At 44.5% G+C, this 228,708-nt stretch overlaps 2 protein-coding genes across 3 annotated transcripts; one reads left to right on the top strand and one right to left on the bottom strand.

Annotated features, from left to right (window-relative positions):
• The first annotated feature begins 1,884 nt into the window (after positions 1 to 1,884).
• FABP1 (fatty acid binding protein 1) lies at positions 1,885 to 8,728 on the top strand. The gene is made up of 4 exons (XM_078678686.1): positions 1,885 to 2,038; positions 4,231 to 4,403; positions 7,221 to 7,313; positions 8,611 to 8,728. The coding sequence occupies exons 1-4, from the start codon at positions 1,972 to 1,974 to the stop codon at positions 8,659 to 8,661; spliced, it is 384 nt and encodes a 127-aa protein (XP_078534812.1). The 5' UTR covers positions 1,885 to 1,971; the 3' UTR covers positions 8,662 to 8,728.
• Positions 8,729 to 114,761: 106,033 nt separating this feature from the next.
• On the bottom strand, positions 114,762 to 226,306 carry SMYD1 (SET and MYND domain containing 1). 2 transcript variants are annotated; one of them, XM_078678683.1, is made up of 10 exons: positions 225,711 to 225,979; positions 204,483 to 204,659; positions 194,634 to 194,847; positions 193,609 to 193,739; positions 190,573 to 190,611; positions 166,137 to 166,332; positions 148,058 to 148,150; positions 126,819 to 126,982; positions 117,691 to 117,859; positions 114,762 to 115,199 (listed from the first exon to the last, which is right to left on the bottom strand). In XM_078678683.1, the coding sequence occupies exons 1-10, from the start codon at positions 225,905 to 225,907 to the stop codon at positions 115,041 to 115,043; spliced, it is 1,539 nt and encodes a 512-aa protein (XP_078534809.1). In that variant the 5' UTR covers positions 225,908 to 225,979; the 3' UTR covers positions 114,762 to 115,040. The 2 variants fall into 2 exon arrangements, with proteins under 2 accessions (XP_078534809.1, XP_078534810.1); XM_078678684.1 differs by lacking the exon at positions 190,573 to 190,611 and having other exon boundaries at positions 225,711 to 226,306.
• Positions 226,307 to 228,708: the final 2,402 nt, after the last annotated feature.

Raw genomic sequence — 228,708 nt, 5'->3', positions numbered from 1 at the left:
GAAGGGAGAGTGGGAGCAGTCTTAGATGGTGGTATCGTTGGCTTGCGGCACCAGCTGCACACCAGTGGCAAAATAACTGAACAACCAACAGATGGCACAGTCATAACTCTGGGGTTCCATGGTCAGTCCAAATTTGCAAATACATACTGAACACAGAATGCTCAAAACAGTGTTGAAGCGATTTGCCTAAACTGAATTGTGGAAGACTGGAATGTATTAACTCTGTCTGGTAAAGCATGCAATTCTTAGAAATCAAATAAAATTATGTAGCCTAATGTTTCATATCACCAAGCCTCAAATCTCCTTATTTTTATATAAGTAACCTGATTTGGTACAAAGTTTTTGTGTGCCTGCTATTGTGCATGAGCGGGTGGTGCTATTATCAAAGACTCCATCCATCAGGTTTGCAAATAAAATACCTATTTTATATAGTGCTTCATGTCACTCTTCTGCTTCATGTAAGCACTTTTACAAAAGATACAATTACCTCCTTATGCAGGTCCTTATTGTACGTGCATAAGAAGGTAAATTCAAACGTATGATCCTCATATCACATTTGTAAAGTGACTCATCCTGTTAGCTTTTTAGGTCTTGTCTGCGACAACGCATGCGCTGTATGCGCTTTCACTTGTGAGAGATATTGTATACAACAAGAAGTTTGCAGCCCACCCATTACTTAACATTTGTTGGCTTCATTGTCACTCTTATCTGCTTCCTTCTAATTGGCCAGCTCATGCTAGCTTCACTTCCTCTTTTTTTGGCTGAAGCATGGACCAAGTACAGATTGCTTCAGCTTCATTACTGTGATTGAGGTACTAGTTTTGTTATCTATTCTTCCCTATCGTCCATGTTAACCTCTTGCCATTTTAAGCTATGTTTTACTATGCAAAGAAGGCCTTTCTCCTTTCAAATTGATGTTTCTTGTGACAACAGATGTTAGCTGCTTCCAAATATATTTTTACTAAAACATGGCCATGGGTGCAATTGCTTACTTTATGTGATCCGATTTTTTGCCAATTGTCATCATTTATTCTTCACTCACGGGGAGATTGACTGATTTGCTCTGGATCACAGGTGCTGAGACCTAACAAGCATTGGTAATTCCAATAGATCTCGCCAATGAGATTATTGGCTCTTCCATTGCCTTTTGTCCCTGCTGAACAGCATCCGCATTGCCGACCTTAGCAATGATTTTTATCAATGCTTTACAGCAGTGTGGCAGCTGTGCAGCATTGCTAAAAATAATAATAAGAAAGCGATGTAATGCATCCAGCGTTGCGTTAACGCACTTTAAAAAAAAGTATTAGCCCTGCAGCGTCATAGTGCTTTTTTTAATTGGTTTTAGCCCCACTGCAAAGCATTCTAGCTGCTGTACAGTATGGCTACAAAACACTGCCAAAACCAATACCTCTCATAGGGGAGACCTATTGACTTTGCCAGTGCTTTTTGATTATTGTTGTTGAGCTGGCTGGGTGTGCAGAGGGCGGTGTGGGGTGAGCAGTGGTGTAGCAAAGGTGCCATGCGACGTATTGCAAGCAAGGAACATGCCCCATTGCCAAGCTTGGTAGTAAACAAACAGCAACACATAAAAGTACAGTTGACCCCTTGTACTCCTGGGCCCTGGTGCCACTGCACCTGCTGCACTTTTTGGTAGCTCCTCCCGTGTGGATGGCACTGTAGAAAAGCGTTTGGAGGTGGTTGTGGATGCAAAAAATGTCTGCGGTCTGTGCCCCACCGAAGCAGTTTATGCTGGTGAAATGTGCCCTGTCTGTGATAACTGCTGCGCCAGGGGGTAAGTGGCACTGCCCGCCGCTCCTGGCATGGGTTAATGTTTGAGCCGAGTCATAAAAGACGTTGCATCACGCGGCCTCTGACCTCTTCTCAAGGTAAGCCGCCGCTCATATAAGCGGGCACCCTCTGCCGGCTGGCACCTTCCCTCCTCTGCCAGCCGCACCCAGGAGCTCAGGCACGATGAACTTCTCCGGCAAGTATGAGCTGCAGTCCCAGGAGAACTTCGAACCCTTCATGAAGGCCATCGGTGAGTGGCGCTGGGTGGAGGGTGGGCACCTGCTGAGGACAAGTGAGAATCACGAATGCTGACTTTCAATGGGAAAATATAGTGCTGGAGGAATGTTTAATTCTCTTCCACACATTGGGATTCACATGAAAAACATTTGCAAATCAGGAAAATATTTTGTAACAAATTGTTTTATATCTATGTTTTAACATTTTTTAAAGAGCACTTTTTAATTTTTTTAAAGAATCGCTTTTTTTTTTACAGAAATTGTTTTTGGAAACTCAGATCTTGAATATTTTTTTTACTGGCTGGCAATTGACAATTATATTAATCATGTTTTTTCTGTATATAGGTTTGCTTTTCGATTTTATATATTGTGTCAATTCACTGAGCGGGTAAAGGGCTAATGTGCTATTAATTACAGATCAAATTTTGGTGCAAAACATTTTGCTGCACTTATTTAGGTTGTGATTTCAGAGTCTCGATTTTAAATGGGTGAAATGCAAAACCACTTACTGCTGAAATGACATATTATTCTAATTGAGCACCAGAGGATGCTCTAACTATGACTACGACTTGTAATTTATTTCTTATAAAAAAGATCTTACACCTGCAGCTTCTCCTTCTATGCAGCTGTTATACTCATGCACTGCTCCTCTTCCAGCTGTGCCCTTCACTTGTACTCGTGCACCCTGTCTTCTTTCTGTGTGCTTTAACCTCTATTCCACGAGTTCACGTAGCACAAGCTATCATGCACTTAAACGTTTTGTAAAGTGCTCAAACTTCCTTCGTGGGTTTCGCCGCGCTATAGAAACAACATGCACCATGCTTTGATGTCATTGCATTGAATTGATGGACTGTTATCCTTCGAGCGAACATTCACTGTGACAGCGGCCAGCCTGGCATGGGTGGGCAGAATGAAGCATCCCTTCCTGGGCTAAGAATGCATCTCTGGGATGCCCTCAGGTGAGACACGCAAGTTCAGGCGTGAAGACGCAGAGATGTGTCCATTGCAGCACTCTGCCTGCACATCTGGACTCAGACGTGCAGCTGTGCTTGGAGTAGCGTGTACAGTGTGAGGGGCCCTCTGCAGCCCATCTACAGCTGTATTTTATAAACAATCCAGGCACCATTGCCCTTGCTTGCATTGGACTCACAGCACCCTTGCATCACCACTGCCCAGGACTGGCCCATGGCAGCCCACCGCGTCTATGGTTGCCGTGCCAGCCCGCTTCAACAAATCTGTGCCCCATTCTTGTCGAACCCTGGGGTACATGGGTTGTATGCAAAAGAGCAACATTGCAATTTCAGCCACAACAAAACCACCAGACTTTGCAAAAAAAAAAATCAGCTTGTAGGCATTTAAATGCCACAGTGGAGCCAGTGGAGGGCAGCGGTGGAGCACCACGGTGGGCACAGGTAGTTCAAACTGACCGGAGAGTTGCAGAATGAGCCGCTAGGATGGTAGGCTTCGGAATAATAAGGGGGTGTTTAACTTGAGTAGTGGGGTTCAGGGTGCGTTGAGGGAGCTGGGGCTGTTCAAGTGGAGCAGAGGGGGAGTCCCAGCTGAGGGGGTGATTGCTTTACAAGGCTGGTGCTCAGCAAACAGGGCAGGGTTAGGTGCTCAAGTGGACAAGAGCGTATGGAGTGGGGACAGAGATCTGAACTATGCAGAGGTTCTGTGTCAGGAAAGGCATGTTATGAAGACTCTAGGGGTTCCCACTGAGAAGAGGGGGTCAGTCCACCTAAGATGGCATGAGGGTGAGCAGAGAAGCTTTGAGCAGAGGAGACGGGTCTCAAACATAGCAGAAAGCATTGAATGACCACAGAGTTACAGGTCGAGGAGGGGGTCAATGTGATATTAAGGGGGTCAGACAGAGCAGGGGTGGCATGGTCTACACTATTGAATAATGGTGCAGAAAGGGCGGTGCAACCTGGCCAGTGAGGAGGGCGTTCAGGCTGAGCAAAGATGGTCCATGGTGATTGGAGGGGGGGATGAAGCTAAATATTCACTCTAACCTGAAGCCCAGAAGTCCTTGTTGCCTACAGGGACACTTTTTTAGGGTTTACGTTCATCGAAAGCACTTAAGTCGTCAAAGCACCTTTGCCTTGAATCTGAGTTTCTTGGGTCACCCATCCTAGGATCATGGAATTCCCAGCATTATCCAGAATGTATGGCTCCTGGTGACATCTGTCCTCTCTTCTATCCGCAGGTCTCCCCGATGAGATGATCCAGAAAGGTAAAGACATCAAGAGCACCTCAGAGATCGAGCAGAGCGGCAAATCCTTCAAGGTCACCGTGACCACGGGGAGCAAAGTCCTGGTCAACGAGTTCACCCTGGGAGAGGAGGCCGAGCTGGAGACCCTGACCGGGGAGAAGGTCAAGGTAAGGAGGCTCGCCCGCCCCACTCTTGGCTGACCTGCTCCAGCATCTACAGCAGAGAGAGCGCCAGGCCTTCCATCCTCGCCGCCAATGTCATGTCAGATGTCTATCCTCGCCGCCATGAGTGATTGTGCTGTGCCCTTGCATAATGTACCTAGGAGTTAAAATATGTTTCATTTCCAAAGCACAAGCGTGTTAAATCTAGGGACACTCAAAGGTAGCAATTTTGTAGGTTTTGGCAAATTCACTCTTTTCTGACCTCCTAGCATATATGCATCCGGACCAGGGGTAAGTTGTTCAGAAACATAAGTATTTGTAAAGCGCTCCTTCACCCAAGGGTATCTTGGCGCTGCATAACAGATGTTTACTGTTGTCCAACTCAATGATGGTCCTTTTATCGATCTCAGAAGGATGAAAGTAGTGGACCCCCCCGGACTTTGAACCTGTGACCATGAGGTCGAACACAGGCCACTACAGTGGGCGAATCCGTCCCCTAAGTCACCAGACCCGTCTAATAGGCAGCGCAGATAGCCCAGTGAAATGCTCAAATCCAGGTATTTAAATACAGAAATGCAAGTAGAAAGGGATAGCAGGTATGTTAAATATAATCCTAAACATTATTATTGAACAAAACAACACAAAACTAAGTTAATTTTTGAAGAGGTGCATTTTCCCATCTGTTCGCATGCAGTACTGGGTCAATTGCGCATTTAATATATGCAATGTCTACATTATGCGTGAAGCACTATGAAACGCACCTGAATCGGGAGAAAGCAGAACGGGGCCACTTTTGTTTCTATTGACAAAGTGTCTTGAATGTGACAAATGATCGGGCGATAAGTTTGTCAAGCGTTGCGTGGGTGTCTCGCGCCACCTGAATCACTGTGTGCGGTCCGGGGAGGGCGCCATGTTCCCAGGGAGGTGACGGTTAAAAAGTCATTAGAAACCTTTCTGTTTGTTTCTTTCTGGGCGGGGCAGGGTTTCATATCTGCGCTCAGATTACTTATTGGCCCAAAAGCTGTAATTATATCCAGATTCTTTAGTGTGGGCCATAAATGCGAAGGGCGTGTTCGCTATTTACCAGGACCCGCAGACGCACCGCGTGATTTGAGACAAGAAGGAGGTTTTCGAGTGGCTGCCTCGGTTCTCCAGTTTCACACCAGTCTCACCTTTTGTAAATCCTCCCGTGGTCCGCAGGTACATACAAGAAGCCCCACCCCCTCCACCCCCCTGCCCCCTCAAACAAATGTAACCAGGGGACGCTTCCACCGTGCACCAGTCGACTTTGCTGGAAGTTAGACACAGACGAGCATTTTGGTGCATTGTAGTCGCGTTTGTCTAGCGCTTCATACAATTGACAAGGCGCCTAAGTATATTAACACACAGTCACACACTACATAAAGAGTGTGGAATTGCAGTGTCCAGGGGCGGCCTTAGGCATGTGCAAGCTGTGCACCTGCACAAGGCCGCCAAACCCCAGGGGCCGCCAGGCCAATATACAGAGGCGCAACTAGAGCCGCATTTCGGGGGTGGGGCTAAGAAAACATTTCGGGGGGGCTGTAACATTAAGCAGTAGGTAGAGCGGTGCTGCAGGGGCTCGTAGAAGGGGTTAAACATCAACAAAGCCTCATTCACATGCACATGGTCTTTTAAAGACCTGTGAAGTGCTCGGGTGCGGCTGTGTGTGGGCCCGGGAGCTGTCTGAGCCCGGGCTGCCACACACGACGGGGGAGCTGAAGCCCTTTCATTCTAATGGGTGTTGCGCACCTGCCAATATATATCCTTAATATAATAATCCTCGGAGGATGGATACATATTTGCGTGGCGGCCCCTGGCAGGGATTTGGCGGCCTCCAGCTCTGTTCCACTTCCAAACACCCTGACCCCCCCTCTTCACTGGCCTCCGCACCTGCGTTCCTCCTGGTTCCTGATTGGCTTCTTTTTTTCCCTACCCACTGCTGGGTACGGCGTGTGTCACAATACCCTCATCCTCCTAAATTTTATTGTTCTGTGACGAATTCGGAAGGGTAGGAGTAGCCGCAGGTACTGGTCATCTAACGCCTTTTCTGGAGGTTTTATTAAAACACCTTCCTGAGCTCCGGGGGGGACCCCCTCTTCCGGGGCCCCCTACCTACGCTCCCTGCCCAGGGCCGCCATGAGCCTAGAGCCGCCCCTGCAGTGTCGCCTTTATGTGCAACACAATGATGCACAGTGTGAGTGGCCAGACAGTGGGGTCATCAAACTTGACCCCCCCCAAGCGTCCGCCACCACTGCGCAGTGGCCGAAGGGGCATCCTGGAGCCCGGTGCCCCCTGCACCGCGGGGGTGAATGGTATATGCCACTGTGGCCAGATTGGTGCACCTGTCTTTTCCTCACGGAAACACCTGAGGAGAGACCGAGGCACGAGATAGTGCGCATGCGCGTTACATTAATACATTGTTGGTTTTGCCTGATCATATCTCTGATTATGAGGCCTATGCCTGACTGTCCACCTCAGAGGCCTGGTCGCTTTAAACTAATCCAGTGGCAGGGAGCTTGAGGACAGCTGCCAAAAGCATGGCACCCTCACCCAAGGCCTCGCCCTTAGGCAAGTTCACATTTCACGTTCTGACTTTAGGACTCAGTCCTTTAATAGAAGCATGGAACTACAGTTCCCAGAATGCAAAAGTTCTGCAGGCTAAAAGCTCATCACTGGTTGAATGTTTCATACATTGAAGGGGGGGGGGCTGTTTGACACAATTTCTTGAGCTATTTTTGTAGTGTCACGTAGTTGCCATTTTGTATTCTGTGCATGTTCTTACCTTATTTTTTGTCTTTGCAGTCAATTGTTAAGCTGGAAGGGGATAACAGACTGGTAACGAACCTGAAAAGCATCAGCTCAGTCACTGAGCTCTCTGGCGACATACTCACCCATGTAAGTTCACGATCTGCCCCTACTTGCTGTGCCTCTCCTCAACTCGAGTTCCTTTCTCTCCAATAACGTTTCCTATTCTCTCTCCACTGCCATCTTTGTCATTAAAACCGTAATGGAATATTTAGTTGCAAAGCTGCAAATGGGTTCCACAGGAGCCTGTTGTGGCATATGGGGTTTTTGGCATTAGACAATATATGTGTTGTAGAAAAACGTAAAAATATTCTGCGTGTTGATTAAAGTTAGTGGTTGAACCCAAAGTACAAGGTTACGCAGTAGTGACTAGTAGCTAGTCTTAGGACCAGAATTCACTAGACATTTTTCAATTGCTCATCAGTAGGCTTGACAAATCCTGTATTAAGCCCCTGGACTAAAAAGAAGTATTCTGGCCAATGCTCTCCTGGAAATATATGAATAGACCCCATTGTGTGTACGGGGTGTATAGACGTTTGCAAATATGCAGGGATATGCATAACTGTTATGTATATTTATTTTTTATGCATTGTGAATCATAAAAGTCTACCAAATTTCAGTGTTTGTGAAATGTCATTGGCTTAAATGTGCAAAATATACTTGAAACTAGATCTTTTTTAGCACAATAAAATACTAAAATACTTCCCATGTTAGTGCATACTCCTACAATAATGTGATTTACTCACTGCCGCTTAGTCACTCACTCATTCGCTCACTCACTCATTCCCTCCCTAAACTCTTCTCACATCAATTTCTAATGGGTCGTCTTATTTTGTGTCTGCTAATATAACGAGCAAGGTGTTTGAACCATCTGCAGTTTCTTTCTTCGAATCTGATTCAAGGAACAGAAAGAATACTGATGGATAGTCATTGAACAGAATGTGGCCCAGAGAAGCTCATAGGGTACCTGGTACTAAATCACTGGAAGGTGATCTGGGTCTACTTCCGGGATACATGTGATGTGGTGCAAATGAGCTGCTGCGGTGTAATTGAAGATAATCTTTAATAGGTTGATTGGCAAGGATTGTACAATCACTGGGATAGCAATGAAACCTTGATGGGTTTCGCGTTGCAGCGAAAAACACCCTTATGTAATTAGCCTATACACGCTAACCCACTTTCCAAGATCTTTAATGTGGGGAGGGGCAGTAAGATCTTGTTAAAACATTATAATTTAGCACTGAGCTTCAGAAAGATATTAATGAGGTTCGAGACCAACAAAAGTATATTAATGAGGTTCGAGACCAACAAAAGTTTATGAGTATCATGAGAATGTTGGCATACTTGTAGACACCAGTTTAAAGCAATGTCATCTTTCTCCTTTCAGATCTTGACCCTTGGAGACCTCACCTACAAGAGGATCAGCAAGAGGATCTAAATGCCCGCACACTCCCCTATTCGTATTGTGTATAATTTGTGTAATAAACATCTATTTGTAGAAAAAACGTCATCTTCTGGCTTCTTTTAAATTTAAAAAGATTTGATATCCACAATTTTTCAGCATGTTCTACAAAACAGCAATTAAGTAATGAAGGCAAAAGAGTGAACTATCTTTGATGAGAATGCGCGGTATCCCCTCACCATGGTTAAGGTCCTTCAGTTTTAAATCACAGACATGCCATATCCACATCCACATTAACATACCATAATTTGATTTATTTCACACTAAATTAAACATGTCAGGAGATAGACCCATTTCAACCAGCTTCCTCTTGACACAAAACCCAGAGGGATCCTTTTCAGCTGCAAGAACTTTGAATGTAGTGTCCTCTTGTTGACGTTTCTGCATTAGTTGCCTTTTTATTACTAATATTTAAATATCTGAGGATACTTATAAAGCATGGACTTTGGGAGTTGGCGTGGCCCTTTCTAAAACGATGGGCATCGCCTCTTACGCGCAGTATACAGGCACTGGTACACATAGAGATGTTTCCAAAAACAAGAGGAAGAAAAGGACGCCTCACGTCTATAGTTAAACAAAGTTTACTAGGCAAGGATGCCAAAACTTCCATTATGTATCACACCCACCTTGTAGTTTCCATGAGGGGAGAGATCAGCTAGTGAAGATGCAGGGACAACAGGACTACCTTGAGCTCATTAAAGCTCTGATTCCAATGAAGTCTTCTTATCTGGCACCTAAAATGGTGATGGCGAAAGCTGTCATGGTATAGTAAAGTATTTTCAGGTGGCCTAATTGAACAGGGTGTGTGATACTTGTGCCCTCTGTACCATGGTAGAGGAATGGTTGATCTTCCCTCAGCAGTACTGTAAGAGTTGGATCTGCCAGGTCAGGGACATCCATGCCACCCAATAGTAACAGTTATCCTTGGTTGAAGGGGTGGTTGCTCAGATGAGGGTAGCTGTATGCCTTAGGCTTCATGCACACAGCATCCCAGGTAGTAATTGTCACAGGTAGGATGGAAATCTGATGGTCCAAGCTCCCATGATGCCCACAGAGAAACTATGACCCCAATGGACTAGTTAGTGGACCCAAGAGGAAAGTATGTGCAGAAGACAGATCTGGCCTGCTGTGGTGGGTCATGAGTTAACTAGCAGAAGATGGCCCTCAGAGTGTCCCTGGAAGGGCACTTTCTGGCCTGGAATCCTGTGCTGTGTGAGTGAGAGACAACAGGAAACGTGGACCAGGTAAGCCCCTGCAAAACACAAACAGCAAGTACCACCCTTGAGGGTTAGGGTTGTGTGCTAGTTGTAGATTGACATCAAGTGGTGAAGCAACAGTCTCAGGGGGTGACCACTCTGATGGTGGTGGTGAGGGTGAAGAGTTAATGCTGGAGTCCCTACTTCAGATCACCCAGAGACCCAAGGGCCCCAGGAGTGTAATATAAATAATGGATTAGAGAAGGGAATATCCACACATTGGAGGTGTAAGAGGTGCCTGCTTGGCCATGTGGTTAGTCTTTTGGGTACCCAAGTGGGCTAATTAGCCCCAGGGCTAATGCACAGGAACCAAGCATGCTAAGATGTGCCACAGGTATCACCTGAAGGACAGAAGCTCTTGACCCACTTTTTGCTGCAGATGTTGCCCCCTTTTTTAAAGTTGAGAGACCGGTGTCACTACAATCAGAGGCCGAAGCCTCCCTGTGCCGCCAACACCTGCAGAGGAAGGAGTCTTAGGCATTGTGAATGACTCTGACTTTTAAGGCTGAACACTAGGATGTCTGGTTTCTCTATCCCTGGCAGAAGTCCTTGCCACACAATATATCGAAAATTAACCAAGGCACTGGGTTAGCATATTCGCCTGCAAATCAATGGTCAGTTGCAAGGTCCAGTAAACTGGGAGTCCAGTGTGGCAGTCCAAGTGCAATCGCAATGGGCCTTGAATTTTGAGTTGCCTTATAGTTAATTTTTTCTTTGCACATGGGTATGGAATTCAAAAAGAAAGCAAAATAGGCCATATAACGTATGCCCTATGAGGCTGTCGCTGTAATGAATGCATCCATGGGAAGGCTAGAGCTGTCCTCATCAGTAGGGTCAATAGGTAGGGAGTCGAATTCTCACAGAGGGCGGGGTTAATGGTGCAGCTAGAGCCTATAAAATAGCTGCTAGATTATCCAGCATTGTCAAATTAAATTTGGTGCATTATCTATCGGTTATCACTTCAGCATGTGACATCTACCATTTCGTGTTGCTAACTTTTATCTGCTTTAATTTGGGAAGGGTTTATAAGGAAACCAGTCTTTTCCTCCTAGTTTCCCCAGGATGTATCAATACCCCTGGGTAGTTGGTATTTTTGACTTCTGAGCGGTGTGAGCCTGTCAGAGAAGCCCTAACTGCATGCACATTTCCTTAAAACATGAAACCCAATTGGCTATTTATTTGGCATGTCGACGCATTTATAAGACATCTGTAGGTAGAGTGCCCACATGGTGCAAGCTAGTTTAATAGCAAGTTCCTCAACTGAGCCAATAGCAAAGCTTTTACCATTTGCAAGTGGAGCAAACCTTGTGGCAGGAGCTTTTGAACAGCTGTGTCACACTCCAGATAGTCCTGGATGCATACACGCAGTCAAGACACCATGACACTAGAGATAAGGATGTGTAAAAGGGAAAAAGCGAGGCAACCTGTCCTCTCCATTTATACACTGCGGGGCAGATTTACAAGCCCCTTGCGTCACTTTTGCGTCGCCGTTGTGTCACTTTGTGACGCAGCGGCAGCGTAAAAGTTGCAGCCATTTACAACGTGACGCATCTAGGGAGATGCGTCACGTTGTAAAGCCCTACATCACATTATACCTGCACTGGGTATAATATATGCAGGGTGGGCGTTCCCACGCAAAAAGCCACGTAGAACTGGCACAGTGAAATTGACAATATTTCACTGCGTCACTCTACGCCTTCACTGCGTCAAAATTCCTATGCCTGCTCAGACCAGGCGTGACGATTGACGCAGGGCATTTGACATGGGACCTACCTATGTTTTCTGGTGCATTGCTGGAGATGCGTCACTTTTGTAACAAACTCAAACAATGCGTAACTTTTCCTCCAACAGATGCGTCAGAATTTCTGACGCATCTATAATTCCTTCCGCCATGGTGCACTGTATTGTAAATACAGCGCATCCATGGTGGCTCAAGTACATTTGGAGGTGACACAAGGAATCTACGCAGATGCGTCAGTTCTTTGTAAAGCTGCCCCCCAGGATCTGGAACGACCTCCATGTATCCCTCTGGACTGCCCCAACTTTGTTCAACTTTGCACAAATTCAAGAACAGACTGAAGGCACACCTCTTTAAAGACCACTACATTAGGCAAAACATTAGAGCCACCCTCCACTCTAAGAACCAGCTTCACCTCCTATCACTCATTAATTATACCTTCTCTTTTGCCCATGTGCAGTGCTTCATTGCCTTTTGGATAGGGTTAAGCTACGCAATTATTATATACACAATGCATACGCACAAAAGGAACACGTTACCTGCTTTTGCAATAGAAATGCTGAACTTAACATTATGTAATTTAGCTTTTATTGTGCCATTTAAGAGCAAGATCGAGGTGCAGGGTGCTTAGATGTCAAATGCAGACTAAGCTAAGTATCATGTTCAAAGTTAGGCCGGACTCAACCTGCACATTGTTAAATTAGCGGGGCTTCAAAATCCCATTTTTCGTTAACTAAGGGTATGAAATAAATAGGAAGGCCATTCCCCAGCATATAAAGTATCAAGAAAAATCAAAATCAGTAGTCATGGAATGTTTTTATTTTATATGTTGCAAGAATATCTTTCATTAGGTTGTCATTTTCCTATCCTCAAAACTCTGTGTGTCCTGGTGTCATAAATCACTTCAATGATGAAAAGTGTTCCCAGCCTCACTGTTCATGGACACTTTAGAGGGTCTAAATCTCTCGCAATCGGTTACCATCCCTACTCATACTGTGGGGCATAAGCTGGACTTGATTTTTTCTAACAACCCTACCCTTAAAGTGGCGGCACCTCTGCGCCTGACTTGGTCGGACCATTTCTTGGTACCGTTCAGATTCAGTTTAGAATCCAGGCCGACTAAATCCTTGCCGATCACTGACAAAAGAAGAAACTGGAGAAAGGTCACCCCAGAAGCTATGGGGCCGATACTCCTAGAAGCTAGCCCACAGATGACGGGTGATCCCGACAGTGATGCATCCAGCTTTAATCGCTGGGTCACCTCTGCCTTAGACATGGTTGCCACTTTTAGGCCAGTGACTTCTTCTAGATGGAAACACTCAGGCCCCTGGTTTTTCACCGAACTACGAAAAGTCTCTGTAAAAAATTAGAACGTTCCTGGAGAAAGTCCTATGATCCGTCTGCTAAATGCCTCTATAAAGAGGCTCTGAAAAGATTCCATAGGTTAAAGCGCAGCATGATGAGGGAATATTTTTCTCACCAAATCAGTAAATCAGTCAACTCGACCAAAGACATTTTTAAAATTGTCAAGAGCTTTACCAATCCCGCAGCTTTGGATAGTACAGTTGCTCCCTCTCCTACTCTCTGCTCTGGCCTGTCAGACTACTTTCAGGAAAGATCTAAATGATCTATTCCGCCTTCCCTCAACCGGTGTCTCCCTCCGTCCGCTTGCAAAGTATAACTTCAGACTCCCCTGGCACCTGGTCAGAATGCCTCACACTGCCATTGTAAGAGTCACTTAGGGAGCTGTCCAGGTGGAAGTCGGGCTCACCAGGATATCCTTGCCCTGCTCAGTTCTTCAGCCCCCTGGCTTAATCAGTTTTTGAACTCTTGCCTGAAAACTGGAATTTACCCAGTTTCCTGGAAACAAGCATTTTTGCTGCCTTTATTAAAGATACCAGAGGCTGATCCATCGGAGCACAAGAATTTTAGACCCATTTCCCTCCTGCCAGCACCGGCAAAAATTCTGGAGAAGGAAGTCCAGAAGCAACTGGTAGAATTCCTAGAAACTAATAATCACTTACATGACTCCCAATCAGGTTTCAGAGCTGGGTACAGTACAGAGACCGTGCTCCTTGAAGTCTCTGAAACAATATGTGAATATGTGGACCAGGGCGCCTCAGCGATGCTGGTGTTGCTTGACCTGTCCGCAGCATTCAATACTGTGACCCACCCGATTCTGCTTGAGAGATCGAGACACGTGGGAGTGCGGGGAATAGCTCTGTCTTGGTTTCAGCCGGTCCTGGAGAATCGGTCGCAGCGGGTGTTTCTACGTCCTTTTGTTTCCGCCCAGAAACCCCGTGTTTGCAGAGTACCCCAAGGTTCAGCGCTGATCCCGCTACTATTCAATGTCTACCTTGCCCCACTGGCTTTCCTGGTGGAGACATAGGGTGTGAAAGTAGTCTCCTATGCTGATGATACACAGCTGGTGTTCTCTTTCAAAGAACACTCGGAGAAGGCCTTTCACAACTTTATTTTAGAAAAGAATTCATCTTTTTAATCAATGCAAACATTGTCAATTAATAGCAATGTGCTATTCATTTCAATTACAAACTGTACATTTTATAGCAAACAAAGCCCCAACAAATAGAAAGGGAGTGAAAAGATAAGGAGTGCAAGATAAAAGGAGTGACAGAATTCAGACAGGCAATTTCAATTTCCAATGTGCTACAAGACGTAAACTTTGTATAACAAAAAGCTAAAACTTCGTTGAGCCCAAGTTACAATAACATTACTGAACATATCATTCAACGGTCACAGTCTTCAATAATTAAATCAGGGATAGTGCCGGATGATAGAGTGAGTAGAGTCGTCGACGTTTCGACCCCTACATGGAGGGTTGGCTTGGGACCTCAAGGCGGGGTCTTCATCAGGACGGGGGTGCAAGAGTGGGGCAACGTGATTCTAAGGAATAAAAGAAGTTCAATGAATTTTACTCGTAGTTACTCTAACCTCTCAAAGGGTGTGTTGTTCAAAAAAGAATTTTACCATGTATATCGGGCCAGCCGGCACCGAATTGAAGGAATCTAATACATCCACCTTCTAAGTCGTCGGATGTTGAGGGACGCAGATAGCGTGACGACTGAGGGAAAAGCACAAGGGACCTTAATCAGTATGGTACTGGTAGAGGAGGGATTCAGTTAGCTGTTAACAACACACCCTTTGAGAGGTTAGAGTAACTACGAGTAAAATTCATTGAACTTCTTTTATTCCTTAGAATCACGTTGCCCCACTCTTGCACCCCCGTCCTGATGAAGACCCCGCCTTGAGGTCCCAAGCCAACCCTCCATGTAGGGGTCGAAACGTCGACGACTCTACTCACTCTATCATCCGGCACTATCCCTGATTTAATTATTGAAGACTGTGACCGTTGAATGATATGTTCAGTAATGTTATTGTAACTTGGGCTCAACGAAGTTTTAGCTTTTTGTTATGCAAAGTTTACGTCTTGTAGCACATTGGAAATTGAAATTGCCTGTCTGAATTCTGTCACTCCTTTTATCTTGCACTCCTTATCTTTTCACTCCCTTTCTATTTGTTGGGGCTTTGTTTGCTATAAAATGTACAGTTTGTAATTGAAATGAATAGCACATTGCTATTAATTGACAATGTTTGCATTGATTAAAAAGATGAATTCTTTTCTAAAATGATTTGATTAATAGTAATTTGCACTTTGGTGACATTTTTTAATTCCTGGGACCCCTGTATATGTACTCTCTAGCACCCAGGTCCCAGTGACTTTTGGGTATAACCCCCCTTTTGGTAATATCTTTCACAACTTTAAGCAGTGCCTGAAATACATTTTGGCTTGGATGAATGAGAATTGCTTAAAGCTTAATGCTGAAAAAACAGAGGTCTTGTTTTTCAGTAAGGCGGCTCCTCCACTTTCAAGTCTGTGATGGCCCTCAGAGCTGGACCCACCACCTAACCCAGTGGAATCAGCCAGAAATCTGGGGTTCAAATTTGATAATGACCTCTCGTTCAAGACGAAGGTCTCTTGCACGTGCTTCTGGAAGTTAAGAGCTCTCAGGAAAGTTTTTCATTTCCTGCTGGAAGACTGCAGGCAGGCTACAATACATGCCCTGGTGACCTCTCAGCTGGACTATGCAAATAGCCTGTATCTGGGCCTGCCAGCATATCTTGTTCGTAGGCTGCAGATAATTCAGAAATCTGTGACCAGACTGATATAGGCAGCCACCAGAGACCATGGCCCAGGTTATTTCAGGCAGAGATTGCAAGTATACCATCAAGATCGAGTCCTGAGATCTAACCACTTGCGACTTCTGCGAGTTCCTTGCACTTAAAAGCCAGGATAGGTCGCAGTTCTTTCGCGGTGAAAACAGCGAAACTGTGGAATGCTAAGCCCGTCCACCTCAGTATGTTGGTTTCCGAACATGCTTTTAGGAAAGCATTAAAGACCTGGCTTTTCAACAAGTCTAAATTGACCCGCTTTGACCCCCCTCCCTCCCGGGACTAGCCCCAGGACACCTAAGCTGAGGTAGACGTGTGCTCTATAAGTTTGCATTATATTATTATTATGGAGCTGAGACCCCTGGGCCTTTTAAAAGCAAAAACCTTGCTGTTTGCAAGTTGTTTTCTGATTGACAGCTATTTATGGAAGTATGTTTAAAAGTGATGAAAGCACTGGCGAATTTAAGGCCTTCCTGCCTATGACCACCCTTCAGTTTGATTATCGATCAAAGCAAGTGTGGTAATACTTGGAAATTCCACAATGCTTGCTGCTTGCGTTGTGATATGGAATTCTAAGGGCGACCACACTCTGGGGTTTATTTACAAGCCCCTTGCGCCACTTTTGCATTATTTTTAACATGGGAAAAGTGACGTACGGGTGGCACAAGATACTTGTAAATAAGCCCATCCATAATTAAGAGATGCTCCTGTGCTCGTGCTGTGACCGGACTGTTTTACTTGTACCCACATAAAAGGCCTTTTGCATACCCTGGAATTGACTCTCCAAACCATTACACTACAATTTGTCAACAAGCAAGCCTTCATCGAGTATCTAAGCATCAAAGTTTGTGAGTACTTTGAGTGTAGAATCCTCAGGCGAAGCGGCTCAAAGAGCTGCAGATGCAATGGCGAGCACAATGATAATCGCATGTCTGAGGAAACCAGTTTCACAGCGACCATTGACTATTTCACTACAGGCTGTAGTAATTTTGCGCTAAAAGTCTCTCTTAGTAAAACCCCTTGGTCCTTCTGACACCTCAGACGCGTGTAGGCCTGTATGAACGCAAGCCAAGGTGTCCGCGTGGCACCCCTTCTTCACAAACTTTAGTCGCAGGTATTCATGTGGCACCCCCTGCAGTCTACACACTAAGGGGCAGATTTACAAGCCCCTTGCGCCACTTTTGTCACTTTTCCAATGGTAAAAGTGACGCAAAAGTGGCGCAAGGGGCTTGTAAACCTGCACCTAACTTTCTTGAGCCGCCATATTTGCGTGGCGCTCTCCTTTTATTTGCAGAGTGCTTCACTTTTGCTGCTGTCTTGTCACTACATTGTCGTGTATTTCTATAGGTTCTGAATCAGTCCCCCTATTCCTGACCCTATTCTGGTTAAACTAACTATCAAGTTAACTAACAGTCAGCCCATGAGGCAAGAAAACCCCCATGATGCAGATACCGTTATCTGACGCAGTCACACTACGGCACAGGAACGTGTTATCTGATTAGGTCATAACGCTTGAGATCTAATTAGACAAGCGACATTCCTCCAGCCCCTGATAAGGCATACGACGTTCTCATAACAAATCAAACCTATGACAACCTGGAAAATCCGTGCGGCCATTGTTTTGATTTCACAGAGAACTTTTGCAAAAGAATGTGCTAACGAGCAAGTCGTATGACATCTTTATTGACGTACCTATGTCCATCCTTACGTCAATCTCGGCACCTTTAAGGTATAAATATTGCCGACCTTGCCCTATGCAAACACACGCGTGGTGACAAGACGGAGCAGCCATACTTGCCGAAGCCGAGAGCAGAAGCAGACCCCGCTGGCAGCAGCCCCGCCTTCCTGACGCGCTGAGAGACGCGCTGCTATCTCAAGCCGAGAGACCCAGCACCGGCGCTTCTGGGCAGCCCTCGCAGGCAGCCTGGAATATCGAGAGCAGAGAAAGAGATACCATTCCTCATTCATCCTAACTTCCAGGTACAGAACTGAATAACCCCTCACAGAGAATTCTTTAGTTATTCACTTGGCAAAAACAAACTTAACTTAAACTGTAACTTTCTATTCCCGCCCACGCATTAGACTTAGGTCAGGTACACGGGGTAGGCGTATTTAGAAACACCAGTTGAGTACGTTTAGTCAAATGTATATGTGTATGTAAATATATTTTAATCATTTTAAACATCATATGGCTCAGAAACCATATCAATGTTTTTACAGTATTATTTTATACTATTGCTTTTAATGTATGCACTTTACTTAACTATAAGTATTGCAATAATATCGATCCATTTCTCTTGTACGAGAAAAGAGACTGATCAATAAATAACACCTTTTTATTGAACACGCCCGTCTCTTCCTTTTCTCTACAATCTGATGAGACTAAGAATGCACGTACTGACTGAGTAAAATAATTGCCTTGTGCTCACACGACTCTTGAGATTGACTCTTGATTAGGGGAGAGCAAAGTTGTCATGTTCTATGGTTGTCAGAAACTAAATCCCTTCTTGTCTAATCAGGGAAGTTAATCCTTCCTTGAACATTCGAGAAAGTTTCTAGCGAACTCTGAGCTTAGCTGGCAAACCCAAAAATTAAGTCTAGTATCGACAGTAGTAGACCTAGTTAACGTCTGGTCTAGGCCTTTACTGCTGTAGGTACTATTCCAATGCGCAGAGCCTATTGGGAAAATAGGAACTACACTACATGGCGCCCAACGCGTTTGGAAAGGGCGATAAAACTAACGTAAGACATTTAGAGTAACTCAGTCGTGCTTTCTCACTCAGACCCCTTTTCCCGAATACTCCAAAGACGTCTGGAGTGGGTGAAAGGTTATATCCTCCAAAACCTCGCAGGAGGGAACTCCTATGTATGGTTCTTGGTCAAGTCAACGTTGAAGGATAAACAGTTCCAAAATATTGTGCATCTAATCTCTGTTTCCATAAAGAAACCTGATCTGCAAACAAACATAATACCATCCTGTCTGTAAAATGGCAGAGAGTGATGATGAACGAGAGGCAGTTAGATTAGCAACTGAACTCGCAGATGCTGATGCTACCATACAAGCAGCAGACCCGAATATAACACTCATTCCGGTCATTAAAAGGAGATCTATAACCTTAAAACTTATAGAAAATGGACTGACACCTAGAGGTGGCACAGTCATATTCGTAATTGAGGCACACGAATATCGGCAGACAGAGGTATACTATACATGGATACATTTTCCAGCAGCAAATGCTGTAACAAAGTACTTCCACTATTACAAAGTAGAGGAACCTCCTGAAACGTACACTCCTTTCGAGGAGGTGGAAGTACCACTCAAATTCCAAGAGCATTTGCTCTTATTTGATGGCGCCCTAAAACATAACAATCACATTACAAGGCTCGGTCCTTTAGGAAGACCAGGAGCAACGTGGCCGGTCTTAGCCGGATACACACCACATCCAGACATCGAAAGAATGCCTGCAGCAGAACTGTTAATACAGCTAAAACAACTACTAAAAATTCATAGACAATTAGTTCAGTATGTAATGCGGACTTCAACAATTCAGCCAGCGATTAAACTTCCACAGCTGACCCCTCACCAGGGGAACACAAATAAAATTACACCACAGAACATCCAATCCTGCCTAGGTAAAGTTCCAGCTAAACGGGAACAAATACCATTCTGGTTGGCACAGAAAATCACCCAAATAGAGGCGGTGTTTCCTGACACCACCCCGCTGGAAAAACACAGGATTCTGACTATATGTCTCCCAATGGGAATCGCACCACACATTGAGGACTGTGACACTTGGGGTACAGTCTTTGCTTCCATCTACACAAAAACGCACGGTATTCCATCCATTTCGGTAATACCAGATGTGCTAAAACAAATTCAAGATGAATACGGTCCAGAACCTGCTTTAACTCTTGGTATGAAATTACTAAAAGACTTCAAACAGGTTTCGGCTATATTACTAGCCAACATAAAAGGTGAAGCAGCAAACGTGGCGATCCGCCAGAGGTTAAAAGAGACAGATATAGCAGACCAACCAGCTGAAATTGCCAGAATCATAGAAAAATCCTATGAAGAACTAGGCAGAGATAGTCTAGGTGGAATACCAGTAAAACCGCAACTGACTACAAGTCCAGAAAAAATATTTTTTAATAATAATAATTCACCAAAAAAGAACTGGGATGGAAATAAACAATCCAATCCTAAAGAAAAGAAATTCCAGTCCAGAGGAAGGTCTCCTAGGCGAAGAGAGAAATCTCCAAACCAAAGACAGAGGTCACCGCAGAGTGACCCCTCTGGGAATAGATATAACCTTAGAAATAGGGATAATATTAAAAAACCTGATAGATATCAAGACATTGATACACGTCCCTCTCAATCTTTTCAGAATTCCTCGCAGAAATCGGAAAGAAGAGGACGATCAGAAGAGCACGCCAAGTCCAAAGACAAGGAACCTGCTCAACTAAAAAAGAAATTACAATTTCCAAAAAAGAAGGTAGCCAGTATCAAGGTAGTTAAAAATGCCGAGAATACTGAGGACACAACTGAAAAACGGAGAGTGGGCTCAGACAATGCTAGACAGCGCAGCAGAGGTGAGCATAGCTCGCAAAGTCCTTATGAATCATCTGGAGACAGTGGACACGAATGAATACCTTCAAGGGGAAACTGCAGTCACCAGAGTTAGCAAGCCCCACAAGATATACGAGATAACATTACGTATAGAGGGAGATAAGACTAGGAAAATAAGGGGACTATTTTGGGATAACCTCTCCAAGGGCTATGACATCCTTCTAGCTGAAAAAGACTGGCCACCAGAGTTTGTCAGGGAGTGCCCTCATGGCGAAGAAGTAATTATGCCTGCCTTCTCGAATCAAATACCGATTCATAAAAAATATACACTTGCTAGAAAGTGGGCAGTGGCCTTAGCACCTGCTTTATATAAAAATCATGTAGGATGGGATGAGGATTCTCCTCCTCACAAAATCCAATTAAAATCACAACCAACTGCACAAAGGCAGTACCCAATTAAGCAAGAAGCTAAAAAACAAGTAAATGAAATACTAGATCAGCTAGAATACCAGGGGGTGATTGAAACTTGCACCTCACAAATGAACAATCCTTTGTTTCCGGTCTCCAAACCAGACAATTCGTACCGTCTAGTTTTGGATTACCGACACCTTAACACATGTTGCAAAACCTTTGCAGTGCAAAACTCACACAGTGCTGCACTAATGAATAACATAGTGCGCAAAAAATACAAAACTACCTTGGACATTTCCAATGGATTCTTTTGTCAAAACATAGCACCAGAGAGCAGATATTTAACTGCATTCTCAGTAAATGGCACTCAAAAACAATTCTGTCGGTTAGCCCAGGGGTACAAGAACAGCCCGGGGGTATTCTCAGCGAGAGTAACAGAATTACTACAACTATATGATGATGAAGCATTATCTTATGTCGATGACATTTACTTAACAGATGATGACTTGGATACTCACTTGAAAAGAGTGAACACCATAATACTTGGGTTCGCTGCAGAGGGTTACAAATTCAACTTCAAAAAATCCAGAATTGCCCATCTGACGGTCCTATTCTTAGGATATGAGTTATCAAGTGAAGGTAAAAGCCTGGCAGACAATTTCCTAGAGAAATGTGCCGTAATCCAAGCTCCTAAAACACTAAAAAACCTACAGTCAATTCTAGGCTTCCTAAATTTCGGAAGAACATACATTGCAAATTACGCAGAAAGGGTCAAACCCCTTTATGATCTAATTAAACCAGACTTTAAAAGATCCAGTTGGACTCAAACACACACAGAAATTTTGAGATCCTTACAAACAGACATGCTAATTAAAACAAAATTAGAAACACGTGATAACACACGCAATCTTGTGATCCGAGTCATCCCAGGGAGATGCGGATTCACATACCTGACCTCTAATGAGGGAGATAAGGTACCAATTGCATTCAAATCACACATGTACACAGAAGCTGAACAGAAATTCAATAATACAGAAAAAATAATTCGTGCAGTTCAAACCGCAATAGCTAGAGAAAAAGACATAGCTGACGGTAGACATATCACAGTCAGAACAGCAGAATCAGCCTTTGAGGCACTAACAACACCGTGTAATTTACCAACAACAACATTGAATCCGGAATGGATACAATGGGTGAATTCAATCACAACGGACAAAGTATACTACTACTTTGATCCAGAACTAGAAGAATTAAAAAATCTAAAATATGAAAAGACGTATCCTCTGCCAATCGACATTCTGCCTCTACGACATTACGCCTGTGTAATCTATACAGACGGACATGCTCAACCCTCCGTTTGGGGAGAACATGCATACAAACCCACATGTGAGATTACAAAAGAAGTGTGGCGCGGAGGTAAACTAAGACCTCTATTAACAAAATCACACTCAGTAGAAACTAATTCAGAACTACAAACTGAAATAATAGCTTTGAAAATGGCGCTAGATAATGCGGATCGCGAATTCCCGACGCTTATAGTGTCAGATTCATATTACTGCGTCAAAGCATATAACAAGGATTTGCAGACATGGATTCAGAACGGTTACAAAGATGACACAGATGCACCAATAAAGCAGAGACTGCTCTGGGAACAAGTAGCTCTTTTGAAAAAAGAACTACCAAAGACTCACGTGACACACTCACTGAGTCATCAACGTGATGGCGTTCACGTTGTGGGGAATTCATTGGCTGAAACAGCCGCAGCGGCAGCCACTAAACCGGCTCCCGTAGATCGAAAAAAGCGTACATTAAAATACATTGACGGTGAAACAATGCTGGCGGTGAAAACGTCATCAAAAGGCGACTGCTCAGCGTTACCGATCAACTATCCACTCAATTATACATACATAATCGATGCAAACTCCGTCCCTTTTGCTCGAATCCCTGGAGTGGGGGATAGAGTGATTCCAAACATGGACAGGAGAAGCTTGTTAATCGCAGACGCACACATGGGCGAGGGTCACAGACACCTTAAATTAAAAGATTCTCTGGAAGAATTACAGTCACGGTACTGGTGGCCAGGCATGAGCCTGCACTACACCATGTTTGTAAAAAACTGCCCAAACTGCAACAGAGATCGCAGTGGGGAGAGAAGCAGTTTAATACCTCGTCGTATCAAGGCAGATAATATTACCAGCAAAAAGAATGGCTTGCGATTAACATATACAGGCTAGTTTCCACTTATAAGGTAGATCACCAGCACTCGGCTGACGTCCGGACTATTATACAAGATTGCGAGTCTAAATGGCATATACGCTAAGAGCATGCTACGTTCGACCATTGTTTTCACTCAGGCAATCCAGCCTGGGGGGGAAACATGGCCAAATGAGCACAGCCCAGCGGGAATCTTCTCACTTCCTTCCTGAGGGTACGGGATGGTGTAAAGAAAAAACCAAGGCAGAAAGCAATCTATAATGGAAAGGATATTAGGTTCGGGAGCTGGGTGGGTCAAACATCTAATAAGTGTCCAACGTAGTCTAAATAACTTTCCAAGAAATTCTCTGAAGGGATTCAGTCCGTACGAATTATTATTCGGAACTAGGATGTTGATCTCTGACCTTGATAGTCAGACTTCAGTGGTAATAGAAAAAACCTTTGATGTCAAAGACCGTTTGGCTATTTTGCAGGACTTAAACAAAACAAGAAAAGACCTGAGCAACATACAGTTGAAACAACAGCCAACGACCACTGAAGAATCACCACCTGTCCCAGCAAGACCTGTCTGGATTCCAAAAGTCGGGGATCTAGTCAGGGAGAAGATCGCGGTAAAGAAGGAATTTGGGCCTTCTTACAGAAAAGCAGTTCCTGTCTTGTCTGTCAACGGGACAAGATCAGTTGTACTACCGCCACTTGCTGGTAAAAAGGAGAACCGAGTTTTATCCATCGACCTGGTAAAACCACAACATGTGGCCAATAACAAACAGTAGGCCAAGTGGACTCCCAATAAGTAGCAGAACACCAAGGTTTGCTACCAGCACAGAGGTCCTAACAAAAAGGCTCATCACATTCGAAACGCCTAAAGAAGAACAAGAAGGACTATGCAACAATGCAATAGAACTCAGACCTCTGAAAACCCAAATAAAGACATTTAGCAGAGACACACCAATCTATACTGAAGTACCAAGTGAAAATGCAAGGAACAAAAATCCTGAAGCAATTGGAACAATTGACAGAACTGCATCCGGTTACTTCATCAACTTCGATGAATCCTCTGACGGCTTCAGTGAATCAAAGACACAGCCATCATCAAAATCCTTTAAAGACAAAGCTAAGGAACTTTTGAAACATCTGAAAGAAACATATCTGGTTTCTCCATGGATTGAATTTTGGGTGGGTTTTGGTGCATTTATCCTCATACTTTGGCTCATCATGGTATTTACTTTGGGACGCTTCATTGAGGGAAAATATGCTAAAATGGACACAGCAAGTCAGAACATCAACTTGGTCCTCAAACCACACACATCTTCACACGTCGAGAAAAGAGAACTTTCTCCAGAACTTTCTTCAGCCAACTTCACAGCCAATCCGATACCTGGTGGGGTAGCCTGGGACAACACTGACTATGAAATTTATGGTCCGGTCGAGATCCTGAAATATCCACACCAAATCAAGATCTCTTTGAGTGACTTTGCAAAACCAAACTCATTTGCTGATGATTGGGACTTCGAAAGTATTAACAATATGATGTCTGATTTATTAATGTCTGCTAAATTTACAAAACATGATTATTTGCAAGGTTCTACAAATTATGATAGTATGTATTGCTATAACCATTATGGTAACCATTTTTTACATAAATCTGCACAACCTAGAAATGTTTTAAATTATAATCAATGGGAACATTGTGCTACGCCTCCAAAAGGAAGCTCTAGAACCGTTTACGACAAATATTCATATTTTTCAGGTTTTAACACAAGTAATGCTGAAACATTTTATTTTAAATTGTCAAACAAGGCAGGGATGAAAACCATGATAACCAACACAAAATTGATATATTCAGATTCATTCTTTGAAAAAATGAATACTTTTGGATTTGATTATTGGGACAAAAATGTTGATTTGAAAAGTGTTTGGGGTACAAAAGAATGGCAAGTACAGGGTTTAGAAGCTTTGTTTAGAGCCTGCATGATCCCAGAACAAATGATATTTTTAAATGACACTGTTCAACAAACCACCTGTCTTGGCTTAGCCAAAATCAAAGATTTAAATAACCCGTCTATTCCAAAGCCAACAATGTTTAGCAATAGCTCTGATACAGATGAAGAGATAGACGTAAACCATATACTTAACCAAAACAGTACACATCCTGAATGGAAACAATGGTTGATCTGGCCCACAGATACAAATAACTGTCAAGATAGATTCCTGAATAAAACACAGGGTTTCAAAATGACCAGGCCAGACCCTAGATATCCCCAAAGACATCACCCAGGGATAATAACAACCTACAGTGTGGGCAAATTATGCCTTCAATGGCTACAGACTTCCACACTGCCTGAAATTAAGCAACACCTAACTTTACTTACTGATGGTGCTGACTTGCGTGATTTCATACTGGGACCACGCAAACAGCGTCAAAAGCGTTTCATAGCAGCCTCTGTATATGCAGCATACAATGAGGCCTGGAAGGTTACTCAAATTGAGACAGCAGAAAGAATACGGGAAATTGACCGTATCAATTTGGAAAAATCACTTTCTGTAGTGGACAATGGGTTAATGACTCTGTCCTCCAGAATTTTTTCATTGGACAGCATTGTGTCTTCAGCAATCGATATATTATCGCAAGACTTACTGTTATTACAACATGGACAGTCACAATTGCGTTCCATTGTACAGCTTGGCTGGACGTTACAAAATCTGCGTTCAGGCTATGTGCCTTGGCGTTTAATCAACACAACGTCACTATTCCAAATCTTTAACCTTACTGATAGACAAATCGGTATGGCGCAAAAGGGTGCTGATTATACAATCTTGAGCATTGAAAAACTAGAAAGATTACCAATGACAATGTCAGAACGACCTGTCAGTGAATGGATAATCCACGGAATCATAAATATTCCAATCTCAACCTTCAGGTTTCAATACTGCCAAAAATATATACAGGCTGGCATGTACGAGAAATTGGGAAAGGGGTACCTTAAAACAACTTGGAACCTGCCCTATTCACATGCATGTGTCAGTAATAAAGGACAGAAAGTGTTTCTTAGTGGCAACAATTGTGCTATGTCACTAAGCGGCACGCTTCTGTGTAACGGTATTAGTTTGCACGGAGCCTGTGAAGGGAATTCATACAACCTTTCATGTCACCAGCAAGGCGCACCTGCAACTGAAATAGAACCATTCTTTCAAAGACTCTATAATGGGAGTTACATTCTTATTGTAGACCGCAGATGTTGCAGTCTTATGCCCGGGACTCCTTATCTAGTAACTACAACAGCGAAGGTCAAGTGCTGTGGACGTTCTTTGTTCCCCAGCTCCTTTCCAGACAGGGAGGCAAGGGCATGGCCCAGTTTGAAAATTACTTCTATTCGAATAGACACTTTAAGCAGAATGAAAACAGTGCTTCTTCAGACGCCTACAAGGCTCACGTCATCAAAAGAAACGTATGATCTACAAGTCGCAAGGACGACTGCAGAGATACATACATTATTATCAACTAATTCCCCCGTACATTTCGCGGAAATCCTGAGCGAAATCTTAAATATTTCTGATACCACTGGGGTCTCAAAGGTATTTAAGACAGTATTTTCGATGGCATTAACACCATTCAAAGCCATACTGGGTATTTTTCCAGATTTCGTCCATTCGATTTTTGGCGGACTTCCCCTGATCCTGGGACTAATTGCAGGAATCCTATTCCTAGTCCTTATTTTTCGTTATGGCAACCCATGTCACAGATCAAACTCTCGCGACAATGGGAGATACGATCCTAGCCATTGGATACCGGGACCGGATATCAAAAATCCTGGGACTCTCCCGGCTTAGAGACCTGAACATGACTTGGTTTCTATCATTTCGACCAATGTGGCAAAGGTGTGTTTTACCTGTACTAAGGTGTCTGCTATGCGGAGAAGAATGCGTGTTAGACACCTGTCTGACGCTACAATCGGATGCGCCAGTGGATGCAGATACACTGTTGGTTCCTACCAAGGTTCACGCTTTGTGCTGCCCTCAAAGGCTGCCAATCCTGATGACGGCATTCCTGGAATCTTCACCACTACGATTGAAGAGTAGTGAAGTTCAAGATGAAAGCAACATCGAACAGGTACGACCTTCTGTCAGCAATGCAAATCAGAATGTCAATGGAGACAATCATGCGCACGAATGCATGGTTACCCCTATTTCCGACTTAGTGGAACTTTCCCATGAAGCTGTTGACAGTTTTTTCGAAAGCCTGAATGATATGATGTTCTCTCCAGAACAGAAATAGAGACTTTTGAGTAAACTCGCACACGGCGTTCCCTGAATTCGGCCTTCAACTTTAAAAATAAAGTCACATGAACAATTCTTCCCACCAGTTCACGGACAACAATTTTTTAGCAGCCCCAAATTATTTTTCACAAATTTTTCGGGACACTTATCTTCTGCTTAAAGTAAGAAACTATTCCTAGAGAACTAAGATTTCTATTTTTAGATACTTTATAAAACTTTAGTTGCCCGCTGGGATGTTCACAAATATTTTATTATGTGATGAAATGGTCTCGGACTTCCTTTCTGTATAGCCATATTAAGAGCCATTTCATGTGTATTTCTCATATACCAAAAAGCAATAATGCATAAAAATGCGTGTTTACTTTTGCATTTAAACCATAGCTTAAGTGCATACAATATATATGACTGCAATTTTTCAGTATATTTGAAAATTTCGAAATGCATTTATGTATTTTGGGGTGGTAAGGTATACACTATACTCTATAGTATGTTGTACTATGTTATACTATGCATAGATTAGTAGATATGACCATAGTTAGCGTGGAGTGGGTGTCGTGTATTTCTATAGGTTCTGAATCAGTCCCCCTATTCCTGACCCTATTCTGGTTAAACTAACTATCAAGTTAACTAACAGTCAGCCCATGAGGCAAGAAAACCCCCATGATGCAGATACCGTTATCTGACGCAGTCACACTACGGCACAGGAACGTGTTATCTGATTAAGTCATAACGCTTGAGATCTAATTAGACAAGCGACATTCCTCCAGCCCCTGATAAGGCATACGACGTTCTCATAACAAATCAAACCTATGACAACCTGGAAAATCCGTGCGGCCATTGTTTTGATTTCACAGAGAACTTTTGCAAAAGAATGTGCTAACGAGCAAGTCGTATGACATCTTTATTGACGTACCTATGTCCATCCTTACGTCAATCTCGGCACCTTTAAGGTATAAATATTGCCGACCTTGCCCTATGCAAACACACGCGTGGTGACAAGATGGAGCAGCCATACTTGCCGAAGCCGAGAGCAAAAGCAGACCCCGCTGGCAGCAGCCCCGCCTTCCTGATGCGCTGAGAGACGCGCTGCTATCTCAAGCCGAGAGACCCAGCACCGGCGCTTCTGGGCAGCCCTCGCAGGCAGCCTGGAATATCGAGAGCAGAGAAAGAGATACCATTCCTCATTCATCCTAACTTCCAGGTACAGAACTGAATAACCCCTCACAGAGAATTCTTTAGTTATTCACTTGGCAAAAACAAACTTAACTTAAACTGTAACTTTCTATTCCCGCCCACGCATTAGACTTAGGTCAGGTACACGGGGTAGGCGTATTTAGAAACACCAGTTGAGTACGTTTAGTCAAATGTATATGTGTATGTAAATATATTTTAATCATTTTAAACATCATATGGCTCAGAAACCATATCAATGTTTTTACAGTATTATTTTATACTATTGCTTTTAATGTATGCACTTTACTTAACTATAAGTATTGCAATAATATCGATCCATTTCTCTTGTACGAGAAAAGAGACTGATCAATAAATAACACCTTTTTATTGAACACGCCCGTCTCTTCCTTTTCTCTACAATCTGATGAGACTAAGAATGCACGTACTGACTGAGTAAAATAATTGCCTTGTGCTCACACGACTCTTGAGATTGACTCTTGATTAGGGGAGAGCAAAGTTGTCATGTTCTATGGTTGTCAGAAACTAAATCCCTTCTTGTCTAATCAGGGAAGTTAATCCTTCCTTGAACATTCGAGAAAGTTTCTAGCGAACTCTGAGCTTAGCTGGCAAACCCAAAAATTAAGTCTAGTATCGACAGTAGTAGACCTAGTTAACGTCTGGTCTAGGCCTTTACTGCTGTAGGTACTATTCCAATGCGCAGAGCCTATTGGGAAAATAGGAACTACACTACAACATTTTTTGCAAAAAACAGTGGACCCTAGTACTTGAGAGATCAAAGTAAGAATAGACATACACTAAATAGTTAGTATGTCCTTTGTCTAGCCGGACAGGAATTTATTTGAAAGATGCACACAATTGAAAATGAATCTTAATGTAATGTCAAGAGGGCGCAGCCCGTGACCTACAGTGAACAAGACAAAACAACAGAATTCAGGCAAGAGCGAACAAAGCGGTCTGTATACTTATAATCAGTGAACAGACTTGATTACGTTTTAGGGTACCATTGTACAAAGCAATCACAAGCATTTTAGGTACATATGATACTAATGTAATGTAAGACATACTAACAATTTAGTGTAGGTCTATTCTTACTTTGATCTCTCAAGCACTAGGGTCCACTATTTTTTGCAAAAAGTTAACACCCAAGGTCCCTAGTGTATTACCTTCGGGTTCCCTTGTCTCCCATAACAGTCCTGTCACTACATATCTACACCCACTAAAATGATAGGATCACTGGGAGCCACATGATCCTGGTGGCCTCCGCCTCAGTCGCTGACTGTGATTGGACAGTTGGTTCCTCAGCCCATTGTGCAAGGCCAAATTGCTATCTATAGCGATGTGCATGCACGCGCGTGGCCCATTGTGCAGATAAAATAGCCATAGCAAGGTGCATGCTTTCATTCTGAAAACACCTCCGCCCTTTGATGTTTATTGAGTCTGACTCTCTATCTTCATAACCTTAGGTGTTGTTATTAAGCAACAGTGATGTCCAGGCAGGCTTACCTGTTATGAACTTCAGGAGGGTGTTCAGCGTCAAGTCTGACTTAGGAGTTCAACATTTGTTTCCCTGTCTATGAGATGCACTCAGATTACCTTATATCTAAGTTTGATGTTGTCTTGCAAAGTTCACCGTGATTTGCACTCATCTTATTAGAGTGCAGATCTAAATTTGCTGCAACAATTTGCATGCCTTTGGGTATTTCTTTGGCTAAAGTGCATGCTCTACATCTTCAGCAGTGATTTGCTCACTTTGAGTTTCTCTTTAGGAGCAAGTAAACATTCAAAGATTGATTTGGATATGCAACATAACTTATTTCAAATCTCAGGGATTTTAATTTATATTTTTGCCTTATTCTCTTGTATTCTGTGTTGTTTGATTACATTACCCCCATGCACAATATTTTTCCTCTATCTGCCTTAAAACAAGAAACATGTGACCCACCTATGATTCGATTCCTTTAAAGCTTATTTAGGAGCGGTAGCTATACTGAGATAGAGACCTGAAATAAAAATAAATCCATTCTAGTACTAACTGGATGTGGAGGTCGAAATATATTTGGCCATTTTTTTGAATGCACCCCACCTGAAGATGTGATCCATATGAGTTTAAGACTGCTGTGTTCCAATTGGAAAACTATTTCTCAGGGGCAAAGTATCTAGTGATGCATACATATACATTTATGACGAGAGTTGAGTTCCAAGTGAGTCCACTGACACATTTTTCACAGGCTCACAGCATCAAACGTATTAGTGGCAAATTGTGAGTTGAGTTTGAGGGATTTGCATCCCATCTCCTTCAAGACCAATTAATTGCCAGATGGCATATGAAAAAAATACAAGAGTGCCTTTGCAGAGAAAAATCCTACTTTGGGCAAGGCTATAGACATTGCTATGGGATAGGGAACTTCGGAGGACGATAAACAATCGAAGGTCTCGTTGTCCAATATTTCTGTGTCTGGTTCTGTCATTGATGCCAATCAGATAATCATCACAACAGCTGAGTTAAAGAGCCTTCCTAAACACAATGGATGAAAGTCATGTGTAAGAGGTTGGGTCATCATCATCTGTGCAAAACTGTCCAGGCATTGACCAGCACGGTAAAACCTGTGGAAAGATGAGACATTTTTGAGAGTGTATAGAGGGGGAAGCAGAAGACAGTTAAACGTGTTGTGAGTGAGAATGTAGAAACAAAGTTAGAACCAGATGGGATCACCAAAGAATTTGTTAGTGGTAGATTGTCAAGCTGTATCCGGAAATTGAAACATTGTTTTCTCTAAATTGGTGTGCACGTTATTAGCAGCAAATTTAAATTGTTGGTGGATTCAGGAACACACATCACCATTTTAGCAGTAGATAGATGCAAAGAGTGGTGTTCTAGTGATGTGTTGTTACCTCTGAATGTCTCTACAATGGTATTTGAGGGCAGAAAGATTGCCTTGTTGGGTTATTGTTGGGAAAATATTGAGTTAAGGGAGATAAAAAGCAAAATTTGTGTTGCCAAGAAGGGGATCAAAGTCCTATGGTGGTGGCACTAGCTGGGATTTCATATGACAATGAAACCAGATCTGACCAATCTAATTTCTATCGCTGAAGATAAGGTTTCCAGGGTTACACTCAAAGTGATGGTATGCATTTATGAACATTTGATTTAGTGTTCCAGGATAGAATTGGAAAATTCAACAATTTCAGTCACACTATAAAATTAAGCAGAACGCAACACAAGTTGAACACAAAATGTGCAATGTATCACACATTGTAAGGAGTGAACTGATGGCCATGCTAAAAGACACGTAAAAAAAACCTGTAGGCACCACATTCTGGCTTTCTCTTATTTTGCTGACATGGAAGAAATCAGACAAGCTAAGACTGTGTTGATTTAAAGGGTTTAAAGGATTTCATTCACGTTGAATATTTCCAACTACCCAGAACTGTACATTTGATAATGTGGGTGGTGCTTTCTAGCTGGTCCATCAAATTGGACATACCATCAAGTAGAATAATTCCATAAAAGAGCAGTATTGGTTATAACCGACCGCACAGGCGTTCTGTATTGTTAATATATATGCAATAGCACTCAACCTTCTAATGGTCCTACTGCTCCAAAAACATAAATCAAAGTGATAAAGAATATACAAAGGGCAGTTCTTAGGAGGTCCAATGTTTTTCCTGAAAGTTCTTTTAATCACATATTAATCCAGATTATTCAAACATATGAATTGTTAAACTATACCTATTTGGGAACTAGAGAGTCTAATGAACAAGTAAGAAATGGCTGTAGTATGCGATTATGAGTTTGGTGGCAAAAATGGCCAAATACACACAAAGGGCAAATACTAATTCCACAAGTTTTGGCAAATAACATGGGTCTATAACACACTCTTTTTTTGTTTTTACCACGTATTGCGGAATCAGTCTTTACTACATTTGTTAAATACCAAATGTGTGCTATTTACCAGGTGTGGTAAATACCACACCGAATAAATAGCATGTGTACAAAACATCAGGAAGTGCCCATTTTCAGGCAATGGAATTTCCTGGAGTGAAAATGTTAATCCCGAGATTGCAGAAACAGCCAGAGTAAAGCACAAAATACATCAAGACACCCCAAAGTACAACAAGAGGTCTTTCCTGGGTGGGAGAGTGTAGGCATTCATTTTGTGTGGACAAAGCATTTGAAACAAAACAAACAGAGCCATTACAAACAGAAACCTGCCAAACTCTTCCATCGTGGACCACAGCAGAGTAAGGAAATACAAGTTTTTGGATCCGGAGCATGAGGTCCTGATCAAGGGGGTTGCGCAAGACACCATGACACCTAATGTGACATCACATGTGAAGGCACCACCAAAATCAAACAAAACTATGCCTGTGAAATAAGATAATGGACAAAATCAATACCAACCCAATGTTTTCACATGAAATTGACAACACTTTAAAAAAGGGTTTCAAATCTTGAAATGCTACGTACTTAATTGAGTTGCCAACCAACTACATGAAAGTATGTCAACCGGTATTTCACCATCTCAGCTCTACCACATTAATAATGTGCTTCATTATACAGTTACAGCACATTTGTTTCTGTCTACATGAGGCCACCATGTGTACATGACTGCAGTCCCATTTGTACCTAGGGTGTCAGGAATTTGCTGCATGGGTGTCCAAGGGGTATTGAGACGCTGACAAGACGTCTCGGGGGTTAGCGCTATAGTCTTTGCGAGTACCCTTAGCCACACACTACTAATACGTCCAGTGTGCAAGCGCGCAGCGGACGTGCGCAGCGGCGTGCCGGAGGAGCGCCAGAGGAAAGCCCGTCTGTGCCCGTCCTGGCCAGGACGGACCCAGGGGCCATCCTCCCTGGCCGACCACGTATATATTCGCCCGATACCCTTATGGCTCTCAACACAAGCAATACTGTGTTAGATGGGATAACCCTAGCCAAACTACGGTCAGAGTCTTTGTTGCAGGGAGAGGATGTACTCACCCATACCAGGACCCATGGCCTTATTATTGCAACGTTAAATACACGCTCTCTGCAAAAGCATCACTTAGAGGTATTCTCGCTTATCGCGGAGGGCGAGATAGACATCTTGCTCTCTCAGAGACTTGGCTGGGCACGTCATCGACACCGGACGTTCTAGCAGCCCTGCCTCCTGATTTCGATGCACTTTGGTACAACCGCCCTAATGACAGCAGAGGGGGAGGTGTTGCCATCCTGTTCAAAAAGAGTCTTAAGGTGACACAGATTGTAGCAGAAAATTGTGCTTGCGCAGAGCTGCTAGGGATAAAAAATTTCACTTAAATCCTCATGCATCCTGCTGTTGCTAGTATATCGCCCACCTCAGAACTCACCTGAATTTAATGACACCTTTTTTGAATTGCTGACAGACTTGGCCTCTAGATATAAGTCCCTTATAGTGGTAGGTGATTTCAACTACCATTGGGATAAGGTTCACAGAGAGCCCACTGAGACAGAGTTTGAAACTAATCTCTCTACACTTAACCTACAACAATTAGTAATGGGTCCTACTCACGTGAAGGGCCACACACTTGACCTTGTTTGGTCCTCCCTGTCCCATATCGAAATAACTGAAGTTAGCCCTTGCATTTGGTCAGATCATTTTCTGATCAAGTCCTGGGTTCCGGGAGATCCCTTGCCGGCTGCCTCAAAGCAACTGCGGGGGAAAGTTCGGTCTTGGAAGAAGATTGAGGCCGACTCCCTAATATCGACCCTGCTCTCTTCTCCCCCCCCCCCCCCAAGATGACACAGATGAACCTGGACTCTGACACTACTGCCCTGATGCCCTGGATCCGGGCCGCCTTAGGTAAGCTTGCCCCGGAGCGAATGGAGAGGACAAGAACAAAAGGAAAGGGAGCCCCATGGTTTGACGCCTCTCTTAAGGAAAAGAAGCAAGCCCTCCGCAAGGCAGAGAGAAGGTGGAGACTCAATTACTGTCCAGTAGAGTCACTAACCTTTAAATCACTTCTTGATAGTTACAAGATGGACATCCTGGCGAGGAAATCCGCCTTTTATGAGAACAGAATTAGGGAGGCTACAAACAAACAAAGGGAGACCTTTGTGATTTTAAGGGAACTTACGCAGCTGGGCGAGAAAAGTCTTGTGGGTGATCAACCCGATTGCAATACCTTTCAAGGCTTTTTTCTCCAGAAGGTACAGGACATCTTGATGGATATTACTACGATCCCAGCTGGACCGTCTTTGCCATCCTGCCAAGATAGTCAGCTGCAAACTGGGACCATGAACAGCTTCCCATATATTGATGAAAAGCGACTGGTGGAGCTTGTCGGCCATGTCAAACCAGGTTCTAGTACAGATCCCTGCCCCGCGAAATTTTTTAAACTGGCCTTGCCCGGTATTCAGTCTCAGTTACTGAGTCTACTGAATGCCTCACTAGAAGTGGGCTACCTTCCAGCCCAGCTGAAGGAAGCTAGAGTCTCCCCACTCCTCAAGAAAGCCGGAGCCGATGTTAAGTTACTGAAAAACTATAGGCCTATCTCCCAGCAGCCACTCCTGAGTAAGATCTTAGAAAAACACGTCCTGAACACCTTAGCCAGATTTCTGGAGGAACACCATCTACTCCATGCCAGGCAGGCTGGTTTCCGGCCACAGCATAGTACAGAACTAGTTATGGCCACGGTCACCGATGAGCTGAGAGTCAGGGCAGACAAGAAACAGCCATGCGCCCTGATTCTGTTAGACCTGTCGGCAGCTTTTGATACGGTCAGCCATACCATCTTGCTGGACCGTATCGCTAAGCTGGGGATAACAGGACAGGCGCTCAAGTGGCTAGAATCCTTCTTGTCAGGACGTACTCAGAGGGTGATCAGCTGTCAGGGATTAGTGAGGTGACATGGGGTGTGCCCCAAGGGTCCGCACTTTCCCCCTTACTTTTTAACATCTACCTACAACCACTGATGGAGGAGCTCATGCGTAGGAATTGTGAAATCTTTAACTATGCAGATGACACCCAGCTGCTGGTGCTGCTGGAAGATACAAGGGAGGCTCAGGAGTCAGTGAGGAACTTGCTCAGATTCACGGTCAATTGGATGACCAACAACCTCTTGAAGGTCAATGCTGAGAAAACGGAGTACTGGTGTTTACCAACCAGGCAAATCCTTGGGGTGATCTGTACTGGCCCCCAGAATTAGGAAAAACTCCTACTCCCAGTACGGTGGTAAAAAGTCTAGGTCTAAAGATCGATGCAGATCTTACCATGGCCCCTCAAGTTTCGGCTGTGGTAGGCTCTTGCACGAGTGTGTTGAGGCAATTACGCAAGCTGACCCCTATTCTTTCAGCCTCCACCCTCCAAACCATGGTCTCTGCTACAGTCATCTCGAGGCTAGATTATGGCAAAGCTCTATATCTTGGTTTGCCACAGAAGTTGCTGAGGAAGCTGCAGGTCGTGCAAAACGACGCAGCTAGATTGATTTTTTCTCTACCGAGAAACTCACATGCAACCCCACTCCTTTGGAAGCTGCACTGGCTGTCTGTGAAGCTCAGGGTTCAGTTTAAATGTCTCTGTGTGGCCCATAAGGCACTCTTTGGTAAAGCCCCAGAGTACATTAAGCAGCGCATGAGGAGGTATGTTCCCGGCAGAACTCTGCGCTCAGGTCAAACCTCCAATTTGACTCAAACCCAGATTTAAACTAAAAACTAAAGGAGGCAGAGCTTTCTCGGTGATTCTTCCGCAACTTTGGAATGAGCTACCGGCCAGTCTGAAGGAAGATTCACAGCTACTTCCCTTCAGGAAGAAATTGAAGACGTACCTATTTAAAAAGGCATTACTTCCGGCCTAATCAGAGATGGCAGAGGGTTTTGGGGGGACAGCATGTTATGTTCCTTCTGTTTAAGCGCTTAGAGACCGGCGGTGATAGGCGCTATACAAAAACTTTATAACATAACATATTGATCCCCCCTCACTCTCTTCAAAACATGCATCACGTAGCAGAGTATTTTGCTGAAGGTTGGCTCAGGTTTCACTAATCCTACTAACTGCCAAATAATTTAAGTGCTGCTAGAATTTACAGGCCCAAAAGTGACACCATTCTGGGTTGGGAAACCTCCAAACCCCAAACAGATGTGAGAGCCTTCTTAGGCCTTATGTGATATTCCAGTAGATTCATCAAGGGATAAGGCACCATTGTTGTCCCCTTGACAGAACTGACTTTCAAGAAGCAGCCACATCAGGTGATCTGGACAGAGGCTTGCAAGACAGCTTTTCAAGCCCTGAAGGAAGCCATGTGCACGGCACCCGTGCTCAAGGCGTACGATTTCTCCCAACAATTTGCTGTGCAGAAGGATGCCTCACAGCTGAACAGAGAGGGCCTCGATCAACCTGGAGTCTTCATCAGTAGGGGGCTACATCTTAGGGAACAGAGATGGAGCACAATTGAAAGGGAAGCCCTTGATGTGGTATGGGCACTGAAGAAACTAAGGCCATACCTGTTTGGCACTCGGTTCCGGGTTCAGATAGCCCACAGGCTCCTCAGATGGTTAATGTGGATGAGGGGTGAGACTACCAAACTGTTACGGTGGTCTATCTCCCTACAAGGAATGGACTTTATGGTGGAACACCGTCCTGGCACAGACCACGCCAATGCTGATGGTCTCTCCAGGTTCTTCCACTTTTTTTTTTTAAACCAATGTTATTGATTTTCAGAACAAATTATATAAACTGCTAACATTTCAGTGTAACACTATGTACAGGTAGAGATCACAATTTCCCAATGGGTCAGAGTAGCATATATATCAATGACAGTTGTGACAGGAGACAAGCAACATATGCAACACAAGTAACTAGCAGGACACTAACATTTGTGTTCTATCAAAAGCTGTATGGCATTTATATCAAGTACCCACGACACAGCCTGGGAAGCATCCATAGCACCACACTGCTTGCAGACAACATACAAGGGCACAGCCCTCCAGCATCGAGGCAGGCAGGGCACACTACAACATAAGAAAGAACATAGACTCAGGGCCATAATAGCAGCAGGGACTCCAGGTTCTTCTGCCTTAGTGAAGAGAATGCCTATGGGGTTGGGTAGTTTTACCCACCTTCTGCTAGGGGGGACACATGTTATACCTGCCATCCTTGGCGTGGTTACCTTGACTTTTTTCCTTCTGAGCTCCTCTTTTTGCAAACTTAATTTTAGCTGGCTTTAGGATTCGGGGACTTTATCACTGCTTACCGGTGCTAAAGTGCATATGCTCTGTACTCTAAACATGGTAACATTGACTTATCCCCAATGGCTTATTTAATTTACTTATAAGTACCTAGTAAAGTGCACTACATGTGCCCAGGGCCTGTAAACTAAGTGCTACTAGTGAGCCTGTAGTACTAATTGTTCCACTCATGTCAGTAGCCCTTTAAACATGGCCTATGCCTGCCACTGCAGAGCCTGTGGGTGAATTTTTAAACTGACATTTCGACCTGGCAGGTTAACCTTCTTGCCAGACCTAAACCATCCCTTTTATTACATATGTCACCCTTAAAGTAGGCCCTATGCAGTCCTATGGGTGAGGTGTAGTGTATTTAAAAGGTAGGACATGTATTTTTGAGTTTTACATGTCCTTGTTGTGAAAAACTGCTAAGTTCTTTTTTCACTACTGCAAGCCCTATCTCTCCAATAGGTTAGCACAGGGATTGCCTTAAAACATCTTTTAAGTGTAATTTCCAATTGGGAAAATATAGAGATTTGGCGTTTGGTGTGTCTGGACACACAATTTAAAATCACAACTTGTGGTGAAGTCAGATTGTATACTGTAAGTCTGAAAATGACACTTTTAGAAAGTTGGTTTCAACAACAGGGCAACCCAATCTTACCCCAAGGAACTGGGTACTAGAATCTACATACAAAAAATGTTCCCAGAGGAATTATTTATACATTAATAAGTAGTCAATAGGCCATAACAATGATCCTATTACATGCCATAAAGCACTCATATATTTTAACACGTCGTATTGTTGGTAGCAAAAATGTATTATTATATAAATGCATCAAAATATCATCATATACATTATAACAATTGAGTTCCAAAAACAGACAATCACGGTGCTCTCCAGGGGCTGTAGGGTTGGGCATGTTCTCTATGCAGGCTGTAACGCTGTCTGCATGGAGAAGGGGACAGTGTGTATGACTGGTTTGGGCAGCCCTAAGGGCTGACCAAACAGTCATTGCGCACTTAGGAGTAGGCAAACCACTCCTCCACTGCTCCACGAGCAGAGTGGACCCGGCCACTCACCCACTTGCAAAGAAACAGGAAGCAGCCTAAAATGATAATAGCTCAAAGTTATTATCATTTTAGGTTTCTGCTTCCCATTGCTTAAAATCAGTGGGGCGGCGCACCTCCGCCATAGCGGAGGAGCCGCCCCTGTATCTTGGCACACTGAAAACCAGTCCTTGCTAGATTTGTGAGCTCCAGCTTTCAAGCAACACAATGCCTTTTTTGTGTATGCACATATATGTGGGATAAGGGCATGACAAAAGCATCCTACCTAGGGATGAAAGGATGAGTCACATATAATAACATCTCTCCTCTTGAATTTCTACCCCTTTTCCTCTACACACCCCAGTTCTATTTGGTCAACAACTCAAATCCCAAGGCTGTAGCTAAACCCACACCACTGCCTGGGGCTGAAGTAGGGAATCCTGGAACTCTGCCACTGTGTTCTTTCTTCAGTTGCTGTGATATACATAATTGGCCTGGCGCGGATGCTCCAATGAGTGTTGGCTCACTTTAAGTGACTTGTTGGTACAAGATTTCAGTGTATAGACCATAGATTCTGAATTACAGGTACATTCTGTGCTAGTTCATTCTAAGACATATAGCTACATGATATTAATTGTTGAATTAAAGCAAATCTTAATGCAGTGTTTTCATTCGTACAGCCAGGGGCCTCTAACACCTTGTCACCCAGAGACCAGCTGGTTCATTAAGGGTTCCCTAAGTCAGGATAAAATATCCCAGCGTACCACATTATATGAGAGCTTCCCCAGCATATATTGAACATGAAGTACAAGCAGCAAAAGAAACTGTGAGACTGTGGTGGCAAAGTCTGTATTAAATGAAAATGTATGAGGCCCACGGGCACTGCCCCTCCGTTAACTATACTGAATATTACTCTAATGGAGGTGGAAGACGCCATTTCAGAAAGCGCTGGGAACAAAGCACTGGGAACAAAGCCCCTGGGCCCGACGGTCTATCTATTGATCAAATCAAATCGGAACCTGACTTTTGGGCGCCATTACTGTGTAACATCTTCAACCACTTATCCCGCACTTCACCCCCTGTAACTTGGTAAAGCACCATCGTGCCTATCTTTAAAAAAGGCAACAGATCGGACCCTGCCTGTTACCGTCCGATATCTTTAATAGACAACACCTTGAAGATTTTAGGTAGGGTCCTTTTTAACAGGATTAGAGTTTGGGCAGAAGATAATTCTATCCTACACCCATGCCAGCTAGGTTTCAGAAGCCATGTGGGTACTGTGGAGCAATGCCTAAACTTAAATCTATCAATGGCAAAGTACACTATTGCAAAAAAATCCCCCCTTTATTTAGCTTTTATGGATTTAAGTTCTGCTTTTGATTTTGTTAATCGCTCTCGTTTATGGTCAGTTTTGTTGAATTATGGTTTAGATGAATCTTTGGTTTATTTTCTGGCCCACCTGCATAGTGATTTGAGAGCCCGCGTTCGTCTGAATACCCTTGGTGAAGTCTCCAGTGATATTTTAATTGGCAGGGGGGTCAGACAGGTCTGCGTCCTGGCCCCCCTGCTTTTTATTTTGTATATAAATGAACTAAGCAGTTTTGTGTGTAAACTAACAACTAATGTCCCGCAAGTCAATGGTAGATCACTTCCCGCCCTCCTCTACGCGGATGATGCGGTCCTTATGGCCCGCACACCTAATGCACTGCGAATTTTAATTTCTGGCTTTGTTACGTATATGGCTGACCTTGGTCTCTGCACAAACTTTAACAAATCGTTCATAATGTGCTGTGGCCCAAAAAAATACAAGAGTAATCAAATTTTGATAGGGAATAATGTTTTAAAAAGCACAAGCACTTTCCCATATCTAGGCCTGTTGTTCGCTGACTCTGGCTCATGGCAACCCCATGTTGCCCTGGGGAGAAATAAATTGGGCAAAGCTATAAACTCTGTAACCTCTCTTCGCCAACCCCTACACACTGAGGTTATTACATCATTGTTACAAATTTATAGGACTCAATGCTTACCCACAGGAACCTACGGCGCTGAGGTGTGGGGTTACACGAATTGCACCAATATACAGACGGTGGAGAATAGGTTCTGTAGAAAGATCTTGGGGGGGGTTATTTCTGCCCCAACTTTTGTGTGCCACCGAGAACTGAGCCTTAAGTATACAGAGGATTTTATAAGATCTAGACCCGCTCTGTTCTGGTTGAAAATATGGATGAACCCAGCTGCGTTACTGACCCGTGACATCATTATGGATTGTCTAAAATGTGAGCGGGCCAGCCATATACCATGGCTTGGGGCGGTGTAAAAAAGTCTAGCGAGTGTGGAGCAGGGTCATTTATTTACATCCCCCACACAATAGACCGCACACATAAGAATTTAGTAAAAAAGGCTCTGTATAATCTTTATAACAACGAGAGGGAAAAGATAGAGCTTGTAAAACCGGCCACTATAAGGTACATAACCATCTTGGTATCTAGTGACCGGCCTTATGACCTGCCCCAAGGCTACCTATGTAGAAAGATGAGTAAATGGAACAGGAGTCTGTTGTTTCGGTTCAGGGATGGGAGCATCACAAACCTATTATGCTTCCCAATAGGCTTCAACAGAAATTTAGGAAATCTAAACTGTCCCTGTAACCATGGCGGGAAACAAAGCCTTTTACATTTTATGCTTTTTGTGGCTTTTATGTAAAATATACTAAACATTTTTTAATGCCATATTTTCGTAAGACTGCCCAGCTGGATTTTAACTTAGCCCTTGGTGATCTAGTGAGGTTGGGCTCTGACGAAGTAATTTTTAGAGTCAGTTGTTTTCTCAAAGCTGCTGTCCGCTCAAGAGTGTCATTGAATATGGCATGAAAAGTTTCTGCACTACCATTTGCTTAGCTTGCACATTGCTCATTTTGCACAAGTGGCTGCTTTTCGCACATATTATTGACATTAATTTCTGCACTGTATTAATTGTTGTGTATATCATTGTGTGCCCTAAAATTATTGATATATTTATCCATGCAGTCATTTGTACTTTTTTAAACATACATCATGGCGAATAATGTGATTTTATTATGTGATTTTAGATTGTGGTATTATGTGTTTTGGATGATTGTTGTGATTTTATGTACTTTTATGGATGTTACCCAAATCCGAATAAAGATCTTTGACTTGACTTGAAAGCAGTAACTAGTGCAAACCTAGTTAGCCAACATGAACCCAGGGGCGGCTCTAGGCTCATGGCGGCCCTGGGCAGGGAGCGTAGGTAGAGGGCCCCTGGAGGAACGCAGGCGCGGAGCCCAGTGAAGAGGAGGGGGTCAGAGTGTTTGGACGTGGAACAGAGACGGAGGCCGCCAAATCCCTGCCAGGTGCCGCCGAACAAATATGTATCCATCCTCAGAGGATTATTATATTAAGGATATATATTGGCGTGGCAGCCCCTGGGGTTTGGTGGCCCTGTGCAGGTGCACAACTTGCACATGCCTAAGGCAGCCCCTGATGAACCTCAACTGAGCTTAACGCCAGCGTTCACCCAAGTCACTGGGATTCAGCCTGGATACTGACCTCACCATAACGGAACACATTGCTAGAAAAACCAAGACAAATAGATTTACTGGCTCTTTCCGAATGGCAAATAGCAGGAGACATGAATGGGAGTTCTCCTTCTATTTGCAATGCTCAGTGTTATCGCCAAGACACTTCCGGGGAAAACGCTGCGCTTTATAAATTGGCTAACATTACATAACATAACATATCAATGGTCTGCAACTTATGCCATTGAAAAGTTACTGGACATGGTAACCCATTTGCAAAGGGGACGCTGTCCCCATTGGTCAGCTTCCCCATTGGGAATTGTGTTAATTCGCCTCAGGGTGAGATTCAGAAGAACATGTGTTCCTCCTCCGTGCAGTGGTTGATTTGTAAAATAAAAAGTGCTGAGGCTCTCCTCAGGAGGCCGCGCTAACAGGAGAAATGTGCTGGGGCAAACTGTCTCCTGACTAGAGCCCCGGCACTTATTATTCTGGAGAGGACTTAGCCTAATGGCTAGAGCTGCTGATATCAGAGCTGGGGAACCGGGTTCGAGTCACTGCGTGGCTCAACTTCCTGTGATTCTGGGGAAAATCATGTGCCTTCCAAATGAGTGTGTCCTTAATTGGTGCTTTAAGGGCCAGTCCTGAGGATTAGGTGCCGGTGCTGGGCACCGGAAAGCACCTGCTAAAATTATGCACTGCCTCCGTGTCTTCCCAATTGGAAAAGTTCTCTTTCTTTTTAAACAGCACATGTTCCTTTAAGGTGCACGGGCTGTTTAAAAGAAAGCTCCCTATTTTGGAAATCAAATCTAGTGGTGGTGGGCTGTTTTTCCTTGCAGTCCGCAATCACTCTGCTTGTAGAAAAATATAGAGTTGGAAATATCGATCTACCTAATTAATATTCATTATGCAGGTATATTCTGCTGTTCGCCCAACCCCACCATGAGGGTAGATTTTGCCATGGAAACTATTATTACAAAAGTCGTCGGACCACATAACTAGACACAGGTTCAAAACGTCACTGCGCAAATTGCGACCGCTATTTGCCACAACTATTTGCGACCAGTCTTGATCTGCACATTGGGCCTTATGGTATAGATGCATCAACAATGCCATTTGCGATTCCTTATTAGCGAAAAATAAGGATTCGCTAATAAGGAATAGCAAAAGGCTATGCATGTAGAAATCGCAAAACAAATAGCAATTTCTATACATTCCTTAATTGTGACTCGCAAATTGCGAGTCGCAATTAAGGAATACCTCCCCATTCATTCCTATGGGCCACCCTGTTGCACCCTTGAAATCTGCATATGAGAACATCTTGCACACAAACATGCACCAAGGGCATGTGTGTGTGTAAAATAGAACTTTGAAAAATGCACTTTAGTACATTTTTCAAAGTTTTTGCAAATTACCATGAAGTTCAACTTCATGGTAATTTGCTCCCCCTACTATCGAAATCGATATTTTTTTTCTTTGATGCATTGCATTTAAGGAATCTCAATTTGAGATTCCTTAAATGCAATCGCAATTTAAGTAATCGCAATTTTGCATTTTCTTAAATTGCGATTTTTGCATTTGGGATGATGCATCCCAAATGCAAAAATACTGGTCGCAAAGGGGCAGATTCTGAGGTCCACATGCATCATTGTTGGTATTTGCAATTCCAAAATTGCGAAAATTAAGGAATCGCAATTTAGAAATCGCAAATACATATGCATGAAAAATTCGCAAATATTTTTGCGATTTCTTATTTTTTCTTAATTGCGAATCGCAAATAAGGAATACATTTACATTGATTCCTATGGGCCCAGAGGCCCATGGAAATCAATGGGAAGGCATTCTCATTTTGCGATTCGCAATTAAGGAATCGCAAAATGAGAATGCAATTTCTAGGGTGCAGGGGGGGTCCAAAGGACCCCCCTCTGCACCCCAGAAATGTAACTTACAGTCCATTTTTCACACATACATGCCCAAGGGCATGTGTGAATGTAAAATGAAAGTGTCAAAAATGCACTTTTGTGCATTTTTGAAACTTTTCCTAAATTAGCATGAAGGTTGACTTCATGCTAATTTAACACTTCTAATTTGCGAATTCGCAAACTTTTTCAGATAATGCATTGCATTTAAGAAATAGCAAAATTGCGATTTCTTAAATGCAATCGCAAATAATTTGCGATTTCTTAAATTGCGAAAAAACAAAAAAGGTTCATGCATCCCAAAACAAAGAATTGCATTCGCAAATGGCCGAATGTTGCAATTCGCACCGTTTGCGAATGCAATTCTGTTTGATGCATGTGGGCCTGAGAATCTGCCCCTTTGCGACTGGTTTTTCCTTTGATGCATCTATACCTAAGTTGTTTCCTGCATCCCTCATAAACTCTTGCAAAGTTAACTCTCACGATCACTGATGTATAGACCGTTGAGCAAAGTGTAACCGGGAGTATAACCTGTTGCTAAACCCCGGTGTTGTGTAAGCTGGGGCGTAGTGTCTAGCCTTTAACCCCTCCCCCCCCCCATGCACCTCTGCCAGGTCAGTGCCCTACTCACCGAAACTACCTCCATGTTGGCTGCACAGGAACCTGGACAGGAAAGGACAAGACGGGGTTCTTTGAATCTGAGGTGGGGGAGATAAGCAGAGCACAGTGTACTTTGTGGGACTCGGTGTGCCATGCAACGTCATTGGTTGTGCACCGTGGTGTCACCGAGTTGTGTTTGCTGTTTAAAGCCACGGCCTTTTAAACATTTGGCAGGGTATCGAGAACTACTCAACTTTGTACAGAAAGACATGGCAGACATTCTATGTGAGGCGAAGAGAAAAATGGGACTTTATCGGTTGTACTTACAGCCTTCATATGCTAACTTTCCTCATTTTATGTTCTAATTCTTATTATCATACCTGCTTTGGTAAAACAAAGGTCTGCTTTACCTCGCCGTGGCACAGTCCTGTGAAGTTCAGGTTGACACTAACCGCAATCAGGCTGCAGTGGCCTTGAATAGTCAGAGTAATCACAATACACTTTGATCACATAAAACAAGTATGCAAATATCCTGAGACAATTTAGTTTAGTTGGCAATGTGGTGAAGGTCAATAAAACCAAACAGATCTACAAAGTAATCTGATCTGTACTGGTACAGTGCTGATAGAAAAGGAGAAGTGATCTGATCAGGGTGAGGACATGGACTTTGGATTTTTTACAGGGTACATATCAACTGATAATTTAATGCATGCATAAGCAGTTTGCACACATCAAAGAACAAGCATTGGCAAAGCCAATAGATGTGGGTTAAATGTGGTAATACAGGCAACACATGCGTACAGAAATGCTGTTTGCATAAGGTTACCACATTAAATCCAGAGATATTGTCTTCACCAATGTCTGTTGTATTACAGATGGCACATGCATGTCTCTCACATACATGTCGTCACACTTTCTCATGAACACACACAACACTGTCAAACATATAATGCTCTTTTTCCCACAAGCATATGAGTAGTAGTGGTGGTGAAGGTAGTGATGGTAATCGTGGGAATGGTGAAGGTTATGTTAGTGGTGGTAACAGTAATAGTGGTTTGTAACAGTAACTGTGGTAATGAAGATAGTGGAAATGGTAGTGGTGATTCTGGTAATAGTGGTGATGGTAATGGTGGTGGTGTTGGTGGTAATGGTGGCCAGGAAAGTATTACCCCCATCAGCTTTGGTGTGTTTGATGTACCGAGATCAGCGGCAAGAGCATGCCCAGACAAGAGTCCTGTGCCCTATTGCCAGTCATTGTACTTATTGCAAGCAACTCCCATCACCTTTTGTGTGTTTCATGTACTGCCCTAAGTGGCATGGATGTGCCCAGACATGGGACCATCTTACTGTGTCACTGGAATTAAGCTGTTGTCGACTGAAGAGCCGATTACTAGAGCAAAACAAGTGCTGGGGTGCTTGTATTCCATTTCCCGAAGCAGCTCGCTTCGCTGTTCAGGCTGAACCTTTTCTATTTGAGCAAGGTTAAGAATGATTTGTATATGGCTCGGTCTAATCTGAGGTTATATGGTGGATAAAAGGGTAAGGGGTTGGAATGCCACCCCAAGCGATTGCCAGTGGTAGATTTGTTGCAAGCATTCCTCCCATCACCTTTTGTGTGTTTGATTCAACACTCTACGTGGCTAAAGGTATGGCAAGACATGGGTCCCATTCGCACTGAGTTATTGGAACCAAGTTACACACAACTGATGAGTCACAGTCTGGGGGGGTTAGGTCCTGGGTTGCTTGTGTTCTGGTTCAGAGAGGACCTGGCTTGGCAGTTCGGGCTGGACTGTTTCTAATGGAGCAGAATCAAAACTAATCTGCATATGGCTGGGTCTATTGAGTTGGCAGGGTGTGCAAAAGAACAAATGCAGTCGGATTGCCAGCCATTAGACTTATTGCAAGCATTTCTCCTATCACCTTTTGTGTGTTTCGTGGTACTGGTGGTAGCACTAGTAACATTGATGGTGGTAATGGTGATGAGAAAATTATGGTAGTGGTAATGTTGGTGGCAGTTGTGGTAATGGTGATAGTAATGTAGGTCATAATGGTTATTATAACAGGGTGGTAATGGTGATGGTAATGATAATGGTATCATGATGGTGGTGGTGGTAAATATAATAGTGGTGGTAATGGTAATAATAATTATGGTGATGGTGGTAGTTGTAGTTGTAGTAAGCTAATGGTGGGTGTTGTAAAGGTGTTGGTGTTCGCCAGCACCCATGCACTCGCCTCCACGGACTACATCCTCTTTGGGGGCCTGAACTTCCACCTCAAGAACAACAACGACGCCAAATCCGCCACCCTGACCGACAACCTCACCAACCTCGGCCTCACACAACTCGTCACAGCACCCACCCACGTCACTGGCCACACACTGGACCCCATCTTCTCCACAGGCACCCACGTCGCCTTCGACCACACCACCGAACTCCACTGGACCGACCACCGCTGCATCCATTTCACCTTCAACAAAGCAACCCGCACCACGGCACCCAACAGCTGCCTCGCAGCTGCTGAGGCAAAGTCACCGAAGACCAGCTGATCACCACCCTCGCCCAGAATCCACCCACCGACCCCACCAACTCAGACGCTGCAGCCCACAACCTCAGACAGTGGATCGATGACAGCGCCAACACCCTCGCCCCACTCAAGAAACCCTCCAACACCACACCAGCAAGAGAGCCGCCTGGTTCACCGACGAGCTGCAGACCTCCAAACGCACCTGCTGGAAACTGGAGAAGATATGGCTCCACGAACGCACTCCGGACAACCACGCAGCCCACAAGGACGCCACTCGCAGACATCACCACCTCATCAGAATAGCCAAGAGATCCTCCTTCAAAGACCGCCTGGATAACAAGGCACACGACAGGAAAGAGCTCTTCAGCATTGCAAAGGAACTCTCCAACCCCAGCGCCAACGCCAACGACATACCGCCCTCACAAGAACTGTGCGACTCACTAGCCATCTTCTTCCACCGCAAGATCGCTGACATCCATGACAGCTTCAACACCATGACCGCCCCGACTACGCCAGACCCCACCTCCCCTGTGAGCACCACCAGCGCCAACCGCCTGACCTCCTGGTCCAACGTCAACGACGACGAGACACTCAAAGTCATGAACTCCATTCACTCAGGATCTCCGTCAGACCCGTGCCCACACCACGTATTCAACAAAGCAGACGCTGCCATCTCACCCCAACTACGGAAGGTCATTAACATCTCCTTCGAAACAGCGACATTCCCGGAAAGCTGGAAACACGCCAAAATCAACGCCCTCCTCAAGAAGCCCAAGGCGGACCCCAAGGACCTCAAGAACTTCCAGCCCATCTCCCTGCTCCCGTTCCCAGCGAAGGTCATCGAGAAAATCGTCACCATGCAACTAGCCCGCCACCTGGAAGACAACAACATCTTGGACCCGTCCCAGTCCGGGTTCAGACGAAACCACAGCACGAGACAGCCCTCATCCCCGCCACAGACGACATCAGGTGCCAACTAGACAACGGCAAAACATCAGCCCTCATCCTCCTGGACCTGTCAGCCACCTTCGACACTGTCTGCCATCGCACTATAAAGACACGCCTCCTAGAAGCCGGAATCCAAGAGAAGGCCCTTGACTGGACCACGTCCTTCCTCTCCGGCAGAACCCAGAGCGTCCGTCTCCCGTCCTTCCGATCCGAGGCCACCGGCATCATCTGCGGCTCATCCCTCAGCCCAATGCTGTTCAATGTCTACATGGCCCCCCTCGCACAAGTGGCCCGCCAACACGACCTCAACATTATCTCCTACGCCGACGACACCCAGCTCATCCTCTCCCTCACCAAGGACCGCACACCACCAAAACCAACCTCCACGAGGGAATGAAGGCCGTCGCCGACTGGATGAAGAACAGCCGTCTGAAGCTGAACTCGGACAAGATGGAGGTACTCATCCTCGGACCCACCCCCTCAGCCTGGGACGACTCCTGGTGGCCGACCACACTGGGAACAGCACCGACACCCACTGACCATGCACGCAACCTAGGATTCATCCTCAACTCCTCCCTCTCCATGTCTAAACAGGTGAACGCCGTCTCATCCTCCTACTACAATATCCTCCGCATGCTCCGCAGAATCTACAAGTGGATGCCGACCGAAACTAGAAGAACGGTGACACAGGCCCTCGTCAGCAGCAAACTGGACTACGGCAACGCACTCTACGCAGGAATCCCAGCCAAACACATACGACGACTACAACGCATCCAAAACACCTCCGCCCGACTGATCGTCAACGTCCCCCGCCGCAGCCACATCACCCTCCACCTGAGAGACCTACACTGGCTCCCCGTCGACAAGAGGATCACCTTCAAGCTCCTCACCCACGCACACAAAGCACTCCACAACGCCGGACCAGCCTACCTGAACAGCAGACTCAGCTTCTACACCCCCACCCGCCAGCTCCGCTCAGCTCCGCCAGCCTCGCCCTCGCCGCTGACCCCCGCATCCAAAGAACAACCTCCGCCGCCAGATCCTTCTCCTACCTTGCCACCAAGGCCTGGAAAACCCTCCCTACCCCCCTACGGGAGACCCAAGACCTACTCATCTTCAGAAGACTCCTCAAGACCTGGCTCTTCGAGCAGTAGCGGCACCCCCTCCCCTCAGCGCCTTGAGACCCTCACGGGTAAGTAGCGTGCTTTACAAGTACTCTGATTGATTGATTGATTAAAGTACTTTTAGTGGTGACGGTAATGGTGGTGGTAATCATGGTGAAAATGGTGTTCGTGGAACTAATTATCTCAATAAAGGCAGTAGTGGCAATGATGGTGGAAATGGTAGAAGTGATGGTAATGGTGGTGATTGTGGTAATGGTGTGGGCAGCAGTGGTGGGGTTGATAATAATAGTGTTGGTTGTAGAAATGGCGGGGTGGTAGTCATGGTGGTGGTTAGAGGAATGGTTGTGGTGGTAAACAGAAGGAGGGGCAGTCATGAGTCAGAGGGTTGAGATCTAGAGTCAGGATCCTAAAAGACACTTAGGTGGGTCATTTTTGGTTCAGGCAAACCTAAAATGGAAACTGTAAGAAAAGCAATTATGCCGATATCTTAAGGACTGGCTTGAAACTGAGTCCTGAAGAAATAACTACAGAAACAACTGCTGCAGTGACAACAAGGAAAAAAGATTGGTTCTATTAGACCTGTCAGCCCTAGGGTAGTCTTCCCTTAAACTTTTTCCTTACTCCTCCACTGTGGCTCATCTCGTTTTTGTTGGCCTTAGGACTCTGCGCACTTTACTACTGCTAACCAGAGCTAATGGTTTTGTGATCTTTCTCTTTAACATTGTAAAATTGACTGACACCCAACCCTGACCATTTAGTGCCTGCAGTCTGTATTCTGGGTTACATGACTAGGTGTAGCTGGCAGATGGTCTTTAGGTATTGCTCACAGACAATGAGACAAAGGAGGAATACGTGTTGGAATGATGCACCATCTCTGACTTGACAGGAAGGTGGAGCTGTCACCTATCATATTTGCACATACAAAGCCTCTGCCTGATCACACACACAAAGGGTTTGACACTAGTCTTTTGTTACCTCGGACAAGCTGTGGCCAGGGCAGGGAGGCAGAAAATTCCAAGCACAGCTTGGGGTGGAAGCCTCTAGAATCTTCTCCTACAACAGCGTGGGCACCAGGTATAGATAATGTACCCTCCTACCCAACACTTCAGTACACTGCTGAACCTATGGAAGACTCAGAAGGACTGCTGAGCTGCTCTGCAAGGAGGACTGCTACTCATGCCCTGCTGCCTGAGTGTGAAGGACAGGGCCTGCATCTTGAAACAAAGACCACCAGAGTGACTCCAAGGGCAAGTTGCCTTACCTCATGATCAGGGACAGAATAGGGTCCAACACCCTTGGGGCCAGCACCTGGACACTGCCTGCTGTGACTCTTGCCCTCTAGGGGTGCCACACCTTGAAAGTGGGCCTGAAGGTGCTCTGCCAATTCAGTTGTGGTCCCTGCAGACTCGATACAGCACGATGCATCTCCATGAAGGACCTGCAAACCGCCACTGTGTGACATACCATGAAGGAGGATGTCGCATCACAGCCTGCAGCCCTTCCAACCGCTGCTGTTTGACTCATCTTGATGCAGGACCTTAAATTGCAGCCCCACAGCTCCTCGGAACAGTTGCTGAGCGATGCATCTCAAAGTAGGGCATTGCATCGCAGCCCCACAACCCATTGGAACCGCCACTGCATGACGCATCCCCTGCAGAGCACCTCACAATGCTCTGCACCCTGGATTTAAGGTACTTTGTTCAGTGTGCCTAACTTGGTTTTTGTCCTCGGCCGGTGCTCCACCGCAGTCAGCCTGAACCTGTGATTTTGTCCCGGTTTGGCGGGACCAGATAACCACAGTTGGTGCTTGGTTCTTCTAAGCACTGTTTTCACTTGAATCTTTAAAATGAAATATCTTTAGTTCTACTAATTGGATTTTTGTTGTTTTGGTATCAAATAATTTATTCAATTCTACTCTATTGTTCTAAATTGGTGTGGGATTTACCTTGTGTTGTGTTTTCACTTTATTACTGTTTGAGGTGCTGCATAAATACTTTACACATTCTCTCTAAGTTAAGCCTGACTGCTTTTGTACAAGCTACCCAAGGGTTAACCATTGGTTAATTTGGGGTTTGCTTGTTTTTCCACCAAGGCAAGAATTATGGTTGATGCCAGAGCAGGGTTTCAGCCTCCTCAACTAGTAACCCAATTTCCAAAATTTTCCATATGCATGTGTAAGGTTTCTATGACAGTTAACAATGTGATGATGGAATTTAAATGTAAAATATTCCCTCATGTATTGCAATGTAATCACTTTTTACTAGGTGGAATGAGAGGCCCCCCGCGCCTAGAGGAGGGGGACCTTTTGTGGCATTACGGGCAAGAGGCGGCGAGAAAGAGGCTGGGCCAGTAGACATGTGGTCAAGGGGAGTGGGAGGGGTTAACAGGAAATGCGAGGAGGTAGGACGAGCTCTCAGTGCGTCTCCTAGGTGCGCGGACGACCCCCCCCCCAAGGAAAGGGATAAGAGCACTGACCACGAGGGAGAAGCCCTCTTTGTCCTCTTGCCTCGGGCGCCGCGGGTCACAGCTAGAAGGAAGTTGCCCACCCACTCATCCCTGTTGTTAAAGGTAGAACTGGTGGGGTCCCGGCCAAGAAAAATGTTGGGGACTCCTTTTTTTGGCGGGGACTGGCTCATCCTGGAACAAGGAGGGCAGTCAATGGGGCTCCGGGCTGGCGGGAGAGGGGGTCGTCCTTCTGGTAGTCCTGGACTCTCCGGCCCTACCCGAGATGCAGGTGCTTGGAAGAAGCAATTTGGGGAATGCTGGGGCGCAAGGAAAGGCGCAAAGCAGTACCAGGAGGCCACGGCTAGGGGGTAGACGACGGGTAGTTACCTGGAATGGAATGGAAGTAATGGAGATGGGTTGTGGCCTGCTGGTACAACCCACATCCAAGGTGGATCTGGAGATTCTGAATTGTAAATACAATTGTAAACTGTGGTGCAAACGAATACTGCACGACCCTATGTTTATCAATGTGTGTTGGATTGTTTTAATAAAGTTGGTCTAATGTTGACAATGCATCAACAAATAAAGAGGGCGTTATCTGAGAGCATTAATAAAGACTACGCAGTGAAGACCAGCCACTTTGTATGGTGCCTTTTGTGGGGGGAAAAGGAGGGGCAAAGTATGGTGGGACGAATTGCACGTTATATGCCTACTATGATAAACCCACAGCCAGTAGCATGATCTGAAATGTACACTTCTCTGGGCTGATCCAAGATGTGCTTGACAGAGTGTCAAAGGAATAGCTGAATGGGGAGGATGTATGACATTACAACGCCAAGACGCCGCGGCATTCGAGCGCTTTATAAGTACTTCTTCAGTCAGTCAGTCAGTCTTCATGCTTTTACCACGCATGCCTTTACAACGCAGTTTTTTCAACGCATGCCATTACAAAGCATAGCGCTTTGGGGTGCTGGATAGTGAATAGTTTAATTTACTATTCCATCTCCAGTCCCCGTGGATAGTAGGGAAGGTGTTGCATAGTAAATTAAATCTATTCCCTATCCTAGAGCGCCCCCCAGCGCAATGCGTTGTAATGGTTTGCGTTGTAAAAGTTGCGATGCAAAAGCACTGCGTGGTAAAAGTTGCGTTGTAAAGGATGTTTCCCGAATGGGGAAGATCCAAAGAAGTTAGTGGCTGAAGGGGGCTGGCTCCATTTCCTCTCTCCTTACACAGGAAGCAATGGATATTGCAGACAGTTGCGGTATCAAGCCATTCCTAAAAAGTACATAAAACCTTGCCAAATATTATATAAAAATGCACTTATGTGCTACACACTTAACCAACACACAAAGTAAATGCATATTGGCACATACAAAAATGAAAGGCACACCTCCTAAGTACCTACAAAAAAAAATCATAACATAAGCACCTAAACACACCCAACCTGCCCGTAGATGACCATCTACTAATCGCTGTTATCTCCAACCACTTGCCTAAAAAAAGACTGAATCAACTCATCATTGCAGTTGTGATGGTGCTTTGTAGATCATCTTTTTGCGCGTGTCACTAGAGCAATTGCATTTTGCAGCGTGCATAGTATGGATCAATTCTGTTTATTGAGCTGTTGGAAACGCATACAAATCTACCACCCACAATCCGGAGGCTGGAGTGAGTTAAGGCAGAGAAGCTGCACATCCCTGCTAGGTAGCTTATTCATATTTCAGAGAAGGTTTGAATATTTCTCAAGCACTATGGTGAGATGCAAGGATGGTGAGACCCACAAACATGAAATTGGCACTTTTATTTCCTGTCAGTCCTTGTTGTACCTCAGGCTGTCTCCAATCGGCAGCCACCATGCTTCAACAAAGCTCCATTCAGCATAATCGGTGTACCTGCTACTCCATGATCACTCCACATTGCCATAAACAGAGGTAGGCATGGAGGTGCATGTGCACCCTATAATGCTTATATATACTCATCATAAAAGCTGACATGAGCAAGAGCTGCCTGCTGTCTTCATAAATCACCTGTGAGGTAATCACATCCAGGTAGGATTATGAGGCAAAAATGAGGTTTAGCAAAGCACCAACAACAGCTACTTAGAAAGAAGGATGACACAATTGTTTTAGGACTATGATTGTGCTTATCGGTGTTATAACATGTTTTTTTTTCCATAAATGTGTCCTTTCAAAGGGGTTACCCCCAAATGTCTTCTTTAACTGTACAGTAAGGACCTGGCAAGTTGGTCTAAGAAATGAATGTGCAGTTTGGAAATTAAATGTCATTATGCATGCTCCAGTGTGTATTTACAATGGAAACATGTATGTCTAAAGTGCCTGGCACCAGAGAACACCATTGCAAACTGTCTAACTGCAGTTTGAAACCACTGCTGTAACACGTGGCGAGGAAAAGAACTTAGCCACTCAGGAAACCTACTTTTATGCTTTTGCAAAATCACTCCTAATGCGTGCTGTGTAAGCTCACAGGGCAATTCTAAACAGTAATGAAATGCATATCCTGAAAGTGAACAGTTGCCAAAAGCGGTAGGTCACTGTGTACGTCAAGCTCCATATTTCATGAACATGCCTGATTGTGAATAAAAATCCTCGAGTGGCAAAATAATTCAGTCTTTTTTCACATGTAAATAAAAATCTAATTTAATAAGAAAAATTCTTTGATGTCAAATGCTTAAATGTAGAAGAAAAGCAGTTTTTAACAGTGTATGTTATGCTGTGTGAGAGCAGACGTTCTTAAAACAAATGTATGTGGTAGCCCCACTCCAGTAACTGTAATTAACTTCCCGGAATATGTTATGTTATGTTAAACTAGCTTATATAGCGCATGGCTACCCCGGCAACATGGCGTCCCAGCGCTCGCAGACAGGACCAGGGGGACAAGACACAGCAAAAGGGATAGCAGTATATAGTCACTTTCAGGGGTAGACAGGTGTGACAGCCTCCTTAGATGGAGGCGAAGAGCCAGGTTTTAATCTGTTTCCGAAAGAGCCAATGATTGTGTGTGCTGTGCGCCTCAAGTGGCATAGAGTTCCATAGAGCAGGGGCCAAAGACCTGAAGGAACGGCCTCCCGCTCTGCTCTTGCGCACCCTGGGGGTGCAGGCCAGGTGCAGGTCTGCGGAGCGCAAGGCACGTGTAGGAACATAAAAAGTACAAAGTCCCTGCAGTATCTGGGGGCCCTGGCCATGTAGGAACTTATGGGTTAGGCAAAGAGTCCTAAATTGGATTCGCTGTTTCATGGGCAGCCAATGCAGGCGGCGCAGAAGATGGGAGGTGCGACAGTATTTGGGTAGGGCAAAAAAGAGTGCGGGCGGCTGCATTTTGAGCCCTTTGGAGTCTTTTAATGACCGTTTTATTAGTGCCCAATAGTAACCCGTTGCAGTAGTCAAGATGAGATAGAACCACTGATTGAATGATTACTTGGCGGGTAGGGGGCTAAAAAAATCCCAGAATCGGTTTAAGGCCACGTAGGCGGCCAAAGCAGGTTCCTGCAACTTTTTTTGCATGTAGCTCGAAAGAGAGGGAGTTGTCCATTATGGAGTTGTACTATGTTGCTGTTGAGGTCGTGCAGATCGACGCACAACATCAATTTTCCATTGGGACGTTTGGCCACGACCAATGGTGCAACCCACTCCGAGTGATACAAAAGGGGATGATGGACGGAGCGTTTGAGCAAATCAAACTCTCACCCCCAGTCAACTGATCTGGGTTAAATCCATCACCATTCTTTAGCCCACTCAGCCACCCCATTTCAGACATGGCTATATGCAAATCAGTCTGAACCTGTGCCTCATGGGAACAGTACAGCCCGAACTGCCAAGCCATGTCTTCCATGGACCGGAAACAAGCATCCTGGGACCGGTTTCGGATTCATAATCCTCATCAGCCAGGCTATCTTGAATCCAGTGGCCAAGTGAGCAAGGGACTCACGTCTGAGCATACCCTGCCACACTTAGGGCGAACAAAGTGATACAAAAGGGGATGATGGACGGAGCGTTTGAGCAAATCAAACTCTCACCCCCAGTCAACTGATCTGGGTTAAATCCATCACCATTCTTTAGCCCACTCAGCCACCCCATTTCAGACATGGCTATATGCAAATCAGTCTGAACCTGTGCCTCATGGGAACAGTACAGCCCGAACTGCCAAGCCATGTCTTCCATGGACCGGAAACAAGCATCCTGGGACCGGTTTCGGATTCATAATCCTCATCAGCCAGGCTATCTTGAATCCAGTGGCCAAGTGAGCAAGGGACTCACGTCTGAGCATACCCTGCCACACTTAGGGCGAACAAAGTGATACAAAAGGGGATGATGGACGGAGCGTTTGAGCAAATCAAACTCTCACCCCCAGTCAACTGATCTGGGTTTAATCCATCACCATTCTTTAGCCCACTCAGCCACCCCATTTCAGACATGGCTATATGCAAATCAGTCTGAACCTGTGCCTCATGGGAACAGTACAGCCCGAACTGCCAAGCCATGTCTTCCATGGACCGGAAACAAGCATCCTGGGACCGGTTTCGGATTCATAATCCTCATCAGCCAGGCTATCTTGAATCCAGTGGCCAAGTGAGCAAGGGACTCACGTCTGAGCATACCCTGCCACACTTAGGGCGAACAAAGTGATACAAAAGGGGATGATGGACGGAGCGTTTGAGCAAATCAAACTCTCACCCCCAGTCAACTGATCTGGGTTTAATCCATCACCATTCTTTAGCCCACTCAGCCACCCCATTTCAGACATGGCTATATGCAAATCAGTCTGAACCTGTGCCTCATGGGAACAGTACAGCCCGAACTGCCAAGCCATGTCTTCCATGGACCGGAAACAAGCATCCTGGGACCGGTTTCGGATTCATAATCCTCATCAGCCAGGCTATCTTGAATCCAGTGGCCAAGTGAGCAAGGGACTCACGTCTGAGCATACCCTGCCACACTTAGGGCGAACAAAGTGATACAAAAGGGGATGATGGACGGAGCGTTTGAGCAAATCAAACTCTCACCCCCAGTCAACTGATCTGGGTTTAATCCATCACCATTCTTTAGCCCACTCAGCCACCCCATTTCAGACATGGCTATATGCAAATCAGTCTGAACCTGTGCCTCATGGGAACAGTACAGCCCGAACTGCCAAGCCATGTCTTCCATGGACCGGAAACAAGCATCCTGGGACCGGTTTCGGATTCATAATCCTCATCAGCCAGGCTATCTTGAATCCAGTGGCCAAGTGAGCAAGGGACTCACGTCTGAGCATACCCTGCCACACTTAGGGCGACCAAAGTGATACAAAAGGGGATGATGGACGGAGCGTTTGAGCAAATCAAACTCTCACCCCCAGTCAACTGATCTGGGTTAAATCCATCACCATTCTTTAGCCCACTCAGCCACCCCATTTCAGACATGGCTATATGCAAATCAGTCTGAACCTGTGCCTCATGGGAACAGTACAGCCCGAACTGCCAAGCCATGTCTTCCATGGACCGGAAACAAGCATCCTGGGACCGGTTTCGGATTCATAATCCTCATCAGCCAGGCTATCTTGAATCCAGTGGCCAAGTGAGCAAGGGACTCACGTCTGAGCATACCCTGCCACACTTAGGGCGAACAAAGTGATACAAAAGGGGATGATGGACGGAGCGTTTGAGCAAATCAAACTCTCACCCCCAGTCAACTGATCTGGGTTTAATCCATCACCATTCTTTAGCCCACTCAGCCACCCCATTTCAGACATGGCTATATGCAAATCAGTCTGAACCTGTGCCTCATGGGAACAGTACAGCCCGAACTGCCAAGCCATGTCTTCCATGGACCGGAAACAAGCATCCTGGGACCGGTTTCGGATTCATAATCCTCATCAGCCAGGCTATCTTGAATCCAGTGGCCAAGTGAGCAAGGGACTCACGTCTGAGCATACCCTGCCACACTTAGGGCGAACAAAGTGATACAAAAGGGGATGATGGACGGAGCGTTTGAGCAAATCAAACTCTCACCCCCAGTCAACTGATCTGGGTTTAATCCATCACCATTCTTTAGCCCACTCAGCCACCCCATTTCAGACATGGCTATATGCAAATCAGTCTGAACCTGTGCCTCATGGGAACAGTACAGCCCGAACTGCCAAGCCATGTCTTCCATGGACCGGAAACAAGCATCCTGGGACCGGTTTCGGATTCATAATCCTCATCAGCCAGGCTATCTTGAATCCAGTGGCCAAGTGAGCAAGGGACTCACGTCTGAGCATACCCTGCCACACTTAGGGCGAACAAAGTGATACAAAAGGGGATGATGGACGGAGCGTTTGAGCAAATCAAACTCTCACCCCCAGTCAACTGATCTGGGTTTAATCCATCACCATTCTTTAGCCCACTCAGCCACCCCATTTCAGACATGGCTATATGCAAATCAGTCTGAACCTGTGCCTCATGGGAACAGTACAGCCCGAACTGCCAAGCCATGTCTTCCATGGACCGGAAACAAGCATCCTGGGACCGGTTTCGGATTCATAATCCTCATCAGCCAGGCTATCTTGAATCCAGTGGCCAAGTGAGCAAGGGACTCACGTCTGAGCATACCCTGCCACACTTAGGGCGAACAAAGTGATACAAAAGGGGATGATGGACGGAGCGTTTGAGCAAATCAAACTCTCACCCCCAGTCAACTGATCTGGGTTTAATCCATCACAATTCTTTAGCCCACTCAGCCACCCCATTTCAGACATGGCTATATGCAAATCAGTCTGAACCTGTGCCTCATGGGAACAGTACAGCCCGAACTGCCAAGCCATGTCTTCCATGGACCGGAAACAAGCATCCTGGGACCGGTTTCGGATTCATAATCCTCATCAGCCAGGCTATCTTGAATCCAGTGGCCAAGTGAGCAAGGGACTCACGTCTGAGCATACCCTGCCACACTTAGGGCGAACAAAGTGATACAAAAGGGGATGATGGACGGAGCGTTTGAGCAAATCAAACTCTCACCCCCAGTCAACTGATCTGGGTTTAATCCATCACCATTCTTTAGCCCACTCAGCCACCCCATTTCAGACATGGCTATATGCAAATCAGTCTGAACCTGTGCCTCATGGGAACAGTACAGCCCGAACTGCCAAGCCATGTCTTCCATGGACCGGAAACAAGCATCCTGGGACCGGTTTCGGATTCATAATCCTCATCAGCCAGGCTATCTTGAATCCAGTGGCCAAGTGAGCAAGGGACTCACGTCTGAGCATACCCTGCCACACTTAGGGCGAACAAAGTGATACAAAAGGGGATGATGGACGGAGCGTTTGAGCAAATCAAACTCTCACCCCCAGTCAACTGATCTGGGTTTAATCCATCACCATTCTTTAGCCCACTCAGCCACCCCATTTCAGACATGGCTATATGCAAATCAGTCTGAACCTGTGCCTCATGGGAACAGTACAGCCCGAACTGCCAAGCCATGTCTTCCATGGACCGGAAACAAGCATCCTGGGACCGGTTTCGGATTCATAATCCTCATCAGCCAGGCTATCTTGAATCCAGTGGCCAAGTGAGCAAGGGACTCACGTCTGAGCATACCCTGCCACACTTAGGGCGAACAAAGTGATACAAAAGGGGATGATGGACGGAGCGTTTGAGCAAATCAAACTCTCACCCCCAGTCAACTGATCTGGGTTTAATCCATCACCATTCTTTAGCCCACTCAGCCACCCCATTTCAGACATGGCTATATGCAAATCAGTCTGAACCTGTGCCTCATGGGAACAGTACAGCCCGAACTGCCAAGCCATGTCTTCCATGGACCGGAAACAAGCATCCTGGGACCGGTTTCGGATTCATAATCCTCATCAGCCAGGCTATCTTGAATCCAGTGGCCAAGTGAGCAAGGGACTCACGTCTGAGCATACCCTGCCACACTTAGGGCGAACAAAGTGATACAAAAGGGGATGATGGACGGAGCGTTTGAGCAAATCAAACTCTCACCCCCAGTCAACTGATCTGGGTTTAATCCATCACCATTCTTTAGCCCACTCAGCCACCCCATTTCAGACATGGCTATATGCAAATCAGTCTGAACCTGTGCCTCATGGGAACAGTACAGCCCGAACTGCCAAGCCATGTCTTCCATGGACCGGAAACAAGCATCCTGGGACCGGTTTCGGATTCATAATCCTCATCAGCCAGGCTATCTTGAATCCAGTGGCCAAGTGAGCAAGGGACTCACGTCTGAGCATACCCTGCCACACTTAGGGCGAACAAAGTGATACAAAAGGGGATGATGGACGGAGCGTTTGAGCAAATCAAACTCTCACCCCCAGTCAACTGATCTGGGTTTAATCCATCACCATTCTTTAGCCCACTCAGCCACCCCATTTCAGACATGGCTATATGCAAATCAGTCTGAACCTGTGCCTCATGGGAACAGTACAGCCCGAACTGCCAAGCCATGTCTTCCATGGACCGGAAACAAGCATCCTGGGACCGGTTTCGGATTCATAATCCTCATCAGCCAGGCTATCTTGAATCCAGTGGCCAAGTGAGCAAGGGACTCACGTCTGAGCATACCCTGCCACACTTAGGGCGAACAAAGTGATACAAAAGGGGATGATGGACGGAGCGTTTGAGCAAATCAAACTCTCACCCCCAGTCAACTGATCTGGGTTTAATCCATCACCATTCTTTAGCCCACTCAGCCACCCCATTTCAGACATGGCTATATGCAAATCAGTCTGAACCTGTGCCTCATGGGAACAGTACAGCCCGAACTGCCAAGCCATGTCTTCCATGGACCGGAAACAAGCATCCTGGGACCGGTTTCGGATTCATAATCCTCATCAGCCAGGCTATCTTGAATCCAGTGGCCAAGTGAGCAAGGGACTCACGTCTGAGCATACCCTGCCACACTTAGGGCGAACAAAGTGATACAAAAGGGGATGATGGACGGAGCGTTTGAGCAAATCAAACTCTCACCCCCAGTCAACTGATCTGGGTTTAATCCATCACCATTCTTTAGCCCACTCAGCCACCCCATTTCAGACATGGCTATATGCAAATCAGTCTGAACCTGTGCCTCATGGGAACAGTACAGCCCGAACTGCCAAGCCATGTCTTCCATGGACCGGAAACAAGCATCCTGGGACCGGTTTCGGATTCATAATCCTCATCAGCCAGGCTATCTTGAATCCAGTGGCCAAGTGAGCAAGGGACTCACGTCTGAGCATACCCTGCCACACTTAGGGCGAACAAAGTGATACAAAAGGGGATGATGGACGGAGCGTTTGAGCAAATCAAACTCTCACCCCCAGTCAACTGATCTGGGTTTAATCCATCACCATTCTTTAGCCCACTCAGCCACCCCATTTCAGACATGGCTATATGCAAATCAGTCTGAACCTGTGCCTCATGGGAACAGTACAGCCCGAACTGCCAAGCCATGTCTTCCATGGACCGGAAACAAGCATCCTGGGACCGGTTTCGGATTCATAATCCTCATCAGCCAGGCTATCTTGAATCCAGTGGCCAAGTGAGCAAGGGACTCACGTCTGAGCATACCCTGCCACACTTAGGGCGAACAAAGTGATACAAAAGGGGATGATGGACGGAGCGTTTGAGCAAATCAAACTCTCACCCCCAGTCAACTGATCTGGGTTTAATCCATCACCATTCTTTAGCCCACTCAGCCACCCCATTTCAGACATGGCTATATGCAAATCAGTCTGAACCTGTGCCTCATGGGAACAGTACAGCCCGAACTGCCAAGCCATGTCTTCCATGGACCGGAAACAAGCATCCTGGGACCGGTTTCGGATTCATAATCCTCATCAGCCAGGCTATCTTGAATCCAGTGGCCAAGTGAGCAAGGGACTCACGTCTGAGCATACCCTGCCACACTTAGGGCGAACAAAGTGATACAAAAGGGGATGATGGACGGAGCGTTTGAGCAAATCAAACTCTCACCCCCAGTCAACTGATCTGGGTTTAATCCATCACCATTCTTTAGCCCACTCAGCCACCCCATTTCAGACATGGCTATATGCAAATCAGTCTGAACCTGTGCCTCATGGGAACAGTACAGCCCGAACTGCCAAGCCATGTCTTCCATGGACCGGAAACAAGCATCCTGGGACCGGTTTCGGATTCATAATCCTCATCAGCCAGGCTATCTTGAATCCAGTGGCCAAGTGAGCAAGGGACTCACGTCTGAGCATACCCTGCCACACTTAGGGCGAACAAAGTGATACAAAAGGGGATGATGGACGGAGCGTTTGAGCAAATCAAACTCTCACCCCCAGTCAACTGATCTGGGTTTAATCCATCACCATTCTTTAGCCCACTCAGCCACCCCATTTCAGACATGGCTATATGCAAATCAGTCTGAACCTGTGCCTCATGGGAACAGTACAGCCCGAACTGCCAAGCCATGTCTTCCATGGACCGGAAACAAGCATCCTGGGACCGGTTTCGGATTCATAATCCTCATCAGCCAGGCTATCTTGAATCCAGTGGCCAAGTGAGCAAGGGACTCACGTCTGAGCATACCCTGCCACACTTAGGGCGAACAAAGTGATACAAAAGGGGATGATGGACGGAGCGTTTGAGCAAATCAAACTCTCACCCCCAGTCAACTGATCTGGGTTTAATCCATCACCATTCTTTAGCCCACTCAGCCACCCCATTTCAGACATGGCTATATGCAAATCAGTCTGAACCTGTGCCTCATGGGAACAGTACAGCCCGAACTGCCAAGCCATGTCTTCCATGGACCGGAAACAAGCATCCTGGGACCGGTTTCGGATTCATAATCCTCATCAGCCAGGCTATCTTGAATCCAGTGGCCAAGTGAGCAAGGGACTCACGTCTGAGCATACCCTGCCACACTTAGGGCGAACAAAGTGATACAAAAGGGGATGATGGACGGAGCGTTTGAGCAAATCAAACTCTCACCCCCAGTCAACTGATCTGGGTTTAATCCATCACCATTCTTTAGCCCACTCAGCCACCCCATTTCAGACATGGCTATATGCAAATCAGTCTGAACCTGTGCCTCATGGGAACAGTACAGCCCGAACTGCCAAGCCATGTCTTCCATGGACCGGAAACAAGCATCCTGGGACCGGTTTCGGATTCATAATCCTCATCAGCCAGGCTATCTTGAATCCAGTGGCCAAGTGAGCAAGGGACTCACGTCTGAGCATACCCTGCCACACTTAGGGCGAACAAAGTGATACAAAAGGGGATGATGGACGGAGCGTTTGAGCAAATCAAACTCTCACCCCCAGTCAACTGATCTGGGTTTAATCCATCACCATTCTTTAGCCCACTCAGCCACCCCATTTCAGACATGGCTATATGCAAATCAGTCTGAACCTGTGCCTCATGGGAACAGTACAGCCCGAACTGCCAAGCCATGTCTTCCATGGACCGGAAACAAGCATCCTGGGACCGGTTTCGGATTCATAATCCTCATCAGCCAGGCTATCTTGAATCCAGTGGCCAAGTGAGCAAGGGACTCACGTCTGAGCATACCCTGCCACACTTAGGGCGAACAAAGTGATACAAAAGGGGATGATGGACGCAAAGAGTCCTAAATTGGATTCGCTGTTTCATGGGCAGCCAATGCAGGCGGCGCAGAAGATGGGAGGTGCGACAGTATTTGGGTAGGGCAAAAAAGAGTGCGGGCGGCTGCATTTTGAGCCCTTTGGAGTCTTTTAATGACCGTTTTATTAGTGCCCAATAGTAACCCGTTGCAGTAGTCAAGATGAGATAGAACCACTGATTGAATGATTACTTGGCGGGTAGGGGGCTAAAAAAATCCCAGAATCGGTTTAAGGCCACGTAGGCGGCCAAAGCAGGTTCCTGCAACTTTTTTTGCATGTAGCTCGAAAGAGAGGGAGTTGTCCATTATGGAGTTGTACTATGTTGCTGTTGAGGTCGTGCAGATCGACGCACAACATCAATTTTCCATTGGGACGTTTGGCCACGACCAATGGTGCAACCCACTCCGAGGCCTCCACTCGTTCAATTATGCCATCTTCAAGCAGCTTGTCCAGTTGTGTTTTTACTTAATCTTTGATAAAGAACGGTAGATTTCTTGCTTTATGCAGGGTTGGAATGGCATCTGGTTTTACTTGGATTCTATGTTGGTACCCCTTCAGTGCACCTATCTTACCGCTAAAAACCCTCAGGTATTTGTGCAGCATGGATTCGCCATATTTGTGCAGCATGGATTCGCCGATTTGAACTACCAAAACAGGATCAGACTTACTGGGGTTGAGTATGATTCCTAGGCTACCCTGGTCCATCCACCCTAGCACTGATGGTCCAACCGCAGCCCCCGAATTGTCCACTAACGCTAGGCTTGAACTTTTACACTTTGTTGTTGACTATTGTGTATGGCGAACCTGAGTCAGCTATAATACTGATCACGACCCCCCAATGGTCATGTTGCAGACTGGCTTTTTCTTTTTAAGCGCACTGTGAGCAATGATCTTGTCGATCTGATCTTCCTCTATGTTCAGCACAAACATGTTGACATCATCCTCTTCTGATGTGTCTTGGTATTCTGCTCCCCCTCATCCTCAACTTTGACTGCGCGTGCATATTTTTTATGGCATGCTTTTTGAAAATGTCCAATTATTCCACAGCATGAACACTTTAGACCTCGAGCGGGGCATTTCATGTCATCTGCCATGGGGGTAGTGCTTCCACACCTGTAGCAACGCCTCTTGTTGTATTCACAAATGACTTCCTGGAGTACAATGTAGCTGCCTTTGGGAGCAAAACTGAAGAACTTTTAACATATGACCATATAGTAGAGATAAGTCATTTTGAAGGGTATATGGCAACACAAAGCACTACCACAGATTTTCACACTAATTTAAAGTACAACAACACTATTATTTTTGGATCTATATATTTATTAATTTTACTTATTTATTACTTTTCATCTGATTCAGCATATCCAATGTGCTAGCCTATACCGCTCTCAGAATATCCTCTAGCTCAACTCTCTGACTCATCTCAAACCTCTTTCTCCTACTCTTTCCAATGCACTAGCTGTTTCTCACCCTATACCTGTATCAATATATCCATTACCTCCACTCTCTCATTCATCCCAAACCCCATACCACTACTATGATCCCAAAATAACACTTTCGAGACTCTTCCCTACTCCACCGTTCCTTGCATCATCTCATACCTCATTTTACTATTCTGATCCCCAAAACAAGCCTTTCTAAACCCTCTCTCTGACTCTTACTCCTCCACCTCCCTTTTACTCATCCCCCTCCACCTCCCCTTTGCTGATCCCAAGCCTCCTCCCACTGCTATGAGCTACAAAACAAACAAATACAAATTCTAAATCCGTCCCTTCTATCCCTCCACTATCCTTTTCAATACAAATTACAGACTAACATGTCCACCACTCTAATTAATTTAATATCTCACTACACTAATTCACCACTAATCCTTTATGGGTTCCAGAGTAGCATGCTACTTGCCAAAAAAGCTCTTCAATACCTCATCATGGGTAGCAAGCGCTATACAAATGCAAATATTTTTACTTCTTCTACCCTTTCGCTGTACTTCTCAATCCAAAGAACTGGCTAAACTATCAGCCACTCAAATTACTTTCATATTTCACTATACCAATTCACCACTAACAGTGTATGGGTTCCAGAGTAGTGTGCTACTTGCCAAAAAAGCACTTCAATCCCCCCCCCATCAGGGGTAGCAAGCGCTATATAAATGCAAACCTTTTTCCCTTCTCTATCCCTCAACTATCCGTCTCAATCCAAATAACTGACTAACATATCGACCACTCAAATTATTTTCATATTTTCACTATACTAATTCACCACTAATCCTTTCTGGGTTCCGAAGTAGTGTGCTACTCGCCAAAAAAGCGCTTCAACACCCCATCAAGGGTAGCAAGCACTATATAAAAGCAAACCTTTTTCGCTCTTCTATCCCTCCAATATCCTTCTCAATCCAAAAAACTGACTAACATATCCACCACTCAAATTAATTTCAAATTTTCACTATACTAATTCACCACTAATCCTTTATGGGTTCCAGAGTAGCGTGCTACTCACCGAAAAAACGCTTCAACGCCTCGTCGGGGATAGTAAGCGCTATATAAATGCAATCCCAAATGGGGGTCCTAGGTACCAAAAATATACTTTCCTATAGTCTCGTCAGCCATTTGTATGTGCTCCAAGCAAGAAGCAAAACAGTTTTTTTATTTTTTTAAATCTAGCCCTAGTGTGGGAGCGCACACAAGAGTATCTCAGGTCGTGGTCTCGCATGCCCCTGACGATCTACGGTATATCAGCTATTTTCAAAATGGTGGCGCTCCCGCGTCTTTTATATCAACTACAGAACCACCCCTACCTGATTTCGCCCCGCTGGTTCTAACAGGTCAATTCGGCGTTGGGTGGGGGGGTCAGTCCGGGTAGCCCTGCGCACATGTTTTTTATCCACATAGACCGGGGGGCTTGCGACGTCAGATGTCCTTTCCTATTACCAGGCGGCACACTTGCTGGTGCTCATCAAGTGGTGGTACGGAGATAGAGATCCGGCATATGTGGTTGAGTGACACTTGATGGCCACCAGGTCCTTACACACGCTGCTGTACTCCGCGCCATTGCGAAGGTGCCTTCCCTCAGCCACGCAGGTGGTATTTCATGTCTGGCGGCGGGCTCAGAGTAGGATGGGGTGGTGGAATGTTCTGACCCGGGAGACACCTCTTTGGGGTAACGGGCGGTTGCCTCAGCTGGCGGCGCTACATGGTTTCCAGGGTTGGGACTCTATAGGGATATCGTCCTTAGGAGACGTGATGGCAGACCTGACACTCAAATCCATTCAAGAGCTTAGAAACGAGTATGGGATGCCTTGGTCCCAATTCTTCAAGTACTTGCAGCTTAGACACGCATTGACACCTCATCTGATGGGTCTGGGATCCCTTCCCGACTTTAGCCCAATAGAGGCGAAGGTGTTTATGGGTGCACTGCCAGACCGCAAGATCTCTCGCATATACCAGACGCTGGTTCACGATTGCTCCACCGATCTACAGGGGCTCCGGACAGCATGGGAAGGGGATGTGGGTGACCTGGAGGAAGAGGACTGGGCAGAGGCTCTGGCAAGCCCGCGTGGGGCAGCCATATCCACACGCTTACGGCTAGTACAATTCAAATACTTATATCGTGTGTATTTTACCAGAGTGTGACTGTGGAGGGCAGGAATGATAGGCTCCCCCGAGTGTCTCCGGTGTGGGACAAATGAGGGCACACTTATACACACAATCTGGGGCTGTCTTGCGCTGCATACATTTTGGAGGGGGGTGTTCTCCTGTCTGTTGGAGGTGTTGGCATGGGAAAAACAGTTTTTTTTGGGTCATTTTATATAACACAAACTTGGACCAAAAGCATTGGAGAGTCTGACCACAATCCTGTGGAGGTTACATTTCAGTGGGGCAGGGTTCCGACTCCAATACCTACGTGGCGCCTCTCGCCGGACCTATTGGAAGACACGGTCTTTCGCACGTCCCTTGCAGAAGCCATCACCTCCTACTTTGATACTAACGATGGTTTGGCGAGCTCCAGGCGATTGGAATGGGACGCTTTTAAAGTTTCCATCAGGGGTGTAGCGATGAGCACATGGGTGGGAATGCGCAATATTGTGATGGACAGACTCCGAGAGGTAGAGGGGAGGCTAGCTTTACTTGAGAGCGAGGCTGCTGGAACGAACGTCCCGTTCACACCACTCCAGGACGCGCACATTCAGCATGCAGAACTGCTAGAGGAATTGCGTGTCCTGGATTACAGAGAATATACCTGCAGGCAGCATGCACTAGCTGAGAGGGCGGGGCCCCTACTGGCCCGAATGATACGGGATGACCCTGTACAGTTACCTATTATGTAAGTTATAGATCAGGATGGGACCACAGCAGACACACAAATGGGTATTAACAGCGCATTCCGGGCATACTATGAGACACTATACGGCACGCACGAACCGCTATCGGACACCGCGCTTGGGGAGTTCATGGAGGGGTTGGACATGCCGCACCTCACTACCCAACAGAGCGAGGAACTGTCCCGCCCCCTTGTGCTTGGGGAAATACGGCAGGCCATACGCGCGTTGCCACGGGGTAAGACGCCGGGCACGGACGGCCTTCCAGCTGAATTTTACGGAGCTTTTATTGACCTCCTTGCCTCGCGCCTCCTCGTGGTGTACCGTGAAGCGTTGCAGGCACAGGGACTGCCGCAGACATCATTACAGGCCCTGATAGTGTCACTACTGAAACCAGGCAGGGACGGCCTGCACTTAGCTAATTACAGACCGTTATCACTTCTGAACACAGATTACAAAATATTAACCAAGATTTTAGCAACAAGGCTGGCGCAGTATGGCCCAAAACTGATACACCCGGATCAGTGTGGCTTTGTGCCGGGCAGGAGTACTGCCATGAATCAACGGAGACTTAGCCAACTAATGCTCAGTGGCCCGGAGGAACTGAAGAGGGAAGGATGTATCTCCCTAGACCTGAAACAGGCCTTCGACTCCATCAGATGGGATTGCATGTTGGCGTCTCTTACGCGATTCGGAATACCTCCCGAATATGTCGCATGGGTTAAACTACTATACACCCAACCGATGGCCCGGGTCCGTACGAATGGGTGCATTTCGCCACAATTTGATATCGGGAAGGGTACCAGACAGGGGTGCCCACTGTCCCCTCTGCTGTTTATACTTGCATTGGAGCCACTGCTCTGTAAACTCCGGGCATTAGCGCAACACAAGGGCATATGTAGGGATGGAATGACACACATAGTATCGGCCTATGCTGATGATATTATCCTGTATGTCAGAGACCTGGGAGGGAGACTGGACCCTATCCCTAGCATCTTTGAAACCTTCCGCACATTATCAGGCCTCTCTATAAGTGAACCGAAATCCTATGGGTTCTATTTCTCGGCGACAGGGGCGGGGACCCGCCTGCCCTTCGCACCGCACTCCTTTCAAGTGGCGGAGACAACCTTCCGCTATCTTGGGATACAGATCTACAGAACCGCGAAAGATATGCTGGACGGCAACCTAGGGAGGGCAATCGCGGCGTTGAAGTCGCAGGTCCTATTTTGGACAGCATTGCCACTGTCCGTATCGGGCAGGGTGACTATATCTAAGATGGTAGTACTCTCCCGTCTTCTTTACTATTTCACCTGCATGCCCTTCCTGATTCCCGTATCCACGTTCAAGCTGCTGAATACACTGCTGACTGAGTTGGAGTGGGGTGCGGGGAGGAGACGGGTTAGCTTAGCCAAGCTGCAGCTCCCCACTACAGCGGGTGGTATGGGGGTTCCGGACTTGCAAGCTTACAATTTCTCCTGCCAACTACAATGGCTGGCTTACTGGGTGGCCGGGAGGAACCTGCACGAAATCAATGTCACTGAGGCGGACTGGAACGGGGGGAGGGTGCACAGCCTGATGCTGCCAGGAGTGGACATTCCCAGATCGACTCCTCCTCTGCTCCGGCTTGCAATTGCTTACTGGAGGAAGGCAGTGAGATATACTTCACACACGACCTCCTATGCCCCCACGATTCCACTACTCGGTCTCCCGGTGGGACTGAGACCACTTTCGAACCAAAGGCTTATGGGATGGAGGGAAGCGGGTGTGATGCAGACCGGGGATTTGTTTGCGGGTGGTAAGATCTTGTCATTTGAGGACTTTCGTGCCACGCACCACGCACAGGGAGGTTCATTCCTGCTGCATGCAGGGGTGCGCCAATATATCACACACATGTGGGCACCAGACAGGACGGAGCCGCCCACGAACCCTCTGCTCACAATGCAATACCTCATGGGAACGGGCAGCCACCTCACTAGATGGTTAACTCATGGGATACGGGAGGGCAGAGCAATCTCATTACAGACTCTCCGAGACACATGGGAGGGAGACATAGGAAGATCGTTCAGGGGCAAGCAATGGGACAGAATACTTGCATTCCTGAAAAAAGTGGCGAGAAACCCGAAATTTAAGTTCATACAACTCATGCTACTGCACAGAGCGTATCTGACCCCACACCGCATCCATGCAATGTTCCCTACCGCAACGGACACGTGTCCCCGATGTGGTGCGGAGACTGCAAATTTGATTCATATGCTCTGGGAGTGCCCTAAACTGGGATATTACTGGACAACAGTACATACAGCCCTAGCCAGACTGGTCCCCTCCAAACCATACACTGCACTGGAATACACATTGCTGGGGCTGGGCCCTGTGGAGCGTAAACGGAGTGTGGGATCACGCTTCACTGATCTGGCCCTGCTACTGGCGAAATGCACCTTAACAATGAGGTGGAAGTCGCCTAAACCGCCAGATCCGGAGATGTGGAGGGCGGAGGTGGTGCGATGGGGGAAAGCTGAAAGCATGACGTTGCAACGGGAGGAACGTAGGGGGCTCAGGAAGACCCCCATATCATTAGACTGGTACGCATTACTGGGGTCGTTTGAGGCAGGAGAGGATGGTACTTCTGATGACTCTGATGTGGTGCTTAGCCAGCCATAGAGTGTAATGAACAGCTGTGCTAGCTGTCGCTAGAGTAGGCCATGCATAAGGACTGTGGACTATGCTTATCTCTAGGTGCACAAGGTGGACGCGACATCCGAGAGATTTACATGTGTTCCCAAGGGGAGTTGTATTAGACACACCACATGAAGTATACTCCAATAGAGTGGAATATGTCACGCGATTGTTGAATGGTGCCCCAAAGTGCCTGGGGTGGGAGGAGGTGGGTGGGGGATGTTATACGGGGAACGTTTTGAAATGTGTTACCTGAAAAATGACTTATTGCTGCGAAGAAATGGTTTGTGATTATTCATATGAAACGTAACATTTATGTATGAGAATACCATGACATGAGAAAGCTTGTATACACTGCTAATAAAAAGATTTTTTTTTAAAAACCATCGGAGAGCTAACATGAGCACCAGTTACAGTACGCATGATCAGATTTTTTCTAAGGCAAGGGGAGATTACGTGTGTGAGAAACTGAGTTTTTGGATGGAGGGGCAGGGGGGAAATCCTTCTCAAGCAACAACTACAATCCTCCTCAGGCTGAAACACAAAAAGTCAATAAACTAACCAACCTGTGCTTTACCCTCTGGTAGCTTGACACAAAAAGCAGTCAGGCTGAACTTAGAGGCAATGTGCAAAGTATTTTGGCAGCACTCAAACAGTAATAAAGTGAAAACACAACACAAGAAAAATCCCACACCAACCTAGAAAAATAGGGTAATTTTATTACATAAAATGATATCCGAACTAAAAAAATTCAATCAGTAGAACTGGAAATAAGTAATTTCAAAGTTTTAGTTAAAAGTGGTGCCAAAAACCACAAGTTGTGCCAGACCAAGACAAAATCACAAGTTCAAGCTGACTGTGAAACAGCATATTTTATTAACCGGTACAGGAACAGGTTCATCCCACTAGATGATGTAGCTGGTTGTATTTGGACTGAGATGCGGGGTCTTGCGTTGCACTGCGTCAGTTTAGTCCAGTTCTGATGGGGCTGCCAATCTGAAGCTTCAAGGTGCTTTCTGGAGTTGCATTGCTCAGCATTCGATTTGAAGAGGACACAGACCAGCAGCTGTGAGGTGCTGTGATGCATGGTCCTGCGTCAGTTCCAATGAGGCTGCTGATCAGCAGCTGTGAGGGGATGAGATGTGCGGTCCTGTGTCAAAATGCATCACGCTGCTTCAATTCTGATGAGCTCATCAATCAGAGACTGTAAGATGCTGCGATGCGAGGTCCTGCATTGAGAAATGATGTGCTGCATCAGTTCCAATGATACCGCTGATCAAGATCAGTGAGATGCTGCGATGTGAGATGCTGCATTGAGATGCCTCATACTGCGTAGTCTCTGTGGACCAGGAGGAGTACACTCTGATGCCAGCTAAGGGTCCAGGATCCGGGGGCACCTCTTGGAGAACAGGACTCACTCCAGCAGAGGCCAGTAGCATGGCACATGCAGGTCTAGTTGAGTACGGATAGCTGGGCAGATGCTGCTCAGGTCTCTGGAGCTTATTATGTCCTGTAGCTCAGAACAGGTGGCTTTTGGAGTCACTCTGGTGATTCTTGGTTCAAGGAGCAAGTCCAGTCTTCTTTTCTCAGGCAGAAGGGCAACAGGTCAGTCCCTCTTGCAGCAGTGCTGTGAGGCAGTCCTTCCAGTAGCAGGGCAGCTTAGCAGTCCTTCTCCTGAGTCTGCCACAGGTCCAGAAGTGATATGTTGATTGGTTCAAGATGTCTAATATTTATACCTGGTTCCAGCTTTTGAAGTGGGAGAAAACACCTATAACACTCCCACATCTGATTCTAGAAACGTCCTTTCTTCGCCTAGCCTGGCTCCGAGCGGTCTGGGGTGACAATAGGCTGGTGTCAAGTTCCTTTACGATGTGTGCTGGGGCAGGCTTTTGAAATGTAATAGACACAGAAAACAACTTTCCACCTAACCATCCTGACAGGATGGCCATCCTCACAACACCTAGTCCCCCTTTGTCTCCCTGTCTGGGAGGAATACAAAAAGGTCAACTGCCAACTAGACCTAGTCATTCATGTGACCCAGAACACAGGAAGCAGGCGCCAAATGATTAACACAAAAAAATGCCAACTTTCTAAAAGGGCATTTTCAAGGTTGCAACCTAAACTTCGACTTCAGCATTAAAGAGGTTTTTAAATTACTAATCTTTTGAATGTAAACATCATTTTCCTACCTTCTTCGAAACTTAAATGATCACTTATTAAGAGTAATAAGGTCACCCAATGTTATCCCATGGGAGAAGTAGGCCTTGCAATAGTGAAAAACGACTTTGGGAGTCATTCATTACCAGGACATGTCCCACTTTTTTTTTATAATAAGGGCCAACCTCAAGGGAGACTTACATGTATTCAAAAAGGAAGGTATAGGCTTGGCAAAAAAGGTTGATTTAGTTACGTTGAATTGTCAATTTAAAACTGCACACACAGACGGCAAAGGCAGACCTGAGACATGTTTTAAAAGGGTACTCTAGTGGGTGCCACAATCAGTGCTGCAGGCCGACTAATAGCGTTTAACTTACAGGGCCGAAGTACATGTAGTACAACTTTACTAGGGACTTACAAGTAAACTAAATGTGTCACCCAGGTGTAAGCTAATTGTACTTTGTTTTAGGGAGAGTGCACATGCACTTGCACTTTAGCACTGATATAGCAGTAGTAAAGTGCACAGAGTCTTAAAGTAAAACAAAAACAAATTTGGCAAAACAGGAGCAGTGAAGGCAAATAATCTGGGAGATTACCACCAAAGGGTGTCAGATCTAACAAGGTGATTTCCCCAGAATCACAGGATGTTGGACCGACACCAGGACTCAAACCTGTTCCCCAGTTCCAAAGTTGACAGCTCTGGCCTTAACGTTTTGCACTGGGTTCCAAGGGAATACTGGCTGGATAGAGATATGGTGCCTAGAAACCTGCCCTTAGGAACCCAGGTGTAGAGAAACCAGGTCTGACTTTGCCAGCATCAAGAAGCTTTCAGGACTTAGGGCCTGATTTTGATGGTTATTGTACCTCTGTCTGTTGGAGTGTCCAAGACATTATGTCCACCATAATTGAAGATCACTGCCAGCTCAGCTGTGATCTCTCTGCAGTCACAGGAGTAGCCACCACTGAGGCACTGGAAGTTTGGTGCACAGCCGCCATCTTTTAGGTTTTCCCTGGTGATGACACACAGACAATAAGGGACATCATACAATTTTCCCTAAAAAAGGCAGGTTGCCTGATGTCCCTATTCTGAAGGCCTCTACGCCATTGGGCCACCAAAGTTAGTTGCCAGGTGACAGAGCAAGCGTGGGTACTGCAGTCAGAACACTGACGGTCTGCCCGACTCAGAATAGAGCGGGTGGACAGACGCTTTGGCATACATTGTACTCTGTCACATTTGTGAGCTCCCTGTCTGCCAAACTCTAAATCAGACCCTCAGGTATTTTTTCAACCTCCAGAGGATCAGAATAAGGTCCTGAGTTTACAACAATGAGTGAGCTCCCTCATTGGGCAAGAGTTTCAGGGTCAGGTGCTTGGACCTTTTGCGCTGAAAGAAAGGCTTCAGCCGGGCTTCGTTGTGAAGGCATCTGGCCTCGTATAACACCACCCAGCCGCAGTATCCAGTCTTGACCCACTTGAGTATTTTGGGAACCAAGATTTAGAAGATAAAATTGGGCACTGAGGCAAAGTTCTCACAAAAGCAAAGCTACATCAGTTGCTACCATAGCCTGTGTTGTCCTCGTCTGAGCTTTTGATGTCAAAACTGAAGGATTGTGCTAGAGTTCTACAATGACAAATACAGCCTCAAGGGACTCTCGCTGTCTCCAGCTTCCTGCTTTGGCCCACTGGAGGACTTTGGGAACCAGAAAAGTAACAAAGTCCCAATATAACAACTTTGACCACTGTGATCTGCTAGGTTTACCCAACCCCCACTCCATCGAGGTTGATTTGAAAGTGCCCCTAGACCTTGGTGTGCAACAAACATTTACATTCAGTGGAGCTTTGTGTTTAATTAGCGCTTCCCAAATTGATCCAAGAAATGCAAACAGTTAGGTAAGAGATAAAGAATGTAAGTTGCAGAAAAAGGTACTTGATATAACCAAAAATGAAAGTGGAACATAAAAGCAATGTAAATAAATAGAATCATACCTGTCCAATATTATTTAGGTTAGGATTCAAGAATAATGTTTTGTGTCATTATGGGTCCTTTTAGGAGCAATGGATCATGGGTCAGGATGTGCAGCAACTAATAGTGGCCAGTATCTGTGGAATACATTATTTGGGAAACAACCTTTACAACGCAACTTTTACAATGCACTACCATTACAACGAAACTTTTACAATGCAACATCCATTACATCGCATGCCATTACAACACAACCATTACAACGCATGACACTACAACGCATACCACTACAACGCATGTCATTACAACGCAGTCATTACAACGCATACCATTACAACACATAACATTAGCATCCAACATTTACCCAACTGTTGCACCCCCTGAGTTAGAATAGTAATTTTTACCCCTACACTATCCAAAACTTACCCTTCTGTTGCACCCCCTGGAGTTAGAATAGTAATTTTTACCCCTGCACTATCCAATGCTTACCAAACATGCAATGTAATGTAATGCGTTGTAAAGGTAGTATGCGTTGTAATGGAATGCGTTGTAAACGTAGTTTTTAAAAATGCGTTGTAATGGATGTTGCGTTGTAAAAAATGCGTTGTAAAGGTATGCGTTGTAAAAGTATGCGTTGTAACATCATACATCCCATTATTTATCAAGATGCACTCACCTTGCAGTCCTTATCCACCCATTCACTAATAACGTTTAGGTTGAAAGTAGATCGAGAGAAAGGGAAAGAGGGCAAGAAAGGGAAACAGAGACACAGGATAATGTCAGACTGCCAGGTCCTTTCCTGATTTTCGAAGATGAGAGGAAGCAGCCTCTACCCTGAGCACCAGTAGGCCTGTTGAACTGCAAATGCCTATCACAATTCAACAAGTTGCTCCCCAAATTCCCCTGAAGACATTGGGGTACTGTCTCTGCTGCTTTGCTGTCTTTGTTTCAAAATGCATGCGATGCACTTACCTCTGCATGTCGGACCCGGTCCTTTTTCCTGCGATGGCACCACGAAGACGTATGTCTAGTATACTTTCGCTTAGAATTTCATGTCATCATGCTTTGAGCCCTGCACTTGATGGAAATGTCAAAATCCCACAGAACCAATTCAAAGATGCTTGTTTTTGGGGGGTGGTTGGAAGAACTTTAACTTTCTCAGATTCAATACTGAGAAGACTGAGGTTATTGTTTGTGGCGTGCCCGTCATATGGTCCTCTAACTGAGCGTCTGACTCTTTTGGTGATCTTCCTATGCCATCTTCAAGAGCTCAGAATCTTGAAGTCTTTTTTTATGACAACGTTACCTTTGAGGCTAACATCAACATGCTTACTCCCACCTTTTTTTCTATGTCAAACCAATCAGGAAAATCACTCTTCTGCTACCGAGATTGCCAAGGAAAACTTTGATCCAAGCCCTTATCATCTCTAGGCTGGACAATTGTAATTTTCTTTTTGTAGGACAACCTGGCTACTTCCTTCAGAAATTACAGCGTATACGGAGATTTATGTAGCCAGTCCTAATGACAGCTATATGATCTCTTTCTTTTCTTCTGATACTCTGACCAGACCCTTAGCTCGAGCACAATACACTAATTGTAACATTCCCAAATTCATGTAAGCTTACGCTGGCAGGCATTATTTTTCTATGGTTAACTCAGAAGCCCAGAAAAATGCCCCCTACCTTTTCATGCTGAAAGATGCTTCCTCAAATTCCACTTAAAACCAGTGAGGACCAATTATCCCTACCCCATTCCTCGCCAATGGTTTCACTCCCCGACTGTCAAGATCGCTAATTTTGTGTGGGCGGGTGGTAGGCAAAGGGTAGCTTTTAAGACACTGCATAGATCCCCCTTTGATGGTGGCCTATAGGAGATGTACGTTTACTACCATGCAGCCCACTTAGTACGACTGGTTCACAGGTGGGTGGGCTGACCCAGTATATCGCCTACAGATTCACTCGATGAGTCTGGATGTCTGCTGATCTTCTGTACGGGGCATGTCTGCCCACCACACTGCCTTCTTGTACGCAGGTGTCTCTTACCTCCTTGAGTGAGAGCGGCTCTTCGGCTAAACGGCTGGGACCGCCGCTTCACCGAGATGGCCCCTCTCTGGCGGGGAACATGTCTTTGTCAGCTCTCAACCTTAGAGGGCTTCATACCCTGGTACCAAATTGAGATTTCCTATCTAGGGGATGTCTATAGGGGAGGTAGCCTTGTGACATGTCAAGTCAAGTCAAGTCAGAGGATCTTATATAGCGCGCATGTTACCGCTAGGTCTCATGGTGCTTGCAGAGATTCCAGAACCTGGGGGCAGATCCGATTTGTTTTCAATTCTTTACAGAAATGCTGGTGGTCTGGCAGCTTGTTCCAGAGATGGGGGCAAGAAAGGAAAACGATCGGCCCCACCACGTGTAGTATGGACGCGAAATGGCGTGAGCAGAGATTTTGAACTAGATCTTAATGTTCTGTTGGGCTGATATTTTTTAAGTTTTTTCACTAAATAGCCAGGACCAGTACTATATATACTTTTATGAGTCAGGCACAAGATTTTAAAGTGATCTCTTTTCCTAACTGGAAGCCAATGGAGGGACCTCTTAGACTTGAGGCTGAAGGAGATCTTGGTGGAAGATTCAAGATCCGTCTAGCCGCCAATTGATTTACCCTGCCTAATTCACAGTTCTTTTGTTACCTCCAATTACTACATGCCCTGCAGGCCCATGATCTCCCAGACGCTTCGCTGCCCAAATATAGTCCGCTCAAGGCAAAGGTTTTCTTTGGGCGTCTGTGTAAGGGGGCCATCTCCATGATCTATTGTTTACTGGTCATCCATGCCCCTGATGGCCTTGACCGGGCTAGGTAGAGGTGGGAGGTGTGGGTAGGAGAACTAGATGAAGGTGAATGAAGGGAGGCCAATATGGCACTACTAGAGCTGGCGATTTCTTTGCGGTTGCGTAGGGTACACTTTAACTATCTACACATGACATACCTCACCCGAAGTGTTTACAGCACCTTCTCCCCGCCATTTGCGTGACATGCCAGTTTACAGCAGCAGATTTTTACCATGCAGCCTGGGACGGTCCAGTGTTAAGTATTTTCTAGGAGGGAGTGGGTCAGGTGCTGTCCTCTATCTTAGCTGTACCTTGGCACTCTCCCCCGTAATACAACCTGGGAAATGTAAAACAAAATGACGGTTGAAAATAAACAAAAGACTTACAACACTTGAAACTAATGAAAAAGAATGGGAAAGTTCATTTTTAAATGTTTACTAAATTAAGAAATATTTAAGAAATGTGTGAAGATTTTTTTTTTTTTTAATGTTTTTAAAAATAAATACATAATTTGTACATTATTAGGTAACAAAATTAATTTATGACAAAATAAAATGTGTCTTTTTCTTAAAAACTTTTTTTAAATTTAACAATTACACCAGATGCAATAAAGCCGGATGGCATATATGTCCGCATCACAGAAGTCACAGTGATACATTCCAGGACAGCCATTTGTAAAATGGGAACACACAATACAGTAATCCACCAGTTGAGGCCATGACCTTCTACAGCGGGTAGCCCCGGAGGAATTTGTCTTTATTTAATGTGTGTTTACTGATGGAGCAGGGATTAGCAAAATAAAACCTGCTTGGATTAAACTGCTCATAGTGTGGATTACTAACAAAATGGCATGAAAATTAACAGTGCAAAACTAAAAAGGGAAAACTGAAATCTGCGCAAATGCGTGCTGGAAAGAAATGAGTCTTTTCCAGTGCTTTTGTAGTAGGCCGCAAATGTAAATGAAGAATGCAGAAATAACAGCCACAGAAAATAATAATAATCAAAGCCAAAAGTCAATATTTTCCTTTTCACTACCTGTTTGAAAATGTATATAAAGTGTTGCAAAGAAGCATTAATAGTGAAGTTTTGTAAAGTGACAACTATAATCATATGTGTATTTGTTTTTCCTAGAGCAAATTTTACTGTTCTGAAGGGAAAGCCTCAAGAGTCTTTCTAGGTTTAATTTGCTTATTAAAACGTAGGCTGCAAAAATATGTAATTTATCCTTCGTGAGTTCCTGATGATGGCCAAGGCTGTGTGGAGGAAGCAATGAACATTATGAATGGAATTTCCTCACTTAGCGGAGTATGTGGACACTTGTACTACAAGTTTGATACATTAGCGAGATGGAGAAATGTGCAAACCGCGGAAGAGATTATCTGAGTTTTCTCTGCTGAAGGTTGATGACGAAAGTTTACTAAAGACAAATGAACTGTTGAAAAGTTAGGCACACAGAAAGTGGAGTGACCAGACACCCCCTCGTTTTGTCCAATGGGATTTGAGGAGTTTTCGTGTGATGATACATGGGGGTTAGATTTTTAGTGAATCAGGGTATAACTATTGGTACTAGAATATTTAGTTAGGGGAGAGGCTTGCAAAATTTACTTATGCAAGAGGAGAGAGCTGTGTTGCTTTTTCCTAAATTAACTGACTGGCTGTTCTGCTGATCCTGACTCTTTGACTTTGCTCCTCATACCTTTGAGGGTGCCCCAGCTTACTCTCTCGGGCCGGAGAGTAGCTTTTAAGACTTCTAGCTTTTTGTACAATAGGTTTGTATGATATTCTGAATTTGCATTAACTTTATTTTGAAAAGGTCTTTACTCTTTTTTCCCTTCGCCCATCCACTCTCTCATGACATGGATATTGAGATGTTATTATGAATGACTATATTGTTGTTTCTATTGTGTGATGATCTATGATTCAAGCAGTATTGTACTTGATGAGCGTTCACATTAATTTAGATAAAAGCATATTGATAAGTAATCAGAGTCTGTCTTTATTAATGTCAATTCGTTATTATTGAATGATTATTTCTATTTTTAGGTTCTCATTTCTAGAATTCTATCAATCCTTTGCCAGTCCCTGTCAACTATAAAAGATTCATTGGAGAGGAAAGAGGACCGAAATAGACAATAGAAATTTGTAACATGTTTTAAACTCATGCAGTGTGAAAGGGACTGTTAGGTAATAAAATTTGTCTTTTTTTTTTAACCCCTTCCATGCTGCCGTTGGCCGACGGCAGCACTACCTTGCTGGTGCTGCTGTCGGCCAATGGCCGACGCGGCCGCGCCCGTTTTTTAAAACGGCCGCACTGCCGCGAAAAAGCGGAAGCAGCCAACAGGTTAAACTATCACACAAGACGCAAAATAGCCGGACGGGATCCATGTCCACATCACAGAAGTCACAGTGATACATTCCAGGACAGCCATTTGTAAAAGGGGAACACACAATACAGTAATCCACCAATTGAAGCAATGACCTTCTACATTGGGTAGCCCTGGAGGAATTTGTCTTTATTTAGTGTGTTTACTATTATATAAAAACAATAAATGTTTATTATGTATCGATATAATGTTTGCAGATTTTTTAACATGTCTTTTATATTTTTGAAAAACAGAACATATATATATTTTTTTTTCCATGAGTTTAAAATGACAAATAATTTCTAATTATTTTAAAATGTGCAAGTTAATAATACTACTAGTACATATTTATTTATTCCCCACTCAGAAAGCTCACACCCTTTCCATCCCATCTCTTCTTTTTTCCAAAAGTATTTTTTTTAAATACTAGAGTATTAATACTGTACATAACAGTATAAATATGCTTTAGCTAAAAGTAAAATTCACCAATATTAAACTGCTCCCCACCCTGGATGCAGATATCTATTGCATCCCATCCGAAAGATTAAATATCCATTTTTCGTAGTTCAAAAATTGCTTTAAAAATTAGTAAATAGTACTAGATTATTAATCCACACAATATCATTTAAATTAATAATGCTAAATTATTATTATTTAACCATATTAAATTACTTCCCTCCCTTGGCCCCTAAACTCTTTAAATCCTGTTCCTAAAACTAATATTTATTGTTGTTCTAAATTATTTTGTATAAGTATGTTTTAAAAAAGAAAATACTAGTGTACTAATCATTTAAAATAATTATTAAAAGAAAAAAATCATCAGTATTAAATTACTTCCCTCCTTGGGGCCTTATATCATTTAAACCCTGCCGCAAATGATTAAGGTTCAGATAAGGGGGTGGTGATGAACAGAGTGTCTGAATTAAGCAGACCACTCTTACCCAGTCCAAAGATCAGGGCTTGATCCATCACCGTTATTTAGCTCACTGCCCCATCCCAGCTCAGAACCTGGCTATATGCAAATTAGTCTGTCCCTGGCCCAGTGCATCATGGGAACAGGGCAGACCAAACTACCAAGCCAATTCTTCACCAGAAAGGAGACAAGCTACCGGGGACCGGTTTCTGGCATTTCAGCCTCGTCGGCCCGGCTTGCTTGAATCCTGATGGAGCAGTGAGCAAGGGACTCATGTCTGAGAATGCCCTGCCACACCTATAGTGGCCAAAAACGATTCAGAAAAGGGGGTGGTGATGAACAGAGTGTCTGAATTAAGCAGACCACTCTTACCCAGTCCAAAGATCAGGGCTTGATCCATCACCGTTATTTAGCTCACTGCCCCATTCCAGCTCAGAACCTGGCTATATGCAAATTAGTCTGTCCCTGGCCCAGTGCATCATGGGAACAGGGCAGACCAAACTACCAAGCCAATTCTTCACCAGAAAGGAGACAAGCTACCGGGGACCGGTTTCTGGCATTTCAGCCTCGTCGGCCCGGCTTGCTTGAATCCTGATGGAGCAGTGAGCAAGGGACTCATGTCTGAGTATGCCCTGCCACACCTATAGTGGCCAAAAACGATTCAGAAAAGGGGGTGGTGATGAACAGAGTGTCTGAATTAAGCAGACCACTCTACCCAGTCCAAAGATCAGGGCTTGATCCATCACCGTTATTTAGCTCACTGTGGTGATGGATCAAGCCCTGATCTTTGGACTGGGTAAGAGTGGTCTGCTTAATTCAGGCACTCTGTTCATCACCACCCCCTTTTCTGAATCGTTTTGTCCACCATAAGCGTGGAAGGGTATACTCAGATGTGAGTCCCTTGCTCATTGCACCATCAGGATTCAAGCAAGCCGGGCCGACGACGCCTGAAATGGCAGAAACCGGTCGCCGGAAGCTTGTTTCCTTCCCATTATAAGAATTGGCTTGGTAGTTTGGTTTGCCCTGTTCCCATCATGCACTGGGACAGGAACAGACTAATTTGCATATAGCCAAGTTCTGAGCTGGGATGGTGCAGTGAGCTAAAAAACGGTGATGGATCAAGCCCTGATCTTTGGACTGGGTAAGAGTGGTCTGCTTAATTCAGGCACTCTGTTCATCACCACCCCCTTTTCTGAATCATTTTGTCCACCATAAGCGTGGAAGGGTATACTCAGATGTGAGTCCCTTGCTCATTGCACCATCAGGATTCAAGCAAGCCGGGCCGACGACGCCTGAAATTGCAGAAACCGGTCCCCGGAAGCTTGTTTCCTTCCCAGTATAAGAATTGGCTTGGTAGTTTGGTTTGCCCTGTTCCCATCATGCACTGGGACAGGAACAGACTAATTTGCATATAGCCAAGTTCTGAGCTGGGATGGTGCAGTGAGCTAAAAAACGGTGATGGATCAAGCCCTGATCTTTGGACTGGGTAAGAGTGGTCTGCTTAATTCAGGCACTCTGTTCATCACCACCCCCTTTTCTGAAGCAAATGATTAAGGGGCCAATTAGAATGGAGGGCGGACTTCAGTCCAGTGCTGGGACCGGCCACTATATGTGCGGCGGTCCCACACCGAAAATCAGGATGCCACCACCACCCTGGCGGTCGCATTCTGCATCTCTTACATTGCGGAGGGTGCTGCTGTAAGCAGCATCCGCAGCAATGGTGAAATGGCATGCAGAGCATTCCCATGCACAACGTGGCAGGCACCACGCGATGCCAGCCACCTTGTGCATGGGAATGGAGGGGGGTACCATGGGTACCCCCCATGTGCACCCTCCAATCCCCCAAGGGGCCGGCAACGGACCCCAAAGCACATCCATGCCAGCCTTTCCATGGCAGCATCGCCGCCATGAAAAGGCCTTATCAACCCGGCATCATAATATGGATGGCGGTACCTTCCAGGCACCACCACTATATTATGCCCCAGCTCCGCCCGGCTAGCAATCGTAACAATTGCCGACCGGCGGAAAAGCGATGGACAGACTTTCTGTCCACCGTGGTACCCCTGCCATGATAATATGGCCGGGGGTAAATTAAGTTGGGTGGCGGGCGGATTGCCACCTCCGGCCCGGCGGTGGTGATCCGCCAGCCATTACAATCACCCCCAAAGTAGCTATTATTTCTTCGATATATATTTTGCAAAAAAAAAGAGTATATTTTTAAATATTTTTTTTATTCTCAACATTAAATTACTGCTCATCCTAGACCCTAAACCCTTTACATACTTTAGTAATTTGTTTTTCAAAGAAACAAAGTATGTAAAGGGTTTAGGGTCTAGGATGAGCATAAAGCATCAATAAATACTCTAGTAATTTGTTTTTCAAAGAAACAGAGTATTTATTGATGCTTTATACTAAAATGTCATCACTTTTAATAGAGGGGTTTTCCCCTCAAACACTAGTCCTATTTGAAGAAAAAAAGGTTAATACTGCAATTTCTATTAAACATTTCCCATTATTCTTAGAATTATAATACACATTTTTAAGGGGTACACTCTCCAACCCTCTTCTAAAATTTCACCCCCTCGATTTTCCCAATAACCCCATACTAATTAACTTACCTACTACATACTTACCTTATACTTAGCTCATGCATGGGAAAGTCTTGGGTGGTAAATGACATAGCGTGGTAAAGACTGCATGGTTAATAGTACCACATGGTATTTATTGTGTTGTAAATGTAACATACCCCATTCTGTATCAGATGTCTTGATGAGCACCATACTTCTGAGCACCATGTAACCTGTGTTGTTCCCTCTCCATCCCAGGGTGTGTGTATCCTGCTACAACTAGAGACAGAATGAGCTGTCATGTACGTACTTTGTCGTTGTTGCCTTTCTTTTCCCCTTGGCTATTTACCGCGCAAGCACGTCATGCTGCTACAAAATTAATTATCATTGTTGTTCTAGGACCGTGTCCTGAGGCTGTGTTTAACATTAAGCTATGATGCAATTGCAACTATATATTGTTGAGGCTGTGTTTTTGTTGGCTGAAATTGCTCAATTGTGAGAAGATGGTGTCTGCATATGTAATATATACAACTCTGTGTTGGTGATACATATATACAGCTCTGTGTTGGTGATACACAAATGGTTTAGTAGTATGGGAGTACTGCCTGCCTCCCCAGCTCAGCTGCTTGTCTCAACAGTTAATATTACTACTCTGTATTTGCTGAGATGAGTATGATACAGACAACCTCAGAAATATTTTGTCCACTAGACCTAGAACAAAACTACATGTCTCCGAATGCAGTCTGGTTCTGAATGAACAAAAAGACTAGTACTAGGTGAGGGCATTACACATGATGGTGGAGTGCCTGTCTTGGGAATGCTCAGAGCTTTAGTTTCACAGGTAATCCTGCATCATGTGCAGGGACCTTCTTAAGTATGAGAGAGCACAAGTTTGAAAAATGTATAAGTGCACCATATTTACAAGCACGTAGTTAGTTTAAACATGTTTTGCACACGAGTGTTTTATATCTAGGAGTGAAATATACAAAGTGTTCTATATTCAGTAGTGAAATGTTTCGAATGTTTAAGCAAGTGAAACAATAATCATAACTGTGTGAGATTAATGTAGAAATGTTTGGGATGAATATGAAAACCTCACGTTCTCATGTTAAAAGAATCATGTCAGAATTAAATGTAACTCAGAAATCCAGTTAAATGTGTAGGCCTCAGGGCAATTCACAGCAAACCTAAACGTGCTGCTAAATTAATGTGAGATGAGGTTGACGTGGTTCTTCCAAATGTATTATTGAATTTAGGGTTAAAATATATGCTTTATAGATGTGTTATTTTAGAAACGTATGCTAGTTAAGAATGTTTGCTGTTTAAATCAAGTTAATGCTTTAAGAGTGCAGGGACCCGCTTCATGTAAATCAAGTAGGCCTGAACTGATAATGTCATATCGTTTGAACTGCCATGTGCTCGTTAGGGAAGAAGTCGAGAGGTGTCCAGCACAGAGCTTTGGGTGTGTTTTACGACCTAAAGATATGGTGGAGTCTGGAATTTGAGGCCCACTGCAGGACGAACTGTATGCAGGTGCGAGGGTCCTAATCAGCTCGAATGAAAGGGGCTTTGTTCAGTGGCGCTTGGCGCAGGCCTGTAGGAGTCTCCAGGAATTCCAGGGGGTATCGGCGCACTGGAGAAGAAGCCTGGGAACCAAGGTCAACTTTAACGAGGGTCTTGAAGAGTACCATCATGGAGTTTACCGCGCAAAGATGTACCACGTGAGGGGCGTCCCGAGGGGCGTTCCTATCAGAAATGTGATTTGGTATTAGGGAAAGAGACCCGGGAAGAGAGCAGAGCAGATGATTTTGGGAGCCTAAGGAAGCGGATGGGTAGGCAGATAGGCTGATCAGGAGAGACCCATTATCAGAGAAGAGACAAAGAGAAGTGCGTGATCTTCTTAGGAAGTCACCACGGCTGACACCTAGAGGGGTAAAAGATCTTGTTAAGTAGGGATGTCACTTAGTATAGTGTAGGGACAAACTAACCTTAATTTTCTTTTCTGTAATGACTTTGAGGTTGCAACTTGTATCCATTTTGGCAACGCTCATGTTATTGGAAGTTGTACTCATTATTCTGTTTTTCAGACTCAGATTATTCAAAAAGTTCATGTTCATAGTGATACCAATTTATCTTCTGAATCTCATTTTGAGAAGTTTGTATCTTCAGTTATCTTTGACTTTATATTAAATCTTTGAAACTTAAATTTGGTCAGTGGTCATTTAGAGTGGTGTAAGTTCTTAAATTGTTTGACTTATTGTTAGATTACCTTTTACTCAATGACAGGTACCAACGATTCAGTCGACTTGGTTTGGGATTTGGTAAGGTAACTAATAACCAGTAATCCCGCGTTAGCAGTTGGTAGCAGAGTGAGGATGGTTATCTTCTTGAGGAAGGTAATCTAGAGAGGTTAGTTTACCCCAAGGCCCCGAGACGTCGAGAGACGAGCAGCGGAAGAATCGTGTGCCGAAAGGTGCAGACGGTGCGAGAAAAGCAGCAGTATCGGAGAGTGAGTATAAAAAGGGTCATGCGTGAACAGATTGCGGTGTTTTGTGTTGTATTTGTATTGTAATGTCTTGCGGAGTTGAATGCCTGTAGTGTGAATGAGAGAAGGTTGTGAGCGCGCGCAACCTGGTAAACTGGTTACCTGGTAAACGGGTGAACTGGTGAAATCTTAAGTTCAGGCCAGAGCTTAAGTGGTTTTGGGTGTATCGAACATCCAGGGTAGTTGTCGACCATAGTACGGAGGTCACGAGGTACCATTGACCGCCGTGGGACCGAGATAGGGGGAGTGTTAGAGCGAGTGTATGAGTAACGGACGCTGGTCGAAAGTTACTGTGTGTGAGAAACCTATCAGAGAAGGCGATTGTCTGGAAGTAATCGGAAAGACATTTCGTCAAGTTAAGGTGACAACTACAGAAAAGACTGTGGGCGTACAGTCAAGAAAGGTGATCGCTTGGACGGAAGTAATCATTTTTCAGAGTATGAATGGGACGCATGCATGACCGAGGAGACGAGCTGAGAAAGGAGGGGAACTGCTGCGAAGGGGGACGGGTGACGTCGGCTAGAGCCGCGCTGTGATTGAGCGGTTGGTGTGACGTTAGCTAGAGCCGCGCTCTGGTTGGGCGACTAGAGTGACGTCGGAGGAAAGCCGCGCACGGATAGGCCAGTTAGTGAGAACCGCGCTGAGATTGGTGGATTGTCATCAGGAAGTAAACAAACGCGGAGAAAAGAGAAATCATGAAGTGTTTTAAGTGTTTGAAAGGGATTTTTAAAAGAAAAAGAACTGAGCATTATTACGGGGAAGAGGCTCCGCCGGAGGGTACACCAGCTCATTATATGGCAACGAATGTGGGGCTGCATACCATATTATGGATTGGGGCTTGGAATAAGCTTACGGAAGGGAATGAGGAAATGCAGTTCCCGAAGTATGGGACGTTTAAGCTAGAGGTGTTACATCGGTTGAAAGCAACCATGTCCTCATTGAAACCTTCACCTAGACCTACCCAGTTTGAGGCCCTTAATGCATGGATTAGGGCAGCGCACGACCGAAACTTGAACAGGCGTCAACTAAGACTGACGCGATCGGTAAGAGCAGTGCGAGATTCTAAATGGGATGAGGAGGCAAAGAGATGGAGGGTACAGGCTATTGAGGTGGAGAAAATGTACCCCATGAGGGAGGTGGGAGGAGGAGGAAACCTCATGGAAGAGGACGAAGAAAGTGAATCGGAAGACAACCTGATAAACAGGTTGCTGTTAGATAGACCACCTCCGAGAGTTGGGGAGATTGAAGATAGGGGACTCACAAGGGAAGGTGGAACTGTAATAGAGGGGTATACACCACTCCCAGTATCAGAATGGACACCTATCAAAGGTGAGGAGACACCTCATAACAACCCTGTACAGAGTGTAGTGGGAAGGTTTGTGGTGCAGAAAACACCAACCACCGAAAGGGTTGAGTCTGTTGGATTGCCAGACGCTCTTCAGGTGCCTGTTACCATAGGACCCATAGTATCGATCTATAACCCAGAAAGAGATAGAGAGGAGGAACAGAGGCAACTGGATAGGGAAAGGATTGAGATAGAAAGAAGGAATAATGTGACAAATGCATGGAAACAATTGCCAGGATCGGTAACGTGGAATACCCCAATAGACACAACTGTCGGTCCCAATTCAGAACGGGGAGGTCCGAGAGGACCAATGGATCTAAGGGGACCGCGGCCAAGACCCTATTCAGAATTAAGAGCTGATTTGAGGGAATGGGACGGGTTCACAGTATCCCCGAGTAACAGGACAAGAACAGAACCAGAATGGGAAACCAGGGGCAATGGGACTGTATCTCATTGTGGGGCCAGCGAAAGCAGTCAGGGCCGGGAAGGCCAAAGTCCAGAGAATAGAGGGGATGCACGTCCTACAAATCAGGGAGAACAGCCGGAACAAAATACTAGGATTGTAGAGTGTGAGGAAATGTCTCGTCTCTGGGGGAAAGGGGGAGATGAAATGGTACGGGCTTTTCAGAATAGGTTTAGGTGCCTTCATCATACACTCGGGGAAGACGTCCAACATTGGAGGAAGGAGAACAGTGACAGGTCCCGCCATGCTTCGAGTAATCAAGAATCACAGGGAAATAGTGAGGAAAGGGGGAGCAATGGGATGCCTTACTATGCACCCAGAGAAAACAGGCAGAACGGGGAAGGCGGAAAAATGAGAAACAAGGAAGTATTTCATCATCCACCCCGAGAGGATGGAAAGGCATGGGACCTAGAGAGATGGGAAGAGGGGAGGACTCCCTTTAACTCACCAGTGCCTAGGCGCAGGGCTAGGAGCTGGGACGGGAAGGATGTGGAAGGTACATCTGGACCAGAGGTGCTGAAAGCCGCGATAAAGGTTAAAAGGCTTGATGTCTCTAGTCTGAAATCCGATCTAGACGAGATTATAGAAGGAACGGTGCCTTTAGAAAGGATCGATTTGTACGAACAAGATGAGCTGCTGTTCATAGCGAAGGATATTACTAGAAGAGCTAGAGCATTCCATGAGAAACTGACTAATTTGGCCGACAGGTATGCTGTAGATTTATCTAGGACAAGGGCACTACAGAGTAACCATAGACTACAATACTCAGACCAAGACCTAGATGAGAAGAGGACTACTGGATTGAAAACTCACATAAGGGAGTTGATATCTGGGATAAGAGTGTGGAGAGAACTGGACAAATGGGAAGAAAGGTGGTCGAAAAAGGGCACGGTTAGGCGAAGTACAAATGTGATGACCCCTGAGGGAAGGGCAATGCATATGGAGGCATTCCCTTTGCGAGAAATATCAAATGGAAATTATGTACATGTGCCCTGGAGTAGAGGAGACTTAGCTGCATTTACCAACTCATTTCCGAAGTTAAGAGACAATCCAGTAGAGTGGTATAAGCAGGTAGAAAGGTTTGTCAAAATCTCGAAAGTATTGTGGATTGATTTGAACACGTTGTTTGACATCGTGGTCCCATCTGATTTGTGGACCCCGTGTAAGACTAGTGTTGAATGGCCAAATGCTGAACCAGTGAGGGATGTTCGAACTAATGGACCATCCGAGATTGTCATGCGAAAGTATGAAAGGGTAATAGCTTGGTTGAAAGAGAAGGTACCACCACAGGATATAGATTGGGTAAAGATAGATCGAACAAGGCAAGAACCGAAGGAGACCGTGCATGAGTTTTATGAGAGGTTGTTGAAAACATTCAAGCAATACAGTGGACTCGATGTAATGGATCCCAAAGATATAGGACAATTTGTGTCTAAGTTTGTTTTGGGGTTGAGACCTGATATTTGCTTGATGATTCAGCAACATTTAATTTGTTGGCAAAACAAACCACTCGATGAGATCCTACGTTATGCACGATATTGTAGTGATGAGATAGATTCTAAAGCCAAGAATTTAAAGGAGAAATTGATGGTGGTGCAAATGCAGTCCGCCGGGAAGGGTGGCCAGCAGAAGCAGGGGATGGGACGAAAGCCAAACGGTCAGAATAAGGACAATGAGGAAGGGCAGAGACCTAGGATAGACTTTGCCACTTTAAAGAAAACGACAAAGTGCCATCAGTGTCACCAGGTGGGGCATTGGCGACGCGAGTGTCCCTTTAACCCTGAAAATGGAGAGCTAGAAGTAGAAGAGCAGGTCCAAGAAGTCCCAACTCCAAAGGTGACAGTTCCAGGTAGCAAGGTGTCCAAAGGGGGGACTTCGGCTCCGCGAACTCAGTTCCCACAGCCACCGAAAATATCGACAGGGGGAAAGGTTTTCAAACAAATGCCTCTCTTTATCGAGGAAGAAAAGTGTTATTACATTGATCCATTGACAGGACAGCGCGTGAGTAGTGAGGAGGACTGCACCCTCGGGGCAGTCTTAGAAGTGGATCAAAGAGGGCCGTTTGTTGAGGCAGAAGTGGCAGGGTTTCCTACAACATTCTTAGTGGATACTGGAGCTACTCGATCAACCCTGAGATCAGCGGTGGTTCCAGATTTGCCGATGTCAGGGGAAACAATTCAGGTGGTAGGAGTCGCAAATAAAAGAATGACTAGCCCCTTGACAGAACCAGTGGCTGTGAAGATAGGAAACCATATGAATGAACATCAGTTTGTGGTTTGCGACTCGAGTCCGGTATGTCTGTTAGGAAGGGATTTGTTGTGCAAATTGAACTGCACCATATACTGCACCCCGCAAGGAGTGGAGGTACAGACTACCGACGATGATGCTACCTTTAAGGTGGCCAATTCAAAATCCTGTGTAGAACTATATCCTACTTTGACAGTAGAAGATCTTCCCCAAGACTTACGAGATGCAGTGGCGTCAGGGGTATGGGATTTCACAGGAGAAGAAATAGGATTGATTAAAGGGGTAGAACCGGTAAAAATACTGGTAAAACCAAATGTCGAGTTTCCAAGAACGCCTCAATACAAATTGTCCCAGGAAACGATTGCCGGAATAAAACCTGTGATCGAGTCAATGATACAACAGGGAATACTGAAAGAAATAGTGGGTAGTCCTTGTAACTCCCCGATTATGGGTTTGCAGAAACCTAGTGGGAAATTCAGGATAGTGCAGGATTTACGAAAAATTAACAACATAGTCGTTTCATGTTGTCCCGTGGTACCGAATCCTTCAGTAATACTGTTTCAAATACCATGTCAAGCAGAATGGTTCACAGTGATAGATCTTTGTCAGGCTTTCTTTTCAATCCCATTGGATGAAGAGAGCAGATATCTTTTCGCTTTTAAAATGGAAGATCGCGTTTTAACATGGTGTCGAATCCCACAAGGATTCACAGACAGTCCATCTATTTTCAACCAGTTGTTGAAAAAGAATCTCGAAAATCTAGTATTGCCCCAGAACTCGGTTCTGGTCCAGTACATAGATGACCTACTTGTTGCGTCAGAGACAGAGGAAGCCTGTAAAGCAGATTCAATTGCCTTACTGAACCATTTAGCTGAAAATGGACATAAGGTATCTCCGAGCAAGTTGCAGTATTGTTTGACAGAAGTACAGTATTTAGGGCACCGGTTAGAAAAAGGGAAACGTAAGGTGTCCCCAGAGAGGATTGAGGCGATAATGAAGATGAATGCGCCTACAACACAGAGAGAAGTTAGAATGTTCCTAGGAATGGTGGGTTACTGCCGACAGTGGATAGTTAACTTTTCACTGAAAGCAAAGCCCTTACAGAAACTGACGCACAAGGAGGTGAGTGATCCGGTACCATGGGACGAAGAATGTCTGGTGGCGTTTTTACAGCTGAGAGACGATTTATGTCGTGCTCCGGCTCTGGGAATGCCCGATTACGAGAAATCATTTTCACTCTATTGCTGTGAGAGAGAGGGATGTGCTTTGTCAGTCTTGGCACAGACCCACGGAAATGCCCGTAGACCAGTTGCATATTTTTCGGCTACGTTAGATCCAGTAGCCGCAGCGTTGCCCGGATGTCTCAAATCCGTTGCTGCAACGGGTGTCAGCATTGAAAGGAGCGAGAGTATCGTGATGGGACATCCAGTAGTGGTGTATGTACCGCATTCAGTTGAATTGTTAATGACCAGGACGAAGACGCAGCATCTGACCAATAGTAGGCTCACGCGCTACGAGCAAGTTATTCTTGCCGCAGAGAACGTGACTCTCAGGAGATGCTCTGTCTTGAATCCTGCTACTTTGATGCCATTACCTACTGTAATAGAAGGCGAAGGATGTGAAGACCACGATTGCCTTGATGTGACTGAACTATGCACGAAACCCAGACCAGATATTGTGGATGAGCCATTGTCTGACCCTGATGAGATTTATTTTGTTGATGGCTCATGTTTAAGAGACGATACTGGTCGGTTGAGAGCAGCTTATGCTGTTTGTACCATTACTGGAGTTGTGGAAGCCGCTTGCCTGGAAGGAGTACATTCCGCACAGGTAGCAGAAATTATTGCCCTAACTCGTGCCTGCATAGCAGGAAACAGAAAGAGAGTCACCATCTACACGGACAGCCAATATGGGTTCGGTGTGGTTCACGATTTCGGGCAGTTGTGGTCTCAGAGAGGTTACATGACCTCCTCTGGTTCGCCCATTCGAAATTGAGAATTTGTGCGGCTGTTGTTAGAAGCATTACAAGGTCCAGTTGACATCGCAATAGTAAAGTGTGTAGCTCATACTAAGAATACAGATTTTGTGTCACAAGGCAACAGATACGCTGATGAAGTCGCACGTTATTGTGCTGAACAAAATTATTCTTTCTCAAAGGTGGAAATTGATGGTACTGAAGAAAAGACAGAATTGAGCATGATGTTAGAGACCGTGGATACCTGGGAAGATTTAAGGGTAATGCAGGAGAACGCACCAGAAACTGAGAAAAAGGCATGGGAAACAGCAGGTTGTGTGCGAAGTGAAATGGATTTTTGGGTTTCAGCAGATGGGAGGGCTGTGTTACCTGAAGAATTAGCAAATCCCATGGCAAGAGAAATACATGGTCCAGTACATCTAGGAAGGGATGCTATGATGAGAGTGTTTAGGCAAACTTGGTATTGCCCTAAATTTAGAATAGCAGCAGAATCAGTATGTAAGCGATGTGTTACCTGCCAACAACTGAACGTAGGCAAACGAACACCAGTCACACTGAGTCACATTGGGAGGTCGGGGGGGCCTTTCAATAGAATGCAACTAGATTTCATCGAAATGCCAAGAGTCAATCGCCTTCGGTATGTGTTGGTGATTGTATGCGTACTTTCCAGATGGGTTGAAGCGTACCCTACACGTAGGTGCGATACACTCACAGTGGCTAAATTGTTGCTCAGGGAGTTGATACCGCGCTTCGGGGTGCCTGCCTCTTTGGAATCGGACAGAGGAAAACATTTTAACAGCGAACTAGTGAAGATGTTGTGCTCCACATTGAATATCGATCAAAAGCTGCATTGTAGTTATCGACCAGAAGCTTCAGGAATTGTGGAACAAGTGAACGGCACTTTGAAGAATAGACTGGCTAAAGTAGTGGCATCCACATCTTTGAGTTGGCCAGATGCTCTTCCTTTAGTGCTCATGAGCATGCGCAGCACACCTGACAGGAGGACAGGTCTCTCTCCACACGAGATTCTGATGGGGAGGGCCATGAGACTTCCCACAGTTCCAACTGCTGCCCTATTGAATATTACAGATGATCTGATCTTGGATTATTGTAAAGGACTGTCTGACGCCATCCATTCTGTGTCCCTTCAGGTGCATGCGGTTGAAGTTCCAGCATCGAGGAACCTGTGTCATGACCTGAACCCAGGGGACTGGGTGTTGGTTAAAAAGCACGTCCGGAAGAACTGCCTAGATGTTCGCTGGCGTGGGCCCTTTCAGGTAATCCTGATAACGAACACCGCGGTGAAGTGCGGGGGGCTGCCAAATTGGATCCATGCATCCCATACTCGAAGAGTTCCAGCACCTCTAGAAGGAACAGCTCCTATCCCAGACGAAAGCCCGGAAGTGGAAGAAGAGTCGCAAGAAGGGATTGAGGCAGCTGAGGGGGTGTCGGAAGAAGTTGGGAACGCATCGGATTCAGATGAAGAGCGAAGGCAGGACGGCAGTGAGACTGAAGACGCAACTGAAGGAGAGAGCAGCAGTGAATACGAAACAGACCCGGATCAGTACCAGAGTGATCAAGAACCAAGTGTGAGGACGAGATATCGGAGAACAAGGTGTGAGGCTGCCACTTGGCCGGGAAGAGACAGGAGGCTAAGTTTGAGGTCGGCCCAGGAAGAAACCCTTGTTCCTATATCCGAAGACTCAGATCAGGAAGAAGATACCGAGGAGGGAACCGAGGAGGGCCCTAGAAGGTCAAGGAGGGTGCGAGTGCCTAGTAGAAGATACTCTACTCCTGATTGGACCTACCTCGTTGCAGATGTCGGGGGGGCACAGAACCGGGAGGATCAGGGAAGTGGACCTGGTCAGAACTAACCCGATCATCACAGTGCAAATAAGGTTTCTACTGCCAGGAGCGGAGACCGAAAGGTTGCTGACACTCAACATCGTTCATCCCCCTCTCCTGAGCGGAATAAGAAAATTGATTTTAGAGACAGTTGAATTTCCAGTTTGCTGTTCACGATATCCAATATTGGAGGGAACTCTTCTTCGTTTGGAAATGCTTGAGCGAGTAATAGAAGTTCTTGGAATGCTCATTGTTGTGGATTAATACCATATTGCGAATGTCTTCAAAGGGGCGCAGAACTGGAAAGGTGAAGAAAGTGATCCTGATTAGAACGGACCCCTTTGTAATTGTGGATGTAGAACTGATAGTACCAGGAGTAGAAATTGAAAAAACGTTAACTCTCAATTTCGTTCGTCCACTTGTCCAGAGCGAAATAAGGAGAATAATCCTAGAAACAGTTGACTTTCCATGTTGTTGTACGAATTGCCCAGAACTTGAGGGAATGTTTCTTCGGATGGACATTTATGAAGACGTAGTGTCACTCCTTGAGCCATACATAACTTCAGACGGATATAAGACTCTTGAAAAGAAATTGTAAAATTGCTGCAAGATAACCTAGCGCCGAGTGGAAGAAGAAAAATGGTAGGGGTTTCCTTTTAGCGGATGGAGAAGGGCTAGGGTTGTCTATTTTCTACTGGACTTTGAACTGTTTTGCGGAAATAAATTGTCAAGCTTCCAAGTGTTCAAAAGAGAGACATTGCAAGAGAGAAAGACTTTGTTCGAAAAGAGGAAGAAGTGGATGCAGGAAGAACGTCCAGAACCACACTGTTTGAGAACATGGAGGCTGGCAACCCGAACCGCAGGGCAAAATGTATAGTTGGCACATCGTTGGGAGTAGTGATTTCCTTGATAGTTTTAGTGGTTACTGTCTCATACATAGTGGGACACGAGAGAGATGCATCTGCAGTAAAGGAGGCCAAGGGAGTGTCAACACCGAGAACTACCATTATTAATGATAAGGGAAACATTAATGATAAAGACAAAGCGTTGTTAGATGCAGAAATAAAAAGGTTACACACAGATGAGTCACAGGGAAATTTCAGGTCAAATGCTTATGCTAAATTGCTTTATGAATACATTGATGTCATGGAGGTGAAGAATTGCTACGTTTGTATGCAATTACCAGCTTCGGTAGAGGAGGGTATCAGATACCATCATCTTCCGTTGACATATGGAATCACGTGCAGTTTGTTGTTGAGCATATTTTATGGACGAGAAGGATTTGAGTATTATTTCTCGAATTTCGACTCGACATTGCCAGAGGTCCCGAATTTCAAGCATTTGAACAAGTGGGACTATTACAAAAGCGAAGACAGATTACACAAATGGTTTATTCCATGGAAAACGTTAGATACTTCACATGCTCGAAGAAACAATCTGACTTGTCAAGTGTCAGAAATTGAGAAAAAGTTTATAGGACAGGTAGATACTAGATATAGGAGGCAGAAGATTCTGAAGGCCTCAGGACAATGGGAAACAGATTGGACCAAGGAGGAAAGGTTACATCAAAGAAAGGGTAGTTTTGGTCCAATTGCTTTAGATAAAGAGAAACGGGGGAAACTGTGCATTCACAGGAGTTATTCCTATTATGAGAATTTGTATGTAGGTCAGGTCAATTGTGAACATGCCTTTCAACTGGAGTATTACTCTAAGGATTTTTTGAAAGGGATGCAAGCCATTCCAAATGTATATTTTGTATGTGGAAGAAATGCCTATGTGAAGCTACCAGATAATTGGTACGGATCATGCTATCTGGCTGTTGTCTTCCCTAAAATATATCATGTTGAGAATTTAGAAACAACGAAGAAAGAAATACCAACTAGGTGGAAGAGAGGGTTAGGAGCTGAAGAAGTAATTGGGGATGTGTTTGGTGCTGCATTCCCTATCTTGGGAGTGATACTGAATGACATCAAAATTAGAAGACTAGCTACAGTCGTAGATAGGTTATCTGCCAGTACTGCTAGATCATTAATGCTGGTGGAAGGTGAGATGCAATCGATTAGGGCAATGGTTCTTCAGAATCGACTTGCTTTAGACGTTCTGTTAGCTAAAGAGGGAGGAGTCTGTAAGGCTTTGAAGGTCCAGGAGTGCTGCACTTACATTCCAGACAATTCAAAACCTCTAGAGAAGTACATACGAAACATCACTGCCATACATTACGAAATTGAGGATCTGACAAAGATAAACGTGTGGGAAAAAGTAGGTCATGAAATGGGTAAAGTTGGAGGTTGGTTTGCCAACCTAGGGAAGGGTATCGTTTGGTACATACTGAAACCCATCATCATAATTGTGATTTGTGTAATCACTTTGTGGGGATTGGTGCATTTGTATCAATGGTATAGAGCAAATAGGTTACAGAGAACTATGAGGAAACAGGAAGAAAAGTTGACAGCGATGCAGGACACTCAATACAGGAGTCTGAAAGCATTGGAGACAATGAAAAGAGGTGGCACTGCCACGACTTCACTTTGAAGGGTTCTACATTTTGTGATGGTGCCTTGATGGTGATGACCCCTGAAGGTCATCAAAGGGGGGATTGAGAGAGCACAAGTTTGAAAAATGTATAAGTGCACCATATTTACAAGCACGTAGTTAGTTTAAACATGTTTTGCACACGAGTGTTTTATATCTAGGAGTGAAATATACAAAGTGTTCTATATTCAGTAGTGAAATGTTTCGAATGTTTAAGCAAGTGAAACAATAATCATAACTGTGTGAGATTAATGTAGAAATGTTTGGGATGAATATGAAAACCTCACGTTCTCATGTTAAAAGAATCATGTCAGAATTAAATGTAACTCAGAAATCCAGTTAAATGTGTAGGCCTCAGGGCAATTCACAGCCAACCTAAACGTGCTGCTAAATTAATGTGAGATGAGGTTGACGTGGTTCTTCCAAATGTATTATTGAATTTAGGGTTAAAATATATGCTTTATAGATGTGTTATTTTAGAAACGTATGCTAGTTAAGAATGTTTGCTGTTTAATTCAAGTTAATGCTTTAAGAGTGCAGGGACCCGCTTCATGTAAATCAAGTAGGCCTGAACTGATAATGTCATATCGTTTGAACTGCCATGTGCTCGTTAGGGAAGAAGTCGAGAGGTGTCCAGCACAGAGCTTTGGGTGTGTTTTACGACCTAAAGATATGGTGGAGTCTGGAATTTGAGGCCCACTGCAGGACGAACTGTATGCAGGTGCGAGGGTCCTAATCAGCTCGAATGAAAGGGGCTTTGTTCAGTGGCGCTTGGCGCAGGCCTGTAGGAGTCTCCAGGAATTCCAGGGGGTATCGGCGCACTGGAGAAGAAGCCTGGGAACCAAGGTCAACTTTAACGAGGGTCTTGAAGAGTACCATCATGGAGTTTACCGCGCAAAGATGTACCACGTGAGGGGCGTCCCGAGGGGCGTTCCTATCAGAAATGTGATTTGGTATTAGGGAAAGAGACCCGGGAAGAGAGCAGAGCAGATGATTTTGGGAGCCTAAGGAAGCGGATGGGTAGGCAGATAGGCTGATCAGGAGAGACCCATTATCAGAGAAGAGACAAAGAGAAGTGCGTGATCTTCTTAGGAAGTCACCACGGCTGACACCTAGAGGGGTAAAAGATCTTGTTAAGTAGGGATGTCACTTAGTATAGTGTAGGGACAAACTAACCTTAATTTTCTTTTCTGTAATGACTTTGAGGTTGCAACTTGTATCCATTTTGGCAACGCTCATGTTATTGGAAGTTGTACTCATTATTCTGTTTTTCAGACTCAGATTATTCAAAAAGTTCATGTTCATAGTGATACCAATTTATCTTCTGAATCTCATTTTGAGAAGTTTGTATCTTCAGTTATCTTTGACTTTATATTAAATCTTTGAAACTTAAATTTGGTCAGTGGTCATTTAGAGTGGTGTAAGTTCTTAAATTGTTTGACTTATTGTTAGATTACCTTTTACTCAATGACAGGTACCAACGATTCAGTCGACTTGGTTTGGGATTTGGTAAGGTAACTAATAACCAGTAATCCCGCGTTAGCAAGTACATTGGGTAGAAAGTAACTGTGCACAATGACTGGCTGAATTGTGCTCTCTCTGTCATACTAACTGCTCTCTCTCTCTCTCCCTCTCTCCCTCTCTCTCAGCCTTTGAGCAAAGCTTCCCAGCCATGGTACAATGGGAGCTGAGAACTAGAGGAACAGCAGAGGTAATTCTCAGTCTTCACAATCTACCGCAGACTTCGAATTATTCATCTTTTTCCTACATCCAGTGCTTTTTCCAGTTTTTTTCATCCAGGGCACCTACGATGCTTGAATTCACTTTGCTAACATCAGGGGTGAAATTTACACTTTGTGCCAGGTTTGTGTTACACAAATAGTGCAATTGGAGCAAAGTGTTATGTTGGGACTTACTTCCCAATCCAAATCATGAATTGTATTGAAAAAAGTTGCCAAAAGTAATGCAAAGTAGAAATTTGCGCTATTTTTTTATCAAGGGGGTTGTCACATAAGTGGTAAATAGGCGTTCCCATCAAACCATACATTCTCTCAAAACCTTATTTACTAACATTTGCAACCAGGGATTTGTGCCGAAATATGATGCTTCCTCGAGATGTAACCGTTGAGCAAATGTAAACAGTCTCCATACTTTTCTACCACTGTACAGCACACATACAAAGTGGGGAAATTGTAAACTTTTTCAAAGCATAGTATTTTGTACCAGAAGTGTACCCTCCCAGTACAAACCCTATGCTTGACAGAGTGCATAAACACCTGCACTATGATGCAAGAGAGTGTACATTGGGACATTGCAGTCTATAGTGTTTCAAACAGCACCATATTTTCTTATATATGGTGCTGTTTTTCTTTATCCCTTTGATGCAATACGATGCAGCAACTTTGTTGCACAAGGTTGTGTCAAAATTTAGTACATTTTCACCCACATATTGAAATATTTATCACTGTTGATGGTAGTGAATTGTTTGTATGCAACATTTAGCAGGACCACATCATACATTTTATAAGTATGCAAATCTTTCTGGAAAAGTAAATTCAAAAGTATGTTTTTTTGTCCCAATATCTGTGCTCCATCTTGGAGAGCGGGTGACCTAAGGCAACCTTTTAGGGCTACTCTAAACCGGACCAGTTATTGTTCACTACATAGTGGAACAGAGTTGACACTTCCTAAAAGGGTTGAGTACTAAACGTTAACATCTTAGTTTTCTGCTAGGGCAGTAAGACACGGATACAGACACATGGGCATTAGTGAGTAGGCACTATTAATTACTTGGGTCAGCACCAGGGGCATCAAATGGTATTGCCTGAGGGTAAAGCAGACCAGTGGTGTGAACTAAAAACAAGTCTGACGTCTAAGGAGTGAGCGATATTTTCAGTGCCAGATTTTTGTAAGCTGTAAACAGTGAAGAACAGTAGCATTTCTGGCTTAAAACCTTGGAAGGAGATCAGGGACAAGTGACACTCACAATGAGAAGCACTACGCCCAAACGATTAGGAGACAGCAGTTGCTGGTTTGAGTGTTTTCCATGAGACATCACTGGTTGACTAAAGCATGCTTTATTTCTGTTGCTGAATGATGCAGAATGGGTGCATGTTAGCTTCTTTCTATTCACTTGTTGGCAGAATACTTTCTGATATTGGTGAGCCCTGTGCTGCAGCTATAAGTTCCAAAGAGGAAAAGGCGTGGGCTGGCTAAAGGAAACCTAGAAAGAAGAAGTCTGGGGTACGGTACTATCAAAGTAACTCGACCTGTCCTATGTGCAAGCAGGACAATATAAACAAATCAGATACTATACTTTAAGGCTCATGTCGGTGGTGGCTGGGTGAGACCGGCACCCACAAAGAGTTAATAGTAACAATGAGATCTAGGCCCACATGCATCAAGCATTTTTGTAGTCGCAAACGGTGCGATTCCTTAAAATCGGCCGTTTGCGAATGCAAAAGTGCTTTTTGGGATGCATGAAGCAATTTTAGAATTCGTAACATTTTTGCGAGTTCTAAAATTGCGGGTGCTTTTAAGAAGTCGCAGATGTGCGATTTCTTAAAAGCAATGCATCATTACTTTTAGAAGTGCAAATTCGCAATTAGGGTGCCAAATTTACCGAGTGGTTGAACCACTCGGTAAATTTGGAAAAAGTGTTTAAAATGTTGAACATTTTTTTTTTTCAACATTCATATTTCACACACACATGTCCTTAGGACATGTGTGTGTGAAACATGATGCGAAAAATACATTTCAGGGGTGCATGGGGGGTCCTTTGGACCCCCCCTGCACCCATGAAATTTTCAAAGTGCCACTCGCAATTTGCTGATGCCTTCCCATTCACTCCTACGGGCCTTTTGGCCCATAGGAATCAATGGGAATTGCGAAAATTAACTTAAGAATTCGGTATTCATTTGGGATTCGGTAAAAATTGCGATTTTTACCGAATCACAAATGAATACCGAAAATAATGATGCATAGCATTTTGCACTTCTTAATCTGCGATTCCTTATTTTTCGCAAATTAGGAAGTGCAAAATGTAACAATGATGCATGTGGGCCCAAGAGTACATACAATATATTGTGTAGGGTTTGTTGACAAATAATAGTATAGCCAGCCATATCATTGCATGTTGTACAATCACTGTGCTAGCACCTGGGTCAACGTCAGTTGTGTACTGAGTGATACGCCTTACAAGTGAATGAACATACTTTTATTTTTACAAACGTCTGTTTCCCACGTTATTTATGACGAGTCGTGGCATATTGTCTACTATGTACTTAAGAATTCAGGAGACAGACATTGTAATAGTGGCTTCAACACCTGACCACATTACGGTTCCGGGGCATATCACTTTCTCTCTGCATAAAGTTCACATTTCAGTCAAATGTGGGAGTGCCTACAAGCACTGTATCTTGAACTGGGCTACTAAAATGTAAATGTAAATGTACAGGAATTTATATAGCGCAAATCACCAAGCGGTTTCTAAGCGCTTGCTTAGGGAACCCGTCCTGGTATTCCCCTGTGAGATAACCCCAGCAGGGTATCCGCAAGGTGAAAGCCAGGCATCCCGCCACGAGGGGCCGTTGTGGAGATTAAGCAAGCTATTGCCCAGAGTCGCAGAGTGTGAACCCTTGAATCGAGTAGGCACCGGAGCGAGAATTGTCGAGTCCATGGACATTTTAGGACTCAAGACCCCGCCGAGCCGGGAATTGAACCCTGGTCCCGGGCTGACCTCTGCTTCCAGGTCTGCCTCCTCTAACCAGTGAGCCACACTTCTCCACTATATTTCACATTTGTACGACATAGGCTCAAGAATGCTCAATTCAATCCTTGGTGTCTGTTACTAAATTTAGGGCCAGATGTAGGTAATCCCAGATTACCGATTCCTAAATACCGAATCATACCGATTCGGTATTTAAGAATTGGCAATCGGGATGTAGGTATTTTACAAAGTCAATTACCGAATCGGAAAGATTCGGTAATTACCGAATCGGTATTTACCGATTCGGTATTTTACCAAATCGGTAAATATACCGAATCTGTAACTTTACAACCTCCAAATACCGGTCGGTAACGGCCAAAATCTGCCGTTACCGACCAGTATTTGGCGACCTACATCTGGCCCTTACTTTCTGGACTGACCCTCAATAATTGTCATGAAAACTAGTGAGCATGGCGCATGGCTATGTCAGCCAAGATGGGGGACACTAGAGCGAAGAGCTCCGCTGCTGACTCGCCTAGAATCCTCCTCCTGCTTCCTGATGGGTAGGCCCTCCAGACACTGCAGATCATCTACCAACCCAGGAATGATGGAGGTACTGCACATCAAGCTGGATTGACCATGGAGGGCTGAGAGGCTGGGATTCGGTCCGGCTGCAGGGCGCAGCCCTCTTGAAGGGAGAACGCAGCCTGCATTTTCCTGGAGGCCTTGGATGGGACAGCCGGCTGGCGGATAGGCTGTGCAACGACTGGTGCCCAACTACTACAAGTGAGGGGTCATGCTGAGCTGGACTGGGCTCTGCCGTGCAACACAGGTCCTCTGGGGCTCGGTTTGGCCCACTTTTGGCTGAAACCTGAATGCCGTTTGAATGGCCGGGGAATGAATAGCCAACTGTGACAAGAGCCAGGAGACAGATTGCAGGACACGCGGTGTAGATTTAGAAGTATTTATTATCCAGAAGAGAAGGTCTCATCCAGTCACTTCGGTTGACAACCAGCTGTCTTCCAAGTAACTGCCGACCAGCCTCCTACATTCTATTACATTCTAGCCCACCAAGATTCTATCAGAAGACACCTTGTATGTATATATCACGCCCACCACAACACCCTGCTGCCCATTCGCAACCAAGATCCTGTTCTGCGAGTTCGGTGAGGGATGATGGAGGCTGGAGGACTATCCTTCCCCTACCCGATGAAGAGTGGCACATCCCTCGGGTGATTGGGACACCACCGCTCCCTTATCTATTCCTTAGAGTTAGCATAGATGACCTCAACGCTCCTGAAGGACTACAGTATTGGAAGCCACCAGGCATGATGAGGGAGCCTTTCAACTTGAGACTACAAGGGAACAGACCGTGGTCTTAAAAAGGATCTCCACTGACTAAGACCTGGTGTTCACAGGTGGGCCCTGGAGATGGGACATCAGAAAAGGTTGTTGAGAGCCTGGAACCTGCGTGATCCAGAGCATGCCTTGCCTGGCTCCCCATGGTGGACAGTAGATAGCCCATATGAATGGGCAAGAAACTGATAACCTCTGCTATGTATGATAACGGTCTGAAGACTAGGGCAGGCCGCTGCCCACGGGTAATAATGAACATATCACAATAATGATAAAATATTGGTTAACATTCACAACTGTCAACGAGAGACGGGAACCTCTTGTGTGCACAACATAACTTATCTCAGCCCACTCCTCCTCTTTAACATAGCCTTATGTCCCTCCCACATATTTTCCAGAAATCTGCCTTCTGCTTATTTTTGCTTAACAGCCTAGTAGGAAGGTCCAGATTCCCTTAACTACAGTCACGCTGCCAAGAAACGAAAGTTTTATTTATTTATTTATTTATAAAGTTTTATATAGCGCAAACCTGATCCTGAAGGATATCAGAGTGCTTTACAGTTTGAGGGAAAGGAAGGTAACCGTTGCTGTACAGGCATCAAAAGGAATACCACCCAAACAAATCAAATAGGCATACCAAACAAAAAGGATGTCATCGAAAGGAAACAACAAAGAATAGGCTAATAACTGGTACATAGCGAACTGGGAGGGGAGCCAACAGTAGCGGCCGGTGGTGGGAGTGCTGCGGGGAGGTGGGGCGGGGAGGGGGTGGAGCGAGGTGGGGGGTAGTAAACTATGGAATACGGCCCCACGGAGGTAAGTAAACAAATAAATAAATAAAAACGAATTTCATTGGGCACGCTGCATTGCCAAATGCCGATGAAGCGCGTGCAATGAAATTCGTTTTATTGATTTATTTGTTTACTTACCTCCTTGGACCCGTAGTCCATAGTTTACTACTCCCACCCTGCTGCACGCCCGCCTGCCCCCGCCCCCCCCCCCCACAGCCCTCCCACCACCGGTCGCTACTGGGAGCCAATTATGTTTAAAGAAGAGTAACACCACGCACAGGCTTAGGGTGTAGGTCCAAAGCATTAGAGCAGACGATCCAAGAACCTTTTAAAGTAAGAATTTGTTCATGAGGAATCTTTTTACTTCTAATTTGAAGGCAACCTTGGAGGAGATTCTGTGTATTTCTGGTGGCAGAGAGTTCCAGATCTTCGACGCAGAGCCGGAGAAAGCTCGGTGACATGTTCTCTTTTTGCAAAAGATCTGTGGTTTCAGGAGGAGAGAGTTAGCACACCTAGAAGGTCAACCCCCTCCGGATAATTCTAGCGTTTGTGCTAGATAACTGGGGGTTTTGAAATGGAGGGCTTTGTGAGATAGACAGGCAATCTTTAGCTGAATTCTTGCTTCATAGGACAACCAGTTTGGGGATTTTAAGACTGGGGAGATGTGAACATTTCTTTTGGTACCCGTAACCAATCTGGGCGCAGCATTCAGTGAAGCCCTTACCGGGGCTACGGTATAGTTGGGGAGGCCACATAGAGTAGCCCTGCCATAGTCTAGCCTCGGCAAAACAAGTGCTTGGTCCACGTGCTTGAAGTCAGTTTGTGGGAGGAACGGTTTGAGATTCCTGAGTATCCTTAGCAGGTGATTAGCTCCCTTGCACACATTGCTGATATGATTCTTCATGTTCAGATGCTTGTCCAGGGTGATTCTGAGCGATTTGGCTGAGTCAATAAGGAGGGGGGAGCAGTTGAAGGCAGTGAGGTGGTTCATCCAAAGGTCTAACTTGGGGATGTGATTCCGGGGGAAATGAGAAGGAATTCTGTTTTGGAGGTTTTAAGCAAGAGGTGGTTCGCAGTTAACCAGTTTTGTGTATTTTTTAGGGTAGTGTTGAGTGATATGAGGCTATCCGTGGAGGATATTTTCAGATAGAGTTGCGTATCATCCGCATACATACGGAAGGGAATGTTAGCAGAATTCAGTGCATTAGCTAAAGGTTCCAAGATCGAGTTGAAGAGTATGGGAGATAAGGCGGATCCTTGGGGGACACCCATGGATACTGGTGATTGCTGGGAGAGAGAGTGGTTCGCCTTAACTCTTTGGGATCTGTTGTGGAGGAAGGATGAGAACCATTGCAGCACCGAACCAGAGAGGCTCATACTGTCCTCCAAAAGGGATAGGAAGTTGTCGTGATTAACAGTGTCAAATGCAGAAGAAAGGTCAAGAAGGATAAGGAGGCAGGATTCATTGTGGTCAAGCATTTTTAAAATGTCATCCATAACGTGAGTGAGTGCTGATTCGGTGCTATGCCCACTCCGAAAGCCAGATTGATGTTGGTCCAGGAGATGGAAATTCTTGATGTGGGTACAGAGTTGAGATTGGACGCATTTTTCTAGGAGTTTCACTAGAGTGGGGATGTTAGAAATAGGGTGGAAGTTATTAAGGCCCATACTATCTGCGGTAGGCTTTTTTAAGATCGGTGTTACCTGAGCAGCTTTTAGGCACTCTGGGATCGTACCTTGTGACAGAGACGCATTGACAATCTTTGTCCAGATGGGGGTGACGACATCCTTGATTTCATTGAAGATGGAAGGTGGTAATGGGTCGCTGAATTGATTAGATGGGTTGATACTCTGAAGAAACTTGTTAATGTCTCTTTCACTGAGGGGAGTGAAGGTGCCCCATGTGGCATTGTTCTTTGAACTAAGGCTAGTCTGTTCGAGCTTCTCTAATAGGGCTGGTGAGGCGCAGAACCACCAGATAGCAATAGGGCCTTTCTGGAATCAAGATCAATATTGATGAGTCTAGTTTCTCAGTAAAGAAAGCAGCCAGGCTGACTCTAGAGTCTGAGCGGTTTGGTGCTTCAACTGATTGTTTTTTCACCAGCTCAAAAAGTTTCTTGGGGTGATTAGCGGCTTGATGAAGTTGGGATCTGAAGTAGTCAACCTTAGCGATCTTGATTTGTATGTTATAGGAGCTCCTTACAGATCTAAGGATTATTAGCTGGACCGAGGATGGTTTGGATCTCCAGGAATGTTCGATTGCCCTAAGGTTGCGGCGTTCCGAGTTTAAGTTGAAGTTGAACTGCGGTTTGGAAATTTTTGTTGAGGCATTTTTTTGATGGAATGGAGCAATGCAATCCATGATGCTAGAGATAGTAGTGTTGTAGAAGTCAGTGAGTATGTGTACCTAAGACAGGTCAACAAGAGATGGCACATTTACAGTGGGTTGCTAGATCGGCTGTATTGATATCTCTGAGGTCCCTTTTCCAAATCTTCGATTTCGTTGGTTAAGCCTTCCTCAGAGAGACCTTCAAGTTGATAAAAAAAAGATGCTTGGATGATCGGACCAATCGCAAGGGGTAATGGTGTCCAGTGTGATGGTGTAAGTTGAGACTTGGGTATGTTGAGATTAAAGGGAGCGAGCACCCAAATGGAGAGAGGCTCAGGCGCTGTAGCTGAGCAGGGACACTGTGGAGCTCACAGCTCGACACACTTCAAAACAAACTTTACAAGATCCAGGAGGCTATCTCAGAATCAAGAAATCTAAAAAAATGACAGGGTGGCTCTGGATGTCAGGATACTTAAGAGGCATCACTGTATGTTAACTGACTGAGTGAAGGTTACAGGAGACTCAATAAAAGGCATTCAGCCCACTTGAACTTGAACAAAACAACAAATTGCTCATCTCGCATAGAGAGTTTGCTGTTAGAATACAGAGTAGAAGATGCGGAAGGCAGATATTGGTTAAATAATATTACAATTGTGGGCCTCCCATATATGAAAAGCTATGTTGCCACAATCATAAAGAATATATTCTAGAGTACATGAAACGAAGGGCAAACAGGGGAGATTGTTGACATGCCCGGAGAACAGAGGCACTCCTATTACTCACATAATGACAGAGGAGGGGAGATTTGTGCACACTCAATTGGCGATTAACAATGCCTTCAGGGAATATTAAGTTAATTTATATGTGAGGCCCACAGAGGCACTCCCAGAGGACGCGGAGTCCTTCCTGGACAGGCAACCATTAGTCACTTTGGCTCCCAAAGATGTGGGGAGTTTGTCTGGTCCAATTGCTGGCAATGGGATAAGGGTGGCTATTAAAGAACTACCATAACAAAACATGCTGGGATCTGATGGACTCCCCGCAGATTTCTATCAAAGATATGAACCTCTGAGACTGGTTACCCTTTATGTAGGTAAGGTGGAAGAGAGTGAGTTACCTAGGACAAAAAGGGAGGATTTTGTGATATCTTTACCGCAGACTGAGACTTCGGGGAGAGCACTTCCTCCTTTAGGCCCTCTCCATTCTTTACATGAACTTTAAATTATAAGTTATGTCCTGGACAAAAGATTTTACCCACACCTCATCACCTTGAACTCACAGAACAAAACGGGTACATCCCCGCAGGCAGCACTTTCGCTTAAACTTCGGAGACTATATAGGGTGTTGACAGACACAGAGGCTGAAACATACCCAGTTGTGATGGTGGTCTCTATTGACCTTGGAAAGGCCTTTGACACTGTCCAGGGGCAGTATTTGGAAACAGTAATGCAAGGACAGGCCTGGGAATGGGATGGATCTGTTGGATGTGCCTCTTATTCACAAGCTAGACAGCCAGGCTTAAGACTGACTAGGGTATCTCATAGGAATACTGTGTGTTCTGGGGTATGAAGCAGGAGTGGCCCCTGTCTCTGCTTCTATTTGCAATTGAGATTGAACCTTTGACTGCAGTGTGTATGTCGGAAGGCTGGGAAAGGGACATAGCTCTGTAGGAGACCATAGACATTACCTATTGTTATGTTTGAGATGAGAAGACTGATCTGCCACCTATGCTACAATTATTGGTGGAATTCAGAACCGTATTGGGACTTAAAATTTATAAACCTAAAACATGTGTTCTCCCAGTTAGTGAGCATCCATTTCAGGGGGTTTGCAGCTGTTTCAAGGCCTTTTTAGAGCTTCTATTTGCTCAAAAGTGTGTAATTTGGTAGTAAATGTCCCTCAGATGTGTACTAAATACATGAAAATATCAGACTTAAGCGATGTGAAAATTTGGCAGCTTTGAGGAACCAACCGAGTTTTCTGCACATGTGGCAGGGATCTGTATCTGTCTAGGTCGGAGGGCCCTCACAGTTGGTACTGTGAAGAAGCAGCCCATCCACACGGGATGGGCTACCCTTCACACATCAGCGAGATGTTCCACCACTAGAGAGGAGAGATTTGTTTCGCTCTCTGCCCCTTTTTCCTTGCCCCCCAGTAGGCATCTGTGTACAGGGGCTTCATTGCTGTCTGGGCCAGGAGGTACTCAGAGAGGCCAGTTCAACCTCTAAGGCCAGTGCTGCAACCCTCAGCTTGCCAGTGGACAGCCCCACAAGCCCACACATTCTCCCTGGAGCTCAAAAGATGATGGAGGCCTGCTGGCAGTCACAGCAGGAACCATACTGGTTCCGAGCACCAAAACCAGCCCCTGCCCTTCCAGTCCCTGTTGGAGATCCTTGGTGCCCGATAAGACCAATCCGGACCAGAATCTGTCAAGGGCGTCTGGAGTACAAGTAGTTCTTTTTCAATCTTCACTATCTGATAAGGTAGCACTTTTCACACAACCATTCTCTTTAGGTCAGCTATTTCAGCAGGCTTCGACAGTCTGACTTAGGGGCATATTATCAAGGGCCATTTCGCCGCTTATTCGACTTTAAAAGCCAAAAAAGCGGCGAAAATTAGGCGGCGACACTAACATGCATTAGCGCATGTTAGCAACCGTTTTTCAAACGCCTCGCCTTGCATCGCTAATGAGATGCAAAGTAGGCGTACCTTCAGGAAACAACAGGAAAATAATCGCTAACCGCACATCGAGTTAGTTACGAGCCGGCCCAGAACACGCGTAGCGATGAAAAAATCTGCGCGAACCGCGGATATGGCCGAAAAATAACGTCTGCAAAATACTCGACTTAGCCATGTGCATAATGGGAGGTGGATTATAAGGTTACATCCACTTCTCCCTATTTACAACATTTTCTTCAGCACAGTTTTGACATCGCTGGTTTTCATGCGATTTTGATGGAAATTGCCGTATATTGCCGGATTTCACATCACCTGTTGGCAAATCGTTGCAAATACGCCACTAACATGGCGATGTGATCCGGCGATATACAGCGATAATGAAAAACGAGCTAAACGCGTTTTGCGATATTTATCGCTCGTTGTTGATAATATGCCCCATAGTTTGTTCAGGATACATAAGAGAATACTAAAAATAACTTGCTTTTTATAATGCTGCATACTTATTTTTGCATTTCAAACACTGCAGATGATAGTTGTTACTATTACCCAGTTTGTTGGCACTCCTCAGTTTTCCAACATCAGAAGAATGTAAAGATGAGTCGACTTGATTTGAATTTATGGCCTGCTGATCACCACCTATGTCAGCACCAAGCATTTAACTCACTAAACCATTCAACATGATTGTTAGCAATGGAGAAGTGTTCGTCTGTGCTGACCGATTATCCTGAATTTCAAAACAACAATCTTTGAGTTGTAAAATCTTTTAGAGATTTATGAAATGAGATGAGCCAACATCAGAGACTCTAACTCTTCACATCTCCTGATTTTGATTCAAAGAACATATCTTCCATGATCAATGCTATGCAGGTCAGATGGGACAGGCAATGCATTTGGCTGGGATTAACACTTCCAAGTTTGAGGCCCATTCTTTCTGGGTGGTATGGTTTAATGATCCTTTATAGTGGAGGATTTTGCAAAGATATTCGGAATACAGTTGACTGGACTAATTAAAGCACCTTTAATTTCAAACCGATTGTAAATAAAGCTGTGAATATTAATATGCCTTGAACAGGCAAACTGCAGCCCCCATGCCTTGCTGTAAACTACAGATTCATAAAATCACCATTCAACTAATGACACAGAAGTATAGATGTTTTCCTTGCTTTAGTGCTCTCTGTACAATTTCCAAACTTTAGCTTGAGATGTGGATCTGCTGAGTCCTAGCTGTCCATAAATCTCTCTGGAGGTATTGCTAGTGTAACTATCTCACAAGCGAAAGAAGGTGAAAAGGGGGGGAAGTGCTTGAGGATTAAGGGCCATATGTATCATTGAAATTTGCATTCGCAAAGGCCGAAATTCGCAGAATTTCGGCCTTTGCGAATGTGAATTCTCAAAATGATATGTATGAAGGAAATCCCGATGACAAATAAGTTATTGCAAAATTTGCGATTCCTTATTTTGCGATTGCATTTAAGGAATCGCAAAATTTGCGATTCCTTAAATGCAATGTAAGAAGGCAAAAAAAATTGCTAAATGGTCTTAAGGAATCGCAAATTACCACCAACTTCTAATTGGTGGTAAGTTGCGAATTCCTTGACAAATGCACATTTTTGCATTTTACAAAGTGCCATGTGACGCACATACATGCCCTTAGGGCATGTATGTGCACCACATGTGCACCTGTGCTTATTTCAGGGGTGCAACAGGGTATCCTTTGGACACCCCTGCACCCTTGAAATTATTCTCAATTTGCAATTAGCAAATTGCGACTCGCAAATTGAGAGATAATTCCCATTCCTTCCTATGGGCCTCCTGGCCCATTGAAATGAATGGGAAAGTATTCCTTAATTGCGAATTCGCAATTAAGGAATATCAAGAAATCGCTAAACAATTGCATTTTTCATGATACATGCCATTTTGCGATTCTGAAATAGCGATTTCTTAAAAATCGCTATTACAGAATCGCAAAAGGGTTCCTTGATACATATGGCCCTAAGGCACTAACTTTTTCTGAGGTGTTTTGTGGATATAAGGGTTAGACTGAGAGTTTGACGGACAGGATACTCTATCACAAACATGACAGTGTACCCTCTCCCGTCGACAAAGAGAGGCGATGGGGAAGAATTTGGTAGTCTAGCACACATCCTTCCCAAACCGAACAATTAACAATGAAGTAGGTGCTCTTCCGTTGCTTCACCAGCTCTTCACTGAGGTTGGTGGGATTTAAGTGGTCCTACAGGGCATCCTTCATAGGATGTACTGGCTCTCACTCACCAAAGTGACAGCATGCGTCATCATGTAGCTGTTCTCATTGCTGGGTGGGTGGTGCAATACCCAGCGGGCCCCTCGAGGATGCTCGTTGCTGAAGATCTTCTAATCTCAATGTATGGTGTTTACCAAACGTAGGGACGTTGCCCTTTTCTAAGGTGTCGGGGACAGTGGTATATTGGGTGGTGTGTTTAAAATTGACTACAGCAATTTGTTGTCTATTTTATTTACAGAAATTGCTTGTATCAAGGTTAAAAATCATACAAAACCAACAGGGAAGATAATAAACTCTAGATTGTAGTGAAGGTCAACATGTTTCTTGTCTGGAATACTTTGAGGGTCAGCAGAAATCCGTAAGGACCAAAAAGTTTATGTCCTAATCGATACAGGTGATAGTGTTAAACGTGTTGCAAAATTCCCTTTAATGAGTAAAGGAATACATATTTTTTTAAAGAGTAATTCCCACAATGGAGTCGTTTTATGCCCTATCAGGCCTGCTGAAACAAAATACATGACAAAAAACATATAAGCCTATATGATGACAGACACAGTAAAGATCAACACATCATTGATTTAAATGCTGCTTGTGTGCACACTGGTTGCCCCAGCATGCAACTGGTGTAATCACTGCCTAAACTATGGTGGTGGGAAAAACTTGTTCTTATGGAGGGAGAGCATGTTCCTACCCATGTTGAAATTTAAACATGCCCCTTTAGAGTCCCTCGGTGCTACTACTTAAATGCCCAGACAACTTGAAAAAACACGCTAAGTTATCATGGTGCAAAACAAAACAAGCTGCAGTTGATGGGGTGCAGCAGATTATCCCGACATAGGGGCCTATTACGATTGCGGTTTTTCCGCATCCTCCGGGCCGGCGGAAGCCACCGCCGGCCCGGAGGATGCGGAAAAACCGCAGCGGACCCACCAAAGACCCACCACCACATTAGGATGGGTGGTGGGTCCTGGTTTCCGTCCGCAGCTTTTCCGCCGCGGTTGGCTTACAACCTCAGACACCGCCAGCCATATTAGGATGGGCTTTAAAAAATGCTTTTCGCTGCGGGTTTTCCGCCGTGGAAAAGCATGTGGAACTTCACTGCGGGGGCCCGTTGCGGGCCCCCTCGGCGAAGGGGGGGTGGGGCATGCACATGGGGGGTACCTATGGTACCCCCCTGCATTTGTATGCATTTTTACCATTGCGGCAGGTGCAGCTTGAAGCCGCACCCGCCGCAATGGTAAAAATAGAGGATGTGACCGCCGGGGTGGCGGTCACATCCTAATTGGAGAGGAGGGAACTCCGCAGGCCATGCGGAGGTTCCCTCCTCCTCTATGGTCGCGGACGGACTCAAGTCCGTCCGCGATCATAATGGGCCCCATAGTTAGCCATTAGTGCTTACCTTTGTCCTGGAAAAGCGTCGCCATTCGCCTATCTATTTCCAAGGTCTTTCAAACAAAGAGAATGCCCAGTGAAGCGTTTTTTTATAACTCCTTGTTGCCAGGTGCTTGCACTGAGAATGACTTTATACGCTGACGCGACGTGATGTCAGTGCATCACGTCATTCTAAATCCATGCACCCGATGCTTCTCCAGGATCCACTTTGGGAGTATGTTTTTGAAAAAACAAATACTTTGAAAGTCTGGTGAATGACTATCAAAACAGATGGTGGCCATCCACCAAACTATTTGTACTTGACAGGAACTGCCATGATGGTGGTTTCTATCAAGGTACGGAGGTCACTCCTGGACCTCCTGTAATCTTTAAATGTGGCGGATGTTTGTCTTCAGGGTGATGACCCTGATGGACTATACCCTGTCTGCTAAACTCCAGATCCGACCCTAAATCTGAGTTGATAAGAGAAAGATGGAGAGTTCGGTGTGTAAGCAATATTGAGTTGTAACAAAGGCGTCATTTTCTCAGTGGACTTAGAAGCAGAAGGTACAATCACAAGATCAATTTAAGGATCCCCTGGAATGCTCGGAGTTCAGCAGTCAAAACACAGCAGCAGTATGGACAACAACAACAGCAAATAAGCAAAGAGTACAGTGAATACAGAGAAACTAGGTCAGGTAAGATAAGGAAGCTGAGAAGTAGGAAATGATAAAGGTGAGGGGAATGCAAGCTAAGAGGTTGAACTAAACAAGAGTTGAAAGCTATTACATTCACAAATCATTGTGAGGCACTGAAGACTGTGTGGAGTGCAGGTAAATATACGCTGCGATTAATGAACCAGAAGCAAATTCCTGTTCTCGGCAGTTCCCTCCAGTATAGTTTTTCCCAATCTTCATTGCCTAACCTACAGATCCTTCATTCTTTTCCCTTTCTAAGCTTTGTAACTTTCAAATTCAAGACAACAGTGACACACTGATGACTTAACTGTTTAGAATTCCATTGACTTTCATCTTGCAGACAATTGTATCTAAATTCCTATTCTTGGCTGAATTTAAGACTGATCAAGATTGGTTTTCTGGCCTACATGGGTACTTTGAAGATTCAGACTCATAGCTTTGAAGTGTCTCTGAAACTGTATACAGGGATTTTGTTCGGCCTAACTCTGAGATGTAGCAGCATGGTGGATGTTTTATAGTTACACCTATCATCGCTCGTATGGGTGAGAATGAGTTGCACTATGGATGTTGGGGTCACTATTACCCATTAGACTGGTTGGTGATAGACAAAGCTCTTGAGTATCAGTAGTTTAGCTGCACAGTTGTGTTTCGAATCTTCTTCTACATCTAAGCTTCTTTGGTGTTTGCAGACTTTAGCAAATTAGAGGATGCAGAATTAAGCCTCCAGGACTGTGATACAATATAACTTTCCTTTAAAGTTAGCTATATAAATCTGGATTCGAGTATTTGACCCCATCAGGACATGTTAAACTATCCCATGTGATCCAGGTTTCATCTACATTCTGATAACAATTGTGTATTTCTTCAGATGTAATTTCAAAAGGCACAAGATAATTGTGAAATCGATTGGTGCAAGAATTATTGATGTGAACGGTCAAGGGGCATGATTTAGAGTTTGGTGGATGGGTACTCACCAGAAACCTGATGGATATCCCGTCTGCCTTATATAAAATGCATTAGTATAAAATGTACTTGTAATATGGTGGACAGGATAGTAACTCGTCCATCAATTTAATACCCTGCCTGTTACTGAGTAATTTCATTATCCCATTCAAATTGTTACAAACCCATGATTTCATACTCAATGAGGACCTAACAACAGTACACTGGCAGAATGAAAAAAATATGTATTACACCAACAGATAACTCTCAAAAAATCCTTCCACTTCAAGCCCATCTATATAGAAGCAAGTACTCTAATAACCTGGAGAATAGCCAACTACTTCAATATCCTCTTCATCCTCTGGCCTAAAACTTCCTGTTAAAGTTTCTATGCATTTCACACACTTCTATGAAGTCATTAGCAGGACTTCCTAAAATGTCAAAATAGAACTATGTGTACCCAACAATGACCCACACTCATCAACAAAAGCACTCACAGTAATCTCACGCAGATCCCTAACAGAAGAAAAACATTCCATTTACCTCTTTGTAGCAAACATTTTCATTGTTGCCAATAGCTAATTTGCACTAGGATTAATTGTCAGTTTTTGCTAGTGTACTTCTGTTTTCTACAGATATAAAAAAGTTAAGAAAAATCCCTTTCTTATTTATTGAAAAAAATGCCAGGGAACAACATTGAAATCCATACTACATCAATAGGTCACTACACTGATTCTTCTGCATTAAGGTTACCACTAAAGAGGATGTCACTGCATTTATGTAAGTAACATCATTTGCACTTAATTTAATAAAGTATTTTAATGGTTAATATTTTTATTTAAATGAAGAGTTGATATTAGGTATTTCATTTAAACTAATTTATAATAATTTAGGTTATGCTTCGGGTCAATTAGATATTTTAATTCAGTATAAAATAATTACAAATCAGAGTAAAGATTAGGGTTAGCATTTCTACTAAGTTAATGTTATTTTTTTATTTAAATACATTAAAATGATAATAAATCAAGGCAAGTGTTAGGGTTAGGTTAAGGATAATATTTTAATTTAATTTAAATTAATTTAAACTAATCATGGGTTAGTGCTATGTTTAGCAGAAGAGAAAGTTTAATGTTAGTAATTCCTATTTCTAATGTAACCTTTGTAGGGCTAGGTTTACAATTAGTGGAAGAATTAGGGTCATTATAAAATATAATTCAATGTACTTCCATGAAATTATTTTACTTTAATTTAAAAAGGTTTTGTAAATGTAGAGTCAAGAAATAGATCAAAGAAGCTGTAAATCACATGTTAAACTAATATTAACAACATAATTGCTATTGAAGTAATGGCATCAATGTACGAAGGTAGTGGACCTTGAGGTAGTAACATAATTTTGTGGTACATGATAAAAAGGAATGTGGGATAGAAAAAGTAAAACAAATTAAAAACTGGAGGTTTGCTTTATTTTAGTCTAATAATTCAAATTATCAGGCAAAACAGGTACACCACACGCAAACATTGATCTGCTTAGAAATAGCCTTTTGTTGATCTCCTTTGGGAAAGTCCGTTGAGCCATGCAATGGCCATCCTGCAAGTGGACACTGCATTCATTTGTGCAGTTATTCAATCCAAGCTTGGTAAGTCATTTTCCAATATTAAACCTGAGACTGGTGTTTACTGCGGACTGGCAGGATGTTATTCAAGTGCAGCCTGGATGGGGTTATTGTTTCTTGTTGAAGATGCCCGCTGGTAGTTCTTTGGCTGGCTCTGGCAAAACCTGCATTGGCCGGTTCTGAAGTGCTGCTTCCCGCATTTTGTAATAGACATACTCATTTTCATGGAACATGCGCATCTCCATCTCAGTCTGATGACGAATTACCTGAAAATAACAGAGGAACAGATTTAAGGGTTAGGCGACTCAGAATGCAGTGTAAGAATGACAAGAAAACATCACTATAATCAGTAACAGCCTTTGGTCTTTTCTAACTCCTACTCAAGTTTTTGGAAACACCAGCTAGTATGCAAACCTAAATTACAATTCTCATTAGAATCCATGATTAATACAGATGCACTCTACTGTGAAAAAAATAAACTTGGTGAACATTAAGTTACTGCTACCTTGATGACAAAAGTCAGTCTGGGATAAAATCAAATAGGTGAAAAAAAGGAAGAGAAGGACAAAAGGAAAAACAAAGGAAGGAAAAGTGAAACATAGGTGGAAGAGAGGCCATTAAAAACAACTGGAGCTAATTATTTCCAGATAAAAGACTTTCAGTAACTTCTTCTTGTCAACAAAAATGAACATTTGCTCTAAAAACCTTATAAGAAAAAGATTTCATCAGAATGTGCCTACATTCATTTTGTATTTAACATTAAACAGATATACCCTAGAGGATTTGTTCTAGGAGAAAATGGTCACAGTGAGATAAGGTCTGACCTTTCATGAGAGCGGCTGGGAATATGCTTCGAGTAAGGGAGGCCTTGACCATGGTTAGAAGGGTTGAGAGAGCATCTCCAGAAAGAGCATTGATGAAGGATGAGGGTGAATCACCATGTTCATCAGAAGAGGCTTTGAGGGCATTGATTGAGTATGTTGGTGAGATCTACAATAGATTGTGCTTTGAATGATGACCAGTGCTAAAGTCTATGGAAAGGGCCACGTGGGCGTTAGATATAACCTATGCCTGGTGATGTTGATGCTGTGTAGAGCAAACAATTCTATGGCAGTTAAAATAGGAAAATCCAACTTTTTGACTCCTTTTTCATCTTTCCCCAAGATGAATCTGTATGACATTTGGCATGCCAACATGTGCCCACATGTACAATTTTACTGTTACGTTTCATCCAGAGCCGTCACATGGTCACAACGCTATTAGCAAACAAAAAACTGCTTTTCAGTAAGAGAGACCTAACCATAATGACACAGTGGATAGGATTATATATTTCACGTTGCTTTATTTTATTTATTTTAAGTACTTGTATGCCAAGTGGTTTCACATGAACTAAGGAAATCTTTACAATGCCAGTTGGACCGCCACCAACAAGCCATCGGTGGTGGTCCTACCAACAGACAGCCCTTAGGGCAGGCGGTCGGACCTGTGACTATTGGGGACAGACTGCCGCCTCCGAATCGTGATACTGAATAGAGGCGGTGCATGCTCAGTCAGTTCCACAACCATTAAAAAGTAGCCAGAAATTGACTTTGGGGGTTCCAAGCAGGGCTCCAGTCCCCCATGGGCCACCGTAATGTAGCCCTGGGGGCGCATGGAGTACCCCCATGGACATTCATGCACCATGTGCCAGGCACCACATGGTACATAAATGTGCACAAAGTGCTCACTAACACTGCTGCTTGTGCTGCAGCTGTTTTCCAGGGCCGCAGCACAAGCCACAGTGTTATTAAGCACTTTTTTCACCCAACAGCCGGCACATTGTATTTGGGCGCTGACATCTTTTCGGTCAGTCCCCTATCCACGGCAATCCGAACGTCAGCGTAATGAGCCCCAAGGTCTTTTAGTGTGGTGAGCTTGTCTATACAAGACTTTGAAAATGTACTAATTGCTAGTTTGTCTTGGAAAGGGAACATTTTCCTTTTTTCCCAAGTGTAGCTTTATCTACATGTTTCGAATTTGTAGAGGCAGAGAATTCCACATGGAAGGGATAACGCATGATCTTCCAGCAGCCCGAGCCTTCCTCAGTAGGGATCTTTTAAAGAAAGTCACATGATGATCTCAAAGGAATATAATTTGGTGTTTTTATAGCACTTATTTTTTTACTCTATAGCACTTTCTTTACAAAATCTATGCAATGTGGAAATTGAACCCAGTGCAAGGAATGCATGGCTGGAGATAAACGTTTAAGTCTAGCCAAAATGTAGAATTCCTGTTACGAAACCTTTCCAACTCTAAAATAGGATTTTAAGAATGGGCAAGGCACATCCAGTGAAGTAATAAAGTCATGAAAAGACCAATGTCACCACAAACATATTCCTCTTCCTCTGGAGGTAAGTCAAATATAGAAAAAGCTTCCACAGCGACTATAAACATACAAGTAGCAAGACAAAGATTGTACTTTCCGTAATATCATCTGCTATTAGGTAATATAATTTTTTCATGTCATGCAATATTTATTGTATGCTTGTTTGTCGATTTTCCCCATGCATTGCACAATCTAGTAATTTTTTTATCATTCCTTTATGCCTTGTTGGAAGGCAGGGTTTGCTGGATTCACTGGAGGATGCACGGTCAGTAGGGCATACCCCTTAAGCACACTTGCCCAGACGCTCACACAACTGTACACATCGGAAACACACTACACCAGTTATTAGCTATATACATTCAGGAAACCACAATACAACCATATTGACCAACCTCCAGATCTTTAGTAATGGGGTGCGTGGGTCCATGGGTGACCAGGAGAATCGCATATGCTTTACATATCATTCCATGTCCTACATCAATGACACCAGCATGCCAGTGAGTCACTCCTGCCCGCATCAGTGCCATCCCTAACTGGGCATTGTTTGGATGATAGATTTTCCTAAAGAAAGACAGAAATTTGAATGATTAATTTCCAGGACTGTTTTTCTGGACTTTCAACAATACTGTCTTAATGTATCAATAAACATAACATACTCTATTCTTTAGTAAGTGACTACAGCAGGTAGCAAAACTGCATGAAAAGACAAGCAATAAGAATTTAATGAAAACAATACTATAAAGATTATTAGGTTTACTAAGCTTCTTGAACATACGTCTCAGGATTTCCGAATAATCTGTGTCATCCCAATTCTTAGAAATCGCAGAGAAAGAATCAATCATGAGTTCCTTCCCACCTTCTTTGACACGGTCTTTCTGTCAATTGTTATGAACACTGACTCATAGTTCATATATATGCCAGTTTCTAGGACAATCTTAATATGAACAGGGTTTTCCTGTTTTTGGTCTAGTATGGGAACATCAACTGTTCTGGTCTAGCTTCAGCTCAAATAAGCAAGTGAAACAAGAATCCCTGCTCAGCAGAAAAACAAACAGACCTGCCGGGTCACAGTAATGGCCTTGATAAATGGATATCGATTCAGAGAAAGCAAGAAGTCTAAACATCTAATGTTACGCTGTGTGGATACGGCTCGATGAGTGATATCACTCCCATTCCATCCACACCTCTTCTCACAATCTCCATCAACTATCATGGCAGCAGGGTCCAAAGTTATTAAAATAGTATGCTTCAGGTGGGGATGATCAAATAGGTGCTGGAAATTGGGAGACTCCAGGGGATATCCAAGAGACAAAAGACTGAGTTGGAGTGGGAGGGAAACAGGTAGAAATCAAGGAATTTCTGGAGACGTGGAATAAACACACTATGAACACTGGCCTGGTACAAAAGTGAAGAAAAGGGGAAGGACTAGCATTACAGAGACACTGGGAGGTTGGATGTAAAAATATCCTGTACAGAAATATGATGTGACATAAATATTGTGTCCTAAATATATCTTACAAAAATATTGGCTAACAATGTTGAGTTTCTTTTATTATCTCCAATAAGGCAAAATATGTGTAGAGGTTACATGATATTTATGTCAAGCAGTATTCTGTGCTTTAGAAATCCTTGTTTGACAGAATGATTGATTTGTTACTCAAGGCTCACAGTTTATAAAAGGCATGAACAAATGGCCCATTCTGATCCTTACATCCTTACAAACACCCTTTAACAGCTATAACTCTTCATTTTTATCCATGCAGATTCAGAGCAGGGGGTAGGGAACCTCCCACATAAGCAGCTTAGGCAGGAGCAGCCACAGAGTGTCATAGGTTAGTGAACTAGGTCTTACTAAACATTAGTTGTTTATGGGTCGTCTCTGTCTGCAGATCTGTCCACAAAGTGCTCATGGATTATACTGTTAGGCAATAAATGACAAAGGATAGGGGTAGACATGCCCAGCAAAACAAAGATAGAAAGAAAAAGGGTGACATCATAAAAATATGGGGGAAACACAGAGGAACAAAAACAACTGTAAGCATGAGAGAAAGGTAAAAAAGAAAAATTCACGATGAAAGACAAAAGATGGGCAAATAGAAGGAAGTAAAAATGGAGGAAGAAAGGAAGGATAAAAGGATGTGAAGGTAAAAGGAACAAGCATTAGAAATGCAATCGGGCTCGGATTTATTTGAGTTTGAGCTAATGGCATTGTAAATGGCAATGTATTGTTGCTATGTGTTATGGAGTGTGTTCATGTGGTGTGTACTGCCAGTTATCTCCTTGTGAGTGTGAGAATATTGCACCGTTACTGCCTGTGATGTCCTTCTTGTGAGTGTGAGAAGCTTGCACCTCTGCTGCCTGTGGTCTCCTTGTGAGTGTAAGAAGCTTGCACTGCTGCTGCCTGTGATGTCCTTCTTGTGAGTGTAAGAAGCTTGCACTGCTGCTGCCTGTGATGTCGTTCTTGTGAGTGTGAGAAGTTTGCACCGCTGCTGCTTGTGATGTCCTTCTTGTGAGTGGGAAAGGCTTGCGCCTCAGCTGCCTGTGGTATCCTTGTGAGTGTAAGAAGCTTGCACAGCTGCTGCCTGTAATGTCCTTCGTGTGAGTGTGAGAAGCTTGCACCGCTGCTGCCTGGGAGTATGAGAAGATTGCATTGTGCATCTCTGTGCTGTGCCTGTTCTTTGTAAGGGACTCTTGCTCTGTTGCTGCTGCTGCCTTGGCACCGGACCTGCTGTGAGTGTGTAAGGGCAGCTTGCACCACTGCTGCTTGTGATGTCGTTCTTGCGAGTGTGAGAAGCTTGCACCTCTGCTGCCTGTCGTCTCCTTGTGAGTGTAAGAAGCTTGCACTGCTGCTGGCTGTGATGTCGTTCTTGTGAGTGTGAGAAGCTTGCACCGCTGCTGCTTGTGATGTCCTTCTTGTGAGTGGGAGAAGCTTGCACCTCAGCTGCCTGTGGTCTCCTTGTGAGTGTAAGAAGCTTGCACAGCTGCTGCCTGTGATTTCCTTCTTGTGAGTGTGAGAAGCTTGCACCGCTGCTGCCTGTGGTCTCCTTGTGAGTGTAAGAAGCTTGCACTGCTGCTGCCTGTGATGTCGTTCTTGTGAGTGTGAGAAGCTTGCACCGCTGCTGTTTGTGATGTCCTTCTAGTGAGTGTGAGAAGCTTGCACCGCTGCTGTTTGTGATGTCCTTCTTGTGAGTGGGAGAAGCTTGCAACTCAGCTGCCTGTGGTCTCCTTGTGAGTGTAAGAAGCTTGCACAGCTGCTGCCTGTGATGTCCTACTCACTACTCTACTCTACTCAATACTCACTACTCTGCACTCACTACTCACTACTCTACTCTACTCACTACTCTACTCACTACTCACTACTCTACTCACTACTCACTATTACACTCACTACTCACTACTCTACTCACTACTCTACTCACTACTCACTACTCTGCACTCACTACTCTACTCACTACTCTACTCACTACTCTGCACTCACTACTCTGCACTCACTACTCTACACTCACTACTCACTACTCTACTCACTACTCACTACTCTGCACTCACTACTCTGTCTGGGTTAAGGGAGACCCTCGAGGCCCTGGTGTCACTGCACCTGCTGCACCCTCACAGCCACTGGTAGTAAAATACAGGACTGTCTGGGTTAAGGGAGACCCTCGAGGCCCCGGTGTCACTGCACCTGCTGCACCCCTGGACACCCCTGGACACCCACAGCCACTGGTAGTAAAATACAGCACTGTCGGGGTTAAGGGAGACCCTCGAGGCCCCGGTGTCACTGCACCTGCTGCACCCTCACAGCCACTGGTAGTAAAATACAGCACTGTCTAAATTAAGTGAGACCCTTGAGGCCCCGGTGTCACTGCACCTGCTGCACCCCTGGACTTCCACCGCCACTCGTAGTAAAATACAGCACTGTCTGGGTTAAGGGAGACCCTCGAGGCCCCGGTGTCACTGCACCTGCTGCACCCCTGGACACCCACAGCCACTGGTAGTATGCTGTTCTGTGTTATGTGGTACTGGTATGTTGTGCTTTGTTATGTCACACACCCAGCGCACACTGTCCAGGGGTAGAGTGACACACCCAACATACACTGTCCAGGGGTAGAGTGACATACCCAGCGCACACTGTCCAGGGGTAGAGAGACACACCCAGCGCACACTGTCCAGGGGTAGAGAGACACACCCGGCGCACACTGTCTAGGGGTAGAAAGAGAAGCCTGCACGGATGTCCGGACCTACAGGCAAAATATAATATCGCTGTTTGAGCTCTCCATTTTCACTAAAGAATAAAGGATGTTTCAGGACCTCTTCTTGATCTTTGGTGCCACCTAGAGGTGTGGCTGTAGAGCTGCAGCCTCACCTCACCTCATGGAAGTGCTGCACGTCTAGGGCAGTGGCCTCAAACTTTTGAATGAGGCGCCCCCCAAAAGTGTAAATAAAAAAATCATTTAGGGCCCCGCAGATTTTGTTACAATTATTCTATTAAATTGTCAGTGTTTAATAATCATTGCATTTAAGTTCTGTTACCCCTTTTAAAAATGCAATCAGATACATGATTTCCAAACATGCTGTTCTGGTCAGGCCGGCCTTGCTGACGCGTTGAGGCATCCACAGGGTGATTATCAGAAATGGCAGGGGGTGGAGGTGAGAAAGATCACTCATAGCGCACATCAGGAAAGAGTAAGATCGCCCAAGATCACTCATAGCGCCCATACGGAAAGAGGGAGATTGTATTGTAATTGTATTTATATAGCGGTTATTACCGCCGACGAGGCGTCGTAGCGCTACAACATAGCGCACATCGGGAAAGAGAGGTGCAATAAGTGAGTGCATAGTGCTCACTGCTGTAGGGGCCTAAAGAGGGCATGTTGGCGCTATGTGAAAGGCATCGAGGCGCGAGGTTCATGCTGCAGCGCGGACCCCTCTCACCTTGTCTGGGTTCCTCGCCGGTGGTGGTCGCACACCCAGCCGCAGGCCCCTCTCTTCCACAGACCCCCTGTCTGTCTGTCTGTCTGTCCCACTCCAGCCCCAGACTAGCAGGCCGCCCCCGCAGCAATGCCCCTTTAAACTGCTGAACTCTGCACACATGCTCCCTGGGGGCCCCCAGCCGGCAGGGCGGGGGCAGAGCGACACATGTGGGCAACACACCCCCCTCTGCCCAACACAGGGCCCATTGACCGCAGCGCAGGCGGCAGGGTTAAAAATACCCGGGGTGGACAATGGCTGGACAGCTGCGACCCCCCCAGAGCCGGCCTGTCCCTGGGAAAGCGAGAGCCAGGACCTCCCCTCCTCCTCAAGGAAAGGGAAGGTGGTGCCAGCAGCAGCGCCCCAGGGCACAGCATCGGCCGTCCAGGCCCGGGGGTCCTCTCACTGACACTTGCATTGGACGGACGAAGACTACAACTCCCACAATGCAGCGCGAATGCAAGCCTGGGGACAGGGCGTCGGCTGGCATGGACCCCTAGGGTGGCGCGGTCCGCGTCCTCACCAGAAAGGTCTCCCCTGACAGAGAATCTCAGCCCTGGCAGCCATGCATTGCACGTGGCTCTTTGGGGCTGTCTTCAACCTTCATCCTACGGGTACCCGGGTTCAGGGCATCGGAATGGGTTTCTCTGTAGCCCTGATCACATGTGGCATACGGAATCCACTCGGATCGTCCACATACGGAGATAATATATACACGTCACCAGTGCTTAATTTGCAAATAAGAAATGTGTCAGGGCTCTGGTCAGGAGGCCACTGCTGCTTGCATGACACTGTGCCCCTGTCAGTGCTGCCAAAGATAGTAACAACGCAAAAAGACTGCGGAGATGCAAGGTGCAATCTGTGGATACGCGGAGAGGAGGCCAGAAAGACGCAGGAATTGGAGCAGGGGATTAATGAGAAGGCTAGAAGGTCGGGGTGGATGGGTAAAGTCCGCGCTATATACAAATGCATAAATAAATAAACGCTGCAAAAAGTACACCACGCAATGCTAAACAGTCAGCACACCATCGCTTATTCTTACAGACTGTCACGCAGAGGCAGAAAAAAGACACCCCGTAGCAACTTAAAACAAGAACTACAGTGTGGACGAGCATGTATGAGTCATCTTCTGTGAGCCTCGCCTGCTGCCTCTCGTCATTTAACATTGAACGCGCTCACCGCTGTGAACGCGTTCGCATCATCTGGCTTGCATTACACGGGCACTCTGACAGCTCGTAATTAAGATTAATCACTCTGCCATGCTCGCTCTCGCACACAAAATGCCACATCGGGCACGCGTACATTACTTACAGCCTATCACTTCAAGGCTACTACATACACAGCACAGGGAAGACGAATCACTGACCAGATGCCAGAAAACGCTAAGGAATGTCTGGAATTTCTCTCTCCAAGGCCCTCTTCTTCTTTTTTTTCTCCTTTAACATTAGTTCTCTAACTCCTCCCCCAGGGGGAGGAGTCCGAGCCCTAAAAAGGTGAATGCTAGGATGGAAGGGTAAAAAGATGGATAGGTGGAAGGGTGAGAGGATGTATGAAAGAGTGGAATGATCAATAGATTATACAGTGAATGTGTGGAAGAACGAAGAATGGAAAGATGGATACATGTGAAAGGATGGATGGGTTAAAGTATTGATAGATGGATATGTGGCCATATTGGTGGGTGCTTGTGTGATAGGATGGTTGTATATATATAGATTGATAGAGGATTAAAGGGTGAGACAGTTCTCCTAAGGGTACGCTTCCTTCATGTGCCCAATGTCCAATGTGAGTAGAAGTATAGTTCAAGCGGGGGATATTTTAAATTTCTGACTATTCCCTTGAGTCAGAGTAATGCAATAACACGCAAACAGACATGGTAATTCCATATCACTGCACAGACTCTCTATTACTATTGCAAACCTTTCCCACTATATTTGCACAAATAGTTAAATCTGGGGAATCTTATTCTTACACTCAGATCACCAGTGGCGGCTGGTGACATTTGAAATTGGTGAGGGGTAAAATTGGCGGTGGAGAAAACATACAGGAACATCACACAGTACCATACAACGAATAGAAACCAACCCCACATCAAAACTAATGCAGTGCGCTATGTGAAAGTGAACTCAGCATGTTCATAAAGTGATCACATATTTTAGAAAATGTTCATTTCGTGAAACCATCATGCAGTGTTAGAGGCTTAGCTTATGAGTAGCTTCAAATAGAATCAAAACTCAAAACAGGTATTACAGCAAATTTTGCCTGCAGCGGGCACCAATGCATTGTATATTCCATACCTTGCAAATACATATACAGGTTAAATTTACGCGGTGAAAACTGCCCAGGTCTGAAAATGTGGGATAATTTTTTTTTCAGCTGAAACACACTAATGAGGGCCACTTTCATTTTAATGCCCAGATGTATTTGCTGTGCTAGTCCGACCCTGACTGTACAACGTATTCCGAGTGAATTTATCAATAAATAACACGACTCAACCCCCAGTGGCTCCAATTGCCCTGTTGGTCCAGTGTCACTCCGAACTGAGGGAGTTCTTGCCGGGTCGGAGGTGCACTCACACGGATCTGTCTACATAACGTGCTCGCCGTGCAAACCGTAGCAGCCCTCTCAATTGACTCCAGTGACGCCATTTAAACTTATTTTAATTAATGTTTAACCTATCACAGATACTGTTTTTAACACTCCGTCGATCGTCAGCCCCTCCTTATCCTCTCACTCCCAAATATACAATTGGCACCAGCATGACTGAGCTAAACTGTGTGGATCAGGCGTGTGACGAAGGTGCTGGTGCTGACAAGTTTGTGTCTAGTCAGAGGTCAGTCACTTCTCTGATGTCCCTACTTGTTCGGTGTGCAGGGGAACGTGAATTAACGAGACACGCGTTTGTGCCTGCTTACTGGCGCTATGACTATGAGAGATGGAAACAAACATACAAACTACTGCCACAAACGGATGAGAGAAACTCGCACTTTATTTACTCTGAACTTTTATACAGAATGCAAAGCATGACTGTATTTTCGGCTGAATTGGGTTAAATGTTACAACTCATTTACACACAGTCACAGAGGCCCTTATTTAAGGCAACCCAAGGAACGTGCCAACAATGTACAGTCTTCAGAGTTTATTCGATGTTATATTGTTTTAATTTTTAATTATTATGTATGCACATGCACGGCACTCACCACATGGGAAGGAAGTCGGAACGGGAAACCAAGAATCAGGAGTGAGCACTCTCACTGCGCAGGACCATCTCTTCCCAGAGCAAGGGCAGGTGGCACGGCGACATCGCAGTCCCACCTGCCCCATCACAGTCAGGCACGGGTTGCCAAGCGCAGCCGCAAGAAGAGCACAGAGCATCCATAGAAGCACCGAGCACCTGCACGCCACTGCCAACGTACCCGAGCCGGCGCACAAGGAGGCATGCATGAGCTGAGCATCCCGGGCGACAGGGTAAAGGAGTCCCAGCACGTGGCGCAACACAAACCACCTCAACCCCCAGACTAGAGAGCTTCTTCTTCACCCCTCTGAAACCCGCCTCCTTAACGAAATCCCCCCTCACTCCGAAGCCGGCAGAGACAGGCAACATTTAAATACTTAAGTATAATTTACATGCGATATGCGATAATAATACATATTCATAATAAAATATTATATAAAACGTACCTTGGCTTCCCGCGCTGACTCCCGAGACTGCAGACTTCCGACTCCCGCTGTCCTGGATTTTGAATGCGTCTGACGTGGTCTGGGCTCTCGTCAACAGGAAGGCTGCAGGCAGCCTCCCTCCCCTCCACCGCAGCCAGCGCTGATTGGTTCGGCCAGCTGCCCCAACAGCGTCATTTCCCTCAGTCTGTATGCTGCAGAGAACGGAGAGTGGGAGGTGGCAGGGGGGAGCGGCTTGCCCACTGTTGCTAATACTGTCTGTTTGGACAGCCTCTCAGGCTGTCCAAACAGTCAGTATTAACAACAGTGGGCAAGCCACTCCCTCAAGCCACTCCCCCCTGCCCTGAGGCTCGAGTAACTCTAAACCAGGAAGGAAGTTCTGCTTTCTCGCCGTGCGAGAAGGCAGAAACAAATGGTAGTTTTAAATAACTACCATTTGTTTCTGCCTTCTCGCACGGCGAGAAAGCAGGGGGGGCGGCGCCCAAACGCCCCCATGGAGGAATCGCCACTGCAGATCACATCATACCTGAAGGAGCTCCACTGGCTCCCCATTCACAAACTAGTACAATTCAAACTCATCACCCACACTTTCAAGGCACTACATAACACTGGCCCAGCATGCCTCGACAATCACAACTGCTTTCACAAACCTTCTAGTCACAGCTTATCAGTGCCAGGATACCCTCCTGGGTGATAGTGTGCTCTACAAATCTGCATATGATAACATAACACTATTTACGCATCAGGTTATTACCTCTTGATTTAGCATGGAACATAAGTGAGTTCTTAAACTGACAATCTTTCCCCCTTTCTGGTGCATTTAAAAAAATGACATAAATGAAAAGTGCAAGACTGTGCAAATAAAAGAGTTTGGACTTACATGTAACCTTCAACCATTCGCTTTGCATACTCGGCGGCTGTTTCAAAGTTCTGCAGGTAGGCCATCACTTCGGATGCAATGCTCAAAATCCTTAGCAAGTAAATGTTGGTCTCAGCCAGCACAGGTTCCTGTTTCTTAAGGCATTCACGACAAAGCTTCACCACCTGTGTTTCCAAAATGAAACAAATAAAACACGAGACAATAACAAAATAAGTTTGAGTCTGTCTCTGTTTCATAGTATGTCATCATACACAGACACTGAAGCAATATTTCCCATGTGTTATGGACAGCTAGGTAGATAATGATTAGTTGCCTTTTGAGAAGATCGCTATTGTAACAACATCCAACCCACGATGGCAACAATAAGAATTTTTTTCTACTGTTGATAGTAGGAGACAGCACCACGCATTTTCAGTTATGGATTCCTAGCAAGGGGAGAAGGGACCAGTGGTCAAAGAACTGCTCTCTAAATTGGCCTTGGAGAAAGCAGATACTCAAGGGATTTCCAAAAAATTGATTCCCTAGATGCTCTACCTTCCTCCCAAAAAGCCTAAAAAATGGTGCCCCGGTAATAAGGAACTTCACGGAAAGCTTTGAGAGAAGACTTCTCCACCTTAACTGGGGCACTCAAACATGAACTTCAAGAACTGAAACAAAGATTTGACTGTCTGAGGCAATGGATGTATTCTCTGATGAAATCCAACAATAACCACCCTGAAGTACAACATTTCTTGAAAGAACAAAATGTTAGCCTCCACTGCAATGGGGAAGATTTAGAGAGCCGACCCAGAAGCAATAACATCAGAATATGAACAGTGACTCAGGGAGTTGAAGGGAACAAAATTGTTCTGAACTCCGCTGAAGTCAGTGTTTCAACCAGGGAGGGAGAGGACATGAACGTGGGCAAGACTCATCATACTGAAGCTATTGCTTCTCAGTCCAACAAAGCTCCTGACATCCTGTCATGAATGCACCACTTACAACAGAAAGAATAGTGAAAGTAAAAAAAACAAGCATTTGCAATGCAATAGATCTCACATTTACGCGAGTTTAAGCTATTGGCACTGTAATGAAATGCTTTTTATTTATGTTTTAAAAACCTTTTAAAAACCAAAACATTAATAAAAGACATTGTCATTTACAATGCCAATACCTCAAACTCGCGTAAATACGAGACCTACTGCATTGCAAATGGTAGGCATCACAGACAACGGGAGGGGGGGGAGAAGGTACGGCCAACGGGAGGGAGGGCGGGGGTATTAGAAGGACAACTGGAGGGAAGGCAGGGGTTGTTAAAGAAGGCATGACAACGGGAGGGGGTAAAGAAGGTAAAGACAACAGGAGGGAGGACAGGGTTGAAGAAGGCAGAAAAGCAAGTCATGCCTGCTGTAAGAGAAACTGGATAAAGGAAATAGTGCTTAAAGACTAAATAACAGGTACCATGTAACAACCAAATTAAAAGGGCCAGTCGCCATGGGAGGTGACAAATGAAGACGAGGCAGTTCTAAGGAGGGACTAACAAGCCTAATTACGAATCAGAAGGCAGCATTTTGGAAGGACAATGACACAAGCCAATGGCAAAGATGGGGGGAGAGAGGGCAGGGCTTCTATTCCCTACTCCACCACAACAAGTCTTGCAGAGCAGCGCATGTGCGCTGACTCTAGGCTCGACCTAAAAGGGGGTATCCCCCTTGAGTGTCCATCCATCCTTCTGTTCCAGGATGTCTTGATTTTGACCCTGCAGAAAAAATGTGGGGTTTGATAAGTGTCCTACAAATATGACCACACCTTCCACCTAATGGTCAAATGGCAAGACCAGATATATCAGAAGGAATACATCACTGAAACAAAACAGATCCTTGACTTGGTTACCAAAGACACAAGAAAGAGAATTGTCTCCTGACTCCTAATCACAGAAATGCCAAAGGGACCCAGAGCGAGAGAAATGGAGAAAGGCCTCGAAAACAAAAGAGTAAGAAGCTGATCACAGCAGACATCAATAGAGAGCTGAAGGAGACCACTGATCAGCTTTGAGTGGCTGACATCTATCTGCGGAGGAACCATGGTCCCCTGAAGAGAGCAGCCACTGATTACAGAGGCCCAACTGATGGGTGTCTACATCTTCCCTGTTCCTTCGACGGGTCAAAATAAAGTAAGGTGGTTTGGAAGCGTGGAGCGGGATAATGGGGCCGAAAATAAACTGTTGCTTGTTCTGGGGCCTTTCTGGTAAGCTGAAAGTTATTAAGATGTTGATAAAGGTTACTGTTGTTTTGTTTTAGAGGCAGGGTTTGGGGGCATGGTAAGGAGGTACTGCTGAAATACTTCTGTACCCCCCCACGCAACAAAATCTATGGGTGAACCAGGAGGCCCACAGGTGAGTGCAAAAGATGCAAAGCCAATGCTTAGACTTGACAATGGAGCTTACAGCCAAACGTATCCGTGTTTTACCAAGATAGCCTCCTTAAATGCAGCCCTTTCCTACTTGATACTTAGCCTTTATATGCAGAACAAAAAAGACGGCACTCCACTTATTCCCAAAACTATATTTTTCCTAAGTGTTGTGGACAACAGCAGTGGTAAGGGTACTGATAAGCCCACAATTCCCATCATTAAAACATGTAAGGAAGGCCACTGATTAGATTGGAAGTGGAACAGTCACCCTCTCCTGTGGGACCCATTTGCACCCCCAATCAGCAGGCAATCCAAGAGTTAACAGATGTCACATTGAGACCACTAATTATTGAGGGTCATTTCATTCTAGTCATACACCACAGCAAGAAAGAGAGACAGGAAAAATGACAATATATCGATCGAATGGAAGTAATGGCTGGAAGACTTAGGCCTGATCATGCATGCATCATAGGCCCCCCTGAGAACTGACTATTCACGTGACTTTGCAGTACACCCGCATAGACATCTCATGAGTAGAAAAAGATGAATATGCATGTTAAAATTGCAGTTCAAGTCCTTCAAGGACTACCTGGTCGCAGTCTAATAACTGGAATATACTATTGGCTTGTATAGGGGAATGAAGGGCAACATGAACTGAAAACGAAGGGGCAGATTTATGTTTCCTGGCGCATCCCTGCAAATCAGCAGGGATGCGCCAAGAAACGTACGACACGCAATGCCATTGTTGCGCCACCACGGATGCGCCGCATTTACAATGCGATGCACCATGGCGCAAGGATAGGCAGATGTGTGTCGCATCTGCCGGCGTAAGGTTGGCGCAGTGCTGGAGTTGTGTCGCGGGTGTGACACAACTCCAGCCCTTTGCCAACCCGGCCTATCTTCCATATGGTGCATCACACCTAATGCATGCTTCAAGCAGGCGCAAGGTTTTGACACAGCTGGGTCGGAAAAGTGACTGAGTGAAATCTCGTAGATTTCACTCAGGCACTTTTCCGAGGCGTTCCTGTGCCGGAACGCCCACCCTGCGCCGGAACGCCCACATGAAACCTGATGCAGGTTTCATGAGGCGCAGGGCTTTACAACGTGACGCATCTCCCTAGATGCGTCACATTGTAAATCCCCTGCAGCATGGCGCTCACTTTATGCCACCGCTGCGTCACAGAAGTGACGCAAAAGCATCGAAAAAGTGACACACAAGGCTTGTAAAGCTGCCCCTAAATGATTAGTGGTGCTTGGAACAACTAGGAGCCAGATTAAAGAATACTTAGCTAATAATGACACAGGTGAGGTTGGAAAGAGTCTATTTTGGAAGACGCTAGAAGTATCTCATTTTAAGGCGATGAGAGAAGCCCTGTTAGCAAAACTGACACAAGAACTGCAGGAGATAGAAGGCCCCCACTGTGCCACACCCTCTAAGATGCTGTGGTGTAAGCTAATGCCTCATAACCTGCATGCAGTTCGGGCCTCTGAATAATGAGAAGGTGAAAGATGAGATAGACGTATCCCATAGAGCAGAAGATGAGAAATTACAGTGCCTTCAGTCCTCTTACCAAACACTTCACACAGCAGAGACCGCAGGCACACATTTCAGAAGACTATATTTAGATTCCAATTCAATTCAATTCAATTCAATTTAAAGCTTTATTCGACATTTGTCATAAAAGCATCCATCCTAACCATATACAATAAATACTAAAGCTAAAAAGTGACTTTTAAAATACATATTAAACAAATGACAGTCGAATATTTCAAGCCCATAAAAATTCATAGTTGGTATGTTTCCATTAGAAAATTCAAAATAGAGAGGCATATAAAACCTATCAATCAGATTACATTATATAGCGTTTAACAATAAAGCACGAGTACGAATTAACCAGGCCCACGCAAGAAATTTTGCCACAGCGATCACAAATTTTGGGGAGCAATCAGATTCTAATATTCTCAATGCTGTCAATTGGCTGCGGGTTCCAATATTTAGACAGATTGGTTTTAACCATTTACGCCTTGGCCTTGCATATAAGGGGCAACAAAATAGTAGATGGGAAATGTGCTCAATTGGATCTTTGCAATGATAGCAATGTTCATCCCATGTCGGGGACCAATGTTTCTTGAAAGCATTTACAGGCAGTGTGCCCACACGAAATTGAAAATATAGTTTCCGGTCATAAGGGCATTCAATTATATCCCAATAAAGTTCACACAATGGGAGCATTTTCATATTCAAAAAACGAGATGACAAATTCGATGCAGAGCTTTTACAATACATTGATGAATAGATCATCTCCCAATACAATTCTTTCAGTTTTGTTTTTGAAGGGAAACAAGTTGCATCTGTGTTGCCCCATAAATGGTCCAGTTTTAATTTTGCAAGAAGGCCCGCAGTTCTTTTAACCAACCAATACAATGAAAGCGATCACTCTCTTCAACGTCTGACAAAGCATTAACATAGTGACTTAGCTCTGGGGTCCCCATCAGGCGCCTCCAATACAGCAGTGGACGTAGCCGAGCTATGTCCTCGATGTTATTCCTACCAAGGTCTAAATTTAGTGGAATTGTGGGTGTGCTTTGTGGGGCCATTACAAGTCCTCGTAAAAAAATTATTTTCCGCCCGCCCAAATCTCCCAAATTTGAAAAACCCCAAAGTTCGGAACCATATAAACAGGCGCTCAATACTTTCATTTTATAAATTTCAAGGGCACAGTTTATAGGTTTTGTCAGCGAGGTTCTATGTTTAAGGGCGACTACGCCTGCAAGCTGACTAAACTTTAATATTGCCGTGTTGATGTGCGATTTCCATTTCATGTCACCCTGCATGATAATTCCTAGATAGGAAAAGGCATCAACTTTCTCAAGTGCAGTACCCTTATACGTTATTGTACCTTTAAACGTGTACCGGTGGTTGAGGCACATGAATTTGGTCTTGGCGGTGTTTAATTCAAGACCCCGACTGTCACAAAATTCACCAAAGGCATCAACCACTTTTTGTAATCCACTCGGTGTACGTGAAAGTAGAAGGGTGTCGTCCGCAAACATTAGGACGGGGACACGTAAGCCTGCTATGGTTGGGGCATCACTTGGGAATTTATTCAAATGATCAACTATGCCATTTATATAGATTGAGAATAAGGTTGGCGCCAGAACGCACCCTTGCCTCACCCCTCGCTCCACCGGAAAGGACTCAGTCACTTCTCCCTGTTTGCCCCATCTAATTTTAGCAAAATTATTTTCATGGAGACGCACAACGAGAGTGAGGAGTTCTTGACTTAATCCTAAATCAGCCATAGTCTGCCACAGGTTTTCTCTCGGGACCAGGTCAAAAGCAGCTTTTAAATCCACAAAAACCGCATACAATGTGCCTTTTTTTAATGTGACGTTTCTCCAATAGATGGCTAGAAAGTAAAAAACCTGATCAACACTACTTGTCAGGGGACGAAACCCTGCTTGATATGGAGATAGTATGTTTTTTTCGTCAATCCATTGTTGCAGTTTATTCTGGACTAAGCGCCCCATAAGTTTCTGTGCCGTGTCAATCAGACTAATAGGTCTATAGTTTTTTGCCTGGGTTTTGTCACCTTTTTTAAATATAGGGATGATTTCCACTCCCTTCCATGAAGCGGGCACATCCCCTCCCATAGCCACTGCATTGGCCAGTCACATAAAATAGGTACACCAAGACTTCCGGTCAGATAAAAACACATCTGCCGGGATTCCATCCATCCCCGGTGCTTTTCCCCCTGCTATACAATCCAGAGCCATGCTGACATCTTTTTCATTAAATATTTGATGGTTAAAAAAGGCAATTGTAATGGGTTACGGGCATACTGTGGTTGAAAAAACTCAATCCATGAATTTTTTGCAACATGGTTTTGTGGTTGAGCGGCTATACCTCCCCTATCCCATTTTACTGTGGCCCAGAATAACTTGGAATCTTTGGCTGCACAGGCCTGCTTGAGCTCTTGCCAACAGTTCTCATCCCATCGTTTCATCGCCTGTTTTTGAGTCAATCTATAGCTGTCCCTCGCCTTCCTAACAGCTACGGCATTCCCTGTTCTTAGTTCAATACTTAACTTATGGTGTGCCTGTCTACAACTCTTGTCATACCATCCCTGTCTTGACTGTTCTTTTTTTACTCTGTTTACACCTACAATTTTGATGAAGAAGGTTTGAAGTTTACAAAAGAGGTTTTTATGCGCCTCCATCATGTGGTTCTGAAAAGTTGGACTCCCACAGTGGCGCTTGATATTATTTATCTCCTCTTTGACAACTATTTTAAGATCCTCTATTTTTGCTTCATCTTCTATCAGCGTTTTCCATTTCAAGTTGCGCTGATTATTTGAGCACACAACGTCCAGCGTCACCCACTCATTTTTATTAAGATGTTCGACTGACTTAGTGTAAGAATAGAAGGTCATACACAGGGGGTTATGGTCGCTTTCCAATCTTACTTTTACAACCATATCTACCACTTTGCTCCAGGCCCTTACATCTACTAAAAAATAATCAATTCTGCTAGATGCTCGGCCATTGTCAAATGTGTTGTTACCTTTTAAGTCGGAGGACGTACGCCCGTTTGCTGCTCTCAGGCCACTTGCTAGGCAGAGACTCTTTAGCTGGATTGCCACGGCACTCCATCTTTTGATAGTGGGGACCTCCAACTGGGGTATTCCCCACTTCATATCCTCCTCCTCTGACAGAATCCTGTCCTCCTCACCCATGGGTTCGAAGGTACAATTGAAATCCCCACCCACAATAATGTGTTTTTGGGGAGTTAATAGCTGGATGTCCTGTTCTAAGAGTGATACTACTTCTCACAATTTGCCAGCGGCAACCCCCCTAGCATCGACATTGTACAAAACAAGCTCTTGGCCGCTATCCCATCTAATATTAAGTGCCAAAATATCATTTGATGGTAAGGATCTTTGGGTTATAGAGCAGTTCAACGACTGGCGGAACCAAATTATTAAACCTCCAGAGGGGCGTCCTAGGCGATTTCTATTTGCTGGCATGGAAAAATTTAAATATCCCTGGCGGAAAACTGGGTTTATCGACCAAGTTTCTTGCCGCATAATTATATCATATTGGTCAATAAAATCAACCCATTCTATAGTCTCTATCTTATTCGCTATGCCTGCTATATTCCACGAGATAAGGGTCAACGGGGGCTCTCCTAAGTGTAGCCCTAAGTTGCCCTTCTCCTCCTCCTTTTTAACTAGGTCTGCATTTATTATTTCTGCGCAATCCCCTACTTCTTCAGTCTCTATCATTTCCATATTGTTACCGTCAAGAACTTTATTTTCCTCTCCAGAAAGTACCGTGTGGGATTCCCTATTTCCTATTGCCAGAGTATTAATTTTTACGCATTCTAGCTTATCTGACCTTCCATTAATTTGAAGTGTCTGTAGGTTAGGTAGCGCATGTTTTCGCTCTGTGAGTCAATCGCATTCGTTTAAATTAGAAAGGGCAGAAAATCTGTTTTCCAAATTCAACCCCCAATCACAATTTTGAACAAACCCTGCCCTTCTACCACCCGCAACTGACCACTTGGTCTTTAGTACACTTGACTTTGCCACTAGTCCTCTTCTACTATAGAAGTAGTCCAGCGTAAGAGTTATTAGTTCTGCTGATCTCCTTTGGGGGGGGAATAGATTAATCAAAATCTCTGGTAACACTTCTGGCTCCTTGAGGTTCAATACCACACAATCCCCTGCAAATTTCTTGGGTTTATTCCCTATCCACTTTACTCGTCTTGCTGATACCAGGTCCTCTGCCAATTTTTGTTTGCCCCGTGGGGAAATATGCATATTATTACCCAACCATTGTAGTGCTTTATTTAACAAGGAAGCTGGTAACTCAATCTGGCCTACATTCAGAGGTGGGACATTGGCCAGGACTAGGATCAGGGGTGAAGCTTCAAAAATTCCACATGACCCATTTCTTTATTATATTCTTGATCAGTGGAGTTCCCTGTATCAGCTGGGGAACCAACACCTGCAGGGGTATCTGGTTGTATTCCAAGATTTAATCTTGATGATTGTATCGGGGCTGGCCTATCTACTATTCCTCCTGGGGCATTTACCATGAGTTGTTTTTCTTCAATTTTCTCTGATACCAAACTCGGTAATTCCCCCACATTCTCGTTTGTGATTTTTAGGAGGGATTCTAGTTTACCAACTTTGTCAGTGAGATGGTCGATTTTAGACAACAGCGGTTTAATTATCCGATTTAATTTAGTATCCAGCATACCCATAAGCTTTTTTATAATAGCCTCATCCCATCCTGTACTATCATTGTCTTCTCCCCCTTTAGCTGCTTTAACACTCTTAGGTGGGGGTGTTACCGGTCTTTTTCTATTGGACCGTAGCCCTTCTCGTTTAGGGGGAATTTTAACGTCCCCTCTCGCCACTCTTGGGGCAGGTACAGGAGCCGGGGGAGATAAACGATCCTCTATTAACTCTAGGTCATTTTGAAAAACCTCTATATCATCTCCAGGTGTTGTGTCAACAATGATATCTTGATTTTGATCAATAGAGTCATTTTGCATCAGGTTAACAATATTTTGCTGTGAGAATGATTCGGTTTCACATATTACATCAGAATCCGTCATATTAGTGGCTAAGTTCTCCCTTTGGGAAGATGTGGAAGAAGTACTGAGTCCCAATGAGGACCTCCGTTCGTTATTGATTTTTGCCACCACCTGCACTAAATAGTTATCCATAGTGTTTGCAGGGACAATAGGGTTTTTATGTTTAGACATATATATAACTGAAAACGACAAAATATCTATGTAATACCTTACCCGGGACAACCAAAATTTGTGAAGTTGATAACCAAATTACTGGCAGTGCAAATTTTGCCAGGGGTTCTGGTCCAGTCCAGTCGTGGCCAGTCTTGGACTGTCTTAGACTGTCCCGCCCTTGTCCCGGGCTTCTCCCGGTCGCTCCCGCGTGCTCCCGTGCAGCGGGACTACTCAAAGCAGTTTATAGATCTAAGGGGAAAAAAGGGGAGGGGCAGGCGGGGAGAGCAGCCCAGGTGCAGATGATCCGGCCGGCGGCGCTTCTGGGAAACGTAGTCCCTGGCCGGCGCTAGCACTCTGCTCGCAGCCCTGCTTGACCCTCGGCAGACCCCAGGAGAAACAGGCAAGGGTCCAGGGAGGTGAGTTAACAGCCCAGAGAAGCGGGACCCGCGCAGCGGGTTCCGCGAGAAGTAGAAGTAAATGCACAGGAGCCTCGCAGACCAGCGTCCTCAGCAGAGCAACCACAGCAAAGCGTCCCGAAGTTTAATTAGGCGCTCCAAAAACAAATGGGGAGGGGCAGGCGGGGAGAGCAGCCCAGGTGTAGATGATCCGGCCGGCGGCGCTTCTGGGAAACGTAGTCCCTGGCCGGCGCTAGCACTCTGCTCGCAGCCCTGCTTGACCCTCGGCAGACCCCAGGAGCAACCGGCAAGGGTCCAGGGAGGTGAGTTAACAGCCCAGCGAAGCGGGACCCGCGCAGCGGGTTCCGCGAGAAGTAGAAGTAAATGCACAGGAGCCTCCCAGACCAGCGTCCTCAGCAGAGCAACCACAGCAAAGCGTCCCGAAGTTTAATTAGGCGCTCCAAAAACAAATGTGGAGGGGCAGGCGGGGAGAGCAGCCCAGGTGCAGATGATCCGGCCGGCGGCGCTTCTGGGAAACGTAGTCCCTGGCCGGCGCTAGCGCTCTGCTCGCAGCCCTGCTCGCAGCCCTGCTTGACCCTCGGCAGACCCCAGGAGCAACAGGCAAGGGTCCAGGGAGGTGAGTTAACAGCCCAGCGAAGCGGGACCCGCGCAGCGGGTTCCGCAAGAAGTAGAAGTAAATGCACAGGAGCCTCGCAGACCAGCGTCCTCAGCAGAGCAACCACAGCAAAGCATCCCGAAGTTTAATTAGGCGCTCCAAAAACAAATGGGGAGGGGCAGGCGGGGGGAGCAGCCGAGGTGCAGATGATCCGGCCGGCGGCGCTTCTGGGAAACGTAGTCCCTGGCCGGCGCTAGCACTCTGCTCGCAGCCCTGCTTGACCCTCGGCAGACCCCAGGAGTAACAGGCAAGGGTCCAGGGAGGTGAGTTAACAGCCCAGCGAAGCGGGACCCGCGCAGCGGGTTCCGCGAGAAGTAGAAGTAAATGCACAGGAGCCTCGCAGACCAGCGTCCTCAGCAGAGCAACCACAGCAAAGCGTCCCGAAGTTTAATTAGGCGCTCCAAAAACAAATGGGGAGGGGCAGGCGGGGAGGGGCAGGCGGGGAGAGCAGCCCAGGTGCAGATGATCCGGCCGGCGGCGCTTCTGGGAAACGTAGTCCCTGGCCGGCGCTAGCACTCTGCTCGCAGCCCTGCTTGACCCTCGGCAGACCCCAGGAGCAACAGGCAAGGGTCCAGGGAGGTGAGTTAACAGCCCAGCGAAGCGGGACCCGCGCATCGGGTTCCGCGAGAAGTAGAATTAAATGCACAGGAGCCTCGCAGACCAGCGTCCTCAGCAGAGCAACCACAGCAAAGCGTCCCGAAGTTTAATTAGGCGCTCCAAAAACAAATGGGGAGGGGCAGGCGGGGAGAGCAGCCCAGGTGCAGATGATCCGGCCGGCGGCGCTTCTGGGAAACGTAGTCCCTGGCCGGCGCTAGCACTCTGCTCGCAGCCCTGCTTGACCCTCAGCAGACCCCAGGAGCAACAGGCAAGGGTCCAGGGAGGTGAGTTAACAGCCCAGCGAAGCGGGACCCGCGCAACGGGTTCCGCGAGAAGTAGAAGTAAATGCACAGGAGCCTCGCAGACCAGCGTCCTCAGCAGAGCAACCACAGCAAAGCGTCCCGAAGTTTAATTAGGTGCTCCAAAAACAAATGGGGAGGGGCAGGCGGGGAGAGCAGCCCAGTTGCAGATGATCCGGCCGGCGGCGCTTCTGGGAAACGTAGTCCCTGGCCGGCGCTAGCACTCTGCTCGCAGCCCTGCTTGACCCTCGGCAGACCCCAGGCGCAACAGGCAAGGGTCCAGGGAGGTGAGTTAACAGCCCAGCGAAGCGGGACCCGCGCAGCGGGTTCCGCGAGAAGTAGAAGTAAATGCACAGGAGCCTCGCAGACCAGCGTCCTCAGCAGAGCAACCACAGCAAAGCGTCCCGAAGTTTAATTAGACGCTCCAAAAACAAATGGGGAGGGGCAGGCGGGGAGAGCAGCCCAGTTGCAGATGATCCGGCCGGCGGCGCTTCTGGGAAACGTAGTCCCTGGCCGGCGCTAGCACTCTGCTCGCAGCCCTGCTTGACCATCGACAGACCCCAGGAGCAACAGGCAAGGGTCCAGGGAGGTGAGTTAACAGCCCAGCGAAGCGGGACCCGCGCAGCGGGTTCTGCGAGAAGTAGAAGTAAATGCACAGGAGCCTCGCAGACCAGCGTCCTCAGCAGAGCAACCACAGCAAAGCGTCCCGAAGTTTAATTAGGCGCTCCAAAAACAAATGGGGAGGGGCAGGCGGGGAGAGCAGCCCAGGTGCAGATGATCCGGCAGGCGGCGCTTCTGGGAAACGTAGTCCCTGGCCGGCGCTAGCACTCTGCTCGCAGCCCTGCTTGACCCTCGGCAGACCCCAGGAGCAACAGGCAAGGGTCCAGGGAGGTGAGTTAACAGCCCAGCGAAGCGGGACCCACGCAGCGGGTTCCGCGAGAAGTAAAAGTAAATGCACAGGAGCCTCGCAGACCAGCGTCCTCAGCAGAGCCATAGATTTGCTTATACTCAGGAAGACAGATGCTCACTCCATGGAGGCAGCAGTACCCAAAGAGAAAGTGCTGTTAATGATCAAAGGGTGAAACCAGTCAAGGCTCCAGAGCTGGATGGCTTCACAGAGGAGTTCTACAAGACCTTTGCCCCTCTACTGATAACTTTACTGATAGGGGTATCCTACATTGTAATGGTTCTCAGGGAGTGACCACATATATGAAAGAAGCAAATATGTCCTTAACTTTTAAATTTAGCAAAAAACACATTCTATGTACCTCACACCACTCTACATCACTGCTTAACATTGACGCCAAGTTTCTTTTTTTAGTCCTAGTTAACGGACTGGATGAGGTACTACCCTCCTGCAGATCAAACCTGGTAAATATCTGGGGACACATTTTCAGGGACAATACCAAGAAGAGCTTACATCTTATTGGCATTGCTAGGCAGCCAGGAAGGCATGTTATTCTCCTTTTGCTGGACCCAGAGAACCAGATGCACCATGTGGACCCAGGCTCTATGTTGGGCTTTCCCTTCCATTTTTTAGTCAACTACCAGAGACCAAGGGCAAGATAATGCACAGGAGCCTCGCAGACCAGCGTCCTCAGCAGAGCAACCACAGCAAAGCGTCCCGAAGTTTAATTAGGCGCTCCAAAAACAAATGGGGAGGGGCAGGCGGGGAGAGCAGCCCAGGTGCAGATGATCCGGCCGGCGGCGCTTCTGGGAAACGTAGTCCCTGGCCGGCGCTAGCACTCTGCTCGCAGCCCTGCTTGACCCTCGGCAGACCCGAGGAGCAACAGGCAAGGGTCCAGGGAGGTGAGTTAACAGCCCAGCGAAGCGGGACCCGCGCAGCGGGTTCTGCGAGAAGTAGAAGTAAATGCACAGGAGCCTCGCAGACCAGCGTCCTCAGCAGAGCAACCACAGCAAAGCGTCCCGAAGTTTAATTAGGCGCTCCAAAAACAAATGGGGAGGGGCAGGCGGGGAGAGCAGCCCAGGTGCAGATGATCCGGCAGGCGGCGCTTCTGGGAAACGTAGTCCCTGGCCGGCGCTAGCACTCTGCTCGCAGCCCTGCTTGACCCTCGGCAGACCCCAGGAGCAACAGGCAAGGGTCCAGGGAGGTGAGTTAACAGCCCAGCGAAGCGGGACCCACGCAGCGGGTTCCGCGAGAAGTAAAAGTAAATGCACAGGAGCCTCGCAGACCAGCGTCCTCAGCAGAGCCATAGATTTGCTTATACTCAGGAAGACAGATGCTCACTCCATGGAGGCAGCAGTACCCAAAGAGAAAGTGCTGTTAATGATCAAAGGGTGAAACCAGTCAAGGCTCCAGAGCTGGATGGCTTCACAGAGGAGTTCTACAAGACCTTTGCCCCTCTACTGATAACTTTACTGATAGGGGTATCCTACATTGTAATGGTTCTCAGGGAGTGACCACATATATGAAAGAAGCAAATATGTCCTTAACTTTTAAATTTAGCAAAAAACACATTCTATGTACCTCACACCACTCTACATCACTGCTTAACATTGACGCCAAGTTTCTTTTTTTAGTCCTAGTTAACGGACTGGATGAGGTACTACCCTCCTGCAGATCAAACCTGGTAAATATCTGGGGACACATTTTCAGGGACAATACCAAGAAGAGCTTACATCTTATTGGCATTGCTAGGCAGCCAGGAAGGCATGTTATTCTCCTTTTGCTGGACCCAGAGAACCAGATGCACCATGTGGACCCAGGCTCTATGTTGGGCTTTCCCTTCCATTTTTTAGTCAACTACCAGAGACCAAGGGCAAGATAATGCACAGGAGCCTCGCAGACCAGCGTCCTCAGCAGAGCAACCACAGCAAAGCGTCCCGAAGTTTAATTAGGCGCTCCAAAAACAAATGGGGAGGGGCAGGCGGGGAGAGCAGCCCAGGTGCAGATGATCCGGCCGGCGGCGCTTCTGGGAAACGTAGTCCCTGGCCGGCGCTAGCACTCTGCTCGCAGCCCTGCTTGACCCTCGGCAGACCCCAGGAGCAACAGGCAAGGGTCCAGGGAGGTGAGTTAACAGCCCAGCGAAGCGGGACCCGCGCAACGGGTTCCGCGAGAAGTAGAAGTAAATGCACAGGAGCCTCGCAGACCAGCGTCCTCAGCAGAGCAACCACAGCAAAGCGTCCCGAAGTTTAATTAGGCGCTCCAAAAACAAATGGGGAGGGGCAGGCGGGGAGAGCAGCCCAGTTGCAGATGATCCGGCCGGCGGCGCTTCTGGCAAACGTAGTCCCTGGCCGGCGCTAGCACTCTGCTCGCAGCCCTGCTTGACCCTCGGCAGACCCCAGGAGAAACAGGCAAGGGTCCAGGGAGGTGAGTTAACAGCCCAGCGAAGCGGGACCCGCGCAGCGGGTTCCGCGAGAAGTAGAAGTAAATGCACAGGAGCCTCGCAGACCAGCATCCTCAGCAGAGCAACCACAGCAAAGCGTCCCGAAGTTTAATTAGGCGCTCCAAAAACAAATGGGGAGGGGCAGGCGGGGAGAGCAGCCCGGTTGCAGATGATCCGGCCGGCGGCGCTTCTGGGAAACGTAGTCCCTGGCCGGCGCTAGCACTCTGCTCGCAGCCCTGCTTGACCATCGGTAGACCCCAGGAGCAACAGGCAAGGGTCCAGGGAGGTGAGTTAACAGCCCAGCGAAGCGGGACCCGCGCAGCGGGTTCTGCGAGAAGTAGAAGTAAATGCACAGGAGCCTCGCAGACCAGCGTCCTCAGCAGAGCAACCACAGCAAAGCGTCCCGAAGTTTAATTAGGCGCTCCAAAAACAAATGGGGAGGGGCAGGCGGGGAGAGCAGCCCAGGTGCAGATGATCCAGCAGGCGGCGCTTCTGGGAAACGTAGTCCCTGGCCGGCGCTAGCACTCTGCTCGCAGCCCTGCTTGACCCTCGGCAGACCCCAGGAGCAACAGGCAAGGGTCCAGGGAGGTGAGTTAACAGCCCAGCGAAGCGGGACCCGCGCAGCGGGTTCCGCGAGAAGTAAAAGTAAATGCACAGGAGCCTCGCAGACCAGCGTCCTCAGCAGAGCCATAGATTTGCTTATACTCAGGAAGACAGATGCTCACTCCATGGAGGCAGCAGTACCCAAGGAGAAAGTGCTGTTAATGATCAAAGGGTGGAACCAGTCAAGGCTCCAGAGCTGGATGGCTTCACAGAGGAGTTCTACAAGACCTTTGCCCCTCTACTGATAACTTTACTGATAGGGGTATCCTACATTGTAATGGTTCTCAGGGAGTGACCACATATATGAAAGAAGCAAATATGTCCTTAACTTTTAAATTTAGCAAAAAACACATTCTATGTACCTCACACCACTCTACATCACTGCTTAACATTGACGCCAAGTTTCTTACAGTCCTAGTTAACGGACTGGATGAGGTACTACCCTCCTGCAGATCAAACCTGGTAAATATCTGGGGACACATTTTCAGGGACAATACCAAGAAGAGCTTACATCTTATTGGCATTGCTAGGCAGCCAGGAAGGCATGTTATTCTCCTTTTGCTGGACCCAGAGAACCAGATGCACCATGTGGACCCAGGCTCTATGTTGGGCTTTCCCTTCCATTTTTTAGTCAACTACCAGAGACCAAGGGCAAGAATCAGTGTGGATGACCGTCCTTCAAGGAGCACAGATATTGAGAGTGGCCTCCTTCAGGGCTTCTCCCTCCAACCCTCACATTTTACACTTGAGCCTTTTTTACAGAAAATCAAGGATAACCCCTCAATTAAAGGGATCATGTTGGAACATTCTGCATTCTTATTCAGAGCCAACATCTCAAAAGAGTTACTAGAACCATAAGAATTTCAGAAAGAGCTGCAGTTTGAACTGGTTGTATTTCAAGCATTAGTGGGCTTCCACCTTAACCTACATGAGTCCAGGAGACTAGTGTTGGTAGGGGGAACCCAGCTCCTGGGAAGGCTACAGGCTTGGACTCTTTTCCTCTGGTATTAAATATCTTGGCATCAGAATGGGGGAGAGGATGTAGCCTTATGGCTAGAGGGGTCGACCTTGAAGTTGGGGAACCGGGTTCGAGTCTCAACAACGATGCTGAACATCCTGTGATTTTGGGCAAATCAAACAATCTCCCCGTGTCTGACAAAAATGAATGTGTTCTTCTGTAACAAAACTGGTGCTATGTAAAGTGCTTTGATACCCAATACGTTCGGGTCAAGTTCGCGCTATATAAAATTCCATAAACAACAAGCATTGGCATAGCCAATAGGTCTTGCTTTTGGGACCTTATAACTATTTAGTTTTGCATCATAATATCCTTTGTGCAACAACATCAGCTGTGGCATGGCTAAACCTTGTACCTCATAAGAGTTTAGCCATGCAACAGTTGATGTTGTTGCACCAACGATATTGTGCTGTATAACTAAATACTTATAAGGTCCCAAAAGCGAGACCTATTGGCAATGCCAATGCTTGTTAAAGTACGTAGATGGATAGAACATGACCTCAAATCTTGTAAAACGGAGAGACTTGCAGTCCTAATTAGGACAGTTAAGACAGGATTAAAATCCTGGTGCAACCATAGGTTGTCATGAGTGGGAAGAACACCAGTAATGAAAATGATACAGCTATCAAACATTTTATACATGTTCCAGACCCTGCTACTATCCCTAAAGCATTTCGATATCAGGGACCCACAAGATATCTGTAATTTTTCATTTGAGAAGGGAAGGGTCTGAGATGGAGTGGATGTAGTGCGTCAATAACTCAGGCCAAGGTGGACTGAGCTTACCCCTTTTTCCACACTGCTACTGAGCTTCCTAACTTTTCTGCATGATCGAAGAATATGAGGAGCCACAGACAAAGTATGATGCTTATTGATTAACACGTAGCAACCCGCTCTTTAGTGATGTCCCTTGGTAGTAAAAGCACAACAGGGACAGCACCAATTCTTCTCCTCATTTCAGGAGCCACACTGGAAGTTTGGGACTGCATGAACCTTGAAAAAGGATTGACTATGTACCCCACTCTATACAGACTGCTATTCAGGAATGCTGACTTCACTACTGAAAAGAGATAGATTTACAGTTTGGGAGGATGGTAGGTGCTTTAGATTGTGAAACCTCTCTGGCAAGGGATCGACCACATCCTTTGAGGATATTGAAGATGATTTTGCCCTCCACAGACAGAGCATTCCTCTATGTACAGCTGTGATATTTGGTTCTACTACCTGAAGTAAAAGCGGGATGACCTACCAGACCGCACACAACAGATCAGGTGAAGCCAGGCATCTGCTGATGAGTGTTTGGCAGGTTGGGATCAGTGTCACACATTCTTTTTAATTGATATTAACATGTTTATGGTTGGATGTCCCAGTATAAATTTAACAGTAAACAGGTAAAGATGTGGAGCAATGCCCTGAGATGATCCTACCCGGGTTTCCATCACAGCAAAGATTTCCCCAATTCTCCCTAAAGGGGAAGATTGCCTTCCAACTCATATTGGCTGCCATGCAATCAATCCTATTATTATGTAAAAAAACGGATACCAACAACAACAGATCTATGGTTGCAGAGGGTGTGATCTTTTGATTCACGAGGAATTTGCATACATTGCCTAACTCTGGAGAGTACATTCTGTAAATTATAGAGATTGACAATCTAAAATCTCCATCAAGATTACAGAGAACTATTGTGTCCAATCAGGCTTCAAATTCTGAGAGAATCCTATAGTGGGTCAAGTAGCTATAATGAAGATTAGAGGTAGAAAGGAATCAGGGATGGATCTGAGAAAGTTTATTGGTAGATAAGAGGCATCCTTAGAGTTGGGTTTGTGGAAGGAGATGGGGGTAAGAGAGTAGAGAGCAGGAGATATTTTTGGGTTATGGGGGAAGTTACTTGATGGACATGCCTACCTTAAGTTGTACTTTCCTGAATCAAAAACTCTATAAAAATGATCGAAACTTAAAAATGGTACACTCTAATTTCTGTTTGGAACTAAAACTCCACTCCCTGGTGCTATCAGTCACATTTACCCCATGGTAACTTCTTCATTGAGTTGTCATGAAGGAATCAACCACTTTCCAGTTGTGTCGATTCATTCAGATGTAATAGGCTGGGGCTGGATATAATGTTCATTGCATTTAGCTAATATTTGAAAAATCCATGTCATACAGTATCCTCTCCACCAGATAGCTAGTGTGAGTAGTTTGATACTGCTTTTCAGATGGCAAAATGGCATTTGGTTGGCTTGGGCTATAGAATGTTCTGGGTGTATGGCAGCTACAGCATGGTGTGCAAGTAATGAGTATGGTAGATGATATACTAAAGGGGTGATAAGTAATGTGTCTGTCCACCAAACTCTCATTAACCCCTAAGTCAGGAGAAACAGCAAGCATTTCCATAACGCTGTTCTAAATGCAGGACAACTCATGCCCCTAGGGAGGCACCGAAGTATCCTAATTGGAAACCAGAATTGACAAGAGCAGCACAGAGACTAAAGGTTGGCTTTGAATGTATGTTTACCAACAAAGTTGGCAACAAAGCAGCTCCATTTCCTTTCAGATAAGCAAGTTTGATGGCTCTGCATTCTAATTATTAAGAAGTGGCAGCCCTTCTAAGTAAGCAATATATATCTACATCTATATCTATCTATATATCTATATATATATATATATATATTTTTTTTTTTTTTTGCGAACAGCGTTTCTTAGACGCCGCCGCTGGCCTCACAGTGCCGGTGCCACTGATGGAAGCAGCAACCATCGATACATGAAGACAATTATCATCCCACATAAGGAATGATGAGACGACACACCAAGTAGCTTTTGACTTTAGTTTATGTGCAAACAACGACGCGTTTCGACAGTAAGCTGGTATGCCATCTCATCATTCCTTATGTCGGATGATAATTGTCTTTATGTAGCGATGGTTGCTGCTTCCATCGACGGCACCGGCACTGTGAGGCCAGTGGCGGCGTCTAAAAAACGCTGTTCGTAAAAAAAAAATATATATATATATATATATATATATATATATATATATATATATATATATATATATATATATAGATAGAGAGTTCCACAATTGCCAAAGCTTTTAGGCCGCACTCTCCACCGGCAATATCAGGCAACAGCGCAGACTGCAACTCCCTGGTTAAATAACATGCCTTACGCGTTTCAAACAGAAGTTGTTCTTGATCACAGGCAGAGCGACATCAAGATAAGAGGCAAAAACTGCTGCTTTACAAATCCCTTTATTGCCTTCAGGTGTGGCCTCGTGATCTCGCAGAGATATCTCACAGAAATGCATTATGGGAACAGCAGTTTTGCATAGACCTCGTAGTTCGTAATAAATCACAAAGTGTCCACTCTAAATATATTTCAAATTAAGCCATTAGTGGGCTCCACATGGAAAGCAGAAAACGCTGTTCAAATATTTAGCCAGCCTGATGGACTGAAGGTGGCTCACGGCATCTGGAGCCTCAAGACTGCATAAACTTGCTGCAGCGGTGCAATCCTCACGGCATGGCTGCCGCGTCAAACACAGAGTTCCACAATTGCCAAAGCTTTTAGGCCGCACTCTCCACCGGCAATATCAGGCAACAGTGCAGACTGCAACTCCCTGGTTAAATAACATGCCTTACGCGTTTCAAACAGAAGTTGTTCTTGATCACAGGCAGAGCGACATCAAGATAAGAGGCAAAAACTGCTGCTTTACAAATCCCTTTATTGCCTTCAGGTGTGGCCTCGTGATCTCGCAGAGATATCTCACAGAAATGCATTATGGGAACAGCAGTTTTGCATAGACCTCGTAGTTCGTAATAAATCACAAAGTGTCCACTCTAAATATATTTCAAATTAAGCCATTAGTGGGCTCCACAGGGAAAGCAGAAAACGCTGTTCAAATATTTAGCCAGCCTGACGGACTAACCAGGGAGTTGCAGTCTGCGCTGTTGCCTGATATTGCCGGTGGAGAGTGCGGCCTAAAAGCTTTGGCAATTGTGGAACTCTATATATATAGATAGATATAGATTAATATTGCTTACTTAGAAAGGCGGCCATTTCTTAATAATTAGAATGCAGAACTATCAAACTTGCTTCTCTGAAAGAAAGAGAGAGCTGTATATATATATATATATATATATATATATATATATATACATATATATATATATATATATATATATATATATTCACTGAAAAAAACATAGGTTTCACACCAGTTATAGTTAGCTGGACATTTTACTCATACAAAACCAATGAAATTCCCCCATTATAGTTAGTTGTACTCACTATAACTTGCGCGCCCGCAATCCACTGCTGATGATGTCACATATTACATCATTCATGACATGGTCAGTGACATCACTGATGACATCTCAAATGACATCACTGATGACATCACTGATGACATCATCCAGTGAATGTGGTTTGCTTTGATATTTAAATATGTATTATAAATACACTACTTTGCATGGATGAATGAGTGGATATATAAATATAAATGTGTGAATGATGGATTTAGTAACAGTGTCAGCTGGTTTTTTAAAAACTAATTACTAACTATATAACTCCTGAAACCTATGTTTTTTTCAGTGAATTTCAAAGGTTTTTTTAAATGCTAATTCCTAACTATATAAGGCCTGAAACCTAAGGTTTTTTCAGTGAATTTCAAAGGTTTTTTAAATGCTGATTCCTAACTATATAAGTCCTGAAACCTATGGTTTTTTCAGTGAATATATATATATATATATATATATATATATATATATAGTCATTTAAATCGTTAGCAATGGGTATTGGTTTACGCCAGCAGACCAAAAAAGCGCTTCCGTAATTACATCAGATGTTGGTAGCATAAGGAAGTATGAGCTACCCGTAAAAATATCTCATTTGGCTACTTTTCTCTAAGTACATAACCTGATTTAAGAAGGTTTTTTTCTGGACCCAATTTTAGAATTGTGTGAATATATATCAAAACATACGAGTTGGCATTTCCGATTTTACGAGTTGATATTTACGATTTTTTTTTCTAAATTGGCTTACGAAATGTAAATGCATATGTTAAACAAAATTAAACGTCAACCCTGCCAAGCATACGTTTATGTCAAATTCCCAAGGGTAGTTTGACCTTGTGCGAGCATACAGTGACGTATATTTACCTCGTGGTACAGGCCTTCAGAGCGAGCCTTTCCGATCTTCTGCAAGGTGTCTTTGGACAACTGTATGACCTCTTTGACCTCCTCTTCTGACGGCTGTGAAAAGCAAGAGGCAGTTATGAGTCTGACCTTGTGCCTGAAGGTCATCAGCATTAACATTTCTAATGGCACGCGCGGCGTTACTGCAGCTGTCATGTCTCCAGTCTCGTGTACCCCGATGCGCTAGTTCACAATCACTTACCTGTTGTGAGTTTGTCCCACTGTGAAGAGATGTACGTACTGAGCTACTAAAACCATCAGCACCCCTGCTGGACAATTCAGATACTCAGTGTTGCCTCATGAATGGCTGGACTAGCTGCCATTGTAGCGTCAGTAAGGTAAACATATTATAATTAGGTATTTTCCTAACTGGATGAAATGAAAAGCTTTTCAGATGATTGGTGAGAGGAGTTGGCCTAACTGCTAGGGCGGTCGCCCTCGAATCTGGGGAACTGGGTTCGAGTCTCGGTAACGACGCCAAAACCTCCTGAGATTCTGGGCAAATCCCTCAATCTCTCTCTGCCTATCAAAAATTAATGTGTCCTCATGTAACGCAACTGGTGCTGTGTAAAGCGCTCTGATACCCAATACCTTTGAGTCAAGTTTACGCTATATGAAACTCCATAAAAAAACAAGCATTGGCATAGCCAATAGGTCTCACTTTTGGGACCTTATAACTATTTAGTTTTGCAGCACAATATCCTGTGTGCAACAACATCAGCTGTTGCATGGCTAAACCTTGCACCTTATAAGTGTTTAGCGATGCAAGAGTTGATATTGTTGCACCAAAGTTATTGTGCTGTATAACTAAATACTTAAAGTCCCAAAAGCGAGACCTATTGGCAATGCCAATGCTTGTTAAAGTATATAGATAGATAGAACATTACAGTCAAAGTAGTACAGTGAAGTATTTGCATATGTTATCTGCGTAAGATCTAAATACAGATTGTGACTTATTATTATGACTTAAAAATTGTAAACGAACAAAAAAGGACACATTCAAAAAGTCAAAGACATTGAGAGCTGCTAGGCCTACATGTTGATTCTGCATTGTGTGTCTATAAATACCCTCAGGACGATTGTCAGCATTGATGTTGTAGTCTTCGATGTAAAGTCTTTCTCAGACATGTAGAATGTATTAGGTATTTAATGATGCAGGGGTGGAAGATTGCCCTTCAGAGGAGGCTTTAGACCCCGCGGTTAAATGACATGATGATCCGCCTCAATTGGGGTAGGGAGGGAGGCACCACACTTTAGTGGTTTACTTGGGTCGATTATAGAATCTCCACGCCTATATCAGTCAAAGCCAAGTCGTTTTGTCTGTGGCTTGCCCTTGGTTATTGAAGCTTTAAAATATAGGGGTTTCTCATCATTTCTTTAAGGTAGTTATTTGGACATGACTGCATTGTAGCCTCTGTTGAGAGACTTGGTAAAGTTGCCATCTATTAAGTCACATTTCTGACGGTATACTCTGACCCAAAGACATTAAAACATTGTGCGCTTTCATCTTAGTGACAGCTAGGGCAACTGAATTGTCCTTACATTCTTATCCTTTAATCTCATTTCCACATGATCCTCCCTGTACCCCGTAGGCCAAACTCCAGGCCATCCAGCACCAAACACAATTGCTAAAAAATCAAAAGGGAATAACAATAGAGAACTCTGAGAACTTTCATTACTCAGCCACATTATATCAGTAGCCCTTTTTTATAACTTTTTATAAACTTTTCAAGAATCATTTATATGTGTATTGTATTATATGTATATGTTGTCTATATTGTTTTGGACAAAGTGCTCACCGACCGTAACTTGTGGTAAATACGTTGTATCTGATGTATATGCACTTTCATGTAATTCTTTCGAATTTTTTCTTTCTTATGTTTCAATTTTTAGATAAATTTCAATAAAAAAGAATTTCATATTAGTTTTAAACAGTTGTTGATTTATTGCACTGAGCTTGGGTTATCCCCCACATCATGTTTAAGAACAGATTAATGTAATGTGAACTGTATTTACTGCCTAGGAATTTTTTCTTCATTGGAATAACAATAGGGGTGCCTGCCCTCCCTAGAACAGCAACAACTAGTAATGCACTAAACGTACTTGGTTTTCTGAAAATAAATGCAAAAACTCAAAGGGTGGGTGCTTCAGCAAAGACTGAAAGGCATGCGTGAGGTGTTCCCTCTGAAATCCAACATGATTAAGCCCTAAAAAAAAGGACAGGGAGGAATTTTTAGGAAAGGAAAAGGACATTGATACTATATGTACAGTAGCCTCGCTCTCTGTTCCACTTCCCAAGAACAAACATGAATTTTGACCTAAAAAGTTACCTGAATAGTCTGTCCGGGATAAAAAAAATCAACTAAAAATGAACTTTGCAAGTTAATTTTAGCAGTGCCCGTATTAAACAACAGACACAAGAGTTCCGTTTGATTGCCTTGTTCCCGTGTAGTGAGCCACCTGACAGTATGATACAGTGCATCGGCATGCATCCGAGGGGGCGGGCGCGGAGCCGAGGAGATAATTAAAGGTGCGGTGGACCGCTCATGGTCTTAGCACATACTGGTACTATAGTGTGAGTGTCAGTGTGTTGTATGCAATACCAGAGGGCATGCATGCAAGATGTCTGGCGTAAAGGCTGCGCCCTCCACACTGGTGACACAAGCAGACTTACTCTGTCCCCAGGGTCCTGTGAACGGTGATCAAGGCAGGATGGAATACTAGGTAGAGAGGGGCCTGTGTGCGGTGGCGTCCGATAACGGCACAGTCGTGTGGCAGAAGACCCTGGTAGAGAACGACTGCAGAGGACTGAGGGTCACTTCACTGTAGCCCAGCAAGGTATCGAGGAGCGAGCAAGGTAGCGGTGAGAGAGGCTGCGTGTAACTCCCTCGGCTGACTGACACCGCAGCAAGGCATCAGGGTGTGTTTGAGGCAAAGGCAGTGGCGGTGGCGAGCCGAGGGAAGCCGCGTGAGCCCCACAAAGAGAGACAGGCTAAGTGAAGAAACTCCGATCTACTGGCATCACATAGAGGTCAAAGGGCATAGTTGAGGCCCTGGCAAGAGGAAAGGTGAGCCAGGAGGGATCACATGAGGCCATCCAGAGCAAGCGAGAAGAGGGCAGCACCACATGAATGTGAAAGCAGGAGAGTGCCCGCAGGGGGGGGAGAAATGCCCCTGAAGATCAAATGGCAAAAAAAACAAGCAAAGGCCGCGCAGCTGTGAAAGTGACACAGCTGCAAAACTGAAACAAAAATGAAGAGCTGACGAGGAGGGAGGGGGTAAGGCAGGGCATTCACGCGCGCGCTGTAAGGCTTAATGAGCCATTACAGAGGCAGCTGTGCACGTCGTGCGCGCTTGTGCGCGGAATCGCAAGCTGGTGGCCTTTAGTAGCACTTCGAAAAGCCACTGACTAAATGTCTTGGCCAGTCTATCGCATGCGCTGGATCAGGCGAGACCGAAAAAAAGGTAGTCAAGGGAAAATCAAGTGCCTTTACTATGTGGGAAGTATGCCTTAGCCAGGATTGGAAGAGCAGACATGTGTTTTGCTGTCATTTCCTAGTGCTGCCCCTTCTCCCTCTCTCCAGCATTGGCCAAGGAGTGTGCAGGAGGCGGGTCAAGGGGCGTGGCTCTCAACAAGTATTCTTCTTGGAAAACGCTCCGGCGGTCACACTCGCAGTATGATTTAGAACTGGGGGCTGCAACAAGGCCAATCACTTAGTGGCGCAGTGAGCCTCCCTGGTGGCCATCTTACCTCTGCATCTCTGGGCACGCATCACATCTTGTGCCCCACACAATGTACAGGGGAACCTTCATTCACATGATGGGCACATTCCTGGTTTAAGGATGGCCCTCAAAAAAGCACTTTGTTCCCCACTCAGCTCATTTTGCCTGTACATGCTTAGTAGTGTGCCAAGCAAGTAATCATATAATAATATGGAAAACTGATCCCAACGACAATACACATATGGTTGACTCTTCAGGTAATTTCGCACACAGTTTCAGGTCTAGGACTTTTGTGTGATAGCCTCAGAGCCGGTCCTGGGGCGGATAATGCCCTAGGTAGAAATACATGTGACGCCCTCACTGCTGTTAGTGAATAAAATTAGTTTGTGAATAAAATGAGGCAGTAGGGGGACTCCTTCTGTGTTCACTAGTGAGGGGGCACTGTTGTTTGCATAACCTTAAAGCAACAGCTCCGTGGGCCCATCTGGAGATTGGCGCCCTGGACCTCGGCCCAGCTCACCCATGCCAAAAGCCGGCCCTGCATAGCCTAATGCATTTTGCGTGTTGCAGTCTTGTTTTTCTTCCATTGAACCAGTGCTTTAAATGGGCAGGCACTGTCCGGTCTGAGTACCTGCACTTCTATAATTTGAAATGGAGAGTACATGCACTTCTCAGCACTGCTACAATACATTTAAGCGGAGAGTCCTGGCACTTCTCAGGACAAACAGGTACACTAAATAGTGAGTACATGCACTTCCATATTTCCATTCAAATCGGTGCACTGAACTAATTAGAAGAACGTGAAATAGGTGATCAGTAGGTTCAAAACTGGAGACAGGGTCTAATTAGTAATGACTAGTGAAACCACTTCATTTTAGTGTCTGTAAAGCTGTGTTGGTGGGGCTTACAAAATTGCATCACACAACCACCGCCTGTATTCCAGTGTATCAACTGCAGCAACGTAGTAAGGAAGGAAATGGTTCTGAGTTCAAATGAAACAAGTTACTTACCTTAGGTAATGCCATATCTCGTAGGGACTCTATATAGCCACAGATTCCTTACCTTATAATATTCCCCAGGCATCAGACTGGATCTGGACATTTTTTAGGAATCCCCCTATGTGCCAGAAGGTCGTTTCGTTTGACTATGCGTGGCATCGTTGGTGTCAACCCCGCTGGAAGTGACGTGCGACGTGCCACCCCAGGGCACTGACCTCAGTTTTTGGCTGCTTTTTCGCACCAGAAGCACAGAGCCAAGCTCCAGAGGAATAACTAGTGTGACAAAGTGAGGTCCTGAAGGATCTCTTTCACGTGGTAAAACAGTGCGCAGAACGGGGAGGGTCAGTAAGGAATCTGTAGCTAGATAGATTCTCTACCACATAAGGGGTTAACGAATGTAAGTAACTTGTTCATTTGACAGATACTTCTAGCCACAGATTCCTTACCTTTGATTAGATACCAAAGAAATCTCTCCTCTGAAGTGGGCCCGTGGTCTGTTTTAAAATAAGAAGTCCTGGATGATCCAATGGGCAAAATGTCCATCTCGCTGGACCTGACTGTCGAGGATATAGGGCCAGATGTAGGTAGGCATTTACCGGTCGGTAACGGCCGAATTCGGCCGTTACCCACCGGTAAATGCAATTTGAGATGTAGGGCCCTGTATTTTACAGAATCGGTAAATTTACCGATCGGTAAATTTACCGATTCTGTAAAATACCGAGTCGGTATTTTTACCGATTCGGGAAAATTGATATGTAGGTGGAACTCTTCTGAGTCCCACAAGCATTAAAAAATCGGTATTTTACCATCAAATCCTACTTGATGGTAAAATACCGATTCAGGTGTGCATGCACATGTGTGCATGCACACCTGTGCCATATGACAGGCAGACCTGCCCTTAGGGCAGGTAGGCCTGCCACATGGCACCTGAACCCGTTTTGGGGGTGCTAGAGGGTGTCAAAGTGACACCCCCTGCACCCTTGTGAAATTCGGTATTTACCGATTCGGTAATTACCGAATCGGTAATGCCCAGTCATTCCTATGGGCTTCAAAGCCCATAGGAATGAATGGGCATTACCGGTCGGTATTTAGTGAATCGGTAAATACCGATTTTTACCGATTCGGTAAATGCACATCTGTATTTACCTACATCTCGGTACTTATATTTTACCACTTCTTAAATACCGAATCGGTATGATTCGGTATTTAAGAGGTGGTAAAATAAAATTACCTACATCTGGCCCATAGTGTTTGGTGAACGTGTGCAGTAATGTCCACGTAGCGGTCTGACAGATATCCGGGGCTGGGACCCTTTTAGGCAACACAGTGGTTGCAGCTTCAGTTATGATGGAATTAGCTCTTAAATCCCTCCGGGGGCTGTTTCTTGGCCATTGCGTAGGTAGGAAAGGTGATGTTCTGCCCGACGTGAAAAGGTAAGACTACCTTTTGCAAAAAGAATGCTTGAGTTCTAAGAACCAGGTAGTCTGGTAAAAATGAAGTGTAGGGAGGGTTATATGAAAATGCCTGCAATTTTCTAACCCTCCTGGCAGCTGTTATAACTGCAAGAAAGACAGTTTTGAGAGTTAAGAGCTGTAGAGGGCAGCTGTGCATCAACTCAAACGGATAACATATGAGGAAGGGGAAAACTAAATTCAAGTTCCATTGGGGCATAATGAAAGGCTTGGGAGGAAACACATGCTGCAAACCATTAAGGAATCTGGTCATAACAGGTGACTAAAACAGGGAAGGTTGGTCTGGCAACTGTAGAAAGGGGGAATGGCACACAGATATCCTTTAACTGTGCCCAAAGCAAAGGGATAGAACAAAAAGAAGAATTTTAGATAAGGGTGGAGACAGAGGATAAACCAATTTAGATGTACACCAAGCCACATATTTGTCCCATCGGCAGGCATAAATTGTTGTAGTGGGGTAATGCCTGACTGCTAGAATGACATTACATACTTCAGGAGGGAGATCAAATACCCCCAACTGTAGCCTCTCAATCTCCCCCGCATGAAGGTGGAGAGTAGACAGGTTGTTTGCAGGACCCTGCCCTGTTGCTGTGACAGAAGATCCTCCCGGAGGGGCAGCCTGACAGATACTCATGCTCAGGAGTTCGAGGTACCCTACTCTCCATACCCAGTCCAAAGCCACTAGGATGACTTGGGCTGGGTTAGTCTTGATCTTCTTGAGAACTCTGGACAGGACTGGTATCATCAGAGAGGCATATTGGAGTCCTGAGCACCACCCACGATGAAATGTATCTCTGAGTGAGAGCTGCCTTGAAAAGACCAGCATGACATTGCGTATTCTCAGCAGTGGTAATTAGATCTAACCAAGGCTCTCCCCAATCTAGGAAAAGACCATGCCCCACCTCCGGATGGAGATGCCATTTGTGATCCACTAGGCATTGACGGCTGCCCTGGTGTTCAGAGAGTCCACCAGATGTTGAACCAACAGGAATATGTCCTGACATTCCAGCCTGGCCCAGAGATGCAGAGCCTCTTGACATAGAGTTCATGACCCCACCCTGCCCTGTTTGTTGCAATACCACATGGTGGTTGTATCCGTGTACACGTGAACAAGCTTTCTCTTGATGGAAGGAATAAAGGCTTTCAATGTCAGTCAGATTGCTCTCAGATCCATTAGATTGATATGGAGCTGAGACTCTGCCAACCCAGAAGAGACGCATCTGTCACCCCTGTGGGTGCAGGAAGTTTGCCCTAGTCTGGAGAGGGGAGATGACTGCCTGGGGAAAGCCCGCTTTCAACGGCCAATTGTTGAGGTAGGGGAACCGCTGAGCTCGGCAGATGTGCTGCAACCACTGGGGCACTGGTAAGGCCAAAGGGGAGCACAGCAAACTGATTATGCTGCTTGGCCCAACGTGAACCGTAGATAGCATTTGCGAGCAGGCAGGACGAGGATTTAGAAATAGGAGTCCTGCAAATACAACACTACCTTTCAGGCTCCTGGGGTCTAGGGCAGATAAGACTTGAGCCAGGGTAAGCATCTTGATTTTTTCCTTTTTCAAGTAGTAATTGAGAGGAGGCAGATCGAAGATAGGACGAGGTCTCCATCCTTCTTTGGCATTAAAAAGTAGCAGGAATAGCAACCACAACCTGCTTCTGATGCTGGCACCCTCTCATTTGCTCCTTTGCCCAGAAGGGCCAGTACTTCTTGCTGAAAGAGCGCAAGGTGGTCCTCTATCAGCAGATCTGTGGACGGAGGAAGTGGCGACTGGATTTGTTGGAAGAGGAGGGCATACCCAACTGGACAATCTGGAGCACCCATTTGTCTGTTGAGTTATTCTGCCATAGGGGCAGAGGGTTTTGGAGTCTTCTTCAATCCCTATGCCCATGCTGGACAAAAGGCATACTAAAGAGGCCTTGACTTTGCTGCTTCTAGTGGGAGTGGGTTGGGTGGACCTCTGGTTTGGGCCTCATGGGGCTTGTGGGAGTCGCAACCATGAAAGGACTAAGCCTGCTGACTGTGGTGAATAATGGCAAATGGACACAGCTGATAGCCCCTACCGTAGCCACAGAAGGGGTATAAGGCGCAATGTGGCTGAAGTGGGGTCACAGAGAGCCCTAGTGACCCAGCAGTGGCCCTACTGTCCTTGAATCTCTCCAAGGCCAAATCTGATTTGTCTTCAAAGAGATCAGTCTTATCAAACAGCATGTCCATGCGCAAGGCTTGGACATCCACCGAAAATCCAGTATTCTTCAACCAGGCGTGACGTCAGAGCGCCACCGAAAAAGCAATTTCTCTGCCCAGTGAGTCTGTCGTATCCAACGCGCATCTGATTGCAAACTTTGCTGCATTGCACCCATCAGCAATAGCTTGGGACATTATGGTCCATGAACTTTGCTGCGTCTCGCCCATCAGCAATAGCTTGGGAGAATATGTTGTGGGCCTCATCCGGAACCATAGGCAGCAGTATCCCACACAGTGCGAGAATAACAGCCCAATAAGCAATTGGTGTTCACAGGCTGCAGTGCCAGGGTGGTGGGAGAGAACATTTTCTTGCCAAAGGTATCCAACCCATTGGATTCCTTATCCGGTGTTGTGGTAGGGAACGGACCAGACAGGCAGCAAGCACTGGTCTTATACACAGGAATGTCTGGGCAGGGCTTGGCCCAGGCCGAGTGCAGGTCATCAGAGAGGGCTTTGTTGAAAGGTATTGAGGATTCTGATGAAGATGCCCCCGGCTGAAGCACCTCTGTCAAGACACTGGCCTTGACTTAAACCATGGGCCTCATTAGGTCCAGGACCTCAGCCGCCCTCCAGACCACCATTGCAAAAGAGGCCCCTTCTTCTGTAGCTACTATGGGAGGAGAGACGAGTCAAGCATCAAGTGAGCTCTCCAGACCACTGGCGTCAGCCAGTTCCTCTTACTAGTAGTCATCAGCCATGAACTCAGCTAAGGGGGTCAGTGTAGGTTTAGGGATCCTCAGATCCCCTCCATTCATGATCCTTAGTGGGCGCTTCAAGAAACTCCATCTCCAATTCTGACCTTGTGGGCCTGGCTGTCGCTGAGATCGACACTGTTTCATGCCGGTCCTGTGGGTTTGGCTCCACCAATGGGCGGGAAATTCACCACTGGAACGGTCCCCATAGGAGGTTGGGAAGACGCCTGATCCAGATCCACCAAATATATCCTTAGGGATTGGCTGGTGACAAGGGCAGACCTGCCAGCAAAGCCCCAGACAGAGACTGTTCCAAACCCATGAGGCCCAAAGGGGCTCCAAGGGGTTCGGCCACCCAAAAATGAGGCTCATGGCCGCATAAAACTCTCGGAGTTGAGCGGGAATTAGTCCGGCTCCAGGAAATTGGGCGGAGAGCGGAGCAGCCCCAAGTTTCCCATGCCAGCTGCACAGAATGACCTGAGAGTGAGGTCGGGATTTATGGCATCAACCTCTTCGCTATACAAAGAATGGAAATGATACAGAGTAGTGAAAGAGCACTTCTACTTGTTGGACTTCTTCTTATGGGACTTACTTCAAGAAGCCTTGGAGTGCAAAGAGGACCAACGCGAGTGACTCCTATGCGAACAGGACCTGCAGCCATGGCTATGGGGTTCATGGTCCTGCATACAGCATTTGACACCGCCCCACAGGTACACAGATACACCAAGTGGGGGTTCTTCACCAACATCCGTCGATGACAGTCTCCCCAAGGCTTGAACTTGCAAAGTTCATTCAGGGACATCTTGAAAAAAATATTCAAAGGCACATTAGTAGTTGACGAAGAAGTCAGACAAAAAGTGACTGAGGGGAGCTCGATCCAGATCCAAGTTGATAGCATGGAAAAGGAAGAACTGAGAACAGTGCACTGGGGTTGTGCCTATATAGGCATCGCACACACCCCTACTGGTGCGGACGATGCCAACAACACCATGCATAGCCAACTGCTGTGCCAAATCACACCACTTACCGGCGCACTCAATCAATTCCGGATCCAGTCTGATGCCTGGGAAATATATTAAGGTAAAGAATCTGAGGCCATAAGACTCTATCAGATACTATATGTTATGTGCCTCTGTGTTCAGCATAGTAGTAAATTACTCTGAAGACACTACACGCATGAAAGTTACTGTTACAAAAAAGTGTGTCAGTAGTTCATAAGTGTCAGACTATGCCAGACCATGCATGTTTTTCAGAGAAGAGGCAGGTATTTGGTCATTGGGAAGGTTGCAAACACCAGTAAAATTGTAACCTTGAAAGAAGTTTCAATTTTTTACGCTCAACTTATTTTCTGCAGTGGGACTGCACCAAAAGTTTCCATTAAGTTAGTTAATAGACGTGACTGGGTCACATGCTTAATAAAAAATAGGAGAAGACCAATTACTTTTGTCAGTTTTTATGCCCCAGTGGAAGACCGTGCCCCAATCTATGATGAGTTATTTCAATCTTTGTTGTTAGTCAGGGGGGACATAGTGATAGGTGGTGATTTTAATATCCTTATGGATATAAGATTAGATTCCACTGGTGTGTCGAGGAAACAATCTAAACCAAAATCAAGAAGGTCCATCATGCAGAATATATCTTTATTAGATCTCTCTGACCCATGGCGTACCAAATTTCCACAGAAAAAAGAATTCACTTGTTGGTCTGGGAGACACAGATCCTCGTACCGATTAGATTTTTTTTTGGCTTCAAGGTTATTAAAATTTACCTATCAAAAACTTTTCATAATGGTTTTTCAGACCACGCAATGTTGTTAATTGAATTTGAAGTAGGCGAAGAAATTAAGTCTTCTAAAAGATGGATATTTAATAAAATGTATCTGCAGGATAATAACTGGATCTCTTTCTTAAAAATTGAAATTGCCGAGTTTATAACATGTAATTTAGATACAGCCCCACTCCATATTGTGTGGGACTCATTAAAAGCTTTTATTCGTGGTATCATAATCAGAAAAGATGCAGAAGAATGGCGTACTATTAAACAAACTAAGACCTTACTTTACCAAAAAATCCATTCACTTACTCTGCTGCGGCAAGTTAATCCTTCCAGTGATGTACAAAAAAGATTAAGGGCCAGATGTAGGTAATTTTATTTTACCACCTCTTAAATACCGAATCATACTGATTCGGTATTTAAGAAGTGGTAAAATAGAAGTACCGAGATGTAGGTAAATCCAGATGTGCATTTACCGAATCGGTAATATTCGGTATTTACCGATTCGGTAAATACCGACCGGTAATGCCCATTCATTCCTATGGGCTTTGATGCCCATAGGAATGAATGGGCATTACTGAATCAGTAATTACCGAATCGGTAAATACCGAATTTCACAAGGGTGCAGGGGGTGTCACTTTGACACCCTCTAGCACCCCCAAAACGGGTTCGGGTGCCATGTGGCAGGCATACCTGCCCTAAGGGCAGGTCTGCCTGTTATATGGCACAGGTGTGCGTGCACACATGTTCATGCACACCGGAATCGGTATTTTACCATCAAATAGGATTTGATGGTAAAATACCGATTCGGTAAGGCTTGTGGGACTCAGAAGAGTCCCACCTACATCTCAATTTTACCGATTCGGTAAAAATACCGACTCGGTATTTTACAGAATCGGTAAATTTACCGATCGGTAAATTTACCGATTCTGTAGAATTGAGTGACCTACATCTCAAATTCCAATTACCAGTCGGGGTAATTGGCCACCTACATCTGGCCCTAAATCAGGCTAAACGTGAACTTAATACGTTTCTTTTCACACAGCAATTTTCGATAAAATCTCAGAGGATATACGAGGAGAGTAAATTCTCTGGTAAACTCCTCGCATGGCAGGCAAAAGAGCAAGCTGCTGCAAATTTAATTCACTCTTTAAAATGCCCTGTCACTCAAGTTGAAGTATCACAGACGGACGCTATTGGCACTATTATGCTGTCCCATTATAAACAGATTTACAGCCAACAGCAAATAATAGATCATTCCAGGCTCTCAAATTTTTTATCCAGATATAATATGCCCTCCTTAACTTCGGTAGATAGTGATTCAATGAGGCGTTTATTTTCTAAATCAGAACTAGAATTAGTGGTTAAGAATTTACCAATTGGTAAAGCATGTGGTCCGGATGGCCTTCCGGCTGAATTCTTTAAGATCGTCTTTAGCGCTTTTTCTGATTTATTATTACAATTATTTAATTATATGTTAATGGGGGGCCTAGTTTCGGATTCTTTTGGGGAGGGGACTGTTGTTAGTTTTCCAAAGAAAGGTAAAGATTTAAAAGACCCTAACTCGTACAGGCCTATCACATTACTTAATACTGATTACAAAATCCTCACTAAATTACTTGCAATACGTTTTAATTTGATTGCAGCGGATCTTATTCACTTAGATCAGAATGGTTTTGTAGCAGGCCGGCAGTTAGCTACCAATACCCATTTTTTCACGGAAGCGCTAGATTATTTTCAGGTTAAAAAAATCCCGGCCTTAATTTTATTATTAAACGCTGAGAAAGCTTTTGATTTAGTGGTGTGGACAACTTTATTTGTTATTTTAAAACACTTTGGTATCCCTTCACAAATTATTAGTTTAATCCAAAATGTATACACGGGTGCCAGAGCTAATATAGTTATTAATTCTGTTATGGTAGGCACAGTATCGGTCCAACGGGGCACCAGGCAGGGTTGCCCCCTATCCCCTATTCTTTTTGCTTTTTTTATTGAACCGTTAGCCACAGCAATTCGCGAATCTGTAAATATTCCTCCACCGATTGCATCTATGGCAAAAATTAAACTCTATGCCGATGATATCATGGTGATAATTAAGACGGATATCCAATCTCAGACTGCTGTTTTACAGCTTTTTGAAGAATTCGAGGCCTTAGGAGGGTACCGAATTAATAAAAAAAAAAACTGAAATATTAGTGTGTGGCGGGGGGAGGTGGATTTACATGCGGATTTAGTTGGTTGTATTAATTTAAGACCAAAACGGTATTTAGGGGTTATGTTTTCTACTTTGGTATCTGATTTAGTTAAGCTGAATTTTGACCCACTTTTACGGAAGGTACAATCCTTATTTACTAGATGGGATTCACTGCCATTTACTATTATGGGACGGGTGGCACTTATAAAGATGTCTATACTTTCACTATTTAATTTTTTATTCTCAGCTATATTTTGCTACCTACCTAGTAGCTTTTTTTCAAAAGTAGAATCACTATTTTCAAGTTTTTTATGGGCTAAAAAACGCCCCAGGATAGTAATGAAGACACTCTATGTGGACATCGAACTGGGAGGCTTATCTGTTCCTAACCTTAGAGATTATTATAGTGGATATTTCGCCCAATATTTAGAACGATTTAAATTAGGAACGCAAAGTCCAAAATTATTTATCAATTTCTTTTTTGACCAAATTAGTCAAGAGGTTCAAACCCCAGTTCCTTTACACATTCCTAAATCGCCAAAACTTATCCGGTATAAAATGATGTATTGGTTTTTTAAACGTTGCGATGTTTTTCTAAAAAGGTATTTTCTCCCGCAGTTCAATTCTAGAACTCCTCTAAGGAATGCTCTCATTTTTATGGGAATCAAAATCGGAGCAGATATTGTTTTTCAATGGGAACGGGCTGGGTTTGGTACTTTATCAGATTTTTTAAGAGAAGGGGCCTGGCTGTTACCAGGAGAGATGCAGCAATTAATCTCAGGGAATTTTATGTTATTAAATTCTTATGTTTCGATTTTTAAAACACTGGGACAAGTTGAGCCAAGAAATGATTGACTCTCCTTGTCAGTTGAGGGACGATTTGTTTTTGACTCCTCAAAGTAAGAAGCCAGGAGCATGGAAACGTTGTTTAGCTCAACATATCGAATTAGATCTCAGTATAAGAGTCATTAAAAAATGGCAGGAACAAGAAAATCATGTTCTTACTATGAATACCTGTAAATGTATAAATAAGTTGAATTTTAGCGTTCTTCGAGGTTCTAATTGGAGGAGAATGTTTTTATTTAGTAAATGGCTCCTATATCGAACTCCTGCTGTCATCTCTAAAATGTATGTGAAGGTTAGTGCCATCTGTTTTAGATGTCAGCAATACAGTCCTGCTAATTGGTCCCACACTATAGCTCACTGTGTTAAAATTGTGCCCTTCTGGAATGACATTTTCGAATATTTACAAAAGTATTGTGGGATTCAGATTGCTTGTAACGTTAAATTAATACTTTATGGATATGATTCTGATCTTGGATTGTTAGAACAGATGGTTAAACTATTATTTATTGTGATGGCAGTAGCGAGGTCTCTGGTGCTCCAGAATTGGAAATTAACACAAGCTCCTTCGTTTAATACCTGGCTTCAGAATATGAGAAATGTTAGAATAAGTGAATCTCGTTATGCCCAGCGAATTGGGGGATAAGGAAATTTGACAAAATTTGGAAATCGTATTTTGAGTAATACTGGAAATTGTATTCTGTAAACTATGATTTTGTACTCCTTGGTTGTTAATATACGCATTTTCTTTTTACTAACTGAATATGATACAAGAACTTCAATAATAAAAAGTTTTTAAAAAAAGTTACTTAATAGACTTCTATTCGAGGTCTTACTCCAGGTCCTGGTCCGCTAAACATGATTGACACAAGACCCTTCCCTTGTCACAGGAGGCTGCTCACTTGAGTGTCCCAGCAAAGCCAGGCGGTTGCTGTCCAAGAAAGTAGTTTGTGGTGCTTTTCGATGTGTCTTTGCTCAAGTAAGCCAGACAGAGAAGGAAATTCAAATGTGTCATTCTACTGCTTTCACCGTAACACAGAGTCAGTCTTATAGGGAACCTTTAAGTTGAAATATTTTGATTATGATTTTTACCAATGTTTATGTTTCAATACTTCTTGACTAGGTCGACTTAGAACACACTCCTCTGGTGAAATGAGGAGAGGCAGTGACACTAAAGCAGAGTACGACAGTCTGTATATTATTTTATTTTATGGAGTATGATTAACTTCTGTGTGGTGCACATCTGCTGCTAGTCTGCCCTGGTGGCTATGTAAAATAATGCAAACACAAGGAGATGATGGATGGAGCGCTGAAACTTTTTAGACACTCACCCCCATTCACAGATCTGTGTTGAATCATCATCGTTCTTTAGCTCACTTCACCACCTCAGATCAGACCCAGCTATATGCAAATCAGTCTTGATGGGAACAGTCAAGCACGAACTGCCAAGCCAGGTCTTCCCTGAACCAGAAAGAAGCATCCTGGGACCGGTTTCAGGGTAACACCCCTCATCAGCCAGGCTCGCTTAAATCCAGTGGCAAAGTGAGCAAGGGACCCACGTCTGGGCATACCCTGCTAACTTAGGATGAACTAAGCAAACACAAGGAGATGATGGACGGAGCGCTGAAACTTTTCAGACACTCACCACCAGTCACAGATCTGGGTTAAATCCATCATCGTTTTTTAGCTCACTTCACCACCTCAGTTCAGACTCAGCTAAATGCAAATCAGTCTTGACCCTGTGCCTCATGGGAACAGTCCAGCCCAAACTGCCAAACCAGGTCCTCCCTGGACCGGAAACAAGCATTCTGGGACTGGTATTGGGGCATCACGCCATATCAGCTAGGTTAGCTTGAATCCAGTGACACAGTGAGCCCGGGACCCAGGTCTGGCCATACCCAGCGCACCTAGGTCGAGAAAGCAAAGAACACACAGATGCTTACCAGAATGCAGAGCAAATCAAGCATTCACCCCCAGTCAATAGATCTGGGTTAAAACCATAGTTCTTTTGCTCACCATGCCACCGCAATTTAGACCCAGCATTATGCAAATCAGTCTTGACCTTGTGCCTCCTGGGAATAGTCCAGCCAGAACTGCCAAGCCAGGTCCTCCCTGGACCGGAAACAATCATCCTGGGACGGGTTTCGGGGCATCACCCCACATCAGCCAGGTTAGCCTGAATCCAGTGGCACAGTGAGCCAGGAACCCACATCTGGCTGAACCAGGCTTACCCATTTTTTGTATCATTTGTCCTTTTACTGTTGCCATCTGACTTTCTTTTGTATTTCCCTTACCTTGATATTATACATGTACTGTTCTGTTTAGCCTATATCACTTATTCTATTTACTATTTTGTATATCCCTTTGGATAATATTACAATAAAAAACTTTGAACAAAAAATACCTATTTAAACGTTTCTTTGAAAACCAAATAAAAGATAATCAAAAGCCTATGTAACTCAATATGCAAGTAGTCCACTGTTTCACATCATCTCAATTCACAAGGACTCTTTTTTGAACAGCCTTTATATAAAGTGGCAGTGCAACTCCAATGTCCAAGGATATAATTATAAGGCCCGTACCTTAAGAATAAATCTCCTAAAATTCTACTACATAAACAATTGACAGTCTACTAATAGGTGATGTTTTACATTTACCCCAAGTTCACATGTGCTTTCTCTGTCATTATGTTTGTTAACTTCAGTCATTTTTGCAATTAATACTTTTTACTTACTCAAGGTGGTTGAATTCTCCAGTTGTAATATGTTTACCTCAACTCTAGAATTTGTCAAACAAGAGATGATTTGTTGGGAAAGATTGGTATTCCCGTTAATCATTGCTTTCCAACTAATATTGGAATCTCTCCCAGTGTCTTGAGAACGTCTTAAGGAAAACATTAAAAAAAACAGGCAGCGAGCCATGGTCATTAAATATCAGGAGACAAAATTCAATTCTAGCCTTTGCAGACATGGCACTCAAAAGAACTGGCAGGAGTGTTTTTTATGCAACAGCCTTCCAATGATGACCAAAACACCCTCAGAACAATATCTCAGAACATACAAAACTTGCGAAATTAATTTCCCTGAATGGCTTTCTTTATGGTTTTCTTTACCATTTCAAAGGAGATGGCACCATATCTTGAGTCAAACCTCTTTAATACATTTGTTGTGTCCAAAAGAGCAGCTTTAAGTGCAGAGTAATGTATAGCCCAACCGAGATTTTCTGAAAAATGTAATCCTTAGGATTTTTTCATGATCGTATCTTTCTTTTAAAGGATGTTAGAAAGGAAACAAACTATCACACCCTACTCCCAGTAATTTAATCTACCACAAAGAAATTGGAGTGACTGCAAGAAACCATCCAAAAGGCTGGGATACATTTTTAAATGTGAAAATATGGTGGAAAAGACCCTCGGGCCTCCACAGGGATGTGGGAAAGAGATTTCTACAACAGGAAATTATTTTCAGAGTATAAAAAGAAACGAAAGTTATGTATGCAGCTGTGCTAGCCAACTACTGTGCATTCCCTGCAATGTGAATGGGTCTCTAACCGTTTCTGTACTGAGAGCTACTTTTGTTCAATGAAACGCATTAAGAGCTACTAATAGTATTAGTGTTGTATAATCTCCATTTTTTTATATGTATATTAATTCAACCAAGTAAAAGTTTTCTACTTTAATAAGCTGGGCTGCACACAGGTGAGCTCCTCAGAGGTAGCAGGAGAGCTACAGTAGCACACAAGCTACCTGTTGGAGACCCTGAGGAACAAGTGGAAGTAGCCAAAATTTCCGTGGAAGTCTATGACTTCCCTAGATTTCAATATATACAACTGGGGATTTTGATGAATTCCCTAAAAGTCAGAAACCTACTATACCCATAGAAGAAAAGTGACGATGAGCAGATTTCCAACTTTACAAAACATGTTTGTGAATTGGCACTCCTGTAAGTAACTACCTGTAGCAGAATTATTTAGGGGTGTGCAAATCTTTCTATACTTGATCCAAGCCTGTGCATGAATCCTTCTAGCATCCCTTGCATTAGTGACCATGGTGCATTTGATTCATATTCTTTAATTGTGGTTAACAACAAGTTAACAGATGAGTATACCTGGTGTTCTTCATCTGATCTTGCAGCCAGCATCAGGTCATCTTTGATCCCCTTGGTGCAGTGCTCGCAGTTACAGTCGAAGTAATACTGGCTCCTCAGCTGCTCCTTCCGCTCCGCGCTGAGATTTAGGAAATCTACGTAGGATACACTCAGCTCCTCCCCTTTGTTGATTTTACCAAGCGCGCGCAGCTCAATTCTGGTTTGGAATGAGAAATGGTGAAATTAAATCAATGTAAATAAATATTATATATAATGGGCAACAATCACAATAAATAGGAAGAAATCAAACATCAACAACTGTAGAATAATTACAAAGAAATAAGGAAGTTGCAACCCTTATTGATCAGCAGGTTCTGGAAATGTGTTAATGAATGTCTGGTAATTTCCCTAGTGGTAGTTTTGTTTCAAGTGGTTTCTACTAGAGCCAGTTGCTGACATACACGTTTTAAGATACCTCCTGAACCGTTCTGAGTAAATTCCAGTTCATTCCAGATGGTGGCTAGAACTGGTGGAATTGCGTGATTTTGTTTCAATAGCTAGTTTTATTTAATCAGTAGAATTTCTTTTGTGTATTTTTTTCTGTAGGTTACATATACATTAATGTCCACAGACTGATATGACGCAACTGGACCCAAGAAAAAACATTTGCAACTGGTCACCTGGAATTATCACCAGGCACATTGTTAATTCAGTGCTGTTAAAGTTAGCAGTTTAAATTTACAGCTCACACTAAAATTATAGATTCATTATGGGTTAATTAAACTAAAGACGTCCTCTCATGACACGAAGGCACATTCGTGGCCGCGTGGGCACATTCAATGAATTCCTGAGGTCTTTCTAAGGAACCGACAGGCACAAAGGCCTCTGGAAATAAAAATGATGTATTTCGTGTGAAATATAAAAATTAGAACAGAGATTACCTCATGGAAAACCGAGATTCCTACAATTAGCAAAAATATTGTAGTATCTATCAGGCAAATAAATGTGGAAAACATGACAACCTGGAAGGCTACTTACAATTTTCCAAATAAAGAGGAGATTTAACAGTTGTTGCCCCCACCCCTCACATGCGACTCTAAAATACACCACTCATACCCCACGTATTTGACCGTGGCGCTCCTTCTCAAACGGGCCTCTCATGGAATTGCTTTAATGTTCCTGTCTCACTTTTGACATGAGCAGGAATTGTTTTAAAGTGTCTACCTCCCTTGTGTTGAAGTCGCGTAGTTGAGAGACAGTATGTAGGGTGCAATACAGTGAACTATCCAATCAGGACACACGTACATACAAGTCTACTGAAAGGTCATCTTTTTCGGATGGGCCCATCAAACAGAGTTTGCATGGCTGCCCTTTGCCACTGAGGGCAATGATTACTTTCTGCAGTTTTTACTCTGTCCTCTTGCTCTAGCATCTTAGAAGCAGATTGGATGCTCTCGAGGAGTGACAGATAGGGCAAGGAGTCGTCAACTCAGTGATATTGTGGGCTCAAGGGTGTCTGATGACAGTTCCAAAACCCTTGGAACTCTGGTGAATTGACAACCAAGTGTCCTTCTTCACTGTCATGTGTACAGGCAGAGAGGCCAGACTGCATTCTCATGCTTCCACAGTAGCTGAACACCGTCACATCTGGAAATGTGTTTTAGACAGATGTTTGGGAATCAAGGACCTCAGAGCCATGAAGACGGTGAACAGTTCCTCAAAAAGGATGCTGCGGCAAAAAATACAAATTTAAATACTTGAAGCATGGATTCTATTATTTAATAAAACTTTCGGATATAATTTTTGATAAACACCGAAACATTGAACTAGCTTTATAAGAGGTAGATTCTCTTTCGGATATCTTGAATCCATCATCAAAGCCCTCTTTACCTGAAAAGCGTCTTTAAAAAGCCATGTTTTTACATTTAGGGGCCGATTAGGATGGCGGTTTTTCCGCATCCTCCGGGCCGGCGGAAGTGTCCGCCGGCCTGGAGGATGCGGAAAAACCGCGGCGGAGACTCCAAAGACCCACCGCCAAATTAGGATGGCTGGTGGGTCTGGAATTCCGTCCGCCGCTTTTCCGCCGTGGTCGGCTTCCGACCGCGGCGGAAAAGCTATAACATGGCAGGCGGTGTCTATGAGACACCGTCCGCCATATTATGATGTTGGTGTAAGTATGCTTTTCCACGGCGGCTTTTCCGCCATGGAAAAGCATACGGACATTCACTTTGGGGGCCCGTTGCGGGCCCCCTGGGTGAATGGGGGGTGGGGGGTGCACATGGGGGGTACCTATGGTACCCCCCTGCATTTGCGTACACAAAGCAGCAGGCACCGTGCGGTGCCTGCCGCTTTGTGCATGTAAATGCAACACATGCATTTTTAACATTGCGGCGGGTGCAGCTTGAAGCTGCACCCGCCGCAATGTTAAAAATAGAGGATGTGACCGCCACCCTGGCGGTCACATCCTAATTGCCATGGAGGGACCGCCGCTGCCCATGCGGACGGTCCCTCCTACTCAGGGGTGGCGGACGGACGCAAGTCCGTCCGCCATCCTAATCGGCCCCTTAATCTGGATTTTGGGAACCATCAAGTCGTTCTCATTTCTGTGGGAGGAATATCCCAGTATATGACGAACATCTTCTTCCAAGGAATACATTCCATCAGCTTTGGGCACTTTTCTCAGTGACGGTGATCTGCGGCAGTGACACATTTATCACCCACTGGTGGTAACATTTTTACCACAGGTTGTACATTTGCGCTCCGAGGTAAACTCATGGAGTACATTCTACCAACGGTTGGTAATACCTCTTTCTCTAACCGATCCATTAACTAATGATAATCTTTGCCCCCTTTCCATAATGAGGCCCTTAAAGTGTAAGTAACTCTGACTGGTACCATCCACAGTTCTGAAGGCAAGAGCCTGAAGACTGCACAAATTCAAGACATTGAAGGGCAGAGACTGCATGCTGGAGAGACTTTTTTCAACAAAGCAAAATGGAATCAATGCAGGGTCTTGAAGTGCAAATCATAAACACCACATTTAGGGCGTCCTTCTGAACCTGGGCGAATTACTGTGCATTTATTTTCAATGTAGAAAATCTGATGCTGCACCTTGCAGTGCAAAATTACTCTAACATTCCAAGTTCATGAGGTCAGAATGAGGAACATCATGTGAGTTTGGACTTTGGCCCCTGGTTATCAAATTTCCTTCCTCTTTCTAATGTCTTCTGCCACCTGTAAAGTTTGTTAGGTCTTCCCAGTCGGAATTTGCACAAAGAAATAACGTAGGACTGCCCAAGAATTCACAGAATTTCTAATGTAGTATTGGGTGCTAATACCAATTTGCATTTGAATCAGCATTACCGGTCCACTTTTAAGGAGGACCTTTCTTTCAAAAGATATTGATTTAGCATAAATCAGCATACATGTTTACTAATCAGATCAACACTCAAGAAGAACTTTGTTTTAGTAGCAGGCGTAAACTGAGTGTAAGAGGTTAGAAAGTATTTGTGGAAGCACAAAGCATAGACTAGCGAGGATCACATACAGTCTAATATATCACACACAGTTATTTATTAGTCGTTTCTTAAGAGTATTAATTCAAGTTTTATACAATTTTTTGATCTCATATCTTTAATTCACTTGTTTACTGATGTTATTACTATATAATTGTATACTCATATCTTCATCTGAACGGAATATTATATTTATATTCCTGTGTTATTTATCTTCAATAAAATATTATTTAACAAAGAAAAAAAACGTAATATTTCTAAAGGCATTCTATGAGACAGCTCAACCACAAGTAATAAGTACAACAACAATAAATTATAAGGTACAAAAGCTCTATAAGAGTCAATTTGAAGAAAGTTAGGAAATACAAGCATGGGATGAGAACAAATGTATATAAAAGAACATCAAATTTGGAGAGGGTGTTGTGATTTCACCACAAATAATTCACCAGTGGTCAACACAATGCCAGGGTTTCCTTATATTGGATACATCACGAAAGTCTTGCAGAAATGAGAGAAGGATAACTCCTGGGAAACTGCTTGGTGCCCAGGTTGCAGCAGCAAACCTAGCATCAACACCAGGTAACCGCTACCAGAGGAGAGGGAGTCTCACAAGTGTCAGGCGCAAACTCTGTTTCTTTGTTCGCGGAAACCTGCAAACCAAACGAAAACATGGAGTCTTTCCTGTTCTACTGTTCGGTGCTGGCGATGCAGGCCACGCTTCCTGGTAAGCTTGTGTTTCCTTTTGTTGCTAAGACTCCATGGTGGAGATGTCTCCCTGGAGCGCCAGGGCCTCAAGAAGTCCATCCTGACTACGGACCCAGGTGAAGAGCAGGCATCTGGACGTGAAAGCCGGAGTGGCCAAAGAAAGTCATCAATAGCCCATCGAGATTGCATGGTTCCTTCCCAGTAAACAAGAGACCACATCTCTTTCATCTGTGCAGAGAATTGTGCTGGGCGCTTACCCTTGCATTTCAGCATTCTCGGTTATCCGGTGGGTGTTCCTAGAGCTGACTGGAGCACTGGGCATAGAGGGTGGCAGCCGAGCTGAAGAAAGCAGCATTGGATGAAGGCTGTCAAGCTTGGGCTTATGACGTGCCAAGCAAATGCCATGGGTTCCAGGAAAGATGTATCGCGAAGCTTTATAAACCGCTTTTTCCAAGATGGTGGTATATCTAAGGTTCCTATTGTAAGATGAAATACAGTCTTTTCCTTTGACGTCAGTTCCTGTTTGCGTCATATATAATGAGGCATTGTTGTTAAAAGTGAAGGATGCATTGCAACATATGAATTCCCTCATGTTTCCTTGCATTCTTCTCCTCCCTAATACTACTTCAGTCCCTGAGCTTTACTTCTGGTAGTTGGAACTACAGCTGTAAACTAGTACTGGTTTCTTACATGGCTCTTTTCTCATCTCTAATGTCAGGCAGAGCTTGGTGCCCAGCTATTGACGTCAGCATGAAGGTTCATCTTCACTCCAGAGCCACAAGGAGGTTTTTATCCATTGGGTTTTTCCTCCTGAGATGCTCTTAACGAGACGCTTGAACCCTTTCACATGTACTATCCTGTGCACAGTGGCACCCTGGCTACTGGCAGCAGTTGCCTTTTTCTTGGGCAGTGAGGAAGGGGAATTAGCAGATCTTCTCACTGACCATACCTTGACAGTCTGGCAGCTGGCAGTGGAATTGTGCATGCTAGCAAGAAACAAATTAGAATTCTTTTCTGGCATAAATCACATTGGTGTGTGCAAAGGGATCAATGAGTTTAACACCTACTGAAATGTGGGCGATCCCAGTGAAAACCATCACTATCATAAAGAGCGCGTAACGAGGGCCACAGAGGCCTAGGCGGACAGCATTTCTTCTGCTGACGCAAACCAAGGCCCAAACTCTTCTGGAAAAGACCTTGGTAGTCCTGCTTGGAAGAAGCCATATCTAATTAAATAACTAACTCCGACGGGGTCATAGAGGGGGAAATCGCCACCTATTTCTAAAGCAATAATACAATTTCCTCTAGATATTTATGAGTTCAACCAGATCTTCATGCCTGAATCTGATAGGAGACCTGCAGAGCTGGTACTAACAAACGGAAGATGAAAAAACTTCTATCGGAGATATGGAAAGGACACTTTCATCAACTAAGGAAAGTGCAACACTACACTAGCAAACACGATGAAGAATGAACGTATTAAATAAAGACTTGTTCAAATGGAATGCAAAACACAAGTAAACACAGGCACAGGAAATGCAACATTCTGTAAGGGGGGGAACTCTGGGATTCATGTGTCAAGTGGATCCTTGGAATTTGAAGGCCGTGGCAGCGGTGTATTTTTGGGCCTTGCTGGGCCACGCACAGTTGGAGGCAGCTCGTTACAATATGGCAGCTGCATCTTCAGAATGAGTACAGCTGAGTCCAAGATCTTGCTTGCATCATTCAACTATGTAGAATACATCAAATGGTACAGTGTGTATGTGCGCACAAGCTGTACGCTTAGATGCAACCACACTCTCTATGTTCGCAGAGGTCGCATATGCCATCAGGTGTATCAGTAGCAAGGATAGGGTTTTCGTTCATTGCCTTTGGTGGGATAATGGAAGCCATTCTGTTAAACCCTTGTGATATACTATGACATCTCAATTCTTGTTTCCTTTTGCAACATGTTGTAATTCTCCATCCAACGTTGATGCCAAAAGGCTCATGGCCGGTCCCTGCTAAGTTCTTTGTAGTTTCTGCAGCGGTTGTCCAGGTCATTTTAAAGTTCCTTTAAACTGACCCTGGCCTATATATCTCAGCTAGACGTGTGCTCTATAGAGACTTTGTTATGGACCTCTTAACCTTCAGTAGTGGATTTATGAATGGCATCTGCCATGGACTGTTTTGTATTTATATTTGATAAATGTGGCTACAAAGTGTTTGATCTCTTTTGTTTATCTTATTGACCTGTTCCTGTTTGGTTTCTTCTGCTAAGGTTTGAAAAGTGCTTGCTTTCCTCATCATCACTGAGGAAGTTCCTTCGAACACACGCCATTGTCTTCAAGATGTATATTAATAGTTCCAAGTATTGCTATACTCAACTTTTCTTTTTCTAATTTTCCTTATGCACCCTCTGGTTCCAGACCAATGTTCTCTATACATGGGCTACTCCAAGGAGGAATGTGTTGGATGGTTAAAGCTTCGTAAATGTCAAAACAATCTACCTCAATCTTAAGGAAGGAATAGGAAGAGGAAGTTATGAGATGTTGGCTGAGTACAAATTAGACATTAGAAGCTTTATTAAGCACACAATTGCTGAGGCTTCTTAGCACTAAGCATTCCTACTGAATAGAACTAAGATCAATCAATCAATCAGAGTACTTGTAAAGCGCGCTACTCACCCATGAGGGTCTCAAGGCGCTGGGGGGGGGGGGGGGGGGCTACTACTGCTCAAAGAGCCAGGTCTTGAGGAGCCTTCTGAAGGCGAGCAGGTCTAGGGTCTGCCGTAGGTGGGTAGGGAGGGTATTCCAGGTCTTGGCGGCGAGGCGGGAGAAGGATCTGCCGCCGGAGGTCATTTGTTGGATGCGGGGAACAGCGGCGACAGCGAGGCTGGCAGAGCGGAGCTGTCGGGTGGGGGAGTAGAAGTTGAGTCTGCTGTTCAGGTAGGCTGGTCCAGTGTTGTGGACGGCCTTGTGTGCGTAGGTGAGGAGCTTGAAGGTGATCCTCTTGTCGACGGGGAGCCAGTGTAAGTCTCTCAAGTGGGGGGTGATGTGGCTGCGGCAGGAGACGTTGACGATCAGTCGGGCGGAGGCGTTTTGGATGCGTTGTAGTCGTCGTATGTGTTTGGCTGGGATTCCTGCGTAGAGTGCGTGGCTGTAGTCCAGTCTGCTGCTGACGAGGGCCTGTGTCACCTTCTTGTTTCGGTCGGGATCCACTTGTAGATCCTGATAAGCATGCGGAGGGTGTTGTAGCAGGAGGAGGAGACGGCGTTGACCTGTTTAGACATGGACAGGGAGGAGTCGAGGATGAATCCTAGGTTGCGTGCATGGTCGGTGGGCGTCGGTGCAGTTCCCAATGTGGTCAGCCACCAGGAGTCGTCCCAGGCTGAGGGGGTGGGGCCGAGGATGAGTACCTCCGTCTTGTCCGAGTTTAGCTTCAGTCGACTGTTCTTCATCCAGTCGGCGACGGCCTTCATTCCCTCATGGAGGTTGGTTTTGGTGGTGTGCGGGTCCTTGGTGAGAGAGAGGATGAGCTGGGTGTCGTCGGCGTAGAAGATGATGTTGAGGTCGTGTTGGCGGGCCACTTGTGCGAGGGGGGCCATGTAGATGTTAAATGGCGTCAGGCTGAAGGATGAGCCCTGGGAGACGCCACAGATGATGTCGGTGGCCTCGGATCGGAAGGGAGGAGGCGGACGCTCTGGGTTTTGCCGGAGAGGAAGGACGTGGTTCAGTCTAGGGCCTTCTCTTGGATTCCAGCTTCTAGGAGGTGTGTCTTTAGAGTGCGATGGCAGACTGTGTCGAAGGCGGCTGACAGGTCCAGGAGAATGAGGGCTGATGTTTCGCCGTTGTCTAGTTGGCGCATGATGTCGCCTGTGGCGGCGATGAGGGCTGTCTCAGTGCTGTGGTTTCGTCTGAACCCGGACTGGGACGGGTCCAAGATGTTGTTGTCCTCCAGGTGGCGGGCCAGTTGCATTTTGACGATTTTCTCGATTACCTTCGCCGGGAACGGGAGCAGGGAGATGGGCCTGAAGTTCTTGAGGTCCTTGGGGTCTGCCTTGGGTTTCTTGAGGAGAGCGTTGATTTCGGTGTGTTTCCAGCTTTCCGGGAATGTCACTGTTTGGAAGGAGATGTTGATGACCTTCCGTAGTTGGGGTGCGATGGCCACGTCTGCTTTGTTGAATACGTGGTGTGGGCATGGGTCTGACGGAGATCCTGAGTGGATGGAGTTCATGACCTTGCGTGTCTCGTCGTCGTTGACGTTGGACCAGGAGGTCAGGCGGTTGGCGCAGGTGGTGTTCACAGGGGGGGTGTGGTCTGGCGTAGTCGGTGTGGTCATGGTGTTAAAGCTGTCATGGATGGGGTTGGAGAGTTCCTTTACGATGCTGAAGAGCTCTTTGCTGTCGTGTGCGTTGTTATCCAGGCAGTCTTTGAAGGAGGATCTCTTGGCTAATCTGATGAGGTGGTGATGTCTGCGAGTGGTGTCCTTGTGGGCTGCGTGGTTGTCCGGAGTGCGTTAGTGGAGCCATATCTTCTCCAGTTTCCGGCAGGCACGTTTGGAGGTCTGCAGCTCATCGGTGAACCAGGTGGCTCTCTTGCTGGCGTGGTTGTTGGAGGGTTTCTTGAGTGGGGCGAGGGTGTCGGCGCAGTCGTCAATCCACTGCCTGAGGTTGCAGGCTGCGGCGTCTGGGTTGGTGGGGTCGGTGGGTGGGTTCTGGGCGAGGGCGGTGATCAGCTGGTCTTCGGTGACTTTGCTCCAGCAGCGGCGAGGCAGCTGTTGGGTGCGGGGGGAGTGGTTGGTTTGTTGAAGGTGAAATGATGCAGCGGTGGACGGTCCAGTGGAGTTCGGTGGTGTGGTTGAAGGCGATGTGGGTGCCTGTGGAGAAGATGGGGTCCAGTGTGTGGCCAGCGGCATGGCTGGGTGCAGTGACGAGTTGTCTGAGGCCGAGGTTGGCGAGGTTGTCGATCAGGGTGGCGGAGTTGGTGTCGTTGTTGTTCTTGAGGTGGAAATTCAGGTCCCCGAGGAGGATGTAGTCCGTGGAGGCGAGTGCGTGGGTGCTGGTGAGGTCTGCAATGGATTCGCTGAATTGTGCTCGGGTCCGGGTGGTCTGTAGATGAGTGTTCCTCTGAGAGTGGTGGTGGGGTCAGTGTGGATCCGGAAGTGCAGGTGTTCGGCAGAGTTGAGGGTGTCGTCTGCGTGGGTGGCGACCTTGAGGGTGGACTTGTGGATGATGGCTATTCCTCCTCTGAATACGTTGGCGCGATCCCTTCGGGTGATCTTGTAGCCGTCCGGGATGGCTATGGCGATGTCGGGCGCTGAGGAGTCGTTCCACCAGGTCTCGGTCAGGAAGGCCACGTCAGGGGCGGAGGTGTCGAGCAGATCCCAGAGCTCGAAGGTGTGTTTGCGTGCGGAGCGGGTGTTGAGGAGTATGCAGCGGAGATAGATCTATTAATAATGAACTGAGAAGGGCCAGGTCTTTAACAGTTTTCTGAACGAGGAAATACTGTATTGCGATCTCAATGCACTAGGTAAGCAATTCCACAGTCTTCAAGCCAAAAACAAGAAATCTCTTCCTCCCCATTTTGACCTCTTGATTTTGGGGACTACTACTAGTTTAGCAGTGCTGGATCTTAGATTATGATTCGGTACATGCACAGAGAAGTACTGCTGAAAATATGCAGGACCTCCAGTAAACAAGGCCTTATGAACAATGCAGAGGGTTTTTAATGTAACCCTCTTGGTTACTGGTAACCAGTGGAGGTCACGGATGCTCTTGCAGACCGAACTAAACTTGGGGATTTTTAACATCAGACAAGCAGCTGCATTCTGAAGTGATTGGAATTCCACATTTAATGCCTAAGCAAATCATAGTGACAGTTTTCCTTTAGTAAAGGTATAAATTAATAAATATGAAAGCAAAACATCTGTGGGTTCGTTTCAAAATACAGCCACATGTTTAATTATGGTCGATGTAAAAAATATTTGATTCACATGTTATCCATTTAGTGGTTTCCTGTCAGTGTTATTTCATTCTTATTTACCTCAAATTCTGATACCATCATGCCCTTACTTCTGTTGTCACTGTGTTTCTCTGACTGGAGTGGGTGGGTCCAGATGTGGACTCTTTGCTCGCCGTGCCTGGACTCTCCAGCTACATCTCAGAGGCAGTGTGTGGTATTTCATCGTGTCTCGTGGAGAGGGAATGTAGCCTAGCAGTGCGCTGGACTCCTTGTTTTAGAAGAGGTTGTATTAATTTGCATGAGGCTGACCCCCTCCTGGAATAGACAGACTAAATATTCATGGGGTTAGAATATTAGCTCAAATGGTTCTGCATCATTTCCAGTTCTTTAATATCATGATTTGATCGGGCACCTTCCCCACATCGGCTTTTCACTGGGTTCTCTCCCAAATTCCTCAGAGCGAAAGGAAAAATGCATCTTCTTGGCAAAACCTCAGAAAGTTTACGGAGGTGCTACTGACAATTCTAACCTATGAACACTCTAATCACAAAGTATGTACATTTTGAGACTGCTACAACCACACTTAGGGAAACCATCTCAGTTGCAATAGGCGAGACCCAAAGCATGGTTCAATATTGCCAAGAGGTAGAAAAATTATAATTTTGTGCTTCCTTTTAATTCTGTGTTCTTTTCATCAATAATGATCAGTTATTTTGAGGTTTCATGGTATAAGCAATAAATTAAAAAGCATTTTCACTTGAATGTTTTTGATTTTTAATGCAAAACATGATTATATTATTATGGATAGCTAGAATTACTCTCCTGGACTGGTGTTGAACTTAAAAAAAAATGTGACCCTGTTTTTCAGACTTTGCTGTATCAACCTACATGGCCCGCTTAGTCAGAAACATCCTCCCCTAGCAGGTTCTGTTGGGAGTGATGAGAGCGGAGATCTTTACTGTCCTAGGACCTGTTCTAGGGAGCATCCTATCTTTACACCCAAGACAAGAACAGAATCTGCCTTGTTTCAGGTTATTCTTAGTATCTTATCTTTTTCCTATCTAGAATTGTTACAAAACCGTCCCACAAAGAACACTGTGGCACCTCTGGGGGTAAATACACCGGGATTACACAAATAAGATGATGTATGATAAGATAAAATAAGATAAGATAAAATAAGATAAGATAAGATAAGATAATATAAGATAAGATAAGATAAGATAAGATAAGATGAGATACAAGGAAACACGCTTTATATTAGTCACATGAGAAGAGTTCCAAATTAGAGTTTAACGGAACAGTCAAACCCAAAGAAAAGCAACAAATAGAAGAACAAAATAAATCAGTTTTGCGATAAGAATATCCATCTCATTAAAAAGTTATCTACATTATCTGAAAACAATATATTTAAAAGAAACTCTAAGAAAGTCAGAGAATGAAATGAGGACAAGCCAGCTGGTTAGAGATCCAATGAATACAACACACGGTGCATTAACCAATGTAAAACATTAGGACATATTTACTCTTTTTTATTAAATAAACACTTTTTAAAGGTTGAGCCTTAAAATGTATAAAGTTTTTTAAACAGCAGTATATGAGGAACCCTACTCAGATCTGATGGTTTCTAGAATGCTTTTTCAGCACTCACAAGCTATCTCTTATTGGAAGAACTGAGTAAATGGGGCTTAAGTTCTTCATCTCACTTAAACTCCCAAACAGACATAAATCAGCTGAATTGGATGCAGTCAACAGATACAATCTGATATACTTCTTTAACACCAAATCAGTAAATGATTTTCCCCCTTGATATTTCTGTTGAGCTACTTTGACTTTAAAGATGTTCCAGTTGAGCCCTTGAACATCCTCAAAAGGTACAATTTTCTGTAAGCATGAAGGAAACCTTCTTAGTTCTTATTGCGAGACCTAACTAATCTGCTCATCACACACTCCAGAGAGACCAAACCCATGAAGTTTAGTCAGCCAAGAACTTTGTTAAGCTGAGTGGCTTCTTTAAATTCTTAATGTTATATAAATGGGTAACTAACATTGAATTTATCTTTGCTCCTTTTCGCTGGTCATACCAAATGCACAATCTCCTGATGTCATCTTTTATGGACATCCCCAGTCTTGTGGTGGCTGACAGGGCACCCCAACCCCAAAACATTCCAAAAAGGCGCCTGTGAAATACTCGTTTCTTACAATAAGATGGACAGGTTTTACAATGAGCCATGTTAATTTTGTCCAGTGGCTTCTCTTTTTTGTGTGCTGTCATTGAGCCAGAGTAACATTGATGAGCACATTAAGACAATGCAATTGTGTAATATGTACATATTTTTTCTATTAGGATAACAGTCACAAATACAATTTTAGCACAATCCACAGCTTTCAAAAATGGGCACTCTCTCGACAGATATACCATCCAAGTCTAAGAAGTCTCTCATACATTAATTTAGTATGCAAACAGAGTCAATATACTGGGCCCCATAAAAAGTGAAAAAGTACAAGTTTAATATAGCACATTGCATTTGATAGATATCTCGATGTTATAAAGTTATATAATAGCCTAATATCACTAGTACTAGTAACCCATGTGTAAAGAGAGCCTACACACTACTTAATAAATTATATTTTGTTTAGAAAATGGAGCATAACTTTCAAAGTAAAAGTGGTACTTATGCACTTTCAATGACCTTACTTCAGATTAGATGAGTTTGGGTTGTATTTCTTTATTGTGCTAATAAAGTGTGCTATGTGTTATGTTAGTGCTGTTTGTGTTTTCAAAAACAGTTAAAAAAACAGCATACAAACTTGTTGAAATAATACTGATTGATTCAAATACTCTTTATTTCGGTAACATACCATAAAAGAGGTACAAAAAAGAAATATAAAAGCAGTCATTAAAAACAACATCAGCATGTTAAAAGATAATAAGCATAGGGGAAACAACATTTACAACGCAACTTTTACAACGCACTACACCATTAAAACGAAACTTTTAAAACGCAACATCCATTACATCGCATGCCATTACAACGCATGACACTACAACGCATACCACTACAACGCATGTCATTACAACGCATACCATTACAACGCATAACATTTCAACGCATAGTACCCTTACACTATCCAACACTTACCCTACTGTTGCACCCCCTGGAGTTAGAATAGTCATTTTTACCTCTACACTATCCAACACTTACCCTACTGTTGCACCCCCCTGGAGTTAGAATAGTCATTTTTACCCCTACACTATCCAACACTTACCCAACTGGTCCTCCCCCCTGGAGTTAGAATGGTTATTTTTACCCCTACACTATCCAATACTTACCATACATGCAATGTAATGTTATGCGTTGTAAAGGTAGTATGCGTTGTAATGGAATGCGTTGTAAAGGTAGTTTTTAAAAACTCGCTGTAATGGCATGTGTTGTAATGGAACGCGTTGTAATGGATGTTGCGTTGTAAAAAATGTTGTAAAGGTATGCTTTGTAAAAGTATGCATTGTAACGGCATACATCCAAGCATAGCACCACTTGCTAACAACTTCAGTATATTATATGCACGACCATTTCATTAGCACATAAGGGGGAATAAATACTTGTGGAAATGTGATTAAAAATGTACGTTATAGGGTGAACAGTGCACCTTTTTATTTAAACATTATCTACTTTCTTTTTTTTGGCTTCTTATTAGCCAAGCATTAGGCAGATATCTAGACACTGCAAATATTAGATAAAAAGTTGTATCAGCTTGGAGAATTTTAAATATGCTTCCTTGAGCCTTCTAACACCCAGCCTACTACAAATTAGTGTCAATCATTTTGCATGTGGTTCTTTGTACAGTGGGCAAAAAAATAACAAGTGCGGAATTTCCTCGTTCTTGTAGCCACAGAGGCTACAGCCCAGGGCAGAGTTACACAGGTAGGTTGACCAATTAGAAGTATAGCAATTTAGAGGCAAGTTTCCATGACAAAACTGGATGTACAATATTTTTTGCTAAATTTGGTTAGATATCATCAAAGAAGGATTGCGCATTAAAAGAAGATTGTGCTTATGAGTGCAATATTGTTTTTTTTAGTTCCTTAGCAGTGATGAGGGTACAGAAGCCCACTGGGTCACTCCACAGCGTATCCAGACCAATCCCCATTAAAGAATCTTTTACGACTCGAATCCACGGTAAGGCAGTAGCATTTGGAAGTTTAAGGATTTCCACCAGCCCATCAATAGGGCAATAGCACTGGGGTGGCCTAAATGCGTCTCCTAAAGATTAAGGGATGGATCTTGATCTTGTCAATACCTCATCAATATCCCAGATCAAGCCTCATAGGTACTAAAGGGGTAATGGCCAGAAAACATATGATTTGCCCCAAAAACCTGTTTTCTACCATATCTAGGGGTTTACTGTTCCTGTGGCCCCAGATCTCTGCACCATATAGTGCTACCACCAGTGCCTTGTGCAAGTATAATTGAGCTACCGGTCCTACAGATTTACAAAAATACTTTTTATACAGCATCAGTAGCCCCCACATTGCTGCTCTAGTTTTTAATTGTCTTTTCGTAACGCGTGATGACCAATCCAGATTCTCATCTAGAGTAATCCCCAAATACTCAAAGAGACAGACCTTTTCTAGGGGGACACCATCTAGGGTTGGGTTGGCATGTGAGGACGAACGGGGATTGTAAACCATGTATTTTGCTTTGCTAATGTTTGCTTCCAATCCCCTCATCCCACAAAACCTGCTAAAGCTATCAAGTATTTTCTGTTGCCCCATGGGCACCTTTAACAGCAAAAGGGTATTGTCGGCAAACAAGAGAGCCGGGACCCTCTGGCCAGCTAGAAGAGGAGCATCATTACCACAGCTATCCAAAAAAATTGCTAGGTCATTTTAAAACAATGTAAAAAAAGGGTGGGGGCCAAAACGCAGCCATGCCTTATGCCGCACTTCACTGGGATACGGTCGGTAACTTCACCCAATTTGCCACATTTAATTTGCACCTAGTTATTCTAGTGTAGTCTCTCAATTATATTGCAAAAGGTAATCGGATACCCAGTTCGGCAAGACGTAGCCACAGCAAACATCTGGGAACAAGATCGAATGTGGCTCTTAAGTCTACAAAGACTGCATACAACCTTCCCTTTTCAAAATTAATTGTCTTCCAGTAGATCAACTGCAGTCTGAAGACCTGATCCACTGTGCATGTATTCGGTCGGAAGTCTGCCTGAAGAGGACAAAGAATATTGTTGTCTTCTAGTTAATGTTGTAATCTGCCCAATGTGACCTTGCTAAAACGTTTTTCCTTACTGTCAACTAAGCTAATTGGTCTGTAATTAGCTGTGTCCAAGGGACAACCCTTCTTGTATATGGGGAGGATCTCAGGGCTGACCGACAACTTTGGTATACTAGCACCCTTTAAAACAGTATAAAAAGCCATTGTAAAATATGGTGCTCATACCTCTATTTCTGTCACAAACATGTCCAATGGTATTTTATCAATACTGGGTGCTTTCCCTGGGGCTATCTTTCTAATAGCATCTTTTATCTCCTTACAGGTTATCTGCAGAAAGTCTTTATCATCCCTCCCATTGTCACTACCCAGTGGTGTATCAGAAAGTTCAAGGGGTGGACCCATCATAGGATTTTGTTGGTGTAAGTTGGTAAAGTGGGCTATCCAAGCCTCTGCTGATACACTATTGTCAATTTTGGAACTTCTTTCCCTATTTCCGGAGGCAATTTGTTTCCCCTAAAAAGTTGTAGTATTTCCCCTAGTGGCAGCTAACAGGAGGTGCCAATTTTTGCGGTCACAGTCCCGTTTGGCCAGTGCTAGAGCTCGTTTTTATTTTGTTCCATTTTCTCGAACAACATCCCTCTTTCAGCTCTTACTGGCAGTAATCAGAGAGTTTTTAGCCTGGCTACAATTTTTATTGAACCAGGATGGTACATTACTCATTGGTCCAGGGCTCATAGCTTCTCTATAAAAATCCTCCTCTAGGCTAAAGAAGGGAGGGATGTGAATTTCTTCTACATTCTTTGCAGGTAGTTTATCATTAGTTCCAGGCCTGATGAAGATAAGTTCCTCTATGGCTTTACCCACCTTACCATTTATGGAACTCAAAGCCTTATTGGACCTAGTCACTGCATGCACTGTTTGCTATTGGAAAGTCTACGCCTCCCATCCAGGTATTGGAGGCTGGTTTGCTTGCTTCAGGTATTTGGAAGTTCTAAGGCCAATTCTAGAGCATTATGGTCGCTATTGTGCCTGCCTACCACAACCATATCTTTTAGGAACGGACATATTTTAATGTCTAGGAATATACAATCTATAAGTCTAGTGCTCCTATCCTGTTTAAGGTATGGCTACCCAATCAGATTTTGTTCATCCGTTACATGCACAGACCATACAATTCATAGATAAGGCATTTAATTGAAGGGCCAGGAGAGACCACCTCTTAATAGGGGGAATGCAGAAAATAGGGATTGACCATATCCTGTCGTCCTCAGCCAGGGGGTGGTAGTTTGCTGGGTCCAGGAGTTTGAACTGACAGTTGAAGTTACCCCCAGTTTTTTTTTGCGTGTTAGGATGGAGACTTGCTATGTGCGCAATTAGCTTGTCAACCATAGGATATTCCAGGTTCTTTGAGGAGTACATGTTTACTCTGCATCCGTTTGGGAAATGTACAGTCACAAAGAGAATATCATCCTCTATTATTTCAGACACCAATACCACACAACCCACATGTGCCCCGATCCAAATCATTAGGCTTCCTGATGGCCTTCCTTTCCCACAGGTCCTGGCATTAACACAATAAATAGCAAAGTTGGACTAGCTAATTTCATGAGTTTGCCACATTTCCTGAAAGACGCAAATATCAAAGGCATTAATGTATTTGACCCATTCAGGATCCATCAGTTTAGGGCCGAGCCCAGCAACATTCCAGGAAAGTATCCTAAGTGTTCTGGAACTCCCACCAGGAGAGCCAGATGGCACCAGTTCCCCAGAGGCATTCCTAATAGTTTCGCTCAATGGTTCGAATGGGTTAATTGGCTTGAAGGTGTTTATTATGCATGGGTCTATAGAGAAATGTTGGACAAAGCGGCTGCCTTTAGGGGAAGTTCGAGTGCCACATGGTCCCCTCCCGGGGAGGGTAGATCTTGCATCGCTCCGGGAACAAGGTCATTTTCTTTGAGTTGGAAGAACAATCATTTACCCAAACCGGAGTTACCACAATTGGGGCATTGGCATCTCACACCCTTTTGAGTCGCCTTACAAGGTGGGAAAGCTTGCAAACCACACCCAGTTCCTTCAAGTCAATCTACAAGATTAAATGGGTCAAACCTGTTGTGAACTGGAACATTGTATAAGGCTCCTTTCAATGTTTGATCTATGATAGTATACTTATGTGGAATGGCAGGTGGAATTCTAACAGCATGTGGCATTTGAAACAGGGGGACTAGTGAGGATTATAAAAATAACCCAAGGAGAGTAGTTACACCACAGTGTCATTCGAGTAGACAGATGTATTATTACATAACAGGTCATAGATAACTGCAGGGTCTCTGAAATGTATAATCACACAGTCTCCTGGTCGATCCTTGGCCCCTTTCCCAAGCCAACCCACACGTTGTGTAAACAGTATATTCTTAGCCATCGTGGTTGGACAATTCCAGTGTTTGCCCAGCCAGTTCAAGCACGTATTGCTCAATTCTCTCTGTGATTCTCTCCGCCCATTTCAAGCCGGGAACACCGGACATCACAATCATGTACAGGCAGGCCTCTGGGGGCAGATTAATAGTCACCAGATCATTGTTTTCATGTGGGTTACAGTTAACTATTCTACTTCCACTGGCATTTCTTGCAAATGTATCTCCTGAATTCAGATTATGATCGGCCGGTATTGTGCTTCCACCCGATATCCTCTGAGTTGCCTTCTTTCCTCCTGCCTTGTGTAGTACCTATATTGCGTTTGCAGGTCTGGGCAGGCTCGTTCGTAGAGATGCCACCCCCCACAAGTTGGTCAAGGACTGGGGGTGCTACTTCGGGCTGCATGGGTGTAAATTGCTAAGTGTAGTTACTTGGGATTCTAAGGCAGATATTTTGTCCAAAAGCAGGGCAAATTCTAGATGTATCATCCCCTTAAGTTGGTCCATTACTGTGCAAATAAACTCATCTAACCAGGCAGGTTTTGATGTGGCTAGCTTTTCTTCCCTCCTTACTAGAGTCGTTTTGGGTGCCAGAGTGGCTGTAGTAGTAAATCTGTCGGGCTGATGCCGTTTAGATAATGCCCGATTATGCCTGTTAGCAATTGGGAATACTTCCCTTAAGTTGTTCCCTTGTGATAGCGAGACATCAGGTGTAGGTCTGGTATGCATAGTGGGTAGTTTATTTACAGGACTAAAATCACTATCAGGAACAGTAAAGGCTACAGCCAGTCAGTCAGTCATCAAACTTTATTATCAGCCATAGGCCATAAAAGCAGTACAAAAATAAAACACACAACATTAGACTGGTCATAGCGTACAAAACGGAACAAACATTTGTATCATAAAACACTGTGGTTAAAAGCTGGATAATATCAATAAAATACCTTAAGGTTGGTTTTAAAAATTTTGATTAAATGATTAATCACAAGCCCTTATATTACTTAAATTGAAACACTAAATGCTGGGCGGGAAGACTGGGTTTATAAGTCTAGCCACTTGCCGACCCCTTCATTAATTGAAAGAATAGAACCACCTAGGCACTGTGAGCAATATCAAGTACCTTAAGCTTGGCCCTTCTGAGGCACCACATGGAAAATAAAAACCTAGAGGTCACGAATACCAGTAATGGGGAGGAATCAAATTTTAAGATGAAATACACTTCCTGGTAGTTCCTGATACCTAGGTTTTTACACAGCTGGATAATCCATCTGGCTCTTGCTTTGGCATGAAAGGGGCAGAAAAGTAAAACGTGTTGGTCAGATTCTACACTGGCATTACGACGTGGGCAGCCCTTGAATGGGAAATTTGCACCTGCCCACTTGTTCGTGAAATCCCTTACTGGTAGTGTTCCATGTCTGAATTGCACATAAAGTTCAAAACGATATGTGCACTTAACCTCCAAAACTCTTGAGCTTAACACCCCTATAGCGCTATTCTGAAATAGGTTGGCCAGATGGTAATCCTTGAGTGTTAATAGGAGGGATTTTTTTGAGATACAGGGACATGTCTGTTCGGGTGTAAGCCATAAATCAGTCCTTCCCAATGCGTGACATAGATGTTTAATGTGCATGAGCCAGGGGATCCTCCCTGTGCCTTGAGTAAGTAGGAAGTCCTTCAATTCCTCCCTGTAGTGAATGAGCTTGGGGGTGCTCCAAAGACGTCTCCAATAGAATAGGGGACAATTAGCAATTATATCCCTAATTGAGGTCAAACCTACGTCTAAGCGTAGTGGAAGCAGGGGGGTGCTCTGGGGAAGACGTAATAGACGTCTCAAAAAACCATTCTTGATCGCGTCCAGTGAGATAGCGTTGGCATGTCCCCAGAGCTCAACTCCATACAGCGCACCTCCCCTTGCTTGGGCCTTATATATTTCTAATGGAGGGCCTAGGATTTTTTGTGGGCAGTCATTGTGTACCTTCAAGATACCCCCTGAAACTTGTGCAAGTTTTACATTTGCTTTAGCCACATGGGACCGCCAATCCATACGATCATTCAGTGTAATCCCCAGAGAGTCGAATGTGGAAGTTTTTTCCAGGGCCAGACCGTTCATATCAGGATGGGGTCGATTTACTGTTCTTGCATGGTAAACCATATACTTGGTTTTGGAGAGATTTATCGCCAGGTTCCTTATTGAGCAGAAGTTGCAAAATGCTTCCAATGTTCGCTGAATGCCCATTGATGATTTGGAAAGAAGTAACGTATCGTCAGCGAACATTAGAGCTGGTACAAGACAATCTGCCAAGCGAGGAGAGTCTAAGTCCTTCACTCTTTGGAGATGATCAACCAGGCCATTGAGGAATGGTGAGAAGAGTGTGGGGGCCAATACGCACCCCTGCCTTACCCCCTTTTCGACTCTAAATGGTGCCGAAAGCTCCCCCATCTTTCCATAACGCAACCTTGCATAATTGCCTTTGTGCAGACGTTGTAGCATATGGCATAAGTAAGGAGGAATGCCCATTTTTTGCAATATGGCCCAGAGCTTATCTCTTTGTATGAGGTCAAACGCAGATCGAAGATCTACGAAGATCAAGTACAGGCTGCCTCCCCCCTTGATCACCACCTTCCAGTGGATTAATTGTAGTCTGAAAAGTTGGTCCGTGGTGGAAACCTTAGCCCGAAACCCCGCCTGAGGGGGGGTAAGAATCTCATGATCATCTAGCCATAACTGTAGCCTAGAGAGTAGTATTCGGGCAAACAGTTTTTGCAAGATGTCAATAAGGCTGATTGGGCGATAGTTCACCGGATCAAGGGGGGAGCCCTTTTTAAGGATGGGAATGATTTCTGCTCCTAGCCAGGTATGCGGAACCTCCATGCCCTGGAGGATGGCATTAAACATCACCCAAATGTATGGCTACAGCATTAGTTTGAGAGTTCAATTGGCTGGGAATAGTGGGGGCAATACAGGCATGACTTTTGGGGGCTTCAATGCCACCAAAGGAAAGCCTCCTCTCTGTAAGTTCGATTCCAGTGGCAATTACACCAGTTGCTCACTGGAGCATTTTATCAATAGTTGTTACTTTTGCAGATAGTTGATTTGCAAGCCCCCCTCTGGTACATTTGCATTTCCCCATTTGGTTCATTGTCCTCCTAGACCCTTTAAAAAGCAAAAAGTCAAATTTGAGTTACCCCCGCAGGTTTTAGTAAAAGGGCTAGGCAGATCAAGAGGCATGGCCCAGTCCAGCCCCATCCCGTGCAGCGAGAACCCCCCGCAGTTTATGTAAGTGCCTCCAGACGTGTGCAGGTGTGCTGCCGGCTTTCGGCCGCAGAAAATGCTGGGGCATGTGTCCTGGCCCTGTGCCCGCAACCAAAAGCGTCACAGATCAATTTTGTGATGTAGCCCAGGCTGCAGGAACACCTGCATACTACCATCAGTTCAATGCTGCTTGCGCCCAGGTGGTGCAGCGGTGAGTGGTCTCCAAAGCAAAGGAGAGATGGGAGAGGACACCCACTCGACCCCCGGCCTTAGTGCAGCCTCTCAGCCTGCAAGGGTGAGGGTCGTGAGGGCTACCCCCTACGTTGGGCGGCCGCATGACAACGCCAGTCCGGTGCAGTTGTTAGGCTGCAGCTCTCTTCTCCTCCGAGAGCATCCTAGCTCTCCTCGGCAGGCAGTCCTCACTGAGGGGGTGCTATCTGCATTCATTCCTCCCAGAGTCTGCTGTTACCTGCCGGTTGTTCGTTCGGCTGAATTTATATTTCAGCAACAGACTGACAAAAAGAACTAGGAACCCTCGACTGAATGGTGGCTCCCAGGAACTGTCGATCATCCCAACGGTATGCACCGTTCAGTTGGATCCCGGTAAAGTGCCTGCCTTGGCCATCATATCGTGGCTCGGGTGGGGCAGAAGGCAAAGGCACGTCAGCAGAGCGGGAGTTTTCCGACCGGCACACCAAGACCCAGGCGTCAGGCAGAGTCCATGCAGGCCACCCACAGCCACAGGGGAATACCTATGTTAGGCTAACCCATACTTTAGATTGCTAGATTTCAAGGCCAAATAGATCTCTTCCTCAGGCAGACAAAATGTGAATCATTTGGGAATTCGAAAATAGCCATAAAAATAAACTCTTTGTTTTGGCTGCAAAGCGCCATTATTTGTGAAAACCTCAGATTGCAAATGTATATGATTTAGCATTATAAATCTCAGTAGATTCACAAATTCAAAAAGAACCTTTTAAAGAAACATATAAAACAAATTCTTCATAGAACTGGTGCATGAGCATCAATGATACACAATGTCAGAAAATATGTACATATGTAATAGCCTTCCAATTAATGAAATGATGTGATGCATACACTGATTCTAAGAATGATAACAGCTCTGTTTTCTAATATACCTTTAATACCCTGTTCTATTATATTTCCTTTTCCATAAGTGTGATGAAGCCACAATGCAAATTAGTCATATATAGAAATGTTAAACGGGTATGATAATACAACATAGCAGAATATAAGAAGCAAAATAGTATCCCTTTTAGAAAGAAAACATTACAGAATTCAGTGTTTAAACAGACAGGAATTAAAAAAGTTAGCCTTAATTTACTAAATAAATTAGAGGCTCGGGCATTCCTTGATTGAAGAATTAATAGACTCCATTAGATAGGATTTTGATAATTGAATATTGTTTTATTAAATTGATATGACTTCAAAGAGTCTAACAATCCAAGATACATGAATTTAAGGAAGCTGGCCAAGCCCATCCAAGATGTAAGTATTTAAAAAATATTAGTTTTAAATTATTTAAGAATTTAAGCAAATGAGTTTTCAATAATGTAAGAAATTAAGAAGGATCAACTTTCAAGAAAAAAGAATCCAAAAAGTATAACCATAAAAAGCAAAGGGATTTAAGGAGACCAGAATTCCAAGACATTCGAATAAAACAGCACTGAGTTAAATAAGCAATGTTTCAAGATTCAAGATAATTTAAAGATGTTATTATTGAAAGAGGTTAAAGTACCCAGCTCTCTAAGACATCCTAAGAAGTTTTAAGACTTTATGAAATGTGGCCTTCCAAGATATTAACATTTAATTAGGTCAGTCTTGAAAGATAAGCAAACTCATGAGGGTCTACTTGTGAGACCATGCTTATTAGAAATGACAGCACCATGTTACACAATTTTTCAAGATATATTAAACTAAAAATTGCAATCTTCCGAGATATTTGAATTTTAATATGGGATGGTGTCTCTGGGTGTTCAAAGACAACCATTTTGATAATTATGCACACAAAAATACAGAGCTTTTTGATATTTTTTCACGAAACTGAGTGAAACCTTAAACATAAGAAATGTTGCAAGCATGCATAGATTAAAGATGTTAAGGGGAGTCAATCAGACAGAAATTGTGATGCTGTTGGGGCATCAGCAACTTTTGGCTCTTTATTAACAGATCTGCAATCTATATTCAGACAAGGCAAAGCTTTAAAATTTACTTTTTCTGTTACCCACCTCTGAGATTAATAATTTACAAATTAAAAAAGCCACCATCGTAATTTGAGCTATGTGTTAGTTAAACAATTCTTAATTGGAACCAACAATCTCTTTTAAGTGCTTCTAATTCGTTGCATAGTTAAACACAAAGTAATTCAATCACGTCTCCTCATTATTCTTAGTATGTAAAACAAACCATTGAATTAAACCTTACATTTTTCATGATGCCAACATTGCTGGTGTATTAAAGCATAAGTAAATGGATTGGCGGCTTGGAAGCTTAAAGCTATCCATATTTCATAAAACACTGAAATTAATTTGAAAAGTTAAGTTATAGGCTTGTTGGGACAATCTAGCATAAACTATATATGTGCCAGCAGTACAGCGTAATAAATATGCAGTCCTCAAAGATGTTTGAGACTAGGGCTTTTCCAAAACAATCAAGGCATCAACTCTTAAACCCTGGTTTAAGCTTCACCTAGAAGGAGACAAAATGTAATATTACAATGCTAACTGGCAAATTGTATAAATATATATATTTATCGCACAATCTAATTTGACAGAATGTGTATATATCAATGAAAGGAAATATACCACTTTAAAAAAGACAAGGTATAATTCTAATTTGAGGAATCCAATTGAATTTGCACTGTTTTAATTATTCCATGACCCTTTTAGATTGTCACATCAGGGGCATATGCTAATTTTCTTTGGCCAACAGTGGCATCATAAAAAAGTGTGAAACCAATTACCATTTTATCGTAAGCTCTAAATATAGAATGACGTTAAATCAATAATTGATCCAGCGTTCCAATGGCAGTGTCATCAAATAGTTAACAAGGAACAAACAATACTTTAGTTTGTCAGTGTTTTGTAGTGCATTATCAGTACAGACCGTGGATTAGGTTTACGTTGGAGATAGAGTTTCAATGTTAAATGGATTTTATGACCATGTCAGGGGTGGCAGGAGGGCATGGCAAGGATACTGGTGCAGTAGATTAGGTGGAAGGGCGGTGAACGTTATTTTCATATACTCTAGAACAAGGTGCAGAACTTTAAATGTAAGACAAGGTCAAACAATGGCTCAAGTTCCAACGGACTTGGTTATTTTAGTGGGATGAGGGAGGACTGTCACCAGAACACTTTGTATGCTTACGAGCTTGACCCACCTCATCTCTGTATGAAACATAGACTTTACAGCCTGACGACTGAAAAACAAAACAAAGATCTAAAATGCACAGTACAAAACACAATTTAAAAACATCACACATATTCCACAGGGTTGCAATTTTATCTGTGAGTTGCTTTTACTCCAAGGACAGTGTCCTCATTAGCTGTTGGGTAAATGGCCGAAGTAACTGAATCGGCTAAAAGTAGTCCTAATACACTCATCTTACAACTAACTGCCTCAAGTAGCAGGCATATGCTACACAAATTGTCAAGGAAATGTCAATGGCCAACTTTACAAGGGCAGGCTGCTGTGAGGTTTGGTATTTCTGTTTTTATCGTACAAAAATGCCTGGAGCAAACACAATGCTACTAGAATATCTGTAAAACTACTTTATAGGCATTGCTTTTTAAATAAATTATCAGATGTTCTATTGAAAACTTATTAGCATTTTCAAGGTTGGTGTGGCATCTAAAGGTACAAACAGAACAATGATGTGTCAAGACTTTCCCAAATATGTCCCCACGAAATAGTGGGAATTGCAATTCGGGTCTGCACCTACCAAATAGCTCATTTAATTCCAGGGTATACTGGCATCCAAGTTATTTAGTACTGTACATGTACTACAAGACTGAATGTGGTACTCACTTAAGTTTTCCTGCAGCTTTATTGCTCTCTCGTTGTAAATCCTTCACAATTTCTGAAAGTCCCTTGAATCACCATATGCATTTAATGCAGTCGGCAGATCCATATGTTACAGTGGGCTACTCCGCCATAATCTTTACTATATTCTAAATGCAAAGACGTTACAGACACCTGCAGATGTTGCTACGTACTGAGGCAGGATCAGGAGGTTTTCAATAAAATATTAACAATTAATTAAATTGTTTATTTGCAAGATAGAAGTATGACCAGATAAACTAGGTCTAATTTACATTCCATGCCACCATCAATGATCAGATAAACTGAAACATGGATTATATACTCGTTTACTTCTAGAGACTCCTTCAAAATAAGACTGATGTGCTGTAGGGGTGCCGTCCCTAAATTGGTGCAATACTGTAGTGCTGGCACGTGCGGTCCTTTGCTAGATTCTCTACTCTCATATGCAAATTGATGCAATGACCTTTTCCTGTGCATCACCGCCTCCCATTGCAACTCGGCGGCAGGGTGGTTTCGGCTGTTCTAGTTTGTGTTTGAAGCACCAGCGATGCTGTCCAGAATGGGGACATTTGTTTCCACATGGAAGATCACAGGAGGGCATTTCTGCAGACCCTTCCAGACACTAAGAAGCCCATTACGATGTCGGGCGGATTGCCTCCGCCAGGCTGGCGGTAGCCACCGCCGGCCTGGTGGAGGCAATCCGCCTGACACCGTTCCCCGAATTCCCCCCCGCCATATTACTATGGCGGGGGGACCGCGGCGGACGGAAAGACCGTCCGCCGCTTTACCGCCCAGGTCGCCTTAGTATCGGCTGTCAGTCATGCCTTTACGTGGCAGCAATGCCGCCAGGGAAAGGCCTGCGGTCTTCACTCTGGGGGCCCCCTGCGGGCCCCCAGAGTAAAGGAGGGGTGGGGACTGCACACGGGGGATACCTGTGGTACCCCCCCCACATTTGCATAAACAAAGTGGCAGGCACCGCGCGGTGCCTGCCGCTTTGTTTATGCAAATGTGCCCGCCACTGTGGCGGGCACATCCAAATGCCCCCCACGGGACCCCCGCCCTTATGGCGGGGGATCCCAATCCCCGCTAGGATGACCGACGGACAAAGTCCGCCCGTCATCCTAATGGACCCCTAAGCCACCTGACGCTGGTGATGTTGTATATTGCAGTGAGTTTTCGGGTGTTAAATTCTCTGGCTTTGCTTATGACTATGGCTGACCGCCAGCCCTTCCTATTTGCTCCAATAAAGGCCAGAGATAGATCATGACCACTAAAAGACACTTCAAAAAAAAGTTTAACTCAAACAGCCTAAAGAACAAGCATGACAAGAGCTTAGCAAAGATTGGTGAATCCTTAAAAAGTCTACCTTAGTAACCATCATAGAAATAGTAATCTAAGCCTTGAATGGCCTGCAAAATACTAAGCACAGTTAACACAGACAACAGACTCCCATAAACAAGCATTGAAATAAAAATGAAATAAAAATTACATGTAATGAGTTACAAAAAGTAGCAGAGCACATGAACTTTCAACGCACAAGAATCACAATCTAGTTGAGGGATTCAGCAGGAAGTTGTGAGATCTACAAAAAACACATGGAACAACGGTGGAAAATGAAGGGAAAGAAAAGCATTTGTCAAGGCATGGTGTAATGCATGGGTGACTGAAGCAATGATCGAGTTTCACTTTCAAAGGCACGGTGAATCTCTGCTGGCTTTACAATGCCCTCCGCCCTAACATGGAAATGCTCCTACAACACCTGCTCAAATTCCATTCATAAAACGGTGCTCGTGGCAGCCGACAAAATCCAGGCACAAAGCTGCAAACAAGTTCGCCGAAGGTCACACCATGTGCCAGTATATGTGTAATGTGCCTTAACAGAGCTGACATGTATCAGTCACTCAGACGCTGCAGAACCTCTATGAGCACCAGCGACTAATGTCTAAGACACAAATACACACAGTAGCAATCGGAAAGGTGGATTTTTTCTAATTACATCTGCTTTGCTGTATACTCAATATCAATCTACCCATCAAATGGCCACTAGCAAAAGGAATGTATACTGTGTATGTTTGTATGTTTGTCATGTTTATGAAAACCTAATAAAACTGATTTTAAAAAAAGACTATTTGCACCAGTGCAAACGCCAGGCAATCTTAAAGTATAGAGTCCTGCCTATGGTCCTGTTCTGGATGAGGAGGAAATAGTGTATTTTAGGGATTTGGCACCGGTCTCACGTGAAGGAGAGTTGAGCTGTACCAAGTAACGTTTCACATGATGCCACCTGCATGAAGGACTCATGGGCCTGTTTTTGGCGAACATAGTTTCAAAGAAAACATATGCACCATAGCATCAAAATAGGCTGTGCACTTACTTGCCATTGTTGAATATGACCGTGCAATTGGGCCAACAGTCGTGATTCACCAGGCACAGATTTGGGAAAATTGCGACACCGACGGCCTGCAGCCCCCTCTGGTCGCTCACTGTGAAGCCATTGCAGTTTATCTGCCAAACAAAACACAAACATTGAGAAAGTAAGGCCGACATGTAATACTGTAAGGGGGTAAATTTGATGTCAATTCAGTTTTGGGATGTAGTAATGCTCATCGCAAGAGGGACGTCCTGATGCACAAGGCCCTGATTCTCTAAGTTGGGAATTTGTTGCTTGAAGCATATGTCTGAATTCATTTTGATCTATAAAGAATTCAAGTAGTTCTCATCGCAAAAAATATAGCTATTCAGAATTACCACAATATTGTGTAACATTCCGAATGTAAAATTTCACACGAATATGCATTTGTAATGTAACTTTTTTTATCTCGACGAGGAAACAGTTTCCCCCCAGTAGAACCCCTTCCCTTGCACCCCCATTAAACATGGAGGTGTTCTCTCCCCAGTCACCCATTGAACACATACTTACGCCTTCAACTTGATGTGTTGCCACAGAGTCAAATTACTTGTGAATATCCACAAAGTAGCACATTTGTGGGTGTTCACCTGCTTTGCAAATGTGCACACAAAAAAAGGTCCCATCCTATCAAATACACTTTACACTCATAAAGTTAAATCAATGCTGATTCTCTGAAACAGGATTATAGGAAACTCTTCATGAATCAATCTTGGTGGCTAATAAAATGCAATTGGCAAGTGTCTTATAGTAGACTATAATATCACAAATAGCAAGTGTTTAAAAAAACACAGCACCTCATGTCAAAAATACTTTGGAATGGATAGATACAGGCAGTCAAGCAATGTGTTTCGGCGTATGTGAATCCTGTTGATAATGACCATGGCATGTAGGCCTTCATCTTGATAGTTATAAATATAAAGTGTGAATAGCACACCCTTTGTTCACGTTTAGCAGGAGGATCAAAGTGGGCAGCTGCTCTGGTGACTTACCACTCCGAACACGTTCGAGATGTACTGCACGCCAAACATGCTGCTCTCAGGCGGCCAGTAGTTAAGAAAGGCCTGGACATCGGCCTCGAGGTCTTTCCTCTGTTCCTCTCCCAGGCTTTCCACGTGATTCTGCAGGTCGTCTACGGCGACAATGCATCCCTCAGAGAGACCAGTGCCTTCTTTCTCTACCCTCCACAAGATCCGGGCTGCGAGTCTGTGAATACAAAAGCATGTGTGAACATAAGGACATGTAGTAGCACAAGCACACACTGCTGTGTTATGTTATCTTAAGTGCGTTTGGCTAGCGGCTCTGATGTGAAGGGAGACGATGTTCCACGCATTAGGAGCGAGGTGCCAGAAAGCTCGACCGCCGCCTCTAGTTCTGCAGATGCAGGGGGGGGGGGCTAGCAGGAGGCTGACCAACGCAAAAAGAATAATTGATGGACAGAATGCAGAACAATGTCATACATTCACCCCAGAACAGAGATCTGGGCCTTTTTAGCTCACCATGCCATTCCAGTTTGGACCCAGCCATGTGCAAATCAGTCTTGACCCCACAGGAGGCTGGTCAGCAGGGGATTCTGGACACCGTGTCAAGGCTGATGTGGCTGTTTAGGTATGTGGGGCTAAGACTGTGTAGCGCCTTGTATGTGTAAGTGAAAAGTTTGAAGAAAGAGTGCCTGAGAGCTAGGAGCCAGTGGAGTTTTTTTTAGGTGGTTGTGATGTGAGTGCGGAGGGTGGGAACAGTTGGAGCATAAGTCTAGCTGCTGCGTTCTGGATGACCTCAAGACATTTGGTGAGGTACGTGGAGACGCTCATGTAAACAGCATTGCCGTAGTGTAGTGTGCTGGTTATCAGGGCCTGTGTGACTGTTCTCCGGGTGTTGAGTGGGAGCCACTTGAAGATCTTTCTGAGGAGTTTGAGGGTCTGGAAGCAGGGTTGACTTGGTTGCTCACACAGATGTGTGTGTCCACTGCTCTGCCAAGGTTTCTGGCTTGATTGGCAGGGCTGGGTGCTTGTCTAAGTGCATCTGGCCACCAGCCGGAGTCCAAAGAATGCTGTCTTTTCTGAAAAGTGCCACTTCTGGTTTGTCGAAGTTGAGCTTGAAGCAGATGATCTTCATCCAGCTGACAACTAGGGACATGCAGGTGGCAAATATGGTTGCGTGTTGGGCATGTCATTGGAGAGGCATGTATAAGGGATGATGTTAATTCAGTGGGCTCTGATGATGCCCACGAGCAGAGCCAAGTATATGTTGAGGAGTGTAGGGCTGAACGAAGATGGAACTCCACAGATCAAGATGTTGGCAGTCGAGGTGTAAGACGCCAGGCTGACCCACTATGATCATTCTGTGAAGAAGGAGCAGATCTACTTGGAGAGCAGGTTTTATTATTTCAGAGTCTAGGAGGCGTTGGATGAGGATAGTGTGTCAGACGGTTTAAAAATGGCAGAAAGATTGAGCATGATGAGTGCCGTTGTCTCCTCTCTCCATGATCATGCGATTATTGTCAGTGACAGTAATGAGGGCAGTTTCAGTACTGTGGTTGGTTCTGAAGCCTGATTGAGAGGAGTCGAGGAGATGGATGTCCTTGAGATGGTGCGAAAGTTGTATGTTGGGAAGCAGAGAGATGGTCGGTAGTTAACCAGTATCTTTAGGCCTGCCAAGGGTTTGTTCAGGAGTGGAAGAATTGTGGCATGCTTCCAGGTGTCTGGGAAGGTGGCAGAGGTAAGAGAGATGTTGTTGATCGAAGTGAACATAGAGCAGAAGGGGTTGAGTCCTCTGGTGAAGAAGTGTAGGCATGGGACTCAAGGGGCTTCTTAGTGGATGGATCTCATGTTTGACACTATTTGTATCACACAGATGAGGGGCCAGCAAGTCAGAGCGATTCCTGGGTGGATTTTCCCATTGGGTTAGAGGGCGAATGGTTCCAGTTGGCTGGCAAAATTGTTGTAGATATTGCTTATTTCGTTGTGGAAAAAGAGAGAGGGGAGAGCTTGTGTCAAAGGTCCTGAGAGGGGGTGATGGTGGTGGAGCTGGCAGCAGTCGTGATGAACTCTTTCACCACTGCAAGGATTTCTTTGGCATTGTTGGTGCTGCTCATGATTTGGGTAGTCAGAGTTGAGAGCATGGCGTCTTTGATTTGGTGATGCTAGGACTAATGGCTGATTTGAAGGTTCTTCTATCATTGTCGTCTTATGTGGATCCCCGGGGGCATTCCAGTTGCTTGCAGTGACACTAGGAAAGTGTGAGATCTTCCGTATCCCAGCTTGGTTGTGGTCTTGGGGTTGGTGGCGGTTTCAAGTGGGGCCAGGGAATCCGAACAGGAGGTGATACAGGCACTGAATCCAGTGACGGAATGTGTAAGGTTGCCTCGGAGTTGCAGGCGATCGGTTTGGAGTTCAGACATTGCGGCTTCTTCTGAGAATCTGTACCAGTTTCTTCAAGTGGCCTTGGATGGTGTGGTTCCGCATTGGTGTGGGATGTGTAGGGTGAAGCTGACCAGGGAGTGGTCCTTCGTGGGGACAGGGTGAGTGGTCCATTGTGATGTTGTCGAAGTTTGTGACAATGGGGTTGAGAAGATGTTCTGCGGTGTGGGTGGGGCTCTTCACATGTTGGGTGAGTCTGAGAGAATTCAGGTCGTCTAGGAGATTGTTGGTATTTGTATATGTGAGATCTTCCGGGTGGAAGTTGAGTACCTAGGAGGACATTCGTTTGGTGATAGCATTTCCAGAATTGATTTATGGTCCTGGTGGTCAGCAGGGGAGGACTCCGCCCACATTAGTGTTGCAGGAGATGTGAAGTTTAAAGGCCGGGTGTTCTAGATGACTGTTGGATTTTGCAGAGAAGGTGAGGCAGCTGATGTTTTCTTTGTGGATGATGGCTAGTCCTCCCGTAGGTTTGCTGGTTCTGTCTTGCCTTGTTATCTTGTAGTGGGGGGCTAGCCATGGCGATGTCGGGGGCCAACATCGGGGTGAGCCAGGTTTTGTCATGAGGAGGAGCAAGACCGGAGGACCTTTTTCAGATGGAAAAATGCAAGGTATTTACCAGAACATGCAGATTTTGGTGTGGTAAGCACCTAAATCCACAAGCTATTTTCCCCAAAAACTCGTATTCGGGTAGTATTTATCACATCTGGTGAATTCCAACTCCAATTTTATCAGGTGTAATAATTATCACAACAGACATAGACTGACTGCTCCTGAAACCAGGAGGTGGATGTAGTGAGTAAGAAATGCTTCACAGTTTTAGGACCAAGGCCCTCACCCATCTAATAGGTGTTATGCTTCATCCTCGGGCCCCTCCTGGCACCAGCCTTAAAGGTCTAGGTGAAACCTACTACCCACTATGATGGTGGAGAGTTTAAAAGACCTTTTTTTTTTATTAATGAGATATGAATGCATGTCCACCTACCAAAAAGTGCTTTGGGAGGGAGTGGAAAGTGAAGGTGGAAAAAACAATGTGTGCTACGTATTGAATACGTATTGGACGTATTGGGTTTTATTTTGTCTCCCAGAGATAGGGTTAAAAGTTAAGTGGGGATAATTCTACTCCCTTGGGATGATCGACATGTTTCTGCCTAAATGTACCCTAATATGAAATGTCAGTGACATTCAACAGGACGGGTCGTCCTCTCTGCTTGAAAGTGTTAAAAATCAACAGTAAATACAACCTGCATCTGAATGAAGTTAAATTATGTCAGGTAATTTTTTTGAATTGGCCTTCTGTAACACATCATTAAAACTATTTGTTCCATCAAACAATGATTGTTATCTAAATGTCTTGAAAGATATTTCCTTTCCAAATGCCACTACAAATGTCAGACCAATTTCTATTGACTTACATGTTATATATTAGTTATAATAAATTAGAAATCACCACTGCACATCAGTTTTTTTTATAGTTTGTCTCCGAAACCTTCAATGCAATGTTTTTGTTCGCTTTCAAAACCCTTCCACAAAACAATTACTTATTGACTGTGAGACAATATTAGTAGTTACTTTCATTGGTAGTTCCATTTAGTAGTTTTATATATCTAGGCATTCAGGTCATTGCTGAACTATTTCTTCAAATAAAGCATTGGGGAAATGAGAGAAGCGCAGGGGCAATCCAGTTTCTTAGATGTCCAAATATCGAATACAAAAATATCGACCTGCCACCAGATAGACTGCAGGATATCGAGCTGCACAATATTGTCACGGTAAGCACACACAGGGCAGTGTAGCTTTGCATTTGTAACTCTACTTACCTTGAAAATGTTGTGTAGGTTGACATGTGCAATCGATCTTGTTGCAGGTCGAAATTTAAAAACAACATTATGTTAGGGGACCGGGGAAGGGACAAGTCGGACCACTGCTAGGATAGAGTAAGAGTACAGGGTTCCTAGGGCAGGCGTAGACTACTTACCTTTGTCTGGGAGGAGGGAAAACGGACTAAAAAGGGGAATGTTACAAGTTGTAAAACAAAAAGTAAATCCATTAAACATATATTGAAGGCCAAAAAAAACAATACCACACCTCCTGTGAACATGGCCTGTAATTGGTTAAATCCTCAGAAGAGATGACAGCCTCCTGCCTCCTATAGAAGTCTTTCTAGGGGGCCATTTGCTTCATTATGGGGACTGTTATTAATGTCCTGTGGGAATTTGGGGAAAACATAAGCCGGGCCATAAAAATATTGGCAGGGTGGGGCGAGAGGCAGAGCTATTCAAAGCCATGCTTGGGACTACTTTTCAATACTTATTACCTTACAATAGTGTGTTGTCCTAACAATGGCCAACTAACCCAAAAGCATATTGATGGAGTGCATTTGACTTCACGGTGAATCTCATTACATGAGCACCATAATTAGCAAGAAAAATATGTGTGGGAAGCTGTGTTGGAGAATGAGGAATTACATGAGGATTTAGAACAGGGTTTACCGATTCCGCCAGTAATTGGTCAATCTTCTCCATCAAGCATTATCAAAAGACAGCTCACGCTCACTCACTTGCCTGGAGGTTTTTGTGGTTTTGTCAGTAAAGATTTGCTGATTTATCAGATTTCTTTACATTTCGGATCTCAGATTTTAAAGGATTTGAATAACCTCTGTCGCAACATTTTTGTTTTCTAGTGTCATTTTATTGTATTACACTCTAGATATAAAGTACCCCCGGTGAGGTGTTTAAGTGTCTTCTGTAGACGACCAGCATACTTCCCCGTGGTGCCACGACGTACTCCCTCATGCTACTTGCATGTGTTGCAGTTAGTCATATATCATGCAACACTGCTGAAACTGGTTTGCCCATTAGCTGCATGCAGTTCCAATTCTAGAGGAAAATGAGTTGTTAATTGTTGCGGATGCAAATGTTTCAGTTATGTTCAACAAATATGTTGGTGTAGAATGTGTATTGTACAATGGTTTAAACTTCCTAGTGCAAAAGACAGAAAAGTTGTTAACTATCAAAAAGCCATCTTAATATTTTCCATCTAAGCTGCTGAGTAGGGTGGTGAATTTTCCCAAAAAGCATGGAGAAATTAAATTATTATTCACAGTTCCAGTGGCAGCATCCTACTTCAGTCTTAAAATATCTCTTTCAGTTATTCTGGGTGCCAGGATGCCTGGAGCAGTATGTATTGACACTGGGTTTGGCCTGCGTAGAGGATTGGGAGCTGGAGAAGAATGCTTGCACTTGGCAGTCATCCATTGACACTAAAGTATGCGGTATGTGCATTTTCAAGAGATCTGCAGACCAGAGGACAGGTTTTCATTGTTTCTCCAAATAGTTTGCCTTTAAATTCCTTTGTTGTGGCGTATCTACTGGAAATAGTGTCATAGGGACCATAATAATTAAAAAACATTTTTAGGACTAACCCAGAAATAAAGAATTATATGGGTCTCTTCTGTGGTTGCCACCTTTCCAAGAGAAAAATATTGCAATTTCTTCTTGTTTTAAGAGTCTGCAGAGGCCGGACATGATACTAATTAGGACTTTAAACAAAATGGAATGTATTAATTTGTAACATTACTTTCTGTCTTTGTTTACTTAAATTATTAATCAGGGATCGTTGATGCAGCCCTAGAGCACATTTAAAAATGCTTGCAATTTATATTTGCTGCTTGAAGTAGGTACAGATAAGGGGTAAAAATATCGACTTTCTATGTAGTCTTCAGTTTAAAAGACACACACAGTTTTCTTCCAATGGTATTGCTGGTGTGTTCAGCCCACTTACAAAGTCACTGTGTGTGCATTTAAACAAGCATTGGAATAACCAACCGGTTTCACTGCTGAGACCTATTGCTTTGCCATTGCTTGTTGTGGTGTAAAACCATCCAGGAGTTCTTTAAATATGGGCAAATCAACCAGTTATAGATATCTGACAATTTGATTTCTGGGTCATATTTGAAATTGAAATCTATCCTTTCAATTAGTCTAGAAAACCCAAAAAAACAGGATACTTATTGCAATTGACAGCACATGCTGAGTTAAAAAGAAAAAGCACCACAATATGTAATAGGTAGTATCGACGTAACCCCACGTTTGCAAATTGTTGATCGGTGGTGGCTCCTCCACTATGGTGGAGGAGCTTTGCCCCCCCCAGTATTATTAAAATTTTATTTTTCCTCTGTATGGAGTCAAGTCTTTGGGGGCGGGTCCATGCCATGACAAGCATGGAAGGGGAGAAGTGGGCAGCACTGCAGTCAGTACGCATGCTGGTTTAGTCTGCTGTCTTAGGACAGCCAAACCACCATGCGCATTGACATCTCCCCAACCCGAGCTGCATTGCCGGGTGGAGAGAACAGCAGGCGTAGGCTCCTAGTCCCCTTTGGAGAGGAAAACACGCCTGCTTGGGATAATCCCAGTGCTTCTCCCATGCTGGCCAGCATAATAGAAGCACTGGGATTGGCCGTGGGGAGTCTGGGAGCCTCCGCACGTACACAGCAGGAAGGAGAAGAGCAGCAGGTTGGTGATTGGTGAGTGCCAGGTAAGTTATTTTCTTTTTTAAAATTTATTTTGCTGTTCGTTCGCGCCCCCACCCCATACCCCGCCCTCACCCCACTACTCTGCCGCGAAACCAGCCGCTACTGCCTAAGATTCATGAAATTGTCCCCAGCCTGTTCCTGGACTAGTAAGCAGCACCCTCCAGGACAGCTAATCTTGCACCTTGCCTTTTGCCTGAGTTGGACCGAGGGCCAAGGAGAAAACTGTGTGCTATGTGTATCTCTTTGCAAGTCTAACCTTGAATGAAATCTGAATAATTGATAAGTGGTAAATCCAGCATGTCTCACCTTGATAGCTGTCCGGTCAATCTGCACACACTGAAATGGAAGGGGCATCTATCATGTCAGGAGGCCAAAATGCTTTGCAAGCGTGCGCCATCTCAAAACCAATAAGGGTAAAATGTAAAAGAAATACCATCCACTGCTAGAAAATGCAAAGAAAGCTGTGCTGGAGCATACCCTTCCTCTGATGAGTGGAGTCAGTAAACTACAAAAACGATGTGTGATCGACACTCCCCCAAAGTCTGCAAGAGCATGGCCTTCCTGAACACAGTGAAATATGCACAGGCATCTATTTTGAAATGTTATGAATAATGCAGTAGACCTCTTGTATTTATTGTGAAAAGCATATGTTAAAGTCAATAAGCATTTAAGCGTGGATTGTTATTACTCTATGGTAAAGCCTACAGATATGTATTTTCGTTACAAGGCGATCTCACAGATTACCACAATAGACGAGGGTTTTGATGTTTGTTACCCCTTATGACAAGCCATGGATATTGAAGGTTTGCCCTGTGCGAATATGTTAAAGAAAATAGGCTTTTAAGAACGGATTGCTATTATACTGTGCTAAAGTCTGTAGGCAGGTATTTTGTTACATGCAATCTCACAGCCTGCCATATTGGGCAAGGGATTCAGTGCTGGTGATCCATCCAAACAACCCGTGGAGATAGAAGAAATGCACTACAATAATCTTTGTGCGGTTCTCTTGGGAAAGATGGTTTTTTGCTTTTGACAACTGTAATTTTACATGCATTTTTACTTTTATGACTGTATGTCTGATGACTGCCTTGTGGAAAGTTATGCTCAAAACAGTATGCTTGAATTGGTTATGGCAACACGTCAATGATGAAGGCTATAGGCCTGATTACTTATTGTAGAAAGGCACGATAACTGCAATAGGCCTGCCACATTGATTGTGAAAAGCATATTTTAAAGTCAATGTGCCTTTGAGGGTCAATTGCTATTTCTCTGTATTAAAACCTATTGGTATATATTTTGTTAGACAAAATGTCACAGATTACCTTTTTAGGGAAGGACTTTGGTGGTGGTTACCGCCTCTGACAAACCCTAGGGGTGGATTTGACTGTAATAATGTTTGCTAGAATCTCTTCTTAGCTGTCTGCAGGATCTTGTCATGAAAAAGTCATTAAATAATACATACATTCATATACATAAACATGTATCCATATAGATGCAGAGAGAGCCTTTGGGTCAGCTATGTTCTGCCACTGGTCTGTCTGAGTGTCATCTACACTCTGCTTCCATCCATTAGAGCGAACTGCATGGGGTAATAGTTCAGTCATTGGCTCTCTTGCTCTGTGAATGTCAGCGTTTTCCGATCACGCGTGTACATCCACCTGCAAGCGAGTGCACTTCAGTGTAAGGCTGATCGGTCAGTCCCCTAGTTTTCGGTTTTCTCTTTTTATAGTTCCATTTTCATTATCTAGTTTCTCTTTTTATTTTAATGTTTCTGAAGAGGAACTGCAGCTCTTCAGGTAGCGCTAATGGGTTGCTTGCTTGCCACTCATTTCATTTACAGTGCTCTACACCCTAAATAGCCACTGCCTCTAATTTAGGAGACAATTATGAAATACTTTTGTCTACCGTGTATCATTTTTTACAATTCTAGGATGGCCAACATTTTTGCTCTAACTGTGGTGATAGAGATGAAACTTTAAAATAACAATAGACTATTTAATACAATACCTCTGCGAGACAGACTAGCACGGCCAAGTTTAGTTTCATTATTGCAAGCATTTGCCTGCGTGTTTAGATGCTGCATGTTTTATTTTTCTACTTGTATTCTTTTAATATATCTTGCATATGTTATTGAGTTTATGTTTTATTGTCGCTGCCTGGGAAAATGAATTGAAGAATCTATTAATCGATGCATTAGTGCATAGACAAGTGACAGAGTAGATGAATTGAAGAATCGATTAATCGATGCATTAGTGCATAGACAAGTGACAGAGTAGACATATGCTATCTGACTGAGTGCACGAACCGTCAATGGGGCACTTCTTTCATAGGCCAGAGTTTCTGGTATTGCCAATGCTTGTTTCTGAATGTATGCTTTGCACAGACATCTGGATGTTGAAAGCGATACTGCAGGCTTCCACTACAAACAATGTCTAAATGAAGATATGCATTGTTAGTAAATGTAAATATGGCATCCCCTACTGTATATAAACTCAGGTGACATAAAATATAACATGATCAATGTCATTAATGGTGACAGTAAATAGCACCATTAACGTCACTGATGACATCACAGAAGCCGTAAAGAAACAGTTGTACACATCTCTTAATTGTCAGTGGAAATATAGAGCAATTCATATATCTAACCTTGGGAAGTCATCTTTACGTTAAAAGGGGTACTGGAGCCTTCCATACACAATTAACTCCTCTGATGGTAGGCACTGCTAATGAACAGAAACGCAACCATCTATTTTGTCTTAAAAGGACGTTTAATCGCTTACAGTAGCCGACTGCACTGCATTTAAAGACCATTGTTAACATATTTTGCTTTTTTGTATCTGCTATATCACAATGCACAGCCGTCTATGAGAATGTCTACTAACTCTCACCTTATATTCTCAGTGGGCACCTTTCCTAACTTCTTGATGGCCGCACACTCGCTCTTGTGCACCGCCCAGGCATCCTTCTGGCAGGTCCTGTCACAGTAGTGCGCAAACTTGCAATGGCCGCAGCGATGGAGCTTCTCTTGCCTTCTAAAGCAGGTATGGCACACGCGGTGAGTCAGGCTGAAATCACGAAGGTAAACAAAGCGTTAAATCCATATCCTTTCTGTACATTCATGTAGCATATATTTTAGGTAATAGGAAATAGGTGGATAGAAGTTGAATTACTTCTGTAAAGACCAGCTCTTTCAATTCACATATTAGGATATTTCTATCCACCTGTGTCACCCCAATTGTAGCTGCAAGCCAAGAACCAAATTCCAAATATGTCATCAGACTAGAGCACCGTTGTTGATTCTCTAAAATGCCGGTAGCAGTGGAAATGAAATTATGTACCCTTTTACCCCCAAATACATCACAGGGTCTGCCCAGTTGTGCTACCATTGACCCCTGAACACCATCTTATTTCCTTCTGAAGAGAATGAATGGAAACAACACAAAGCAATCATGGCTTCTGTGGCCCTGTTCACTACCTGATTTTGCAGCTACCTTCATGGCCCTTAAGTCCAAGGACAGACAGCTGTAACTGCTCACGTTCCAAAAATATATGTCTACATAATTGATCCACAACTCAATTGATGGGCTACATGCAACATGCCGGCTACATAAATCTGTGGGTACCACGTTGGAGGAATGAGGCCAAAGCTCATTCTGTGATCTGGTAATGAGGTTTAACACCCTTTATCTGAAGGTGGCCTTGAGTGGTCTGTTTTCTATTCTTGGGTAATCTCCTATCTTCATGACGATAGTTTCAATAGCTAAATAATAATTTGCATGTCCCACTCCATCTGTATCATGCATTTGCTACACATTTTCAATTAACTCAAAAGGCTTAATTTGTATGAAAACAAGCAATCAACAACTGCATTACAAGACTTCTGTTTAACTGAGCAAATATTACAACACAATATAATGTGCTAACTTAATTAAATATGTCACTCTTTAAAGAAATGTTCTTTTAGTAGTCAATTTTAAGAACAGCTTTGTAGAAACATTATTAAAGTTATCAGGCCTCTGGGGACGACTGATGAATCCCTGGGCAAGCCTTGCATACACAGTGCACACGACAGTCCTTTCTTTTTGTTTATACCGAAGTGGTTCAACTGTAAAGGAGATGGTGCACCAGCAAGGACACAGCCGACAAGATCACCTTCAAGACAGCCTTTAGCTTCACAAATCGAATCAAACTCCAATAACAGCAAACAACTCTTCAAACTCTTTAAAGAATTCTCCAACACCTAAGCCAGAGCTTATGGCCAACAACTGGCCATAGCGGGCACCGGACGTTTTCCCGATCGTCCGGTAGGGTGGGGGCTGGTTTCTGACCCATGGGGACCAGTTTTGCAGCTTTGCTGCAATATCAGCCCCCTGTAACAAAAGCAGCAGCAGTGCTAAACACTAGCACAACCCCCCATCGCCAGACTTTCTCAGCAACACCCTTACGCCGCCCTCCTTCCGGGGCCAGTCGAGCAGAATTGCCAGGGCTGGTTTCGGTTCCCAGTCCGGCCATGCCCTCAGCTGCAACAAACAACATTACCCCTTCATAGCAACTCTGCGACAACCTTGCAAACATCGTCCACGACAAGACCGCCAACATCTACAGAAACTTCAACCCCCAGTCTAATGCCACCGACTTCTTCAAGCAACACAATGTCCCCGCTACCACCACAGACATCTGACTTACCGAATAGAGCCTGTTCGCTCCACAGGACAGTCACTCCATAATGAACTCAGTCGATTCAGGGGCCTCAAAATACTCCTGCCCTTGCCACATCTTCAACCTAGGCAAAGCCAGAATCAGCCACGTACTCACCCCCTGGTTCAATACCTCAATTGCCACAGCCATCTTCCTCGAGGGCTGAAAACATGCAGAAGTAATTTCCCTACGAAACAAACCATTGTCAATTCTCAACGAACTCAGCAACTACTGACTGATCTACCTGCTACCGTTCCTGGACAAAGTATTAGAATAAGCCAACAACCAACAACTCTCCTCACATCTGAAACGGAACCTCCTACTTGACTCCTCCCAATCCAGATTCTTTAGCAACCACAGCACAGAGAAAGTCCTCATCATGGCTACCGACGACATCCAAGCCCTACTTGACTGAGGAGACACTGCGACTCTATTCCTCCTAGGCCTCTCGGCAGTCTTCGATATGGTCTCCCACCATACATTCATCACAATGCTGTACAACATAGGCATCCAAGGAGCCGCTCTCAGATGGATCACCTCTTTTCTCGCCAGGAGAATGCAAAAAGTCCTCCTTCTCCCCTTCACCTCCGAACCCAAAGAAAACATCTGTGGAGTACCCCAAAGATCCTCACTCAGCCCACCCTTTTTAACACTTAAATGACACCTCTGACCAGCATTGCCTAAACTCATGGAATCAACATCATATCCTACGTCGATGACACACAACACCTCCTCCCCCGCTCTCCAAAGACACCACCAAGACCAACTTCCACAAACGCATGACAGACGTCATCAATTGAAGGACAACTGCCTGAAGCTCAACTCGGCCAAGACAGAAATACTAATTTTCGGAAACTAAAGTCCCTCATGGGATGCATTCTGATGGCCCGCAGAACTCTAACCTACCAACCTAGGCATCATTCTGGACAACAAGCTAACTATGACGACACAGGTCAACTCCGTCTCCTCCTGCTTCTTGATTCTCTGCATGCTTCGTAAGATATTCAAATGGCTAACCCAAAGCTCAAGACACACCATCACTCAAGCCCTCATATCCAGCCGACTGGACTACGACAATGTTTTCTACGTAGTGATTGCAGCTCACCTTCTCCGACGACTTTAAACCATACAGAATGCTGCAGCTAGACTTGTCTTGGATCTCCCAAGACAAATCCACATCACCCCCTACCTAAGGGACCTCCACTGGCTCCCTGTAAAGAAAAGATGCCAGTTCAAGCTCCCGATCCTTGAATACAAGGCCCTACTCAACTGCAGATCTGCCTACTTGAACCACCACCTGAACTTCCATCAGCCCACCAAACACCTCTGCTCCGCATTTCTTTCTCTAACTCTGACCCACCGCATCTAACATAGCAGACGTGGAAACCGCTCCTTCTCCTACTTAGAAACAAAGACATGGAACAAGCTACCCATTCATCTACGGACCTCCCCATCTCTTTCAGAGTTCCGAAAGTCTGTTAAGACCTGACTATTCGGCTAATCAAATGGACCCTACATGGATACCCTTACAAGTGACAAGAAGCGCTCTACAAATGTACTGATTGATTGATTGAGATCTACTGATTGACTGAGAAAAACAGGGTCACTTGATCCAGTTAAAGTTTGTGGCTCTCAACTTCCTGATGCAGCGTGATGCACTGCAATGTGCCACTCGTGTGAGATAAGAGTATGCAAACAGTAGGGACTGATTACAGTCCTTATTTATTTATTTATTTATTTTTCATATTTGTAGAGCGCTCTGTTAGGTGTCCTGGCGCTAACGTGATTATACCAGTGTATGTGGGTGTCTGAGAGCTTAATGAGTAAAGAGCCAGGTCTTAAGCGCTCTTCTGAAAGCCATCAGGTCCGAAGATTGTCTGAGATTGAGTGGCAGTCTGTTCCACGCCTCTGCCGCGCCGAGGGAAAAACTCCTGCCTCCCCAGCGTGCTTTCTTAACTCTGGGGACTGTTACCAGCGCCAGCTCCCCAGATCTCAGGATTCTTGCTGGTTTATGCCAGTGGAAGAGCAGTTTCATGCACCTAGGGCCCATATCATGCAGGGCCTTGAAGACCATGCAGAGTGCTTTGAAAACTAGTCCTGAAATAGATATCCATTTTTCTTTCTTCGTGAACCCTTGGTAACTGGGCTGAGGATGAAAATGTTATAAAAGATAGAACTAAACCTTTTTATTCAACATAATTTACCAAAACTCAAAGGGCACAATTCTCAAAGTTAATTAACATATAACTCTAACTTATACATAGAAATAGCTGGATTTAGGAGTGCAAAAACAAGTTGTAAATCTAAGAGGTTAGTTTGGTATTCATAAATGGATTTACTCAAACAAAGATTTTTGTGTGAATACCTCCTTGAGGCAGGTTGGGTAGAGGGTAGGACTGGGCTTTGTAAGGTGGGAATGCCCTACAAGTCTGCAAAAACACACAAACTCATGTTTGTGAGTATTTACAAACTTGTATCCGACCCCTTCTAACTTTGTAAAAGTTTGGAGATTTCCTCTTGTCAAGACAAGAGTAAATTCCTTTGCAGGGGGAAAAGGCAATCCACAAACTTGGTGAGGGTGGAGCGGCAGAGGTGTCTCCACAGAATAAATGGGTTCCCATGGAGAAAAAAAAGTTAGCAATAGTTAACAAAATTGGCACTAGCTCTGAAAAATAAGCATGTCAGTGTTTAATTTGAGCCAGTGGTTGCCGGTTGGGCCCATCACCACTCATTTTGGGGACCGGCTCTTATTTATCATTTTCAGACATTGACCGAGAGCAAGAGGGGGAAAACACATAAAGGGAAAAGAAGGAAGAAGAGAAAGGCGGAAATACTGTGACAAAGGGAGAAACCAGCAACCTGTAAAAGTGAGATAAAGAGACAGCTGTGTGTCTAGTAGTCTATTAAATAGGTATCAGGTGGATTGACAAAACGCATTTGGTGCACCAACATTTAATTTCACCAGCCGCTGGATTTTGACCAGAGCTTCGGGGACTGGCAGTCATTAATCTAACAAATGGAGTACTGAAGAATGTATATTTTTGCATGAGAAAACTGAATTATTTACAGTTTTCCAGGTACCATCTGTAAACATCTTTCAGTCTCGACAAGGAAAACCTTTATGAATTTCACCTGCACCAGGTCAGAAATCCTGCAGATGCCCTGAGTGTCTATTCCTATAACCAGCACTAGAACTTTGTATAGCATGTCAATTTTAGCTTAGCCCCTAAGAATCATGATAGTGCTGCCACAAATTGCTCTCTGATTTGCACTAAAGACTCAATTACAGAGACAAACAAGCATTGGGAAAGCCGATAGGTCTCACCTATGTAAGCGCTATTGGCTTTGCCAGTGTGTTTTAGCCCTGCTGTTTACCAGAGTGACATCCCGAGGCCGACACCAAGAGTGGCCCTGCTGTCATGTTTAGCAATGTAATTACTCTATAAACCAACGTTTGAGGAAGGGTCCTAGGGCTAGAGAAATGACCCAAACAGACACATGCCCTAATACTACGTATTCACACTAAAGAAAAGTCTGAGGGTCAGAAAAAAGATGAGGATTCCGCTATGTAAACAGGAGTGTGACTAGGGAGATAATTAGTGCAGAAATGTGCAATAAACAGCACTCAATTCCTAAATTGGAAAGAGATGCCCATCAGTTCCCATACGGTACCGCCCTATTCATCATCTGGGCTCTCCATACCCAGGAGAGAATGTATAGTCTGTCACTAGATATTATGATGACAGACAAACCACTCAAGTTGGATGGAAGAGTTGTGTGGTGGGTGACCGAAAACATTTTTTTTTACATCAGGGTAACTGAATTACAGTGCTTAAATGTGTAGTGAAAAGAAAGTAGGATAGCTTAATAAAATTGGGAAGAAATTGAGTAGAGGTAAACAATTTTAATGATTTCTCTCAATTCTCCCAACGTTAAAAAATGTGTAGTAATAAGCTAGCAGATTTAACAAAATATCCGCATGCAAGTAGGGTCAACATGTTTCAGCATCTGTGACTATAAGTACGCCACTGCTTTCTTCAGGACCTAGATTTAACAGCTACAGCAAAAGATTAGAAAAAAATGTGTCACCTGTATAATTTCAGGTCTTATTCAGTCTCCTCCAATGGGCTATTTGGTAGGAGAGAATTGCATCACCCCACCTGGCACCAGCTCAGGTGTGTGGAGCACCGCTCTTTCCATCGGTACCCCGAGCGTCCCTCTGAGCAATTCGGGGGGGGGCAATAGAATTAGACATCACATGGGAATAGCTGCTCATGCAGATGTGTCTTCACATGTAAAAAAAAAAGCACCCTGCCTCAGAGCTTTAAGGCTTGCTATAGGGGTGACTTACATATATTGCATGCAGTGTCTGTAGGCATGGGTGGAATGCATTCCCAGTGAAGCTTTCTGAATGTCCCCAAGTTGTCTTCAGCTGTGCTGTCTGGTAGGGTTCGACCTAAAAATAGTCGGTCAGATAGCTTGTTTATTTGCCCACCCTGAGTGAAGATAAGGAGACCGATGCTGAAAGGCTTCTTGCTGTCAGACAGTTCCAGCTAGGCCCGTCGAAGCAGATAACACCCTGAGCAGAGAGTATTCAGGAATAATTCATCACTGCTCATTGTGAGTGTACTAGTCACCATCATTGTTGTGGAAAACCTGCATTTTCATGGGAAACAACCTTTACAACGCAGTCATTACATCACACTACCTTTACATAGCAGTTATTACATCTTAACATCCTTTACATCGCATGTCATTACAACGCAGCCATTACAGTGCATGTCACTACAACGCATGTCTTTACAATGCATGTCACTGCAACGCAGGCATTACATCGCAAGTCATTACAACGCATACCATTACAACGCATAGTACCCTTACACTATCCAACATTTACCCAACTGTTGCACTCACTGGAGTTGGAATAGTAATTTTTACCCCTACACTATCCAACACTTACCCTTCTGTTGCACTCACTGGAGTAGTAATTGTTACCCCCTACACTATCCAACACTTACCCTACTGTTGCACTCACTGGAGTTAGAATAGTAATTATTACCCCTATACTATCCAACACTTACCTTAAATGTAATGGTATGCATTGTAAAGGTATAATGCGACGTAATGGATTGCGTTGTAAAGGTAGTTTCTGAAAATGCGATGTAATGGCATGCTATGTAAAAGTATGCGTTGTAAAGGATGCTGTGATGTAAAAATTGCGATGGAAATGCATGCATTGTAAATGAATACGTTGTAAAGTCATACATTCGATTTTCATACACTTTAGTTAAGATTTCAGTTTTGAGTGATATTAATTCAATTTTTTGGGGTTTTGTTTTGTAAAACTCAATAAAGAAATCTTTAAAAAAAAAAAGTAAAATGTTCTTGTCCAATTCTGAATTCTGACTCTAATCTCGCTGGCAGATTTTAATTAAATGACGTGCACATTCTGGGAAGAGGTGAAACTGAATACTGCGAAATGTCACCGTTGATTATTGCAATATATATTCTTGCACGCTCGATCTCTTTGGGTGCAGCCTATGTGGAAAACAACATTAACTATAATCCCTAAGTTGAATACTTGAACTGCCCTGCTGACAGGTTTATTTAATTGAGGAAGAAATTACCAACAGCATCACTGCTGAATGAGGAAAATGAATGGAAAGTTAAGGTTAGTACAGACTGCCCCTTGAGTGTGTTATTAATAGACACAGCATTCTCTGCAGACGTGACCTTGTGAAAAGATAAGGAAGGGTTTGGGCTTATGGCAGTGTGCCCCGTGATGGTCACATCTAGCATGCAAGTCTTTTCATTAAAGGGACCATCCAGTGTAGGAAATACAAGTAGTCCTCTTCACCAGTGCTGCATCTCTAACAATCACCAACAGCAAGCGCTTTACAATTTTGCTTTGTTTAATTACGTCTATTTGGGCTTAGGGCATTGTAGGAAATCAGTTTTTTCTGCATGGTCACCCCAGATTTTCGCCTTTTGCTGCACCCTATTTTTTGCTGGCTTTAGAACTCTGTGCATTTTATCCCTAATCAGTAGTAAAGTGACTGTGTTCCCACTTTAAACATGGTTGAATAGGCATACTCCTAATTGCCATATTTAACGTTCCCATAACTGCCTAGTATATGGTACTAAGTGTACCAAGGGCCTGGAAGTTAAATGCCCCTAGTGGACTGCATCACTTGTTGTGCCATCCACTTTGGTGGCAGTGCAAACATGAATTCAGGCCTACCATTGTAGCCTGACGACTATAACAGTGCTAAAACTGCAAAATAATTCCTTTTGAGAGGCCAAAACATCCCTTTGAATTTTAATGAGTCAACCCAATATAGGCGTTGTAGCCTAGAAGGAAGGGTGCTTGGTATTTAAAAGTACAGTGACCAGCACCCAAAAGCTTTTTTACCTGTAAGAAGGTTGGGTAGCCCATAAACACTGGGAAGCAATATTAAATGCGGGTAGCCCATAAACACTGGGAAGCAATATTAAATGTGAATACTGTATCTCGGGAATGGGACTAGCTAGAATAATAATTAAACAAGTTATAGCTAATAAAATCCAATTCAATGGTGAAATCAGATTTGTAATATATAATAAGAAAAAGTAACTTTTTTCAACATTTTTCAACATAGGCCAGCTAGACCTCTAACAATGAAAAATAGCTTTTGGGTGCTGGTCACAGTAAGGCCATGTTAACATTACATTTCTACATGTCCTACTTTTAAATGCCATACACCCTACCTTAGGGGCTACAAGACACACATAGAAGTGGCACTGGCGTTCAAACAGTACTCTTGACTAAGATTTAAAACAGCTGCTGAATTATTATTCCTTATTATATACTGTACTGCCACCCAAGTCCTCCAACCTAAAATAAAAAGAACATGCAGCCTCCTCTGTATTCGGAGTCATGAAGAAGGGAGGGTTGAGACGGTGTGACACGCTGTCTAAGAGTGACAGTGGCACAAGCAGGCTGATAGGCATTACAAGGACAGATTACAGCGTTTAAAAAAAGGTGTCTTTATTACCGACTCAGGATATCCGCCCCCTTACAACAATTGCCATCTCTGCTATGCACTGCCTCCATAATTAGCGATTCAGCATATAAAAATAGCATTCAAGACGGGGTCGTATAAGACGTTCTCTTGGCATGACCTTGGTTGGGATGACATCCCGCAGGCACATGACAGCCACGAGAGTGGCGCGCCAGCATCAAGGTGTCCCTCACTGCCAAGCACCGGAGATGAGAAGGACATAACCTCCATGGTGCATACCAGGCTCAGTGTCCACGAGCCCACGGATGAGCAGTCGATAACGGTGGAAGAACTGCCTATTTAGGGACCTATTTGAGAAGGTGCTTAGGGTGAGCCACCAGTTTCTTTCTCCTTTGTATTAGGTGCCGACTGTGCCACTGGCACAAGTAATAATTGACAAGACATGCCAAGAGCTGCACCCTTCCCCTCAATACCCATCTATTGAGGTTTGCGGGAGAGAAGGCACTCTTGTGGTAAGAAAAACATACAGGTTTCAGGTCACCAGAAAGTCTGACACGAAAATATGCTACAAACCATCCAAACGAGGTTTGCTGGAAGGAAATAAAACACACTATACTTACATTTTGATATCTTATTTTTAAGATGCAAACATATTATGGTTGCCAACATTTTATGGCATTAGGGTTAGTTTGCGCCTACCAATAACATGAATTGACCTGTGAAAATGTGAGTACCAGTTCTGCAAGGCTGCCAGTCCTGTCCATACTAGAGGTTGCAGGGCAACCAATGGCCGCATGTCACGTGTCATACTCTCTGCTAGCATCGAGCCCTCATTACATCCTATGCAAAAATACAATATATGTGCGTTCAACAGATAACAGCACATTTACCACGTCAGATAGATTTAGAAAGTTAACAATCCCGTATCGCTGCATGGAAAACAAACATTGGCACTAGAACCGTCCATTTTGCTAGTCGTAATGCCACACAAATTAATGGGGGAAACTATTTTCTGCAATGATTCTCCAGTTTTGAATGCAAAGTGCTACATCCACATGTCTCTGGAGCGTAGACTCATCACCACATTGATGACTTTAACACAGGTTGAGCAGGACTCTCGAAACGGGGGCAATGGCGTTTCTGGGACTTGCAGCTTTGATTTTCTTATTATACAGTTGAACCTAAATATCACAGCCTGCGTTGTGCCTCTGGCTAGAAAGCCAGGACACAAATCACACACTGCATTGGGCTTGTGTCAACAGTGGACTGTGAAACGCAGCCATGTTTGACATTTCTTTCTGGGCTGTAAGGACTGTAGGTCAGGCTGACATGCTGCAGACATCAGGGCACGTAAAACACTGATAAGCCAAGAGCAGATTATCAGATGACTTGGAACCGGTGCAGTAAAACTGAGAGCATCCCTTCTGCCGACACACACTCACTGGAAGCTTTTCCACTGTGTTTCCAAATAAGGCAACAGAATCCACACCCTGTGATTCTGGGGAAGTCACCCATGCCTTCAAAAAGGAATGTGACCTTCTGCAATGCCACTGTTCACATACAGCGCCACAATACCTCCGGGTCGAGTTCCCGCTGCATTAAAAGAAACTGGAAAAAATTACAATGTATGTGATATTTATCCAAATTCCTGCTCACTATCACTTTTTGTTTTCCTTTAATTTATTCATGTTTTCGTATTGCGATTTAACATTTGTTTACGTTGCACCAGCTGTCAAAATCCATCCAAGCAAGTCGAAAGTGTTTGTGATTTTTAGACATCTTTAAGAGATGGCTGTCTTATGGTGAAAATAAAATAGTAAATAAAAGACACACTGTTTTTCGACTGTAACGGTGTTTTGGCGTTTTGATTCGGACAGGCTACGCTAAAAAGTGGTAATCCTCGTCACATAGAAAGAACCTGAAGCGCTGCTGACCCGAGTGACCATAAAAACCAACTTAACTCGTGCCACGGTTTAAAATCAGCTTAAAACTGGAATGAAAGGGAGCCTGTAGTGTTCCGTCCAGTGGCTGTGCAGAGCTGCAACATTATAGGCTGCTTCTACTTGTGAAAGTGTGAATGCAGTGGCACTCTGCAAGGAGGGGTGCGAATTGATAGCTCAGATGATAGTCTAAATTGGGCTATGACCAACCCATAACTGTGGGCAGATGTTGCCCGTGAGGAGAATTCGTCTGTCCATCAGGGAGCAGGCTGGCTGGGACAGCTGTGTGGCTTTGGTGTTTTCCACAGCTGGCATAGAGGGGGACCAGTCGGAATCTGTTTTCTTGCCAAAACAGTGTACCGTGCCCACTCAGCAAAAAAGCCAAACATTTTTCAGTGCTAAGTGGCGCTAACAGGAAATATTGCAACTTTGTGGGGCAATGCTATGCCAAAGTGTGTAGGAAAAACTGAAGTTGCCAATGCTGCTACCTATTCATTTATTTCATCAGAAAGATGGAAACAAAACCGATCTTTCCAGACCACTTTTTGGTTTGAATTCTTTAATTATTTGAAGGATTTTTTATTTATTTTTGCCTTCCTTTATATTTTTTAAACACAATTTGGATATTTTTTAGATACAAAAATCACTATACAAATGTAAAAAAACATCACATGTAATACATCACATTTGCATCACCATATCTTCATACCTCATTCTCCCCTCAAACTCTCCAGTGAAGTGACATTCATACTATAAAGTGAACTCATTCATACGTTCAGTCATACTTTTTTTCTTATTGATTCAAAAACTAAAGAGGAACAATCTCAAATAATGCAAGACAATATTCAAAGAGAGCTACAAAACATAAATTACAATACAAGAAAAAAAAAATCTTTTTGGCTTTTTTATCTTTATGTGTCTTAGGCCATCCGAAATTTTATAGGGCTTTCCAAATATTCTCGTCAGAATGACTTGGCTTGATTGGCCTAAACCGAACGTGGTCGACGCGTTTCGAATTCTTGTAGCCAGGGAATTCTCCTCAGGACTATATATCTCTTTGAAAATTCTTTAAAGGTATGTCTCTGCATTAATCACATGTTTTCTTTGTGGTATTTCAGTTTGTAGTCACACAGGAGCAAGGTACTGTTTCTAAGGCTTCCGGGTTAACTGATGTGACACAGACTGAAGGAGCGAGCCACGGCCGATAAGGATTGAGTATACGAAATTGACTTGGCATCACGGCCTCCATTGTTAAGAGCAAGAAAAGACTTGCAAAGTCACCAACAAAGGACAGTGTTGGAGCCTTAGAAAAGTACCTTGCTCCTGTGTGACTACAAACTGAAATACCACAAAGAAAACATTCGGTTTAGGCCAATCAAGCCAAGTCATTCTGACGAGAATATTTGGAAAGCCCTATAAAATTTCTGATGGCCTAAGACAACTTCAGTTGTTCATTAGTTTAGTTAGGCACAGCCTTGCTGCAGTAGTGCCAGAACCCTTTCATTGATAATTCCAAAGTGTGTAGGAAAAGCAGAGCCCTCCACAGGCTATGGATAGGACAATAACTGGGATCTACCTTAGACTTTGCATGTGTAACAAAAACTTTACAAACCCCAGTAGTATTACCTGGTACACTCTTGGAAACCTACCAACCAGGTGCAGCCCATTCTTAAGGGCGGAGGGGCTCCGTCCACCAACCTTTTTAAAATATGAAAAGTGTCTGTCAGGCTGAGCATAGGTCACCCTGACAGACACTCTTCTTGTTCAGGTCAGGCAGCCAGGCGCTGTGAATGCGCAGGCACCTGACCGCCTGAGCTGAGCTTTACCGGGCTGAGGATTTCACAGCCCTGTGGGCGTGGGAAAGTGCTTGGAGGTCCTCCCCCTCATGACGAGGGGGCACATCACTGATAGACTTAGACCTGGGTGGCTCAGTTTTAAGCTTTGTAGTGCCCAGGGCCGAGTGTCCATCAGTGACGTTGGTCACAGAGTGGGGCGGGCTCTGTGACGTGTATGGGACTGCAGCCTCCACTAGGTCAGCCAATGAGTGGAGACTGCAGTCCCAACACTCCATGAACCTCAGGGCTTCCCTCTCGCCACCCAAGATCACCACTGCGGCTCGGTACATTTTTCTATTTTTTAAATGTGTGGTATGTGCGTGCGTGCATATGTGTGAATGTATGTGTATTATTGAGTGCATGCTGTGAACGGGTGAGTGCATGCTTGAGAATGCATGGGTTTGAGTGAGCGTGCACATAGATGGGTAAGTGTGAATATGTATGTGTGTGTGTGTGTGGCTTACCCACCCACCGCTTGCTCAAATCACAGGCCTCCACTGCTACTAATGTTGTACATTTCCAGCAGTTACACATGGGAACCTAGGGTCCTACTTTTCTCTGAGACGTCTGATGCACATACTTTTTTTTCAATGAGTACGTTCGTCTTAAACCTAAAAATATATTAAAAAGTTACACCCAAGCTAGGAGTAAGACACAACTAGTTACAGCATATTATTTGTTATTCAGGAAATTTGTGGAAAAACTGCTAGAAAACCCAGTTGAAGACTACAGGCTAACATCTGTGCTGCTTTTGGCCTTCATGGGCTATGTTCTTTAAATATCACTGTTGGGATTATTGCAGGAAACTATGAGATGTTGGCATTCTAATATTTTTAATAAGAATCCAGCCTCTGCCTTTGTTTAGCGACATGACGTTCTTGCTCTGAGTTTGTTGAAACTTTAAGAAAGAAACTTTACAAGGTGTCTGAAACTCAGAGTTAAAAAAACATGTATTTTGATTACCTGACGGTCACTTCCAGAACTCGCCACTTATCAACTCCCTCCCTCTCTCTTTCAACAGGAAAGGAGCATTCCCTAGTGTCATAGGCTCACTACACCATGCTTCGCTACATTTCCCTACAGGCTTTGTCTAGGAATTCAACACAGAAGGCATAGGGTTGAACATATAGCACCGAGATATCAGGCGCAATTCTGAAAGCCAGTGGCACCTTTAAATTCCATTTATACCTGCAAATGTAAAGTTGAACTTGAAGTCCCAAACTAATTTACCAATGTTTAATAATACGCCCTAATGCTGTAATATTATTAATGTGCCAATCCAGCTCCAAGGGCAAGGACTGGCTGTGCAGGGGAGGGATGTCCTGAAAAGTTTGGGTACACCCACCAACTAGAGTGTTTGAGAATGTTGACACATTTGTTTTTGGCCCATTTCCATCCTGGGTATGGTCAGAGATTTACTCCTGTCAATGGCAGAATTAAAGACCCTTTCGGGATGTAAATGAGCTGAGAATTACACTAATCAGAATTCATATTGTGACACGTGTCAAGCTTTTTAGTATTGCATGCTATGGCAGGCCAATACATCATAACCATGTCAAGAAAAAGAGAACCATCGACGGGGAAGTAGCGGAAGGGATTTCTCCACTGGAACACGGAGAAAAGAAAAAAAGTGCTATTGCCTGTAAGTGAAGTAACTTCAGCATGCACAGTTGCACACAAGATACAATTACACATGCAAAACTGCATATACAAAGACAACTTTTGGAATTCACAAAGTCTTTGCAGGAGTACACCTGGAAACCTGCAACTGTTGCAGGTTTCCGAGCCCACTCTCAGAGACATTTATGAATGTCTGAAATGAGTAAACCCACACTGAAGTGAACTAGTAAACAAACCTGTGGGTGCAGATTCATGAATTTGTGCTCAGTTTCTAATTTTCGCACTTGTGTTCACCGAGTTGGGTTGGACTATCAAAATATGCAGCCACTTTAAGGGCCTGATTCATGAAAGAAACATAAAAGTACATGTGGAGATTTACATTTCCGACTGAAAGTTTTTTTTACATGTTTTAGTCTTATGACAAAACTTCACATTAGTGTGCCTTTTCTTCTCTGCAGGGAAAAAAAATCCATGTTGAGAAAGTCAACCCTCTGCATCCCCACCAAATGTGGGGTTGATCTGCACCCCTTTATATCCTGCAAATTTCCAAACATTTGCAGGGCTGAAAGCTATTGGATAAGAGTTTGCGAATGACCACAAAAGTGCGTGTCTGTAGAAGTTATGTTATGCTATAAAAAATATCTAGAGCACACATTCACCATAAGGTCTCTAGGCACTAAGGTAGCAAAAGACAGCAACTAATAGCCAGGTTAGATATAAGCTTGTTGGAACAACCAGGTTTTTAAAAGCACTCTAAAACTCGCATAGTTGGAAGTTGATGTGATGTCAGGAGCGAGAGAATTCAAGGTGTGGGGAACCGATAAGGAAAAACTATCCCCTCCAAGCCCTTTTCTCTTGCTTCTTGAGACTTTAAGTATATTGTTGAAAGCCGATCTAAGAAGGCAATTGGGAAGGTAAGGTTGGATTCTAGGACACAAAAGCAGGAATTTTGCAGCGTAGAACCTTAAAAATAATGCAGGCTATTTTAAAGATGTTCCTCTGAGCTACAGGAGGCCAGTGGAGCTTTTTCATTAAAGGCGCATGGCCAGATGTAGGTAGGCTTTTACCGGGTGGTAACGGCCGAATTCGGCCGTTACCACCCGGTAAAAGCAATTTGACATGTAGGTCCCTGTAATTTACAGACTCAGTAAATTTACCGGTAGGTAAATTTACCGAGTATGTAAAATACCGAGTCGGTATCATTACTGATTCCGGACAATTGGTATGTAGGTGGGACTCTTCTGAGTCCCACAAGCAGTACAACATCGGTATTTTACCATCAAATACTACTTGATGGTAAGAAACCGTTTCGGTGTATGTGCGCGGTATAAATATTTTAACATAACATAACATAACAATACCGTTTCTGGTGTGCATGCACATGTGTGCATGCACACCTATGCCATATGACAGGCAGACCTGCCCTTAGGGCAGGTATGCCTGCCACATGGCACCCGAGCCTCTTTTGGGGGTGCCAGAGGGTGTCAAAGTGACACCCCCTGCACCCTTGTGACAGTCGGTATTTTCCGATGTGGTAAATACCGACCGGTATATGCCCAATCAATCCTATGGGCTTCAAAGCCCATAGGAATGCATGGGCATTGACTGGTCGGTATTTACCACATCGGAAATTACCGACTGTTTCCGATTCGGTAATTGCACATCTGCAATTACCTACATCTCGGTATTTTTTTTTTCCGACCTCTTAAATACCGAGTCGGTATGACTCGGTATTTAAGAGGTCGGTAAATAAAAATTACCTACATCTGGCCCGTAGTGTGGTATGTCGTGGCTGACAGAAGACCAGCCGGGCTGCCTGATTTTAAGCCTATTGTCAAGGCCATCTGGGAATCCCAAATAAAGTGAGTTGGCATAGTCAAGCCGAGAAATCGCATGACCAATAAGGACTTGGATGAAAGCTTCCTCCATGAAGTATCCCTGATTTTCCTTATTCTCCGGAGATGTTTACAAACTTGCAAGGCTCACCACTCCTTGTAATGCCCACTTCCTTTTTCCATGAGATTTGCTACTGCAGATTCCTGCACACTTTTGGCAAAGACATCCATAGTAGCAAATGCACTTACTCCTGCCAGGAATCCTTTTCTGAATTCCAGGCAGGCACAAATTAAGACATTGCTAGTCTTAAACCTTGTAAACCAGGCCCTAATATATTTGCTTTAAATTGCGATCTAGGCGAGCGCAAAAAAGTTGATAGGGTGAAAGGAGGCAAGCGCGGTGTTCTCCAATACAGAACAGTCACTTTCTGCCACACTCTCAGATATGTAAGAGATTCAGGTGGAACTATGATTAGCACAGTATGTATGTGAGGAACACGTGCACCCATTACATCGTTTCATTATGTTATAGCAGCATTTGTATAGTGCTTTCTTTTCTAACTCCCTTAGAGTCCCCAACTCGCTAGGAGCCAATAATGAGCATTATCCTGTTTCTGGGTGCTGAAAATTAAAGCAAAATAGGGACATGAGGTCCTCGGGGTGAGGCAGTTATGATTTGATCTAATAATAATAAAGGAATTTATTAAGCGCACAGCTACCCCCAACGGGGTGTCCAGGCGCTAAGGCAGACAGAGAGCAGGGAGGGTGAAGTGCAACAAATTTCTATATGTGTACCAAATGCCTCTATTTTAAGAGGGGTGCAACTTAAATTCAACTGAAGGCATTGCTCCCTGTGTATCCGTGCATGATTAGTTGGCAGCGCTGATAAGGAAGCAATTTAAGTGGCACTGATGCTGTGTGATAAAGTTGCATTTACTTTCCACATGCTACTACTGCACAATACCAAAATCCTTACCCCTTGCAGCCTCGCTGTCGTGTTTTTTATGTTTGTGAGTGCTGTCAATTAAGTCATTCGGTGGCACATGGTTGCTGGAAAATTGTAGGCCTACTTCTGTGTCAGAGAATTGTTCCTGTGTTTGGTTTTCAATATCTGACCACCCTACGCCTCTTCCCAGGGACAGGCTTGCTTGATTACCTGGGCCTGGTCTTAACATTTTCTAGGGTTTCTTTTTAGTGCCAAGTCCAGCTCTGATTACATTCTATGGGGCCGATTACGATCTTGTTAGGAAACTCTTCCGAACGAATCGGTTTCGGAATCGTTTCCAAACTAATCAGGTTCTGCGAGTCTGACCGATTACGATGTATCCGTACATCGTTCAGTCAGACTCCCATTGACTTCAATGGGTGCCAGTGTTCCGAACGAGTACAAAGGCTCCCATTGCAAAAAAAAGTTTGTTGGGGAAAATAAATGCGCCCTGTGACGACCACCTCATGGTGCCTGCCACACTGTGCATTTTGGTAAGGAGGGGTCCCATGGTTACCCCCACAGGAACTAATCGGAAGCCTGCAACGGGCCCCCAAAGTCAGAGTCCGACAACCGTTTTGTGTCAGGCAGACCGAATTGGAACGGCTGTCCGAATCAGTCATCGTAATCGCTCTTTCGGAAACCGTGTCCATAGAGCTGTACAATTTGGCTCTGAGACAACTCGGGCTGTCTGAATGCCATTTGGAAATCGATTCAAACATCCCGAACGGTTTCCTTGCATTGTAATCGGTCGTTGGGAAATGTGTCCGATTCAGTCAGAAACATAGGTTCCGAATCGGATTCGCCGAATCCGAATCCCGCTCGGAGCCTTTCCGAACAGCATCGTAATCGGCCCCTAAGAGTTATCTGCCACCTACAAGATCAAACAGTACTTTTCAATGGGACTCCAGTGATCAGCTTTTAACTGAATGATGAACCAGCTGGTTCAACTAGCAAGTTTCCAGATGTTATCACTCCATCAAGAGCAAACTCCATAGATCCACCAAAACATTTAGATTTTCACAAGTTATGTTAAAATAGATGCTCCGTGTTGCCTTTATGTTAATGTTCTACTTGGGTCTGCATGACATGCTCACACCCAAAAGGGTGCACAAGGTCTACCCTTCAGTCATAGCACACTTCCCACATTGCCGAGAGCTGGGGGCAGATTTTATACACAAAGTGTGTAACTGCAATGTGAATGCTAACTACTGGAAAAACGTTAAAGAACTGGTGGGTCTGTGAATGGAGGGGCCTTGAGACATGGCACCAGGAAAATGTATAATGGGGCTACTACAGAGACTGAAGAAGGAACACCATACCAAATGTATTGAGCTAGCTTTTGTTTTTGTTAGAAGACATACAGCGTTTGTGTAGAAATCCACCATGGACCCTGTATTAGACACTGGATACAGGATAAGAAATATTGGACAAGTATTGAGGGTGAGGTCCTGTGCAAACCGAACAACTGATGAAAAAGAAAGTGATCATTTCGAGGCCTGGGATGCGCTGGTACAATTGTTGTAGGAGGGCACAGAGGGTGAGCCAATGCCAGAAGAGTGAGGAAGAACCAGTCTAACTGATATGGGAGCATGGACGTAGCAAATCACAGAATTGTCATCATAGGGATATTATAGTCAAGGCAACTGGAATTATGTGGCAGCGGTGGACCAAACTATGTGGCAGGGTTGACTGAATTATTTTGGCAATAAAGAAACTAATTATGCAACATAAGGTGTTAAATTATTCAGCAGATGGTGGATTCTGTGGCAAATTTGGTAATTTTGTGGAAAAAGACACGGCCGCAGACTCAAATAATTCCAGTGGCCCTGCTTATTATAGTTCTCAAATTTTATTGGTACATCTAGAGATGGCTTGCAATATTATTGGTGATGCAGGGGGGATTAACAATTAGCGGGCTCTTTAGCCACCCACCAAGCTTCTATTGCACCCCACATTAAGAAGTGGCATTTCTAGGGCCCTCCTTTATATCCCTCAACAGCCTCAGATCTGGGCCTCGTGATTTCTGCCAGATGCTTCAATCAAGCTGCCATCCAGGGATAATATTCACAACAGATGCAAAACCCCAACCAGCCCTCGTCAAGCCAAGGGAAAATTTGGATTTCCTAAAGCTAGCGATGTAGGATTTACAACAAATACGCGTTTGTAGTCATCACCACTGAAAATTCTGGGAGTTTTAAGTCTACCATATCCTTTTATGCTGCACCCCAGCACTGTGTACTGCAGTGCTTAATTTGAGCCTTTGGTTTCCGGTGCTCGGCACCGACACATAATTGTCAACACCGCTGGTTGTGACAGTCTGTCACAAGGTGGCACTGTCTGCCTAAATTTAGAGATTATCACAATAATAGGCAATTATAAATTCATAATAACATGAAAAAATACTACTGTTTGCCGCCCAAGCCATTCTTATAGCTTTGGAGGCCTGGAATAGTCTGCATTGTCACACTTGTAACAGTGTGATGGTTAGTAGTTGTGTCCTTTCTAGCATTGGCAGCATAGAGGGGCAATGTGTGGGGCAAGCTGCAGTAGTCTCCTGGTGAGAGGCCTGGTACTTATTCCTTTACAAATTAAGCACTGGTGTACTGTAACCTCATCCACTGTCCTAGATGCTGTATCTCCCTCCCACTCACACTATGTACTTTCCCTTCGTCTTCACTGCCTGTTGTAAACCCCCCACTGTGTGGAACATCATGGGCAGATCATGGGCCCCACTCCTTGGAGTCAGGTTCACCAAATTACCTGGGTGCTCATGCCACGTCATATGAGCTACATCAAGGTCAGATGGCCCATGGGATGCTCTGACCCATGGGCCCGATTTAAACCACTCATTTATTAATGCTGTAAAGCGACAACCAACTGGTGCCAGGCCCCTATGGCCCAGTTAATGCAGAGGTCAAACTTTCTTAAATATATTATCTAAGGCAATGTAAATGTATGTATACTGTGCAATAAACATGGTTATACGTAAACTAAATATTCATGGCTATCAACGTTTTGTCTGTCAAGGCACAGCAGCGCCGAATGTCAGAGGCGATGCACGACCAAATATTAAAAAAATATGCAAAGTGTTTATAAATATTCAATCATTCATACCTGCCATGCAATGAAAAAGATAGAGGAACGCAAAGCTTGCTAATAAGCCGGCTTGGCTGATGCGTTATTCTTTACATATGGATTTAATCCAATGAATATAGAATGAGAGAGGTTTTTGTTCTAGGGTAAGGGCGGTGCACGTGGAGGTTTGAATGCAGCTTTCCATCCGGGATCCTAGATTTACGTGTTCATGTTCTATTTTTATTAGTGCTGTGAAGCGCCCCCTGGTCTTCTGAGTGCTATCCAAAACAACAAAAACATTCCAGATTATCAGAGAAATGGAAAAGGATGTTTGACTGCTGAAAAATCGCCTGTAATTGTCTACAAATTAAGATGTTCAGCTATTTAGTGACACAAAGTAACACGATTTTAGAACAAAGGGGATACGATTTTAAGTGTTAGATTTAAAAAAAATGCAGTTTTCACGCAGTAATCAAATGTTTTCAGCATATGTTGATAGTGCTCGAGATTGCTTTGCACTGCGGGTGCATGTGTGTTTCATGTGCATCCTTCAGACATGATCATATTTGTATTTTTTCAGAAACCAAGCGCTGCCCGGCAAAACTGACTAGAGCAGGAAAGAAAGGTTCTCTTTTGTCATCCTGAGATGCCTTGTTTCCACCTCTTTCACCCACATTACAAGGGCACAGGACAGGCCCCTGCCTCAGCGCGTGGCACGTCAGGCCACATTTCACGCGCCTCGTTCATGAATTATTGGGGCGGCCTTGATGACATTGTGGCTAAAAGAATAAGCTGCAAGTTCCGGCCTGCAATGCGCTCTTGTTGAACCAGTCAGGACGGGCAACTGGTATCACACGTGCCATGGGGCCACTGGGTACCAATGTGCAGAGCGCCTCTAAGCCGCCCTTAGGGGCAGATTTACAGGCCCCTTGCGCCACTTTTGCGTCACTTTCCCCATGTTAAAAGTGACGCAAAAGTGGCGCAAGGGGCTTGCAAATCTGCCCCTTAATGTTTTGACATATGGAACTAAAACACTCCACATAGAGCTCAGATGAAATATCTTGAAGCTTGACCCCGGCGCATCTGCTCTCCCCAGACCCATGGTGGGGCGAGGGGACACTTACCTGTCGAAGACCACGGCGGCGTAGGCGGGCTCCGCGAAGAGGACGTCGCCGGCCCAGGACTCCTTGGTGGCCTTCAGCCCCCGACCCTTGCCCTCGGACTCGCAGAGTTCCACGCTGTCCATGCTCTCCAGAGTCATAGGCTCCTTGGAGTGAGGCCTGCTCCCTGCAGTCACGCCTGCTATCTCAGCACCTTGCATTCCTGCAGGACGGCCCTATAAATGGACTCACACGCCCTCTCCACCCCCTTCTGCCCCCAGCCTGTACCAAGCCTCCCCGCGGGGGCGCGACCAGGAGGGATGCACTGGGCATTAAAAGTAAACTTGTCCCGGGGGGCGGCGGGCCGGTTCTGGCGCATTCGCCCCTCATCTGCAGGCGAACTATGCAAACCAGGCGCTGCCTGTCCTGAAATTATGAATTACTGTCCTAGCTTCAGTCGCCCCTGCCCCCTCTGGAAGGATGCAGCGCTCCAGCAGGTGTATTTTTAGCAGCCAGTTGTTCCTGCGTGTCAGGAATCAACAGCTGAGCAGTGGGAACCATCAAAAAGCGGTCTGTTTGGACACATGTCGGCGCGGGGAATGCCGCCTGCTCCCCTCTCCTCCGAGTCTCGCCTCTGTGCTTTTATTCTCTCATTTCCTGACTAGAAACAGAGCACCAATCACGCAGAAGGGTTAACGTGAAGTTTGGCAGAAGTTTCTGGAAGATGCTCCCATTGAGAACAAGCGGGAGGGGTGCAGAATCCCGTGGAAAGGTCTAGAATCCACTGCGAGCGCGTGACCGCGTGACCTCTTCCTGGGGTGGACCCGCGGAGCTCTGCAGGCTGATAGGGGAGTGATGGGCGCCAACAACATGTTTGTTAGGTGCTGCAGAGACTGAATAACACCCACACCACAGGGTGTTTTATGGCGCTCATATCAGTCTTATTTATTTATCTATTTATATATTTTCAACTTCTTTTTTTTTATTTCAAAAGATTTTATTAGAAGAACGTCCGTCCTTTCTCTCACTCCCTTCTCATCTCTGTCCTACTTACCTCTACACACGATCTTTTCAGTCTTATTTTGTATAATAGCTGCTGGTGCCCGAAGATTTCTCACATCATGCCTCTTTTATCCACCACCATATATGTATGCTTCTTTTGACTTTGTCTCACTGGTACAGACTTTTCTTTCACTCATTTCTCCGGTTGTCTCTGTTTTTCCATCTTCTTCCTTCTCCTTCTTTATCCTTTTTGTGTTTTTTCCTCTTAATCTTTTTCTGGGTCAAAGTTTTATGAGTCCCCAAATATGAGTTCCGGTGGGCCCTACCAGCAACCACTGCCTCAAATTAAGCACTAGCTAGTAACTGCTTTATGACACAGCGGTAGCGCACAGTGTTGTGCTGGTGGTATTTGAATACATCAGAGGCATTGGCCGCATCATGCAAACAGAGTGGTGTCTGAGGTATATGAATTAGTTCTTGGTAAACGAGGTCTGCATATTTTATTTTCACAGCAGTAAGTTGCACACAGCTGGGTAGTAGCACCATATAAGGTATTTAATTTTTTTGCTGTGCTACTTCAGTAAGTAAATTAAAACATCAATGTCTGCTTTTACTGCCAAACAATTCAAATACTGCTGATGCAAATCTGTTTATATAACTTGGTCAGTACCTCTGGTAAATCTAAATACCAAGATTTATGTTATTTACCCATGTGTTACTATAGTCTGTGCAGTAATTTAAGCCCCGGTGCAGGGGTTCCACATCTGATTGGGCCACAGCTAAGTTCACGGAATTCTTACATCTGCGATGTGGTCGCCCAATTTACATTTTAGAGGTGTCTCCAACACATTTTTCAAATGGCCCCCATCATTTTGCGTTATGCCACTGATTAGTTTTAAGTTTCAAGTGAAAGTTTATTGAAGAAAAAGAGTATAACATACAAAGAAATGAACAGCGTATAAGCGAAATACACTATGAGAAGTAATGTTATACATTGTAGAACAAATTACATGCTAGGCTTTGAGAAAGAAAGAAAGAGGGAGGGAGGGTAGGGGGAAAAGTAGAGGGGGGAAACATCATTAAATAACAGTACAGGCAAGAAATAAAACTACCTGAATCTTAAAGAGTAATTCAACACCAAGAGGTATCAACAAATATATTGTAAATATAATAAACTCTAAAATGTAATCGTTGAAAAAGGAGTCACATCCGACAGTATGAGCACTGAAATAAAAAAAAAGCGAAAAGACAACAAAAGGATTTATGGAGGCTTCCTAACTTCATCAGGAGTATTAATTGTATTAGGAAGAGGTGCAGCTTTATACGTGAGATAGGAAGTTAGAGTTAGCCATAAAAGATCTCTTTTAATGGACAGAGATATAGGGGTGACATTGCTAGTATCTAATCTGTGATGAAAACACACAGCATTCCACCAAACACCGAGAGTAACTTTATCAGCTTGTTTCCAGTTTGACGTAATCAAATGTAGAGCAATCGCCAATAATAGGTCAATTAAGGAAGGGTTGGGAGGTGAATGAGACCAAGAAGGTGATAAGGAACCTAAAAAGATGTTGGAAACAGAAAAAGGAATGTGGGTGTGAAAAATGTTATTAATTTGGGACCAAACCAAATGCCAAAAACGGGAGAGGGAAGGACATTCAAAAAGCATATGTTTTAAATCAGCTAAATTATTATTGCATGACCAACAGGCAGAGTAAAGGTCTGTAGAAAAAGAAGCTAATTTCAGTGGTGTAAAAAGAAGGCGTTTGTAAATAAAATAAAGAGTTTGAGAGATATTAGCTGCTCTTGATGTCTTATGTATTTTCAACCATAATTTGTCCCAAAAAGGAATAGGCCAACATTCTGCAAGATCCTTTTCCCAGGCCTATTCAGACTTCCCCTTGGCCCTATCCGAGGGGAGAAACAGAATTCTATATAAAGAAGAAGCAGAGGTAGTAGTAGAGAATAGAGAAAAAAGAGCAGAAGATTTGGGGGGAATAACAGGATTCGTTGGTAGGGA

This window comes from Lissotriton helveticus, chromosome 2_2 (genome assembly GCF_964261635.1).
Source record: "Lissotriton helveticus chromosome 2_2, aLisHel1.1, whole genome shotgun sequence".
NCBI lineage: Eukaryota > Metazoa > Chordata > Amphibia > Caudata > Salamandridae > Lissotriton > Lissotriton helveticus.
The sequence above is the reverse complement of the archived record's forward strand: the minus strand, read 5'-3'. Positions and strand labels throughout refer to the sequence as shown.

What these genes read in the sequence shown, in the direction of transcription:
- FABP1 (XM_078678686.1), top strand. Translation starts at nt 1,972, where the DNA reads ATGAACTTCTCCGGCAAGTATGAGCTGCAGTCCCAGGAGAACTTCGAA. An exon ending in ACCCTTCATGAAGGCCATCG is followed by an intron (nt 2,039 to 4,230) that starts GTGAGTGGCGCT and finishes TTCTATCCGCAG; the next exon opens with GTCTCCCCGATGAGATGATC. An exon ending in CTGGCGACATACTCACCCAT is followed by an intron (nt 7,314 to 8,610) that starts GTAAGTTCACGA and finishes TTCTCCTTTCAG; the next exon opens with ATCTTGACCCTTGGAGACCT.
- SMYD1 (XM_078678683.1), bottom strand. Translation starts at nt 225,907, where the DNA reads ATGCAAGGTGCTGAGATAGCAGGCGTGACTGCAGGGAGCAGGCCTCAC. An exon ending in GTCATATTCAACAATGGCAA is followed by an intron (nt 190,612 to 193,608) that starts GTAAGTGCACAG and finishes TTTGTTTTTCAG; the next exon opens with TCGTCAGGCTGTAAAGTCTA. An exon ending in ATGTTTCATACAGAGATGAG is followed by an intron (nt 166,333 to 190,572) that starts GTGGGTCAAGCT and finishes ATTCCAAACCAG; the next exon opens with AATTGAGCTGCGCGCGCTTG.